Raw genomic sequence first — 259,183 nt, 5'->3', positions numbered from 1 at the left:
ACCCCCAAATTAAAAAAATAAAGGGGGGGAAAAAAGGAAAGTAAAGAATGATAAGGCAAATGTTGGAGTGATTCTAATCAGCCTCAAGAGTTGAGGTCTCAAGTACGCTGGATGGAGCTAGAGTGATAGCACAGGAGGTAGGGCCTTTGCCTTGCACACGGCTGACCCGGGTTCGATTCCCAGCATCCCATATGGTCCCCTGAGCACTGCCAGGGGTAATTCCTGAGTGCAGAGCCAGGAGTAACCCCTGTGAATCACTGGGTGTGACCCAAAAAGAAAAAAATCAAATACTCTGGATGTTTGGTCTTTCACTGTCACTGTTATTGTCATCCCGTTGCTCATCGATTTGCTCAAGCAGGCACCAGTAACGTCTCCATTATGAGGCTTGTTGTTACTGTTTTTGGCATATCGAATATGCCATGGGTAGCTTCCCAGGCTCTGCCCTGTGGGAGAGATATTCTCGGTTGCTTGCTGTGCTATTGGTCTTTCACAGGTTTAAGCAAAAACTGTAGGAACTCTCTATGTAGGGAAAGCACTTAGCAATTGAAAGGACTAGTTTGTTTACTGTAGAACATTATCTGATTCTCCTTTTCCAGTTCTAATGTCAGTCAGTCACATACCCATAGTTTGGAATAAGAAAGAATTCCTGGACCCGTTGAATTCCTACTGTACAGATAATAGAGGGAGAAGGGCACTTGTCTTTCATGCAGCCCTGGGTTTGATCCCCAGAATCCTGTATGGACCCCAATTGATGTATGCAGGTAGACAGGGAAAGGCCCTTGACAATGAAACTTAGATTAATAAAGTCTCCGGGAAGGAGAATCCTGAGACTGACCCACCCTGTGGATACAGAAAACAGACCTGATAAGACCTTCAGTGGACCCTGACGAGGTTGGACCCCTCCCCATGAAGTTCCTCGAATTCCCTCGACCTCTCCCTTAATCTGATTAAAATGTGATCCAGCCTAACCCACTCCCAACCTCCCTGGTAACCTCCTTAGCAATGGACTTTTTCAATGGAAGAAGCCCCCATGTGGGGGCAGGTTGAAGAAACCGTTTAAAGGCCACCTTGAACAAAGGAAGTGCACGCATATGCTTCCTGAGCCCATGTACTGCTTGTGCCCACGTGGCCGAGCACATGTGGTGCCCGAGCACATGTGTCACCCGCACCTCCCCCCTTGAGATGAGTACTTTCATGCTTTCGTGTCCAGTGCTAGGATGTGTGTAGAGCTCTCTCCACCCTTGGAGAAGCCCGAGTTCTCTCCTGAGCGCGTTATTCTTACTATTCTCTCTCCCACGTATCCCTTCCTTCTTCCCCTAGAAACCTCTAAATAAAATCTGTTACTTCACTGCTTGTCTACTCCTGAAATTCTTTTCCGCGAGTGAAGACAAGAACCCAGTAACTCTGGGTCCCAGGTGGTAAAGGCAGCTGGGGAGAAAGTGACCATCTTTCTCCTCTCTGCTTCACGAAAGTCCCCCGTGGGGCCCACCGACATCACAATCACTGTCAGGAATAATTCCTGAGTGCAGAGCTAGGACCAACCCCTGAGCATTGCTCTTCTTGTGGATCAAATACCAAAAAGAAAAAAAGAAAAGAAAAGAGAAAAGAAAAGAGAAAAGAAAAGAGAAGAGAAGAGAAGAGAAGAGAAGAGAAGAGAAGAGAAGAGAAGAGAAGAGAAGAGAAGAGAAGAGAAGAGAAGAGAAGAGAAGAGAAGAGAAGAGAAGAGAAGAGAAGAGAAGAGAAGAGAAGAGAAGAGAAGAGAAGAGAAGAGAAGAGAAGAGAAGAGAAGAGAAGAGAAGAGAAGAGAAGAGAAGAGAAGAGAAGAGAAGAGAAGAGAAGAGAAGAGAAGAGAAGAGAAAAGAAAAGAAAAGAAAAGAAAAGAAAAGAAAAAGGAGGGACCGGAGCGATAGCACAGCGGGTAGGGCATTTGCCTTGCACGCGGCCGAACGGGGTTCGATCCCCGGCATCCCATATGGTTTCCCAAGCACTGCCAGGAGTAATTCCTGAGTGCAAAGCCAGGAGTAACCCCTGAGCATCGCTGGGTGTGACCCAAAAAAGCAAAAAAAAAAAAAAAAAAAAAAAAAGAAAAGAAAAAAGAGAAAGGAGGGGAGGGGAGGGGAGAGGAGAGAAAAGATAAAAACTGGAAATGGGTGACCTCCCCCATGTCCTCCCATTTCCAGCAACTTGACAGTCATGCCAACAAGCCATCTCTGGCTGGTGCCAGATAATCTCATCAATGGCCACGATCCAGAGACTCATTGTCCTTCTCTCTTCTTTCAAAAAGAGCATAAAACGACTCGGCACAGCTGTGACCCAGACCCTGCGCCTGGCGTTTCATTCGGGGCACCTTGGAAGGGGACAGGTGAGGCCCCCTCCCACCCCAAGGGACCCAGCCCCAGCAGCTGAAAACCTCCAGAACGCAACCCCTGGAATGCTCACAGCTGCTTTCCTCATGCTCCCGCTGAGCCTGGCCTATGAGTAAACCTATCCCTGCACCATCTCATACCTCACACCACTCATAGTCCAAGAGTAGCACACCACATTTGATGGGGTTTAAAGTAGAAGGCAATCAATCTTAGAGGGAAGCATATTTTTGCATACATATGTATATATACATATATACATACATTTATATATAAAAGCACACAAGGCTCAACCTTTAACAACATATTCAACTTAACATAACAACTTTTATAGAAGGGCTTAATGGCCCCTGGGTGAAATACAATAATCTTTACACACTCTTCTCTAGGGAAAGTTTTTTGGAGCATTCTCAGCAGTTTATTCATAACAATCAATACAAAATAAATGATTTTGGTTCTGCTTTAGGGCAAAAGTTGGGGTTTGGGATGGAAACATCCAAAATATGGTGGTGGGAATGTGTAATGGTGGTGGGATTGGTGTTAAAATATTAAATGTATTGGGGGCTGGAGCGATAGCACAGCGGGTAGGGTGTTTGCCTGCATGTGGCCGACCCGGGTTCGATTCCCAGCATCCCATATGGTTCCCTGAGCACCGTCAGGGATAATTCCTGAGTGCAGAGCCAGGAGTAACCCCTGTGAATCACTGGGTGTGACCCAAAAAGCAAAAAAAAAATTAAATGTATCAAATATTGTGAATTACTTTATAAACATTAAATTAAAAAAAGAAAAGAAAGAATTACTGGAATAGGTCATCTGCAAAGGAGCCTCCACTCCCTAACCATGTTCCTGAGGCTGTGGGTAAATTACCTCCACTGTGGGGTGGAGGGGCCAAAGCTGGCAGTATCTCTGAATGTCACCAGGAAACCCACGTCAGGCTGGAGAGAAAGTACAGCAGATACAAAGGGTGCTGCCTTCCTTGTGGCCAAGCTGGGTTTATCCCTGGAACTGCATATGGTCCCCAGAGCTCACCAAGTGTGGCCCAAAACTAAACAATTAACAACAAAAGTGCAAATAGTAAAGTGGTGTGAGGGCTAGGGATGTAGCCCAGTAATAAAGCACTATGACACAGTACTTGACCTGCATGCACAAGACACTGGGGTCAACCCCCAACGTCACAAAATAACTAAATCCAGAAACCACCAGGAAATAACAAACAAGATGTCAACCAGAAATCAATTGAAATCAACTGCAGACAGGAGATGGCTCAAAGGACTGGAGCACGTGTTCTTCAGGTGGAGGCCTTAAGTTTGACTCTGGGCACCACCCAACTCCCCAGAGGGAATGGCCCCTTCGAAAAATAAATAAGTGAAAATAAAGTGGAGTTCATGAGAGTCTCATCAGAAAGGGCAGTTCCAATCACTGGGTGTGGTCACTGTGATCATTGGTTGTCATTCATGGGTACATTGTACCTCACACTGTACCAACTGCCCTATACCTAGAATTTAAGATTTCTTAAACTGTTCTCTCTCTGTGCCTCCTTAGGCCTGAAACATTTTTGCACACCCCTAGGTATCCAAGTACATTAGCCTGATGTACAAATGAAATATTTGCTGATAATAAGCCATAAGGAAAGTTATTTTAAACAGATGCTAAAGATTTAATGCAACCCCCACATTCAGGTACACGCCCAAGGGGTTGAGACCCACAACTTCAGAAGCTGTTTTCTAGGTCAGTGATTCCCAGGTGGAAGATGCTGCCATTCTTCAGGGGACGTGGGATCCGCACATGCAGTTTGGAAGGGGGACAATTTCCATTTGTTGAGTTAAAGAAAGAAGTTAGATTTAGGGCACACTGATTTTCTTTTTTTCCTGGAAAGGGGGCAGTGGACCAAATAACCCCAGAAGTCTCTTTTTAGATGAATGTCACTGTCTTCCCCATCCTTCCACTATCTGCACCCTCATTCCCACCAGCCTGGTTTTTCAACTTGCCAGATGTGTGGCATTGGGCGATACTTAACATCCCTAAGTCAGCTCAGATTCACATTGAAGATAAAGCCACTCTCTTCCAGGTGCTGGCAATAGAGACAGACTGGGTGTGTATGTGGTGGTGTTGGGGAGGAAAGGGGGGTGCCTGAAGGGGTGGGAGGGAACCTGGGGACACTGGTGCTAGGAAATAACACTGGTGGAGAAATGGGTATTGGAACATTGTATGACTGAAACATACATGAACAGTTTTATAATGCTCTATCTCATGGCGATTCAATAAAAATAAAAATAAAATAAATTACTCTTCCAGGACGTAGTGAGGTGCTTAGAATCCCCTGAAACAATGAGATGAGAAGCTTACAGCTGCAGACACAGTCAGTACTTAGCACATAAGGAGATGCTCATTGAGCGGCAATGTGAATTATTGATGATATTGATTTTGCAAGTTTTCCTTTTGCAAAACATTTTGATTATTTGGTTTGTCTGGGGCCCACATCCAGCAGTGCTCGAAGGTTATCCCCAGCTCCTTGCTAGGGAGGTTCGCTCCTGGGGGACTCAGGGAGGATCAGATAGTGCCAGGAACTGAACCTGGAGAAAGGACTGAGCACTGCATGTGAAGTATGTGCTCCAGCCCTTTGAGCATCTCCCTAGCCCAGCCTTTCCTCTTGGTTAGGGAGTCTAAGCAGATATCCTGCCAAAGGCGTGCGTAAATAGGGAGGAAGACTCCAAAGTCCAACTGATGGGAGCTCTTCTCCTGGAAAAGACCAAGTTTTGGAGGGAAGTTTTTCTTATTCTTTTCTGTATGGACCTATCTGACAATGCCCTAAGACTAATTCAGACACCCTTAAGGTTTGGGTTCTGTCCTTCAAGGTGAGTGTTTGTTGTTGGATATCTTGGATGTCGGGTCACCTGACTAAACAAAGGAAAATAAGGGTGTTTAGGATTTTATCTGGCTGCCTACATGGATGTCAATTTATCTTTTTTTTTATAATTTATTTATTTTTAATTAGTGAATCACCATGAGGGTACAGTTACAGATTTATACATTTTTGTGCTCATGTTTCCCTCATACAAAGTTTGAGAACCCATCCCTTCACCAGTACCCATTCTCCACCACCGGTAAACCCAGCATCACTCCTACCCTTCCCAATCTCTTCTCCCCCCACCCCACCCTGCCACTGTGGCAGGGCATTTCCTTTTGTTCTCTCTCTCTAATTAGGTGTTGTGGTTCGAAATAGAGGTGTTGAGTGGCCATTGTGTTCAGTCTCTAGTCTACATTCAGCCCGCATCACCCTTCCCCCGCATGGCCTTCAACCGCATTATTCTTGGTGATCCCTTCTCTGAGTTGCCCTCTCCCCAGAATGTGAGGCCAGCCTCCAAACCATGGAGTCAACCTCCTGGTACTTATTTCTACTATTCTTCTATTCTTGGGTGTTAGTCTCCTACTCTGTTATTCTATATTCCACAGATGAGTGCAATCTTTCTATGTCTGTCTTTCTCTTTCTGACTCATTTCACTTAGCATGATATTTTCCATGCCGATCCACTTATATGCAAAATTCATGACCTCCTTTTTTCTAACAGCTGCATAGTATTCCATTGTATAGATGTACCAAAGTTTCTTCAACTAGTCATCTGTTCTAGGGCACTCGGGTTTTTTCCAGATTCTGGCTATTGTAAACAGTGCTGCGATGAACATATAAGTGCAGATGTCATTTCGACTATACGTTTTTGCTTCTCTGGGATATATTTCCAGGAGTGGTATTGCTGGGTCAAATGGGAGCTCAATATCTAATTTTTTAAGAATCATCCATATTGTTTTCCAAAAGGGCTGAACCAGTTGGCATTCCCACCAGCAGTGTAGAAGGGTCCCTTTCTCCCCACATCCTCTCCAACAGCGGTTGCTTTTGTTCTTTTGGATGTGTGCTAGTCTCTGTGATGTGAGGTGGTATCTCATGGTTGTTTTGATCTGCATCTCTCTGATGATTAGTGATGTAGAGCACTTTTTCATGTGCCTTCTGGTCATTCGTATCTCTTCCTTGGGAAAGTTTCTGTTCATTTCTTCGCCCCATTTTCTGTTGGGGTTGGATGTTTTCTTCTTGTAGAGGTCAACCAGTGCTTTATATACCCTTGATATCAACCCCTTATCAGATGGGTATTGTGTAAATATCCTTTCCCATTCTGTAGATAGTCTTTGTATTCTGGTCACTTTATCTTTTGCGGTGCAGAAGCTTTTTAGTTTAATGTAGTCCCATTTGTTGATCTCTGTTTCTACTAGATTGCTTAGTTCCGTGTCATCTTTGAAGATACCTTTATCTTCAATATAGTGGAGGTTTTTGCCGACCTTGTCTTCAATGTACCTTATGGTTTGTGGTCTGATGTTGAGGTCTTTAATCCATTTTGATCTGACTTTTGTGCATGGTGTCAGGTCGAGGTCTAAGCCTATTCTTTTGCATGTGGTTGTCCAGTTGTGCCAGCACCATTTGTTAAAGAGGCTTTCCTTGCTCCACTTCACATCTCTTGCTCCCTTATCAAAGATTAGATGATCATACGTTTGGGGTTGTGTGTAGGGATATTCCACCCTGTTCCATTGGTCTGTGACTCTGCCTTTGTTCCAGTACCATGCTGTTTTAATTGTTACTGCTTTGTAATAAAGTTTGAGGTTGGGGAGGGTGATGCCTCCCATCGCCTTTTCCCCAAGAATTGTTTTAGCTATCCGTGGGCATTTGTTGTTCCATATGAATTTTAGGATTGCTTGATCCGTTTCTTTGAAGAATGTCATGGGTATCCTTATAGGGATCGTGTTGAATCTGTATAATGCTTTGGGGAGTATTGCCATTTTGATAACATTGATTCTCCCTATCCACGAGCAGGGTATATGTTTCCATTTCTTCATGTCCTCTTTTATTTCATGGAGTAGCATTTTATAGTTTTCTTTGTAGAGGTCTTTTACTTCCTTGGTTAAGCTGATTCTGAGGTACTTGATTTTCTGGGGCACGATTGTGAATGGGATTGCTTTTTTCATGCCCCTTTCCTCTGTCTCATTGTTTGTGTATAGGAAGGCCATGGATTTGGGGGTATTGATTTTGTAACCTGCAACTTTACTGTATAAGTCTATTGTTTCTAAGAGTTTCTTAGTAGAGGCTTTAGGCTTCTCTAGATATAGTATCATATCGGCTGCAAATAGTGAGAGTTTGATTTCTTCCTTTCCTATCTGGATGCCCTTAATCTCTTTTTCTTGTCTAATAGCTATCGCTAGTACTTCCAGTACTATATTGAAGAGAAGTGGTGAGAGTGGGCATCCTTGTCTTGTGCCTGATCTTAGAGGAAAGGCCCTTAGTTTTTCCCCATTGAGGATAATGCTTGCCGTAGGCTTGTGGTAGATGGCTTCGACTATCTTGAGGAAAGTTCCTCCAAACCCCATTTTGGTGAGGGTTTTCATCATGAAAGGATGTTGGATCTTGTCAAATGCTTTCTCTGCAACTATTGATATGATCATGTGGTTTTTATCTTTACTTTTGTTGATATGATGGATTATGTTGATTGATTTCTGAATGTTAAACCATCCTTGCATCCCCGGGATGAATCCCACTTGGTCATGGTGTATAATCTTTTTGATGAGTTGTTGGATCCTATTTGCTAATATTTTGTTGAGGATCTTCGCATCGGTGTTCATCAGGGATATTGGTCTGTAATTTTCTTTCTTAGTGGTGTCTTTGTTTGCTTTTGGTATTAGGGAGATGTATGCTTCATAGAAACTGTTTGGGAGAGTTCCTATTTTTTCAATTTCCTGGAAAAGTTTGAGGAGAACTGGCAACAGGTCTTCTTTAAATGTTTGGAAGAATTCACCAGTGAAATAATCTGGGCCTGGGCTTTTGTTTTTGGGGAGATTTTTTATTATAGTTTCAATTTCCTTAACATTGATGGGTCTATTCAGGTATTCCAAGTCTTCTTTGTTCAGTCTTGGGAGATTGTAGGAATCAAGGAATTCATCCATTTCTTTTAGGTTCTCCTGTCTTGTGGCACATAGACCTTCAAAGTAGTCTCTAATGATCTTTTGAATCTCACTAGTTTCTGTTGTGATGTCCCCCTTTTCATTTCTGATTCGATTTATTAGGGTTCTCTCTCTTTCTTTCTTTGTGAGTCTTGCTAGCAGTTTATCAATCTTATTTATTTTCTCAAAGAACCAGCTCTTTGTTTCATTGATTTTTCGGATTGTTTTTTTGGTTTCAATGTCATTAATTTCTGCTCTAATTTTTATTATTTCTTTCCTTCAGTCTGGTTTGGGTTCCTTTTTCTGGTCCTTTTCTTTTTTTTTTTTAATTTTTATTATATCACCATGTGGAAAGTTACAAAGTTTTCAGGTTTATGTCTCAGTTATACAATATTCAAACACCATCCCTTCATCAGTGCCCATATTCCACCACCAAAATCCCCAGTATACCCCCCGCCACAGCCCGCCCCCCTCAACTGTATAACTGATGAATTTCACTTCATTTTCTCTCTACCTTGATTACATTCCATATTGCAAAACAAAACTCACTATTGTTGTTGGAGTTTCCCCCCAAGAAAGACAGCCCTACGAAGGAAGCATTTGATAATTGGTTTGTCATTAAAAGATTGTATGTTTTCAGTTTTTAAAAAAGGTCGCACGGCCGAGGGTGGGTCGAGGGCGGGACTTCCGGTGGCCGGGACCATTTGGAGTTCGGGCAGGCGCCGCCCCACTCCAGTGCCCCCCCGCGGTTCGGATGTGTTCCAGTCCCGCAACCCGAAGCCGTGTTAGTTGCTGCTCAGTGTCACCAGGGCTCCATCCGGAGAAGGTGTACCAGCTGTACCTCCTTCATCTGGATCCCTGGTGTTGTTGGCCCGGATTCGGGTCCGAAGCATTTCTCCGGCCGCGTTGCTCACCAGACTGCCTGGCCTCTTCTCTGTTGAAGGTCTCTGGTCCTTTTCTAAGGTCTTGAGTTGTGAAGTCAAGCTATCTATGTGGGCCCTTTCTTCCTTCCTGAGGAATGCTTGGAGAGCTATAAATTTTCCCCTTAACACGGCTTTAGCTGCGTCCCATAGGTTTTGGTAGCTCGTGTCTTCATTCTTATTTGTTTCTAAGTATCTTTTGATTTCTTCCTTGATTTCCTTCCTGATCCACTCATTGTTCAACATTGAATTGTTTTATTTCCAGGTGTTTGATTTGGTTCTCCGTGTCGGTGAATGGTTAGCTTCTATCTTCAGCGCATCGTGGTCTGAAAAGATGGTTGATACAATTTCTATTTTTCCAATTCTATTGAGGTATGTTCTGGGACCCAGTACATGGTCTATTTTAGAAAATGTTCTGTGTGCACTGGAAAAGAATGTGTATTCTTTCTTTTTGGGGTGTAAAGCCCTGTATAGGTCTATTAGGCCTCTCTCTTCAATTTCTTCGTTTAGAGTCAGTGTTTCCTTGTTGAGTTTTGTTCTTGTCGATCTATCTAGAGGCGATAAGGCGGTATTGAAGTCTCCGACTACTATTGTGCTGTTAGTGATGTCCTCTTTGAAGTCTGTTAGGAGTTGTTTTAAATATTTAGCCGGTAGTTCATTAGGAACGTATACGTTTAAGAGTGTTATTTCTTCCTGTTGTACATATCCCTTGATAAATAGAAAATGACCTTCGCTGTCCCTTTTAATCTTTTTCAACCTGAAATCTATGTTGTCAGATACCAGGATGGCTACTCCAGCTTTTTTAAGGGAGTTGTTTGCTTGCAGGATTGTTTTCCATCCTTTGACTTTGAGTCTGTTTACTCTGTTTGTTCAGGTGTGTTTCTTGCAGGCAGCAGAATGTTGGGTTTAATTTCTGGATCCATTTTGCCACTCTGTGTTTCTTGATAGGTGCATTTAGGCCATTGACATTGAGAGAGATTATTGTGATAGGGTTTTGTTTCATCTCTCTGTGGGGTTAGTTATTCCTATGGGGTTCCTCCTTAGCTTACAGTAGCCCCTTTAGACCTTCTTTCAAGTTTGGTTTTGAGTCTATGAAGTTTCTGAGCTGTTGTTTATCTGAGAAATAGTGTATGGTTCCTTCGAGTTTGAGTGAGAGTTTAGCCGAATAAAGTATTCTTGGTGAGGCGTTCATTTCGTTGAGTTTTTTCACTATGTCCCACCATTGTCTTCGGGCTCGGAGGGTTTCCTCTAACAGGTCTGCTGTAAATCTGAGTGGTGCTCCTTTGTATGTGATTTCCTTCTTTGACCTTGCTGCTTGCAGAATTGTGTCTCTATCCATAGCATCCGTCATTCTGACTATGATATGCCTTGGAGTCTTTTTATTTGGGTCTCTTTTTGCTGGTACTCTTTGGACTCCTTGTATCTGGATGCCTGCCTTCTCCAGCTCTGGGAATTTCTTAGCAATGATGTCTTTGACTGTGTTTTTTTCATTGGGGTTACTTCCCTGTGCCTCTGGTACTCCAATGATTCTTATGTTGTTCCTCTTGAAGTCATCCCCCAGGGCTCTGATTCGCTCTGTAGCAATTTTGAGATCTTTCACCATTATTTGTTGTTGTCTATAAGTTTTCTGCAGCTCATCTTCAAGGTCGCTGATTCTGTCTTTGGCTGTAGTCATTCTACTGTTGAGGGCATCTACTGAGATTTTTAATTCATCTACCGATTCCTTTATTTGTGTGACTTCCGTTCGTAGGTTTGAAATTTCTGCTCTCATTTCTTCCTGCATTTTCTTGGTAGACCGTTCCGAAAGTGCTTCATTCATCTCCTCCCTTAGCTTATTGGATGTCTGTTCCATGGTTGCTTGTAGTAGGTCAACTCTCCTCCAGATTTCCTCTCTGAATTGTTTATCTGAGAGGTCATAGATGTGAGTAGTCCCTGTTGATGTTTCTGGAATCTTTTCTTCTCCCTGTCTTCATGGAGGGGATTTTCGCTGCTTCTTCATATTGTTACGGAAGTGTAGAGTTGGAACTTTGTAGTTATTATTCCTGTTCCCTCTTGTGGGAAAGAGGGGCTCTGGTTGTGCTAAACTTCCCTTATTCACTGACAGCTTTTATAGTGTTAAACTAGGCTAATGGATATTTTGCATAAGTGGTTGAGATGGCTAAAGTGATTTTCAAAGAAATAGACAATACCTATTGTGCTGAGGTAACAAATAACTGCAGGCAGCCGCTCCGATGGTAGGCCACGCCCACTTTCAGACCACGCCCACTGAAATACAGGCCACGCCCCCAGTATCTTCCTGTTAGAGAGCCAGGCGGAAAGACCTCCGGGACCACAGGCGGCGGCGGGAAGCAGGGGACGGGGAGGCGTGGCCGAGGGTTGGTCTCGGTACCTGGTGGGTGGGCCGGAGTTAGAGAGCCAGATCGGAAGACGGGGTTCGCGGGGCGCGGGGCGGGGCAGCTGCAGGACCTCGGGGACCCCAGGCGGCGGCGGGAAGCGGGGGACAGGGAGGCGTGAGGATGTCAATTTATCTTGAGCTTAAAAAAAAAAAGTTCCTCTCAGGGGCTGAATTGAAAAAAAAAAACAATCTCTGTGACTTGCTGTGATGTCATAGAATTCAAGTTAAAGGTCTCAGAGGAAAAGACACTGCAAAACTTGCCTTTGAATCCAGAGGATCGATGATTATCAGGGGAATCTGTGCCATGAGTCATGTTGGACTCATGCAGGAACAAAAGCTGCCCCGAGAGTAGACCTCAGCACAAAAGCCCTGGAAGAATTTTTTTAAAAACTTCTCTTCATCATTATTTCCTCTTATTCTCAGCAAAGTGGGTGTTCCCCCCACCCTGTCTCCAGATCTCTCTCTGTTTTTTAGGTAGCTACGCATTTTTATTTATTTTTATCCTCTTAATTTTTTTGGCTTTGTGGGTCACACCCAGCAATGCTCAGAGGTTACTCCTGGCTCTGCATTCAGGAATTACTTCTGGTGGTGTTCAAGGGACCCTACGGGATGCTGGAAATAGAACCCCACATGCAAGGCAAATACCCTACCCACTGTACTATTGCTCTACCCGCCCCCCCCCCAAGAAACTCACTATGAAAGGGGTGGAATTCCCTAGAGACAATCCAGGGAAAACCCTGACTCAAGCCTCAATCTAGAACATTCAGCATTCACATCATTTCTCTGCTTTTTTTGTTTGTTTGGGGGGCCATGTCTGATGATGCTCAGGGGTTATTCCTGGCTCTGTGCTCAGGGATCACTGCTGCTGGTGCTCAAGGGCCACATGGGATGCAGGGCTTTGAACCCAGGTCAGATTCGTGCAAGGCAAGCACCCTACCCTCTGTATTCTCTCTCTGGCCCCACATGATTTTCCCTTTATTCTTGGGGGCCACACCCAGTGCCTGCGGAAACTTGAATTGAACCAGGGGCTGCTGCATCAAACCAGTCTCTCCAGCTCTTTGAGCCATCTCTCCAGCCCCTCATTTTTCCTTCCTAAACTCCAATGGTTTGTCAGTGACTTTATGTTTGAAATGACAGTAACAATGACAGAGCAAGTGCTGCATCAAGAGGCACTGAACCAGGTGAGTGCATGTGACTTCCAATGTGATTTGGGTGGGAAAAGTGGACTTCAGAGGAAGCTCAGGGTTATGAACTCTGAACTCTTTTTTTTTTTTTCTTTTTCGATCACACCTGGTGATGCACAGGGGTTACTCCTGGCTCTGCACTCAGGAATTACTCCTGGCGGTGCTCAGGGGACCATATGGGATGCTGGGAATCGAAACCTGGTCGGCAGCATGCAAGGCATGTTACCCGCTGTACTATCACTCCAGCCCTAGGGTTATGAACTCTGACATTTCACCCCATGCTAGATCTCTCCTCCAAAGGACAACCTTGGAGGAGAGGCGTTTCCCATTGGGTGAGTCTTCCTCTCAGATCAGAGTTAGCCTTGGGAAGGGCTGGAGCACAATGGGTGGGGTGCTTGCCTTGCATGTGGCTGTCCCGGGCTCAATCTCCATTAACCCATATGGTTCTCCGAGCGCCACTAGGAGTGATCCTTGAGTGAAGAGAAAAGAGTCAGCCCTGAGCATCGTTGAGGGTGGCACTAAAAAACAAAAAACAAAAAACCCAAATAAACAAACCAAAAAAAATAAAATAAAAATCCAGATAGCTTCTTCTACTGAGCCCGCACAGCACAGCTCTGGATGAGGCAAGGTGCCCCCACGCCCAGTCAAATTCTGAGCCAAACTGCAGGCTGCCCCCAGGTGCTGGGCCCACAGCAAGAGGGGCACAAGGCTTCTGGCTGATGCTCTTCATCCCCCTGCCTCCTCATCACTCTGAGTCACCCAGGCCACAGTGCCTTAGGCCCACACCCCTGTTTCATCCTGAGCCTTTCACTCCCACTCTCCCTCTGCCTACATGTCAAGGAAAGGTTGTTTCGGGGTGGGAGGGGTGGGAGGGCAGAAGCCATGTCCAGGAGTGTTAGGGGCTATTCCCAACAGTGCTCAGAAGACCATGTGGTGCTGGGGACAAACCAGGGGCTCCCATAAGCGAAGCATTTAAGTTATCTCCCTATCCTGGAAAGTTTTTTTTTCTTATTTGTTTTGTTTTGTTTTGTTTTGTTGGGGGGCAGGCACACCCAGCAATGCTCAGGGCTTGCTCCTGGTTCTGCACTCAAGAGTCATTCCTGGAAGCATTCAGGGAACCATACAGAGTGCTGAGGATGGAACCAGGGTCAACTTCATGCAAGGCAAGTGCCTGAATCCCTGTTCTAACTCTCTGGGCTTCTGTTTTGTTTTGTTTGGGGACCACACCAGGCAGTGCTCAGGGCTAACTCCTAGCTCTGTGCTCAGGGATCAGCCCTGGTGGGGCTCAGGGAACTATATACAATGCCAAGGATCGAACTGGCTTCAGCTGTGTGCAAGGCGAGCATCTGACCTGCCGTTCTCTCTTTGGCCTGAAAGTTTCTTTTCCTGTTCTTTATTCTTCTCTCCTCTCCTGCCATGTTTATCACCACCATTGGTCTGACCATGCCGGCACACGCTTGGTGGCAGAACTCAATTACCTACTTGCAGGACTCGACACAAGTTTCATGAGACTGGGGTGTGGCGCCAGGATCCCGTAGGGCAGCACTGCCAGGTCGCACCCAACATTGGGTCAGGGGCTCAGGTCTGCAAGGCAGATGCCAGCCTCTGAGCTATATCCCTGGGCTCCTGGAGAGCTTCTCTTTGACCCAACCAGGGAATCTGGCTGATAGGATCTGCCTTTCAAGGGACTCCCCCACAGGGGCTGGTGATGGCCCTAAAGCTGCCCTACTGGCAATTCTTTTTGCTTTGGGAGATTTGTGTACCACACCCAGCACTTCCCAGGGTTTACTCCTGGCTCTGTATCCAGGGGCCATTCCTGGTGGGGCTTGGGTGACCAGATGTGATGCCAGGAATAGAATCTAAGTCTACCATGTGCAAGGCAAGTGCATTAGCCCTGTCCTACCTCTGCAGCCCATTATCCAAACCATATTGAGGATCTACAAAGATTTTTGAGTCAGAACTTGACAGTTTGAAACCCTGGGGTATTGCTTCTGCTGCTGATGTTGTTAGCAGTACCTGGTACTAAATTCTTTTTTTGCCCAGAAACCCCTAAATCTGTACATAGGCTCAGAGCAGCCCTTTGATGGGTGGCAGAGGTGCTGATATATGGAGCCAGACTTCAAAGAATAGTATAAAGTTCTGGGTGGTGGGGACTGACAGATATGGATTGGGCGGTCCAAATGGCCAAGTAGGGTCCCCTTCTGATGTGGAGAGGTCTGAGGTTGGTGAGAAAAAAAGAAAGAAACAGAATGAGGCCAAAGTGTCACATTTTGGCCAGAAATTGTAGACTCAAACATGGCTTCCAGGCTGTCCTGAGGCCTGCTGCCAGGGCAGAAGGATAATGCGTATGGTCATAGGCCAGAGCAATAGTAAGCAGGTAGGGTGCTTGCCTTGCACACGGCCGACCTGGGCTCAATTGACCAGATTCCATCCCCAGTACCCCATATAGTCTCCCTTGCACTGCACTGCAATTCCTGAGTGTAGAGCTGGGAGTGACTCCTGAGCACTGCTGGGTGTGTGGGCCCCTCCTCTCTATCCCCCCCCCCAAACACTTACGGCTTGTTCAAAATAGTTGACATGTGGCTGGTGGTCTCCACTTGTGCTCTAGTCTTGGGACTAAACACCCCACTCCTGCCCCGCCCACAGGGAGACCCGCCCTGAGTCCCCAAGATGAACCCACACAGCAGCCTCACCTCCATCTGCTCTCCAGCCCCACTATCATGCCCCATGGCTCAGGGATCTGTGCCAAGGGTTTGTCCTTCCGGCCACTCCTGGTGACACAAACTCACTGCAAGTTTTCCTGACAGTGTGGCCCAGGATCTTACCCAGACTCTAGCACTCAGGGATCACTCAACTTCTACCTAACTATGGGCTTTGGAGACATTCTGGAAAAAGATGGGCTGATTTGAACCTGGCCAGGAACCAGCCTTGTTCCCTACCAGGTGACACACCAGTGGGAAGAAGGGAGTGAGATCAAGCTCAAAGTCTCATGAGCAGAGAAGGAGAAAAAGTAACAGCTAGGGGAGAGGTTCAGAGAAGGAACAGGTGTTGTCCAGGAAGGCAGAGGGAAATCTGAATGTTTATGAGGAACTTGATGACTCAGCTGACAACGAAAAGTCAGCCAAGGCTGTGGGTAGAGGGTGTGTGTGGGGGCAGGGGAGCTATTCACAGAGGTGTGCGTTTGTGTGATGTTGTTCATGGAGGGCTGTGTGTGCATGTACATGTGAAGCTGCTGGTGCAGAGATGTGGGTGAGGGTATACGTGTGTGAGATGCTAATGGAGGGTGCGTGCGACTGATCATAGAGGATGGATATGCATATGCATGCAAGATTGTAGAGGGATGTGTGGTTACATGTGTGAGACTGTTCATGGAGGGGTGTGCGTGTGTGAGAGAGACTGTTCGTGGAGTGGTGTGTGTGTGTGTGTGAGACTGTTTGTGGAGTGGTGTGCGTGTGTGTGAGTCTGTGGAGAGGTGTGTGTGTGTGTGTGTGTGTGTGTGACTGTGGAGTGGTGTGCGTGTGTGTGAGATTGTGGAGTGGTGTGCATGTGTGTGAGTCTGTTTGTGGAGTGGTGTGTGTTTGTGTGTGTGAGACTGTGGAGTGGTGTACGTGTGTGTGAGACTGTTTGTGGAGTGGTGTGCGTGTGTGTGAGTCTGTTTGTGGAGTGGTATGAGTGTGTGTGAGTCTGTTTGTGGAGTGGTGTGTGTGTGTGTGAGACTTTATGGAGGGGTGTGTGGATATGCATGTGAGACTTTTGTGGAGGGGTATAGGTATGAGCGTGCATGTAAGACTGTTCATAGAGAGGCGTGTGCGTGGGTGTGCATGTAAGATTGTAGAGAGGACATTTGTGAGGCTGTTCATGGAGCCTGCATGTGTGCGTGTGTGTTGGAGAAGCAGGCCTATGGATTAGGTCTGGGCTGGAGGTGACCCTGAGGTCACCCTGAGATAGGGTGCAGGAGGTCTCAGAAGCACCTCATTAACAAAGCCCACTGGCTCTGGGACACCTGTTTCTCCCCCGGGCTGACTGGGAAAGGAGCCAGAGCAGAGACCAAGTATCAGACCCTCCAGACAGGGAGTCTGCAGCAGGCTCCAGAGCTCCTGGAATTGAGCTCAGAGAAAGATGATGATGTGCCTGGTCATGGGCCACCAGATGCTCTGCTTCTAAGTATTTGCTTTGGTTACTTTTCTGGTTTTGTTTTTGCTTTACTATCGAAATAGTTCATGAGCACTGAATAGAACTTGGCATCTTTAAGGCCTGAGAGATGGTAGAGCAGGTAGAGTGTTTGCCTTACGTGCAGCTGACCCAGGTTCTATCCCCAGCACCCCATACAGTCCCTTAAGCCCCTCCAAGAGTGATCCCTGAGCCGTAGAGCCAGAAGTAACCCCTAAACACTACTGAGTGTGGTCCAAAAACAAAAATGAGAATTTCAGATCTATAGTAAAAATGTTAGTGGGGAAGAAAAGTTAATGGACTGTTCTGTCATCTGAATCCCATCAATGTCAACATTTTTATCTCCTTCAAGGCCTTTTTTGTTTTGTCCATTAACGGTGTGTGTGTGTGTGTGTGTGTGTGTGTGTGTGTGTGTGTGTGTGTGTGTGTGTATGAGAGAGAGAGAGAGAGAGATTTTAGCATTTGGATTCACTTCCTTAAAGCACTGTTTTCAAGACAACAGGACTGACATGATTTTAAAGCACTAAAATGAGTCATTTTAGGATTATTGAGCAACTTGAGATCTGGTAAAAACAAGGTTGAATCTTTCATCCTGTCATTCGAAATCATCTACTCTAAGTCAACTGCTCTTCTCAAGATCCATGTTCCATGGAAAGAAAACAAGACAAAAATTCAAAGATGAAAATGTAAGGAATAAAACAAAGGTGCATCCTGATAGCACTTCAGTATGCAAATTATGATGCCTGAATTCCTTAGTCACAATAGACTTAGTTATGACTAAGTTAAAGAGAAAAAAAAAAACCAGAAGGGCTAGAGAGCTAGTTTAAAAGGCTGAAGCGCATGCTTTTGTCTAGGTTCAGTTCCCAGCACCACATGGTCCCCCGAACACATCCCAAATGACCCCAAAACACAGAGTTAAAGTAGGTCTCTCCCAACAACCAAATTAAAAGAGAACAAAAGACACAAGCTGGAGTTCAAGAGATAGAACAGAAATAAGTTGTTTGCCTTGCACCAGGCTGACCTGGGTTCTATCCCCAGCACTAGATATGGCCCCCTGAGTCCTGCCAGGAGTGATCCCTGAGCACAGAGCCAGGAGCTAGCCCTGAGCACCACTGAGTGTGGCCCCAAAGCAGACACATGCACAACTGTCTGCTTTAAAAATCTTTACTTCCATGAGCCCTGCGTTAACAGTGTATTCTGCTTCATAACAATAAAAAATATTTAAAATTTGATGGGCCATACCCAGCAGAGCTCCTGGTGGTTTTCAGGGGACTATATGTAGTGTTGGGGATCAAACCTGGCCAGCACCTATCTCCCTAACCCTCTGCTTTGTAAAATTTTAAATGAAAAAATTCTTGACTGTTTTTAATCATACCTGGTGGTACTCAGAGATCATGCTCAGCTTTGTGCCTGAGTGTCAGTCCTGGCAGTGCTGGAGAATCATGTGGTACTGGGGAAAGACCAGGTGCCCCAGCAAGCCCAACCAGTTGCATCTCTCTCCAGCACTATTTTTCTTTCATTTTCTTCTCTTTCTTTTTTAATATATTTTTTTGCTTTTTTTTTTCTGGTCCACACCTGGCCATGCTCAGGGCTTACTCCTGGCTCTGTGCGTAGGGATTACTCCAGACAGTGCTCAGGGGACCATATGAGGAGACGGGAATCAGACCTGAGTCAGCTGTTCATAAGACAAGTGCCTCATCCCTATTCTACCCGTCCCTGTCAGTCCACTCTGGAAGTCTTTCCACATCACTTTAGAGAGAAGTTCCTTAATCTCTGTGTGTGGGGGGGGGGAGAGGGGGGAGATGTACCACAGATGGAATTCAGGGCCTCATACATGGAGGGCATGGGCTCTACCACTGAGCTCCACTCCTGCACACCCTTGCTTCAATCCATTTTAAAAGCTTTTCAAAATGTAAAACTTGATATTTGTTGTTTCCTGCTATCTTTAAGCAGTTCCGCTAGTGACGGGCATTTGGGTGGTTTCCATCAGTGGCTGGGCCAGTGCTGCTGGCTGAGCATATGTTCCCCTGCATTGTGTATGTATGTCTCCCGATAGATTTCCCCTAAGCAGAAGGGCTGGGTCAGAGATTACTGTTCTGTTACAGTGCTAGATACTGCCAAATTGCTTTCTACCGGGTTTCTACCTATTTATATTCACTCCAAAAAAAATTGCAGAAGAAAACCTGCTTTCTCACAGCCTTGCCAACAGGATGCAGGAAGAAATGGAGGCTTAGGAAGATGAGAGTCACCCTCCAGAGCAAGAGAGAGTGGCCTCAGAGACGAAGTGCCCTGGGTACTTGTCAGCCGACACATGGTTCAAGGTTCAACCTCTCTCCAGAGCTTCTAGAACCTCAGTTCACTCCTCCCATTGAAAACCTGGTAGGTTAGGCCTACAGTGGGGAGGGCACTTGCTTTGCTTGTGGCCAGCCCAGGTTCAATTCCCGGTGCCATCTCTGGTCTTCTGAGTACCTCCAGGAGTGATTTCTGAGTTCAGAGCTGGGAACAAGTCCTGGGTGTTTCTGGGTATAGTCTTGCCCCCCAAACAAACAAAAAAATTGAGGTGAGTGTGGGCAGGAAGATTTTTCAGTTTTTATTTTGCAAACTATTTTATTATAAGAAGCATATATTTGGTGCTGGAGCAAAAGTACAGCAGGGAGGGAGTTTGCCTTGCATGCGATTGACTGGAGCCCATCCCCGGCTTCCCATATGGTCCCCTGAGCACCACCATCAGTAATTCCTGAGTGCAGAGCCAGGAGTAATCTCTGAGCATCACTGGCTGTGACCCTAAAAGAAAAAAAGATTTTCTTTTCTTTTCTTTTTTTTTTTTAAAAAGAATACACTTTCTGTTTGTTTTCATTTGGGGACTACACACAACTTAGTGCTCAGGGACTGTGTAGTGCTGGCGATCAAAGCCCTTGATGCAAAGCGTGCACTGTAGCCCATTGAGTTCTCTCCCAACGCCAAGAAACATTTATTTCTTTTACAGTTTAAAACCAATCATAAGGGCTGGAGTGATAGAGTAATAGTACACTGGGTAGGGCACTTGCTTTGCATGAGTCCGACCCACGTTCAATTCCCAACATCCCATATGGTCCCCCAAGCACCATCAGGAGTAATCCTTGAGTGCAGAAACAGGAGTAACCCCTGAGCACTGCCAAGTATGCCCCCCCACCAAAAAATTAAAACCAATGGCAAGGCCAGTGAGATGGCTCAAACACATGCTTTGCACGCAGGAGGTCCTGGTTAGAATTACCAGCACCTCATAGTCCCCTGAGCTTCACCATGAGTGACGCTCAAGACCCAAGCCAACACTAACCCTGACCACAGGTCAAGTATGACACCAAACCCAACAGCGAGGACAGGAAGCATAAGCCCTAGAATAAACAAGAAGAAAACTTTCATTTAAAGTACAAAATGATAGATCTTTAGCCTCAATAATGCTTAATTCATACTGCAAATTCTATGCAACGATCATTTTTTAAATCATTTACATGACTCCATTCATTGAACTTGTTGAAGTCATAGTCTATGGGAGAAATAAGAAACAAGGGTACAATTGTTATCATTATCTTTTTGGACAAGGAAAATGACTCTTATGAGGAGTAAAAAGTCTGAACCAAATCAGAAAGTTGCCCTTTTTTTCCAGACTTTTACTTTTGCTGGTAAACTCTGCTGGCAGGGATGGAGAATTGGTATTAAATTCTGAAGTTGTGATTTAGAACTATAAATTAAGAGATTGGGTACGGGAGCTGGGGAGACAGGACAGGAGTTAAGGGACTTGTTATGCACACAGACAAGACTAGTTCAATCTCTGGCACCCTATATGGTCCCCTGAGTGATCCCTAAGCACAAAGCAGGAGTAAGCAGGAAGCAAGAAAGCAAGTGAGAAAGAAAAGAAGAAAGAACGAAAGGAAGGAAGGAAAGAAAGAAAGAAAGAAAGAAAGAAAGAAAGAAAGAAAGAAAGAAAGAAAGAAAGAAAGAAAGAAAGAAAGAAAGAAAGAAAGAAAGAAAGAAAGAAAGAAAGAAAGAAAGAAAGAAAGAAAGAAAGAAAGAAAGAAAGAAAGAAAGAAAGAAAGAAAAGAAAGAAAGAAAGAAAGAAAGAAAGAAAGAAAGAAAGAAAGAAAGAAAGAAAGAAAGAAAGAAAGAAAGAAAGAAAGAAAGAAAGAAAAGAAGAAAAGATAAAATCATGCAATGTGCCACTCCATGGGTGAATTTGGAGACTATCCTGATGAGTGAAGTTAGCCAGGAGAAGGGCAGATATAGAATGATCTCCCTCATATGTGGGATATAAAGAACCACAATGAGGGAATAACACATGCCCAGAGGACACAGCCCCTGACTCTGGTCTACAGAGCTGAGCTGACCCCAGTGGGGGGTGGGGGGAGAGAATAGGTGTGGAGAATGCTGTGGTGGGGGGGGTGTAGTGCTGGGACGTTGTATGCATGAAGCCCATTCAGAAACGGTATTGTCAATCAGGATGCCTAAAATAAAGATAATTTAAACTGTAAGTGGCTAGAGAGATTTTATAGTGAGTAGGGTGCTTGCCTTGCATGTATCTGACCCAGGTTCAATCCCCAGCACAATGTATGGTCTCCTGTGCCCCTCCAGGAGTAACCATTGAGTGTGGAGCCAGGAGTAAGCTCTGAGAACATTCAGGTGTGGCCCAAACATTTTTTTCATCAAAAATCGAGTAAATATTCTTTAAATAAATGAGCCTTCTTCAGTGAGTGGGGATGATGTTCTAGTGGTTGAGAACATGGCTTGCACATGAGCTGCCCTGGGTTTGATCTCCCCAGCACTACTGGTCCCTGAGCAGCACCAGGAGCAGCCCCAAACACTGTGGGGGACCCCCCAACCAGGGAAGTCAGGGATCACTTGGAAACTGGCCCGTTTGTAAGCTTGCTGCCGTATGCGCCCCTTAGCTGCAGTTTGCAGTCTCTGGGATTCCGCCTGCTGATGCAGGGAGGGAGAAACGGGGCACACACCAGGCCTGTGTAGCCACCAGAGCTAAAAAGGCCGGAAAGGAGCAGATGTCACACTGTGGGAAGGCCCTTGTCTTGCTTGCACCTGACCTGGGTTCAATCTCTGGCACACTATAGGGGTCCAGTCCCCAAAACCTTTCAGGAGTGATCCTTGAGAACCAGAGTGTGGGCCAAAACCCCCAAAATGTTAAAGCACATGACCTCAGACAAGCACCACAGCACAGCCACATGAGAATAGACCCGGCCACGCAACAACCACCACCAGCTCCCCCAAACAGGAGACAAGGGGCATCCAAAAAATGGAATGAACTAGAGTGAAACAGAAAAAAACAGAGAATGTCCCAGATAGAGTAGTCCAGTGCCATGATGTCTAGCTGAGTCATCCCATGGCCCACAAGGCTCTCATTGAGTACAGCCCTCTCTCCTGTTTACAGAGTGGCCAGAAGCACGTGGGCACCGCGGCCTCATGTCAAGTATATTTTCAAAGGGCAGTGGAGCATGCAATTTTACCTCAGAAAAGCCTTCCTTCAAGCTTAAAAAAGTCTCTCTGAGCATAAAAGAAAGCCTGGTTTGAGCAGTCATTTTTCAGCCTTTTTAATGCATTTGCTGTCCTGTACATCCCTGCCCTGAGATAACAACCCAGATAAAAAATGATTTACAAGAATACACAAAGGCTGGAGAGGTAGAATAGAGGTTAAGTCGATTGCTCTGCATGCTACCAACCCTGGTTCCATCCCTGTCACTACATAAAGTCTCCCAAGCCCCGCCAGGAGTAATCCCTGAACACAAAAGCAAGAGTAAATCCTGAACACAGCTGGGTGTGGCCAAATTACAAAAACATCCCACCAAGTCTAATAAGATCAGTAAGAAAGAAAACCAACGTTTGAACTTGAGTTGACCCAGGAAATCCACTTATTTGTAAAGCTGACTTTCTATTGATCCACATGGAACAATATTTTTTCTTTGCTTTTATTTTCATTTTTGTTTTAGGGTCACACCCAGCAATGCTCAGGGGTTAATCCTGGCTCTGAACTCAGGAATTACATCTGGAAGTGCTCTGTGTGTCATATGGGTTGCTGGGGATTGAACCAATGCAAGACAATTGCCCTACCCTCTGTACTATCGCTCTGATCCCACTTGGAACAACTTAAGTAGTAGTGTTCATCACTTAGTCTTTGCTGGTGTGTGATGTTTGTGTGTGCGGGGGCGGGGGGGGGGGGGAGGTGGAAGGTTTTTTGGCATTTGGGGAACCACAATAGGAACAGAATTTAGGCCTCCCCCATGCAAAGCATGTGCTTGATTCTTTGGACCATCTCCTTGGTCCCTATTTAATCATAATTAAACTTTAAACCTATAGAAATGTTGGAATGTATCTTCTAAATATAAAAAAATATACTGGGGGGGGGTGGCAGAGTGTGTAAGGCATTTGCCTTGCACATGGCCAACCCAGTTTTGATCCCTGGCACCCTTTTTGGTCCCCAGAACCCTGCAGGAGTGATCCCTGAATGCAGAGCCAAGGGTAAATCCTGAGTATAGTCAGGTGTGACCCCATAAAATAATCATGTTTAAGTTGGAAAAAATAAATAACATAGCCTTTAATCAGAGAAAACATATAAACAAACATTTAGTAAGCTATCAACTCAAGTATTTTAAACAGTTTCTGCTATTTATTTTGGTGAAATAATTCTTTTATTTCAATAAAATAATTTTTTATTGAATCATCATGAGATACAAAGCTTTCATGATTGAGTTCCAGGCACACAATGATTGAACACCCATTTCTCTGCCAGTGTACATTTTCCACTACTAATATCCCCAGTATCCCTCCTACCACCCCATCTTCCCTCTCCCCCTATCTCTATGGCAGGCATTTTTCTTCTTACTCTCTCTCTACTTTTGTTTTTATTATTATTATTATTATTATTATCATTATTATTATTATTATTATTGCTTTTTGGGTCACACCTGGCGATGCACAGGGATTACTCCTGGCTCATGCATTCAGAAATCGCCTCTGGCGGTGCTCAGGGGACCATATGGGATGCTGGGAATAGAAACATGGTCGGCTGCGTGCAAGGCAAACGCCCTACCCGATGTGCTCCAGCCCCTCTCTCTACTTTTGGGTATTATGGTTTTCAGTACAGATACTGAGAGATCATCATGTTTGGTCCCTTGTCTACTTTCAGCACACATCTCCCATCCCGAGCGATCCCTCCATCCATCGTTGACTTAGTGATCCCTTCTCTATCTCCGCTGCCTTCTCCCCCTAGCTCATGAGACAGGCTTCCAACCCTGGAGCAATTCTCTGGCCTTTGTCCTTGAGTGTTAGTCTCATACTACGTTATTTTATATTCCACAAATGAGTGCAGTCATTCTATGTCTGTCCCTCTCTTTCTGATTTATTTCACTTAGCATGATACTCCCCATGTCCATCCACTTAAAAGCAAATTTTATGACTTCATCCTTCTAACAGCTGTATAGTATTGCATTATGTATATGTACCATAGTTTCTTTAACCAGTCATCTGTTCTCGGGCACTTGGGTTGTTTTCAGATTCTGGCTATAATAAAGTAAAATAAAATAAAATAAAATACAGTAAACCATGCTGTAATGAATATACAAGTGCAAATGTCATTTCTACTGTGTTTTTTTTTTGCACCCAGGGATATATTCTCAGAAAGATATATCCAAAGATATATGCTTGATCATATGAAAGCTCAATTTCTAGTTTGTGAGGAATGCTCATATTTTTTTCCAAAAAGGCCGAACCAGTCAGTGGTTCATTCCCACCAACAATGAATGAGAGTCCCTTTCTCCCATATCCACACCAGCACTGGTTGTTCTTGTTCTTTTTTATGTGGGCCAGTCTCTGTGGTGTGAGATGATATCTCATTGTTGTTTTGACTTGCATCTCCCTGATGATTAGTGATGTAGAGCATTTTTCATGTGCCTTTTGGCCATTTTTATTTCTTTTTTTGAGGAAGTTTGTGTTAATTTCTTCTCCCCATTTTTTGATGGGGTAAGAGGCTTTTTCTTGAAAGTTCTACCAGTGTCGTGTGTCTCTGGATATTAACCCCTTATCTGATGGGTATTGGATATATAATTTTTCCCACTCCGTGGATTCTTTCTGCATTTTGGTCACTTTTCTTTTGAGGTGCAGAAGCTTCTTAGTTTAATATAGTCCAGTCAAATAATTTTTGTCTTTTACAGTCATCAGAAGTAGCATCATTTTAATATTATTCAACTGCTGAAGATAATATTCACAGATCAATATTATCATGTTACCAATCAATGTTTAGAGTTGAGGGAGGTTCTCCATTTAAATGTGATCTTTATGTCACGTAAAAACACTAACAATGTATTCTGGAGCCGCGGTGTGCAAAGGTGCTGGGGATGATAGTCTGTGAGTTTCTATTCATACTGAGACTGTGTTCAGGAAATTTCTTTAGTTGAGCCTTCCAAGCACAGAGTCGCTACTTAGTAAAAATGAGTTTGCTTCAGAGTGAGGCTATCTTACAGATTTGCTGCACAGGAGATGGGTGAGAATGGAGGCAAATTACTGCAATTTCTCAACTTTTCTTCTTACTACAGATAAAATTACTGGGCTTGTAAGTGGGATTAACTAGAGTATTTCGATTCCTCCACCCCTCTCGGAGAGCCAGGCAAGCTACCAAGAGTATCTTGCCCACATGGCAGAGCCTGGCAAGCACCCATGGCATATCTGATATGCCAAAAACAGTAACAACAAGTCTCACATGGAGACATTACTGGTGCCCACTTGAACAAGTCGATGAGCAACGGGATGACAGTGATTGCACTTTAAACACCTGGCTCAATAGCTATGTTTACTGAACCTACAGTTACAAAGCTTTCATAATTGAGTGATGACATAGGAACTTCACATAGATGTGACACATGCCATTTTCATTAGTCTTTTTAGTACAGTTCTAACCTAATTTTTCTCATTAAAACTCCTTCCTTCCTACCTTCCTTCCTTCCTTCCTCTCTCCTTCTCTCCCTCCCTCTCCCTCTCCCTCTCCCTCTTTCTCTTTTTCATTTTCTTTCTTTCTTTCTTTCTTTCTTTCTTTCTTTCTTTCTTTCTTTCTTTCTTTCTTTCTTTCTTTCTTTCTTTCTTTCTTTCTTTCTCTCTTTCTTTCTTCCCTTACTTCACACTGGGCTATGCTCAGGGATCACTCCTTGTGGGGCATGGAGCGGAATCATATGTGATGCAGGGGACTGAGCCCAGATTGGCTACATGCCAGGCCAACTCCTTCCCTGCTGCACTATCTCTCTGGCACTAACAAATTTTTCTTTCATTGTTAATGCTTTCTGAGTGCTTTTTTAATTATACTGACATGGAAACCAATTTCATTGCTGATTATTTTCCAAAATGTATAAACTGTAATTTACTACACTGAAGATTCCAGTGGGAAACTGTGTTTTGTATCCATCTTGGTTTTTTCCCCTTTGCTCCAGTTCACACTGTCTCAGAGGAAAATTCAGCTGATGGTGTTCGTGTATGTCTGAAGTCTCATTTGACTAGCTCCATCATGTGTCTAGAAGGAGTTTTACAATTTTTGTTTCCATTTAATTGCTACTCTGACCTCAAAGTTGAATAATTATATGGTAATGTACAACTGAGTTATCTGAAAAAATAGGGGAAGATTCTTCTTAAAAAGTTAGAGGAGAGAGAGAGAACAGCAGGTAAGGCATTACTTGCCTTGCACAGTCTACCTGGAAGTGACTCCTGAAAATAGCCAGGTGTGGCCCCAAAATTAAAGAAAAAGAAAAGAAACTGGAGCTGGAGAGACAGAACAGGAGTGAAGCTTTCGCCTTGCCCGTGGCCAACCCCGACAAGAATCCCTGCACTACAAATGGTCCCTTGAGCACCACTGGGTGACTTCAGAGCACAAAGCCCCAAATAGCCCTGAACACCACTGGATGTGGCCCAGCCCTACCCTCATCCACCCCCGGTGGTGAAGATTGGGTCAGAGAGGCTGTGCAGGGCTGAGGTGCTTGCCTTGCTTATCCTGGGTGTGAGATCCATTCCTGGCACCGCGTGTTCCCCGGGCACCAGTAGGGATAAACCCTGAGCCAGAGTCAGGGGTGACCCTTGAGCAATGGAGGTGCAGCCCAAACCACACCTAAATAGAAGGTAACAGATTTTTAAAAGACGGAAACTGGCAAGGGCCAGCGTGCATGCTTTGCAGAGGGACTCCAGCGCCCCCTCCCAGCACAGCGTGGCCCCCTAGTGCTGCCAGACCAAGCCCCCAGCGCTAAGCCAAGCACCGGCAGTGTGGAGCTTCCCCTACCCAGTATGAAAAAGAGAATCCAGACTCAGGACTAGCTTGGTGTCTGCCATGCAAAGCTGCCTGCTTGCCCTTGGCACCCCCTCCCGTGCCAGAGTGACCCTGAAGGCTCAGCTCTTTGGGATCCCCAGTACCACAACCAAGTTGCAGCTCTTTGACCAGGTGAGCATGATTCCCAGTCATTGTCAGAAAGGGAAAAGGAAAAAGAAATTTTGGAGCAAGTGTTGAGGTGAGGAGAGAGGAAAGGGTGGGGAGACAATTGGACAAAAAAAAATTAGGGCAATTATATAAAGTTGTTCAAACTAGGCCTTTGGAGAGAATGCCAGCGAGGGGCAATCACTTTCACTAGGGGAAGCAGAAGCCAGGAGGGAAACCTCCCCACGAACGCTCCTGCCCTCCCTGGAGCCGACAGTGCAGCTCCCTAAGGCAGGGCTGAGGCAGGTGAGGCGTGAGGGATGCTTCCTGTGAGCAGGAACTGTAGGTCCTACTCCACTGTGTTCAAACTGGGAGCCAGTGGGGGCCGCGCTGGGAACTCCAGCGGCCACCGTGCCCGCCCTGTGGTAGCAGGCTCAATTTTACTCCTCAGTCTCAAGAAAACGCTGGCAGAGAACAAAGGTCCCAGGCAGGTGCTAGGATAAAGCGATCAAGTGCTATAGCCCCTTTGAGACCCTGGTGAAAACTGCTTCTCCCAAGGGGCACACACAAGGAGGCCCCAAGTCTGGGCCCGAGGTTCAAGGTCCTATGTGTCTGCCATCATCCAGGGCCACAGTGGATCTCACCTAGGAGACACGGGAAAGGGAAAGGGAAAGGAAGCAGCACTTGCTGGCCTTTTCTATACACATCACCTTCCCCATCACATCTACTTTACAGAAAAGGAAACTGGAGTGAAAAAATATGAGACTTCCCAGTGAGTTATGTGAAAAGGTCAGACTTCAAAATCAGGTTGATGTGCCACTGAATTTTACAGTCTAATTACTGCTCAAACGTCAGAATTTATTGGGCTGGAGAGACAGTTCATGACTAAGGTGTTTGCCTTGCACGCAGCCAACCGAGATAACATTTCCAGAACGATGCAGAATGTCTTGAGCCCCCACTAGGAGTGATCCCTGATCACAGAGCCAGGAGTAATCCCTGAGTACCACTGAATGTGACCCAAATAGAAAACAAAACAAAACAAAAATAAAAACACTCACCCTCCCAATTTATTCATGGGGCTGGAGAGATAATACAGTGAGTAAGGGGCTTGTCCTGCACATGCCCGACCCGGGTGTAATCCCCGGCATCTCATGTGGTCCTGAGTACCACCAGGGGTGATTTTTGAACCAGGAGTAATCTTGATCATCACTGGGTATGATGGCCCCCAAATAAAAACAAAAAAGAATTGTTAGCAGAGGCATGTATCTTTATTGAAGGGTTGGCGACTGTAAGTGTGTGAGGCCCAGGTTCAAGCTGCAGCAACACACTGATGGCTGTCCCAGCACAGAACAGGGTATGGCCCCAGAACATGGTAGGTGTGGCCCCCAAGCCAACCAATGCATAAAGGTCTGTCTATTAGAGTTAGGAATTCAGGGCATGCACACGGCCATGGGTTTGGTTCCCAGCCCTGCATGGCAGTGGGATCACCCAGCACTACCACGTTGGAAGTCCTATTACCAGATGTGCCTTTGAGGGGGGGGGATGCTCTGAGCCCTGCTTGGGAGGTGCTCACCACCCTGCCCCCGCCCCAAATACACAAATATTCCTCTTGAGACTGGTCAGAGATTCATAATTATTAGTGCAAATAAAAGTAGGGCATTTGGAAATGATTTGTAGATATGTCAAATGCTGTGCATGGTTTGTGGCTCTGCCTTGTTTGTAGAGCATCTGCCTTATGTGAGACCCTGGGTCCCAGCACCACAAGAAGGAAAACAATCTCAAACGCTAATCCAATGAAATAATAAAAAAAGAAAGAGATGGTTTTAGATAGCGTTGGGGTGGGGAGGTTGTTATGGATGACAAAGAGATCTACAGTATTATATATCCAGGGTTCTTCTTGAGGAGGACCAGTCTTGGACTCTGCATCTCAGAAGTCAGTGTCAAGCCAATCATAATGAGAGTTGACCAGCCATGAGAGTTGACCAGCTATAGTGAGGCTCAAGGTGGCTAAGCAACACATCACATCCAACCCAAGAGAGATTTCTTGTCATGGTTGAAAACTCAAATTCCCCTCTTTGTAACCTTGCGTCACTGGTCCCTGAAATATTGGATCAGAGTTTGCAGCTGACATTGCTCTGAGACCTGACATCACTCAAGAATTGGGACTGAGCTAATATCCAGAGCATAACAAACACTGTTGCTTCCAGCCTGTACCCACACAATGCCAGAGGAGTTCTGTAACCCATACTATAGCTACAGAGAGGGTAATCCCTGTGCACTATAACTATGCTGCTTGTCTTTCCAAGACTTACTTTAACTTCTCTTCTGATATACCCCCTTTAAAATTATAAACTGGAGGGCCTGGAGCAAAAGTACAGAGGGTAGGGTGCTTGCATTGTAAGTGACTGGCCTGGGTTTTATCCCAAGAATCCCATATGGTTTCCCAAGCCCTGCCAAACTCAAGCCCTGAGCACTGCTGAGTGTGGCCCCAAACCCATATAAATAAATAAGTAAATAAATAAATAAATAAATATGAAAGTCTAGCATTTAAAAAAGTACCTAAGCTGGTGGGGCAGGCCTCCTGTGCTCTCTGATATTGCCAGGCATTCTATGACATGAACTGCAAACTGGATAAAATGATGATCACTGCAAACATTCAGACCTGACTTTCTTTCACTAAGAAAGTGAAGGTATAGTTGATAAACCATAAAACACAGGTTCTCAGGGGGATTGTTTGCTTTTATTTTGGTCCACTCCCAACTATGCTCAGGGGTTATTGCAGTTCCGTGCTCAGGGATCACTCCTGGAGGTGCCAGGTAAAGATCCAGGGACAGCTGTTTGGAAGGCATGCACCCCAGCCTCTGCACTATCTCTCCCGCCTCCATAAAACATAATTTCCCACTTAAGCATGAAACTGCATTGAAGTGGTCTTCCTTCCTTCCTTCCTTCCTTCCTTCCTTCCTTCCTTCCTTCCTTCCTTCCTTCCTTCCTTCCTTCCTTCCTTCCTTCCTTCCTCCCTCCCTCCCCCCTCCCTCCCTCCCTCCCTCCCTCTCTCTCTCTCTTTCTTTCTTTCTTTCCTTCTTTCTTTCTTTCTTTCTTTCTTTCTTTCTTTCCTTCTGTCTCTTTCTGTCTTTCAAGTTTTCTTGAGACACTGATTTACAAAGTTGTTCATAATAGAGTTGTTTCAGGAATACAATGCTCCAACCCTAATACCACCATCAGTGTCTCCTTTCTATCACCAATGTTCCCAGGGTCCCTCCCATCCCACAGCCTGCCCCCTTGGCAAGCATATATAATTCTGGAGCGATAGCACAGAGGGTAGGGCATTTGCCTTGCATGTGGCCGACCCGGGTTCAATTCCTCCATCTCTCTCAGAGAGCCCGACAAGCTACCAAGAGTATCCCGCCCGCACAGCAGAGCCTGGCAAGCTACCCGTGGAGTACTCGATATGCCAAAAACAGTAACAAGTCTCACAATGGAGACGTTACTGGTGCCTGCTCGAGCAAATCGATGAGCAATGAGACGACAGTGCTACAGTGCATTGTTTCTTCACCATATTTGCCTTCCTGTTCTTCAGGGACTTCGATGATTCTTATACTGTTCTTTTGAACTCATTGTGTAGTTCTCTGGTATGCTGTTAGTTTCTTTTCAGACTATTTCCCAGTTTTTGCTGTCTTCTGGCAGTTTACTCCTCATCTTGGAGCTCATTGATCCTTTTTCTCAGATCCTGTTATTCTGCCATGGAACTTCTATTGAGTCTTTTAGACACCTACCATGCTCTTCATTTCTGTCACTTCTGATTGTAGCTTTCTCATTTCAACTCACACTTTCTTGGGCTTTGCTGACTACCTGTGCTATTGTTTCTTTGAACTCATTCATCGTCCTCATCATGGTATCACTACAGACATTGAAGATTTACTGAGCTGGTTTCTTTCGTTTATATCTTCAGTGATACTGTTTTTGCTTGTTGAACTTAATGGGCTTCTATGTGTATTCCTGTTGGTTTTCTAGTTCTCTTGTTGTACTGGGTGGGGGGGGGGTTGTCTTTGTAGATAACCTCCCTGGAAGGTGCTGAGGGATTAAGCTGAAGGTTTCTTACTTTCTTCTCTGCCCTTCCACCAGAATGATGGAAAGCATAACTGTGAGCAGTATGTAATTTGTTGCATATATGTTACATGGCTGCATATGTAGCCATTCTTGAGGAACTGTAGTGTGGGCCCTTAATATGGTGCAGTTCAGGTGTGGAGGCTGCTGGGACTCTCACCTTGTAGGTGGTCTCCTGTCCTGGAATAGGTCAGTGATGTCAGCCAGAGGCAAGCCTCATCTGGGATGGCAGAGCAACCAGCAGGAAATCCCTTAAACATCCTTTTCAGAACCCGGGAGCTAGCTCAGAAAGGTAGCATGCACCTGGACAGACAGGAGCCTGGGTCCAATCGCTGACCTTGTGTGGGCCCCAACATCCACAGCTGGAGCAACCTCGGAAAATGAGCTATAAGTAGCCCCTAAACATTACTGGGTGTGGCCCCTAAACATGAAAGCAAGATCCCAAAAGATACTTTTTAACGGTGTGGTTCAGTGGTTTTTAGAGGACTCACAAAGTCAGACAAATCGCACCGCTGGCCAGTTCCAGAATATGTTCAGTGCCCAGCATGAAGACTGTCACCCATGGAACGCCCTCTCCCAGGCCTGTTCTCTGTCTCTGACAGCCTCGCCCTCTTCCGTCAAAAAGAACCAGACACGCCATCTCCAGACTTGGTTTCTCTCACTTTGCAATATCTTCCAGGTTCTTTTCTGCTGTAACATGGCAGCGCTTCCTTTGGGGGCTGGGGGAATGGGGAGTCACACCTGGTTGTGCTCAATCTTAACTCTTGGCTGCACTCAGGGATCATTCCTGGCAGACTTGGGAGACCATATGGGGTGCCTGTGATTTAACCCAAGTTAGTTGCAGGCAAGGTAAGCACCCTACCTGCTGTACTATGCTCTGACCCCAGAAATTCCCTCTTTAATGACAGGGAAAGATCCCACTGGGTTGCCTTACTCTCTCTCTCTCTCTCTCTCTCTCTCTCTCTCTCTCTCTCTCTCTCTCTCTCTCTCTCTCTCTCTCTCTGTGTGTGTGTATGTGTCTGTGGGTGGGTGTCATACCTGGCGATGCTCAGAAGTTACTTTTTTTTTTTCTTTTTGGGTCACACCTGGCGATGCACAGGGGTTACTCCTGGCTCTGCACTCAGGAATTACCCCTGGCCGTGCTCAGGGGACCATATGGGATGCTGGGAATTGAACCCAGGTCGGCCGCGTGCAAGGCAAACGCCCTACCCGCTGTACTATCGCTCCAGCCCCAAGAAGTTACTTTTTTTATATATATAAATGTGAAATTTTCTTTTTTTTTTTTAAATTGAATCACCGTGAGATACAATTACAAAACTTTCATGTTTTAGTTTCAGTCATACAATGATCGAACACCCATCCCTCCACCAGTGCACATTTTCCACCACCAATGTCTCTAGAAACCCCCCACTCCCTTCCTAACTCTTCCCCTGCTCTATGGCAGATAATTTTTGGGGCATTATAGCACTTGTAGCACTGTCGTCCCCGTTGTTCATCTATTTGCTCGAGCGGGCACCAGTAACGTCTCCATTGTGAGACTTGTTGTTACTGTTTTGGACATACCAAATACTCCATGGGCAGCTTGCCAGGCTCTGCCGTGCGGGCACAATACTCTCGGTAGCTTGCCGGGCTCTCCGAGAGGGATGGAGGAATCGAACCCGGGTCGACCTCGTGCAAGACAAACACCCTACCCGCTGTGCTATCATTCCAGCCCCATGTTTGGTCCTTTATCTACTGTCAGCACACATCTCCCATCCCTAGCGGTTCCTCCAACCATCATTGACTTAGTGATCTCAGGGGTTATTCTTGGCTCTGTACTCAGAAATTACTCCTGGTGGTGCTTTGGGGACCATATGTGATGCAGGGATTAAATACAGGTTGGCAGCATGCAAGGCAAATGCCCTCCCCATGGGACTATCACTCTGGCCCAACTTTACTGGTCTTGCTTAGTAGCCATTCTAGACAAGATGGTTCTGTGGTGGAGGTGGGGTAAGAGGCCTTGCCCACGGTGCTCCTGGCTTGCTGCTGGCTCTGTGCTCAGGGATCACTCCTAGCCTGACTCAGGCAACCATATGGAGTGCTGGGGGTTGAACCCTGCTCCGATGCACAAGACAAGTGCCTTCCTTTGCTGTACTAACTCTACAGCTCCTAGACAAGACAGTTTTTTCTCAATATTTTTTCCAGGATCCTGTGTACAGCAAAGGACCCTCAGGAAAGGACCCTCATGCTATACGTCACTAAGCTTTACGGGATTTTTTTTTTTTTTGCCTTGTTTTGGTTTGTTTTCAATACTTTGGAGAATTTAAAATCCCACCACAGACCCTGGGAGGACAGTCCAGGTTTTTGTTTGGTGTGGGAACACGCTCAGCAGTGCTCAGGACTTACCCTGGCTCTAAGCTCAGGGATTGCTCCTGGCGGGGCTCCAGAGCCTTGCCAGCGACCCAAGCCAGGTGGTCTGTGTGAGGCAAGGGCCTAATAAGACGAGTGCCACCGCGGGAATGATGCCGTTTACAGCGCTGATGCCCCAGATTAGCATTGCTCGCGGCGGGTGGTGCTTTTCTTTCTACTTTTGCCGTGCCACGGGCTCCGCGCACAGCAAGCGCGACTTCTCCCCCATCCAAACCCCATCCCCTTCCTCCAACTGGCCTGCTTTGTTTCCTAAGGAAATTCAGGTAAAAGGAGGGGGCGGGGGAAGTGATATTTTTGCCTTTCCTCACAATCCAGACGTTGGAAAGAAAAAGGATTTCCTTTGGGCAGCGGCCACCACTCTGATCTTCTATGCTGATAAAAGATTTCCTTCTTAAAAAAAGAAGTGCAAAACACAGAAAAACTATCGGAAAATCGGACCGTTCCGATACGGACCAAGTGCTCGAGGGGGGCTCGCTCCGTCCGGCGGCTAGAAGGAGCGGGGCGCGGGGGGCGAGTCGGGGCCCCGGCGGGGGCGCGGGGCGGGCCGCGGCGCGGGACTACAGGCCCCAGAGGCCCCGGCCGGCGCGGCGGCGGCGCCCGTTGGCTGCGGCGGGCTCCCCGGGGAGTGACGCGGCCGGGCCCGCGGCCGATTGGCCGGGCGCGCCGCCACTTCTCCATTTATGGCCAGGCCGCCCGGCCCCGCCGCGCTCGAGTCCGGCCCGGGGCGCGAGTCCGAGCGGCGTCCGTGGCCGCGAGCGCGCGCCGCGTCCAGCCCCGCCGCCCCGCGAGCGCGCGGTCCCGAGCCCGCCGCGCGCCCCGCCCCTGCCGGCGCGCCCCCGGGGTGCCCATTGGCTGCGCCGAGCGCTTGGGTGTCGGGCGCCCGCGGGGCGACGCCGAGCAACTTTGCGACTGGGTCCCGGCGACGGCGGCGCGGGCCCGGCTCCCCGGCAGGCGCCCCCGCGGCGCGACCAGGCACCATGGTGAGTCGGGGTGCCCACCCGGGGCGGGGGGCGGGGGCCGGCACGCACCCTCCGGGGCTCCCCGGGAAACTTTCTCTGCGCCCGCGGTGGGCGCCGCGGACCTCGGAGCGCGCGTGGGGGGTGTGGGGCGCGGGCCCAGCACCCTCCGGGCTGCGGGGTCCCGGGGCGCGGGCGGCTCCCGGGTCCCGGTTCCCCAGCGCGTGCGGGGACGCGCCGCACAAAGGCAGACGGGCGCGCCAGGTAGCGAGCACCTGGCTGGGCGGCGGGCACGCGAGCGAGGGACCCCGGGGGTGCGCCGGACTGTCGAGGGTCTCCGCAGCGGCTTCCACGTGGCCGGGGGACGGTGCCCTTGGCCCCGCGTTGGTTCTTCCTTGGCACTTCGGGTGCAGAGGGGGTCGCTGGCGCCGTCGCGAACTCTGCGCACTTCTCCACCTCGACCCCCAGAGCCTCGCCGCGGCCCGGGGACTTGCGGGTGTGTCTCTGTGTGTGTGTATCTTTGGGACTTGGGGGGGATGTGTGTGGACGTGTGTTGGTGTATGGACTGTGCGTGCGCTCGCGTGTGTATTCCCCAGGCTTTGATGTTTGTAGTTTTCTTTTGTATGTGTAGTTGTGTGCGCCCCTGTGCTCTTTAGAGTGTGTGTGTGTGTGTGTGTGTGTGTGTGTGTGTACGAGGTGTCCCTGGAACTTTGGGGTGTGTCCGTGTATCCCTGGGACTTTGGGTGTGTCTGTGTGTGTATATCCATGAGACTGTGTGTGTGTGTGTGTGTGTGTGTGTGTGTGTGTGTGTGTTGTATGTGTGTCCTCCCTGGGACCTTCTATATGTTTGTGTGTGTGTTCCTGGAACTTTGGTGTGTTTTTTTCTTCGGGTGTATATTTGTGTCTGTGTGTATGTGTGTGTGTTTTCTCGCGGGCGGGGGAAGCAGACTATTCTGAAGGGGTTGGCAGCCCATCAGAAGGAAAAACAAAACAGTGACACCCGGAGTCTCCGGAGTGGCCACACTTACTGCGTCTCAGACCCTCAGAGGCAGTGTGCCGGCCCCCTTCTGGAGGGCTTGCTTGTGTTCTGATGGGTGTGTGAGCGGAGCTAAGTGGAAATGGAAGCTGCTGGCCCTAATCTTCAGATCTCTGTGCCCGCCTGGCCATCCTGTCCAGGAAGCAAGAGAAGCCTGTCCAGTGTCCCTGCAGGACTAGCCCGTTGGCCGGGTGCTGTTTGTTTAGGAGAATGATTACCAATCTGCAAAAAATCTTTAAAAGGGCATCTTTGTCCAGCTCCTGCTCTTAAAGTCCAGAGTGATGTCATCTTTGCCGGCACCTGAGACATACTATCTGTAAATATATGTGCTCTTTCAGTGTTAGGGTATAAGAACATCACCCCACATTATTTGGGGAGCCTCCCTCTTAGAGAATCATGTGCTCCGGCAGAGCAGGTGATGGACAGAGCCCCTTAATCGGCCACTTGAATTTAAGCAATGCGAGAGTCCTCGTATTTTGTCACGCTGTTTTTAGTGGTTCAGTAAATCCTATTTTAAAAATCTCTGTAAGTGGGGCTGGAGAGATAGTACAGCAAGTCGGGTGTTTGCCTTCCACACAGAGGACCTGGGTTTGATCCCTGACATCCCATATTGTTCTTGAGCACAGAGCCAGGAGGGTAAGGTCTGAGCATGCCCGGTTGTGTCCTAAAAATTAAAAATAAACAAAAAATCTATATATGCTTAGACATAAAAATTTATTGGGTTGGAGACCAAGTAGGTAAAGCACCTGCCTGTACGGTTGACCCAGGCTGACCTGGGTCCTATCCGCAGTACCCCCATAGAGCCCCCCCAGGGGCAGCCCTGAGCACCACTGGGTGTGGTCCAAGGACCAGCAGAACAGTCAGGTGTTCATGTCAACTGCTTAAAGAATCTTAAGGAATTTAAATACTAAAGAAGTTAACTTCCCCTTCCATAGTTAAACTCAGTTTTTCGTGCTGGACAGACTCAAAAGGAGTCTCAGATGCTTTAGATGGAGAAGTTGGAAATTTCCAGGCTGGCCTCATCCCCATCGCTGTTGAAGTCGATGGTGAGTCAAAGAGTTGTTCGCTGTGTAGAGTGAAGTGGCCTTAGAACAGAGCATCATGGGTGATGAGAACTTCATTTATTTCTTTTCATTTATTTATTTTTTTGCAGAGGACCACCCCTGGTTGTGTTCAGGAGCTACTCCTGGCTCTATGCTCAGGAATTACTCCTAGTGGTGCTTGGGGGACCATATGGGATGCTGGAGATCAAACCCTGGTCGGCTGCATGCAAGTCAAGCAAGCATCTGCTCTTGTACTATCCCTCCTGCCCTGACGAGAAACTTATTGAGGGTCGTTACACAGAAGACACCATCCTTTTTAGGTCCCCCATCTGTGTCGGGGTCCCACTGTGCCCCTAAGCTGTCTTGAGCAGCAGCAGAGCAGGACATGGCTGAGGGGTGGCCTGGAGAAGGCGGTTTATCAGGCCAGGCGTGGGGCCAGGGGACAGCGCCTGGCTTGTGGGCTGCTGGCCGTGGGTTCCCCTCAGACATCTGCTAGTTTATCAGGAATGCGCTCCACCTGTGCCCGAGGCCCTCCCAGGTCTATTCTCGGTGACTCATGCAGAAGGCTGTCATTTTCTGAGTCACAGAACAGTGGATGCCTTGGTGTGGACTTCTTCCTTCTGAAATTTCACTTTGGGACACTTCTTGCCATCTTTGGAGAATCAGGAACTCTGCAGGGGAGGGTCAGGGCTGTGGCTCAGTGGGAGAGTCTTGACTTGCAGGTGTCAGGCACTGGTTCAGTCCCCGGGACTGCAAAACAAACAAAAGAAAAACAAACTGAACCTTTCTGGGCAATAATAAGGTTTCTCTTTTCCTGAGGAGACAGGGAAAACTATATCACCAACTTCCTTTCCCACTGCCCCACAAAAATAACAAAATCCCAACTCTGTATGCCTCTGTGATTTATTATCTGCTAGTTTGTTAGGAGGGTATTATGACTTTAGTTTATAGGAACATAAGTTCCTATGACTTTAATTAATATTAACACACATCTGGCGTGTCCTTCATAGACTTCATAGAACTTTAGCAAAAGAAGCTCTGCTGCTTTTAGTGATTTGAACTGTCCAGTGGACAGGGATCTGTGTCTGTAGTTGTAGCTGTGATATTTTGGACCCAGTATTATCGATTAATTTATGTCACTTAGAGTGTGTTGAAACTCTTGGGTAGACCTGATTTGGCTGTTCCCTCAGAATGTATGTGAGATAGTTCCTTTTTCCTTCCTTCTATAGTACCTGGGAGTAAATTGCAGCCATGATACATAAAAACATAGGGGAAAAGATTTACCAGCTAGTAGGTGATGGATAAATTAACTGCAAGGTAGAGGAGTTCTTCTGGGTGGAGGCTGGTATGTGTTCAGAAAGGCTGGCATCTGTTTCAGAATTTTCTGGAACAGCAGAAATAAATCCAGTTTATTTTCTCTGATGAGTTGATCTGATTGCTGGTAGTGTCCTACACAGCTCAGTGCCAAAACCCATCAGAAAGGAATGTGATAAGCTATGGGAGAGTCTGGATGGGGGCAGGAGGGGAAAGGAGGTGGGGAGGGATGGTGGGACAAGGGCAACAAGAGGGTTAGTCTCCGAGAGCCTCTAGCCCTGGACAGGAACCTGGCAGTGGGTGGATGGAGTAAAACAGGAACCAACAGTTGCAGAACCTGAAAGATGCCCCTTCCACAAATGTGTGTGTGAGTGTCTGTGTATGTGTGTGTCAGGGGTGGGGCAAGGACGGGGGTGTTCAGATTTATCAGTCTGTGCACATGCAAATGTCTACAAGGTCAGACATTTGCATTTTAGATGACTGAGGCTGACTTTGGAGAGCTAGTACAGGACTTAAGGCTTTTGCCTTGCACATGGCCAGCCATTGTTTGAATCTGGGGCACCGAATATATTCCCAGCACCACCAGCGTGATTCCTGAGCACAGAGCCAGGAATAAGCCTTGAGCACTCCCGGGTGTGGCCCCTAAGGCCCAAAACAACAATAAATATGGGACCTATTGTCTCACCTACGGACTGTGGCAGCCTGGCCAGGCCAGAGCAGCTGTGTTACCAAGTTACCTTTCTTTTTTTTTTTAAAGTTGTTTTTGTTTTATTTTTGTTTTATTAATTAATTTATTTATTTTAAAAAATTATTCTTTTATTGAATCACCATGTGGAAAGAAAGTTACAAAGCTTTCAGTTTGAAGTCTCAGTTATACAATGCTTGAACACCCATCCCTTCACCAGTGCACATATTCCACCACCAAGAATCACAGTATACCTCCTCCCCTCCCCCCCAAGTTACCTTTCTGGCGAAGCTGTGGGTGTGGGTTTTTGTTCTGGAGCTGCAGAGACCCAACACCCTGGGTTAGCTGTCTGCAGCCAGGCCTGTCCTGTGACCCACAATGCCTGCCTTTGGGAGTGGCTGTACTTGGGAGTGGTGCTCGAGCTTGATTGGTGTGGGCACACTTTCCCAGTGAGTTTCCTTCAGGGAGAGAGGTGTCTGTGTTCTGAGCTCTTCGGTTCGGAGAAACTTGCATCCCACCACTCCCTTCAGGAGCCATCTATGGGTAGACCAGCCATAGGGGGTGAGGCGCTAAATTGGACTTCTCTTTCCTGACCCCTGTAGGGATGGTGCCTCCCCCCGCATCACAGTGACCCAGGCACTTGTTTGGTGACTTTACTCAGGATTTCAGGAATTTGAGATCCGTTTCAGGGCTGTCCCGGGGCTGTGCAGTGAGCCTCAGCAGCAGCCCTGGGGAAAGAGCTGAAGAGGACGGGACTGGCTGCTTACTTGGCAAGACTGTGTCAAGGCTGTTCACATGAGTCAGCATCAGAAAGCAGACCTATTTTTTTTGGGGGGGGGCCACACCCAGCAGGGTTTAGGATTTACTCGTGACTCTGTACTCAGGGCTTGGGGGACCCTATGGGATGCTAAGTTGCACCCATCAGCCGCTTGCAGAGTAAGTGGGCTGCCCCCGTCTGTCTCTCTGGCCCCCAGCAGATATATTTTAAAATGTCTATACAAATGCAAGGTTTGTAATGGGATGTGTACAGATGATATATAGCCATGCTTTTCCAGATTTGAGCCATCTATATTATTTTGGAAATTTTTCTAAAATTGACCCATGTACTTTTAAAAACATTTATTTTTTTTTTTTCAAAATTGAGTCAATTACAATTTTTGGATTTTTTTTTTTTTAACATTTTTCCCTGGCATGCTTTTTAAACTAAAGATGCGGTAGCTTGTGTATCTATCAGTTTGCTTTTAAGACTTTCGCAGTTAGTGGGATTTTAATGTTTTCACTTCATAATTTTGCTGGGGCTTAATATTTACAGAGCAAATAAGAGGTTAAAGGTTAAATGCCAAAGGTATTAAATATAAACATCTTGGTCTTATAAGCACATTCTGTAATAATGGTACACAAATTGCATTTTAAGGCTTTATTTTGGCAGAGAGGAGAGATTTGGGGGCATTCAGTGAAACCAACTTTTCGCACCCATTGGGCAAAGTAGAGCTCTACATCTCTGAGCCCAGGAAGAAAGCCCCAGGTCTGCGCCTGCATCCTAGTGAGGTCAGCCCTCCCTTCCCAGGATCACGTGAAAGGGGGCCTGGAGAAAGAAAGAGTTGCATGCACCTGACCCTGGTGCTGCAGACCTCAGCAGCCCCCCATTCCTGGGTCCTGCGTTTAGCTGTCCTTTCTTGTTCCTGAGAATCCCAGCAGTGGCCCCAAGAACCCTTGAGTATAACTTGAGTACAAACCCTTGAGTACAAATAAGGTAAGAAGGAGGAAGAAAAGGAAGGGAGGAGGGAGGCAAGGAAAGAAAGCAAGGAAGGAAAGAAGGGAGGGGAGGAAGGAAGGAGGGAGGGAGTGGGGAGAGAGAGAGAGAGAGGAGAGGGGAGAGAGGAGAGAGATAGGAAAGCAGAAATTGAGAGAGCCTCTCATTCGATTCCTGTGCCGGACACTGTGTTTTTTAAATTTTTTTTTTTTTAATTTTTATTATATCACCATGTGGAAAATTACAAAGTTTTCAGGTTTATGTCTCAGTTATACAATATTCAAACACCATCCCTTCACCAGTGCCCATATTCCACCACCAAAATCCCCAGTATACCCCCCGCCACAGCCCCCCCAACTGTATAACTGATGAATTTCACTTCATTTTCTCTCTACCTTGCTTACATTCCATATTGCAAAACAAAACTCACTATTGTTGTTGGAGTTTCCCCCCAAGGAAGACAGCCCTACGAAGGAAGCATTTGATAATTGGTTTGTCATTAAAAGATTGTATGTTTTCAGTTTTTAGAAAAGGTTGCGCGGCCGCATAAGCGGCCGCGTGGCTCGGATGTGTTCCAGTCCTGTGCGGGACACTGTGAGTAGCCGTGGGCAGTCCAGAGAAGAGTGGGGAGGGCCCAGACAGCTGGTGTGAGGGCCTAGGCCCGCTAGTGCGGCTAATGTGATGCTCTTCCAAAAGCAAGTGAACAGGTTATCTCTAACTCTGAAACTTCTGAGTCCAGCTGTCCTTAGAACAATTAACCATTCCACATGTTCTTGGGGGAAGGTGAGGTTGCTTTAAAAACCATTGATTCTTGGTTTTTATCTCAGAGAGATAGTGCAGTGGGTAGGGCGCTTGCCTTGCTTGTGGAGTAACAACCCTTGAACGCTGCAAAATATTGGCAGTGTCCCTCTCCCCCACTTCAGTGTCCTAAGGCTTGGGGTTGTCCTTAGGACCTCTCAAAATATGTTGCAGTCTGTTGAAGTGTTCACCAAAAGTTCACAAGAAGAATAAAAAGAATCCAACAAGAATCAGATTAGTAGGGAAATGCAGAGATGATCCACTGAGGGAAGACATCTGAGTTAGGTCATGTTTGGTGAGGAGAAAGAAGTGTGACATGTGAAGCCATTGAAGAACTTCAGGGGCTGGAGCGATAGCACGGCGGGTAGGCGTTTGCCTTGCACACAGCCGACCTGGGTTTGATTCCCAGCATCCCATATGGTCCCCTGAGCACTGCCAGGAGTAATTCCTGAGTGCAGCGCCAGGAGTAACCCTTGAGCATCGCTGGGTGTGACCCAAAAAGAAAAAAAAAAAAAGAAGCTAGAAAGCTTTCAAATTAAAATGACGGAAGAGGGAGCAATAGTACAGCAGGAAGGGCGTTTGCCTTGCATGTGCCAACCCATGTTTGATCCTTGGCATCCCACATGGTCTCCTGCGCTCCACCTCAAGTGGTCCCTGAGTGCAGAGGCAGGAGTCAGCCCAAAGTGCCACTGGATCTGATGAGGGAGGGTGAGGGAGGGAGGAAGGAAGGGAGGAAAGGGAAGGAGAAAGAGGACTGAGTTCGGCAGAGTACTGTTAATACTATCAGGAAGGTTTGATTTGAGTCATTTTAAATCCAAAGGAAACAGGATAAAATAGAATCTTGAATTCTGAGCAATATGTACCTGGATATTTATACCCCCCCCCCCATTGTTTTAACATCAACTTCCAGTTGAGACGAAAAGCATATAAAAATGTTTTTTTCTCCTTTCTTTATCTTTTATGGTGCTGTGGATTGAACCTGGGGCCTCACACAGGCAGGACAAATGCCCTGTCGTGCCTTCCATGGCCCATGAACACTCCGCGCTTAGTGTAGCCCTACAGGACTCACCCACCAGAGTCCATGGAAGCCATCCGCGAGTTGCAGCAAATATTTATTTCTAAGTTGAACTACCGTGAACTACAGTAACACAGATACTCAAGACTGAGTTTCAGGCACACAGTGTGCCAGCCCCCATCTCTGCACCAGGGATTATTCCCCCCCCCCCACTGACTCTTATTTCCCTGCAAACTGTCATAAGGTTAAGGGGATGGTGGGTTTGGGATCTGGCAGGTTGTTTGGCTGATGGATTTGGGATTTGGCAGGTTGTTTTGCACCGCTAGGGTCTTGCACTCAGTTACAGTAGGCCTGGAATTGTGTGCGAGAGACCCCGGGAACAGTGCTCCTAGGATCCTGCCTGGCGTGTGGGGTGATTCTGGGGATCCAACTCTGTCCTCAGTCACATTTGCAAGGCAGGTGCTTGGTTAACAGATAGCATCCCTGGGCCCCTCTGCCAGGTTCTTTGTATGATGGTTGTCATAGTGTTAGATCAGTACCAAGTCCCAGAGTGTTTTGTAAATCTCACCCATGTTATGGGTTTCCTGTCTCTCAGTCATCTTCTTACCTTCCTGTGCCTACTGGTTTTGGTATAACATACCCGCAAGTGGGCAAGTCAGTTAGGAAATATTTCTCCTTCCAGATCAGTGGCACTGGATCCTGAGGACAGGGACCGCAAGCCCCAGGCTACAAGCACTTTCCGGCCCCTCCGTGGCCTCTCACCCCACCTTGTTCCTGACGAGAAACAGCAGTGCTGAGGGGCGTGTGCATGTGCCCGCCCGGGCGCCCTTGGCGTGGCTCATCTGCTCACACCTGGGTATGGTGCTTCTGGAACGGGCTCGCCTTCGACTGCCATGAGGACCAGCTTTCTTTTTATCAGTTTTTGGGTTGTACCCAGTGATGCTCAGGGGTCCCTCCTGACTCTGCACTTAACTCTGGTAGTGCTTGGGGGACCATACGAGGTGCAGGGACCGGTCGCATGTAAGGTCCTTCCCAGTGTACTGTCTCTCCAGCCTCCAGGGTGAGCATTTCCTGAAGCTCTGCTAGCGTTGTGGCTGTGCTGTGGCCACACCGACTCAGAGTGAGTATGTCACGGCTTCCAGGGACAGCCCCCTTCCTTCATCTTCTCTTTGACTCTCCGAAGGCAGTTGAGACCATAGAGACAGCAGTGGAGGGAGGACAGCTTGTCCCACGTCCCTGCTGACCCCCTGCACGCCCTGTGTGACTAAATCCCTCATCAACACCTGATGTGTGAACAGCGCTACTTTCCCCAGGTACAAGCAGTAGCAGTGAGGTTTTTATATATTATGGAACTTCAGGATGATTTCTAAGCGGCCCTTTCTTGGGAAATAGAAGTAGATTCAGATGCTAACAGGTAGAAAAAAGCACCATCTGTTAAGGGGGCTTTGTGAGAAGAGCAAACATTAGTTTATTATTTTTTGGTTTTTGGCTTTGGGGCCACACCTGGTGGTGCTCAGGGCTTACTCCTGGCTCTGTGCTCAGGATCATTCCTGGGGGGCTCAGGGGACCACATGTGGGTCTGAGGATTGAGGCTGGGTCAGCTGTGGACAAGGCAAGTATGGTACCATCTCTCCGGCCCAAGAACAAACATTCTTTTGTAAGTCTGAACCCTGGACAGCTGTGAATCCTGCCAGGCTGCGATGGTCTTTCCTTTACATGAGCTAATTTCACCTTTTGGGCCAGCCCTGAGCCACGTGTGGAGAAAAGCATTTGTCATATATACATAGTGCTTTATTCTCCCTTGGTGGAAGTCATGTCTGTAGGTTCCCCAAACACCCATGTGTCAGTCTTGGTCCATGAACAGGCTGCTTGTCCCTGTGCACGCCAGTCATATGTGGCTTGGAGGAGGATTCCTTCAGCCTTAGACATGGGCCTCAGAAAAAGAAAATTGCTCTCTGGACAATACCTTTGATTTACTCTCCTCTCTCTTCTTTCTAATTGGAAAGTTTAAAACCTGCAAATCCAGGCACTGGAGAGGTAATACAGTGGGCAGGGCTCTTGCCTCACACATGGGTGACTCAGGTTCCATCCCTGGCATTCCTTATGGTTTCCCTGGCCCCCGCCCTGAGCACCCACAGGAGTAATTCCTTAGTGCAGAATGCAGAGCTAGGAGTAACCCCTGAGCATTGCTGGGTGTGGCCCCAAAACAAAACATGAAAAAAATCCCCCCCAAAATACAACTCTCTACAAATCCAGAGAAAATTGATTCCCCTTTAATAATTGGCCACTCAGGGGTCACACCTGTTTTTCCGTTTTGCTGATGTGGTGCCACATCCATTGCTTTGTGGGTGTTGAACCGTCCTTGCATCTGGGAACAAATATCACCCCAGAACTGGAAATGATCCTTTTCATATTTTGTAGTTTGCTCAAATTTCATTGAGAATTTTTGCATTTATGTTCATCAGAGATATTGGTCTGTTAATTTTCTTTCTTGTGGCAATCTTAACATCTAAAAAAATGTTTTTCCACATTCATTGGTCCTCAGGGCTTACCCACAAGCACGCTTACCCACAAGCACGGCTTACCAGTCTGCAGGGCAAGCACTCTACCTGCCGTGTTCTTTCTCCAGCCGCCTGATTTTAAATTTCATTTTTTGTTTCCTGATGATACAGTCATTGTCCATTGTATGTTTCTTTCCAGGAATTTATCCATTTCTCCAAGTTTGGATTACCTTTTTTTTTTTGCCTATAATTTTATTTTACTTATTCCCGTCATCCTTTGATCTATTTTGAAGCAAATTCTCATGATCATATCATATCATCCTAATTCATAATCATTTAATCATTCCATTGACCATGGAATAAAGTTAAGCTCCAATTAGTAACTATTCTCTGGGCTGAAAAAAGGGGTGTGTCTTCAGAGAGTCTACGCAAGTGGCTGCACTTTGAGTTCTAACAATGGGGCTTTGTTTCTGCAGAATAGTGTTGCCATCCCTCCCTGACACTGGGTGTGTCTCTTCAGGCCTAGCGGCCGGACTGCACGGAGCCCCTGGCAGGGGTGACTGGCCCCCTAGGCTCCTGTCACTTCTCTGCTCCGTCACTGCCTTGCAGCATGCCTGGGTTAGGTGTGGTCTGTGGTCTCCTTCCTCCTGCAAGCCTGTGCCACGTGTAGGAGTGTGTCAGGAATTGCGTTTGGAGGGATCAGTGGACTCTGTGCCAGGCAGTAGCTCTGGCACATGCCAGCCCTGGATTCCACCCCCAGCGCCATGTGGTCTCAGCATGCTGCCCAGAGCGGCCTGGTCGTCCCTCGTCAGAGTTCTTCCCAGACTGTGGAGAGTGGCCTTGTACCCTGCCCCCTGCCCACCCCTTACTCCAGCACAGCCATGCCCCCCCCCCCCACACAGATATTTCATTTTATTTGTTTTGGGGTCACACCCAGTGGTGTTCAGGGGCTACTCCTAACTTTGCACTCAGGAATCACACCTGGCGGTGCTCTGGAGACCGTATGATAGGATGCCAGGGATCAAACCCAGGTTGGCCGCATGCAAGGAAAGTGCCCTACCCACAGCACTATTGGTCCTGCACCATCCCTACACAAACATTGTCACTGTCACTGTCATCCCGTTGCTCATCGATTTGCTCAAGCAGGCACCAGTAACATCTCTCATTGAGGGACTTATTGTTACTGTTTTTGGCATATCCAATACACACGGGTAGCTTGCCAGGCTCTGCCGTGCAGGCTTGATACTCTCGGTAGCTTGCCGGGCTCTCCGAGAGAGGGGCGGAGGAATCGAACTCGGGTCGGCCGTGTGAAAGGTGAATGCCCAAGCGCTGTGCTATCGCTCCAGCCCTACACAAACATTAAGTTAGTAAAGTGATCACATACCCTGAGCTTCACTCACTCCCAAAATTAAAGAGAGAGGGAGAGGGAGAGGGAGAGGGAGAGGGAGAGGGAGAAGGAGACGGAGAGGGGGAGGGAGAGGGAGAGGGAGAGGGAGAACGGTCAGCTGAGAAGTATTCTAAAGATTCCTTGGGGCAGGTGAAATCAGATGCTGGAGAAGTTTGGCTCTGTGTTCAGGTGTGAATTTGTTCATGGAAAGAATTGCTTAAATCCACCCTGAACTCAGCTTATAACTGCCTCCCACGAGCTTTTAGGGACCCACCAACTGTAGTAGCTTGACAAAGTTCTCTGGGTGGTAACAGAAGAGGTGGCCCTAGAATCCAAGTACTATTGACCCACAGTACTGGGATCTGCTTTCCTGAAAAGGTCTGCAAACCAAACGTCATAGATTATTCGCGAGAAAGGCCCTTGGAAGTGGTACATTAAAGTAATGGGGGAGAAGGGTCAGGTCACACCAGTGATGCTCAAGAGCTCTTGGCCCTGTGCTCAGGAGTGACCCTGACAGTGCTTGGGTGTCATACAGCATTTTTCCATCTTGAGATGTGGGCAAATGCAAGACAAGTGCCTTAGCCCCTGTACTCCCTCTTCACCCCCAAAGGGGCATTTTAATTTTTGTTTTAATTTTTATTTTAATGTAGACAAAATCCACAACGGTTGATGCAGGTCTAGAGTTGGAATTGATTAGATAGCAAAAATCCAATATTAAAATCAATAAATATAAAAAATCAATTTTATGTGAAAATTATTATATCTGATCACAGAGTTAAGTTCTCGTCTAAGAATCTGCTAAGCTGTCTGTGGCTGGTCGAGCCTTCTATTGCTGTTTTGTTGGTTTGGTTGGCTTCTGTGTTACTTTCCCACCTAATTTGGTTGCTTCTACTGGAATGTCAGCATTGAGGAGTCAGGAGGTGTCACGTGGCCGTATATGTGGCCACATAGCCCAGAACCTTCAAGATCTATAGTCTGGGTCAACTCGACAGGGTGGCAGCTGTGGGGGGGTGGACGTGGCTGCCAGGACTGCCGGAAGTACAGGGGCTTTAGGGAGGCTGCCCAGCCTGAAATACTTGGCTCCCACCTTGGATGTGGCACTCAGCCGCCTTTAAGCACAGCTTCCGCTCTTGGCTAGTCTCACCGTTGGCTGTAGCCACTTCCCTGGTCCCTATCCCCTGATTCCACTCTCCTCTGTACTGGCCCCCACAAGCCTTCTGAGTCTCAAGTTCAGAAGAGACCAACTGCTTCTCTGCCTCATCGACTTATCCCCCTTGGTAGCTCAGCTGCACCTTTGTTTTGTAACTTGTTCTACTTGCTGTTATTGTCAAACTTAATAGGGAGTGCAGCGGGGGTGTAGGGGATGGGGGGTGTTTTCACCTCCATCTACCTTATGTATGCATCATTTCTTTAAAACTGCCGCTTAGGTCTTCATCCTCAGGACACAAGTAGATCATAGAACTGCCAACTGACCGCACACACAAACTCCACACCAGTGCTCAGTGCTTTTGATTCCCTGGTGGCACAAACCAGATTGTATGTGTAGGGAGTGGATGGTCACAGCATCTTGGGATGCAGATGCTTGTGGATGGCCCTGTCTCTCGCTTGTGCAGCCTGTCCTTAGAGCTGGAAGGCCAGACTGGAGCGCAGCGAAGATACGAGAAGGGCTTCTGAAGGTTGGGCTGCTTGTTCTTGCAGCTGGCGGGGCTGCTTTGGGACTTTCTTCTCTAATCTGATGTTATTAAGTTGACATCAGTGCGCGTACCCACCTTGTCACCCCACTGGGTTTGGAATCTGAAGAGAGTTCTCCTGGGAAAATCTCTTGCTGTGGAGTGGGCTGGGGTTGAACACCTGGCTGTGCTCAGGGGTTACTTCTGGCTTTGTAGTCAGGTATCACTCCTGGCGGGGCTTGGGATGCTTGGGATTGAACCTGGGTCGGCTGCCGGCACGGCAAGTGTCCTACCCACTGCACTATCTCTCCGGCCCCTCCTTGCCTTTCTGGTCAGTGACAAGTTGGATGTTTAAGACCTCCTTTGCAGGGGGCAGAGGACGTGACCCAGTGTATGGCACATGCCTTGCAAGTGTGAGGCCCAGGATTTGGCTCCCCAAAAGAAAGAGAGATGGGGAGAACATGTTGAGGAGTCTGGGACAGCTGGAAGGAGACTGAACACAGCTGACACGTGCTTCTTTATCACAGGTCGTTTGGGAGGAAGGATGGAGGAAATCCAGATGTTTAAAATCTGCAGGTCAAGCTCGGGAAATAGCTCGGCAGTGTAGCACTGGCCTTGCGTGCTCGAGCCCCCAAGCTTGCTCCCCGGCACCAAAACTGTTTTTACAGGCAGTCCAGATGCTGGCAGATTCACACCCAGCAAATGCTGGGGGTACATTTGTACTTTTGGGGCTGTTTTCCTGACCATCTGCAGGAGGACAGGGTGTGAAATATCTGAACAGAAAGATGGAGCCCGCTGCACGGGGTGCCCGGGGGTCAGGGTCCCTGCATCTTTTGTGACTGGGGGCAGTGAGCAGCCACAGGATGTAGGGGCTCCTGCTTTGGGAGATTTTTTGTTTATTTAATTATTTTACTTATTTGTTTGTTGGAGTTTGGGGGGCACATGCAAGGCAAGGGCCCTACCTGCTGTGCTATCGCTCCAGCCCCTCTTCGTTTATTTTAGACCTTTTACAGTTTTATTCAGTTTTGCTTAATTTGGGTGGGGGGTGGGGGGTCACAGCAGCAGTGCTTTGAGCAGCCGCTGGCTCTACAGTGGCTTGGTCACTCCTGACCTGTGCTGAGATTGAACCCTGGACTCGAGCATTTGTGTGTCTGCCCGACCCTGAATGTTGGTTTCCAGTGGGGAGGCCGCCCGCCTCTGTTTGTGTTTCTTCCTGTCTCAGCAGTTGTCTGGCACGGCAGCTGACTTGACCAAACTCTTCCTCCCTACCCATTGCCCAGGGCTCAGCCTCAGGAAGGCAAGGGATGGACAGAGCTGGCGCTCAATGTAGACAATTAACTAATTGTGAACTGGCTGTGTTTTTCATAGATAAAAATAGCCTCCTCAAATAAAACCACCAAGGCTTCCTCTTGAGTTTTCTTTTAATAGAACAGGATATGGTTGAGTCCAGCTCCTCCTGAGCATGGGCAAGGCTGCGGGCTGGCTCCCAGCCTTTGTTGAGACCTGCTGAGATTCAGGCCTGCCCGAGGCTGCAGAACCAGCCCCTGCTGGTGTCCTCAAGGGCTGGTGCTGCCCTTTGCCATGGAAAAGTTCCCAGATTTGAGATGGCCTGGGTGGGGGCGGGTTGTGTGTGTGTGTGTGGTGGTGGGGGGGGGGTCGGGCTGTGTGTGTGTGTGCGCGTGCGTGCGTGTGTGTGTGTGTGTGTGTGTGTGTGTGTGTGTGTGTGTGTGTGTGCGCGAGCGCGTGTGTGATTCCCTGGGTTCGATGTCGACCCCACGAGAAAGTAAAACAGAGTTCATGGTTCCCTTCTGGCATGCTGTCTCTGACTCTGCCTTAGAGCTGAGTTAGGCTGGTTTTTAATGACATAAAAAAAAATCACTGTGAGATGAACAGGTGGGATAAGGTTTTCCTTGTTTTGGCATCTGGGCCTCAGAAGTCAAGTTTTCTGATTACAGCTTAGGAATTTACTGCCTCTGTTTTTCCTTAAGCCGATTTACATTCACCCACCCTTGTGGGGTCTGGTTTTGCTCTCCTGAAGACCTGCCGGTCTCCCTAGAGAAACGCTAATGGCTTAATTGTTTTGTTTATTCTGCTCCACCAAATTCCGGAAGCTTCATTTGCATTGAGAGCTGAACTTCTCTGAGTGTCTTGGCATTTCCTTTGGTTTTGAAAGGCCCGTAATGTTTGCTCTGAGGGCTGTGTTTGGGGAAAGGTTGGTCAGCCCTTCTCAGAGGTGTGGCTGCAGAGAGGTGTGGCCTAAGCCGAGGGTGGAGAAAGTGAGAGAAGGGGAGAGAAGTTTAAAGTGTCCGAGCAAATAATAATAATTTAAAAATCAGAGCACTCTTTAAACAACGCAGTGTCAGTTATTTTGGAGTTTGAAATTGATATGGGTCTGTCACTTGGCTTACCCGATTTCCTTTTGGGAATTAAATGATTAATGCATACAGAGGGATGTTGATATTTTGCCTGACAAGTGGTATGCACTTAGGGCCCAGCCTGCAGCACCTGATAAAGAACCACTGTGGGTGACCCCTTTTTAAAGAAAATAGTAATTGGGGCCTGAATGAAGGTACAACAGGGATATGGCTTGCCTACCTGGGTTTGATCCCCAGCACTGTGAATGGTTCGCCGGGACCCTCTGACATGTTCCAGGGGTAAACCCCGAGCCTACTGGGTATGGCTCCCAAACCAAAAGAAGTAAATAAGCAAAACTCAAAATGCAAAGACTAGGGTCTCAGTGTATGCAGGAGACCTGGACTTAACCTCAGCATGGCCTGCTTCCTGAGCACTGTGCGGGGAGCAGTCCCCGAGCACTGCTGCTAGTGACCAGAGCCCATCCTCCCCCCAAAATAAATACCGAAAACATGCATTTGTAGAGCTGTGCCATTAGTGTTTTTTTTTTTTTCAAAATATAGAAATCAAGAAAAGGGTTGAGTTGTTATGACAGCCAGTTCTACACTGAAGATTCTTCTGGCTGATGTGGTAGATCTGTGTTTTTTTTGTTTTTTTCTTTGAGTTTAGCATACAGAAGACATTGTAGCTCGACTCTCCACGTCACTCACAGGACAGTCACTCAAAGGATGGGCTAGATCAAATCCTTTAGGAAGAAGAAGACTGCTATTGGTTGATTCAAGCTTACTGACCTTTTCAGAAAAGAAGTGTTTCCATTTCCTTCCCCTGCCAGCTGGAGCCTGGGGTCTCAGAGCCCCAGCCATGCCGTAAATCTTCATGCCATAAACCATGGGGACAAATACATAAGATGCTGGTTTTGGACATGTTTGCAGTTTGGCAGACTTGCCTGCTGATGGATAATGGGTTTTCACCAGGCTGTCCAGTTTCTGTGGGGTCCCAGACACTGCATGCTCCTTAGCTGCTTTCCCCACCCCCGCCTTAGCCCGCAGGGCTCGGGAAAGTCCTCTCTCTGAAGTGGCCTTGCAGTGGAATGGCAGTGACCTTGAGTACACTCGTATGTCCAGCCTTAGAGAGGCGGGGTTCTCTTTGAGATTTGAAGAAGCAGTGCCTGAATGTGTCACCTGCTGTCACTGAAGTCGCCTACCTGATGATAGGCAGAGTTGGGGACAGACAGGAATTGGGGTTCTTGTTCAGGGTCACTGAAGCTCTGGTTTGCTTTTGAGGGGAGCTGTCTGGGTGGACATCTGTTCAAGGGATATGCCCCCTGGGGTCACAGCTCTGGCTGGCCTGGGAGGTTCTCACAAGTCCAGGCCTGTCTCAGAAGTGCAGGACTCCGTGTCCAAGCAGGGAAGGAGACAAGGAAGATTCCCCAGAGGAAGTCGTCCTCAGCAGATCCTGTTCAGGTAATGGACAGTCAGTCGCATTCTGCTCTGCTCAGGCGGTGCTCAGAGGTGGGATGGACAGTCCATCACACTCTGTCTTGCTCAGCAGTGCTCAGGAGCAGGACTGGAGGGAGAGATTTTGGTTGGTTTGTGGTTTTGGTTTGGGGGCCACACCTGACAGTGCTGAGGCTGACTCTTGGCTCTGCGCCAGGGATCACTCCTGGCGGACCTCAGGGGACCACACAGGATGCCTGGGGTTGAATCCAGGTCGGGCACAGGCCCTGCCACTGTACCATCATTCCAGCCCACGGAGGGAACATTTTCCCTAGCACTTCTGATCTGATTTTCAGCAGCCTGTTAATGGCTGGCCCTCTGAAATTTCTGCTAGTTCACACAGATGACTTATTTGCTGATTAACACACGTTATGTCTGTATCATGTACTGTTACAGTAATGATTGATCTCTGAACTCCGCTGTAGATATTGCTTGTTTTAAATTTCTGCCTCAGCAGTCTTTGGATTATTTTCCTGTTTTCTTTTTCCTCCCCCTCCTCCCCTTGCATTCATTGTTACTGTTCATGAGTGAGTGACAGGAGTTTCTCTTTCTCTCATATACACACATACACACATGTGTGCACATGTGTCTTACACGTGCGTGCATGTTCATACAGGATTGGCTGTGTATGGGAGATCAGACTCTGTGACAATGGCACCATGTAGCATGGTGCCAGGGCTGTGCTTGATACAGGTGGGAAGCTTGGGGGTCCAACTTGAAGCCTTAAGTCACCAGACCACCCATATTTCCCTTCTTTTACTGGGCCTCAGGGGTGAGAAGGCTAATGAATGCACTGGTGTGGGCAGGTTCAGAAAGCTCTGAACCCAGCGTCACTCCTGCCCAACTCCTCCCCAGGCTGCTGGTCCCTCTGGGCCATTGCATTCTTCTGTATTTGTTTCTTTTTGATTCAGACTTAGGTGCTGTGATCTCCAGCATTGCTAGTGGCGGGGTCTCATGCGTTAAACATTCCGGCACACCTCTCCACCACGTCAGTTTCCTTCCCACGGCCCGTGTGGCCTCCCAGCACAGCAGGATTCCTGCTAACAACCTACACACTTCTCAGTTCCTAGGGCCTGTGAGCAGTGGTTTCTTTACCTCCCACATCTGAGTGAGATCATTCTGTATCTCCCCTCTCCTGCCTGGCTCCACTGCGCATGACACTCTCCACACCCCTGACGTAGAGCAGCAAATCACTTAATTTAGCATCCCTCACTTATAGCAGCAGCCACTTGATTTGATAGCAGGTCTCGATTTCATCTTGCATTACGGCCAAGCAGTATTCCATTCTGTATCTGGATCTGCTCATCTCTTCTGCACTGCATTGTCCTTGCTTGGAGAGAGCACGTTTCCTCGCTCATCTCATCACCTTGTGAATGAGGTCGAGGGTCTTCTTTTAACCCTATTAGAGTAAGTTTTGCCAGACTGGAGAAAGGAGGGCATCCAGATCAGGGGAACAACTGCATAAAGCTGGGGAGGGCATTCAGAGTCGTCCACCCTCCAGAATATTCCAGCCCCAGCACTGGGTGCCTTGTCCTGCCTTCTCCCACCATCCGGCTTTGCTTTTCAGATGCTGCAGCCGCCAGGCTATACTCACTCCCTTTGCTGGTCCCCTCCCCCCGACTCTGGTGGGGGTCCCAGCTGCCCCAGGTGTACCTCCTTTCCTTAGGCCTCCCCTCATTAGGATCCCCCCATTTCCCTCTGTATATCAGACACAGAAGGTCAGAAACTTCCTCCTGGCCATCCTGCCAGGTTGGTCATTCTTTACTCAGCTCCGGGGAGCAAACTGCAGCCTCTGACGTCCACAGTGGTGACCCCACAAACCTCTCTAGCCTTCCTGTCATTGATTAGAATTCCTTGAGGCCCCCAATGAGGGCTCCTTTCCTGAAATCTCTAATTGAGCTCCTTGAGGCTCTTCCCTTTCTATGCCCTTTAACACGGGAGTCTGTTTCTATGCCCTACCCGCCTGTGCAGAGTCAATCTCCTGGTCGCTGTAAGCCCCTGTGGGCAGCATGGTTGCCTGTTGGATCTTGCGTTTGGCCTCGCCACATGTTCTGGGACCTGCAGCTTCTGCCTTCTCTTCTGCCCTCTAGCTTGCTGGGTGTAGATGCAGTCTGCTGTGTCCTTGTCCCGCAGGGAGCACACTTGCCTTGCATGTGCCTAACCCACTTCGTTCAGTCCCTGGCACCGCTGGGTGTGGCCCCTCAGAACAGCAGCAACAACAAAGCTCTTCATTTTCTCAGTTATCCCCCTCCCTTCTCTTCCCTTCTGCCTGGCCCTGGGGCTCCCTTGCGTAGGGCCCTCCCCAGAGGGAAGGGGTAAGCCGTGACCCTGTGAGGTCTGAGCTACCTCACACATTGGCAGTGGCAAGTCTATCCCACCCAGAGTGGGAGGCAGAGGTGAGCCTGCACTGATCCGCAGAGAGTTAACTCCTTCATTGTCTCCAGAACAGGAGAATAAATTTTTAACTCTCCATAGGGTGTTTTGGATTTTTGCCACACCCAGGGATGACTCTTGTCTCTGTGCTCATGGGTGACTCCTGTTGGGGCTCAGGGGACCCAGTGTGGTGCCAGGGATCAAACCAAGATTGGACTGACACAAGGCAAGCCCCTTCCCAGTACTATCACTCTAATCTCAATCTCAGGGCTTTTTGGGTCCTTCCTTCCTTCCTTCCTTCCTTCCTTCCTTCCTTCCTTCCTTCCTTCCTTCCTTCCTTCCTTCCTTCCTTCCTTCCTTCCTTCCTCCCTCCCTCCCTCCCTCCCTCCTTCCTTCCTTCCTCTCCCTCCCTCCCTCCTTCCTTCCTTCCTTCCTTCCTTCCTTCCTTCCTTCCTTCCTTCCTTCCTTCCTCCCTCCCTCCCTCCCTCCCTCCTTCCTTCCTTCCTCTCCCTCCCTCCCTCCCTCCCTCCCTCCTTCCTTCTTTCCTTCCTTCCTTCCTTCCTTCCTTCCTTCCTTCCTTCCTTCCTTCCTCCCTCCCTCCCTCCCTCCCTCCCTCCCTCCTTCCTTCCTTCCTTCCTTCCTTCCTTCCTTCCTTCCTTCCTTCCTTCCTTCCTTCCTTCCTTCCTTCTTCCCTCCCTCCCTCCCTCCCTCCCTCCCTCCTTCCCTCCTTCCTTCATTCCTCCTTCCTTCCTTCCTTCCTTCCTCCCTCCCTCCCCCCTCCCTCCCTCCCTCCCTCCTTCCCTCCTTCCTTCCTTCCTTCCTTCCTTCCTTCCTTCCTTCCTTCCTTCCTCCCTCCCTCCCTCCCTCCCTCCCTCCTTCCTTCCTTCCTTCCTTCCTTCCTTCCTTCCTTCCTTCCTTCCTTCCTTCCTCCCTCCCTCCCTCCCTCCCTCCCTCCTTTCCTTCCTTCCTTCCTTCCTTCCTTCCTTCCTTCCTTCCTTCCTTCCTTCCTTCCTTCCTTCCTTGGTTGTTGTTGTTGTTGTTTTGGGGTGATGCTCAGAGGTTACTCCTGGCTCTGCATTCAGGAATTGCTCATGGAGGTGCTCAGGTGACCACATGGGATGCCAGGAATTGAACCTGGGTCAGCCACATGCAAATGCCCTGCCCACTATACTATATCTCTGCTTCTCCCCCTTTAAAAAAAATAGGCAGTGAGAACAGTTTACATTCTCTTTTCTGGTCATGATGCAGTATTAATAAAAACAGTATAAAGTGCAGCACATTACAAAACATTGCCCCAGAATGTGAACATGCGACATCCAACCTTCGGGGCGCAGGGGAAGCATGTTGGAGCTCAGAGCTCTGTCTTTGACTCCTGTGTCCCCCCCAGGGCGGTCTCTTTCCCCAGCATAGCCAGTGTCTTGGCAGAGTGGGAGCAAACCTGGTCTAGTCAGGCCCACTGTCCTTTAGGAATGTCACCTCATTGATCCTTATTCTCATTTCTTTTCATTTAATTCGGGTTCTTAGGGAGCTCAGACGTGAGCACATGCTCTACCACGGAGGTAATAGCTGTCAGTGTCCATCTGTGCACAGAAGGCCTGGGAGCTCCATCATGCCCGGGAAGGGAAAGGTCAGAATGGGAGTCCAGTGAGTAAGGTTTGAGATGCCTCAGGAGAAAGACCCGCCCTGTTTGACCTGCCCAGTTTCACATTTTCCCCTCTACAAATTTGGGCGAGGGCTGAGAAATCACAGAATAAACCAGGTTAATAATGTACTTGTTGAATGTGCCATTGCACTGCCTGCCTTCCGGATTGGGGATCTGAAGAGGCTCATTGCATTTCAGATTCAGTGGTAGTGTTCAAAGTGATAGAGAGCACCCCCGACCTCCGGCCCCAGACTGGAGGGAGCCCCGTCTTATCTAGAAGAGGTCAAAACACTTACTTTTATCCATTTTGTGCAGATGGCAAAGATCCTCTGTTAGAGGATTATTGTTTAAAGCAGAAAAAAATTGAGACTTTCTGTATACTCAGATGATGGTGAGAAGTCACAGAAGGGAGATAAAATAGTTACTAGACAGAGTAAGATGTCCAGGGGTCCTACCCAGCCACACCCCGAGCATACTCTCCATGGTCAAGTCTAAGATACGTTTCTAGATCTCAGCTCAGCAAACCTCCACAGAGATTCCTTCCCTTTCCCTTAACCTGTGGCACCTGGTTTGAGTCTGTCTTATTTCCAGCATCCTGGTTTAACTTAGGCTAGAAGGAACCGTGGAGGCTGTGTCACATTAGTAACCCGGGGCTAAAGCAGTAGTAAGTACAGAGGGTTGGGTGTTTGTTTGCCTTGCTTGCGCCTGACCTGGGTTTGATCCCTGCTACACTGTGTGGGTCCCTAAGCCCATCCAGGAGTGACCCCTGCGCACGGAGCCAGGGGTGAGCCCTGCTGGAGGTGGACTCGAAAGCAAGAACAGAAAAAAAAAAAAGATGGGTCCTCTGGAGAGTTGAGTGGCATCTGCGTGTCTGGACCGAAGCACCTGTGGACGTTCTTCAGAAGTGGCAGTGCCTGTCTTTCTCCTGGGTGCCCTGAAACCAGCGTTCCTGGGACCCCACAACTGCTCTCAGACGCTCTGGGTGGGCCTAGCAGGGCCCAGGGTTGAGAGCCTCTGTTAGTAAAAGAATTGTTAACTTGGCCCATTGTTAGATGCAGTGCCAAGTGCAGATAGATCAGGATTTTAAAAAAATATATATTTTATTATTCTTTTGCCCTGCTGCAGACTTCACAAGGTTTGGGTTGGTTTTGGATTTGGTGGCAGGTGAGGTGGAGAGATGAGGGAGGTTTTTTTGTTTTGTTTTCTTTTTAATACAGCTGACATCTGTGAAATGACCAAGTTTCTCAGGGGGCCTTACTAAAGGGGAACCTTTGTTCAAAGCCCCCGAGAGCACACAGTGAGGTAAGATCCGAAGCCTGGCTGATAATGCCTGTAGCCTAAATCCTCCTGCCTCGTCCAGGCCCTGCACCGCTCGCCCAGGGAGAAACTCGTGGGCTGTGGCGAGTCTGTTGAATTCTCCGCTTTCCCGAGAAGTGGATGGCTGAGCGTCTTTGCTCTAGGGCTCTGAGGAGCTGAGAGCATGGCCCCACGCCCTGAACAGCCCTTTCCCCCAAGAATAAACTCATATATGCTTCTGTGGACTTACAGAAAATATTGAGTTTCTCACAGCACCTAGAATTTCCATTCCTGGTGTGAGGAGAGAGGATTTAACTTTTCCAAGTGGAACTCAGTATTTCTAAAAGTGATTTCTTGAAAGAGGTGTCCATTTGCCATTCCATTTGAATTGCCACCTTTGGCCTCTGTTCAGTCGACGTCTGTAATAGTCACCAAGAAACCAGAGCCTAGAAGCCTGGGTGGGTACATTTGGGGCTTGAAGCCTGTGTCCTGGGAGGCTGGGTCCTGAAACACGGGGCCCCTATTCCGGCTCTGTGTAGGTGTAGTGTCATGATGAGTAGGGCTTAGACCCGGGGCAGAGGGCAGAGGGCAAGCTATTTGTCAACCAGTGAGTTTTTTATAAAATAGGCTTTAGGTCAGTCAAGTTCCTGTTGGTGTAATGATATGCAAATTAAGTGACTTTACTTCAGTCCCGGTTTCCGTCCAGTGTCACAACTTTTTCGTGCTTCATTTCTGCAGTGCATAGCATCTGGGCATGGAGACGGAAGGTGGGTGGGAGTTTGGGACATGTTGGATGTGAACTTGCATGCAGCCTACCTGGGTTCTATTCCTGGCACCACATATGTTCCCCCCGAGCACCGCCTGGTGTGGCCCAAGAACCAAAACACATTTAATAGATGTTTTCATATTTTGTTCTTATAAATTAGTGGCTATCAAACCACAATCCTGACTGAAATAAGACAGCTTTTTTTGTTTGTTTTTAGGGCCACACTTGGCATTGCTCAGGGGAGTGCCTGGCTCTGCACTCAGCAATCCTGGAGATGTTGGGGGACATACGAGATGCTCGGAGTGGCACCTGGCTCAGCTGTGTGCGAGACAAGCACCACACACTGTCCTATCCCTCTGACCCTGAATTAAGACTTATCCTGTGAAGAAATTGTGATATCCGGGTTCAAGCTATTTTATAGTGGAAGTAGGTTTGCTTTTCTTGATAGAAAGAGGATAAAACGGTTCCTTCAGAAAGAGGACAAATGGTTTCTCCTTGGCCTGCTGGGTCCTCATCTGGCACACTCCCAGGTGGCCTGGCTGGCAGGCAGCTGACCCCTGCAGCTGTTTCCCAACCGAGGGGTCTTTCGGGTAGCCAGTGTCAGGGGGCACTGTGTCTCCTGGAGGTCAGCAAAGCCTGCTCGGAGTGGAGAGGGCAGAGGATTGCTGTGTGCTCAGGGGGATGACGGATTCTGATGTGAGAGGTAGGCTTCTGCTCAGAGTCTTCATAGGGGAAGTGGGAGTGAAGATGACCCCCAGGATCAAGTCACCCTAAAAGCAGATCAGATACAAGCACTTTGCAAACTGGCATTGGAGAGACAGTAAGGGATGGTGTTTGCATTGCATGTGGCTCATCTCAGTTCAGTCCCCAGCACTGTGTGGAGTGCCCCAAGCCAAGAGTCAACCCTGAGCGCTGCCAGGCATGACCCCCAAACAAGCAAACAAAACCAGCATTCTGCAAGCTGTGGAGTGATGTTGAACTATATGAGGGGTGAGCGGCCTTTGGAAGGGCGTGGGAAGCCAACGGTGCCGTGCATTGCTAGCAGAATCCTGCGGGGTCTGTCTGCCGCAGGAGTCTCGTCGGGGCTTGCTTTTCCATGTCTTTCGATACTAGGGATCAGGGCCTCAAATGTGCTACCTGTGTTCAAGCTGCGCCTTGCCCTCACTGTCTGGGGTGGGGGCACAGCGCTGCTCCTGGGGTGCTTAGGAGGCCAGGCCGTGTGGGGTGACCCAGGCTGGCTCCCCACCTCCTGTCGACTTGACGTGGCCACAGAGGAGCTGCCTGGGAAGCGGGAGACTAAAATCCTGCTAATTCCCGTCATGTCTCAGCCCCAGGCAGTCTGTGCTGTGGAGTGTGGCAGAGACCGCAGCCCCTCCCAGGCCCTTTATTGATGGTCCTGTCCTGTCCATCAAGGCCTCTCTCACCTGCCTCCCTCGCTGGCGTCTCCCTCACAGGGAGTGTGAATGTAACAGCCAGGCGGCCCCATTTTCTGCTATGAACGTGAGGGCACAGGCAGTGGCCAGGAGTGAGTGACCAGATCTGAGAAGTCATGAGTGAAGAGTTTCGCCATAGCGAAGTATTTTGTAGATCCAGTTTCTCCCTTTCATGGTTTTCACATTATATTCTGGTGCTTTGAAATAAATGGGGCTTTTCTTTCTTTCTTTCTTTCTTTCTTTCTTTCTTTCTTTCTTTCTTTCTTTCTTTCTTTCTTTCTTTCTTTCTTTCTCTGTTGATTTTTTTTGTAAGGAAAGGTTTAGGAAAACATGTTAACATTAAATTATTCATAAAACAGAGGACCTGTTTGCTGTGACTGAGCCCAAGGGAGGAGAAAATAATAAGGACTAGGAATTGCTAAATTCCTCATCCTTTAGCTAGGATAAATATTTTATACAGTACATACAATAAATAGCATTGTGTTGCTCTGAGTAGCTAGCGTTCTGCTCAGGAGCTTTGGTTCTATGCCCTGAGTGAGCGTAAGTCCAGGCACACTTGTGGTTGTGTTAGTTCTATCACAGTTTTCCTAGTCATCAGTGTCAGAGCAGGGAGAAAGAGTCCTGCGTTGTTTCTGAGGTTGACAAGGCTCAGTCTGACCCTGGGTGAGTGCTGTTGGGCAGGTTAGAGGCCAGTCACAAGATCACGCGCCTAGTTTAGAGGCATGGACCTGGGGCAGCGCTTGTCCTTTTTTAGCTGGAAAACTGAGGCTCTGAGGGCTGGGACACCATCCGTGGTGAGTGGGGTGCCACTGAGACCCCAATTTCCCAGTCTGGAGGAAGGAAGAGTTTCCTTTATGGCCACACCCAGGGGTGCTCAGGTCTTACTCGTGGCTCTGCTCAGAGGTCACTGGGGGTGCTCTGGGGACCTTCTGCGCCAGGGTTGGTGCAGGCACCTCCAGACCCCTCTCTCCTGGCCCAGAAGATTGTTCCTGGCTGCCCAGTCAGAGCAGCACCCCTCCCCGGCAGGGGAGGGAGTTAACAGTGATGTGTCCATGTCCGCCCCTTGCAGGTGCGGCTGCCTCCTGCAGTCTCAGATTTCCCCTGGAAGGAGGCTGCACATTTCCCTGTGTGGAGGAAGCTGTGACTCAGAGGCACAGAGAGGGGAAGGAGCCAGTGTACAGGCCAGGGAGCTCGGGCTGCTTCAGAGCACTACTTACCTTTGCTTTTTTTTTTTTTTCCTTTTTGGGTCACACCCGGCGAGTAATCCCAGGGGTTACTCCTGGCTCATGCACTCAGGAATCACTCCTGGTGGTGCTGGGGGACCATATGGGATGCTGGAAATCGAACCCGGGTCGGCCGCTGTGCTGTCACTCCAGCCCCTACCTTTGCTTTTTAATTCTGCTTATCCTTTTGCAACTTTCTGGTTTTGCTCTGGGATTTTCTTTCTCTCTTTCTTTTTTAATTTTAAATAATGTCGCCTTGTCAGTCTACTTCACTTAGCCCTGTTTTAGGGTAAGTGCTTCCAGGGTTAAATACAAATTAGAAAAACCCTCTTTCTGGGGGAGAATTGGCTTATTTATCTACCCAGCTGAGATTTTTTTCTTCTTAATTTTTTTTTAAAATTGGAGACCACACTCAGCATCGCTCAGGAGCTTATTCAAGCTTGGGATTCCGTCCAGAGGGGAGTTGGGCTCCGGGTTGATCTCACCAACTCCCTCCTGCCCTTCCTCGCCCCTGTAAGAAATGAGGCTCTGTGCATTTTCCTACATCCTCAGAAAAAGCAGTCAGTTGCAAAGGAGTCCACGAAGGCTGCTGTCATTGGATATCACATATAACTGGAGTCTTGTGCAACCCATCTCTTACATTATTTTCTTGTCCATTTCTTCCCGCTCCTGCAACCCACTGTAATTAGACAACTGAGAGCAAATGCTGCGGTAAGAAAACATTTTGGAATTAGATCCCCATCCGAACCTGGCGTTATGTGGAAGATTTGCTTTGCTTAATTTAAAGCTCAGTCTAGATTTTTAAACAGTGATAATAGAGAGGCCGCTTGAGGGTGAACAGAGACAGAGGATCCCTCTCTCTCTCTCTCTCTCTCTCTCTCTCTCTCTCGTCCTTAAACTCAAAGGTCCACCTCCGACTGTCATTTGACATTGAACTTGAGACTTTCGTGCTCACCTCAGCATGTCCTTGGAGCTGAGTTTGGAGCTCTCCCCATTCTGAAAACTACAGTAACCTTTTCCACGGGAGAAAAATACGCTAAAATCAAGTGCATTTATTCCCAGGCAACTAATACAGATTCAAGATATTGGATTCCTTTGTGAGCATGTTATTTGGATTAGCTTAGTCTGGATTACAGCTTGCTTGCTTTCTTCTCGTGAGGATGTTTCAGTGGTTGCTGGGAGTCAGGGGGCTCTGTGTCCTGGGGCCGCCCTGACGGTGCTCAGGGAACAGATGAGGTACCAGGATCGAACCAGGATTTTGGCTGCAGCCATATAAAGCAACTGACGGTAACTAATGTACTGTGTCTCTAGCCTTATTTAAGTGGTGCTTTAGTTGTTTAGTTTTGTCCTGGGAGCTCCCTCGGACACTGGATACCCGCCCGCCGAGATTAGGTAGTCATGCCCTGGCCCATGTGCATCAGCTGTCCGCTCCAGCTTTCTGAGTGGACTGCCTGGCTCCTGGTTGAGGCTGTTTCAGCAAAAACAAAATTCAAGGAGCCAGAGTGATTGTACAGAGAGTGGGAGTGATTGGCTTGCACGTGGCCAGCCCTGATTCATCCTTGACATCATTTATGGACCCTGGATCCCCACCAGGAGTGATTCCTGAGCACACAGCCAGGTTTGCCCTCCCAGCACCTCCCTCCCCCCCATGGACACAGAGAAGCACCAATACCAGCCCAGAATAGGTCCTGTCAAAGATTTTGCACCTCCTATAACAGAGATAACTGACATTGTTGGCTTCAGGGAGGCAAGTCTTTCGTAGGATGGTAAAAGACATCTGAACACACTTCATTTACTCATCAGATTCTTCCAGTTGGGAAGGAAGACCTTGAAGAATTCACTCTATCTCACATGGATGGTCAAATGGAAGAATTTGTTCCCCCTGGCTAGAGAAGACCGTACTTGCAAGCAGCCCACAACGGTTCAGTTTCAGCACATGTATGGTCCCCAAGCACAGAGACAGGAGTCGTTCCTGAGAGCCTCTCGGTGTGGCCCAAACCCAGTGAAGGTGTATACTGTGACATTGCAACAGGCTGCAGCACTTGGCGGAGACAGACACAGAGACAGCTTGGGGTGGGGGCTGGCAGAACCTGGGCCCGCATCTCATGGAAGGGATCCGAAGCCATGGAGGACACAGTTTTCTGCCTCCCACTTCATCATTCAGTAGAGCACCTGCTCACACAGATTGATGGGCCAATTCAGTCTTTCCATCGGCCAGTTGATCAAGAAAGAAATTTTGCTTTTCATTGATCCTGGAAGTCAGGAATGTGCAGTGTATCTAGTAAAACATTTCAACTCCTTAGTTTGTTTTTTTTTAAATGTTTATTCAACTTTGAAGCAAAAGAAAACTTTCGACTTTGACCTAATTTACATGGTTGTTCTGAAAATACCATGGTTAAAGCAATTTTTAAAAAAATTTTTACACTCTTAATTCCATTTAGTCTGCCCCCCAAAACTGTGGTTGCTGTTGGTTCCGCTTGAGTCACATCTGGTAGCTGCATCTGCAGATCCCACAAAGCTTCCCTCCGAAGGATTTTGTTTGATCCATTTGCACTCTCAGGTGAGTAGGAGGGGGAGGAGCTTGATTTCACCACATTCGACACACCGTGGTTGAGGACACACAGGGAGTCTATCTCATTTATCTGCCCTGTTACTGTAGTGAAGACGTTTCTAGACTTCAGTTTTATTTACCTTGTCCTGTAAGAACTGCTTGAGCAAGATATTTTAGACTGTGGCAATTCAGATGTTCTTTTAAGTCTGGTACAGCAGGCTAAAACACTATTTTTCTGCCAAAAGTGAAATAGTAGAGCAAAAGAAAGCCATGTGCTTTATATTTTAAAAAATTATATCTGATGTTTGTGTTTAGAAAAATCCTAATCAAGCTCACCATTTGTCAATATGGAGAACACAGCTCCGTGGCCGGAGCTGACTTCACCATAATTGCTTGCCTTTGTGTGTCTTATTTTCAGATCTGTAGTAAACTTGATTTGGCTCTACTTAAAAAAACATTTGCTGGAAATTTGTAGTATGGAATCTGATTTGAGTTCCAGCTCTTGTAATCTTAGAGCAATTCATTCAAGTTTCCGCATCCATGAAGTGGAAATGTTCATAATACTCATCATAATAAATCATCTCCTAGAATTGCTATAAAGAACAAATTAAGTAAGGTATTTGGAAGTGTTTTATAAGCTGTAAATAATCGCTGCAAGGAAGCTTTCTATAAACAGATTTGCTTTAAGTCTTTAGTGAGTGGGGCGGGAGACAGGAAGATGGTACAGGGATAAGGCACAGGCCTTGCATGCTGCCAGTCCTGAGTAGTTATCCAACACCGCACGGCCCCTCCCTCCCTCCCTCCCTCCCTCCCTTCATTCTTTTAGACTCACTGGTATGTGTCGACGCTGGCCAGAAAGGTTCTGCCGATTGACATGCCCATCAAGGGCATAGAAGAGTGGAGAATTCTGAAAACAAGTTAACACTTTAGAATCGTTGGAGGATAATTCTGATGACTGAAAACTAACTGCCTGGTGCTCAGAAAAAAAGTATTGAGGATCAGAGATTCTTCTCAGCTCTGCCCTCCACCACACAGTCGACCGATGAATGTGACCTATCCGTTCTGGCAGGAAGTTCCATCCTTTCAGCCTCTTACCATATCTTCACCTGGGCCGATTTCCGGGGAGTCCAGAGAAGGAATCTCTTTCCAGTGAGGGTGTGTTTGTTCCAGAACTTTTACTCTGGCGCATGGTGAAAGTGCCAAAGTATTTAGTGAGCTTACATGTGTGGTTCAGATTGCCATAACCATTATAGCTCTAAAGGGGAAAACTAGAGGCTGAATACAGGTAGGAAGAAAGTGATTGAGGAGAAAGTTGGGGATCCCTTTGCGATGCCACGCCTGAGAGAGGGTGGTGGTAGGAAGTCTTTTGTCCTATATAGAAGGTTGGGGAGTGGGTAGATTATTTTCAGAAAGTAAACAGTGATGAAGCCAGATTATTAAAGCAGAAACTTGGGGCTGGAGAAATAGCACAGCAGGTAGGACGTTTGCCTTGCACGTGGCCGACCCGGGTTCAATTCCCAGCATCCCATATGGTCCCCTGAGCACTGCCAGGGGGTAATTCCTGAGTACAGAACCAGGAGTAACCCCTGTACATCGCCGGGTGTGACCCAAAAAGCAAAAAAAAAAAAAAAAAAAAAAGCAGAAATTTAGGACTAACAACTTCTTAGGTGTTGTGATTACACAATAACCAATTACTGAGATTACTGTGAATGGTCTGTCTTGATGCATCTAGATAAATATGACCACCAGTCTCATAAAAAGAAAAAAGGAATTTGGGACTTATTTCTGCTCACTTTAACCTTTCTTGGTGGGGCCCAGCTAGAGACAGGAGTACTGTTAGGTCTGCCTCCTGATGGGACTTGCCTAATTAAACAAACAATATGGAGCCACTCTCGACAATTTTAATTGGCCAGTAGAATGCCCACAGAAGCAATTCCTAAAATATCTTATGCTCAGTCATAACATAAAGTCTGACCTTAGGAAATTTAGTTTGTATGACTTTAGCATTAAAGAGGCCAGAGACTGTTCCGTCGATTTATAGAGCAGGAACTATTATAACTAGAAATGCCTGTGACGAGGCGATGCCTGCCACTTGTCAGATAATTTTTTTTGTGGATGGATAGCTCCCACCCCACCCCACCTGACCCCAACTCCCCAGCAGTGACTAGACAAAGGGATTGCACTTGTCCACTTTGGTCGAACTAGGAGTCTTCTGGGCTTCGCTTTGATTTTGAGAAAGCAGATGTCTCTGTGAGAGCCGGGAGAAGCCCAGAAGTCAGATCCATGAGCATGGTTGCATAATCAGAAGCTGTAATACAATCACACACTTTTGTCTCACCAGAAAATTGGCCACAATGAAAGAACTTTGAATTCTCTTTAGCCCTTGACTTTGAACAATGATTTGCTGTCTTGGAGAACACAGTTCCTGCCACATGGAGCATGTGAAGGCTCAAAACAGTACAAGGAGGCAGGAGCTAAAATACCTCAGTTATCATAGGAGGCTCCGTTTTGCTCATAGGCTAATTTGTGTGCAGTTTTAATTTAATTACTTTTTAATCTACCGAAAGTGTCCCACCTGCATGGCAGAGCCTGGCAAGCTACCCGTGGCATATTCGATATGCCAAAAACAGTAACAACAAGTTTAACAATGGAGACGTTATGGTGTCCGCTCGAGCAAATCGATGAACAACGGGATGACAGTGCTAGAGTGGTACAGTGCTACTTTTTAATCAGAACCTAGACTCTAGGCAAAGAAAGAAAACTTTGGAGTTTTAGTCTACTTAAATTTGTGTTTTAGGATTAGACTTTGTTTTTTGTCTTTTGAGCACCAACTCTGTCCTTTAATATGAAGTAGAAATAGAGTTGGGAGAGCCAGTACAGTGGAGAAGGTGCTGCCTTACATGTGGTCATTTGGGCCCCCAGCACTGCATATGGTCCCCTGCGCATTGCCAAGATCGATCCGTAAGCACACAGCCAGGAGTAAGCCCTCATCACCGCAGGGCATGGCCAACCCCACACCCCACCACCCACATACAACAAAAAAAGAGAACTGCAAGTCACAGGGTGTAGGCTCTAACTGTGAAATGGCAAACTAGGAAAGCCAGGTCTAGAGAGAGTTAAAAAAGAAAAATAACTTATTAAGGTAGAGCTGATAGCGTAGAATAGTAGCCAGATTATTTATGTTTTTGTTTTGAAATGTACTGGTAACCTAAGTAAATTTCAAATTCTGAAAGCTAGGAGGTCGCTGACTTGGCAGTCAAGTTTGTTTCCAGGTCTGTGCTTTTGGAGGTTAGGGGACAATATATCTGTGTGATTTCTTATTAAAAAAAATAATGGGGGAGGGTGATAGAATAGCAGGTAGGGCATTTGCCTTGCACGCAGCCAACCTTAGTTAGATCCCCAGCATCTAATACCCTGAACACCACCAGGAGTGATTTCTGAGTGCAGAGCCAAGAGTAACCCCTGAGCATGGCATCTCCAGGTATGACCCAAAAAGCCAAATAAAGGGGGGAAAAAAAGGAGGAGGAGGAAGAAGAAGCACTGTAGCACTGTGGTCCCGTTGCCATGCAAGCAAGATATTCTCAGTAGCTTGTTGGGCTCTTCGATAGGGACGAAGGAATTGAACCCAGGTAGGCCACATGCAAGGCTTATGGAGGAGGAGGAGAAGGAGGAAAAAATAATTTGGGGGCTACAGCAAGCAGTAGTATAGGTAGGGTGCTTGCCTTGTATATGGCCAACCTGCGTTCAACCCCTGCACCCCACATGGTCCCCTGAACCCCAGCAGGATTAATTCTTGAATGTGGTGTCAGGAATAAGTCCCAAGTACTGCTGTGTGTAGCACGCCTCCCACCCAGCCCCCCAAAATTGGGAGGTAACTCAAAGGCTGAACTCCATGCTTTGCCTGCAGGTGCCTGGGTTTGGTCCTTGCGCTGCTGGGGAGTGAATCCCAGGCGCTGAGTTGGAGTACTCTCAGAACATTGCTGGGTATGGTCAGACACCAGGAACAAAAGGAGTAAGCTGGAGTTGAAGGTGACAAATTGCAGTCCTTAGATAATGGAGTCTGCCCTTTATTATATTGTTACTGTTAGTGTGTGTGTGTGTGTGTGTGTGTGTGTGTGTGTGTGTGTGTGTGTGTGTGTGTGCCTACACCTTGCAGTGCTTAGGGATTACTCCTGGCTCTGCACTCAGAAATCACTCCTAGCAGGTTTGGGAGACCACATGGGCTGCCGAGGGTCAGACCCAGGTCAGACATGTGTATGACAAGTGCCTGCCCTCTTACTGTTGTTCCTGCCCTTCTATTACCATTATGCTTGGGGGGGGCCACACCTGGATGTGCTCAAGAACGTGGTGCCAGGGACTGAACTCGGGCTTCCCAGGGACGTGCCTGCTCTCCGTGCTGGCTGGCGGCCCTGTTACTCCGTGTCCTGCCATCCGTGCGTCCCGCCCGAGGGAAGAGCAGAGCGTCCCCACTGGGCTCCAGTGTGTTCATCCAGAGTGGTGCTGGCTGGATGCCCTGTTTCTCTCTCAAGTTCGAGGACAGAGTTTGGAAAGGATGGAGGGTGAGATCGAATGGGCTTCCCAGCACCCAGACCTTCACCCGCCCGTTAGCCTCTATGTACCTCATGCATGTCAGTCTGCTTGCAGCCCCCTTGGTCTGTTCTGCCGCTGACTCGAAGGCAGCTTCTCTCAAGGGCAGTGAATCACTGGTTCAGCGGCTAGAGTCTCTTCGCTTTCACTGTGCACAAGTGGGCCAAGCAGGTTTGGTCTACAGAAATAGTCTGGGGGCTGGTGTGAGCCAGGGGTCGGAATTGGTGGGCTCTTGTTTCCAGGACGTTTCTGTACAGTTAGTGGGAATGAACAATGCACACACTGAAGAGCCAGAGGGTAGTATAGGCATGAAGATGTTGGCACGTAGTCAGCCCTGTTTGACCCCCAGCACTGCATAGGGTGCCCGAGCACCACTAGGATTGATCCCTGAGCAGAGCCAGGAATCAGCCCTGAGCACTGCAGGGTTTGGCCCCACATTTGCCTGCCCCCAAATCAATCTTAGGAAAGATGTCCTGAGAATGTTCAGTGGAACCTAGTTGCATTAAAGACTTTAGGGTAGTAACCTGTAAATATTGAAAAGCTGAAGCAAAGGCTTGCTTTAGAAGTTCGCTTACAAGGGGCTAGAGTCATAGTACAATGAGACTCCAGTCAGGAGGGCCTTTGTCTTGCATGTGGCTGACCCAGGTTCTATCCCCAGCATCCCATATGGTCCCCTACGCACTGCTAGGAGTGAGTCCTGCCAGGAGTGAGTCCTGAGCATCAACCAGTATGGCTCAAAACCGATAAAACAAAGTTTGCCTATAAAACAGGATGTTTCCTCGATTTTTTTTTGGTCAGCTCTTTAAATAAGACCCCTTGATCCATTCAGGCCGAGACCTGCCCACTGACCTGGGTAATATTTGCTCTTGTCCAGCATCGACTTCTGTGGTCCTTCCTCAAGTGTCTGTGTCCTCCTGCCTCCCTTCCCTCCGTCCACATTGGATGGCGCGAGGGTACCTGCGCTTGGTTGTGGTGCTGGCTGGGCCCCTTAGCCCTGCTCACTGGCGGTGGGTCTGGAGAAGGTGCGGGGGGCTGCACTGCCTGGGGAGACAGCTGCAGCTGCTGCAGGGCAGGTGCTTCCCCGCGTGGCCCACCCCGGCCCTTGTGTTTCCATTCTTTGCACACTTAGTTTGCCAGTTTCCACCGTGCCACTGACCGGTGACCAGTGCTCTTAGAACAGGCGATTATGTAAGAGGGGGAGCGAGGAAGGACAAGGAGGGATGCTCACCTCGGATGCCCCTTGCAGCCACCGTCTGCCGCCTCGGGAAGTCAGGGCGGCTCGGCTCAGCCTTTCCCAGCGTCGGCTCCTTTACTTTGATTCTCGCCCTGAAAAAAAAAAAAAAAAACACTCCTCCAGCCATTTCAAGCCATGTGGAATATCTGTTACCGCTTAGGAATTTGCTGCGGTTTTTCATTGATCAGGCCCCAGACTCTGGAATATGTATTAATTTATTTGGGCCAAGGCTGCAGGAATCCACAGGCAGAATGAAGTGAGCTTGATGCTGAAGCGGGCTGTGGAAGCTGGGAATGATTAATCTATAAAAACAGAACTGTCAGCATTAATAAATATTGAACGTAAAGGTTCTTTTGCACTTTGTGTTTTTCAACACCGAGGGACTCTTACCGACCTGCCATCCGTGTGTGTGTGTGTGTGTGTGTGTCCATGAACAATATTTGCTTAGAGTCCTTGGTGGATGATTAATCTGCGTGCCGGTGCCCATGCTTGGAATTCCAGGCCTCGCTGGGCTGGGAGGGCTTGGTCTCGCGCTGCAGTTGGCAGAGGCTCTGGGAGGTGGGAATGGCTATGGTTTGCTCTTTAAAGGCCTTGAGAGAGAGAGTCAGAAAGCCATGGTCGGGCGGAGGTGGTCTGCCCCGCAGGACTGCTGTCTGCTCCAAGGACAGGGCAGTGTGGGAGTCTTTGGGTGGGCTCACAGGGAGAGGCCGCAGGTGGACCGGAGAGAGTTCCCAGAACTCTCTTGACTTGGTAACCATCTCTCTGGGTCTGAAGCTCCCCTACAGGCTTCGAAATGAGGCTCCCACATGGGTGACTCGCCAGGGACTGGAGGATTCGGGGACGAGCACATTGACCTGGCTGGAGGTTTTCTTTTTCTGGAGAAAGCTGAGTTCCCAGTGCTTCTGGCGGCTCAGTCAGTACTTGCCCAGCTGATGGCAAGCCTTGGGCAGGTGTTAGTCATTACTATCATTATTAATGATGATAATTTCTCCTTTGTGGAGGGGGGATGTTTGCTTCACACCCAGCAGTACTCAGGTGCTGCTTCTGGCTCTGCGCTCAGAGGTGACCCCTGGCAATGCTCGTGGGACCATGCTTGGTGTGGGGATGGACCCATGCTCACTGCCTTCCTCCCTGGTGTTGCCTGAAGAGCAGAGCTCCAGCCTCAGCCCCCCCGCCCCCGTGCTCCTTGGCACATCCCCCCCCCCCCACCAAACGTTAAGTAGCTTATGCCCCTGCCGCGTAGCTGCTGGGACTCTGCAGACAGAAGCAAGCCTGGCACCTCCTGTTTTCTGATGTCCTGGGTCCTCACTGTCCCTCTTTGGTGTCAAGTTCGTGGGGGACCCTCCTGCAGCTGGCCGATCTGTGTTCCAGGGTGGGAGAGATAGGACAGTGGATAGGGCACTTGCCTTGCACACGGCCCACCCACGCTTGGTCCCCAGCATCCGGTACGGTCTCCTGAGCACTGCCAGGAATGACTCCTGAGTGCAGAACCAGGAGTTAGCCCTGAGTACCGCCAGGCGTGCCCAGTCCCAGATCAGCCCCACCTCCAGACACCCGTGTTCTCTGCTGCTCATCTGTGGGAATGATGACCGGATTGTGGCAATCCTGTTGGTCATGTCCCTGTCAAATGGCTCTCTGGCCTCCTGGGTGGAGCCAGAGCTGAGGATGACAATGCTGATGTGTTCAGGGGTGGTGGGACCAGCTGTGGGACACCCCTGTCGCTGAATCCTCTGGTGTGTTTCAGAGTGGGGTACAAGTCCCCAGAGCTCCTGGGCCCTCTCTGGCAGAGCCCTCTTGGACCGGGCAGGGGAGGAGGGGCTGTCCCTGGGGTCAGAGTCCGTGGAGGCTACCATCAGCCTTGCTGCAGGCATGTCTGGGAGCTATGCCTAGCCTTACCTGTTCTTGGCACTGCCCCCTCCCCCGACCTCTGCACCGGCACATGGAACCTGAGTCCTCGTCATTCCTGGTGCCCCCGCACTCACCCACCGCTGGCTCTCCTGCCGAGAGAGGGGCTTGACCGCTCAGCCAGTAAGAGCACTCTGAACCAGCAGGTGCTGTGTTTTGCTTTGATTTGAGACACCGAGATTGACAGCACTGTTCCTGGTAAGGTTTCATGCATACTGTGTTCTCACACGTCCTCACCAGTGCTCCTCTCAGCTACCCCCCCGCCCCCCAAACACACACATGGGCACACGTGCTTCCTGTCCTCCGCCACGGTGAACTTGCTGAAATCTGCTTCTCAGGTGTCTTTAGCAGTTGCCTCTTCCTTACATGTTTGTTTATATCCCACACACGAGGGAGATGATTCTGTCCGTGATTCTGGCTGGCATCCCGCAGGATGCTCTCCGTCCGCAGACTGCATTTCACCCTTTCTCACAGCCCGGTAGTATTCCATTGTGTATCTGTGCCACAGTTTCTTCGTCCAGTCCTCTGTTCTTGGGTGACACTGGGTTATTTCCAGGTTCTGGTTGTTGTGAATAATGCTGCAGTGAACATAGGAGCACACATGTTTTCTGGACCCTGGGTTAGATGCCCAGAAGTGGAGTTGCTGGGTCATATGGAAGTGTGATTTCTGGTTTTTCGGAAGTGTCCATTTTGCTTTCCCCAAATGTGGAAGCAGCTGATGTCCCCCACGCCGTCGGTGAGGCTCCCTTTTCCACACCCACACCAGCACGGCTGTTCTGCGTAACGTGGCCGTCTCTAGTGTGAGATGAAATCTCATTCTCTTGTTTTTGTTTTCATTTCCCTGTTGGTCAGTGATGCAGAGCACTTTTTCATGTACCTTTTGGCCATCTGTGTGTCGTTGAGGAAGTGCCTGCTTTCTTCTCCCCATTTTTTGATGGGTTTGGTGGTCTTCATTCTTGTTAAGTTTTATTAACAACCAGTTGCTTTTGAGACCATGTTGCCTCATTCACTAGATGGCGGAGGTGAAGTCTGGAGGGGTTCCGTGCTCTTACAGGAGGGCAGAGCGATGGCGCGCCCTCTGGCAGTGTGTTGTCGCAGACAGAGTCATGAGGTCACGCCAGTGTCAGTCCCTCGTCTGGGGATTATTCCGGCTCCAGATTATTGAAGAGCCAGCCCCTGTGGCTCATGACCTCTGACAAAGCCCTGGTGTTTTAAATTGGAAGGCAGGTCCAGGCTGACCACCCAGCAAACTCTACTGTGTGATTTTCCAGAGGAAGTGAAAATTATATAGCTCTCTGGGTATTTTTTTTTTCTTACATAAGCAAGAAATATATAGCTCTCTGGTTATTTTTTCTTATGTAAGCACCTGATTTAAAAAAATGAACCCAAGGACCAGGGAGATAGTGCAGCTGGCAGAGTGCTCGCCTTGCACAGGGTTGTTCTGGGTTTGATCCTGGCACCCCATCTGGTCCCTTGGGTCTTGCCAGGAGTGACTCTGGAGCACAAAGCCAGGAGTAAGCCCTACGCACAGTTTTTTCCTCTGTGTGTGGGGGGTCACAAAAAAACAAAAACACCCCCCACACACACCTGTCTGTACCCAATAGAAGAGGAAGCAAAGCGTTGCTTTCAGAGTTTGGTCTCGAAAGAACCAGCACCTTTGCTTATGACTGTTGTTCTGGTGGGCGCCTCTCAGTAAGGAGCTCGATGCTTCCTGCCTCTGGTTCCCTGCACTGCCCTGTCAGAGGCTGCTGAGGCCAGAGCTAGAAGGGGCTTCGTAGCTCCATCCACAGCCTCACTGACAGGTGAGAAAAAGCAAGGCCAGGTTGTGAGGGCCCCAGGCCTTGGCCGGACCATACCATGGAAGAAGAAACTTGCTTCTTCAGTCACAGCCAGCTGGGGCAGCCGACGACGGAAATGTTGCTTTCACGTGAAGTCAGTTCATTTTTTTTTTTTTAATATAAGAACGTGCTAGATACCACAAGACTGGAACTCTAACAGCATCTTAATTAATGATCTCTAATACTTAATAGCTTAATAGCTCCAAGATGAGATACAACAATTTTCACACACTTTCCACTAAGGAAATCTTTTTGGATCATTTTTAGTCAATTTTTCATAACAAGCAATACAAAATAAATTATTGAGCACCTGCCTTTGGGGCAGGCTTGTGTGGTTGTGGGAAAACTTGAAATAATGGTGGAGGGAAGGTGTAATATGGTGGGATTAGTGTTGGAGTGTTGAATGTAATCAATTACTGTGAACAACTCATTGAAAATAAAATTTTAAAAATCTCAAAAGAGACACAATTCCCCCTCAAAAAAGAAAAAGTGCTAGATGATGATCATGATGATGATGATGGCTTGGGGCCACACCAGGCAGTTCTTTCTTCTAGCTGTGGACTCAGATATCACTCCCGGGGATCAACCTGGATCAATCACATGCAAGGCAAGTACCCTACCTACTGTACTCTTGTTCTTAAATAGCTATCAGGGTTCCTGTTGGTTAAAAAACCAACAGGGGCTGTACAGGAACCATTTACTAGCTAATTTTTTTAAAGGCTCTATCACTGAATTGGACTAGCAAACTCTAGTGTAAGAATCTTGGCTGATCTCACACCTTGGCTGGCTGGAAGTTAAGGCCTTCATCAATACGTAGATCAGTATGTGGGTAATCAATATGTTGATCATCAATATGTTGATGATCAGTGTGTAGATTGTCAATATATAGCTCTCCACCCCAGATGGCTGGGAAGCTTGGGCTGTGAGCTGACCTTACACCTTGGCTGGCTTGACGTTATGGTCTTCATCGAGCTGTGATCATTTTCACAGAACTCCTGGTTATGTAATTTGGAGAGAGACTTTTTTCCTTTGGAGAAAGAAAGGGGAAAATTGAATTCGTTTAGGTGGGGATCCCCTGCCTCGTCTAGAGTCATTCGTTTCTTTGCAGAAGCCAGAGAGTGCACAAAGTAAAATCCAGTCTCGTGACCCTGGAAGCTAGTCTGTGGAATTTGAGGTGACTCAGATGCGTCAGGAGTCTTGCTGCTGGAGAACTCTAGTGTCTTTGATTCCTGCAAAGAAATCAAACAACCCCTGCCCACAGGGCTCCACCTCTGCCGGGGAAAGGAGGAGCCCAGCAGAGGGGCTCTGCCACACCGCTCTGTGTGCCAGGTGCTTGCATGGGGCACATAGAACCCTGGTCTTCTGGGAGGAGAAGGTTCTCCCAGCTGTTGCGCACTCTCCAAGCACATCAGCGTCTCATGTGGGCCAGCTGAAATTCCCTAACCCCCCAACTATTATCCCAGAATCTTCTATTTCCAGGGAGGCCTCTGTTCTCTCTCTCTCTCCCAAAACCGAAACCATTCTCTCCTGTCCTCCCATCATGGCGGAACTGGCTGGACTCACACCTTGGTGGTTTCCCACCCCTGGGCGTAGGGGCCAGGCAGAGCTGGACCAGGTGAAGGCTGCACAGGCCTGGCCCCACTCCCTGTCCATGCCTGCTCCTGTGCCCCCTGCTTTGTTGCCAGCCTGCCTGCTCTTGGGCCAAAACTCCTGTTATAAAATGAGATTCCAGCAGTTTTTCTTATATACTTTTGCTTTTTGTTAGTGTAACTGTCCTTTTACCGAAGGCTCCCGTTTAATTATGTGCTGTCCTCAGTGACTATCAGAGTGCTGCAATATTCGCCCTGATTGCTGTGCAGACGAGTGGCCCTTTGCGGTCACCTGTCTGGCCGTGGAGACAGGGAGAGAGCAGCTTGTCTGACAGTGAGGCCCCAGGGTGCTGATGACCGGGAAAGTCATTCCAGAATCCTTGAGACGAATCCTCATGGCAGTGGATGGGTTCGGTGGTGAAGCTGTTCTCTGTCCCGCTGTCTCCGAGGCCGTTCTCTCCTGGTTTGACGGAGTATTGCAAACGCCTGATTCCATGCACCTCTTGACAGGTCATTACATCTCGCTGCTAATTGATAGCAGCAATTTTCTACAATCTAGCAGAAGACTAGCACTTGTGTTTGTTTGGTTTTGGTTTGGGGGCCATACACAGCGATGCTCAGGGGTTTCTCCTGGCTCTGCACTCAGAAACTACTCCTGGTGGTATGTGGGGACCTTATGGGATGCCGGGGAATCGAACCCAGGTTGCCCTACCCACTGTACTATCACTCTGGCCCCAAGACTGCACATCTTTGCTGTTGTGATCAGCTGGGTATGCTGCTCTTCTATTACTGTTTCCCGAATTCATTTTATCAGTGAAGCTTGGTATAACAAATGGGGGCACCAGGGCAGAGGGCGCTTGTTGCCCTTCCTTTTGGTTAAGCTGTCCGCTTCCTGGTTGCTGCTGGTGGCCAGAGTGGACTGAGCCCACCAGGCCAGGGGACTCGAGGAAGATCCCCCCTTCATGCATGTAGTGCCCCTCTTCCTCGCCACTGCCCCTCAGGATTCTCTCTCCTCCTGGCGCCCAGGAAGACTCACTCTTCCCCAGGGCTAGCAAACTCAGGACCCCCACACCCTGACGGTGTCTGTGATCATTGCAGGGAAGGACCCCCAGGAAGACTCCCTTTTCCCCAGGGCTAGCAAACTCAGGACCCCCACACCCTGACGGTGTCTGTGATCATTGCAGGGAAGGACCCCCAGGAAGACTCCCTTTTCCCCAGGGCTAGCAAACTCAGGACCCCCACACCCTGACGGTGTCTGTGATCATTGCTAGGGCCCAAGCATGCTGGAGGGGAACCCCAAGTTTGGTCTGGGATCCTGGCATCTGGATCATGAGACTGCCTGCCCTGTTTTATTTTTATGTATTTTATTTTGGTGGGCTTGGAGTCATGTCTGAGTACTAACCTGAGAAAGTACTTTCAGAGCTTGCTTGTGTCTCTGTGTTCAGGGGTCACTCGTGGTGGTGTTGGGGACCGTGTGTGACTAAGGCAAAGTAGCCACTTGCAAGGCCAGTGCCCTGACTGCTGGACTCCTCGGCCCCAAATGAGTCTGGTTTATGGCAGGGCGTTTGGGTGGTTTGGGCCGCACCTAGCAGTGCTCAGGGCTTGCTCCTAACTCTGTGCTCATAGTCGCTTCTGATGGTGCGTGGGGGATCCTTTGTGGTGACAGGGATGGAACCCAGATCGGCCTTGTGCAAGGCAAGTGCCCTGCTATCTCTCTGGCCACTGGAACATTTTTTTTCCTTTGAAGTATCAGAATTCTTTCCAAATTTTATCTGCTACTATCCCTTTCCTCTCTCTTCTTTCCCGAAGACTGCTGGAAAGAGCATGCTGCCCACAGGACTTCTTTTTTTTTTTTTTTGGCAGTCATAGGTATAACTTCATTAGCATTTTGGCCTTTAATTTGGAGGCAGTCTCAGTTCTCTTTGTGAAGGGGCCATCAAGGAAGCATTTCAAAGCAGAGAGGGCAGCTGCCCTCTACCATCAAGGATTTTTATAAGGGTCAAGTAGCCTTGGCACAAGTTCCAGCCAGAATATCTTGGCTGCAGCCTCAAACGCCGTGGCCCTGGTGGCAGGTTTGATTTGCCATAAACCTGAGCTCATTCTGTCCCCAGGAGAGTGAAAGAGGGTTGTGCTTTGGCCCGGGGAGGCCCAGAAACTCTTCCCCTCAGTTTTTAACAAGTGGAGATTTGAGAGTTTGACAGTTCCCCTTTCCTTGTCTCCCCTTCTTAGATCGCCATCAGCCAAACTGCCTTAGTTCTTGTGGGTCCATCATGCATCAACCCACAAAATGTTCTTTGGATTCCACAAAATTTTCCAAAAATGTGTTGAAGTAACCAATGAGACATGGCTCTTTTGTCCTGGGAAAATCTGATTTAGCATTCAGTTCCAGCCTGTGTGAGGTTTTCATAGGAAGCCTCCAGCAAATTGTTAACATCAGTCTTGATAGAAATGTGTGGGTTTGATGGTTTTCATTAACAGCCGGCAGTCACTTTGGGGCGTGATGTCCAAAGGCAATGGATTTGAGGAGATCCAGGCCTTGATAGGGGCTCCTTTGGTCTCCCCAGCGGCTCAACTGAGGTGAATCTTCTACTGCAGTTCACAGATGAAGAAAAGAGGCACCCAGAGGTGAAGGGAGCTGCCAAGTGTTTTCCTTGGCAGGTCAGAACTAGACCTCTTAAGATCACTTCCAAACCTGAGAGATTCAGGTTCTTAACTGAGTGGAAGTGGAGCTGAAGAGTGAGGAGCGAGGCTGGGAGAGATGCATACCCGCGTACTCACTCAAGCCCTGGGGCTGGGGGTGCTTGGAACCTGCGCTGCCATATAACATCCAAGGCTGTGGAGGGAGGGCAGGGGAGGCAGAGATGACTTCAAGGAGGGGCCTGGAGAGGGAGTATAGTGGGTAGGGCTCTTTCTTGCCTTGCAGTCGGCCAGCCTGTGTTTGATCTCTAGAGTCCCATATCATACCCTGAGTACCACCAGGAGTGATTCCTGAGTGCAGAGCCAGGAATGACCCCTGAGCAATGCCAAATATAACCCAAACCCTCCACCCACCTGAAAAAAGTGACTTGAGGGAGTTCAGGAAAAGGAGATTTGCATCTTCTTTCTAGATCAGAGGTTGCAAACCAGCAGCCCTGACTCCCAAGGCCTAAAGACATATTTGCATGTCCCATATCTTACTGAACCAGGCGAGGGAGGGAGGGAAGGAGGGAGAGAGGGGGGGGGGAGGGAGGGAGGGAGGAAGGGAGGAGAGGGAGAGGGAGAGGGGGGGAAGAGAGAGAGAGAGAGAGAGAGAGAGAGAGAGAGAGAGAGAGAGAGAGAGTCTCCCCTGTATGTATGTAGCCTCATTACTGCATAGGGTCCCCTTAGCCTCATTAGGAGTCCGCCCTGAAAACCATGGGGTATGGCACCCATACCAAAAACCAAACATTGAGCCAGCCTTTGTGAGAATCAGACACTTTTCCAGACACTCGCTTCTGAGGGTGACTAGGTCCTATCTATCCTCTTCCTGTTGTCTGGAGGTTCTGAGCAGGTGCCTGCTTCTAGCATGTTCTTCCTCATCTTTGAAGTTACGACTCTGGGGTCCGGGGAATTGTTTGTGTGAGCTCATGAGGGAGGAGGTGTGGCCACTCCGCCTAGGTGCCAGGAGCATTCCCCATCCTGAGTGGGGACACAGTCCAGAAGGAGCCCAGACATTGCCACATGCCTCTGGTCAGCAAGCTGCCCTGGGGTGGACCCTTGGGGCAGCGCCCTTGCCTGCCCCACTTACCTACATGCCGTCTCCACCTCTGTGACAGCGTGACACTCTGAGGGGTCTCCTCCCCTGCAGCTGGAACGCATTGGCTGACAGCAGAGTGGCTAGTGGTATCCCCTGACTGCCCCTGGGCTATGGGCGAGTTGAGGTGACTCTCCCTGGCAGAGCTGTTCCCAAAGGGTGTTCTATGTGTCATTTCCTCTGCACCCCAAGCCCTCCGAGAGTCACCTCTCACTCAGGAGATGAGGCGCCCGGCTGGGCTGTCCCCTGGCCACCTGGAGCCCGCCACGCACCTCAGCCACCCCTGGAATGGCAGCTGGCTGTGGCCTAGTTTCTGCCACCCACTGGCGTGGGGAGCTGGGAAAGGCCAGGCCAGGCATCAGGGCTGTCCGCCGACCCGTGTTTGCAGGGCAGGTCTCACCGGCAGCGCGGCCTGTCTCGCTCTGCACAGCCAGTCTGGGTGGAGCCGGTGATTACGGCCTCCTGTGGGTCTCGGGCGCACGGGAACAATCAAGGCTTCTCATCATCTCATGTGGTTGGTGCAGAAAGTCTCGAGCCAAAATACCAGCTCTGCTTCCCACTTTAGACTTCCCGGGAACTCACCGCCCTCTCCCCCCCCCCCCCCGCCTTCCCTCCCAGTTTTATTCCTTCTATTTTTCTCCTCCTGACGGCATTGGCCAGACATGAAGCCCTTAACAAGGAACTGCCAAGCCAACACCATCAGAATAGACTGCACCTTCCGCTGGTGGCATCGTGAGAACAGGACTGTAGGAGCATCTCAAAGACAGAAGCTTGGGGGCTGGAGAGAGGACAGCGGGGAAGGGCACTTGCGTTGGGGTAGCCTGCCCGGACTCAATCCTCGGCCTCACAGTGAGCCCTGAGCACAGAGCAGGAGGAAGACCTGTATGTAGGACAAGAGTGTGCCTGCAGACTTTACCCCTGGCGGCGGAGAGAGGATTGGCCCTGGTGACGGCAGACAGGTGATGCGGATGCTGCAGTCTGCCCCTGTGGTTCCTTGTGGGCAATGTCGCTTCTTCTCATGGCCACTGTCTCATGCCAGAGAACCGAGTTGCTGCCTTCCACACAGAATCTCTAGATTTTTCTCAGATCCTACTTCCAGCAAGGAGCCCGCTGGCCTGGGTTCCTGGTTCGAAGACATAGTGCCTGTGGCGGGACAGAGTCTCAGTTAGTCATCATCTCCGTGGGCTGCTCCTCTGTGGACTGCATCTCGTGGGCTGCTCACCCAGGCGGTGGTTCTCAAACACGTCAGCCTCACTCGGAGTCACCTTGGAGACTTGTGCAGCCACATATGGGGCCTCGCCCCGAGGTTCTTGGGGATCATGGCCGGCACCTCACCTACAGCAAGTGTCCAGGTGTGGCAGAAGTGCCCGTGTGGAGGTCCCCTTTATGGGGTGTGTGGCTTTCAGCACGAGGTGCAGGCAGTAGGGGTGACTATCTGTGGGATGTCCCTGGATGCCCCCTCTTCCCATAGGGCCTTGCACAGCCCCACGTCCCGTTCCCCTGTCCAGCCCTACCCAAGTCAGCTGCTCTTTCCCATCTCCTTATGAAATCTGTTGCCTGCTATCCTGTACATGCATGTTCGTATGTATGTGTGCATTGACATACCTGGATATATATATGGTATGACAGCCCAGCGAGACCTTCGTAGCGTGACCATGTCTGGTGTATGCGTCTGCTTGTTTCGGTACCAATCAGAGGGTAAATGCATTTATTGATGGGGCAAGGTTCAGAGTGAACCCTGAGGGCAAACACTGTAGTCTGTGCCACCAGCTGGCATTGCTGGGACGCGGGCACCAGATTGTACTTCTGGTAGGGGAACCCTGGGGCTGTCTCTGCCAAAGCCACAGGCCCTTCTGTGGCAGCTTCAACGCGCTGCTGCCCACATTTTGATTTTTTTGAGCCTAGGTCCCTGAATTTCTTTGGCCTGTTGCCCTGTTTGCAGAAAAACAATCACTCTGCAACCTCCCTGGAAATGTGCCTTCTTAAAGAAAGCAAAAAGCACCCTGCCCTGTGAGATCCCGTGAGATCTTGGGTAGAGCCCCCCATTCTGGGAACAGTGGACCAAAGGACCTCAGGGCCTTGCCCAGTATGGGGACCCCTAAGGATTTGGGGGGTGGGGGAGTTGCTGCAGCTTCATCTCCGATTCTGCTCTCTTACATGCAGACCCAGAGGTTGGGCTGAGCGGAGTGACTCAGCAGGAGGAAGTGGAGAGGAGGAAAAGGATTGGGTTGGGCCTCCGGAACAGGACAGCTTCTTAAAAAGGGAGTGACAGAATCATGCTGGTTCTTCAGAACTGCCTTTCCTGGGGCAGGAACCATAGTATAGTAGATACTGCCTTGGATGCAGCCAACCTGGGTTCGATCCCTAGCGTTTCATAGAGTCCCCAAGCACCACCAGGAGTGATTCCTGAGCACAGAGCCAAGAGCAAGCCTTGAGCAGCACTGGGTTTGTTCCCCAAAATCTGCTCAGCCCTAGGGAGGGAGGGAGGGAGGGAGGGAGGGAGGGAGGGAGGGAGGGAGAGAGAGAGAGAGAGAGAGAGAGAGAGAGAACACATATGGTGGTGCTGGGGTCGCTGCTCAAGAGTGACCCCTGGTGGTGTGCTTGGGGGACACTGCGCATGCTAAGGATTGAGGCCAGGCAGGTGCCTAAGGACTGTGGTGTTCTTTCCAGCCGGCATTTCTCTTGGCACCTTGCTTTAGATGATACTAGTTCCTCAGGATGGCCGTGAGCTACTCCGGAGCCATCTGTCCTAGCAGGGGCAGCATGAAACAGCAGACGTGCCCGCCCACAGGCTGCCTGTGGGCCACACCCAGGGGTGCTCCGCGGTGACTTGCTCAGAGGTCACTTCTGGCGGTTTGGGGATGCACACAGTGGCAGGGATTGAGCCCAGCAGAGCCTGTCTCTGGCCCTCGGGACATGTCCTGGCCCTCACCGCTCTGACTCGGGATGAAAGTGTGAGCACCGCAGTCTCCTGAGGGAATCTGTCCCTGCCCGCACTTGTGGGCAGTGTGTGTCATCCCCATGCATGTTTCTGTCAGCAAGTGGCCTGCTTGCTCTGTCCTCTGCGTTCAGGCTTCTCCTCATGAGGACGTTTGTCATTTGGGATTGGGACCCGCCCTCATGATCTCATCCTTCCTCACTGCAACTACAGAGCCCGTGTTTTCAATAAGGTCATGTTTTCAAGGACTGCCGGTTTCAGTGTGTCTGGGGGCTGGGGTGGGGGTGTGTGTGAGATACAATGTCTGTAGCTGCCCCGGGCAGCGGCGGCTTGCTGGGGGCCCTGTGGGAAGTGCTCTGGAGAGGAGGAGCAGTCGCTGAGGGGCCGTGGGCCCCAGGCCGCAGGAGTGCAGACCTGATCTCAGAGCCAAGCCCGGGTGCTGTAGCCCCGCAGGTGGAGCGGGGGTGAGGGCTGCACACAGCCTGAGGTCTAGGCACGGGAAGGGGGACTTCATTCTTCATGTGTATGAATTATGAAAAGTGTTTAGTATGTCTGACGTAGGATGTTTTGTGACAATATGCAGCGTCCACGGAGAGGCTTCTTAGCTCTCTCTCACTAACTGAAATTACACTTGGGTGTGCTGGAAAGGAGGGAATCTGTGAAACAGTCTCCACAGGAGGAATAACCTTGGAAATCCAGGGAGTGGAGTTTAGTGTTTGCAGTGTGTTTGGAATAGAGTGTGTGTGTGTGTGTGTGTGTGTGTGTGTGTGTGTGTGTGTGTGTGTGTGCGCGCGCGCGCGCTCCTCTCTCTCTCTGAGGATGAACCCAGGACCTCAAACATGCCCTCCTGCCGAGCTCCCTCCCTGGCCCAGGTCAGTGTTTGGACAGACGGTTCTGAGTCCCATTTTCTCACTAGCAGCTGCAGTGTTCTTGCAGGGTTCCCGTAAGGATGAGCCCCAGCTCACAGCACCAGATTCTGCCGGCTTTGCCTGGACGCTGGAAGCCTGTTCAGCCCTTTCTCCCTATGTTCAGTCTCCTTTCTTTCTTCTTCTCGGGGCGGGAGCTCTTTCTGCCACTCTCTCCCACTGGAAACCATAAATAATGATAGAGACATTTTAGACATTCCTCTAGGATTTGTGTGAGCCTGACAAATGCAAAAGACATCACAGCTGAGGAGCTTCGATGCTGGGTTTGGAATAGTCAGAGCAAACCCAGAGCGTGAAGGGTTTGTCAGAGTAGTAATCGAGTTCATGGGGATCACGCTTGGGCCTGGGAACCTGGTGCTGACAGCCGCCCTTTCCCAGGCTGGCCAGGCCCGACTGCCCAACTGCTGTTGTCCATCCACTGTGGCTCTTGCTGGCTCCCGTCCATCAGAGAGGCTCTATGGAGCCTTCGCCCCTCGGAGCCGAGGTGTCAGTGTGGCTGCAGGAACTTCGCCCGGCTGCCCACTGCTCTTTCCCCCTGCGGCTGCGTGGGCTGCGTTTCAGAGGCAAAGGTGACCTGTGTTTCTACCTCAGACTGAGAGCATAGTTCTCACTTCGCATATCCCCGCGGCCTCCTGCCACTGGGCTTCATGTATGCTTTACCAGCAGGACCCCCCCCTCCCACGGGCCCTGGTTCCGATCTCATCCTGTCCCCAAGTCTTGGACCCGAAGTTCTGCTTTGGCGTTCACCCTACACAGATACTAGCTCCTGGTGGGGAGACCCGGAAAAGAGCCTAAGGACCACTAACGGAGTTTTGCAAATGCTCGAACAGTGAGCCACATCCCTGTCCCTGGGTTTAATTTTAATTTTGTGATGCTGGGTTCAAACCTCTCGATTCAAGGCATGTGCTTTACCTCTGAGCTCCTGCCCCAGCCCCTCGCAGGGACTTTCAGAGGAAGTTGGGACTTTCTTCTGTAATGTGTAAATTACTAATTCTGTCCAGCCTGATGATGGGGCCACGGGTTGATGACTCTGCAAATACTTTGTATATTGCAAATGATTTTACAAATGTAAGGGATGTGATGAATCAAGAGTGAAGAAAAAGTCCTCAGGGGCCTTTTCCTCATAAACTTCACATTTGAGGTTTCGCCAGCTTAGGGAGCAGTCCCATAGCAATTGGAGTTAGCATATTTTCTTCCATTCACTAACCCAAGTATCACACATGAAGAGGCTGAGAAGCGAATCAGAGTCCAAACATGATATGTCCTTCAAAGCTCAGCACAACAGGGCTTTGTTTCTTGTCTTTCAGGCCCTCTCATGGACTCTGGGATATTGGGAAAGAGAGGGGAGAAGGCAGATGGAATAGAGAAGGGATCACTAAGAAAATGATGGCTTGGAGGAACCAGTCGGGATGGGAGATGCGTGCCGAAAGTAGATAATGGACCAAACATGATGACCTCTCAGTGTCTGTGCTGCAAGCCATAATGCTCAAAAGTAGAGAGAGAGTATGGGGAATATTGTCTGCCATAGAGGCAGGGGGAGGGTGGGAAAGTGGGGTATACCGGGGATATTGGGGGTGGGGAATGTGCACTGGTGGAGGGATGGGTGTTTGATCACTGTGTGATTGTAACCCAAACATGAAAGCTTGTAACTATCTCACGGTGATTCAATAAAATTAAAAAAAAAAAAAAAAGAGCGAGACAAAAGACAAAGATTCAGGAGAGGCTTGTAATAAAATAAACCCAAAGGCACGTGCGGGAAACAGTTGAGCCTCAGCTTTGCGCTACTAAGACGCGGTGTGCACGAAAGCAAGGGATTCCCATCAGGGGAGAGTTGAAAAGTTTCTGGGCCATCCGAGAATTTCTGGGAAGCCAATTTTTGACCCTACTTGAATGGGGGCAAGTCGGGCCGTGTCAGTAGGCAGCAGCCACTGAGCGCTGCTGATGGGGACTGCACACTTAGCCTGCATGTGACTAGGCTGGTGCCCAGGCGGCAGCTGCCCGGCATGAAGGCCCCTCCGGTCTTCTGCTCTGTCTTCCTGGGGTGTGATCATTGCCCTCGGGGACCCACAGTGCTTGCCCGTGGGGAGGATGGTGATGGGGGTGGGGGAGGGCAGCGCCTGAACTCTGCACACAGGCCCCTGGCCCTCCCGTGCAGACCTGCCTGCAGGGCAGCCACGCACGGAGCCCAGAGCCAGAGCTCCGGAGACTAGCGGGCAGGAGGCAGAGACGCGGGGGCCATGGGCAGGCCACTCTCAGCTCTGGGGACAGGAAGGGACAAGTGGGAGCAGGAAGATGGATCCAGAGCGTGTCTGGACACTGGCTGCGTCCAGGGCATTTCAGTGCTGGCTGTATTTTCAGTTTCACCACGTTCAAGGTTTCCTTTCAGTCTGGTCATTGTGAAGGATCCTCAGGGACTGAGATGCCAGGCCCTCGCAGGACACCGCTGCGGCAGAGAGCGGCTGCCGTTCCTGGCGCCTGTGGGGACCATCCTGGGGCCCATGGCCAGCTGTCCTGCAGCAGACACTTACACCACGCCAGCCTCCGGCAAGGTCCCTCTGTGGCTGTGACCCAGTGTCACCACGTGAGGCCATTGCATCATTTTGTCTCAGCACAGACAGAAATGGGCTTCCCCGCGACCCCAGAGCACCCACCCGACGTCCCCCAGAATGCCTCTTCCTGCTCTAGGCAGTGCCCTCCAGGTACAGTCTAGTGAGACCCCCGAGGTGCTATTCGCCCCAGTCTCTGACTCTGGTACTGCCCCAGCTAGATCGAAGTCCTGCTTCTTCGGGCCTGCCCCAACCGCGCCACAGTGCTCAGACCCTGTGGTTGGCTTGATGTTCTTCACTGAAGAGGCCCACCGCCGCCCTGCACGCGTGCACTCTCTCATAGCAGTGAGTCTGTGAGCCCCACTTTGGCAGCTCTACATGGGAATTCTTGGTGGTCTCGGATCCCCAGGGGATTGAGGTGTTGTCTGGTGGAAGAGCTGATATTTTCTCCTCCACATTCAGAAGATCTGGGTTCATTTAAAGTCACTCACTGCAGACCTCGGCTTTGCAGCACCCAAAAAAGCTAAAACATTTTATTCATCGTTCATTGCAGTGGGGATGGAACCCAGGGCCTCACACAAGTAAGGCAAGTGCTGTACCCTGAGCCACACCCCAAGCCTCATTTCATTTTTATGACAGTGAAATAATGGCCAATTCTATTCTTTTAAGATTTGAATCCAGGTCAGTGAATAGCTTGGCTTGGCTTGTGTTTTGTTTTTGTTCTTTGGACTATACTCGACCGTGCTCAGTGAGCATTTCTTGGTGATGCTCAGGGGTCCCTGTGTGGCGCAGGGGGTGGAAGCAGGTTGACTGCATGGAAGGCAAGCGGCTTCCCTGCCACGGTGCCCTCCAGCCTGCACAGCTCTGCTTAGAGCTTCCGTCACTTTGTAAGTAATGTTGCTTTCATAGCCTCCCTTTACCTGTGCTTGGAAAGAAAATATAAACCAAGAGCCCCATTCCTGGCATTTTTGATCAAGTCCAGGGCTGTTTTCACAGAGCTCTGTTGAAAGTTCTTCATGATAAAAAGCCAAGTCCATTTTCATGGTTTCTTTTTTTAAAAAAATTTATTTTCATAAGGTTGTTCACATTAATTGATTACATTCAATATTTCAACACCAATCCCACCACCATTACACCTTCCCAACACCATTATTTTGAATTTTCCTTCCACCATTCAAGCCTGCCTATTAGGGGCAGATGCTAGATAATTTATTTTCTATTGTCTATTATGAATATCAGGAGAGGTCCTGGAATTCTGAAATTGTAAATGGTTGGGGTCCAGAGACATTTCTGTAGGGAGCTAACCATTTTGAGATTGATTTGGGAGTCTCTGGATCAAGGCCATTGATGAGCTTAAATGGCACCCGGAGGCAGTTCGTGAGTGTGACAGCCAGGACCCCAGGCTGGCGGGGAGTCGGGGAGGGGCGACCTGTCTCCACTGCCCCCATGCGTCCTGGAATCTTCATCCCTGAACCCGATTACCTGGGTTTTTTTCGTGGCCATTGGGGTTTCATCTGGAGTGGGTGGGGAGGGCACACCTGCTCCACCTGAGGTGTCTGGTGGAACTGGCTCTGTACGGGGTCCGAGAGATCTCCAGCGAGCTGCTATCTTCGGGAATTCACCTGAGTCTCTGGGTCAAGGCTGTTGATACTAGATGGCACCCGATGCAGAAGTGGGGAAGTTTCTTACACTCTGCACTTTAATGATGAGGTCCTTTTTTCTTTATACCCCCGTGACATTTTCAGTGGGTTCCAGAAGTCTAGAACCAAGACAAAGTTCAGCTCATCCCGAGTTTGGAAAAAGATGAAGAAGGGAGGTTCGGGATGCAATGGCGTGAGTCTCACCACACCTCTTACCCTGCGTGGCACCTCGGCCAAGCAGCTCTCTTTTACTTACCAGACTCACAAAATAGAAAATCACAAAATAGGGCGTCTCCGCTGTCAGCACCCCTGCATCAGTCGCAGTGAAGGCCCAGCCACTCAGGAGAGGAGGCACGCTCCCAGGGGCTCCCAGGGGCCATTGCCAGGTGGCTTCTGACGAATAAGCTGCTCTGAGCATGGGTCCTGCCAGTTACATGGAGAATATATCACCGCCTCTCACTTCCCCGCGCTGTGGAGTAGAAAGAGGCACTTACGCACCAGGGCAGCGGCTGGGGACCCAGTCAGGTTGGGGGCTTGCTCTGCTTATTCTCAGTGGGGACCGACACGCTGTGGCTTCTTGCTCTTTCTGTCACCAATGATGGATGTCAAGCCGGGAGCATTTCTGCCATTAGATGTTGACTTGAGTGGGGTCTGACATGGAAGATTCTCTCACCCACTGGAATGTCACCCTCCAGCCAAACCATTTTCTTTGATATGGGAGGCAGTTGTGGAGGTGGGTCGCTGGGATGATGCTGAGGGCTGGTCCCAGGCATTAGAGCCAAGTGGATCCTTCTCTGCTGGGATGCCCTCACCTTGCAGGCGGGACTTGTGAGTCTCTTCAGCAGAACTGCAGACTCTAACTGACCCAGTTCCATTCCATCCGTTACTCTTCCCATGTGTGCCTGTGGTGCGGGGAATCAAATCCAAGGCCTCACGCATGCCAGGCAGGTGCTTCACTGCTGAGTTCCACCTTGGATTTTAGACTACAACTCTTGCTTAGTGTCAGCCCCTGACCTTTACATAGTTATAAGCCTCATGTGTTCAGAGTGCTTCATGGACTTTGGCCGTTGCTGTTTCATGAGGAAGTCATTACAGTGGGTCAGACAGCCAGTGGTGTGTTGATCCTTGAGCAGGGAGAAGCAGAAGATCTTTGCCCTATCCAGTGGCACTCAGGGTCTGGTGGCGTTTTGCTGTGTGGTTGTGTTTGTGTTGTCATGACGAGGCTCGGGCTGGAGCCTCTCTCTCTGCCGCCCGCCCCGCAGGCTTGGCTGTGCTATTCTTCACAGAGGGGACCAGTGAGCCAGGTCACTCTGCATCCTGCTCACCCCTCCGGGTGTCTCGTGGCCAGCTCACTTTCTTGCTCAGACTCTTTCCCTCTGCCAGGCAGGGGACTCAGTCACCTTAGTGGAGGGACGTGGCCTGAGGACAGGGGTAAGGCAGGGTGGGCCTTGCCGACACTGGCAGAGTTCTGATGGACTCGGCAGCAGTGCCCTTGGCACTGGCCCACAGTGCTCACCTGCTGGAGTCCTCTGGCTTCTCACCAGGCCTGGCCTTGACAGGAGCCCGGGAGCTGAGGAGGGGGCTTAGTCTGTGAGGGGAGTGAGTAGCACTCAGCGCTGCCCAGACTCAGGGTGCCGGGAAAGAGGAAGGAGGGGGTTTCTGATATTTTAGTAATAAGTCTGGAGGCATTTCTGCCAAAAGCCGCTGGGTTCTGAGATCGGTTTGTGTGCCTCTGGGATCATGGCTGTTTAGGAGCCGGAGGAGCCATTCGTGGGTGGCAACTTAGGGCCTCGTTGGGGCCGGGAGAAGGGCCGGTTCCACCCCCCATCCCCTCAGGCCCCATGTGTCTGTCACTGCAGTCTCATACCTGGCTGTCCAATAGGCTCTGAAAGATGGCGGCCACTGCACTGCCGGGGAGGAAAAGGCAGAAGGGACAAACACCTTTCCCACCCGGGGTCGCACTGCGCTGCACTTTAATGCCCAGTCCAGATGCATTTCTGCCAGAAGCCACTGGGTTCCGAGATTGGTTTGTGTGCTTCTGGGATCATGGCCGGTCAGGAGCCAGAGGAGCCGTTCGTGGGCGGCATCTCGGGGCCTTGTGGGGTAGGGAGAGGGGCCGGTTCCACCCCCACCCCGTGAGGCCCCGCGTGTCTCATCACTGCAGAGTTTTTGACATTAACTCTGACACCTAAGACAGGTCTCAAAATTAAATGAGGGCTGAGAGATAGTACAGGAGGCAAGACACTCACCTTGCATGTGGCTGCTTCGGCTGCAGCCCGGTTCATTCCCCACCACTGCATAGCTCCCCAGAGCCCTACCAGGAGTGATCCCCGAGCACAGCCAGGAATCAGCCTTGAGTACCTCCAGGTGTGACCCAACTGCCCCACCTCCCCATTAAAAAAATGTTCTGCCATGAGTCCCTTCATAGTGGGGTCTGGCTATGGAACTACTTCCCTTGCATGTGTGAGGCCCTGAGTTCCACCCCAACACCGCAAAAAATTCTTTGTTTTTTTCTTTCAGTTTCGGTTTTGGGGCCACACCTGGTTATGCTCAGGGTTCACTCTTGGCGCAGTGCTCCAGGGCCTTCATGTGGTGCTGGTGATCGGATGCAAGTCGGGGTGATGTGTATGACAAGTGCCTTAGTCCCTCTACTGGCTCTCTTGCCCTCTTATATATTTTTTCTACTGTAATTCCTGTCTTAAGAAATGCATGCTGAAATAGTAAGAAATGAAAGAAGCTGGTGGGTGTTAACCTTTAATTAAACAGCTTAGATTTAAAAAATTATATTCATATGGCAAGTGTGGCCGAATGTTATAATATTGTGGGGGTGTGGGACTTAGATTTCTTTGTTTAGTAACTTTTCTGAAATGTTAAAGTCATTTTCAAGTAGAAGGCTACATGCCCTCATGCTTTCCTGATCCTACAAACGAAATGAACAGAAACGCGTCCGTTCTCTGCTGGGTCTGCCATCGCTGCAGGGCTAGAAAGAGCCCCTCTGTCTCTGCTCGCCCTCCTCTCTCCTGGCCGTCAGACGTGGCTCGAGCAGCAGACTCCGAGCCCACATGTCTCAGTGCAGTCAATGCCGCTGGCACCCTCCTTCCTCCCGAGCGAGCTCTCGGGCCCAGGAACGGGTCAGCAGGAGAAGGGTTCTGTGTGGGTGCTGTGCTGCGGCGTGCACCGCAGGGGTGTGTGGATGGGAAAGAATGTGCAGCGCGAAGAGGCGGCCCTTGAGCTCTGGGCTTGCTGCTGCCTCTCCTCGCAGCACCCAGCCTGGAAAACAGGAAATGGCAGAGAAGTGGGAACCGGCTGTGGGCTGGAGACTGCCATACCCATGAGCGTTAGAAGTGGGCATGGGGCAGGGCGCTGCCTGCCGCCCGCTGCCCACCTCTCTGCTTCTCTCTGCCTTGATGACTTTGCCCTGTTTGGTTTTCTAAACTGAGAGGCTTTCAGGCTGCAGTGACACCCTTGAAGTGTGCTGAGAAATGGTTCTGATGTGCTGTTTGTATTTCTTTCCCCTGTCTCTGGTTAAAAGCAGTGAGGAGTGTAGCCTGCAACTGGCTAGGCGCTTCCATTCCTGCCTCTTTATTTCTAAGTAGGCAAGATGAAGGGGAGAGAGAGAGACAGAGAGACAGAGAGACAGAGAGAGAGAGAGAGACAGGAGACAGAGAGAGACAGAGAGAGGAGAGAGAGAGACAGGGAAGGAGAGAGGAAGAGAGAGTCAGAGAGAGAGCGCATTATAGCCCAGCTTAATTAGTCCACAGGGACTAGAGAGATAGCACAGCGGGTAGGGCACTTGCCTTGCACATGGCTAACTTGGGGTCGATCCTCAGCATGCCATATGTCCCCTGGGCCTGCCAGAAGTGATCCCTGAGTTCAGAGCCAAGAGTAACCCCTGACCACTGCCAGGTGTGCCCCAAAAACCTAATAAGAACAACAATAATAATACAGTACATGATGGAGCATGAGTGGGCTGGAGAACAGAGGGAACCTTTCCAGAACCCATGAGGCCTGTGGGACTTTGCTTCTCAGCCCTGTGCCATTCCTCGAGGGTCCTCTCAGGATGAGGGAGATTCTATGTAGGACGGAGACCACCCACCTGCTCTGCGCCTGCTTGCTGGGTTTCTTCCAGGCTGCAGCAGAGAGTGGTTGGCCCGGGAGTGAGGCAGTGGGAGTCAGATGCAGCAGGGGCAGGGGCTGTGGGAGCTGGGTCTGTGCCCCCGGACAGGAGTGTTTCCTGAGCGAGCCAGCCTGTGCCCTCTTCTTGCTTCCTGTCTCCGGGCCGAGAGCTCAGCCAAGCTTTTCTTTTTCTTTCTTTCTTTCTTTCTTTCTTTCTTTCTTTCTTTCTTTCTTTCTTTCTTTCTTTCTTTCTTTCTTTCTTTCTTTCTTTCTTTCTTTCTTTCCTTTTTGGGTCACACCTGGCGATGCACAGGGGTTACTCCTGGCTCTTTACTCAGGAATTACCCCCTGGCGGTGCTCAAGGAACCATATGGGATGCTGGGATTCGAACCTGGGTTGGCCATGTGCAAGGCAAACGCCCTACCCGCTGTGCTATCGCTCCAGCCCCTGAGCTTTTCTTTTTTTTTTTCTTTTTGGGTCACACCCAGTGATGCACAGGGGTTACTCCTGGCTCTGCACTCAGGAATCACCCCTGGCGGTGCTCAGGGGACCATATGGGATGCTGGGAACCGAGCCTGGGTTGGCTGCGTGCAAGGCAAACACCCTCCCCGCTGTGCTGTCGCTCCAGCCCCATCAGCCGAGCTTTTCTGACGACTCCTCTCTTGCGTCTCTGTCTCTTCTCTCTTCTCTTCATGATTTCCCTGTTACTCTCCTGCATCTCCCGTGGGACATGCATTTGATGGCAGCAGGAGGCTCTGTACCCTGTTGTCCTGTTGCCGACTCCTTCCCACCCTCGGCTTTCCGGTGGCTCGCCCCGCCTGTGGCATCGCCTTCCTGGGCAGTGGGACAGGACCTAGTGTGTGTTTCCTGCCCGCCCCTGCTGGCATCCACTGAAGAGCTGGATAAAGAGGTGAAGAGGATCCTGGGCCGAAAGTGTTTGCTCACGGCTGTTGCTCTGAGGCTCCTGCTCTGACTTCGTGGTGCCAGGTTTCTAGTGCTCAAAGGAAGATGAATAATAATGCCAGCCGAGAGGTTGGCATGAAATTAAATGCTATTACCGCAGTTTTAATAGGTTAATATCTGTAAAGAGCTTATTACGTTGCCCAGTACATAACGAGCCCTTAATCGTTGGCCAAGGATTCCATTCTGGTTTTGGTTGGTTGCTTGCTTTTGCTTTGGGAGTCACGCCCAGCAGTGCTCAGGGCTCTGTGCTCAGGGATCCCTCCTGCTGGGCTCGTAGGGACACTGTGAGGTGCTGGGATGAACCTGGGTCAGCACATGCAAGGCCAGTGCCTTAAACCTTGTACTATCTTTCAGCTCCAGGTTCTGTACAGGCTCAGTGTTCCATCCGAGACATCGGGGGAGTGGCTGCCTTCTGTCCCCCACCCCAGCCCCTGTGCGGCACAAGGCGCGCTCTGTGCTAAGTCCCGAACTGTGTCTCTCCAGTGAAGGGTAGGCTTATTCCTCGCCTGTGCCATACGCATGGTTGGTGTCCCTGCTTCCCCCTCTTGGCCCTGAAAGCACGGGGTTACACCCCCCTCCTTGATGTGTGAAGTCTACTTTGCCGCTGCAGAAACCCCCTGATGGGTCATGGGGTCATTTGTCAATCTGCAGCTTTCAGAAATGTAGGCCCTTCTTGGGCTGCAGACACTGAATCATGTTCAAATGAGAAAAGACCCGAGAGAAGGAGTGTTGGTAGAGCGGGGAAGGTGCTTGCCTCGCTTGCAGCTAACCTGGGCTTTATCCATGCATCCCATCTAGTTCCCGAGCCTGCCAGGAGTGGTCCCTGAGTGTAGAGTCAGGAGTCAGCCCTGAGCACTGCTGGGTGTGTCCCCAAACCCACCCTTCACCCCACAAAATAAAAAAAAAAGAAAAAGAAAAGACCCTCTAAAAAGGAGTGGTAGGGCCACCCCCCTGCAGTGTGTCTGTAACTATAGCAATGTCACAGTTCGGCTGAGAGTTTCAGTGCATTGTGAGTGTTACTACAGCAACCTCATTCCACTCCTGAGAGCACAGCCTGGCAATGGGCCTCTCAGGGGCCGGCCCTAAGGCTGGGCACTGGTTTTGTCTATTCAGAGCACAATGGTCAGGGCAGAATGGAAAGGAACCGCCCATTGTTCTCAGCCTCCGTGGCCATCTGTAGCCTTGCACATGGTCTATCCTTGAGTTCAGCTTTGGTTTCTCCAGGAACACGCTGTGAATCTCACAGCCCACATGCCTGCCCTGGCCGCGTGTCTCGTGGATGATTAAATTATGGGAAAATTCCATGGTGGTGTACAGAAGTGTGCTAGAAGGTGCCAGAGTCAGGACGCATCACGAAAACACGGTTTAGAAAGGTGATTGGCTTTTGATTTGAAGACCAGCAGGCACCGGCGGGCTGTGTTTGGAGGTATTCAGAACAGTCTTCAAAGCCTCGTAGTCCTGAAAATAGGGTCAGTTGTGTAAATACCAATTGGCCGTAGCCAGCAGTGCTCAGAATGTACTCCTGGCTCTCTGCTCAGGGGTCATTCCTGGTGGGGGGACCCAGGGATCAAATCCAGGCCAGCCACAAGCAAAACAAGCACCTCACCTCCTACACTATCTCTCTGGCCTCTAAATGACAATTTTTTTTTCTTTTTGGGTCACACCCGGTGATGCACAGGGGTCACTTCTGGCTTTGCACTCAGGAATTACTCCTGGCGGTGCTCAGGGGACCATATGGGATGCTGGGAATCGAACCCGGGTTGGCCGCATGCAAGGCAAACGCCATACCTGCTGAGCTATCACTCTGGCCCCTAAATGATAATTTTTTAATGAAAAAATTTTGATTACAGTAACATGATGATGTCAATAACAATGACAGAAGGCCGTGACCCTTGTTCTTTTTCACAGCCACTGTAAACAAAGCCCCCCACTACCCCCCTTTTTGTTAGTGACAGGTTTTTCCCTGTTTAGCATATAATTCGAGAAGCATGTGATCGTGGGAAGGAAGCTTCTGGCTTTTCTTTCCTTCAGAGCATTTATGGTATTGTACTTATTCACATGGGCTGCCTGCGGATCAAACAGCTTTGCTGTATATTTAGATCTCTGGAGAGTTGTTTGATTTCTTCCCTGCCATAATGCTCCTGCATGCTTAACTTAAGCCTCTGCCTTTTATTTTTCTCGGATCTCTAGCTTATTCCTCTTTCAACTTTTGTCCTCGCCTTGCTCCACCCAACTGAGAAAGGTGAATGAAATGGGCTTTTCTTGAAGAGGGCAAAGCACCGTTTCTGTCTTGACAATCTGCCTCCCTCTGCTTTTGCTGGACTGTTCCAGGGCCACTCCCGGGAGTCTTGGGATATTGGTTATTTGCTTAGTCCATCATCCTTTGGGCCTGCCCCCACCAAGGAGATGGGGGGGGTCACTGCCAGGGAGAGTATCAGGACTGCTGACCCTAATTTCCACTTCTCAGGGCACAGTAGAAAGGGAATTTTGTGCCCTTGGGAAACTGAAGTACAGACTCTCAGCTTCCTTTCGAAGCCAGAAACCATGCAAATGTCGGGGCGAGGGGCGAGGGACGAGGTCCTCTCGGTGAGGTGCGGAGGTGGATGTTCTCCCCAAGGATGGCTTTGCTCCTGCTCCCCCGGAGTTTCCCGTTCCTGGGAACTTTGTGATGCTCTGTCTGGAACTGCGGGCTAGTATTAGCTTCTGAGCCATTCTTTTCTGAATAAGAATTATGGAGGCTCTTCGTATTGCTGTTCATTATTACTGTTGTAGTTGAGTGTCCTTGTCATGCAGGAGGGAGCTTTGCCGCAAAGGGAACTCATCTCTTCCCCAGAGAGTTTAAAAAAAAAAAAATTCTTCCTGGCCGCAACCTGGTAGGATGTGGGCATGTACCTGAGAGTGCCGCTGTTGCTTCCTTTCCTCTTCTTTCCTTGTGTCTTTTCTTTTCTTTCACTTCCTTTTTTCCTGTTTTTATTTTGGGGCCATACCCAGCTGTGCTGAGGCTTGCTTGTGGCTCTGTGCTCAGGGATCGCAGCTGGTGGGACTTGGTTCCTGGGGATTGAATCCGGGTCACCATGAGCAAGGCAAGTGCCCTTCCTCTGCTCTTCCAGCACCCAGCGGGGACAACGGTGACGTCAGGAGACAGGCGGGGGCCCAGGACCAGGCAGCCCCCACCTGTGACCTGCTCTCTCCTGGCTGGTTCCTTTCCTGTCTGAGTCCATCATGCCTGGGAGCTGAAGACATCCCCATCTTTGGGGAGGGTGCTCCTACTCGGGACCCGGGGCTGGCCGCTCAGTGACCTTGCCACGATGGCCGGGAGGCAGCCCAGGCGTGCAGAGCCAAGTGTGAGCTCTGGTGTTCGGGGAACATGTCCCTGGGACTTTCACTCACACGCAGACCCAGCTCTTAACCTCGTTAGATGTTGCCATGGGCGTCTGCAAACGCCTTGTCTGTCTGTCTCTGTCTCTCTCTGTCCTGTCACATGGGGATCAGAGTCCCTTCCGGGCTCTACCACTCTAGAAAGTAAGTGAGCCAAAACACCTACCAGAGCTTTGGCACCTGCCGAGTGCTCAGGAGAACGTGCCCGTCCCTAGCCTCGCGTGCGCTGCCGTCTGGCAGTGGCCAGAGGCCTGTCTGTGGAACTGTGAGCTCAACACTGTGGCCCTCTGTGCCCCGCAGTCCCAGCAGACGTGGGGAGCCTGTGGTTTGTTTGCGGCTTTGGTCCTTCAGTCTGGAAGGGGGAGCGCTGCCGCCAGCCTCTGCGCCCAGCGCCCTCCGGTCAGATCTCGGCTTCACACTGCCGCTGCAGAGGACCCCTCTTCTCCATCACGCGTCCTTCTTGGTTCCAGGCTGGTTCCCCGCTGTACTGCAGAGCAACCTCTGGGGTCCTTGTACAGTTCCCTCATTCTAGTTGCTTCCAGGCCCGTTCTTAAAGAAGCTCACCCTGAGTGCTCTCAGCCCCCTGCTGCCTCCAGAAGCAAACAAGACACTTCTGCCTGCCTCTTGGGTGGAGGGGAAAGAGTTCTAGAGCATGGCCCCTGGCGGGGTCTGTGCACCGTGACTTTCGGCACAACCCACTGTCCAAAGGCCAGAATCTCTCTTTGGGAGCTGGAGAAGTAACACAGGGCTTAAGACGCTTGCCTGGCATGTTACTGCCCTGACTCTATTCCTAGCACGGCATAGGGTCCCCCAGGACGCCCAGGGGGCCACTCCTTAGCACAGAGCCAGGATTCGTTCTTGAGCACCACTGAGCCTGCCCCCACCCTGCCCCACCCCCCACGCACACACACAATTTATATTTGGTTTTTCTTAAGAGCTAGGAAGAAATGAGACCTCCGCTTTGGGGCTGGAGTGATAGTACAGGAGCTAAGGTCCTTGCCTTGCATGTGGCCAACTAGATTTAATCCCCAACACCCTGTATGGTACCCTGGGCCTGCCACAAATGATCCTTGAGCACAGAACCAGGAGTAAACCCTGAGCACAGCCGGGCGTAACCCTTAAAACAAACAGACAAAAAGAAACTCCCGTTGCCCTTTGGATGGCCACCATACCCTTGCATCTGGATACCAGGAGGTCGAGGTTCAACATGGTGCTGATTGTTTTCATTTGAGAAATGTGGAACCAATATCCCATACACATGCTGTGGAGACCATCAGCCGACTGCCCATTGCTTTTCTCAGGACTCATGTAGGTGAGCAGCCCCTTTCCTTCAGTGCTCAGCACGGCCAGGTCTGTGGGGCCGCGAGGACGGCGCTGGACAGAGCTCTGTGGCCGCGTTCTTACCAGCTCTTGCTGCTATGTGGCTGGGACTGGGCAGCTGCCGCATCTCTGGCCCTCAGTTTCTTCATTGTAAAAAGCATTGATGAGGGCCAGAAAGATAGTACAATGGGTAGGACACTTACCTTGCATGCTGCCGACCTGGGGTCAATCTGCAGCATCATGTGAACAGCGCCAGGAGTAATTCCTGAGCATTATTCATTGTGATCCAAAATTTAAGGTGGGGGGAAGCGTTGATGGGGCCCATCCTCAGGCAAGGTGCCCTCTGGACAGACCCCCTTAGAGCTCAGAGTATGAATACGGACACAGCACTCCCATGCCCCCCCTCTGTGCCTTGTGTCCACAGGTGGCTTTCCTGCCCGCACGCTCTCCCCGGCAGCCTGCTGCGGACACTCGTCTCGGCCATGGCCGTGGGACACCGTGCAGCAGGCTGGCTCTGGGTGTCTCTCCCCCCGGGTGCTCCAGCGACTCAGGCCTCCTGCTGCTTCAAACTCGCCTTCTCTGTCGGCTGCTGGCTGCTCTTCCCTCACTCCCAGCTAGAAGAGTGGACAGACTTTCCTGGGCACCTCGGCGCCCCCACAGAGCGCTCACGCGACCCACCGTGTGCTCCGTCCACCGCTCATCCATAATGGTAGCATGGTCCTTCCCAGCCAGGGTTCGGGGTCAGTCACCTGTGAGAAAGGGACTGAGGCTCGGCGACGAGAACCCTTGCTGCTGCTGGGACCAGTTGTCCTGGAAGCATTCAGCTTCCTTAAGTCTTTTGAGCTGTTGGGTACCACCAACTGTTCCATGGGGGGCCGAGAGAGAGCCCCCCCTCGCCTATTGTCCCACCCTCCCTCTGCCATCAGTTCCAAGGCCCGTGTGTCGGGAATTTCTCTCTGCAGCTCAGCAGTTAGTGAGGACTTGGCATGGCTGAGGGTGGTCAGGAGGCCTGTGTGCAGTGGCCCGAGCCTGCAGGTCCTTTCTCAGCACCAGACTGGCTTGATTGCCCATTTGCCTCCATGGTGGGCTGGAAACAGCCCCTTCAGGAGTGTTTGGGCAGAGGACCCTCACATGACAGGCAGCTCCTGTCCCTGCCCACCTCATCCCTGTCCCTGGCTTCTCTGTCCACTGTGCTGACTGAGCCCTGTGCTCCCTTGGCCTTTCGGTGCCAGTGGCCAGTTTTCTTCCATGGACACCTTCAGTTCCATCCAGCTCTGTTCTCTACTGAGGAGTGAACTGTGGGCCCTGAGAATGGCTCAGGGGTGAGCGGGCATCCACCTGGGATTCACCCGCACGCGTGGCACTGCTGATAGCCCGCCAGCCCTGCAGGGACAGGCTCACTTGGCGGCACCTGTGGTGACCCCAGTGTGTGTCCACATGAGCCTCACCTCTGCCTCCTTGTCTGATGCCCTCGCTGGTCTGAACGCTCCCTGGGTCCACTCAGCAGAGTGTGAGCGTGTGAATGAGTGTGGGAGTATGTTAGTGTGTGCGTGAATGAGTGTTAACATGTGGGAGAGTGAGTATGTGAGAGTGTGAGTGTGTGTGAATGAGTGTGAGACTGTAAATATTTGAGTGGGAGAGTGAGAGTATGAGTGTATGTGAGTGTTGAGTGTGGGAGAGTGTGTGTGTGTAACAGTGTATGTGTAAGGGAGTGTGTGAATGAGGTGTTGAGTGTAAGAAAGCGTGTATGTGAGTGTGTGAATGTTTGTGTGAGCATGCGTTTCTGCTACACTATGTGAGTGTGTGTCTACTATATTGGCTTGTGTGTGCATTTCCCCCACATGTTCCACATCTGTATCATGTTTGTCTGCATCCCCAGACCAGCCAGATTAGGCGGCTGTGGTTGTGCTGTGGCCACACCAAGGGCAGGATGAGGTAGGGAGACACATTGACCATTGGTTGGTGTATAGGGCTGGTGGTGTTCTCAGGGTTCCCACAGTTTATGCATGCACATGCACGCACGCACGTGCATACACACACACACACACACACACACACACACACACACACACACACACACACACACACACACACACACCCTTGACATACCTTGAGCACCTTCCAGACTCTTCTCTACGTTGAGCCCTTCCTGGAACAGTGTCATACAAGGGAGACCTCCTGCAGGCTGTCCTCCTCTGCGGCGTTTCTGTTCACAGCCATCATGGTTGGCCTGTTCATGTTTCCATCTCAGCTTTTAGTGGAGATGGTGGACAAGGAATTCCATCAACCAAAATTGTTTTTCTCTTTTTTTAATTAAATTTGCTTACCCAGAGATGACCTTTTTTCAGTGAAGGTAAGTGTGAGTTGTCTCCTGTGTGGCCTTGCATTCTCCCTGAGCCCGAGGGAAGCGTTCTCAGCCTGAGCAGCTGGGCGTTCTGAGGCTGTTCTGGTCGTGTTGGTGTGAGCTCTGATGCCCTGGGTTGCTCAGTCAGAGTCTGCTTTTCTCTCTTCCTCAGAAAGGTGTGAATGAGGATTTCATTTTTATTTATTTTTGCTTCCACAGTACGGCCATCCTCAATAGTTCATTTACTGGCACCAGAAGTTGTTGAGTTACCTCCTGCTGGTCTCCCTTCCTTGGCCAGCAGCACAAACCAAGTAGCCTGGGTGTCAGTGTTTCCCACTGGTCACCCCATAGCAGTCCCTTCCATTCCTGCAGGCCAAGCCTGGCTCCAGGGACTGTAGCTTTCCCACGGAAACTGAGGACGTTGCATGTCCTGCTCCATCAGTAGGAGGCATGTGAAGGCCCAGGCTCGGGAGGGAGGCAGAGTGGGAATCACTGGTTCCAGTCCACTGAGTAGCAGGGACCCTGTGTTCTTGAATCTTAAGCCTTTGTTCTTGGAAACAGGTTGATGGCAGCTGGCTGTCCCAGAGAATCAATCCACGCTTCATATATGCAAGGTTGCTCACCGCGGGGCTGAGCCATAGCACAGTGGGGAGGCCACTTACCTTGCACGCGGGTGACCCAGGTTCAATCCCTGGCATCCCATATGGTCCCCCGAGCACCACCAGGAGTAGTTCCCGAGCAGAGCCAGAAGCCCTGAGCATTGCCAGGTGTGGCCCAGGAGACTTTCTCACCCCACACAGGCAGAGTCACGCGAGCGTTTGTTGGAAGGGGGATTCGTGCCTTTTGAGCCCTTTGCCGCAGAGAGCTTCGGTCCGTGGGCGGGAAGAGGGAAGAGCCTGTGCTCGTGCCGGCTCTGGCCACAGTGCAGGGGAAGCCATGTGAGCTGGGGCTCCGCAGAGTAGGGGAGGGCCTGTCTCAGCAGCATCTCTTCCCTGCGCCTTCTGAATCAGAGCAGGAAGGATAGATTTGGAAACTTCTTCCTAGGCTCAGACTGTAGCCTCAGGTGCCCAGTGTCTCTGCTGAGCAGCTGGCCACGGGGACCCACTGCCGAATGGGGGTGCTGAACCCAGCCCCATTCTCCGGGCAGATCCTGCGTGCTGGGCACTGCCCAGTGTGGCGCAGAGTAGTAAGCCGAGAGAGCCCCATTCATCCGGTCCCAGGCTGCCTTCTCAGGGGTTCCTCACTGCCAGACTCTGCACAGGCTCCCTGCAGCCTGGGAATGAGTCTGCTTCAGGGCAGGGGTAAGGAGACCCAGGTTCGATCCCTGGCACTGTAGGCTCCCTAGAGCCCTGCCACTCCTGAGCACAGAGCCAGAAGCGAGCCCTGAACACCCACTGGGTGTCGCCCCAAAATAAAACAACAAAATATGAGGTTGCTGAAGTGCCAGCTGAGAAGAGATGATAATGGTCGTAGCAGCAGTGGCAGCTCACCCCGGGCTCTGACCATCCCGGTGAGGGCGATTTTCCCGTGAGATGAGGTGGCGCTCAGGGCGGGCTGTGGCTCAGCAGACGAGTGCTCGTCTTGCATGTGTGTATGTGTGAGGCTCTGGCTCGATCCCTGGCACCACAAAACAACAAGACAGGCAGTCTCTGGCCCAGTTAGCTTCCAGGGGCCACTTTCTTGAATAAAAAGCAGTGGGGAGGGGGCAGGTATTGGAGCGACAGTACAGTGGGTCGGGCATTTGCCTTGCGTGTAGCCAACCTGGGTTAATCTCCAGCACCCCACACAGAACCCCAAGCGCTACCAGGATTAATTCCTGAGGTAGAGCCCAGAGTAATCCCTGAGCATCATCAGGTGTGTGCCCTCCGACACCCCCCAGAAAAAAGCAGTGGGAAGGGCTGGAAAGATAGTACAGTGGGTAGGGCCCTTACCTGCTGGTGAAGCACAGGTTGGAGAGTCGGGCACTAGGGTTTGCTGCCCCATTGCCGGGACTGCTCATGACCCCACACACTCTTCCAGATTGTTGTCCGCTCAGGTTGTGAGGATGCAGTGAGTGCTCCAGAGGAAGTGGCCATCCAGCCAGCGCACAAAGCAAATCTCTGTGGCGGGCGAAGAACGAGACCCGAGGGGCAAGCACAGGGCTGGAGCCAGAGGGGGGATCCCCCTGGCTGCAAGGGAGGGTCTCAGGCAGGGAGCCCTAAGGTGTGGCCCTGGAGACTGGCGGGGTCTTGTAGAGTGGACAGCTCACAGACTGGCACATGAGGCCCATTGCGCAGAGGCTGGGCTGCAGAAGGACAGGCTTGGGAAAGCTGGAACAACCCAGCAGAGACTGAAACAGAGCGACGCCCAGGGTGGAGACACGGAGGCACAACCCACGGCTGTAGCTGTGCCCTCCTGGCCACGGGTTGCTGGAAGGTCATGGTGGCGGTGGTGTTTCTGGTTGTGGTTCTCATGTGTCTCTGCACCAAGCCTGCTGGGGCCACACACTCAGGGGCACAGTTTGTCATGGCTCTGGGGCTCATTAGGATGGTGCTGCTGGCATGGGGTCCCAGAGGCGTGAGGCTGGTGCTGAGTACCCCTAGGCTCTGTGCTCAGGGATCCCTTTAAGTGAGGCTCTGGGGACCCTATTAGGTGCAGGGAATGGCACGTAGGACAACTCTGTGCCAGGCCGGCCCCGTAAACCCTGTGCTCACTCTTCCAGCTCACCACGTTTGCTTTGTCTTCATTATTTAACACCAATACACCAAATGGGTCATTTTATGGAGATCATTGTTTATGACTTAGACAAATCAAGCTATTTAGAAGAGCATTTTAAACCTAGAACTACTGGAACTGAATTGCAGCAAAGTTGTCAGAGGAGTTGAAAATTACCAAGGTTTTGGACCCCCCCGAGTGTAATATGGAGTAGAACTCGTCAGTGCTCTGGGGTGGGAGATGTGAGGGGGAGGGTGTCTAATGCACTCCTGCTCCGAGTGCTCTTTGTGCCAGAGGGCCTTCAGGTGGAAGGACACATAGATGGACTCCTGCAGTATGTCAGGGGCATTGCAGACCTGTAGTCTGGTGTGGGCAGCTGCTCGGCGGGGACATGCACCCCATCCTGTGTGGCATGGGGCCATGGGGTCAGTAGCAGAACTGCCAGAATTGGGTAATCGTTGCCATCACCTACACAAGGTGCAGTGGCGCAGAGCTCCTGTGTCCCAGGATAGGGACCCTTGATCGTATTTTGTGTCTTGGGAGAAGCAATGACTGAGTATCTGAAAAGTGGAAAAAATAAAATAATAAAAATATTTTTAAAAATAAAATAAAATAGGCGTGGAAAATGGCGGTGGTGGCGGCATCATCCACATGGCGAGAGCCACCCCCTAAGACTTCCACCCAGAGGTAGGAACTTTGCAATGCTGTGGCTCACAGGTGATCATGGGATGGGGGCGGTACCGGCACGCCCTCGGCCCAGATAAGATCCGGAGCTGCTGCTCGAGAAACAGACCCTCTGCTCGTATAGACTATGATCCAAGAGGTCTCCTAACCTGGATCATAGTCTATTTTATTTTTAAAAATATTTTTGGCACCCAGAGCGGCTTCTTACAGACATGCATCTAGACTGTGAACTGAACTAAAATATCAGAAATCCAAAACCGCGCGGCCGCGAGCTCATAGAATCTTCATTCTCAGCAATGAAAAGAAATTATTAAATGATGCCTTTTCAGCAGGCCTGATTGTTGGCGGAAAATTCCAAACAATCATAGTGAGTTCTCTATTGAAATATTGAATGTATTCAAAGTATAGAGAATAAAATGAAGATCATTAGCTACTTAGGTGGGGGCTGGGTGGGAGGGGGGTATATTGGGGTTCTTGGTGGTGGAACATGTGCACTGGTGAAGGGATGGGGGTTCAATCATTGTATGACTGAGACTTAAACCTGAAAGCTTTGTATTTTTTTTTCCTTTTCTCACGGTGATTCAATATAATTTTTTTTTTTTTTTTTTTTGCTTTTTGGGTCACACCCAGCGATGCTCAGGGGTTACTCCTGGCTTTGCACTCAGGAATTGCTCCTGGCAGTGCTTGGGGGAACATATGGGATGCCGGGGATCGAACCCGGGTCGGCCGCGTGCAAGGCAAACGCCCTACCCGCTGTGCTATCGCTCCGGCCCCCATAAAAATTTTTTTAATTTAAAAAATAATATTTAAATAAATAAATAAATAGATGTGTTCCGAGCAGCTCTTGGTCTCGTGTCAGGGCCGGGAGCCCAGCTCATCAGCTAACAGGCTGCTGGCGGTGGGAGGTTTTAAAGAAAGGTGCTGCGATTAGGCCCGGGGCAGAGCACTGTTTCCGGGGGCCCTGGGCAGCGCCTGTGGTGGGGCAGAATGCCTCCAGCGCTGGTGTCTGCGCTCAGGTGGGAGCTGTTCTTGTGGGTGTGGTTGCCCCTCTGCGTGGGCTCTCCAGGCACAGCAGGTCAGTCTCTTTCTTTTCCTACTAGGGACCCTTCAAGTTTGCTGGGGTTGATTTGGAATAATGAAATTCTGGTTTTATGCCTAAAAATGTATGACCCATGCATCCTAATATTTACATATCTCACTCTATTTTAGACTAGTTTCATATTCCTTATGTTGATTTGGTTTATTTTTTCACTGAAAACAACTATGCTTGTTCTTATAAATATATCTTATAAATATATAGATTTTATATATTTATTTTATAAACATATGCTCAGTAGAAAACACTGAGCATGCTGCACCATAAACACTGCAGCATTTTTAGCAACAGTAGTTCATGCTGGAGAGCATCCTGCATGAAGAGCATCAGACGCAATTAGAACCGGGGCACCATACTATCACTTGCTTTTATTTTATTGACTTTATGGGTGTGTGTGTGTGTGTGTGTGTGTGTGTGTGTGTGTGTGTGTGTGTGTATGTGTATTTATTTGTGGGGTAGGCAGGTGGTTGCACCTCACCTGGCAATGCTCAGTTCTCACTCCCTGTTTCTGTGCTCAGGGACCATTCCTGGCAGGGCTCAGGGACCATAAATGGTGGCAGGGATCAAACTGAGGGCATCCTTGATAAGGCCAGGCCTTAGCCTGCTGTACTGTGTCTGTGGCACTTCTTTTATTATTATTATTATTATTATTGTTACTGCTACTCCTTTTGTGGCAATCCCTTTTCTCCCACTCTCAATGTTGCAGCCTGCCGAATGCCAGCCTGCCTTCCTTTCTCCCGCTCTCATGTCATGGCATGAAACCAACTTGGCCCCTCTGGACGTGGGGTGGGGTTGGTGTGATTCAGCCCTCCTGGCTCTGACCTGTCACCCTGGAGAAGTCCTGGTCCCAGTTTTGGAGGACTTCCCCTGGCTGCTCTGAGATCTGGCTAGTCATGGGTGGCTCCCACGGCTGAGGCAGGCCACTTCCTGTACCCTGTATTTTGAGCCACACACCCTGCTCCTCTCAGAGTGCGCTGCAGGGTGGTGAGTCACAGTCACCTTCCCGGACTCCTTCCCTGAGGCTGCCTCTGGCTCAGAAGCTGCACACCTGCTGATTCTGCCCCGCCCAACTCTGGGCCTTAAGGAAGCCGGATATCCCCAGGACAGGTCTCACCCAGGCCTGTGCGTGGGGGCTCTCGGCGGGGGCACATGAGTCTCTGCATCTGTGGATCCTGCCCCCAGTGCTGTTGCCGCCCCTCCACCCCAGCTCCTCGGAGCAGAGTCGGTTCACTTCACACATCTTGTCGGGGCTGGGGGTGCAGCAGAGGGCCTGTAGCACCCATGTCTGTGTTTGGAGGGTCCAGTGAGATCGGTTAAAGTGCCAGTCCGGGGCGGAGAGACCCCTCAGTGCCTTGCACAGAACTGACCTGTACTTGATCCCTGACACTGGATGGTCCCCAGCCCTATCAGGAGTGACCCCTGAGCAGAGAGCCAGGAGTAAGCCCAAGCACAGTCAGGTATGACCCCAAAACCAAAGGGGAAAAAAGGAAAATAAAAAATAAATCAACATTTTAGGAGCTGGAGAGATAGCACAGTGGGTGAGGCACTCACTTTGCCCTGGTCCACCTGGGTTCAATCCCCAGCAACCCATGGGGTCCCTGGGGCCCCTCAAGGAGTGAGGCCTGAGCACCCACAGGTGTGGCCTAAAAACCAAAAGGAGAAAAAATAAAAGGTAAGGCTTCAGGCACTGGTTATCGGTTTAGTAAATGAGTGCTGGTTGAGTTGATCCCGGGGCTGGGGGACTGGGCTGCTTGCTGACGCCCATCTGCCCCTAGTCCTTCAGAACAAGGCCTTTCTTTGCTTTCTGCTCAGGCCGTGCAGCGCTCACACATGGTTGCCTTCAGACACACATCTCCACCTCAGTGGGACAGTGGGGGTCACATCCATAGGCTGAGTGACACTGAAGGCCCTGCTGGGCTCCTGTGCCTGGCACAGAGGAGACACACATATTTGTTTGTGGCTGGCTTTCCCTTGTATTTGAAATGTTCTGTGCCCGTCACATAGCAGAAGTACATAAAGTAGAACTCTCAGATTGTCAGTCAGAAGATTAAAATGACACAGATGGTTCCATTTCTTTCCTGGTCACATTCACCTGACAGAGAAATTCCTTTACGGGCTGGCAAAGAGTGCCAACGGTGGGAAGAGATCCAGATCTGATCTCTGGCTCTGTGTGATCCCCTAACACCAAGTCAGGGGTCGAGGGGTATTCCCTGAGCATTACAGGATGTGGCTCCCTGCTCCCCGCAAAAAAAAATCCAGAAAAGATAAGAGGAAGAGGTATCCCATTAATAAAGCACACTCAAGCCTGGACCCATAGTACAGGGGGTAAGGCGCTTTCTTGCCTTGCACACAGCTGATCTTGATTCGACCCCCGGCAATGCAAAGGGCCCCCTGAACCCTGCAAGGAGTAAACCCTGGACACTACCAGGTATGGCCCAAAACAAACCCAAGAAGCATGCTTAGTAAACAGTGGGACCCCTGTTGGATCTTCACAGGATCAGTATGACTCACCTGACGTCCATACACTACAAACACAGGGGCTGTGGGTTTATTTCCAGTCTTACTGGAAATCCGATTTGATCCTGTGTTACTGACCAGGCCATCTTCCAGTCCACCTTGCCAGCCTGGGCGCAGCCAGCCCGCTGCTTAGTGATGCCCTGGCCTTTGGCGCAGAGAGTCCATCAGCACCCAGCACTTCTCCCCAGAGCCTCGTGTGCTCGTGGAGAAGCACTGAAATACATGCCTTTTAAGATGCAGTCAGATGGAGACAAATGCAATCCTACTTAGCCTGTTGATTGCTGTTGACTGCCTATTTTGCAGACCTGTTGTTTCATTGGTGGGGTGGGAGTGGGGGCATACTTGGAGGTGATGGGGGCTACTCCTGTGTTGGCTCCCAGCGGAGCTGGCGGGGGAACCTGGTGGCACCCTGGATAGAACCATGGTTGGTGGCAAGCACAGCAAATGCCCTGTCTGCTGTTCTACCTCTCCGGCCTTGCAGGACCTTCTATGCGGTTCAGGCGAAAATCCCTTTGAAAGAGCTGAAGAGCGAGAGTGCGGGGCGAGTGTATTGCTCTCTGGAAAGCTGAGAGAGCTGGAGGGGGCCCCGATATGGGTGGCCCCTGCAGGCCTCTGCAGAGACCCTTGTGGAGAGAGAGATGGCGGGGTAGGGAGGCATTGCTGGTGCCCTCAGGGTCAGGCCAGGAAGGAAAACTCCCCAGGACCCCTGGGGTGGGGGCTGCCTCCAACTGGGCTCCACAGTGAAGCAGGAGAGAACAGTCCCGCCCCCTGGGCTGACTCACCTTCCCGTTCCAGCCCCACCCAGCCCAGCCGGCGCGCCCAGCTCCAGGCGCTCCACCTTGGAAGGCAGCTCTGGGAGCGCCGGCTTCCTCCTGGGGAAGGCGTGTCGGGTGCTGCCTCGGAGGGGGGCACCCCACGCACGTCTGTGGGTGAGGCTGAACCCCAGTTCCAGGACTGGTGGTGAGGACTTGCCACTCAGGCGCCCACCCCAGCTGGGCTGAGAGCTACCTCAGGCTCCGCTAGGAAACTGGTGGTTCTGGGGGACCCCACGCAGTGCTGGAGATTTCTACCAGCTGGAGATTTCTACCGTTTCTGCCACATGGAAAGACAAGTGCTTTAGCCCCTGTCCTCTCTCTCTCTCTCTCTCTCTCTCTCTCTCTCTCTGACCTTTTGCAGCTTCTTGTGTTTGCTTTATTTCTGGGCACACCTGGCTCTGTGCTTGGAGAATATCCTTGGCTGGGCTCTGGAGACTGTGGGGGTGCCAGGGATGAAACCTAGGTTGGCCACAAGCAAAGCAAGACCCTGCCCATGGCGCTGTCTCTCCAGCCCTTTGGGCTGCCTTTTACTCAAGAAAGTGGCCCCTGGAAGCTAACTGGGCCAGAGACTGCCTGTCTTGTTGTTTTGTGGTGCCAGGGATCGAGCCAGAGCCTCACACATACACACATGCAAGACGAGCACTCGTCTGCTGAGCCACAGCCCGCCCTGAGCTCCGCCTCATCTCACGGGAATCTCACGGGAAAATCGCCCTCACCGGGATGGTCAGAGCCCGGGGTGAGCTGCCACTGCTGCTACGACCATTATCATCTCTTCTCAGCTGGCACTTCAGCAACCTCATATTTTGTTGTTTTATTTTGGGGCGACACCCAGTGAGTGCTCAGGGCTGACTCCTGGTTCTGTGCTCAGGGATCGAACCTGGGTCTCCTTATCCCTGCACTGTCTCTCTCTTCCTCAGCATTGCATTTTCCCCTTTGTGTGGACCTTATAGGAAATTGAGCTCCCTGTGAAGACCTGCACTTGTTTGAGCCTAGAGGAATTACCAATTCAGAGGGAATGGCAGGGAAGAGAAGGAAGCTGAGCCTTGAGGAATGAAAACTTGGTTCCATGGCCCTGGTGTCTGTCTGACTGTCTGTCTGTCTGTCTGTCTGTCTCTCTCTCTCTCTCTCTCTCTCTCTCACACACACACACACACACACACACACACACACACACACACAATTTGGTGGGGGAGCAGAAGGCAGTTTGACTTCTCCCAACACTCAGCACCTAGCCCCCCCCCCCAGTGTAGACAAGCCAAGAAAGGATGAAAGGATGAAGGTTATTGGCCTACAACCCTAGAACTTTCTAGAACAGCAGTTGGCATCCTAGAGGCAACTTGGAGTTGGTGTGGAGCAGAGGACGCGTCTAGGTGGAGCTAACCTTTCCCTTTGCTCTCCGCCTCTCAGGCCTTGGCTGTACTTCAAGCAAGGCTGATGGAAAAGTCACTATGATCAAACTCTTGTTCCCTTCTGAGAAACAAAATACTTTCCTGCATTGCCTTAAAGTCTTTAAGCCTTCTGTGACTGGAATGAGAGCCTCCAAGTCTGAGGTTGGCGTCCAGCTTGTCCTCCTAAAGTCTCTGGCTGTCATCCCTTCGTTCCCTCCGCCACCGTCTGTCTCATCTGAACTGGAGGGTCGGGCCGAGGGAGAAGGAGGCAAAGACAGATCAGGGCTTGCGCTTCAGCCAGAGCTCTTGGAAGATAAGGGACACTTGTTGCTCCTCTCATCTGTGAAACAGAAGTGAGGACACGTAGCTGTGAGGCTGGGCTCCCTCCCCATCAGTCACTCTACCTTGACAGAGATGGCGACCAGCTGAATGTAAGTGTCAAACTGTGTTTTCATCTTCAGTGCCAGGAGGAAGTGGTAGCTGATAAAGACGGTGTTCTTTTCAACCAGTGGAGTCTGTTTGGGAGACATTCCATCATTCAGTTGCCTTTTATTCTTAATTAAGGCATCATGATTTACAAAGTTTTCCATAATAGAGTTTTGGGCATACAGCGTTCCAAAACCAGTCCCACCACTAGTGTCAGTCTCCCCCCCAACAGGCACATTTTTAAGTTTGGTTATTGTTGTTCAGATCTCCTGCTTGTGGTATCATCAATACTATGGCTTAGATATATACAAATTTAGTTGTCATCTTCAGCGGGACAGGCAGAAACATCTAGAAAGGGCATAGAAGAAACCTGTTGCGGTGAACTCATCCCAGGACCTGGTGCCTGCTGGGCACCTGGCTTCTCCCTGAGCGCGGAAGAAGGGGCTACCCGGGGCTGCACTTTCCTCCCCTGGGGCTCATCGGCTCAGGGGCCCAGGCCTCCCCCGGGTCACTCATGACTACATGTGTTCTCAATGCAGAGGACAGTCAGTTCCTAGTGGGAGACAGGGTGGTGACAGACCAGCCCTTGTGGTCACCCTTTATTGCACTGCTGGGGCCACCATTGGCCAGACAAGTCTACCTCATTCCTGTTTTCAGGGCTTCATTTCACAGAGTCACTCGACAGCACCCAAGTTGATGAGAACATGGGCCATGAGTGCGGACCCCTTCTTGTGCTCGGTGCTCCTGCCCTGTGGTTTCGGCTTCCTGCAGTGAACTCAGCGCCTGCGCAGTGGGGACATTTCCCTGGGTGTGCGAGGTACAAGGGGGCCGCAGCTCTTCGCAGAGAACACTCCTAACAGCCGTGTGTGTTTGTCCCCAGGGGAGCAAAGGTGCTTACCGTTACCACTGGCAGAGCCACAACGTCAAACACAGCGGCGTGGACGACATGGTCCTGCTCTCCAAGATCACGGAGAACGCCATCGTGGAGAACCTGAAGAAGAGATACATGGACGATTACATTTTTGTATCCTTTGTGGGTCTCCTGAGAGTGGCAGACGCGGGTTCTTCCTCCTGCTGGAAGTTCTCTCTGAAGTTTGCAGTGGGCCTGTGCACATGTCATCTTGTCCCGTTTACCCATGTGGTTTCGTCCTCCTGGGTCATGGATCCAGGAAAGGCAAAAAAATGATAGGAAATCATGCAACCAGATGCCACGTATTTCTGGCGGCATGGCTTGGTGGCTCTGTCCCTCAGGTGTGCTCCTGCGGAGCACTTGGTACCTGAAACTTCTGAGAGCAGCGCCACAGGCAGCTGTTCGTGCTGTCCACTTGCAGCGCGGTGGGACTGAGGAGGGTCAGGGTGGATTGCCTGGGCTGCAAAGTCAGCAGAGGTTAAGGCTCTTGCCTTGAGCACCGCCAACCCAGGGTTGATCCCCACGTCCTGTGTGGTCCCCCAAGCCCACTCAGAGTGTTCCTGAGTGTAGAGCCAGGAGTAAGTCATAAGCATTGCCAGGTACTCCTCACCCTCTCCAGAAAAATAAAGATAACCTTATTCAAAAAGGAGAGAGAGAAAGGAAGGAGGAAAGAAAATTCCATTTTGCCAGTTTTTCTGCTTTCTTATGTTTACTAAAGGAAATCTGAGAAGTGAAGATCAACTATTGGAAATGCCTGACATTCCTGAGTTGTTCTTTATGTTTCCATTTTAGCATCCCAGATGCCATTTTTATGGGGCTTTTAAAAATTCAGAATAGAAATTTTTTTGAACGTGTTGCCTTCTTTGTAAGCAGAGCTATGAGAGTTACCTCAGCGGGCCTGTGACACCATGTATGAGTTTGGGGTGCTACCACGGGAAGACCTTCTACTGAGACAGTCTGTCTTCCATATGCTGAGACTTCCGTGCCCTCTCTCAAGCCAGCGGGACCGGAAATGACGATGATGTTCAGGACTGAAAGTGATGCATGTCCATTTGATGCCACGCTTGTGTCGTGCATTGTAGATTCTGACCCCAGAAGGCTAGGGAAGCAGTGGCATCACATCCCCGTCTGCTTGTTCTCTCCAGGGCACAGTTTAACTGTGAGTTCTTGCCTGCACAGCGGACTGCCCCTTGGCCCCTAACATCCATCATTGCTGACTGAGGCATTCAGTGTTCCAGCAAAGACCTAGCCACCAAATTAGTAACATTATCCCAAGGCCCTCAGGAAGTTCTGAGCAGTACGACTCAATTCCTTGTTTGCTACCGAAGCTTTTTCTAAATGCCTATAAATATTGATGACTCCTGAACCCCCATTAATCTCCCAAGCACACAGGTTTCTAGGTTATAATGGCACCTTGATCAGAGTGGCAGTTTGCCACCCGCACACAAACCCTGCTCACCGCCAATTCGACCACAGAGGTTTTAGGCCCGGATGTGGTCAGGCTCCTCCTGGATGCCCTGTCCGTGGCTGCTTTCTGCCACCATAGATTGCAGAGTTGAGCAGGTGCATACACCACATGATCCGAAGTCTGAAATCACTACTTTCTGGCCCTGTTCAGGGAAAAAAAGAAAGCTGACTCCTGTTCTGGATTCTTCTGCAGCACTTCTTTGAATTAGATTGTATGGAAGCAGTGTGTTCAGTTATAAGCTTTTCTCTGATTGGTTGAAACCAAAGTATGGGGCCTGGAGAGATAAAACAGCAGGTAAGGTGCTTGCCTTGCACACAGTCAATCTGACTGGATCCCTGGTACCTCCTAGGCTCCCCTGAGCACCATCAGGTATGGTCCCCAAACAAAACAAATAAAAATCAAAGTGTGCTTACTTTATCTGAACTTATTCATGAACCATTTAAATCCTTTTTATAGATCAGATTTCTGGCCTGTGGGAGTTGCCAAGTGACCGGAGAGAAAGAGGTGGCAGGGTGTGAGCTGGGGCTCCAGCCACCGTGTGGGCTAGTGGCCTTCATCTGTTTCATGATCCTGTGCCTGGCATTCCTCTCCTGCATGTAGGAAATCTCTTGCATGTGATTCTTGTAGAGATAATGAAATGATAGTTGGAGCAAATTCACTGGCTGCCTCCTTTTAGAATCATACATCAGGGCTAATGTGTAAGCTCCCACATTTCTGAATTAGGCTCCAAAAATCCCATTGTAGAGTTGCTTATTAGAAATTCAAATGCATTTGACTCAAGAAGCTGCTTTTAATGGAGGCTTGGTTTATTGACAAGCCCATAAAAGGCCAGTTTCCCTGGAATATGGCAGAACAGATTATTTATTGGAATGTTCTTGGAATGTGGGCTGTTTATTACAGTATTTACATAACAACATGGTTCCTGATAAGCTAGTAAGAAAAAGATGCAAAAGGTCATCGGCCTCTAGCCCCTGGCCCACCGAAGTTGCTTCCCCCTCAAAGATCATTTATCTTTTTTTTTTTTTGCTTTTTGGGCCACACCCAGCGATGCTCAGGGGTTACTCCTGGCTTTGCACTCAGGAATTACTCCTGGCAGTGCTTGGGGGACCATATGGGATGCCGGGGATCGAACCCGGGTCGGCTGCGTGCAAGGCAAACGCCCTACCCGCTGTGCTATCGCTCCGGCCCCTCATTTATCTTTTTAATTTTATTTTTATTAAGTAGTTCACAATGTTTGATTTATTTCTAGGATGCCAGAAACTTCTTAAGGACAATATCTTCTGAAAGGTCTTTTTTATAAAGACACTGGAAGCATGAAATTTTCTCAAGACCTGTCAGCAACATAAGTTCCTTTACCATGGTTTGCGAAAGGCAGACAGGCCAGAAGAGCAGGAACACACCAGGAAACTTGCCAGAAGACTTAGTCCTGTTAGCCTCTACGTGTGTTCCCCGGGAGTCCTCCCGCTCGGGAGCGTCTGGATAGCTGTGCTTTCTTGTTCATTGTGCAGAAACCCCCTCAGCTTGCATTGTGTAGTTCTTAAGTGCCCCATGTACACAGAGTATAGTATTAAGTATGTGTTGCAAATACTTCTCAAAAAAAAAAAAAGCAAGACTTCTCAAATTCAGACAGCAGAATTCTTAAGTGACTCACGTCGAGGGGGCTGAATCTGAGCCTTTGAATCAGTGACTGACAGACCACGGGTTCTACTGAGGAAGTGAGTGAGCTGACCACTAATGACTGTGTCGAGGTAATCTCTGCACAGTCAGCAGAGAAGGTCAGGCCTGAACGCACTTTCCACCAGGCACGGGGAGGAAGCTTAATGGCTCTGTGGGATGGTTGCACAATAATCCCAGGGGTCTGCACACAAATCTTAGCATCTGATAAGTGATAAAAGCTGCCTTAATCAGTTCCGTGCCAGGGGAAGGTTATGATGATAGAGAAGCATTATTTTAAATGCCTCCCCCCCTGCCTGCCCCTGACTTAATAGTCGGAGCAAGAAGAGATTCGATTTCACATTAAGTTATGTAAAATCGCTCATTGCGCAGCACGCTGTCTTGTATTGGAGGTTCAGCATTTGGAGTGATCAATTGCTGATGCTTTCAGGGCAGAAGCACTTTTGTGGTGGTGATTTCACATTAGAAATAGAACTTTACTTAGCCAGTGCTAGAGGTGCCCACCAGTGCAGCCCCAACTCCTCTCCTGCTCTCAGATCCACAGTTACTGTCCACTCGTCCTGAATTTTTTTTCTGCTGCGCTCTTTATCTATAAAAGAAAGACAAGGTAGATTGGGTGGGGGGTGTGTGTGTGGTTGGGGTGTGTGTGTGTGTGTGTGTGTGTGTGTGTGTGTGGTCAGTTAGCCTTGCTGGCCATTTGACTAGTGGAAACGTTTGCTCTGCAGAGCACGTCATACTTGTTTCGTCCAACTTACTCCCAACTTGTTTTCACTCAGAGACCACACTCCAGCGTGCTTGGCATATTCAGCATCTGAATTAGGAGCCGAGACACTGGTCAGGCCTACCAGCATGCATGTGCCGGCTCGTGTGGGTGTGGTTGTTGCAGGGAGGAGTGGCCATGGCTGTGGCTGGTGGGTCATATGCTGCGGGAAGCCCCATGCAGTGAGGGTATGCAGGTCTGCAGCTGGACTGGGGGCCTCGCTTCCCACTCTCCGCTTCTGCCAGACATGCCCACCCTTCCCCGGCTCAGGGACAAACCCAGACAAGATCAGTGTGGAGGGGGGTGGGAGTGGGACCAGGGACTTTGCTGGCAATTAAAAAATTCTCTTTTAAGTAGAACACTTAGCTTTACCTAATAAAATCTAAATGGTCTTATAATAAGACCTAAGTGTCTTGTTATTAAGACACCCTTAATTCAGAAGCTGCCTCGCCATCACATTTTATTTAAAAAAAAAATACCTTAACCCCAATGAAGGACAAAGAAATGAATATGAATAAAGGATAAACTTGACTTTAAATTGGTTGTATCTCATACACAGTTCAGGACATGAACTTGCCTTTTTCTCCTCGCACTACGCAGTGAAAGGTCTGAGTGTCATCAGCAAGCCTTGGCCTCTGCTTCACTACGGGTCTGCTGGTGCTTTTCTGTCTATTATATTCAGTGGCTTTTGCTTGTTTGTGTGAAGGGGACATCATAACCTTGTATCTCGGTACATTTTGAAAATTAATCTTGGCCACGCCTTTGTGGCCAAATGTTCTGTGCTAGAGACAAAGATCAGAACAGCTTTCCCCACAGGCACACCTGAATTATGTAAGAAGGAGTGGGAGTGAGTTGTTTCAGTGGAGAGTGACCCGGCCCTCCGGGAACCCAGGCTCAGAGAAGTAGCTGGTCTCTGCCATCCCAGCCTCATGGGCTATACAGACATTTATATAAGCAGTTAGACTAAACCCATCTCTAAAATAACTTCAGTGGTTATTCCACTTATTTCTCTTACTGTAATTTTTACCGAGAGTTTTCCTGCCCACACAGGAGAGCCTGGCAAGCTCCCCATGGCGTATTCATATGCCAAATACAGTAACAATGAGGGGTCTCATTCCCTTGACCAGGAAGAGCCTATAATGTGGCACCATTGGGAAGGATGAGTAAAGAGAGACTGCTAGAATCTCAGGGCTAGGACGAATGGAGATGTTACAGGGCCCGCTCGAGCAAATCAAGGATCAACGGGATGATAGTGATAGTGATAGATTTGTAGCTACTTAACAAGCTACTTAACACAGGCTTCGTTACCTATTTCAAATCAAATTTTATTTTTCAGAAATCCTCCCAAATACCAGTGCCTTTGTGAATCCTTACGAGGAAATTGTGGGACTAGGAAATGATTTTCCCTTTTCAGATCAACCCGAGCCCTTGGTTCAGGACTGACCTAGAATAGTTTTCTATTCTAAGATAAATTTGAAGGATTTCTTCGTTTCCTACCAAAATTCACTGTCAGCTTAGTTAAAAAAAGAAAGACTAAAAAGCAGTTTTAGAAGTGCTTTGGCTCATGTCTTCAAGCCCCTATGTACTCTCCTGGGCAGTGACAGTTTGTCCAGCCTAAGTGACATTCACAGCAGCCCCCACAAAAGGAAACATTGCTCTCCTCCATGGAAGCTCTTGCTGGCCAGAGTTTGATCTTCCTGAGTTGAGTCTTGGCATAGACAACCTTCTCATCTAAGATGTAGGTGACCAGAGCAATTTACAATTAAGTTTGCCTTGCAGGCAGCCGCCGGGGGTCAGTCTCTAGCATCAAGTGTGGTACCTTATGCACCACCAGAAGTGACCACTGAATGCAGAGCTAGGAGAAAGCCCTGAGCATTACCAGGTGTGTGGCCCAAAATCAGAAAAGGATCACTGTATTAGTTGATTAGGAAAATCAGAATAAGAATAAAACTTGTTTGTTCAGTTTGCTTTGGTCCCTACCATAGAGGAAGGAGACTTTTAAAATCAGTTAAGGGAGGCCAGAGCTGTAGCACAGCAGTTAAGGCATTTGTCTTGCATGTGGCTTACCTGGGTTCAATCTCTGGCATCCCATATGTCCCACAATCACCATCAGTAGTAATTCCTGAGAGCAGAGCCAGGAGTAACCCCTGAGCACTGCTGAGTGTGCACCAAGCCCCCCACCCCCCAAAAAAAATCATTAATTGATTTTTATATAGATTTTGAAGATAGAGTTTTGAGTTCTCCAGGAGTCACAGAATCAAAGTTAGAAGAGACCAACCCCTCCACCCTGTATTAGATTCTTTTGATTTGGTGGCCACACCAGATGTGCTCAGGGGCTCGTCCTGGCTCTGTGCTCAGGCATCACGCCTGGTGGGGCCCAGGGGACCCTGTGTGGTGCTGAGGAGCCTGTCTGGGTTGGCCACATGCACGACAAGTGCCTTCGCCCTGTTCTCTTTCCAGCCGTGCACGCATTCTCATGCTGCCAGTGCACGAACACCAGACAAAATACATATTGCAATTAATTTCAGGTAAACAACAGAAAACTTTGTAGTATAACGATGTCCCAAATATAATGAGCAATACTTAATCTGGGATATGTAGGAAATAGACAGGTGGTAGATATTTAAAAAATTGATTAATTTAGTGTAAGGGCATGTACTGAAACATATCTAACTTCCAGTTCGGTGAGCGGCCTGTGTAGTGCCTGCTTTCCTTGCCTGTCTCGTGCCTCTGTAGCTCCTCCCCTGGCACTGCTCAGTAGGCAGTACTGCCCTTGCCAGCCTTCACCTGCCCCAGGTGGTGGATAAGGGAGAAATCGGATCTGCCCCCTGCTGTGCTGTTTAACACTCAGATCCTAATAAAATCCTAGATGTTCCCTCAAGGAAATCTCTTATCTATAAACATTTTCAAATCGTAGACAAAAGAAACCCTTCCCCCACATCCCCCTCCTTTCTCTCTCTCTTTACCTTCCTTCATAGGAGCAGAGGGTTTTCTGTGATTTTGGTGTTTTTGATTTCCATTTTATTTCAGGCACTGTGGTTTACAATCCTGCTGATGAATGGTGGGGTTTCATGCAGGGAAACTGCTATGTCCCCAGCATCCGAAACAGATGCCAGGTTGTAGACTCTCAGTTCAAACTCATTGGTTGTTGAATGAATAAACAAAAAATTTTGGAGGTTGGGGGGATACTCCCAGTAGTGCTCAGGGCTTACTCCTGGCTCTGCATTCAGGAATCACTCCATATGTGGTGCCAGGGATCGAACCCAGGTTGGTTGCATGCAAGGCAAACACTCTATCCACTATACTATTGTTCCAGCCCATGAAATGATTTTTTGGACACATGAGCACGCTTTGTTCTGAGAGATCTTCCCACATTCCCTGCGCAGAATAATGCTGCTTCCTCAGAGTCTGAAATGGGCCTTTGTGATGTCCTCTCTGAATAATCCTGTGGCTACAACTCAGTTCTTCTGCTCTTCTAGAGAGTGGGACTGTCCTGCTTTAAGGGCCACCTCACTTGCTCTGCACACAGGAGCTCTGGGTTCCAACCCTGCTACCACTTGATCCTCTGTCACTGCTGAGAGTAGCCCCTGAGCATCACCAGGTGTGGCCCAAACATAAACCAATCCAAAACAGGAATGTTCACTATACTCTGTACCTCTCTGTTAAATATGTAAATGAATGCATTTTTAGTAGACATAAGAAACATGAACATTTCAAGGGAAAAATAGTATCATTGGGCCAGAGTGATAGTACAGCAGGTAAGGAAATCGTTTGCCCATGGCCAGCTTGGGTTGGATCGCCAGCACCCTATATGGCCCCTGAACCTGCTAGGGGGACACCCCTGAGCGCAGAACCAGGAGTAAGCCTGGAGCACAGTCAGGTGTGCCCTGCACCCCCTTCACCCCAAATAATATTTGTGAAGATGAATGAAACTGTCCTTCTCAATCCCTGGTTGTTTCTGTTGTTTTGTTCTGTCTGCTTACTCATGGATGTAGCTGGGCTTGAAAGAATGTGCTTCAATTCATTTAAAATAATGATTTTTTTCTATAGCACCTTAGTAATTAAGTTCATTTCTTTTCCTGGAGAGGACCAGAACCAGAGCCAGTTAATAATTGCTTTTGTCTTTATTTGTAGTCTTTTTGAAAACAAGTTTGTGAGCTTTTATTTGGATAACCATTATGAATTCTTGATAGCATCTGGCTGCTTAATTTGAAAATGTTTATCTGCAAAGATTAATGATGACCCTTAACTGAATATAAATTCAGACATATATAGGATCTGTATTAATCTCAATCAACCCTTTCAAGCAGATGCCTTATTTTGGGGAAAAGGAAATTGAAATGTACCAAGGAGCGGTAAGTCACATGCCTCATAAATCTCTGGTGTTTCGGGCTTTTACTGTGCATGGCTAGTTTTTCTTGAGGTTTGCAATCAGCTGCATTTTCATATTACGTGAATTATTTATCAGGGAAGCATAAGAAGGTGACATTGTGTAGTTTTTAAGGATGTGCTGCTTAAAACAACGTAGGGCTGTCTCATATATAAAATTGCTTCAGAGACTAGAGAGACGTTTCCTTTTACATGGCATCCTGGGTTGAATCCCCAGCACCACGTAGGGACTCCCAAGACCCCCAGGATTGATCCCTGAGCACAGAGCCAGGAGTAAGCCCTGAGAATCCCCAGATGCAGCCCAAACAAACCCCCCCTTGAAAAAAACCTCAGCTTTAATGAGAACTATGGCCTGCAGAGTGTGTGTGTGTGTGTGTGTGTGTGTGTGTGTGTGTGTGTGTGTGTGTGTATGAGGGATGGCTCCTCTTTTCATTTGTTGCACAGAATTCTCAGCACTAAAAACATCGGCAATGGAAAAAAAGAAAAATGACATAGAGTGGGCACCATTTTCTCTGAATCAGAATGTTGAGAGCAGAGACTGCGTGGAGCATAAAAAATAAAGGTTTCAGAACATCACTCATTAAAGTACCTGGGGCCTTCGAGGCGGGGTGGGGAGCCTCAGAGGCGGGGTCCCGGCTGGTGCCCGTCCCTGTGGTGGCCTTCCCCACCAGGCGTCCTGTCCGCACCCGTCTTCTCACCTGCCTCCACAGCAGAAAGGCACGAGCTTTTGTTCAGTCAGAGCCTGGAAGGCAACCCCGAGGCTCTCGGAGTCATCAGCGGGAGTGGAAGCGATTCACTCAGAGCCGAGTAGCCCCTCTGTGGTCACTGGAGAGCCTTGGGGGGGCAGGCTAATGGGAACCCCAGCTGGAGGTGACCACTGACCTACATCTTCAGTAGCTGCCCAGTCCTCAGTGCCATCACAGACTTTAAAGCCATGCTGGACTCTTTAATCACCTTCTTTTTACTGTCTGTGAGGGTGTTTTCACACTGGGCTTGACCATGGCCCAGCTGTGCGGCACCCTTTGCCACACGGAGGGAACAAACAGCCTTCGGGGTGACTGGATATTACTTACGAGAAAAGTCAGGACTCAGATGTGAAGTGCTTGATGTGTTTGCTTTGAAGGGGCACCGTCTGGCGGTGCTCAGGGCTTGCTCCTGGCAGGGCCCCAGGACCTTGTGTGGTGCTGGGGATTGAGCCCCTGGCCAGCTGCATGCGAGTCAAGCACCCTCCACGCCGCACGGTCTCTACCCCAACTCAGTTTTATCTCCTGGGAGCTGAAGCTGGGTCTGGTTGCCTCCCGAGTCCTCGGGCAGAGTCCCTGGGAGCTGCTCTGCTGTGCCTTTCAGCAAGGACAGCGCCGTGCGGGGACACTGGTTTGAAAACAACAGACACAGGCCACGCTCAAGGTCAGCTCCTTCTGCCACTTTGAGCCCTTCCTGGGCAGTGACCCCCTGTTTGCTGCACTCCGTCCCCTTGTTTTCCAGCCACTTCTTCGTCAGAGCCCCACCCCTTGCCCTGCTCTCAGAGAAGCCCAGGGAAGAGGCCTGCAGCCAGAGAAGCTGGTCTGCAGCCATTCCTGGGGTCCGCTCGCGGAGCCCCCTCTGAGGCTGAGGGTCAACCCCTCCTTGCTGCCTGTACAGGGTGTCACCCCAACAGCAGCCCCAGTTTCCCTCATGAGCACCGACTGTGCCTACACAGGAGAAGCCTGTCTGCCTAGGCTGATCCCAGACACCCCATAAGGTTCCCTGAGCCCAGCCAGGAGTTATCCTTAAGGGCAGAGCCAGGAGTAAGCCCTGAGCACTAACAGGTGTGACCCCCCCCCAAAAAAAAAAAACTATCAGGTGCTGGAGAGATAGTACGGTGGTAGGGTAATGCCCTTGCCACGGCGCTGTGAACTCCCGGAGCTCACAGCCAACAGTGCTGCCTGGACCAGACCCCATTTTCAGTGGCCTTTGACCTTAGCTTCAAGTCCCCCTTTTCCGGTTTCTCTCCACCACCTGGGGAGCTGCAGAGTGTGGGCGCCGCTAGGGTGAGGACAGCCTGGAGGGAGACCAGAGGCCAGGTGCCGTCGCCCCTGCTGTCTTTCTGCTCGGTGGCCTTCCCTTCCGGATGGTTTTCTCCGTGGGGCTTCACACCACACCAAGGAAGTCTCGGGGCTCCTCTGGGAGCGTGGTGGAGAAGTTGGCCAAGAATGAAAGCGGGTGGAGCTCAGGGCACCCTGTGTCCCCGGCAGAGCTGGGAGGCTCGGGCCTCGTATGCTGCAGCGTAACTGTCCCGGGAGAACCAAGCAGGGGGCTCAGATCTTTTTTTCTCTTAACAGAGATGAAATGGCTGGTCAGACCAGTTTTTCTTCAAAGAACAGGCCTTGCTCCCTTTTCTGGAGGCAGTTGTATTTTCCTTCACTTCCTGCTGGGACCCTGGGCCTACAGCGTGCCCAGGGCTAGGGGTGGGAAATACACGTGGTGTTCTCGGCCTTGTTTACCACATCCCGTAGCCTGAGTACCTGCAGCGTGCTGAGAGGTGGAGTGTCAGCAGCAGAGGCGCGTTTCAGGGGAGGACGTGAGCGCCGGGTCGTGTCTGAAGACGAGTCACACCAAAGCCCTCGTTAGCCTTCTCATCTGGCTTGGGGGCACACCTCAGGACCTAGGCCAGTTTCTGGATTCTTCTGTGGTGCAACCTTGAGATGTCAGTCGAGGCATGGGGACTTTTCTGTGGCGGGTTCCCTGTCAAGACCTGCAGGTGCAGCTCAGCGGGAGAGCCCTGCCTGGCCTGTGTGAGACTGTGGGTTCGGTTCCCAGCACCCCAAGCACTAAGCACCAGGAACCCACCAGCACCAAGGTTGAGGGTAGAAAGGGGTGTGGCCCTCGCAGATCGTGCTGTCTTCTTTTTGTTTTTTTAACTTTAAGCACTGTGATTTACAGCTGTTCACAATAGTTGTTTCAAGTACTCAGTATTCCAGCACCGGCCCAACACCCTTACCTCCACCGGTGCCCAGTTCCCACCCCCCTTCCAGCCGCTCCTTAGCAGGCACTGATTGTTGCAGAATAGATCTTGCAATGCTGCAGCTGTGGCCTGAGGACTTACTAAGCTGTTCAGTAAGAGCTGGGCCTTCTGAGTTACCCTTTCACTCTCTGAGCTTAGTGGGCTTCGGCTCAACTTTTTGTTGAATTTTCGTGTTTTTCCTGGGCTGTCCACTGTGTGAGGTTTGGGGGTGCTGCATAGTTGCATATGCAGCTGTTAGCTTCAGGGGTCTGGAGCCAGGACAATCTGCTGCAGGGGTCTCTCTGGCCTCTGACATCAGTCCTGGAAATTATACAACTCAGTGTTGAACAAAGAGGGGGTCAGGGAAGAAATCAAGGAAGAAATCTGAGCCCAGTCCTGACGCTTGGGCCGATTCTCCGGCAGAGGTGGGAGCCGGGTGTGTGTGGGTAGTGCTCGGGGCCTTGGCAGGGCCAGGATTGGATCTGCAGCCATCTCAGGCCTTCCTGGGGTAACTCAGCTGCTGATGTCTCTCCTGGTCACGGTGCCTGTTTCCTTGCTTTCCTAGGCACAGTATGAAAACCCACCACACATCTACGCTCTCGCAGATAACATGTACCGGAACATGATGATCGACAGAGAGAACCAGTGCGTCATCATCAGGTATGGGAAGGTGCCGTGCTGGGTTGGCGGGGAGGCGCACGGACAGCGCAAGCAGCAGCTCTGTCAAGGAGCAGTGCCCACAAGCAGCCTCACCTCACCTAAGTACAGCTTCACCGCAGCGTATTTTGTTACACCAAAGCGTCAGTGCTTTGCACCCCAGCAGGCTTGCTCTTCATCCCTCTGGGCTTAGGCACGAAGGCCCTTGGGTCCAGGGTCTCCTGAGGTCCTGTGCTCGTCATCGAAGCAAACTAAGTCTCGTGAAATCAGACCGCCTCTCCTGCCCGTGAGCTGCGCTCTGGCTCCACCGTTGGAACCCGAGAGCCTCGGCAGCCCTTTCTCTAGAGCCCTCTCTGTCTTGCTTGATCATTTAGTAGTTGAGGTTTAAACTTTTTGAATACACTTTGCCATTTCCTTTCAATTTTCTGAAGTCATACTAGTAAGCATCAGTATTAAGCATCTGTAGCTCCATTTCAAAATCATCTTAACTTGAGGCTGGAGAGACAGTACAGGGGCCAAGGCACTGGTCTTGAGCACTACTCAGGTTCAGTCCCGAAAACCACCTGTGCCCATTCCCCCCCAGTCCCAGCATCATCCGGAGTGATCCCTGAATGCAGATCCAGGAGTAAACCCTGAGCATCGATGGGTATGACCCCAAAACAAAACCAGAATCCTCTTAACCTGGCCAGATGAGTCTTTGCTGAATGTCACAGTTTTGTTTACTTTCACATTTTTAAACCCAGGGAGCATATGGTACCCAAATGCCCATCACTTGGACTTAGCAGTTGGTTAACATGTGATCGTATTTCAGGGCTGGAGCAGTAGTACGATGGGTAGGGCACTTGCCTTACATGCAGATGACCCAGGCTCATTCCCTGGCACCCTGTATGGTCCCCTTGGCCTTGCTAGGAGAGACCCCTGAGTGCACAGCTAGGAGTAAGCTGTAAGGACCTCCAGGTATTCTTGCCTGCTTCCTCTGCCCCCCATCAGCCCCCCACAAAAACCCTTGGTCATATCTTCATCATTTTTTGTTGTTGTTTTTTATTTCCATTAGAATCACCTTTGGTTAGCTTTGGGGGCCACACCTGACTGTGCTCAAAACGCACTCCTAGCTCTGCGCTCAAAGATCACTCCTCGTGAGGTGCCAGGGAATCAAACCCAGTTCATCTGCATGCAAGGCAAGTGGCCTAGGTGCTGTACTATTTTTTTTTTTTTTTTTTTTTTTTTGCTTTTTGGGTCACACCCGGCAATGCACAGGGATTATTCCTGGCTCTGCACTCAGGAATTACCCCTGGCAGTGCTCAGGAGACCATATGGGATGCTGGGATTCGAACCCGGGTTGGCCACGTGCAAGGCAAACGCCCTACCCTTTGTGCTATCGCTCCAGCCCCTGTACTATTGATTTAGCCCCTCAGAAGCGTTTTTGGAGAAGTAAGTTTTTGTGTGTATATACAAATATACACAAAAGTCAAAGGGTTGTAGAGTAGCCCCTGGGTCTCTGCCACCCTGTTACCACCTGATGTTTATCAGTCCGGAGTGCGAGTTCCTGTACTACTAGTGTTCCCAGCCTGTCCCCACTTGATGTTTGCGATTAGGGGAGGGCCATGGCATTGGCCTGAAGCCCAGGGGTCTCCAGCAGCACCTCACATGCTGTCTCTAGAGTGCAAAGCCCCTGGACACTGCAAGATCACGCGGAGAAGGAGAGAAGGATGGTAGAGCACTCCTGTCGTTTGTCAGTGATCTGACTCAGAGCCCTGAAGATCAGCCTTATCTCAAGGCAGATGGACGTCCACAGCGGGGCTGCTTTCACTTCCCACATGTAACCCTTTTCACTCCAGAAATGCGGCACAGACAAGCACCACTTTCTCTTTCTCTCTCTCTTTCTCCCTCCCTCTCCCTCCTTTTCCTATTGTGCATTATGGTTTGAAACACAGGTGCTAAGAGGTCATGGTGTGTAAAAAACTAAGGCACGCCAAGGGGCGTGTGCACTCGCAAGCTCTCCGGGCAGCTCTGTCTCACCGCCCGCGTTTGGTGCCCTGGAACCACTGTGTGGTGGCTGTCGGTCAGGGGCAGGCGATGAAAGGAAGAAGGCCAAACTGCTTGCTCGATCAGTTTATTTCGTTCTCTCTCTCTCTGTTCTTCTCAGTTCTGGATCTCTCCCTGGATCCCTGGATCTGGCCCCCCAACCCACTCTTACAGCCTAGTTAAATCCCCACAGCATGAGGGGGTTGGGGCGTACACATAGGTGTGATCACAATCAATAGGGTAAGGTTCCTTTCCCTCAGGGGATGCTTCTCCTAAGACTTATTCTCTTTCAGCAGGAGGATCCACCCAAGGGCAGAGTCCCATGAGTGTGTTTCTCTTCTCCTCAGCCAGCAAACATATAAGAATTCATAATATTAATCATTTTGTACGGACACAATAAAAGATGCATTAAAGCTTATAGAATTGCTCTCCTGGGGCCATCTCAATCTCAGACTACAGTGCTCAGGCCAGATCAGTCTTTCCTATCCCTAGCAGAGTCCTAGTCTTGTCATTACTTTTGGATCATGACAGCATTTGTCTACGATCAAGCTCTTAACTTATAGTTAAGAATTAGGCACTTTGGCCAGGCCCATCTCGATGCCAGGGTAGCACATAACTCACCGCTTGCCCTGGATCCGTCCCATCCCTCGTCGGGACCCTGCTTTTGGGTTGCTAGGAACTGAGGGCAACTGAGGCTTAAGTGAAGAAAGCAGATGCCCGGGAGGGAATAATATTCGTAGCCAATTAAGTCCCAAGTTACAAAAGCATAATATTGTCTTCTTGTGTGTCTATACAAAAAGGACATTGCTTTAAAGTAAATTATTCAAAAGGCATAAGGGGAGGAGAAAGGCAATATTAACTTATATAATATAAATTCAGTATCCTAGGAAGGTCTGACCTTACAGATTAGCAGAGTCAAATTGGGGGAGAAGCTGATTAACTTTTTTTGGGGAAGAGAGCATAGAGAAGTGATTATAGCTAAACAAAGGGATGGGAGAGATTCGGTAACACCTTGACGGGTGAGACTGGGGTAAGCCTAAACTCCGGGAAAAACCAGGACAAGCTACTCGTTGCAATGGGGAGAGGACAAAGTAATGTCATCCTACATCTCCCCCTTTTTTCCCCCTTATGTAATTACAAAATTACAAAAACTTGAAATAGAAAGAGGTACAATTCTAAATACAGTACTATTCCAAATCACAGCACAATTCTAAATCACAGTACAGTCTTATTAGTTGTACTAAGATTTCAGTACAACCCTGGGCCCAGAGCAGTGCTTGTAGTAAAGTGTCCAATTGTCCTGCACTGTCCAGGGGTGATAAGAGTCACCAATGATTAAGAGTCATTTTAGTCCTGTTCTGAGGAAATGAAGTGTCTGGATCAAAACTGAAGATTTGTTCCTGTAACAGCACCAGTAGTGGTGCAGCAATGAGTCTCAGGGGAGCAGCTATTAGGAGTCCAATAAATTTCAGGAATCACTGGATCAGCTGGGGAGCACTGGAACAGGAGCATCACAACTTTTGGCAGGAGAGCTTCAGCAGAGGAATGCAGCCATTCTCTGGTCTGGTTCCTTGGCAGTCATAGATGTGCAACCTAGCTTATGTTTGAGAAAAAACACTTTTTAAAAGTTATCAGAGGCTTTGACAGTTGGGGTTTGGTCTCCATGCCTGTGAATAGAAAGAGTCAGAGGGAAGCTCCAATACGAATGGATATCCTAGAGAGAAATGAGAACGTGTTCCTGTTAAAAGTTATTCCTTTCTCCTTCAGGAACCTGTGAATTCCAAGGAAAGGGTAAAAGTATTGTTAATTAAAAATATGGAGGCCTGGTATTGTCCAGTCCACAACCAGTAAAAGAGGGGTATAAGGAAAGGTCTTAATGTGACCTCAAGTTATGTTAAAGGAGCTAGAGGCCTTTGCTCTAGGTCCTCTGACGCTGGCTCCTCTTCTTTCCTTGTGATTTCCAGCTTGGAGCTGGAATTCGAAGGGTTGTGAGTCTCTGGAGGTCTGAGATCCAAATCAGGTGGTTGGATTCTACTTCTGATGAGACGTAAAGGGATCCAAATTTTCTTAGTGGGGTTATCATCTGTTGAGACAAAAGCATAGCCTTTTCCTCGAATGAGGAGTTTCCCTGCTACATTCAATTGAGAAAATACCTCCTTTTTGTATTTGATTTAACATTCTATATGTCCACTGAAAATGCAGAGGTGGTGGGCTTAAAGCCGCAGTGTTCTCTATTGAAAAGGGGTTGTAATAATTGTATCGGGGCAGGAAATATCCAAGACTGTGCTTCCTGCCATCACTGGCTGCAGTGATTATATTGATTGGAGCTCTGAAACTCCACACTGGGGAAAGGGGCAGCAACTGAGAACATCCCCTGGGGCTGGCCCCCTTGCTGGTGTCCCGAGTTGGGATCACCCACTACATCAAAATTAAAGCAACAATCTCTGGCCCAATGATTTCCCCTCTTACACCGGGGACAGGGCCCGGGAGGTGCAAGTCTGGCTCTGCAGTCTCTGGCCCAGTGGTTTCCCTTCTTACACCTGAGGCAGGGCCCAGGACGTGCTCTCACAGTAGCACGGCTTGGGGGCGCATTGCAATCAGTGGCCTGGTTTTCCACAATTAAAACATCTCTTCAGAGCTTGTCTCTGTAAGGCATAGACCTGAGCCTTATGTTTAACAGAACCAACATTCCAGCACGCTTTCAAGTACCCAAATATGTTTTCCTTCTCCTTAATAGGGCCCAGAATGGCCTGGCAATCCTCATTAGCATTTTCAAAGGCCAGTAGTTTAGTCAACAGCTCCTGAGTTACCTTATCCTTAACCTGCATTTCAATAGCTTTCATCAACCTTCCTATGAAATCTGCATAAGGTTCTGAGGCTCTCTGGAAAATCTTTGTAAAACTTCCCTTAAATTCTGCATCTGCATCAACCTTCTCCCATGCACGCAGGGCTGCATCACAGACATGAGCAAAAACAGCACGAGGCAAGGTGACTTGCTTTTCTGGGTTGTGCCATTTCCCTTCACCAGTTAACATCTCATAAGTCAACTTAATCCCTGAAAAGTTTTGTCCAGCATGGCCTAGGCCTTGAAGCTTTGCCTTGGCCTCATCATAGAGCCACGTTCTCCACCCCAAGTACTGAGAAGGGCTTAAGCATGTCTTAGAAACCATGTGAAAATCTTGAGGTACTCAGTAGGCCTTTTACTCCAGTCTGCAAGATGGATGCTGCTTCTTCTCTGCCTGGACTGGGTGACTGGGAGAATGTCCAGAGTGGTCTGGAGGCCGCTTGGCTGAGTCACTCTCGAACTCAGAATCTGAGCAAGTGGTAGCAAACTCATAACCTGCATCATTTCCATCTAATACACTGGAAGTAGAGCTATATTCACCAGCCTCAGAAGTATTTTTACTATGAAAACCCTTTCGAGACTTAGGTGTGAGGAGCTGAGGCCATATTATTCCTAATATTCTCCTCCACATCAGTTGCACTATTCAAAAACAAAAGAATAGAATTAACAATCTCCCATGTAGTCCAGAATTCCATGGGGATCTTAGTCCCTTCCTTAGATGCCTTAGAGACATTATTCTTAACTTTTTTCCAAATCTTGGTTTCTAGAGTTCCTTCATCTGGGAACCATGGGTTAACTGCATAAACTACTTTACGGGAGGACCGGAGTTGGTCTCTGGAAATGCAGAGTTCTGGGTCTCCTGTTCTGCGGGAGAGACACTGAATCAAATCCATAAATGGCTTGCCCTGTTCAGTCTGGCTCGAGAAAATATGAAAGATCTTGGGAAGGCCCAGAATCTGCCCCATCTTAGTGGGGGATTGCTGTTAGGATTCTAATCTGCAGCACACTAAAAAATTCCTGATCTCCCACTCAATGGTAGAGTGGAGGTACACCGAACGCTATTCTTACCTTTAGTTGGTAGTTCAGGCCGCTCCAGGGACGCCAGCTCTAAAAACTAAAGCTCGCCGGGGGGCGTGTGCACTCGAAGGTTCTCCGAGAGGCTCTGTCTCACCGCCCGCGTTCGTTCGGTGCTCTGGACCCGCTGTGTATGGGCTGGATTGGGACGGCAGGTGGTTAAGGACAGGCGAAGAAAGAACAAGGACCAAGCTGGTTGCTGATTAGTTACCATTTATTCAATCTTCCATCTTTCTCATCTCCCACACCCCTAGCTCTGTCCTCTCTCTGGATCTACAGCAGCCTCTCTCCAATCTCTCTCCTCCCTTTTTCCTCTCTCGCCCTTGCCCCTAGGTTACACACTGCCAGGTAGCAAAATCAACATAAGAAAGCCCTTCCTGAGGGCTGTCAGGCTCAAAGGGAACACTGCCTAAGGGCATTCCAAAGCCCTTCCTGACTCTTAAGGTGTTTTTCTCCTTTCCTTAGTCCAACACTCATTAACATCTTAATACTAGTTATTTTTGTATGGACATAGCAAGAGATACATTGAGGCTTACAAGGCAGCTCTCCTGGGAACATCTTGCCAGACTCAACTACAGCACTCAGGCCAGATTAATCATTCCTCACCCTAGCAGGGTCCAAATCTAGTTATCACTGTTTGGATCATGACAACATTTGGGGGTGCTAGGAAGTAAGAGCAACTGAGGCTTAGGTCGAGAGAACAGATGCCCAGGAGGAAAATAACATGTAGACTCAAATGACTCCCAGGTTACAAAAGCATAGCATTTGCTAAGTCTTCCTGTGTCCATACAAAAAGGACATGGCTCTGAATAAACTGTGCAAAGGACTCAAGGAGAAGAGAAAAACAATATTTACAAGTCAACAGAACACTAAGAAAGAAGCTACAAACAAACAAAGAGTGGGAGCACTGTAACGGGAGTAACCCAATAAACCTAAACTACCTGAGGCTATGTAATCCTACAATGGTGTTTGTTCAGGGCATTCAGTATTTTTATCGGGATGGTAAGGCTGGAGTAGCTTTTCAGTTGGGTGGCAGCTTTGGGGTGTGGATGTGACTGTTGAGGCTTCCGGAAGTACAGGAAGATGCGGGGAGGTAGCCCATCCAGACCCCAAGAAAGCCTGGAGATTTCAGTCACAAAACCCGCATCCCAGAATTCTCAGCAGATTATATTCTGGTGAGGTCTGTCCTGAGATGGTGGAGTCAGGTTGGGGGTATAGCAGCGATTTTGGATTGTGGGAGCAAGCAGCTGCCAGGGGCTCTGCTTGGGCGGGCCCCAGGTTAACCCACCCCCCTCCGATTTACCACAGTCTGTTAGCCATTCACCCAGGTCCGAGATTAACTGCGGCTTTTGATCTCTTTCGACATTTATTTATGGGTCTCTGAAGCAAGACTGGTAGTGGAGCTTATAGGGTGGCGCTGGAGTGAGTTCGGGGTGGGGGGTGACTGCCAGTGCTTCCATGAGTATTGGGAAGTGGGGGGAGGTAGCCCATCCCAACTCTGAAAAAGCCTGGAGAGTCCAGTTACAAAACCTGCAAACCAGAATTTTCAGCAGATTATATCTTGGTGAGGTCCATCTGAGACAGTGGGGTCAAGCTGGGGGTATGGTGGTGATTTGGGATTGTGGAAGCAAGTGGCTGCCGGGGGCTCTGCTTGGGCGGGCCACTAGGCCAACCCACCCTCCTCCAATTTACCCCAGTCTGTTCAGCCATGCTCTATACCACAACTTTTTGATGTATTCATCCATATTTGAAAGAGTTGCTATCCAAGATCTCTAAGCCACTCACAAAACTGAAAATAAAAAAGTTCAATAACCCATCTAGAAATGGGGCGAGGATATGGACATCCTAAAGAAGACAAATGGATGGATGGCTAGCTGATAGATGAAAATGTGTTCTTGATCTTTCACAATTAGGGAAATACAAATCAAAACAACATTGAGGTATCATCTCATGCCCATGAGAATAGCACATAGCGAGAAGTCTGGAAGCAGGCAGTGTCGACAGGATCCAGGTGAGAAAGGAACCTCGTCCACTGCTGGTGGGAATGTCTGGTTCCATCTCTGTGGAAAAGAATATGGAGGGCTCTCTCTCTCAAAAAAAGCGGGGGAGAGAATATAATCACAACCCAGTTCAGCAGTTTCACTTCTTGCACAGTCAGCGGTGCACAGGGATTGCTCCCAGCAAAGTGCTTGATGGCCAGGGTGAGCTGTGTCCAAACCAGGCTGGACAGCAGGGCAGGATGTGGGGCCTTCAGGCTGCCGTGAGGTGGCATGGCAGGGTCTCGAGGGAAGACAGATGTCTGTCCAAGGGCTGAGCGAGAGAGCTGAAGAGGGAAGACAGATGTCTGTCCAAGGGCTGAGCGTGAGAGCTGAAGAGAAACGGGAGGGAGTCAAGAAGAGGGAGTGAATATGGACTGAAGGCAGAGCAGGCAGAGAACCAATAGGAGACAGTGACCTGAACAACCCCCTACCCTGCTCTGCCCCCCACCCCAAAGAGGTTATCCACGTGTGATACCTTGAGTGTCAGAGACACCTGTGCAGAGGGAGGGTCCTAGTGAAACACTGCGTGTGCAAAGTGGAAGGAGAACTGACACATTGTCCTTTGATTCATTCCCACCTGCTGTCACCAGCTGGGATCTTGGCAGAGCGAACTGAGGCATTTCTGAAAACTTTGCAAACTGAACCCCTTCAGAGGCTCAGGGGGCCTTGAAGATTTCTGTGGCAGCTGCACTGCTGCCCTGAAGGTGTATTCTGGTTGCGTTGGGTCTGCGTCAGCTCCTGCCACACCAGACGGTTGTGAACTTTCACCGTGTTACATTTGGGGATCGTTTCTGGACACATGGCAAGAGTTGCTGTGTTCAGGAGTCTCGGACCTTCCGTCAGGCATCCCGCACCTGCAGCCCTTGGGCAGACTCTAATTTGAATTATAGGAATCTTGTAAGGCCAAGCGAGACGGGTCGTTCAGAGAGGCATTCTTCACATTTGGTGGCAGGCTGAAGTCTGGAATGTGCACGGAGGAAAAGAGCAGATTTGTCCTTCTGTTGAGTCTGAGCTTTTCGTCTCAATCCTGCAGGTGTTCAATGTGTCAACACTGACCTCTCCGCAGTGTCCATTTCCCTCCACCAGTACCCACCCCATGACTTGCCTCCCCTCCACCAAGTCTGCTTTTAGAAGAGGTGCTTTCTTTTGGCACTGTGATGTATAGTACTGTTGCTGAAAGGGTTTCCTATGCAACATTTTACCACCCTTCAGCACCACCTCCTCCTCCCAGTGGGACACTCCCCTGCACCACAGTCACTGTCCCTCCCTGTCCTGTCTCCCAGCCCCTCCCAAGTGACATTTTCTACTGAGTACCAGTTATCATATTCTTTATTCCCTTTTCTTCGTTGGCAGTAGATGAGATTTTTGTTTGAGGAAATAACAGCTCTTTGCCCAGTTCACACTTTACACATATGGTCAGAAATGACTTTTTGCCGTTTACACATGCTCTTGCCATGTCTATTTGATGGTGTCTTTGATTTGTAGCTAATCTGTATGTTAGCAGGATATATTGCTCGGAGTCATGGCAAGGTCTGATTGATCTCTCCAATGGCACATTAATATACAGAGAAAATCTTGCAGATGCCACCAAGAGAATACTAGATCAGTGAATGAATTGGAAGAATGCAATTATTAAAATAGCCATTTTTACATAAAGCAACTATAGATTCAAAACAATTCCTATGACAGTTTCTAAGGTTGTGGAATGAACAGTTCTAAAATTTGTGTGAAACCATGAAAGGCCCCAAATAACTGAAGTAGTTCTGAGCATGATCTCAGGAGGCATCATGCTTCCTGACTCAAACTATGTTACAGGAGAGGCCAGAGATAGCACAGCAGGCAGGGCCCTTGCCTGGCACAGGGCTGACCTAAATCTGATCCCTGGCACCCCAGAGTTCCCTAAACCCCACCAGGAATAATCCCTGAGTGCAGAGCCAGGACTACACCCTGAATACCATCAGGTGTGACACAAAAACAAAACTATTTTACAAAAACTGGAGGAATGACTCAAGGGACTAGAACACAGGCTTTGCATGTGGGAGGCCAGGTTGGACCCCCAGAACCACATGGTCCCTGAATGCTGCCAAGAACAGCCCCTGAGCACTGCTGGCTGTGCCCAACCTTCCCCCCGCCCAAAAAAAAAACCTATATTACAAAGCTCTAGTAACTAAATGTGTAATGACTAAGCACTATGATATTGGAACAATAGCAGGCACACAGAAAAATTGAGAATGATAAAGAGATCAGAGACAGAGGGCCCAGTGGAAAGAGGAACGCCTCTTAACTGAGTCCTGTAGGAAGAACTGGTCAGTGCCAGAAACTAGGTGACTATTGAATGCCATGCACAAAAATGAATGCAAGGGCCTGAGAGTTCATTGGGTAAGGTACTTACCTTGCATTTGGCTGACCTGGGTTCAATCCCCACCGTCCCATATGGTCCCCTGAGCCCTGCCAGGAGTAAGCCCTGAGCACAGCCAGTGTGGCCCAAATCCCCCAGATTAATGCAAAAATGGATTAAAGACTTGAATATTAGATACCAAACCATAAAATACACAGGAGAAAATGTAGGTGATCCACTTCAGGACTTCAACAGCTGAGATATGCTTGAAAACTCAACTGCAGTGGCAAAGGAAAGAAAAGTCAGGATAAACAAATGGGATTTCATGAAATTAAAAGGGTTTTATGCAGCAAAAGAAACCACCCCTAGAAAGGGCATTGTCCCTTCCGCCTTTTCCCCTCGGGGCAGCATGGTGACCACCATCTTTCAGAGCCTATTGGACAGAGAGGTACGAGCTTGCATTGGTGAGATTTGCAAAGCCTCTCGGGATGGGGGGTGGAACCAGCCCCTCTTCCTACCCTGATGAGACCCCAAGTTGCCACCCACGAATGGCCCCTCCGGCTGCTGAACAGCCATGATCCCAGAGGCACACAAACCAGTCTCGGAAACCAGTGGCTTTTGGCAGAAATCCTTCCAGACTTAATTACTAAACTACCAGAAATCCAAATCGCAGCCACATGACATCATATGCTCTTCATTATCAGCAATAGAAAACAAATTATCTAATGATGCCTTTTCGGCAGGTTTGATTGTTGGGGGAAAATTCCAAATAATAATAGTGAGTGTTTTGTGGAAAAATTGAATGTAATCAAAGTAGAGAGAGAATAAAGTGAAAATCATCTGCCATAGAGGCGGGGGTGGGTGGGAGGGGAGTATCCTGGGGTTCTTGGTGGTAGGACATGTGCACTGGTGACAGGATACATGTTTGATCATTGTATGACCAAGACTTAAACCTGAAAGCTTTGTAACTGTTCTCATGGTGATTCAATTAAAAATAAATTTTAAAAAAATGAAAAAAGAAAAAAGAGAACAGCCCTAAAACAAAAAGGCATCCTAACAAATTTTTTAAATTTTTAAAAAAAATTTTATCGAATCACTGTGACATAGTTGCAAGCTTTCATGTTTGGGTTACAATCACACAATGATCAAACACCCATCCCTCCACCAGTGCACATTCCCCACCCCCAATATCCCCAGTATACCCCCCTTTCCCACCCTCTCCCTGTCTCCATGGCAGACAGTATTCCCCATACTCTCTCTCTCTACTATTGGGTATCATGGCTTGCAACACAGACACTGAGAGGTTAATGTAGATAATGTTTGATCCATTATCTACTTTCGGCACGCATCTCCCATCCCGACTGATTCCGCCAGCCATCATTTTCTTAGTGATCTCTTCTCTATTCCATCTTCCTTCTCCCCTCCACTCACGAAGCAGGCTTCCAGCTATGGGGCAGTCCTCCTGGCCCTTGTATCTACTGTCCTTGGGTGTCAGCCTCATGTGGTGTTATTCTATACTCCACAAATGAGTGCAGTCCTTCTATGTCTGTCCCTGTCTTTCTGACTCATTTCACTTAGCATGGGCATCCTAATAATTAAGAGAAGATATTTCCAGATCCTACATCCAACAAGGAGGTAGCTAATATTCAAAATATGCAAATAATTCCTAGAACTCAACAACAAAAAAGGAAGAAACCAATAAAACAGTGGGTAAAAGACTTCTCCAAAGATGTATAGATGGCCATAGGCACCCGAAAATGTTCAGCATCACTTATTATATTATTTCTGATCAAGGAGCATGGCCCATATCACTAAAACTGAAAACCAGTATTGGCAAGGGTACTCTGGGATCTTGTGGTGGAAATGTAAATGGGTACAGCCTCTGTGGAAAATGTAGGGAGGTTCTTAAACAAAAGAAAATGGAAACTCATGTGATATGCAATAGTGCTCCTCGGCATTTGTTTGAAGGAACTGAAAACCCTAATCCAAAAGGCTTTTTCCATCCCATGAAAAAAATCCCTTTGGTCATTTAGGGGTATTTTCATAATAGTCAAAGCAGAGCTAGGGCCAGTGAAGTGCTAAACGGACTGGAGCACATGCTTTGATGCAGGAAGCTGGTGTTCAGTGCCTGGCACTGTATGGTCTCCTGAACACCACCAGAAGTGACCTCCAGTACCACTCAGGGTGGTGACCCCACCTCTTCCCCCCCCCAAAAAAAAAAAACAACCCATGGAATCCACCTTATTGTCCTTTAATGAGTTTCCTTGGTCCAAATGACTGGATAAAGTTGCTGGGGCACATTTACTCAGTGGGATACTTTTCTGCCTTAGGGCAGTGGGGAGAAGGGAAGGGGAAGGAGGAGGGAGGGGGGAGGGAGAGAGAGAGATTGTGCTTTTTTTGGATAAAATGGATGCATGTCTGGTATTGGGGGGGGGTGCTGAAACTTTGATGATGGGATTGGTGACAATCACATATAAACCCCTGAAATTCAAAATTATCATAAACCAGTGATAAATCAAGAATCGTTTTTAGGGGGTCAGAGCTATAGTACAGCGGGTAGAGCACTTGTCTTGCACACGGTCAGTCCAGGTTCCATCCCTAGCATCCCATATGATCCTCTGAGCGCCAGGTGTAATTTCCAAGTGTAACTAAGGAATTAACTAAATAATTCCTAAACTAGGAGTAACCTGGGGTGTGGCATCAAGATCATTAATGGGAGAAAAGCAAAAATATGTAGACTGTGTATAGTGTGATTCTGTTTGCATCAGTTGCAAAAGCAGAGACAATGAAACAAGAAACTGTGTAAGCAAGAAATACAACGTGTCTTCCTTACCTCTCCTTAACTCTCTCTGGGCATTTCCTCACCTGGTGTGGCCCCAAAAAATGAAACAACAACAACAAAAAGAATAGTTTTTAAAAGTCTACTTAATATGAAAGTCTGACCAAGAAACAATAGCACTGGAGAAGTATGAGCAGAATTCTGGCTTATTTCCACATGCAGACTCGACCCGCCTATTGCGAAAAAGGGTCTCTCCTAGAGTGCAGTCCGCTCAGGGTTTTAAACACAACCAGCAGGCTGCATTGCTTCTCTGAGGTAGGGGCCATTTTCCATTTACTATATTTAATGATTGCTAAGAACTCACGGCTGCTTCTTCCAAAAGGGAGCATAAAATGAGGCCCCCATGACCATGCCACAGGACTCCGTGCCAGGCTGTTTTCACTCTGGGTGCCCCAGAGAGGGGTGGGTGAAAGCCCTCCCCGCCCCAAGGGACCCAGCCCCAGCAGCCGCCCTCCACTACCCTGCACCACGCTCCAGGCCGCTTTCCACACACTCAGGCCGAGCCTCACACATGAGTGAACATATTCCTGGGCCGCGTGGCCACAAAGCAGCCACACAACACATCATCATCGAGGGAAATATATATGCCTCTCAGAGAGCCCAGCAAGCTACCAAAAGTATCCCGCCCACACGGCAGAGCCTGGCAAGCTTCTTGTGGTATATTTGATATGATAAAAACAGTAACAATAACAGGTCTCATTCCCCTGACCCTGAAAGAAGCCTCCAATCATTGGGAAAGACGAGTAAGGAGAGGCTGCTTACTCAGGGCTGGGACAAATGGAGACGTCACTGGCACCTGCTCGAGTAAATCGATGAACAATGGAATGTCAGTGATGGTTTTGTGATGAATGATTGCTAACATATACAATGGTTGGTACAATTGGTGATTAATACTGTTTGTTTGAAGTTCATACAGATATAAATTATTGTTTCTGCAGCAGGGTCCCTATTCACAGCCTGATCTGACTTGTTCACATGATCTGTCATTGTAACTTTGTGATCTACAACCTATTCATCTTTGCTCAGCTCCTAAAGCTTCTCATTTCCACTTCACAACTGCCCCCTCATTTTTTTTACATAAAAGCACATCCTACTCTTGCCAGCATCTCCTGCTCAGACCTTCCTGACCCCTTCAAGATGGACTTCCTTTCCTTTAATGAGTTTGTTTTTTTTTTTAATCTGTGTGTGTTTGTGTGTGCGAGTACATATATACACATTTATGTGTGTGTGTGTGTGTGTGTGTGTGTGTGTGTGTATATATATACGTATTTATGTGTATATGTATATTAGGTCGCTTTTTTTTTCAAATAAAAACAGATTGGGAAGTAAAGGGGGGATACTGTATGATAAGATACATTGTATTTCTTTCTTTTTTTTTTTTTTTTTTTTTTTGCTTTTTGGGTCACACCCAGCGATGCTCAGGGGTTACTCCTGGCTCTGCACTCAGGAATTACTCCTGGTGGTGCTTGGGGGACCATATGGGATGCCGGGGATCGAACCCGGGTCGGCCACATGCAAGGCAAATGCCCTACCTGCTGTGCTATTGCTCCGGCCCCATTGTATTTCTTGCCTAGACAGTTTCTTGTTTCATTGTCTCTGCTTTCAAAATTGATGCAAATGAATCATAGTATATATATCACTGTCACTGTCATCCCGTTGCTCATCGAATTGTTCGAGCGGGCACCAGTAACATCTCTCATTGAAAGACTGATTGTTACTGTTTTTGGCATATCCAGTATGCACGGGTAGCTTGCCAGGCTTTGCTGCGCGGATATATAGTGTGTGTATATATATATATATATATATATATATATATATTATATGTGTATATATATTGTATATATATAGTCCATATATTTTTGCTTTTCTCCCATTAATTTCTTGAAATTTTGCCATATCACTAAAAATAACTCTAATTCCTTTTTTCCTCTTTCCCTAAACATCCATCATTTAAATATCACAATCACACAATCACAATATCCCATTAATCACCGATTTCTCAGGCGGGCTCAGTAACATCTCATTTTGTCCTTTCCCTGAGATCTTAGAAGTCTATTTCGACTTGGCCCTCCTAATGATGCTTTGCACTGGGGGCTCTTCAGGATCAGGGAAATGCGATCCAGCTTGTTACTGGATTTTGCATATGAATACACCATGGGGAGCTTGCAAGGCTGTCCCATGGGGGCAGGAAACTCTCAGAAGATTGCCAGTTTCTCCCAGAGGGAGAAGTAGGCTACAAGATACAGCTTCTGAAAGCTTGCTTTTAAGTCTCTCTCTGGATGTTGGCCATTGATGAGATTACACACACCTGGGTTCCTCTGCCGGTACCTTTATGCATGAGGTCTATCCGAACGTGTGGAGAGGGGCCTCGAGCATGGCTGTAGCTAGGTTCCAGTAATCTTCGGCTGTCCGGAGGCTGTGGGCAAGAGACTCTCTGCATCACTCTCTTCTGAGAGCTTGCTTTTAAGTCTCTGGATGTTGACCATCGATGGGATTACACACCTGGGTTCCTCTGCCGGTACCTTCATGCATGAGGCCTGTTCGAACGTGTAGAGAGGAGAGTCTCTTGCCCGCACACCTGGCTGTCTTCCCCGGGCCCCTCGGAGGGGATGGGCTCCAGCTTCCCTCCCCACCCCAAGCAGAGCTCCCGGCAGCCGAAGACCACTGGAACCTAGCTGCAGCCATGCTGGAGGCTCCTCTCTACACGTTCGAACAGGCCTCGTGCATGAAGGTACCGGCAGAGGAACCCAGGTGTGTGTAATCCCATCAACGGCCAACATCATTTAAATATACCTTAGTTTATTAAGTTCTTTGCATCTCTCAGAGGGGAAAAAGCACAAATTATGTAACACACCAAATTGGGTTTTGAGCTACTGGTAGAATTCGTACGCCTTGTGCCGGAAGGACCGGTTCCAGAGGTGTGGTGTGTATAACTCCACACAGAAGAGAGGACAGAGGGCGTGTCACTGGCCTTGCACGTGGCCAACCCGCATTCACTCCCTGGAACCATATGGGATCCCCAAACCCCACCAGTAGTGATCCCTGAGCATCGAGCCAGAAGTGAGCCCTGAGCAGTTGAGTATGGGACCCCACCCCACCCCCCCAAATAAAGTGAAATTGAATTCCGTGGGCCAGAAGCCGTGGCATTCCCCCACTGACAGGGGCTGCCCTAGACTCCCTGGGGCAGCTTCCCCTCGGATTCTAGTCGGATCCCCAGAGCTTTTGCCTCTGCAGCCGTGGCCAGGCTTTACCTCAGGCACTCCCTGGCCCCCTTGTCTTTGGGGGAATTCTGTGGCTGTGCCTTCCTTTCCGGAATCTTCCTACACCACTCCCATCTGCTCGAGGAGCCTGTAAACCCACGTTTGCCCTTCCGGGCCCAGGGAAATCCCCCTGCTGCCGTTCCTGACTCCGGTCCTGGCACTCGGGTGGCTTTGATGGGGCCAGGAGGATAAACAACTGCACCATTTTTTTCTTAAACTTTTCTTCCTAAGCACAAATGACTCCAAAGCTAGACAAGGCGCATTCCAATGGGATGAGCATCATTCGTACCCAGGAATAGCAGCTACCAGCAAGAGAACGGGAGCGGTCCCTGAGACTTGGAGGGGAAAGGTGGGTTAGCCGAGTCTGCAAAAGTGGGGCCCATTGATGCTGCTTCCTCTGGGGGTGTCTGCCGCTCCCAGGCAGATGGAATATTTTCACCTTCACTTTCACACTGGTTAGTCAACAGTGTGCAAACACTTTGATTTTGATTTAGTTGGTTTTCGTTTTGTTTTGTTTTGCTGGGCGGGCTCCCCTCGGTGGGATTACACCTGGCTCTGCACTCAGGGCTCACTCCTGAGTGATGCGCTGCCTGTTTCAGAGAGATAGTAGAGCACCTTCCCTGCTCAGACCTCTCTGGCCCCCTTGACATGCTGAAGTGAATCGAAAGCACCATTGACTTCTAAATCCAGAGCCACCTTCAGACTACAACAATGAAGCCTTGAATGCTCTTGCAATATAAATCCTGCAGAGTTGCTTTTCCTTCCCTTCAGAACATTCTTTCCATTGCTTTGAAATTGTAGCATATGTTTCCATTTCTGTTGCTCACACAAGACCTTACATTATTTCCCGCTTGGGTTTATACTGTCTCTGAAGTCTACTCTGACTCTTTTTTGTGTTTGCTTGGCCTTTTCTTGGCTGGCTATATGAGAACTGGGGGATTGGGTCAGAATTCTCACTACCATTTATTTATTTATTTATTTATTTTTGCTTTTTGGGTCACACCCAGTGATGCTCAGGGGTTACTCCTGGCTTTGCACTCAGGAATTATTCCTGGAGGTGTTTGGGGAATCATGGGATGCTGGGGATCGAACCCAGGTCAACTGCATGCAAGGCCCACACCCTCCCTACTGGACTGTCTCTCCAGCCCCAGAATTCTTATTACTCAGATCCTTGCTGTGAAGGCTGGGATGCAGCAGGTAAAAAGGAGATCCCAGATATGTCATTTTAGATTTTGCTGGCTGCTGGATTTAGGACCTAAGATACAAAAGCTCTCACACATCTAGTTTTTAAGAATCTACTTTAGAGTCCAAGTAAGACAAATTAAGGATGGTTGCCATTAACATAAACACAATGAATCATTTCTAACTGCTGAGAGGAGCAAAGTAAATGGTGTCAGCTGTGCCTGCAATCTCTCTGCCTTCTTTTCACCTGGGGAAGAAATGGTATTTCCCATCCTAAAGGGGTTAATATAATTATGGTCCTGTATACTGTAAGCTTCAGGTAATTATGTTACTGTAGCTTACTCTGAGCCAATAACCAGTCTTTGATCAATAAAATGCCTTTAAGTGTCTGTAAGTTGAACCCCCCCCCAAAAAAAATAAAGGAAAGCAGAAAGCTGTCAATCAATGTTCTTAGCCAAAACTAACTGTTGCAAATCTTCTAAAAACTATCACAATTGCAGAGTGGGCGTTTGTTTTAATATTAGGTCTGGCATACTTCCCTTAGTGTGTGACTCGCGTCCCTCTCTCCAGTGCCGTCTCTTCCTTTCGCTAGTGTCACTGCGCCTGGAGCTGGACTGCTGGGCTTTGCAGCATTACTCTGTGTTGTCGCTTCCTCTCTCATACATGCCTGCAGCTGGCTATGCAGAATTTTAAATACGAAAATATTTCCTCATCGGAATTGATCTGTGTTGATTACCATTGTGACATGTGACCCCACTTTTTTTTTTTTGAAGTAGCAGATTTTATTTAGAGGGTCTTAGGGAAGGAGGAAGGGATAAGTGGAAAAGAAAAACCAGTAGGAGTAACGCGCTCAAGAAAGAACGCGGGCTCCTCCGAAGATGGAGAGAGCTCTACACACATCCTAGCACTGGACACGAAAGCATGAAAGTACACATCTCAAGGGGGGAGATGCGGGCGACACATGTGCTCGGGCACCACATGTGCTCGGCCACGTGGGCACAAGCAGCACATGGGCTCAGGCAGCATATGCGCCCCCACTTTTTTTTTATGTAAAAAAAAACCCCAGTAACTGTTGATACTATTCTAGGATTAAAAGTGATGAGATAGCAAGGCTGCACTATTAAAATCAATAGATCTAGAAAATAAGTTTATGTGAACATTATTAAATCTGATTGCAGGTTAGTAAGTCCTTGTCTAAGAATGTATTAAACTTTTTGTTGCTTCAGGAGGTGTCACGTGGCCACATGTACCACATGGTCCAGACACTTCCGGGTCTATGGTTTGGCCAAAGAGTGGACACGCAGCAGACATGGGTGGCGATGCAGCTGTCAGGCACCGGGGTGTCGGGGTGGGGGAGAGGTTGCCGAGACCGACTCCAAGGAAAACCCGAGTTCTCAGCCCAGTTGCAGTACCTTAGATATTCAGAGACTGGGTGTCTCTGCAGAGAATATCCATGGGGCATTGGAGTGGAGCCCTGGCGCAGCTGCAGAGGCAGGCATGGGTGCTGCTGCCAAGCCCTGTGGTTGGGTGGTATTTGGCCCCTGTCCCCCATGTGAGCCCACTTTTTCTGCTTGTTGTCAGGGCTTCACCCTTGGTGCTGAAATGGCATGAGTTGCTAGGGGTGGACCCCAGAACCCCAGAGCTACAAAACATGCCCTTAGCCACAGGAACCATGTCCACCCCTGTAGTCCTTCTTCTTTGGAAATTTGAAATTATTGTTAATTTTTTAACATTTGTTTTTATTTTTAAAGTAGTTCACAATATTTGATTGTGTTTAATATTCAAACATCAGTCCCACTACCATGACACCTTCCCACCATCATATTTCGGATGTTTCCATCCCAAACCCTTATCCCTGCCCCAAAGCAGAACCGAAATAATATATTTTGTATTGTTTGTTATGAAAAACCGCTAAAAATGCTACCAAAAAAGTGTCCTTAGAGGAAAGAGTGTGGAAATTGTTGTATTTTACCCAAGGCCATTAAACCCTTCTGTAAGAAATCACTAACATGTTGTTAAATAGTTGAGCCTTGTGTGCTTTTTATACATACCTCTGTATCTCCATCATCCCATTGCTCATTGATTTGCTTGAACAGGCACCAGTAACGTCTCCATTGTGAGACTTGTTGTTACTGTTTTTGGCATATTGAATATGCCACGGGTAGCTTGCCAGGCACTGCTATAGCTTGCTGGGCTCTCTGAGAGGGATGGATATCTGTAAAAAAAAAAAATGTATATCTCCAATATTTGTTGCCTCCTACTTTAAACCCTGTCAAATGTGGTGTGGTAATCTTGGAGTATGGGTAGGGTGTGTGATTTGAGTATTGCGTAGGCTTACGGTCCAGGAATAGATTCACTCATTGGTGATGCTCGGCCAGAGTGTGTGGAGAGCAGCCTTGAGCAGGGTGGTGGTTGAGTCCTGGAGGCTTTCAGCTGCCGGGGCTGGGTCCCTTGGGTCGGGAAGGGGTCTCCCCCTCCCCCTCCTGGGCGCCCGAGTGAAACAGGGCCTGGCAGCATGATTATGGCAAGCGTCATGTTATGCTCCCTTCCAGGAGAGAAAGATATGCGATCTGGATGGTGGCCGATGGTGAGATTATCTGGGCCAGCCAGGGGTGGCTTATGGGTGTGGCTGCTGAGTACTGTCTCTTCAGCCAGATTTTTGTTTTATTATTCACACCCCGCCCCCATGCCCATTGCTATTGATATTGTGATAGGGTCTCTCTCTCTCTCTCTCTCTCTCTCTCTCTCTCTCTCACACACACACACACACACACCTGGCTCCTGGCTAGGGTACATCCACATTTCCCAGCTGTGATGTGAATGGGGTGCTGGTAAGGATCATGCGATGCTGTGTGCATGCGCTCACCACCACCTGCCATGTGGCCCACGTGTGCTCACCAGGGGCCACACTTCCTGCCTTTGAACACCCTCAATTCCTTCTCTTTTTCCCTAACTTTGTTTCATTTTTATTAGCATATCTGCTTTCATAACAACATTCTTGGTCACCAAAAGCAAGCAAAAATCTTATCATAGGAGCCTGTAGCAGGCTGAGTTTTGTTTTAAGTTTCATCATCCTCTGGGGTATGGGTTTCTGCAGTTCCATCTGTTCTCTCCCAGCCAGTAGAGCCATGAGGTCTTGGTCTCTCTGAGGCCCGTTTTTGATTCAGCGCACCATCAGTTCTGGGGGATTTGGGAGGAAGATGGATTATGAAGAGCAGACTGTCTCCAGGCCGGTGGGCCCCCAGACGGAGACGCTCTTTCTTATTCAGGATGTGATGACTATTGCCTCATCAGTTAATTTTAGAACTTCTAAAATAAAGTTGCTTTTCCCGGTTTCAGGAATGTGGCCAGTAATTTGAGGGTGTCTACTTTTTCTTTCTTTTTAGTGACAGAAGGAATATAGACATTACTCAGAGTTTGGAAAATGAGGAACTGAAACCAGTCTCTGGTATCTCTTCTTACCCAGATCTCTGTGCATGTTCTGTGGCACCGCTGGTCTTTTCCTTCCCGTGTCCGTGACTACTCTTTGGGCACAGATGGAATCGAGCCTATGGCATTTCATATTACTCCAGTTTTGTTTTCATGGTTTATGATCCTCTTGTCAAGCTGTTTCATATTCCATCTTTCCACTCATCTCTTACATTCCTTGTCATTTGCCTCTATTTAAAATGTTTCATTGTTTGGGGCTTGAGTGATAGCACAGCGGGCAGAGGGCTTGCCTTGCACGCGGCTGACCCAGGATTGCTACCCAGCATCCTCTATGCCCCCACCCCCCGCCCCAGCACCACCTGGAGCAATTCCTGAGTGCAGAGCCAGGAGGAACCCCTGAGCGTTGCTGAGTGTGACCCAAACAACAATGACAACAAAAATCTGTCATTGTCTTGCCTGTTTCATGTTGGCTCCAAGGTCAGATCCTCATCTTGGTACCAGTCTTTGAGGCCACCCCATCCATCCTGGTGTAGCTTGCCATTCTGAGCCAGTATCCAGTGTTTTGTTTGGGGTTTGTTTTTGTGTAACCAAATTTGTTTCTGCCTGTTCTTTGCCTGTTCTGCTTGGGGTTTGTTGCTTTATTTTCCCCAGGAAGAGTGTGCTGGATACAGGATTCATGGCGTTGATGGATTTGTGTTTGTCTTTCCTCAGTGGTGAAAGCGGTGCTGGCAAGACCGTGGCTGCGAAGTACATCATGAGTTATGTGTCTCGCGTGTCTGGAGGAGGCCCCAAAGTGCAGGTGAGTTAGTGGAGCCTGTTGTGAGCGCCCAAGCTACATCAATTTAGGCACCCCTTCTCGCTCTCTCTGTGTCTGTCTGTCTGCCTGTCTCTCTCTCTCTGTTTTATTTTTGAGCCACACCCATCAGTACTGAAGGCTTACTCCTGTCTATGTACTCAGGGATCACTCCTGGCAGAGCTCAGGGGACCATATGGGTTCTCAGGGATCAACCCTGGCTCAGCCACGTGCAAGGCAATATCATTCTGGTCCCTAGAAATACCTTCTTTCACAGGAAGAACATTGGCTTAAGAAATGTGAACTCTGGGGACAGAGGTGGTGGGGGAAGCTGGAGATGAATGTCAAATAGAAAAGGAGCTGACAGACCATAGCGAGATAAAAGGACCAAGAGGAAAATCAAGGCCTGAGGAAGAACTTATGCAACAGTGTACAGCATGAAAATAGTCTCACCCTCAAGTTGTTATAGAGAGCAGGACACTGACCAGCTTCCATCTCCAGCACCCAATATGGTCCCCTGAGTACAGAGCCAGGAGTAAGCTCTAAGCACAGCTGGGCGTGACCCAAACCCCCAAAAAACAGAGAAAGAAAATAGGCTCACCCTCATGATAATAAAAGGAAGTATACATTAAAACTACATAGAGGGGCTGGAGCGATAGCACAGCGGGTAGGGCGTTTGCCTTGCACGCGGCCGACCCGGGTTCAAATCCCAGCATCCCATATGGTCCCCTGAGCACGGCCAGGGGTAATTCCTGAGTGCAGAGCCAGGAGTAACCCCTGTGCATCGCCAGGTGTGACCCAAAAAGCAATAAAAAACAAACTACATAGACAAGCAGAATTTAGTCTACAGTTTAGCTGTGAGTGCTATTGTCACTCCCCCTGCTTAAAATAAAGTTGTTTCTTAACTACATCTCTCTGCTTGACACCTGTAGCAGCTAGGAATACTTGGTCTCAGTTAAAAAAAATATTATCAACATCATCGTCATCACGTTGATCGTCAAATTTCTCAAGTGGTTTCAGTAACGTCTCCACTCGTCATAGCCCTGGAAAGGACGAAGAGTTAATATATATATATATATATATATATTATATAATAATTATATATATATACATATATAATTATTCCTGTCAGATTGACCAATTGGTCAGAATCTGGGGACATGGTTCCTTCCACGTTTACTACTCCAACCTGAACTAGTTCACTTTCATAGAGAACATCGAGGCAAAACAGCCTTTGGTTTAGCAAGTTCGCATCAGAAAATTCTTTACATTGTTGTGGTTTGTGCATTGGAGATTTGATGTAGCACTTTGGGGTAAGATAAAAAGTAGAAACCTTGGGGCCGGAGCGATAGCACAGCGGGTAGAGCGTTTGCCTTGCACGCGGCCGACCCGGGTTTGATCCCCAGCATCCCATATCGTCCCCCAAGCACTGCCAGGAGTAATTCCTGAGTGCAAAGCCAGGAGTAACCCCTGAGCATTGCTGGGTGTGACCCAAAAAGCAAAAAAAAAAAAAAAAAAAAAAAAAGTAGAAACCTCAGGGGCTGGACGATAGCACAGCCACAGCAGGTAGGGCATTTGCCTTGCACATGGCAGACCTGGGTTCGATTTTAAGCATCCCATATGGTCCCCTGAGCACTGCCAGGAGTAATTCCTGAGTGCATGAGCCAGGAGTAACCCCTGTGCATCGCCAGGTGTGACTCAAAAAGAAAAAAAAAAAGTAGAAACCATTCAATTTGCATCCCTAAGTAACAAGTGAGACCTATTTGGCTCATGATGGAATTGGACTGTTGGGTGGCTATGGAGAAAGAGACACTCAGATGGGGTCATTTCAGGGCATATTATTAATTGAAAGCCAAAAAGAAAGTTCCGATATTCTGTATAACATGTCGCCATAGTAAAGTATATCAAGGGCAGCATGGCTCTATTTATGCAGATGTTTTCCCCAGGCCTAGAAGGATGCTCAGGGTTCTTCACAGAGACCAGGCAAGGAGCACCCAGCAGGTGATACTTGGCTTTAAGTGTTTAAGCAGCCAGATTTTTAAAAGTTCAAAGCGTAGGAAATTGTTAATGGATTCTGTTTTAACCTAGAGCAGTATTTGATTTTAAGCTCTTTGGCAGTCGTGGTGGTTGGCCCGTGAGACCTTGTGTGTGATGCACGGCTGCATGGCCTGAGGAAGGGCCGAGCTGCACATCAGTGAGATGTGAGCAGCCCAGCGACTGGGGCAGTTGTCCAGGTCGTTTGGCTCCCTCAGCTCGATATTTAGAGCCTATCCATAAAGACTCACCTGGAGGCAGCAGCCCAGAGCCCTGTGTTGTGTTGTGGGGGCTCCCTCTTTGCTCTTCCTCTTTTCCTTGATATGCTTCCAACAGATTGCAGAAATCTGTTAGATATTTTGGTAAGGCGTGGATTGAGGGGAAGAAGGATGGGTGGATGGGTGATGGACAAGTGGGTGGGTGGATGGATGGATGGTAGATGAGTGAGTGGGGTGATGGATGATGGATGGGGAAATGGGTGGATTGATGGATGATGGATGGTGGATTGGGTAGATGGATAGGGAAATGAATGGTGGATAGATGGTGGAAGGGTGAATGCATGGACAGATGGATGGGTGAACACATGCATAAAATGTACAGCTAAGATGCCAATTATTAAGACCAGAAAGATGCTCAAAGGTAAAGAGCCCCTACTTTGTATGCAGGAGTCCTAGGTTTAGTCCCTGTCACTGTGGTTCCCCAGGCACTGCCACGAGAACCTCCCCGCCCTCCAAAAAAGTTTCAGTGTCAGTAATTCAGGGAAGGACAGGACAAGGAAGCATCTCTATTCCCCCCGCCTCTCTCTCTCCTTTCTCTCTCTCTCTGAGAAAGGGAATATTGATAAATCACTTAGGTTTGTCTGGTCTATGAATAGAAAGGTGGAAAAGATTAATGTAGATACAGAGCCAAAAATTAATTTTCAAAGAAAAGCAAAGGTTCACTAAATCCATGAGTTTTTAAAGGAGGTTGGAAGAGTAAGCCTTAAATTGGACAACAGGGAGGGCCCCCGGTCTGCGCCTTCAAGGCCACTGCTAATGAGGTTTCCGGGGTCAGTGTTCCAGTTTGGGAGGGCGCCAGGGGAACACATCGTGGTTTATCTAAGGGATTCGAACTTGCGTCTGAATCTGGTCCTACCTGCGACCTAGGGGCCAGACTGCAGACGTTTGGTGTTGATTTTTCTCTTCCTGTTTTCTTACGAGGACAATGATACCGAGCTCTTGGCTGGAAATTAGTCAGTAGCTGAAGAGTGCCGGCCAAGGACTTGTTATTTCTGGAGCACATTGAGCTATAGCATGTGAATAATTAGGAGCCCAGGAGTGACTCGCTGCAGAGGCCTCTCCAACACAGCTGCTCTGTGGGGCTTCGGGCAGGAGGCTGTTTTACACACTTCTCAGTCTGGCCCAGAGCTGGGCTGCCTGAGCACCCCGCTCACCCTGCTGCAGCCTAGCCTGGGTTCACCCATCCTGTCACAGAGTGCAACCTTATTGGCCTTCGCAGTCAGGGAGGGTGGTTTCCCATGTCCATCTTAGCACAGTCCCTAGAGGACTCATTTAAATTTGGGGAGCATGGGACCGTGTCCGCTGCCCTACTGGATGGTCAGACTCCCTTCCCGAGTCTGTCTTGTAGGGCAGGGGGTGGAGGCGGGGCTTGAATAGGGGGTGGGGGCAGGGAGAGAAGTATCGGCTGATGGAGCGGCAGGGAGCGTGGTCCTGTCCACTCTGCTGCCCGTCACTCAGCGGCACGCAAGGGAGGTGGAGCAGCTTTGCCGCCAGAATCCGCAGGGATGGCTCCTGGCTTACTGGCACGGGCACGCACACGCGTCTTAGCTCCCTCTGGCCCGGTCCTGGTTCCGGGTGCACACGTGTCCGGACCCCCTCTGGCCCGGTCCTGGTTCTGGGGGCCACCTTGGGCTTCCCTGGCACGGTGCTCACGCGTTCCTGTCGTCTCTGCACAGCACGTCAAGGACATCATCCTCCAGTCCAACCCGCTGCTCGAGGCCTTCGGCAACGCCAAGACTGTCCGGAACAATAACTCTAGCCGATTCGTGAGTGCTCCTGGGCGGGGCGCGGGGTGTCTGGGTTTAGGGTGCTGCTCACAGGCCCTCGGGCGGTGTGGCCTCCTCCTCTGCATCTCTGTACGGCTTGCCCCAACTTCGGCATGCCTGTCCACTGGAGCCACTTAAGAGCCTCATTTCTGTCCTTCAGAGGCTTGCTGAAAATGGTTCCCAACAAGTGTTTGCCTCCCAAGGAGAAAGACCGTTGGTACCATTGGTATGGGCATCATGTTGTCCTGGAGGCACTTGCTTCATCCCTCAGCTTTTCTTCTCCCAGGCAATGGTAGCTTGATCTGAGCAGACGAGTAGACTGGATGGCTGTAGTTGTCTGTGCTAGAACCTTCTGTAGAGACACCAGGGGCAACCACACCACCTGTCACCCTGGGAGACCCTTCCTCATCTGTCATCCAACCCATCGCACTCAGCTTCGTGTGTTTGTTCCGTGGGTCTCCATGTGGTAGTAACACCCAGGAGGGCCTGGCGCGGCCTGACAGACTGCCCACTGGCAGTGAGCGTGCCAGCCAGAGTCACTGTCATGAGGGCCCATTTACACATTTCTCTGTCTCCTGAAAGTCTGACAAGGATGAATAGGAAGATATTTCCTTCGACAAAAAAAGGCCCCATGTGCAAAGTAAGGAGTATTTTCCCAGTAACTTGAATTTCTGTAGATTCTTGCGTTGATCTCGAACATAGATTATGTCTGGCAGTTAACACATCCTAGAAGCCATCTGTGAGGCTGGTTTCAGGGCCATTTTAAAATAAGTCAGTGAGAAGTTCAAGGAAAATCAATTTCTTTTTCACTCTTCTATTGAAAGGAAGCTTCTATTTCCAGGAAAAATCTTGCCATGATTGTCAGTCTCCTGGTGAGTTATATTTCTCTGAATCTTGCTCATTTTCCTTTCGGTTCAATATTATCCGTGCTATCTACTCAAATGTTCATCTCTCTTTCTCCCCCACTCCACTTTCTTCCTTTCCCTCTCCCTCTCTCCCCTCCACACTCTATCCCTTCTCTCCCCCCCTTTCTCGCTCCATCTCTTCCTCTGCCCCTTCTCTCCCTACCACTCTCCCCCTGCCCAACATTTGTGCCTGGGCTCTGTTATCTTAAAGAAGTTTCTAGGTAATGAAATAGAGGGAAAGATATGAAATAGAGGAAAAGATAGAGGAGTTTTCCGTAACCCCCTCCTGCCACTGCATCTGCCTTGAGATGGGCCCAACTCAGGGGAACTTTCACTCTTCATCTCTCTCTGTCCCCTCTCTTCGCCTCTGGCAGAGAGAACTGAAGATGATTAAATCTGTATTTCCCTTGATTATCCCTCACAAGGAACATTGTCAATCAGTTTGGGTAAGGCAACGCTAAACCATGCCTTTATTATTTTATTGGTGATGAAATTTCACACAACCCTAATGTAAAGATAGGAAAGATTGGTTGGACAATACACACAAACACACACACACACACACACATGTAAGATCTGATAGCATCAAATATTTTCCCATTAATAATGAGACTAATGTAAAATCACAGCTACATATTACTTTTTTCTCTCTGGTAGCCACAGAATTTGACGATGGTAGAGAAAAGATACTCTTGGATGAAGATAAACTAATTATTTGGAAATTTATATTTCAACTTAAAATGTTTAAATTTAGTAGTACTGAATAGTAGTACTTTTCTCTGGGATGTCACAGTTGGGGTCAGAGACAGTGCAGGGGACAAAGCCTGCCTTGATTGTAGTCGACTCCAGTTTGATCCCTGAGCACTGCCAGGGGCTACTCCTGAGCACAGAGTGAGGAGTACCCCCAAACACTGCTAGCTATGACCCAGACATCCTAAAGGGAAAAAAAAAATGTGATATCTGAGTACCCTGTAAAAATGGCTTCTTTTGAAAGATATGTATGGCATTAATTTTTTTCAAAAAAGATTATAGTATTATAGAGTGTGTTTTAAAATGCACACCATAAAAAACAAGCTTCTAGGAATCAGAGCTTGAGCATACTATTGCAGTGATTAATAGAGAAGGTAGCAATGATATCGGGGTAGAATTATTGATGATTCAGCTTAAGCAATGAACATGTAGTGTGCACATTTGAAAAACGCATAATTTTTATTTATAATTTTTTTTTTAACTTTAAGAAAGTATGTTTGGGGCTGGAAAGATAGCACAGCCCATGAAGCACTTAGCTTGCATATAGCTGACTCAGGTTCAATTCCTGGCACCACATATGGTTCCTCAAGCAGCACCAGAAGTGACCCCTGAGCACAGAGCCAGGAGGAAGCCCTGAGCACTGCCAGGTGTGGCCCCACCCCCCACCCCCATCCGAAAAAGAGAACTATATTATGGAACTAGGCAAGCAGCTCGGGGCAGCATTCTCACTTTGCAGATCGGAGCCCCAGGTTTGGTCTTCCCTCTGTTCACATCTCCCCCAAGCAAATAGATGATGAAGTATTTGGAACATCACCAAGTCAGTATAAAAACACAGTGTCCCCAGCACCTAGCTAAGAAAGAAAACACTTCCAAGAACTGAGGTTTCTCCATTCCATTGTGAAAGTGCCTTTGCCCTTTGCTCCCTCACCTCTGCCCCTCTACCAAAGAGCTAAACTTTATGCCTTCCGTTAGGAATTGTCCCTTCTCTTCACTGTCGAGCAGGGGTGGGGTCAGCCTTCCTCTTGCCTTATTGCTGGGACAGTGCACCTGGGCCATGTCTGATCCCTGCTGCTTTGAGGCACAGCTGAGGTCCCATTTCTGCGTGCGAGGCTCCGGGCACCTACTGTGGTAGGCCCCTAGTCTTTCTGACAGGCAGCCAGTGCCCTGCTCGAGGACTGGGGAGTTTGCGCATCCTGTGTCTCTCCTGGCTGGCGCTGCCTCATCAGGGCAGCCAAGGGTGGGAAGCGACAGGGCCCGCTGTGCCCAGCACATGCCAGAGGAGGGTCAGTCTCAGCTGTGGCGGGGACTGGGTCACTGGCTTTCCTTGGGAGCCGCTGTGACTCGGGGTGTGCGCGCTCCCCTCCCCCCTGCTGGTGCTTCTGGGTATCTGCACACAGGGGAGACAGAAGGCCCATCGTTTGGGCCATGGCCTTGCTGCAGCTTCTCACTCCTGGGCTTGGTGGGTCACTTAGCAGGGACACTGCGCACCGTGGAGACTGAATGGCGGGCTGGAGTTGGCCCCACACGTTCCTGCCCTCAGCTGTGCTCGCAGCGGCAGGCGTGAGGCCCGGCAGAGTAAACTGCATCTGGTGGACGTGCAGATAGTGTGCTAAAGCCGCTTACTGGGGCCACACCAGGCCATGGTGCTCCCACCCTGTCACTTCCCATGCTTCAGGTCCCCCTTCTAACCCAGTTTCAAAAGTTGTTGGGTGGCCAGAGCAATGATGCATGCAGGAGCCTCGCTTTCATTCCCAGCCCTGCCTGATAGCCAGAGCTCTGCCCACCCAACCCCCCACTCCCTAAAAGAGAAATGTTTCTGCAGGCTAGAGAGAGGCTCAGTCGAGGGAGACAGTGGCACCACTGAGCCTTCCAGTCTGGATCCACTTTCCAGCTCATCCCCAGGGCTTTCTTCTATAGTAGCACAGTGCTGCGGGGTCAGCGGGATCCTCTGGCTCAGGCTGCGGGGTCAGCGGGATCCTCTGACCCAGGCTGAGGGGGTCATCGGGATCCTCTCGCTCAAAGGCCTGTTTCTCTTCTGGGAAAATTTGTTTTCTCCACAGGCAGTTAGCAGAGTTCACTCTTGTTAGATCAAGGGGACTGTGTGAATCCTGTTCTAATTTTCACACCTCCTGGCTTGGCAAGCAAGCATCTTCTGGCGGGGTGGGGTGTGGCTTGAGAACCGGGCAGGGACCCAGCCTCTCCTTATTTAGATGCTCTAGAAGGGTATTTTCTCAGTACAGAATTATGTGATTGGACAAAACTTGAGTCATTGTCTGAGAAGAAAAAAATGAGGAAACCAAGTCCATAACTTGGAATCATTCTGAATGTATGGTTCATTAGTGGATTTCCTTGAATTATTTACTGCATGCAAAGCCTTGTTTGGAACAGGGTGTTTTTGTTCACCAGCCATTGAGGGAAATCCCTAACTCTTGCAGGGAAAATACTTTGAAATCCAGTTCAGCCCAGGTGGGGAGCCGGATGGTGGGAAGATCTCCAACTTCCTCCTGGAAAAGTCCCGTGTGGTCATGCGGAACCCTGGAGAGCGGAGTTTCCACATCTTCTATCAGGTTTGCCTTGGCTTTTTGTTCTTTCCAGCATCCCTGTTCCTCTTCCCCCTCAGCATTTTTTTTTCTCAGCTCTCAGATTCAGACAATCTAACCTGCAGGCTAAGGAATCTTTATAATTTGAGCAGAAGTAGGTGTGCAATAATAATAATAATAATAATAATAATAATAATAATAATAATAATTGGGCCAGAGAAATAATATAGCAGGTAAGGCGCTTACCTTGCACTTGCCCAACCTGAATTCATTCTCTGCATCCCATGTGGTCCCCCAGGCCCCATGAGGAGTAATTCCTGAGTGCAAAGCTAGTGGTAACCCCTGAGCATCACTGGGTGAGCCCCACCCCCCACCCCCTATATATATGTGTTTATATATATATATATATACACACACACACACACACCAAAAAAAGTAGTGAGTATATTGGGGGGTGGGGTGGAGAGTATATATACACACACACAAAAAAAAAAAAAACGTAGTGAGAGCCTTGACCCACGAGGAGAGTAAATTCTAGCTGGGGTGACCACATTGCCCTAAGATGCATAATCAAGAAGTCATTGATGTGACTCCAAAACAAAAGTCAGTGTTTGATTCTTGCCAGAGGAAAATTGGCGTGGAGGGTTGACTTGTATGAAAGACACAGGTGAGACCGAGTCAGGGATGCTGAAGGAACAGTGACCATGGGTTGGCACAGGTTTGGTGAGTGAGTCAGGCCTTCGTGTTTGCCTAGGCAGATGTCTCCAAAGGGTAATTGTGGACAGAAGACTTGAAAGGGGTTCAAGAATCTTACCTTGGGTGGGCAACATGTCCAGTAGTAGAACACAGGTTTTGGATATGACAGATGCTGCATGCAGCCCAGCCTTCACCATTCCAGCCACAAAACCAGAAAACAAACAAACCAAAAATCAAAACACGGAAACAACAAGCCTTCTTGCTCTGGAGAGTTCAGGCCGGAGCAGTTTACAGGATGCTTTTAAATTATGTCCCAGCTCCCTGCAATCATCTGGCTCAGTTATTTTTCAATATTATTAAATTGAAATGAAATCATAAACAGTTTTTTTCCTGTTCACCTGTACATATTCATTCCTCTATTGAAGGTCTACGTTAGTTTTTTATTGAAGAAAGCCCTGCAATTATTTTTTAAATTCCGTCTTCATTATCAGTAGGCAAAGTTGGTAATGCACATTTAGTTTGGTTTTCTATAGACATTTTAAGTCACAGTATAATTGTTCTGTTGCTCAGAAGAATACATAAGGGATCAAGTGCTTCTGTGAATTAAACAAGGCTTTTTATTGTACTTACTCATCAAAGCAATATGTACAGATGATTAAAAATGATTTTGTGAATCATGTGCATCGTATATTATTTTTTGAGCACTACACAGAAGTTCAAAATTGTTTCCAGGATCCCTCTCAATAAATGCCAGCCCCACGTCCTTTCCGAAAGTCCTCTGCCCCCAGGCTGGAAACGGCCGGGCTAGGGGCTGGGGAAGTGATGGGCTCGAAGAGCAGAGGCGCTCAGACCTGGAGGAATCGTTGCTGTTGGGTGGCAGTCAACTCTGTAGGAGTGAGTGTGGGGGAGAAATGGACCCTACATGGGACTTGGGGTACCCTGAGTCCAGAACGAGGAGTTAGCCCTGAGCATCGCCAGGTATGGCCCCCAAATAAAACAAAATTGGGAGAGACTAATCAAGAGAGGCTTCAAAGATAGCGGATTCCCTGACGCCATGGAGACAAACACCATGGATGTTTACAAGCTGGAATCAAACACGTTCTGTGCTGGGCTCAGGGGGCAGGGGAGGAAGGTGGGCATTGGCGGTTTCATGGTCCCTTGTCCCGACCCCCACACCCCTCTTGCTCCAGCTCATCGAGGGTGCCTCAGCAGAACAGAAGCATAGCCTCGGCATCACCAGCATGGACTATTACTATTACCTGAGCCTCTCTGGCTCCTACAAGGTGGACGACATTGATGATAGGAGGGAGTTTCAGGAAACGCTGGTAAGTCGGTGCCAGACCGCTGGATGCTGCTGCTAACATGGCCTCGTGCCTGCACAAACACAGGGCCAGACCCGGGCAGGGAATGAAGCTGGCAAGAGGGTGCAGACTTCCCGCCTCGTGCATTCTCTTGTCAGCACTTCGTTTTCCTGAGCATCTGATGCTGGTCCCTTCAGTCGTGCTGGCTGGGACTGGCTCGGTTGGAGAGGGCGCAGAAAGGGACTCGCTGGTGTCGGGCAGGGCAGCAGCTCGCAGCTGAGAGAGTCGCTGAGTGCTGTGGCTCTTTGCGTATCGCTGTTGCACATGGAGATTCATTTTCTCAGGCAGACAAAGCAAAGAACCCTTGTAGGCTCTGGGTCGGACTTAGACTGACTTCTTTATTGTGCTTGGAGGGTGGGACGGGGTGGTCTCGGGCTGAATCCAGGGGTGCTTCAAGACTGTTTTTAGTTTTATGCTCAGGAGCAACACCCAGGTGGTGTTTGGGGTCGAGCCGGGTCAGTAGGGTACAAAGCCAGCACCTCCTCCGCCTTCACCTTGTGCTGCCTCTGTGCCCCAGGTTAGAGATTTGGGACGTCTTCCATCCCCCCTCCTGCCACTCTCCCCCTCTGCCCTGTGCAGGCCCTTCATCTGCCAGATAATGCAGGGATGAAGGCGTCTGCCCGTGCACACCACCAACCCACTACTCATTCCCTGAGCACCACAGGAGTGACCCCTGGATGTCGCCCCAAAACAAAACCCAAAAGTGTAACAGTCCAAGTAGTTTATTGACAGGCCATATCTCATAAGAAACCACCTAAAAGCATCTAAAGCTTTCTTTTAATTTAGATGTTTATTTATTTGTTTTGGTGGGGTGAGTCCTACCCAGCAAGGCTCTGGGCTGCTTCTGGCTTGGTGTCTGGGGGCCAGTGCCCGTGTCTTTGAGGGACCATGCGTTACCAGGGATCAAACCCAGATCTCAGCCCGCTGAGCATCTCTCCAGCCCTGGAGCTCCCTCGTAGGGAGTTAGTCACCCGCTTGGCCTCGGAGAATGGTGTCCCCCTGAGTCAGCTCCTAGGCAGGCCCCTTCCTCAGGCATCTGCAGAGCCGTGCAAAGGGGCTCTTTTGCAGGTCCCAGTGGAAAGAAGGTATTTGCTCCTGAAAGGCAGGAGGTTCCCAAATAGATGGCGTCCCGGGCATAGGACAGAGAACAGAGCCACCTGGAACCTGCGGAGCCGGGTGAGGGATCTGGATCTGGCCTGGCATCCTGGTGTCTTGGAGGGCAGCTCGCCAAGCCAGGCGCTCCAGCTGCTGCTTCCCCAGGGTTCCCCCAGGCTGCTTTTACCTGCTGCCCTGCACACTGCTAATCCAGATCCTCTGCGAGCACCAGGCCCCGTCTGTACCCGGGCCCTGTGGTCGCAGAAGGTGCTATAGAAAGACTAGAAAGGGCCCCCATGGCAGTGTAGGGGGCCAGGGAGTTGCCAGCACACCACACAGCCACCGCCTCATCTGAAACCCCCTTTCCTCCCGAACGCTCACCCACCCCACCCCACCCTCGATGTTTCGGGTGGAGGGGGGGGTTGCAAAACTGCAGGCTGCATCTTAAACTCAAAACAGCCATCGCCCAGCACGCTGGGCTCCCCAGCCGGCCGAGACAGCCGTGTGTGAGGTGTCGCTTTGTCCTCGGCGACTTCAGTGCTCACAGGCTGCGGGGAGCTGCACCCCGTGCAGACACTGTTCCCTCTCGTGCAGCACGCCATGAATGTCATCGGCATCTTCGCCGAGGAGCAGACGCTGGTGCTGCAGATTGTGGCGGGCGTGCTCCACTTGGGCAACATCAGCTTCAGAGAAGTGGGCAACTACGCGGCCGTGGACAGCGAGGAATGTGAGTGTCCTGGGGGCGTGGGGGGAGGGGGGTGAGTGCTCTGGACACCCCCCCACACACACATACAGGCCAGGGCATCTGGGAAAGAGACAAGCCCTTCGGTATCTCCTGTGGCAGAAGAGAAAGTTCCATGGGCCGGCCACTTGCTTCCAGGCACCACGGCCGCTGGATGCGGGTCAGCTGATGTGGTACCACACATCCGTCCAGGCTGCCTGCGTCCACACCGCCCTGAACCACCCAGGAAGGCATTTCTTTCTTCCTTTCTCAGCATTCTTCCAAGATGATAAATTTAGATCTCTGCAATAAATAGTAGCCCACTCACTGCTGACAATGCAGCGAGGCTGTTTCCACTCCAAATAAGGCTCTTTTTCTTTTCTTTCTTTTTTTTCAACATATTTGTTTTCTTTTGGTGATAAAATAGGGAAATTCTGCTAGCCTGATGCCTCCCTGATAAAGAAATGAATTATGCTTAGCAGGAGAGGGAGGGGGTGAACAACAGTGATTAGAGTCAGGGATGTGACTACATGATGATGTCACGAGCCTTTTTGCACATGCCATTCATGCACATGCCATCCATGTGACAAAAGCACACATGTATGCAGGAGGCGTGATGAACACTTGGCCTTTTATTTCTCTTGTTTGGGGAAGGCCATACCAGGTGGTGCTCAGGAATCATTCCTGGCAGTGCTCAGGACACCAGTAGGATGCCGAGCATCGATGCTGGCTCAGCCATGTGCAAGGCAAACACCTCCGCACTGCCCCACCACTGCAGCCCCATCCATGGCCTGCCTCCTTGGAGGGGTGCTCTTTCATTGCTGCTCTGTGCTGAAAAGCCCCCTGTGACTGCCCTGGTGCCCAGGCCCAGAAGTGCTTCATCACACAAAGAGGGTCAGACACAGCAGCCTCTACAGCCAACTGGCCCGGCCCCAGGACTGGCAACCACTGTGGGTCTCGCCAACTGGAGCTGGAGGGGGCTGGAGGTCACAAGAAGCTGCGCTCTCCTCCCAAGAATTCTGCTCTCCGCTCTGCCGGGGATGCCTGCTCAGTCCAGGGGGAGTTCTCCCACCCTCTCTTTGCCAGTCTGCGTGCTCCTCTCCCCAGAGAGAACGAAGGCGTTTCGTCTCTCGCACTCCTCCCGGATGCTTTTGTTTCAGACTTTCTTTTCCTTCCCTCCCTTCCTCTTTTCTTTCTCTCTTCTCTTTTAAAATCTTAGGTGCCATGGTTTACTGTTGCTGGTAGGTTTCATGTGTAGCACATTCTAGTACCACGCAGTCACCAGAGTGACCACTTCCTTCATCATTGCCTGGCCCTCTCGCCAGTCTCCCAGTGGTCAGCTTCCTGCTGAAGGCCAGTTCTCGGTTCCTGTGACCCCAGGACTGTGTTACTCCCCTGCCTTGTATCTTTATACCCGCATATGAGATAGACCATTCTGTCCGTCCCTCCCCTCTGACTCCCTTCACCCAGCATGCTGTTACCCGGATGCATCCACAAAACATGGGAATTTGTTTTGTTTGGTTTCGTCTTTTCCAGAGTTCACCAGCTTTCCTTCGTTCTTCACTAGCAGAACAAATGGAGTCTGTGTTTGCTGGCACTTAATGCTGTCCTGAGAATCCATTTCATTAGGAAAGTGCACTGAAATGTTACTTTCTAGCAGGTTCCTTTATACGCCCTTTAGCTCTGCTCACTGTGCCAGCGTTCCCAGGCGTTTCATAGTGAGTCATGTTCCCACCTCCTCTGTGTCCCCACTGACCCCCACTTCTGGGCTGACACTCTTAACCCACCTGCACCGCTCATGGAAACTCAGAGCCTAAAGGAGCTTTCTGTGTGCAGGCCTGTAATTGCAGCCGCAGGGAAGCACTGGAGAAAATAGGCCATAAAACCACACTCTGGAGAGTTTTTAGAGCAAGTACAGGATTTCCTCTTTGTGAATCTTGTGTGCCTCAGTATATTTTAGGGGTGGGGAGGGAAAGTTGGGGTCACACCCAGCAATGATCAGGGCTTACTCCTGGTTCTCTGCTCAGAGTTTCTTCTGGCAGTGCTCAGGGGCCATATGGGTTCCAGAAATCAGAACAGAGTCACCTACATGCAAGGCAAGTGCCTTACTGCTCGCACTGTCTCTGGCTTCACCAGATTCCGCGCCTTGCTTCTCAAACACCTGGCGCTTCACTGTGCTGAGGCTGCAGCCAGGGGATGGTCGTTTAGCTGCTTCTCGGTCCCTTCTGTTTGGTCTCATGCTCTTTGCTCCTCCTCCGTGTTTGCTTTCCTTCTCACACCAGCAGCCCACAAGGCTTCCTCCTGTCTCTGTGCTCAGGAGTCGCTCCTGGTGAGACTCAGGGGACCTTGTGCAGTGCTCAGGATCAAACCTGGGCTGGCTATATGCAAGGCAAGCATCTTCCCCATTCTACTCTCCATATTGCTTTATTTCTTCATTTCTGCTCGTCAGTATTTTTGCCACCTCCCATTTGTTTTGTTTGGGGACCACACCTGGTTGTGACTAAGGCTTTCTCCTGGCTCTGTTCTCAAGGATCACTCCTGGCTAGGCTCAGGGGACCCTGTGTGGTGCCAGGAATCCAACCCAGGTCAGCTCTGTGCACGACCCGGGCCCTACCCGATGCACTGTTGCTCATTTCCAGTCTTTGGGCTTCACAGAAGAGCCAAATGAGGACGGCCCTCATTGTGTCAGATTATTCCCTGTTTAGCTGCTCTGAACACTGAGCAGTCCTGACTGACCACAGGAGAGGTGTGTGCCACGTTACGATGGCAGCACTCTCCAGAATTCTAACTTCCCCGAAATCATGGCCTCTCACATGTGAGACAGGTTGTGTCCTTTGGATCTTTGCTCCACCGTGTATGTCTGACCTAGTGTGTAGCTGTCGTGCCCATTGCTTTCTGCAAAGGTGAGTTTTCATTGGGTAAGGACATGTCAGATTCCTCGACACACATTTCTTTTTCTGTGTGCAAGGGTCCCATTCAGATCTTTCCACAAGCCAGGTCCATGTCATAGCCCCAAGTGATGTCCCTGGCCACACAGGTGCTAACACTAAAAGCAAACTAAGGAAATGGCTGCTGGTATGTGAGTGCCTTGGGTTTTGTGACAAGCCTTCTGCTAGTTAGAGTTCTGTGGAACGCTTAATCGGATAATAGATACCTTGTTTCCCTGGCATTGCACTTTTTCCAAATGTATTCACTGACTTCATCTCATGGAAAGTATATACTGAGAAATGTCAGCACATGACATTCTAACACCATCTGTAAGACTGAGCGTGTTAGCCTTTACTGGGAGCTTGAGACTCGAGCGTTTTCTCGATTTTTCTTTGGTTTTGTTTTAGGGTCAAACCCAGCTATGCTCAGGGCTTACTCTTGCCTCTGTGCTCAGATCACTCCTGGCAGGGCTGGAGGGACCATATGGGATGCCTGAGATCAATCCCAGTTGGTTTGCAAAGCAAGCATCCTCCCCGCTATATTCTCTCTGGCCTGCCCTTTCTCTCTCTCTCGAAACCCTTCCAATGCTAAGCACCCAACAAATACGGAGCTAGCTGTAGTGAGTCCCTTGATGCCATCATGCACCTCAGTTTCTTTGAGAATGGTGCCCGCAGAAACAATATTCGGAGCTGAAGAACTGTTTTGTGATTGGGTTCCTCAGGCCTTCTCACTGCAGGCATGGGGGAGGCCCGTTCTCAGGTCTTTAGCTGTGATCTTGGGAGGCGTTGCTCTGCCATGCCTCTTGGATCACTGATTTAGTTGTACTTATTAGCTAAAAATTGTCTTTGTCTAACAGGATAACTGAGAAGGCCAAAGTGACGGATGAGCCCCTTACCAGTGGAGGGTCGTAGAGCATGTGAGGGAGGACGCACAGGTGGTCAGAGAAATGCGGTGTAAACCTGGGTCTGAGTGCGCCAGTGCGTTTCTGGGAGACAGTCGTGTTTTTGCTTATTTGTCTTTCACTGTATTTTATCTGGTTGACAGGACTGCCAATGACAAGGTTCCCAGGAATACAGCATTCTAATGCCACCCCACCCAGAGCTACCCAGAGGGTCTGCTTTCCCACCCCCTTGCCCCTGCTCTGCATCCCCCTCCTGGTCAGCTCCATCTCTCCTCCAGTCCTCGGGTCCTGAGCCCTGGGCCATTGGCTGTTCCCTTCATATGTTTCTTTTGTTGCTGTTTGGATTTGGGGGCCACACCTGGTGATGTCCAAGGGTTCCTCTGAGCTCTGCACTCAGGGACCACTGCTGGCAGTGCTCAGGTGACCATATAGGATGCCAGGTCAAACCCAAGTCAGCTGTGTAAAGGCGAGTGCCCTCCCTGCTGTAGTATGGTCCCGGGCCCCTGAGTTTCTTTGTACCTCACATTAGAGATCAGTCTACGTCCCTGTCCTTTGGACCCCCCTCCCGCAGTAGGGCACTCTCCAGATCCACACATAGCGGCAAACTGCATCATTTCATTGATTCTTGTAGCTGAATAGTATTCCTGTGTGTGTAGTGTCTGGGGGTGTGGGGTGTGTGTGTGTGTGGTATGTATGTGGTCTGTGTGTGTGTATGTGGTGTGGAGGGACTAGGGGTGGTATGGAGTGTGGTATGGAGGTGTGTGGGGGAGGTGAGTGGTGTGTGTGTGTAGTGTCTGTGGGGGGGGCTGGGTGGTGTCTGTAGATGTATGGATGGGTGTGTGGGTGTCGTGTATGATGTGTGTGTGGTGAGGGAGTGTGGCATCTGTGTGGGGGTCTGCAGTGTGTGGGTGTGTAGTGTGTGTGGTGTGTGTGTGTAGTGTCCGTGGTGGGGGCTGGATGGTGTCTCTGGGTAGGTGTGTGGTGTGTGGGTGATTGTGTGGTGTATGGTGTGTATGTGGTGTGTGGGTGTGGTGTGTGTGTATGGTGTGTAGTGTGTTGTGTGTGTGGTTTGTGTGTGTGTCTGTGTGGTGTGTGTGTGCATGTGTGTGTGTGGTGTGTGTGTGGTGTGTGTGTGCATGTGTGTGTGTGGTGTGTGTGTCTGTGTGTGTGTGTGGTGTGTGTGTATAGTTTCCCTACCCAGCCATCTTTGCTGGGGCACTTGGTCATTTCCAGATCGTGGCTGTCGTGAAGAGTGCCGCAGTGAACAGGTGCACACGTAACTTTTCTGACTGTTCTTGTTTCGCTTCCTGTAGTTCTGGCCTTTCCTGCCTATCTTCTGGGGATCAGTCAGGACCGGCTGAAGGAGAAGCTGACGAGCCGGCAGATGGACAGCCGGTGGGGCGGCAAGTCCGAGTCCATCCACGTGACCCTCAATGTGGAGCAGGCGTGTTACACCAGGGATGCGCTGGCCAAGGCCCTGCACGCACGGCTCTTTGACTTCCTGGTGGACGTGAGTGAACCCGCAGGTCCCTGAGCCCCTTCAGACCGTAGCTCTAAAGAGGAAACTGCTGAGGGTTCGGGCTCACTCCTTGGTAACGGTCTTAGCACTCCATGGTACATTCTTCTTACTTATTTCTTTTTGAGTAAAGTGTTGTTGAGACTATACCTGGCTGTGGCTCGGGGTTTACTCCCAGCAGTGCTTAGGGAAGTGGTGCCAGGGATCGAATCTGGGTCAGCCTTGGGCAAGGCAAAGTGGACAATCCATTAACCACTATACCATCACCCTGGCCCCTCTCTCAGGACTGTTAACTCTGGGCCATACTGATAGTACAGTGGGTAGGGTGCTTGCCTGGCCCACGCCAGCCAAGGTTCAATCCCCAGCATCCCATATATTCCCCAGAGCACAGCCAGGAGTGCCGAGCAAGGAGTGATCCCTGAGTACAGCCCCGTGTAACCAAAAAAAAAAAAAAAAACAAATTTAACTAAACCAAATATGATGACAGCTTCTTACGAACAAAATATTTAGTAAATCAAGAGCCCCAGAAAAATAATACTTGTGGTCATTAATATTTCTAGGCTGTTCTTTTTTTCCCAAGAAGGGGCAGAGGCTGCCAGACTTGAGCCCAGGGCTTCACACATGAGTCGGATGCTCTGCTACCAACCCCTGGCCCTGCTGCTCATCTGCACTAAACTCTTAGGCATGTTTTTACCTCTATTGCTATGATCCCCACTAAGCCTCAAATTCAGTGACTTGAAGTGACAAGCACCTACTTTGTCACCATTTCCATCATCCAGGAATTTGGGTTTATTGGTCAGGGCCCAGCATAGCCCATGTGTCTGTTAGCAGGAAGTCTCAGTTGGCAGCTTCATGGGCCGCCCTCTGGGTCTGCTCGAATGCCCTCCCAAGAGAGCACTTGGTGCGCCCAAAGTGGGCCGTCAAGGAAAGAGAGTGAGTGAGGAGAAAGCCGCTGAGGTTCCTGTAAATTTTTTTAACTTTATTTAACAACATGATTTACAAAGTTGTTTCAGATATTCAGTATTCCAATCCCAGTCCCACCACCAATGTGCTCTTCCCTCCACAGCGTCCCCAGCTTCCCACCCAGCCCCCAGCCAGCTCCATTAGCAGGCACTAAATAAATAGTTCACTTTGTCCTGCCAGTCACGACATAGACCTCGTAATGCTGTCGCTGAGGTCGTGGCTGAGCTGTTCGCCAGGAGTTGGCCCTCTATGCTATTGTTTTCACTCGCTGAGCTTACTGGGCTTCTGCTCAATTTTCCCATCTCATGCTCTGCTTCTGGACGGTCAGCTCTGTGAAGTTGGAGTATTGTGTGGCTGCGTATATGGCTGCATGCTTCAGAGTTTGGAGCTGGACGCTCAGCTGCAGGGTGTCTCTGCCTCTCTGAGATCAGTCCTGAAGCTGGGCTGTTTCTGGTTCTGGGACACACCCAGTGGTGCTCGGGGTTTACTTCTTCCTCTGTACGCAGGGGACCCTCTGGGGTACCAGGGATCGAATCCAGGCTGGGCACATGCAAGGCAAGTGCCTTACCTACTGTACTGTCTCTAGCCCCAAAGGCATCAAGCTTTTATGCCCTGATCTTGGCCCCTATATGCCACTCTGCTTTTCTGTCCTTCCATCCCGGGTGAGCCTCATAGGACAGCCATACTCCAGCAGGCTGTGGGAGAGGGGGAGTTAATTCTGTCTTTTGATTTGGGAGCCTAGGGATTGAACCCAGGCACCTGCTGCTGTGCTGTCTCTCGGGCCCCAGAGCTGCCTTGTCTGTTACATAGGCAAAGTGTAAGAAATACAAAAGCACACTCACAGGAGCGTGCGGTGATGTGTGATGATGTGTTGTGTTGCTCGCGGGCTCTCGGGGCAGCACTCTCTCTCTCTCTCTCTCTCTCTTTTTTTTTTTTAATTTTTAAATTTTTTATTGAGTCACCATGTGGAAAGTTACAAAGTTTTCAGGTTTAAATCTCAGTTATACAATGCTCGAATACCCATCCCTTCACCAGTGCTCATATTCCACCACCAAGAATCCCAGTATAGCTCCACCCCGCCCCCTCACACCCCTAACCCCCCCACCCTAAGCCCCCCCCCGCCTGTGTAACTAATAAATTTCACTTTACTTTCACTTTGATTGCATACAATATTTCAACAAAGGGGCCGGAGCGATAGCACAGCGGGTAGGGCGTTTGCCTTGCACGCGGCCGACCCGGGTTCGATCCCCAGCATCCCATATGGTCCCCCAAGCACTGCCAGGAGTAATTCCTGAGTGCAAAGCCAGGAGTAACCCCTGAGCATCGCTGGGTGTGACCCAAAAAGCAAAAAAAAAAATATTTCAACAAAACTCACTATTATTGTTTGGAGAGTCTCTCCCCTAAAGTCAGACCTGCTGAAAGGAAGCATTAGATAATTTGTTTTCCATTGCTGAGGATGAAGAGGTATGAGGTCGAGTGACCACACTTAGCGGCCTCTCAGTTTTGGGTTTCTGTAATTTAGTATTTTAGTAACTAAGTCCAGAGGGGGCAGCACTCTCTCTTGCTGCTCGCATTTGGTGCTCTCGAGCCGCTGTGTATAGACCGGATTGGGTTGGCTCCTTTTTGTGCTCTGCTTCTGTGTGTGCCGCTGTGCTCTCTTCTGTCTGTCTCTGTCTCTGTAGTCTCCTCTGGTCTCTTCCAACCTCTCTCTGTCTCTGCTTCTGTATCTTCTCTCTTGCTTCTGTGTCTTCTGTCTTGCCTCTGCCTCTACTTCTCTTACAGTCTTAGTTTATATAGCAATCATATAGGGTGGTGACACAAAGGTAGGTTGAACATTTACAAATCAACAAAGAGGGGTAAGACCACTCCTCCAGGAGATTAACAAAATCTCATCTAAGGAGCAATAGCAGGGCTGGAGCGATAGCACAGCGGTTGGGCGTTCGCCTTTCACGCAGCCGACCCAAGTTCAATTCCTCGCCCCTCTCGGAGAGCTCGGCAAGCTACCGAGAGTATCAAGCCCACGTGGCAGAGCCTGGCAAGCTACCCGTGCATATTGGATATGCCAAAAACAGTAACAATAAGTCTCTCAATGAGAGATGTTACTGGTGCCCACTCTAACAAATCGATGAGCAACGGGATGACAGTGACATCTAAGGAGATTACTCCAGATTACTAGGAGATCCGCTCAAGGGCAGGATCCAAACAAGGGTGTGTCACTTTCTTCTTTCCTCAGCTAATAATCCACTTAAATAGTTATAGTAAATTTACTTCTAGTATTTCTAGCAATGTCATTCTGTATGAGCACAGTAAGAGGTATATCAAACTTAAAGTTTGGTTCTTCCTGAGGACATTCACTGTATATTTCAGACCTCAGGCCAGGTTAGTCTTCCTAACCCCAGCAGGGTCCTTATCTCATCGTTACTTTTGGATCATGACAGTATTTATCCATGACCAAGCTCTCAACTTATAGTTGAGTATTTTGGCGCTTTGGCCTGGCCCATTTCAATGCCAGGGTAGCTCACAGCTTGCCCTGGGTCCATTCTGTCCTTCGTCAGGACCCTGCTTTTGGGGTGCTAGGAACTAAGGGCATCTGAGTCGAGAAAGCAGATGCCAAGGAGTAAATATTACTGGAGTCAATCAGCTTCCAAGTTACAAAGCATAATAATAACTGTCTTCCTGTGTCCATACAGAAAGGACATTGCTTTAAGATAAACTAAGTTCCCTGCGGCAAGGCTAAATGGACAAATGTTATCCGACATGAAACAGGTTTTATTATGATCATAACTCTGAGACCTTCTGAGAAAAAAATAATTGCCAGAATTGGTTGGCTTTGCCACTAAACAGACATTTTGGTATCTGTCAAGGGTCCCTTTTGGCAGTGCCTGGAGTGGTGCTGGGATTGAACCCAGTGTTCCTATTTGCAAATCACGGACTCCAGCCCACCGTGGGTCCCTGATACCCTGACAAATATTTTTTCTTGCATAGTAGGTTTTTGTTGTTTTTGTTGTTGTTTAAGTTTTGGTGGTTTCTCAAAATAGTTACTATTGCATTAAGATTATTTGGGGGCCACACCTGGCGGTGCTCAGGGGCTACTCCCAGCTCTGTGTTCATGAATCTCTCCGGCACTGCCTGGAGGATTGACAAGTGCCAGGGAACGCTTCTCCAAGGCACTTCTAAGCCTCTGAGACCTCCAAGCCTGCACAGCATGCACTCAGCCTGGGGTGCCCTCTGCATTCCCACGCTGATGATGGAAGAAAGGCCGAGAATCGCTGTGCTTACTTTCCTTTCTTCTAGTCTATCAACAAGGCAATGGAGAAGGACCACGAGGAGTACAACATTGGTGTCCTGGACATCTACGGCTTTGAGATATTCCAGGTGAGACCACTTAAGCCCTGGGGAGGAGACAGGGCAATGCGTTTCATCTAACTTGAAATCAGTGCAAAGTATAAGTCACTCCAAGTCTTACTTTGCACTTAGTGCTTTGAGCAGGGCCACAGACAGGATAGCCGATCAGGCCCTTGTCTTGTCATGGCCAGCACAGTTTTGATAGCCAGCACCAGGTATGATGCCCTCAGCACAGCCCGGAGTAAGCCCTGAGCACAGCCTGAAAGCAAAACAAAGCAAAAAACTTCATGTATGTTTCTCAGTTCTCCTAAATTCTCCTAAATGATGCTGATTCAAGGGCCAGAAAGATAGTACAGTGACTTAGGTGCTTGCCTTGCACGCAGCCACCCAGGTTCCATCCCCAACATCCCCTATGGTCCCCCTGAATATCCCAGGAGTGATCCCTGAGCATCGATAGGTGTGGCCCAAAAAACAAACTAAATAAATAAAATGATCTTGCAGAAGCAGTTACGTGCCTCTAACACTCATTTTTCCTCCTTCAGAAAAATGGCTTCGAACAGTTTTGTATCAATTTTGTGAATGAAAAATTACAGCAGATTTTTATTGAATTGACACTGAAGGCAGAACAGGTAAGCAGTCTTTCTTTATCTTGTTTCATTCTTAAGAGCTGTGCCTTCTCCTGGAGGTGAAGAGATAGTACGTTGAGTAGGCCATGTGCCTTGCGTGCAGCTGACCTGGGTTCATCTCCGGTCAGCGCATTTGTTCTCCTGAGCCACACCAGGAGTGAGCCCTGAGCACAGCCGGAAACCCAAAACCCAAAAAGAAAAAAGAAAAGCTTCATTAACTCTTACGGGCCGTAGTACGACAGGGAAAGTGCTTGTCTTGTACACAGCCAACTGGGGTTTGATCTCCAGTATCTCATATGATCCCTGGAGCACTGCCAGGAGTGATCCCTCGGTACAGAGCCAGTAATAAGTCCTGAACATTGTTAAGTGAGCCCTCCCTCCCTCCCCACACCCCCGCCACACACACACTCTTAGGGGCTAGGGATATAGTACAGCAGGTATGGTGCTTGCCTTACTCTCAACTATCATGGGTTCAATCTCCAGAACCCCACCAGAAATTATCTCTGAGTGCAAAAGCCAGGAATAAGCCCTGAGTACTGCCATTATGGCCTGAAGAATAACCGAAAACTTAACATAAAGTTCAGCCTTTCCCTCTCTGGGTGGTAGAGCCAGTTTCTTTTTTGCGTTTGGAAATATACCAGATCAAGGCAAGCTGAAGCTCCAAGGTCAGTGGACACTGGAAGTCTGGCCTGTCCACCCTGGCTGCTGCACTTTGGTCCTGCCTATACCAACCTGTGTTGCCACACCGACTTATGTCTCTCCTGTTCACTGACCCACTGTCAGTAAGAAAATAGAAGCCCAGTTCCAGTCTCTGTTGTCTGTGGCACTTGCTGTGTATCAAAGGAACAACTCGACTTTTTCTAGACTTGCTCCTAAAATATTTGTGTCTAAAGCTGCTTTTTTAATTCTGACTTGAGGCAACGTCTCTTGTTTATAGTTTCTCCCAAAAGCCCACCTTCCTTTTCTTCTGGGCACCATATTTCTCTTCTATTCCTGTCATCATTGCAACACAGTACAGTAGAAATTTCTTCCCTCAGCGTTTCTACGACCAGAAATGAAATGAAACTGGCTAGGGCCAGGCTTCTTTCCAAGCAGCTGGCCTGGGACATCTTCTCTGAGAGAGTGTATGCAGGGCTGGGGATGTCGTTCAGCATGAGAGCATGTGCCTTGAGTGTCTGAGGCCCTAGGTTCGGTTCCTGGCACTGCCGGGGGAAGAAGTGTGATTCAGTGGTAGAGCACATGCTTTGCAGGTACAAAACCTGGGTTTGACTTTGGGCACTGCAAAAGCATCCAATAGGGATCCTGCGTTATGCTTTCTTTGGGGACCAGAGAAATAGCTTAGAGGGATGATGATGCTCATGCGTTGCATGTGGGAGGTCCAGGTTCCATCCCCAGCACCAGTGGGAGCGACTCCCATGCACCAAGCAGAAGCAGCCCCTGACCATTGCTGTGTATGGTCCAAAAACCAAATGAGTAGAAGTGTAAGTGCTAATCTGTGCTGCTCTGCGTTGAAGCCAGACGTGGTTTTGTTACTGAGTGTATCGATGAAGTCATTAAATTCCCTTTTTCTTTTTTCTGGGGGAGAGAAGGGCCCTGAGTTTTTGGACCAGGCCCAGCTATGCTCAGGGTTTGCTCCTGGTTCTGTTCACAACTCACTCCTGCTAGGGCTCAGGAGACCACGTGAGGTGGCTGGAGTGGAACTGGTCATCTGTGAGCACAACCAGTGCTGTACCCACTGTACTATCTCTCTGGCCACTAAATTCCCATTTTTTGCAGTAGCAATTCCCATTGTACAGTAGCAATTTAATTTTCTTGAATTCACTATATCACTGTATCACTGTCATTGCAAATCATTGCTCATCGATTTGCTAGAGCAGGCACCAGTAAGGTCTTCATTTGTCCCTGTCACATGCTAGTGTAGCCCGATGGCATCTGCTTACTCCAAGAACACAAACAGCACTTTGTTGTTACTGTTTTTGGCATATCAAATACATCACAGGTAGCTTGCCAGACTCTGCTTTGCAGGGAAAATAAAATAAAAATAAAGAGCTCACACAGCCGCAGACGCAGCTGTGTGTTCCAGGAAAAATTGTGTCACTGTCTTCTGGAGCTTTGTTTTTGTTTTGTTTTGTTTTGTTTTGTTTTTCCTTTTAGGGTCACACCTGGCAATGCACAGGGGTAACTCCTGGCTCTGCTGGAATTACCCCTGGTGCTGCTCAGGGGACCATATGGAATGCTGGGAATTGAACCTGGGTTGGCCACATGCAAGGCAAATGACCTTGCTGTGCTATTGCTCCAGCTCCTGGGAGCTTTGTTTTATAGTCTCTGAATCTTGGCCATAGATGGGATTACACGGTACCAGGGGCAGCTTGTGGGTGTGACCACCAAGCTTCTGGCAAACTGGGAATCTGGGTGAAGGAGACGCAGTCCAGATCCGAGCAGGCTTGGAAATCTTAGGGTCCCGCATACCTGTGTTCCTCTCTCGGTTCCTTCATGCATCAGGCTGGTCTGAGCATGTGGAGAGTGGCCTTGAGCATGGCTGTGGCTGGTTCTGGAGGTTTTTGGCTGCCGGGGTTCTGCTTGGGCAGAGAGGGAAACTCAACCCACCCCGCCCTCCAAGGGAGCACTGGTGAAGACAACCTGGCCTGGGGACAGGAAATTCTGCCTTTCTTGAATTAAATATTAAAATTATTGAACAGGGATGGAGCAATAGTACACTGGGTAGGCCACTTGCCTTGCACATAGGCAACCAGGGTTCCATCTCTGGCACCCCACAGGGTCCCCAGACCCTGCCAGGAGTGATCCCTGAGCACAGAGCCAAGAGTAAGCTCTGAGCACAGCTGGGTATGGCCAAAAACCTAAATAAATAGGTAAATAAAATTACTAAGCAATGAAATGCTCCTCTTCTTTCACTTTCTGAAAAAATAAGTAAGATAAATTCCAAGTTTTTGTTCAGAGGATATTCAAGGGGCCAGAGTGGTAGTACAGCTGGTGAGATGTTTGCTTTCACGTGGCCAACCCAGATGGCCGGCCCCCACACCCTATATGGATTTTCCCACAAAGAAAAAAAAAAATTCAAGTTTTTCTCTTGGGAGGATTCATGTGCTTAGCTATCCGTCCACACCGACCTCAGCTAACCTTCCTCAGTAGTGATGTACATTGCTGCACTCTGTTCTCCAGGAAGAATATGTGCAGGAGGGAATACGATGGACCCCCATTGACTACTTCAATAACAAGATCGTGTGTGACCTCATAGAGAACAAAGTGGTAAGTGTTGCTCACCTCGTGTGTCTCTTTGCTGCTGCAAGTTTATAGTGACATTTTGTTACCTGCGTCATTGTTTTTGTTTGGGGGAGTGGAGAGCGGGTTTGTTTTGTTTTGTTTATTTTTTATTTTTGTTTTCGTTTTGGATGAGATTGCTTTTGAGTCACACTCAGCTGTGCTCAGGGATTACTCCTGGCTCTGTGCTCAGGGGTTACTCCTGGTGTGCTCCAGGGACCATATGGGAAACCAGAGATTGCACCTGGGTTGTCCATATGCCAGGCAAATGTCCTACCCCACCTTGCATCATTGTTTTAGAACCGGTGAGTGACAGCTCTGATTTGCAGAAAATTTTAACAATGACATGAATTTTGTGTGAATTATGTGTGAAAAGTAGATCAGGAGAGATTTATTCTTGCAGTGAACATGAAGTTTTGTATCAGTATACTGTCCATTTGCTAATTCAACTTCCTGATTTCCCGAAGAAGACACTGTCACTTAGCTTATTGCATAGCATGTGAAAACCATATAATGGACCTTTCCTTCCAGTTAGACTAGCTGCATGACCTCCAGCAGCCTTTAGCTTAGAAATTATTTGAAGGAAAATAAAAGGGCTGTGAACAGCGATCTCTAGTTTTGAATTGTTTATAAAAGCCAAAAACTGGAAACAGTATAAGTATCCAAGGGTCACTTAGTTATTCAGTAACCCGTTGTAATCAGAGCAAGAGCGTATAGCCATGGAGACAGTGGGAAGAGTGTCTCCATGCAGCTGTACAAAGCACTGTCACAGATAGCAGGCCGAGAGTGAACATCAAGAAATGAATCAAGGTCAGGGGCTGGAGCAATAGCACAGCGGGTAGGGCGTTTGCCTTGCACGCGGCCGACCCGGGTTCGATTCCCAGCATCCCATATGGTCCCCTGAGCACCACCAGGAGTCATTCCTGAGTGCAGAGCCAGGAGTAACCCCTGTGCATCGCCAGGTGTGACCCAGAAGGCAAAAAAAAAAGAAATGAATCAAGGTCAGAGGAAAATGTTTTATTTTTCTTTTGTTTTAAAACTACTTAGAATAGGAATAACAGATAATGATCTGTGCATGACTTTGAATAAAACTTTTGGGAGTTCAATGTGGGGTTTTTTTGGGGGGAAGAAGGGCATGTACTTTCCTTCATCTTTAGATCTAAGTGGTGACTCCCTTGTGGGGTTATTAATTGCATTCTGCTCAAAGGGAAGTACTGACTTTCAAGATGGTATCTTAAGTCTGAGGTTGCTGTTTCCTGGGTTAATAAAAGACTCAATAAGCCTGTCTGTTTTAAAGAGTCGCCAACCTGGGTCTGCCTCTTTGACTCCCTCAGAACCCCCCTGGGATCATGAGCATCCTGGACGATGTGTGCGCCACCATGCACGCCGTGGGGGAGGGCGCAGACCAGACGCTGCTCCAGAAGCTCCAGATGCAGATTGGCAGCCACGAGCACTTCAACAGCTGGAACCAAGGCTTTATCATCCACCACTATGCTGGGAAGGTAGGGCTGGGGTACAGGCAAGCCCATATCTGTTTGTTTGAAACCTTTGGGTTTGTCCTCTGTTTTCTTATGGGGCAGCTAATAAATGCCTATATGCCTCTAGTTATCTGCCTCAGACTTTGTTTCATGAAGCAGCCATGCCTCCATCTGTCCATCCACTCATCTATCTGTTCATCTACCTCCTCACCAATCCATCCATTCATCATCTGCTCAGCCATCCATCCACACATCCATCCCATCCATCCACCCATGCTCTATTCATCTGTCTACCTGCTCATCAATTCACTCACCCACTCACTCACCTACCCAGTCATCCATCCGCCCATCTGCTCATCAGCTCATCAGCTCATCCATGCATTGCATCTGTCTGCTCATCCATCTTTTCATCCTTCATGCATGCATGCATCTATCCATCCTCTCATTGATCTAGCCTTCCACTCATCCACGTACTCATCCATACATACATCCACTCATTGGCCTCTTCATCCTCTCATCCACCCATCCATTTACTCATTCATTCATCCTTCCATGCATCTATCCATTGGTCCACTCACACTCATCCGTCCATCCATTCATATATCCGTCTATCCATTCACTCATACATACATCTCTCCAGCCATTCACTCATCCTACCATCTACCATCCATTTAATAACTTGGAACCTTTGAAATATTTGAAGTGAAATGATTTATAAGTATAAATTATTCTTAAAATATGTATGTAGGTATATTAATATCAGTATGAATTATGAATAGAGTAGAAATAAGTACCAAGGGCTCATGGCTGGGGTTTGTTCTTGTACAGCAGCATAGGGTTTGGTGAATTGGTTCAATCCTAACATCACCTGCAGGAGAATCACAAAGCCTCGGATCACTGGCTGTTGCAGTGGCTTCCTAAACATAAGGAGTTTTTTACTTGATTCCATCTTAGCTAAGATTTAGGTACAGATGTCAGTTTATTACAAGACCTATGGATGAGGTCTTGAGAGTCTGCACCTCAGATCAGCTGGGCTGGGGAGGTGTCCTGACCTCACCCATCCACGAGACTGCTATCACGCAGGCTTTCAGCAGCAGGTAAAGGGGGACTCTCAGTGCTAATGTGACAGTCAAAGGAAATGGCCCAATGCTGGATCTGGAGGGAGCCACAGGCTGGTGCCAGGCCCCCTGGGGCTCCTGTTGAATGCCACACTTACAGGATGACATTGATCTCCTTCCCTTGTCGGCCAGGTATCCTATGACATGGATGGCTTCTGTGAAAGGAACCGGGATGTGCTCTTTATGGATCTGATCGAGCTTATGCAGAGCAGCGAGCTGTAAGTATGCTTTGCCCTAAGTGACATGGGATGTAGATTGGGCCAAACGTGCAGTAGAAGAATCGGTATATGGCATTTGTGTGATTAGTATCTTGTGCCTTTTGAATGGTTAGATCTGTTTGTCCCTTAGTTATCAGTGGTCTACTTGGTTTCTCAAAGGATCTTTTCTCAGAGCCGGAGTGATAGTACAATGGGCAGGGCACTTGTCCTACTATGGTCGACCCAAATTCGATCCCTGGCATTCCATATGGTCCCCCCAGCCCACCAGGAGTTAATTCCTGAGCACAGAGCCAGGAGTTACTCCTGAGCACAGCCAAGTATGGCCCAAAAACAAAGGGAACTTTTCTTTCTCTCCAAGTTCAGCCTCTCCCCACCAATGCCAGGTGCTTTCTGCATGCCTGCAGGGCCCCTGACTTTGTCACCTCCAACAGGATTTTTTCATTTTTTTTTAACTTTTTTTCCCCCAATTTTCCCCTTACACTTACTATAGATTCTGTGGTTTACAAAGTTGTTCATGATAATTTGTTACAGCCATTCAGTATTTCAACACTAATATCACCACCATTACACCTTCCCTCAACCATTATCTCCAATTTTCTCAACCACCCCGTAAGCCTGCCCCATATCTAACAGGATTTATTCTCTTGCGGAGACCTGAGTGCATGGGGCTGAGTTGGAATGGCTGTTCAGACCAGAAGTACAACAGTCTGACTCAGTCACACTTTGTTCTTGGAACATCAACCGTGGAATTCTCTGTGGTTCCCTCAAGTCTTTAAAGTGGCTAATGGCTTAGCAAGACTGAGTTAACCTGAGTCTCTGGAACACTGAGGAAATTACTTGAGACGTGTGGGAGAGGCAGTTGCGGTGACTGGTGGCTTCCGAGCCCCGGCCCACCTCTCCGTGTCTCATCTCAGCTCTCTAGAGTAGAAGCAGTAAGGATGTCTCTCTGGCAGGTTGTGGAGGCCCAGGGACAGCCCTGAGAGGCCTTTCCTCCTCTCCCTGTGAGATCGCCCTGTCCTAGAACTGACTGTGACGACGGCTGCTTCACCAGACTCAGACACGCCAGGCAGAGGCACCCCTGATTCTGTCCCAATCCCACTCTTTTCTAGAGCAGCCTGTAAGTCATAGCTGCCCTGGACCATCTGCTCCTTAAACCATCAAGGCTCCTTTCCTTCACCCAGAGTGATTGATGCTTCTCTAAGCAAAGCCAAACAGCAGTGCAGTCCAGGCTGACCCCTCTTCAGGCCCTCGGCGGAAGTCGGTCATTCCACTCTGTTTAAGTCTCAATCCTCTCCCTTTCCTGCACTTCCTTTCACCCACACTCCTTGCTTCGGAGACTCTGGCACACAAAGTCTGTTTTCTCTTCTCTGCAAGCGTCAGGGAAGCCGCAGAGTCCTGGCTTGTGAGTTTGGGGGCTGCCAGATGCAGACAGATGGTCAAAACACTCGGAGTGACGCTATATATAAATCTTCATGAGGCAGGCACTGTGATTAGCTACACTGTCAGAGATGGTGTCATTCCAGCTACTGCCAGTGAAATCATTATGCCCGAACTGTGATCACTTTGTGCAGACTTCTCTTATACAGACACGCTCTGTTTGTAAATATGTTTGCCACGGAAGTCTAGACTTCTGTCTGGTCACGTTAAAAGTAGATGGCTGGGGAGATGGACCCTGGACACAGTTGTTCCTGTTTAGGAGCAATTGCCTTTGCATGTCAGATGGCCAAATTTGTATATACCTCTTCATTTATTAGATATTTACTGGTCACCTACTGGGTCTCAGTCTGGTCTAGATGCTGGGACACTAAGGTGACTAAGACATTGTTCCTCCCTTGTGTCATCTCCAGGCATGTGTGTAAAGAAATACAACTCTGAGGGCTAGAGCAAAAGTTCACTGGTTAGGACACTTGCCTTGCACACAGCCGGCCTGGGTTGACTTCCTGGCACTCATGGTGCCCTGATCCCTGAGCTCAGAGCCAGGAGCAAGTCCTGAGTGCAATTGAGTACGGCCCTAAAACAGAAAGAAAACATACCAAGAAAGAAGTACAACATACAACCCAACTAGAAAGACTAATGAGCAGATTCTTCCTTTCTTTTTTATGGCGGTCGGGGGGGAGTGGGTGGAAGTTGGGGATTGGCTGACTCCTGGTTCTGCACTCAGAGATTACTCCTGGTGATGCTCAGGGAAAACATGGGATGCCGAGAGTCAGACTCAGTTGTCCGCATGTGAGGGAAGCACTCTGCTATTTCCCTGGCCCCCGGGGAACAGTCAGGCAGCAGCAGTGCACTGTGAACTATTTCACTTGAAACTGCTCAGATGTAAGAGCAGTTTTTTGGTTTGGTTTGGTTTTTGCTTATGGGGTAGGTGACCTGCTGTCGGCATTTTATGGCCAGAGACTCTCAAGACTGTGAAATGTACTTCAGTGTGTACCCTAGCCAGAGAAGTAGTGCAGTGGGGAACACACTTGCCTTGTACACAGCCAACCGTGGGTTCTGACCCAGCACCAGGTAGGGTTCCCTGAGCCTGCTAGGAACGACCCCTGAGCTCAGAGACTACCAGGAATAGGCCCAAACCAAAATAAACAAAAAGAATATATATACCCCAGTCCTACACCCCCAACAAAGAATTACCCTGCCTGAAACCCCAAATATCTGCAGTACCAAGGGTCACAAGCCCCTGTGATTTTTGTCCCCTTCCTACGCAGGGCCTCTCAGGGGAAGCGAGTGCCGCACCCCGAGCCGTAGCACAGCCCACAGAGCCTGCACTCAGAGGTGACCCTGCCCTGGACTCTGCCAGAGCAGCTGGCGGTTCTGCGGCCGAGGTTATGTGCTTCCTAAGGCCCTTCTCCTCCCTACTCTGTAAAAGCTGCGTTTCTGCCCCCGGTACTTACTGATTGCTGATCCATCCTTCTCCTTCTTTCCTAGACCCTTTATCAAGTCTTTATTTCCGGAAAATCTGCAGGCGGACAAGAAAGGGCGTCCAACTACTGCTGGGAGCAAAATAAAGGTTGGTTTTGTTTGGGGGCGATTCCCTAGCAGGGCAAGGCTTGTAGGGGTCAGCGACTGCGCCTGGGGCTGAGGGAAGTCAGGGAGAAGAATGGGGTTGGAGGAGAGGCCCAGCGTGATTCAGGGAACCATTTCCAGGATGGGTCCAGAGCTCGTCCATAAGCCAGGATTCCAATGGATGTCAAGTGCCTCTTCACTTGCGAGTCCACAGACGCCCGTGGGCTGCGAGGGAAAATGGCCCGATGCTCACTCTGGTGAAATTCATGTTGGGTTACGGGAAATGGGGTGATTCAGGCCACGTTTCGCATTTCTGTGGCAGTCTTTCCAGGCCAGAGCCCGGAACATGCTGATAGTGGAGCAGGCTGTGCCTGAAATCCCACTGGCTTTAGTGGCCCTGCAGCCCTGCCCGTCTGCAGACCGGATGTCGGAGTCGGAAGGCGTTCTCCCCAGAGTTGCCGGAGGAGGCCAGCTGGCGCCTGCCAGTGAGTCTCTCTCCACTTCCTTGGCTTCATCTGCAGCGTGGAGCTTTAGTACCCATTCCAGCAGGGGCTGTGCTTACTGTGCTCAATGATGCATCTCAGGGCCGACTCCAGTTCAACCCCCAGTATAGAACACCCAGGTTCCACTAGGAGGCTCCCTGAGCACAGAGCCAGGAGGAGGCCCTGTGCATTGCTGAGTGTGGCCTGAAAATCAGAAGAATGATAGTGATTCTTGTCAGGCATTTATCATGAAATGGCGCACATTGCAAACCCAAGTGTGTAGGCGCTCCTGTTCACTCAGTCTCTGTAAAGCTTAATGGACATTCGAACACCCACATGGGTCCCCGTAAGCCTCTTCTCCTCCCTTTGTTTCCTTTGTCCCCGGGTTCTTCTTGTCTGTTCTCTGCTCCAGCGCTTCCTGGCGAGCTCTTGCAGCTGGCAGAAGGGCACTGGCAGGGACCCCAGCAGGGACCCCAGACTGTGATGCCAGGGGAGGAGGCAGACACCAGCTGGGGCTCACCTGGGGAGCACAGCCTTCAACTCAGAGGCAGGCGGGTATGGCGAGCCCCAGAGACACTGCCTCAGCCCAGGACGGGGTTCTCTGAGCAGGGCTGGGAGCAGAGCAGACGCCGCCCCGCCGAGGCCCCAGCCGGCAGCGCCCACGTGAAGCTGCTGACGCCTGCTCCCGAGTGGCTCAGCTGGGCGGGGAGGCCAGTCACAAGACGGTCACATTCCCAGCCAGAGGCCCCGTCATCAGGGCTGCAGTGACTCACTTTCAGGAGTTCTGGAGCTGAACGGAACTTACTCTATAAAGGGGAGGGTGGGGGCGGCCGTGGTTTCTCCTTGGGAGACGTGGCCCCTGTCCCCTGTTTGTCCTTCCCTGCATGAGGCTGCTGAAGGAATATGCAGGGAGGAATATATAGGAAGTAGTAGCACACAGGGTCCCCAAGCCCGCCAGGAGTGGTCCCTGAGCACCGCTGGATGTGGCTCCAAAACAACAGACAAAATAAATCACTGTATCAGTGTCATCCCATTATTCATCATTTTACTTGAGCGGGGACCAGTAATGTCTCTATTCCTCACAGCCCTGGGATTTTAGCAGCCTCTTCTTACTCGTCTTTCCCAACAATTGGAGGCTCTCTCAGGGTCAGGGGAATGAGACCTATAGTTACTGTTTTTGGCATATCGAATATGCCACAGGGAGCTTGCCGGGCTCTGCCCAGACAAAATAAAACCAAAATTATATGTATCATTGTTCGTTCAAATGCGCCACAGCCCCCTTTGGGGTCTGTACAGTCTGGGATGATGAGAATGGCTTCCCAGGGACCTCAGCCTGACGTTACTCTGCTTTTGCAGGGGATGATCCGGATTATTTTTTCTTGGTGCTGTGTATAGAGCCACTGCACCCGCCTTCCTGTCACTAGCGAGCCTGCTCACGGGACCTCAGGGCGAGCACTGAACACAGTCTCGAGTTCCTGGAGGGAGTTTGTGTCCGGTGTTGGGGGGTCCCATTACTTTCTAATTATTTGACCTTCACAGCTGGAGGCTGGAGAGAGAGTGAGAGGGTCTTGCACACAGCTGACTGAGATCAGGTTATTCCTGGATGGCAGCCAACCCTAAGCACTCCCAGGATTAATCCCTGAGTGCAGAGCCAGGAGTAAGCCTTGAACGCTGCTGCCCGGTATAGTCCCAAAACAAACAAACATGCCTCAACTGATCTGTCGGTTTCACTGGTGGAATATGCTCGGCCGAACTCCTCTTACCTTGTTTATAAATATGAATTAGATTCTGATGTGGCTTGTTGAGCTGGCAGGAGTGAGCCTTGATAGGAAGGGATGACGGAGACCCCAGAGGGGACTCACAGTGTGGCAGCACAAGTCGTAAGGGAACTATGGTAAGGAAAATAATTTGATGATATTTTTTTTTTTTTTTTTTTTTTTTTTTTTTTTTTTTTGCTTTTTGGGTCACACCTGGCGATGCACAGGGGTTACTCCTGGCTCTGCACTCAGGAATTACCTCTGGCGGTGCTCAGGGGACCATATGGGATGCTGGGATTCGAACCCGGGTTGGCCGCGTGCAAGGCAAACGCCCTACCCGCTGTGCCATCACTCCAGCCCCTGATGATATTTTTGATTGAACAAAAATTGAATGCCTCAATAGCATTTATTACTTATGGATTTATGTAATAAATGTAACTTTTGAAGAGTCTCGGCTTCCAGTAGCACTAGACACTGAGCGCCCTCCTCCGCACGCCAGGTTCTGTTTTGGCTGGAGGGGACCAGCACTGAAGTGAGAGCCAGAGGGTTGCTCGAGGGAGTGGGCGGGCGCAGAGCCCGCAGAAGGCGCGGGGCACCTCAGACTGCAGTGGGCCCAGAGGCGTGAGTGCCCTGTGCTGAGCACACAGCCCTGTGTTCGGGCTTGGTGTTGGAGGTGGTTTGGGTGGGGTTTTGGTTTTGGTTTTCTTTGGGGTTGTTATTTTTTTTGGAGGGGGGTGTTTGTTTTTTGTTTTTTTTACATTCTAGATTAAAGAGAGGCTTCTAAAATCTCAGGGCTAGGCCAAATGGAGACATTACTGAGACCGCTCGAGAAAGTTGACTATCAACAGAAATGATGATGATGATGATGATGATGATGATGATGATGACATTCTAGATAATTTTGTTTGTTTGTTTTGGTTTGGGAGCCACACTCAGTGATGATCAGTGCTTACTGTGGCTGCCCAGGGATCACTCCAGGAGACTTAGTAGGGTTGCCAGGGGTCAAACCAGGTGCAGAGCAAGTACTCACAAGCAGTGCTGTTACTCTGGTCCCAGGATTTTAAAGTGAAGAGTGGAAGAAATCCTGGAAGGCTCATCTGTAAGCGGAGCTTTGCGGGCCACATGGCTTGTCGGGAAGGGCCCAGGGGCAGTGGTGTGGACAGCTCCTGCGGTGCGATGGCCGTGTGCTCTTGGGGGAGGACCCCGACTGGCTCTGGGCTTCTCAGAGCCTCATTGTCACTGCAGCCAGCCTGGTCTGACCTTGTTGTAGCAAAGTCACTCGAGCAACGTCCTGGGACTCGCCTTGCCCATGGGCTGCGGCATCGCGTCAGGGTGGACCAAGCCTCCTCTCACTGTCCTGTCTTTATTTTGTTTGGGGTCCACACTCTGCAGTGCTCAGGGGACCTTCTGTAGTGCCAGCTGCTTCTCTTACCACACTAAACGATCACGTCCCTTTCTTAGAAAAGCAGAATGACACCGTGACGGGGTGAGACGTGGTGTCAGGAGCTGGGCCCAGCCCTCCCACACTCGCCCGCTGCTGGGGTCATCTTTTTTGTGTGTTTTTGTTTTGGAGCCACACCCAGCAGTGCTCAGGAATTAACTCTTGGCCGTGCGGAGGGCCCATGCGGGGTGTGAGAGTCGACTCCGGTCAGCCGTGTGCAGGCGAGCCCCCTCCCTGCTGAGCTGTGCTTCCAGCCTCCGGTTGGGGTCATCATTCACAATGCTGGTTTCTCAGAGCTGGAGGACAGACAGTGACCCGAGAGCCTTCATTCCTTGCAGCCAGTCAGGGATTTCATCCCCCAGCCCCCACCAAGAGTGATCCCTGAGTGTCGAGACAGGAGAAAGCCCTGAGCACCACCAGATGTGGCTTCAAACAAAACAAAATAAATAAAAACTTAGAGCAAAAGACTTTTTAAAAAGCTTTGCTCTAATCAACCTAGTGGCAGCCCCCTTCCGGCCTAACTTCACGTTCTGTGCGGTCCGGGTGAGAGGTGTTCTCTGGGTGTACCTGCTGGACAGCAGGGCTCGTGCAGCCGGTGTTCCACATATGCTCTGCTTTGCCCCTCCGCCACTGCTGTCTTGCTTCTGAGCACTGGGCAGGAAGGCGGGGAAGGCCTGCATCCACGCGGCCCAACAGCAGTTACTCGCGCGTCTCTTGCTTCGCTGTCCCAAGGCTGCAGACACTGTAAGCCCCTGAGACAGGAGTGGCTGCACTGCCAGCACATCCCTCTGCAGGCTTCTAATGCTTCTCTGGCTTTGCATGTGCCTTGTGAAGGTTTCTCGCTTCATGCTGATTTGCTTGGAAAGTGTCTGTGTGCCCATGCCTGCAGGGTGCAGGCTCGGCCGCGCGGGGGCACGGCTGCCTCGGTGCTCTCCAAGCACCCTGCTGCTCAGGATTCCAGATCTAGCACAAGCTGTGTCAGCTGGACTTCAGTGACACTTGCTGCATGATTCCACTTCCGCTTTGAGAAGCCAGTGAGAGAGTCGGGAGGGACGGGCGTCACACCTGTCAGCACTCAAGGCTTATTCCTGGCTCTGAGGTCAGGGGTCACCCCTGGCAGGGCTTGGGGGACCATGGAGGATGCTAGAGATAGAATCAGAGCCAGCCATGGCCAGGCAAGCACCTTATCTCCTTTAACATCTCTCCAGCCCAAGAAAGGATTTTATAGTGAGTCCTGGGGGGGGGGGGGGGAGAGGGGCATGGGGTCTATGCCCAGCAGTCCCAGGGCTTACTCCTGACTCAGGGATCACTTCTGATAGGACCCAAGGTGAGGTGCCGGGGATCAAACCCAGGAGGTGCGCATGCAAGGCGAGTGCCCAACCCTTTTACTGTCACTCCGGCCTTTACAGTAAACTCTTTTATTTTGTGAGGGAGTATGTTACCGGCCACAGCAGCACAACTCTGACCCACAGGTTTGTGCAAGGGTATGTTCAGACAGAAGGCGAGTGAAGTCACGTAGAGAAGATTAAGAAATTCTGAGACTTTCCTGGCTTTCCCTTTCATTTTTATAAATTTTCACCATTTCAATAAGGTGGTTCTTTGGTTGTGTAGCCAGGAAGTAGGGTGGTATTTGATAATTTACCCCGTTTTCCCTTCCTCCCACAAAAAATATTTATGGGAGCTGTGTTTTTGCAAAGGTCCTCAGTATGAATAACTAGCAAGCTTTCTTTTTTCTCATAGAAAGTATTAGGGATGGGGAAGCAGTACTACAGTGAGCCCACCGGGAGTGGTCCTTGAGCACAGAGCCAGGAGTAAGCCCTGAGCACCGCCAGGTGTGGCCCCAAAACGACAACAATAAAATCTGGCTGGGGGTTGAGGACATGCCTTGTGTCGGGCCCTGGATTCGATCCCCCACATGGGATGGTGAAGCCCTGGTGTCCCCAGCATCTGGTAGGCACCCCACAATACCGTGGTCCTCCCTCCAAAAAAGAAGTATGTGAAGATTTACCCATGGGGGTTGGTGTATTTTTATTTATTTACTATGCCAAAATAGTCTAGTTGCTTTCAAAGTCAAATCAAAGCTAATAAAAAAAAAAAGATAATGTGGAGTTCATGCCCAATTCAATAAGCTTAATCAATGGCTGAACAAATAGCAGTACTCCTATATCATTAAAAAAAGAAAAGTCAGATCAAAGCCATTTAAGAGTTAAAATGATCGCAGGGGCAGGAGCGACAGGACAGCAAGGGCATTTGCCTTAAGCGCGGCCAGCTCAGGGTTAGTCCCCGGCATTCCATATGTTCCCCCCGAGCACCGCCAGGAGTAATTCCTGAGCGCAGAGCCAGGAGTAAGGCCTGAGCTGGTCAGGTGTGGCCTCCCCCAAACAGACAACAGCCACAACAAAACATCACCACTGCCGTGAGAGGGAAGTAGCTGGGAATAGCTCTGAGGCTAGGTACATGCTTTGCCCCTGAGCCTGGAGGGGTTTACACCATCTCCAGCACTGCCGGTGGCCCCCAGACCAAGCCAGAGCCAGCTGGCAAGGGGGCAGAGCTCTGAAAGCGAGTCAACCTGGACAGCTCTCTCACTCTGAAGACAGTGGACGGACAGTGCTGAAGGCTCTGCCCCGCTCTCGTTTCTCACTAGCGTCTCACAGGCGCCCGTCGAAGGTGGGGCTGCTGTGGAAAGCTGCGGGCTCCTCTCACAGACAGTGTCTTTCCTTCCAGAAACAAGCCAATGACCTCGTGAGCACCCTGATGAAGTGCACCCCTCACTACATCCGCTGCATAAAGCCCAACGAGACCAAGAAGCCCCGGGACTGGGAGGAAAGCAGGTAGGGGTGCGGGGCCGGGAGGAGAGCAGGCGGGGCATGGGGCTTAGAGGAGAGCAGGTGGGGCGCGGGGGCTGGGGCAGACTCCTTGGTCCAGCAGGCTCCCGTGCCCTCGGCTGTGTGAAGCCATTTTCTTGGCATAACTCTCCCGAGGCCCATCCGTTGTCCATCTACTTCTGTCCCTCCCGTGTCCTCTTCTGAGATGTCAGCAGCACCATCAGTTTATAACTGTTTATGGTGTTGATCTTGGCCGGTTGGGGGCTGACGGGCAAAAAACAGAAGGAAACAAGAATACCGCAGAGCAGCGTGGTTTCGAAGTGGTTTGCGGCTCCACACAGAACACTCGGCTCCTCACCAGCACCCCCAGGATGTGGCCTCCATGCCTGGTTAGAGGCCGAAAGTGAAGGTCCCAAGTAGTGGTTCGAGGGAAACCGCTCATCACTGCTAGGATGCCAGGGGCACACAGAGGGTTGAAAGCACCCAGGGACTGTGGGGTGTGCCGGTGACGGGAGGTGGGAGGGAACACACTGGTGCCAGGAGCGTCCTTCACCAGCCTTGGGCAGCTTGCCTGCCCGCCCCCTGTTACAGGTGACTTGTGTGAGGTGGGGGAGAAAAGACTGTCGCTTCCCTCTCTGCCCACCTGGGTCATCGGGAGTAGCTGGGGGTACCGAGGACTGATGAGCGCTTGCTCTGCTGCGAGCCCCTGCGTGGCGCAGACCTCAGTCTCGCCAGCCCCGGGAGGCAGCTCTCAAGCCGGTGTGGGAGATGGTCCCTGTCACCCGCTTTCCCGGGGAGCCGTGGACTTCGACTGGAGCGAGCCACTGTTCTCAGTAGGAAGGAGAAGCCAGTCCTGACTCTTACCAAGGGGGTCCCTCATTCCCCCCAGAAAGCAACATCTCGGGAGACAGGGAAGGGAAGCAGCTGTATTTAGAGGTGGTGAGGGCGGAGAGAATGTGGGCTTCTCCACTCCTCCAGAGTGGACAGAGCTGAGAGTTTGCATCTCGGGGATATTCGGGTCACCCCCAGGATGGGGGGACCCCTGTTTGCCTTCACAGAGTTGGTCTGTAGTTCCCCCCCACCACAGGGCTTAATACTCGGGTAAGAGTCTGTTTCTGTGGCGCTGTCCAGGGGAAGAGCTTAAAACTTTGGGGTTTGGTTTTGTTTTTGTTTCGTTTGTCATTTTGGGTCACACTGGCGATGCTCAGGGGTTAGTCCTGGCTCTGGACTTAGGAATCACTCCCGGCAGTGCTTGGGAATGCTGGGCATCGAACCTGGGTCAGCCATATGCAAGGCAAACGCCCTACCCACTGTACTATCACTTTGACCCCAAGCTTAAAACGTGGTATCCACCTTCATGTCCTTATCACAACCCTTGGAGCCTGCTGGAGCTTTTCCCCAGAGGGGTTCAGCCCTCGGGGCTGGCGCTAGTGCCTGAGCAGAATGGCTCTAGCAATAATGCCTGCAAATGCCTCAGGCCTCAGGGCTCATGACTACATAACTTCTTCAAGTCCCGCTTGGTTTTATGGATCCCATGAATCCATTTCCAGGACCCTCCCCCCACACGCACCTTCCTGCTTCTCTCCCACAGCTGCCACTTCAGTTCTGCTGTGCAGGCTGCAGCAGTGCTGCCAAGCCGAGACGGGGAGCCTTTCCCAGACGCTGATCCGCTGTGACGGGGCTGGGAAGAGACCCGGTGGGTGGTGTTCCTGTTCTCAGTGCTGGGAATAGAACTCAGGGCCTCTCTGCGACCGAGCCGCCCCAGCCTGCCTGCTGGGGGTTTCGGTTTCAGAGACGCCTAACGGAGTTCCTGGATTCAGTGTTCGAGCCAGCGATCTCTCTCTCTCTCTCTCTCTCTCTCTCTCTCTCTCTCTCTCTCTCTCTCTCTCTCTCTCTGTATATATATATATATATATATCTTTCTCTCCCTCCCTTCCTCTCAGGGAAAAGGAGATACCCCCTCTCGCAACACAGTCACTGCAAATGTCATGCCCCCCCCCCCTTTTTTCTTTTGCAGATAGTGGGGTGTGACCATTATGTGAAAGTTTGTGGGTTTTTTGTTTTGTTATTTGCTTTTTGGGTCACACCCAGCAATGCTCATGGGTTACTCCTGGCTTTGCACTCAGGAATTACTCCTGGCGGTGCTTGGGGGACCATATGGGATGCTGGGGATCGAACCCAGGTCGGCCGCGTGCAAGGCAAACGCCCTACCCGCTGTGCTATCGCTCCGGCCCCTGTAGGTTTTTTTTTAACATGCAGGTATTTTGGTTTTTTTGTTTAGGGCCACAGCAGCTGTGCCCAGAGCTTACTCCTGTCTCTGCTCAGGCATCACTCCTAGAGGTGCTCAGGGCTGTGTGGCGCCAAGGATTGAACCCAGGCCCATCGCATGCAAGCCTAGCGCCCTACCCACTGCATTATCACTCCAGCCATGGTCTTACTTCAAGACGGGAGTGGTGACCATGCAGTAGCAGCTCACGCAGTGAAGGAGGGTCAGTTCTCACACATAGCAAGTGGCTTGACCAAGACTGAGCTCCAGTAGAAGATGCTTTGATTTGAGACCCTGACTCCCGACGATCTTCAGGGAAAGACCAAGACCACAGTTCACAGTGGCTAGTCACCTCCTCTGAGTGACACGTGCTCATTCAATGATGTATGTTCATCCGTCTCCCATCCTGCCAGCACGATCCTCCCCTCCACCTCAGCCAGCCAGCCCACCAGCACAGTGCCATATGCTGTCTGGGCCCCGCTGCTGTCTGCTACTTCTGTGAGTCATGTTAGGGATACCCAGAGCGCTTGAGTAGGAGAAATCTCCCTCAGCCTGGCGCCTCAGGAGGAAAAGGGTCCTTGTGAAGAGATTGCTGGAGCGCTCTTCGTCCTATAAGTCCTCCTTTGTATTTTCACCTTCCTGGCGTGGGCCGAGTCCTTTGTCTCTCCTGTAGCTGGAGTGATAGTACAGCGGGGAGGCCGCTTGCCTTGCATGCAGCTAACCTGGGTTCAATCCCCAGCAACCCCCATATGGCCCCCCTGAGCCTGCCAGGAGTCAGCCCTGAGCACCAGTGAGTGTGACCTAAATGCCCCACCCCATAATGCTGCTGGCGGGGCATGTTCAGGGCTCTACATGTGCCAAGACCCATCTGAACATAGCGTGGGGTGGCCCTGGTTGTCCCTGGCATCACAGCACTACCACTGAGCGGCACTACCACTATCACTGACTGACCCATCTCGCCCTCTCGCACCTCTGGGGAGTCCCCTGCCCCCATTCTGTCCCGTGCTCCGGGTCCACCATCTGGCTTTCCAGAGTGTCTCTCTATGCTGCGGTGGGGGGGTGCCCCTTGTGCCCAGGTTCCAGCCGCGGCGGCTTACCCAGCCAAGCCCCATCTCGGCTCCTGCAGTCCCTTGTTCCTGGCTCATGTGCACAGGTCCCCGGGACTTGCGGGCTGAGACCGGCTGTCTCTGTCAGCCCCTGGGTGCTCCCTGCTGCCCACTGCTTCCGGAACAGCCTCTCAGGCTCCCTGGGCCCGGCAGCTGCAGTGTTCTTAGTCCCCGCCAGGTTCCTGCCCAGTGCCCACCCCGCTCCGGGACTGCGCACTGACAGGACTCAGGAGTACACAGTTGTATCGTTGCTCACGCTGTCGCTGCTGCTGTTGCTGCTTCCTGGTGTTGCCGTTGCTGTTTTGATCTCGCGTTGCTGTTGCTGTCGCGCTGTTGCCGTAGGACAGCGAGGTGGGATTGTGTGCTGGTGGGATTGACTTGACAGGGCTGGGCCTGAAGCCCAGGGTCTCACACGTGCCGGCCATATGCTACTGCTGGGCCACTGAACATGTGTCCTGCCTCCAGGGACATGGCGTTTTGTAGCTGTCTTTGGGAGTCTCCCAGGCCGGGCTCAGGGCACCCTCATTTACACCCCCAGCTCTACACCCAAGTATTGCCCAGGCCTGCAGAGTTTGTGGCGCCAGGTAGGGACTGGTCTGTGGCTCCCACATGCCAGGCATGCCCTGCTCCACGCCATCTGCAGCCCAGCAGCTGGTCTAGGCACAGCGCTGGCCTGGGGTCAGAAGGACCACATCCTGGTGCTTGCCTGTCACCAGCCATTTTAAACCTCAGTTTCCCGCTTCTTAACCTAAGAGGGTCCATGGAGCCAGAGCAGTAGAGTTGGGGAGGGCACTGGCCTTGTACGTGGCCAACTAGGTTCTGTCACTGGCACCTCATAAGGTCCCTCTAGCCCCAGTGGGGTGGTTCCTGAGTGCAGAGAGAGGAGTAAGCCCGGAGCAACACCCGGCCCTAGAGCTGAGCTCAGTAAACCAAGAGGCTTCACATAGAGTGAGGTGTCCTTCACCTGATCTCCCCACATCTGTTCTGCCGCGCAGGCACCTGTCTCGTGTCACCTGCACACAATAAAGGGAGTGTTGTTGGAGCCTCGGAAGTAGGGGTGTGGCTGTGGCTGAGGACTGCTTCAGGGCATCCTCCCCCATTTCTCAGACTCAAACTTCCCTCCCTAGCCCTTCACTGCCTCTCACTTGCCCCACAAAGGCATGACCCTGGGGCCATGGACAGCAGGGAGGGCCTTGCTTATGGCTGACCTGGGTTTGATTCCCGGCATCCCCTATGGTCCCACAAGCATCTCCAGGAGTGATCCCTGAGCACAGAGCCAGGAGGAAACCTTGAGCATCGCCAGATGTGACAAAAAAAAAAAAATTGAAGTCAGCAGCTCTCCTGCCCCATATGGGTAGAAGCCAGCACTGTGAATCCCTCAGCGTAGAGATTCCACAGCGTCTGTGGTCGCATTCCCGACTCTGACGGGGCCATCCTTGGACACTACGCAGGTTCATTGGGATAGCAGGATGGGCAGAGTCATGCTATCCAGCAAATCCTCTCCAATTTTTTACCGTGTGGTGTGTGTGTGTGTGTGTGTGTGTGTGTGTGTGTGTGTGTGTGTATCTGTCTGTGTTTCTGTGTGTCTGGGGGTGGGGAGGGCATGTGTGTGGGACTACATCCCTTATTTGAATTGCAGTTAAGGCACTTGCCTTGCTGTGGCTGACAGTTTCTATCCTTGGCACCCCATATGGTGCTCCAAGGCCTGCCAGGAGTAATCCTTGAACACAGAGCGAGGAATAAGCCAGGTGTCCCATCCCCCCATGCCCCCCCACAAAGATAGAAAAAATGCTATTATCAAGTATAATGTAATTGTATTTCATAGTAAAACATTTATACAAGTAATATTATTGCACCTGAGAGGCCAACTCTGACTGAGCATTCTGAATTTTACTCTTCCAGTACATTTTCTTGGACTTGAACTTGGTGTTGGGGGTTGGGAGGATGGGGCTAAAGAACTCTCCAGGTGTGTGTGGGCTCATTCTCTCTCTTTTTTCTTCTTAGGGTGAAGCATCAAGTTGAGTACCTGGGTCTGAAGGAGAATATTCGAGTTAGAAGAGCTGGCTATGCCTATCGACGCATCTTCCAGAAATTCCTACAAAGGTAGTGAACCGGAGACACAGCGTTCTTTTTTTGTTTTAAACAAATACTTTTTTGAGATTTCATTTACATACCATACAATCCCCTGGCTCTGAATCTATTTATAGCATTGGCAGCTGTCACCACAATTAACTCGAGGACATTTTCATCAGTCCCCAAGGAAATACTCTTTCCCCTTCACCTCTCCCTTGGCAACACCCTGCCCCGCAGACATGCTGCTCCAGGCAGAGTCTGAGTGAAGCTACGCTTGGCAGCCTCGGAGTCTGGCTCTTCTCTGCAGGGGCTCTCTGTCTCGCACCCCTCCTCCAGGCCCTCCTCCCTGCCGCGTCTCCCCGGTGCCTGCACTGGAGCCAGCATTCTGGTGCTGTTTGTGTGAGCATGCGCTTTCGTTTCTCTTGGGTGCAGACCTAAGAATAGAATTGCTGGGTCATGTGTTTGGGCTTTTTGATGAGCTGCCAAATCGTTTCCCGAGTGTCCACCCCAGGTTCCATTTCCCTTGGCAATGTTGGACACTCCAGTTTATCTGCATCCTTGCCAGCAAGTGTTATTTTCTGGGGTTTTGTTTGTTTGTTTGTTTGTTTGTTTTTTCTTCTAGCCCTCATCATAGCTAGGAAGTGGTTTGAGTTTGTATTTCCCAGAGAGAAGTGGTCTTGAGCATCTTTCCATGGGCTTATTGGCCGTTAGAGAAATGTCTGTTTGGCCCCTCTTCCAGTTTTAAACTGGGTTGTTTTTCCTTTTATTATTAAGTTAGAATTCTTTCTCCATCATTGGCTTTAGAATGAATTAGTATTTGCAAGCATTTGTTCTGTTTAGTGCCACACATAAATTTAGAAATTCATGACCATGTTGATGTGGTTGAGCTTCTATATTTTCTGGGTTTGCTCTAGCAGGGAGGGCACACCCAGCAGGGCTCGGGGATCCCTTCGTAAAAGCATCACCTGCTTCTCTTTTCTCTTGTGATTCCAAGTTACGTAGTTTCACTGTATTCTCTACATCCATTTTAAGGAAACCACATTTGGCATTTTCCTCAGAAATGAATTATGTCTTCCCAGTGTGTCTTACAGGAGCAGAATGCCAGGTGTTCGTTGTTGTCGTTTTAGTTTAGATTTCTTGTAGCAAGTAGGCCATGCGCTGAAGAGCTGCTGACTGCCACTGAGAGGTTATTTTTCCCCTGGGGCTGTTGCTTCACGGGCAGTGAGGGTCGCTGGCTCCCAGGGATCCTCAGCACGTGCATCTTGAGAGTCTTCACAAATGGGGTCCCATTAGACCAGAAACAACATTCAGCTCTGGACTGAAGTGGTCACTCCATGGGGCCAGGGCAGTAGCACAGCGGGCAGGATGCTTGCCCTGCATGCGGACCACCCGGGTTCAATCCCCAACATTCCATATGGTTCCTGAGTGCTGCCAGGAGTGATCTCTCAGTGCAGAGCCAGGAGGAAGCCCTGAGCATTTCCAGGTGTAGCCCAAAAACAAAAACAAAATTTAGGGGGTCGGGGGGCCACTCCACCTCTGGTGTAAGCCTCTATGGATAGTGAGTTCAGGAAGCAGAGAGAATCCTGGAGAGCACCTCCCATGAGAGGCCAGCATCTCATCTGCTGCTGCTCTGCCGAGCCCGTGTGGCAGGCGCTGCACGTCTCGCCTGAAGCAGGTTCTTCCGGCGTAATGGGGGCAGCGTCAGTGGTGTGGGCTGGGCCTCCGCCAGCAGACAGAGCCTCCACAGACATCGCCTCCTGTCCCCAGAGTAGGGCAGGGACAAGCCAGTTGAAACCCAGAAATTAGATAATCATCAGAGTTTTTCAAAATGACTCTTCTTTGATGCCCTCTTTTTATTATTTGTTTTGGTTTGGTTTTTGGTTTAGGGCCACACCTGGCGCTGTTCAGGGCTGACTCCTGCCTCTTCCCTCAGAGATTACTCCTTGCAGACTCAGGGGACCAGGAGGGGTGCTAGGCATTGAACCCAGGTCAGCTGCAGCCAAGGCAATGCCCTACCTGCTGCACTATCTCTCTGGCCCCAAAATTGCCTTCTTTAACGTAGAGAAGAAATGTAATACAGAAAATGCAAAGTAAAAAGATTTTTTTCCATCGTCCTCTAGTTTAGCAAGCCTTGCTTTCAAGAACCCCAAAACACTTTTTATTCACTTCTAACATTTCTTTTATACTTAAGATTCTCCGATCCTGTCTGATGGTCTCCTAATAGTATTGCACTTGCAAGCAACTAGAGATACTTTGGGGATTGGGAGGGACTCCCCGAGCAGTGCTCGGGGCTCCTGGGTGCTGCTCCTGGTGATGCCCAGATGGCGTGGGCAAAGTTAGAGCCACTGCCCACAACTCCCTGCAGGAACCTCCGTCATCACTCGCGCACTCCAGACCTCCAGGGTGACGGCAGCAGCCAGGAAAGGTGGCATGGGGACATGCAGTGTCAGGCTCAAACTCAGGTTCTGTGCAGAGAACGTGTCCCTGACTCCTGGGCCATCGCCAGTTGGGACACATCTTTGTATTTTGTGAGTGCAATGCTTGTTCAGTTTGGGTGGCGGCAGTCTGTTTCTTTAGACTTTATTTCTTTGGAGAAACCAGATGAGAGACCATCTTTCTGCATAGAGGTTGTAGCTTGACCTTAGGCACTTAGGAGAGAGAATTCAGTGGGGAAGGCCCTCACCACCCCAGTATGTGGAAGGAAGGGAAGGAGGAGGGAGGGAGGGAGACCTTCTCAAGGAAGGAAGGAAATCTATGCGAGCAGTTTCCTTACTGTGTCTCTGAATCAAGTGAGAAATAGAGCATTACTAGGAGGAACTTAAGCATTGCGGCTGAGCTATGTCTTTTAGGGACTTTGTATTTTGGTGACTGGGAGGCAGCAGGTTAGTACTTGCACGAAAGTAGCAGGAGCAGCACCGGCAAAGGCTTTGAGGTGGGCTGTAAAAAACTAAGCACGCCGAAGGTCATGTGCACTCTCGGACTCTCTGGACGGCTCTGTCTCACCGCCCGTGTTCGGTGCTCTGGAACCGCTGTGTATGGGCTGGATCGGGTCAGCTGTTGGCCAAGGACAGACGAAGGAAGAGCGTGGACCAAGCTGGTTGCTGATTAGTTACCGTTTATTGAATCTTCCATCTTTCTCATCTCCCACACTCCTAGCTCTGCCCTCTCTCATCTCTCTCCCTCTTTTTCTCTCTCCACCTTGCCCTCTAGGTTACACACTGCCAGGTAGCAAAATCAACATAAGAAAGCTCTTCCTGAGGGCTGTCAGGTTCAAAGGCAACACTACCTAAGGGCATTCCAAAGCCCTTCCTGACTCTTAAGGTATTTTTCTCCTTTGCTTAGTCCAACACTCATTAACATCTTAATACTAGTTATTTTTATATATAGCAAGATATACATTGAGGCATGTAAGGCAGCTCTCCTGGGAACATCTTGCCAGACTCAGACTACAGCACTCAGGCCAGAGTCCTGAGAGGGTCCGAATCTAGTTATCACTGTTTGGATCATGACTGCATTTGTCCATGATCAAGCTCTTAACTTATAGTTAAGCATTAGGCACTTTGGCCAGGCCCATCTCGATGCCAGGGTAGCACACAACTCACCGCTTGCCCTGGGTCCGTCCTGTCCCTCATCAGGACCCTGCTTTTGCAGGTGCTAGGAAGTAAGGGCAGCTGAGGCTTAGGTCAAGAGAACAGATGCCCAGGAGGAAAATATCATGTAGAGTCAAATGACTCCCAGGTTACAAAAGCATAGCATTTACTAAGTAGAGATTCCTGTGTCCATACAAAAGGACATGGCTCTGAATAAACTATGCAAAGGACTCAAGGAGAAGAGAAAAACAATATTTATAAGTCAACAGAACACTAAGAAAGAAGCTACAAATAAACACAGAGGAATGGGAGCACTGTGATGGGAGTAACCCAATAAACCTAAACTAACTGAGGCTATGTTATCCTACAGTGGGCGAGACTGAGTGTGGAGAGGAGTACAGGGATGTACATGATAACTGTTCAGTAGGGGTAGTACAACCTTAATGCGGGGGAGGGGGCAGGTGTAGAGAGGGAGGGAGAGAGAGAGAGAGAGAGAGAGAGAGAGAGAGAGAGAGAGAGAGAGAGAGAGAGAGAGAGAGAGAGAGAGAGAGAGACCTGCCATAGGGGTGGGATGGGAGGGAAACTGGGGACGTTGGTGGTGGGAACTTACACCAGTGAAGGGATGGTGTTGGGACACTGTATGACTGAAACCCAGTCATGAACAACTGTAACTATCTCACAGTCTTAAAAAAGCCTCTCTTAACTTAAAAAAAAAAAATGCCTCTAGATGAACAATTTTTTTTTTTTTTTTTTTTTTTACTGATGAAAACCTTTAATAAAAAAAAAAAGGCAAAGCAGGAACAAGGGAGCAATTGCTGACAATAGGAGAGGGGAGAGAAGTACCATGGCGGACTGAGATGCGGACAAGCTTCCAGGGGGCTGACAAAAAATTTTTTTTTAATATAGTTAAAAAAGAGGCTGGAGCCAGGGAGATAGCCCAGGACTTAAGGCTCTTGCTTGCAGGAGGCTGACCCAGGTTGCAGCGCCAGCCCTGCCTGTTGCCCCTGAGCACAGAGCCAGGAGTCAGCCCCAAAACACACAATAAGGAAGCTGCCACACCCTCTCCCCAGACATGCCTGGTGTCGCGTGAGACAGGTTGGGGACAGCACGAGCCCCGCTGCCCAGAGCCCCTAGAACTCTGCAGAGAGCGGACGCGGTAACCGTCTGGGTGCCAGGGAAACACAGCCTCGGCCTGGAGGGCAGGCCCCGAGCCTCTGGAGTCTGTCCACAGAGCAGCCCTGTGGGCTCCACACAGAAGCCAGGCTGCCACTGGGCATTAGTGCCAACGCTCTCTGAGGGCCGGGGCCAGCCAGCAGCGGGGCCCCACACCCTGGGCTGTTTGAGCGTCTGCACGGGGAGGACGGCATGGCTGTCCATGGCCAGCCCCGTCTGAGCGTGGCCCTGTCTCCGGTGGTCCTCCTAGGTACGCCATTCTGACAAAAGCCACCTGGCCCTCCTGGCGTGGGGACGAGAAGCAAGGTGTCCTGCACCTGCTGCAGTCCGTCAACATGGACAGCGACCAGTTCCAGCTGGGCCGCAGCAAAGTGTTCATCAAGGCGCCTGAGTCGGTGAGTGCCCGCAACCCCTGCCACCCTGTCCTGCCCTCCTGAGTGCCGCCTTCCCACACACCTCTGGGCACTGCCCAGGAGCCCACCCGCCAGCCCCCGTAGTGGAGAGGTCACATCCAGCCAGCCACTCTTTGTACTCAGGAGCTCCGGGCTTGGCCCCTGCATTTCCTGCTCTCCCCAGCCCCGCCTGGGTGCTTCCTCCCGCCCACCCCAGAACAACCACACCTTGGCTCCTTCAGCCAGAGCTCAGGGCTGGAGGGCAGAGTCTAGGGTCCTGCGAAGACTGGGACCCTCCAGTGGAATTTGTTAGGCCAGTGACTGCCTCCTCGGGTATGGGAGGGTGCCTCTAAGTTATCCCACACATGTCTGTTAAGTTTGAGATCATGAGCACAAGTTTGTGATGGGAAAATGTCGATCTTTGAACTTCCAACCAGTGAATATCTGAAAAATGGGGCCAGAGCCATAATAAGAGCAGGTAGGGCACTTGCCATAAACAGCAGACCCCGATTCAATCCCTAGCACCCCAGCACCACCAGGAGTGATCCCTAAGCCAGGAGTAACCCCGAGCATCACTGGGTGTGACCAAACCCCACCCTCACCCCCACCCCAATAAAAACCAGAAATCTGGAGTCTTCTCCCTGACCATGTCCTCAAAAGTTTTTTCCCAGGGCTGGAGAGATAGCACAGCGGGTAGGGCGTTTGCCTTGCACGCGGCCGACCCGGGTTCAAATCCCAGCATCCCATATGGTCCCTTGAGCGCCGCCAGGGGTAATTCCTGAGTGCAGAGCCAGGAGTAACCCCTGTGCATCACCAGGGTGACCCAAAAAGCAAAAAAAAAAAAAAAGTTTTTCCCCAATACCCTGATTGCCAGGTAGTGCCGGGGACCAGCCTGGGCCTCCTGCATGCAAAGCCTGGGCACCAGCATATGTGTGGCACCAGTGTACGGCACTCCCTCCAGCCGAGGAGCCAACTGCTCTAAGAGGGAGAAGCCGCTGTCTGTGGGTCCCCAGCAGCATTTCTTGCAGTTCCCATAGCAACCCCAAGACGCCTTTTCAAGGGCTTGTGGCATACCCAGCAAACATAGTCCTGAGAGCTCACCGTGCACAGAAACAGCAGCAGCCTTGAGGCAAACCCTCCTTTGGAACCAGCCTCTCGGTGCCAGGCTCCCCCTTGGGGAGGCAGCCCAAGGCTGGGGGTGATGCTGGGCATGACGGCGCGGCCTGGGAACCAGAGACTGCGCCTCAGTAAGCGGTGCATGTTGAGAGACACTGTGGGGAACGTTGGTGGTAGCAGTTTCCACGCTGAGTTATTTGTGGATTCCCAGCAGTTTCATTTCCAAGTATAAGATGAAAATGTTGTGTCATCCCCATTAGGCAGCCTACAGAACAGCGCCTGAGCTTTGGGAAATGGGAGCGCGCGACTTCCGGCTCTGCTCTGCCCGCCTTCACTCCGACCCACTACGTTGTCCTGTGAATTTAAAGAGCTTCCATAGTTTTACGATTTTTTTTTCTGATTCTGTTGAACTTGAGGGCTTTATTTCCCAAATCAAGATGGGGGAGGGAGTAGAAACGTCTTTTCCTTATCTTCCTTCCAATTGTTATATTGCCGTGCATTGCCATGTTCTTCCCCACATGCAGGCACCACACAGAAACACACACTACACAAACATACATACAACATAAATACATGCATACAAACAAAACATGCACATATACAAGCATGCATACACAATGCCAAAACACACATGCATGCATGCATATGCTATACACACAAACACAGAGACACATAATGAAACATATATATACACATATCACAGATATACAACCACACACTTACTCCCACATACTCACATACATACATGCAGACACATATACAAGGAGACTTACACGCATCTTCTTTTATGCTCTTCCTCGTTCTCATTTATCCAACCATATGCTGCAAATATTTCTACAAAAATTTGATTTCAAAAATCCACATTACTTTTCCCTTTTACTTTCTTAGTAAATGTGCTGAATATACAAAATACCCCATTTTCATTTGTCTGAGAAACCCACATTAGCACCGGCGGGTTTGGTTTTATTTGCTGCATGTGTCTGCAACGTTTGCCCTTCCTTTCTTTCTAGAACCTCACTAATTTCTAAATTCCGTGGCTTCTTTGGAAAGAACCTAAAACCCAACTAATCTCTCCACTGATCTATAGGAAGTTGGGGATTAGTTGCCTATTCATCCTTTCTGAGTCACGAGTGTATTTTCTATGGCACTCCCAAAATAGTTCTGTGGAAAAAGAAGAAATTCAAGAGTTGTTTGAAACACAAGATAAGAAGCACTCAAGAAAGAATCCGTGAATATTCTGGAAACAGACAGCCACAAGACTCAGGTTTCAGGCAGTGTCTGCTGATCTGGCCACAGTCCCATAGACTCACAACTAGCTCCTGGTGCCTTGCAGAGTGTGGCGCTGGGCTGCAGAGCAGAAGGGGGCCTGTCGGTGTTTGGCGTTTGCAATGTGTGCCTTTCATTTTGTTCTCTGGGCCAGTGAGGAGAACTGGACAGGCAGGAAGGGAGAGATGTGACTTCCGACCTGGATTAGCAGAACAGCTGCCTTCAGGTCATATTTCGCTCTAAATTTCTGGAATTTTTTTTTGATTAGTCATCATCTTTTCTTTGGTCTTTAGTTGGTACCTTTTCTTTAATTTTTCCTAGAGAATTGTATCAGCCAGTCCCCAGGTGAAGGAGAAAGTTCTCCTCCATTTGGTGCATTGGCCAAAGAGGCAGAATCAGAGAAGAGACGCTCGGGGCGGCATCTGGAAGGCTGCACTTAACTGTTTTTGTTATTGATTTTGGTTTTGGGACCACACGTGAAGGTGCTCAGGGCACAGTCTAGTCTCTATGTTCAGGAGCCACTCAGGCAGGGCCCGGGGCACTGAATGCAGTGCCCAGTTGGCCACGTGCCCGGCAAGTGCCTGTCCCCCTTATCCTGCCTTTCTGCCCCCCCACCCCCCCGTGGCTCACTCTCCAGCATCACCCAGTCTTGGTTTCAGTGCCTCATCGGTCCAGAGGTGACACATTTGCTTCGAGCCCTTGTGGGACTCAGGGAACCGGTGGATGTGCCACAGTGTCGGGCTGCACCTAGTACTTTGCAAACATTTGTTCTCCAAGCATCACAAGGGGGCGCAGCATTCAGTATCAGTGGTGTGAGTGGCCGGTGGCCGGCAGGACCCCAGAACAAAGCGGCCTTTGAGGTCTCTGCAGCTCCCTCCCACTCTGTGCTCACTCCTCTCCTTCACGCAGCTGAGCACAGATCGGCCCCCACGGTGGCGGGAGTGGCTGCCCTGGCCCAGGCAGGGAGTCCTCTGTGGACGGAGCCGCAGCAAGCGCAGCCTCCAGCCAAACGGCCTCTCTGAGGAGACCCCCGAGGTGGGGACGGGATAAGCTTTGGGGTCCTGTTTGATTCTCACAGATACCCTGGGCTGGGCAGGGCAGACTCTCCTTCTACAGCCCAGCCAAATGCCCTTGGATTCAGCCATCACTGGTACAAACAAAACTATCTTGGTAGGGTCAGCATGAGCTGGAAATCCTCATTGTCCTGTTGGTGCTTTTTTGTTTTGTTTTGTTTACTTTGGGCTACCCCTGGCCATGCTCAGAGGTTATTCCTGGCTCTGTGCTCAGGGAACCCTGTGTGGTAGCAGGGATCAAACCTGGGTCACTCAGACTACAAGACAAGCACCCTACCTGATTTAATAAAAATCTGCAATAGCACTTTCCATGTATGTCTTTAAATGTCCCTCAAATAACCCCCACAAGTATGATGCAGGCCTTTGAGCTGGCTCAGATTTCTCTTCTCTCCCACCCCACCCCGCCTCCCAGCTGTTTCTTCTAGAAGAAATGAGAGAGAGGAAGTATGATGGGTATGCACGAGTGATACAGAAGTCCTGGAGAAAGTTTGTGGCCCGGAAGAAATATGTCCAGATGAGAGAAGAAGGTACTTTGGCTCTTTTGTCCCAGTTCCCTTTACTTTGCCCGTAAGGCTGTGTGTTCCTCTGGCTTCCTGTCGAGTGTCTCTGTGACTTCCATAGTAAGTCCTTCCCCCTGACCCTGGGGACCTGCTCTCTCACACCTCTGCCCTTGGGCTCCCCCAGCCTCAGACCTCCTGCTGAACAAGAAGGAGAGGCGGAGAAACAGTATCAACAGAAACTTCATCGGGGACTATATCGGGATGGAGGAGCACCCGGAGCTTCAGCAGTTTGTGGGCAAGAGGGAGAAGATCGACTTTGCAGACACAGTGACCAAGTACGACCGGAGGTTCAAGGTACCTGCTGATCACCGCCCTGAAGGGCAGCGGGCTCATTCACTTTAAAAACTAATACATAAATTTGCTTTTCCCAAGACCCAAACAGAACATGTTTATTTGGGGAGAAAAAACAAGAAACACAATTCAGAGGGATAGTACAGCAAGTAGGGTTCTTATCATACTCGTGTGGCATCCCATATGGTCCACTGAGCAAGGCTAAGTGTGATCCCCAAACAAAACAAGAATTTGGAAACTGTCGATCAAGCCAGAGTCAGAAGAGCTGCCTGCCCAGGCGCAGCCATGGAGCCCTGTCTCCTAGGGCTCCGCTGTGCAGGTCTCAGTCTTCATGCTTCAGAGCCTTCCAGAACAGGACGTGGCTGCATTTAGTAGTACAATCTGGTTGTTTTGCATATGTGTTTTCTTTTTTGCAAAGTTCTTCTCTTTCCCAGGGAAATAGCACAAGTGATCAGTCACATGTCTATGTGCAAGGCCCTGATTTTCATGCTTTCTGGATGTGACCCCTATTTAAAGATTTACACCATATGCAGAGATAGTACAGGGGTAAGGTGCTTGCCTTGTATACAGCTAACCTGACTCAATCCCCAGCACCACGTAGGGTCCTCAGGGCAGTACCAGGTGTAGCCTGAAACAAAAGAAAGAAAAAATAATAAAGATTAAAAATAAATGTATAGGGGCTAGAGAAAGGGTACAGTGGTAGGGTGCTTACCCTGCACATGGCCAGCCTGGGTTTGACCCTGGTCCCCCATATGGTCCCCCAAGCCCATAGGTGATTCCTGAATGTAGGACAGAAAGTCTCTAAGCATACCTGGATGTGGTCCCAAAACTAAATTTAAGTATATTTTATATAATATATACACATATGTACACATACGCATACCAGAGAGAAATTTCCACATTAATCCATGTATCACTATAAATTATTTTGTTTAACTACAAAGTATTCCATTTAACAGGAGTTTATATCGTTAACCAGTTTCTCATCATTTCTTCATGGGGTTTGCCCCTTTTTCCTGCTAAGATTATTTTTTTTTTAATAATGTAGGAGTACTGCTATTTGTTCAGCCATTGATTAAGCTGATTGAATAGGGCATGAACTCCACTCCTGCTAAGACTTAAAAGAAAAAAACTACAGTGTGCATCATTTTGTGCATATCTGTATGTTTGTCTGCTGGTGCTTTCAGAATAAATCAATAGACATGAAATCATTTGGTCCAGAGTTCAGAGTAATACACAGTTTTGCAAACATGTATATCCATTTTACCAAATATCCCAGGGGCAAGGTCCACAGCCCCGTAGGGTGAAGTCACCGAGACAGTACAGCACAACGGGCCCTTGCCTCACAGGTGACTATACCCCACCCCCACCCCGTGATATCCCCAATACCACATAGGACCCCGAGCCCGGAGTCAGCCCTGAGCACTCCAGGAGCCCACCCCCACCCCCCCACCCCCAAGGAAAGTATCCTCTGAAGCCACAGGAGTTCATGACCATATGAACTTCGGGTGGCAGAGGGGGTTCATTTTTTACCTTTCAGTCAGGGGGGAAAATCAATGAGATAAATTCCAGCTTTTTGTCTTTTGGTATTTGGGATTTTGTTGTTGTTGCTGTTGTTTATTTTATTATATTGAATCACCGTAAGAAAAAAATACAAAGCTTTCAGGTTTAAGTCTCAGTCATACAATGATTGAACCCTCATCCCTTCACCAGTGCACATGTCCCACCACCAAGAACCCCAATATACTCCCCTCCCACTCAGCCCCCACCTAAGTAGCTAATGATCTTCATTTTATTCTCTATACTTTGAATACATTCAATATTTCAATAGAGAACTCACTATGATTGTTTGGAATTTTCCACCAACAATCAGGCCTGCTGAAAAGGCATCATTAAACAATTTCTTTTCATTGCTGAGAATGAAGATTCTATGAGCTCGAGGCCGCGCGGTTTTGGATTTCTGATATTTTAGTTCAGTTCACAGTCTAGATGCATGTCTGTAAGAAGCCGCTCTGGGTGCCAAAATGGGTTAGAAGACCTCTTGGATCATAGTCTGTACGAGCAGAGGGTCCGTTTGGGGGTTTTTTTGGTGGTTTTTTTTTTTTTCCTTTTTGATTTTTGGGCCACTCTTGGCAGTGCTCAGGGGTACTCCTGGCTCTGCACTCAGAAATAATTCTGGCGGTGCTGGGGGACCATATGGGATGCCAGGGATCGAACCTGGGCCAGCCACATCCAAGGTAAGTTCCCTCCCTGCTGAGCCATCCTCCAGCCCCTGGCCCTGGCCACCTGACCATGGTGGCAGCTGGGGGCGCTGGGTCTCCCAGTGAGGTGGTTGGCAGCACCCGGGCTTGAGGGTCAGCTTGGGCACGGAAGCTCATCCATTTCCAAATGCCAAAGCTCCGTGGAGTCTCAAGAACACACCACAGGCTCGTGAGCCCCGACCCCGCCTTCCCTGAGACGCGCTGCAGCAGGCCTGGGCCACCGGCTCTGTGTGCTTGCCCAGGGCCCCCACCCTTGGCTCTTGCAGGCCCCAGGAGAGAGCAAGACTGTCTTGGTCTGAGCGTTTCCGCCTGACTGTCCCCAGCCATGTCCCCTCTCACCCTTGGGGGGCCTGATTAGATGTCCGAGGAAATGGTGGGCTGCCCAACAGGTGGGGGCTGGACCCTCCCACAGCAGCACAGGGTGGGGGGGGTGGGCAGAGCATACCCTGAGCTCCCCTGGGGGGCCACCTCGTGGCAGGGGACTTGCTCGCCAAGGCACTGTATGCGCAGTTGTCACTTTTCCTGCTGTGGGAAGAGTTGGGTCCCGGGGTTGCTCAGGGACTGTCCAGCCCTGTGCCCAGGGAGCTGGTGCTGGAGGGGAAGAACCAGGCTCGGCTTGTGTCCTGCCCCCATCTCCGGCCAGTGTCTGTCCCCCGCATCACCACCGCCTTCTCTTACAGGGCGTGAAGCGAGACTTGCTCCTGACCCCGAAGTGCTTGTACCTCATTGGGCGAGAAAAGGTGAAGCAGGGCCCGGACAAGGGCCTGGTGAAGGAGGTGCTGAAGCGGCGGATCGAGCTGGAGCGGCTCCTCTCTGTGTCCCTCAGGTGAGCCCCGGCCACTCTCCGCCAGCGGCCGGGACACGGCGGCCGGCTCCTGTGTGTGAAGGGCCAGGAATGAGATGCCCAGAGAAAGGGTCACACAGATCACCTGTCCCGCCCATCTGGGGCAGTGTGGCTTCCTTCCTGAGAGGACATGTCTCGAGCCTTGTCACCTGCCAGTGACTCGTGTTCCATTCGGGTGGCCTCTGGTTCCACCGAGGATTCCCCAGACGTCCCTTGAGGCCTCCCTGACACAGGCCCTGCCCCTGATGCCAGGGCTCTCTCCTGGAAAGCTTGTGTTCAGGCCTGCCGAGCCAGCTCCCCTGCTGATTTTTTATTTTCATTTACGTCCCTACTCCTCGTTAACTAAAGGACCATGTATCTCACAAGCAGGGGAGGAAAATAATATATGTGTATATATAAAGGCAGGGCTGTCTTTGAAAAGTGCCTTTTCAGCTTTAAAGAACATGAAAGTTTCTTTAGAACTTTACTCCCGGCTTTGTAACTAACACTTTTGTGAAAAAGATGCTGTTTGAGAGAGTAAAGCAGAATTTTTTAGTGTTGTCAGCAGTACAGCAGTAAGCCACAGAGATGAGGGAATGAAAAAACAGGGCCAGGGCCAAACCAGGGACTAGTCAGAGATCTCTCAGCCGACGGGGCTGGGGCAAACATAAGAAATTGCAGCCTGAGCTGTTGCTTAGATGGGGGGAGTCCAATGATAAGTCTGGCTTTTTAGCATGAATCGGTGTCAGATCTTTGTTTTCCAGTCTCGGGGCATGGGCTGAAGAGAGGGGAGTGAGGCGCGAGGCGGCCGGGCCGAGGATAGATTTCAGTGACTTTTACCTGGGTCACCGATGGGAAGGGCTTTGCAGTTTGATGGTTGAAGTCAGTGTCCAGACACGTCACTTTGCATTTCCAGACTCATGCTGACAATTGATCTTGAAGTTTTGGCCGGTGTTCTGTTTCTCTGTGGTAATGAAACTCCTAATAAATCCAAGCACGCTGAATTACTTGGGATTATTTGTGCTGAGCTCTTTCAGTGCTGTTGAATAATCAGCGTCCAACTGCGCAGACAGACGTGGCCAGGCGCGTCAGAGGGACTGGGAGTCAGGCCACCAGACCTGGTCCTTTCACCCCTCACCCGCACCTAGGAGTGATGCTTCTTGTTTTACTCTTTCTCTCGGACCAGCCTCTTCCTACAGCTTCTTCCTACAGCTCTTCCCTGCACTAGGTCACTGTGACTCGACTCCACTGGTTGAATGAGAGAGAGAGAAAGAGTGTGTGTCTGTGTGTGTGTGTGTGTAATTTTGGTTTGGGGCCACACCCAACGGTGCTCAGGGCCTTTAGGCTCTGCCCAGGATCACTCCTGATGGTGCTGAGGGGGGCCCGTGTTGTCCCTAACCTGTCTCATGCGACACCAGGCATGTCCGGGGGAGGGGGTGTGGCAGCTTCCTCATCTGTGTGTTTTCGGGCTGACTCCTGGCTCTGTGCTCAGGGGCAACAGACAGCGCTGGCGCTGCAACCTGGGTCAGCCTCCTGCAAGGCAAGAGCCTTAAGTCCTGGGCTGTCTCCCTGGCTCCAGCCTCTTCATTTTTTTTTTTTAATTTTTTATTTTATTGAATCACCGTGAAAAAATACAAAGCTTTCAGGTTTAAGTCCCAGTCACACAATGATTAAACCCCCATCCCTTCACCAGTGCACATGTTCCACCAAGAACCCCAATATACCCACCTCCCACCCCCCCACCTAAGTAGCTAATGATCTTCACTTTATTCTCTCTATACTTTGAATACATTCAATATTTCAATAGAGAACTCACTATTATTGTTTGGAATTTTCCGCCAACAATCAGGCCTGCTGAAAAGGCATCATTTAATAATTTCTTTTCATTGCTGAGAATGAAGACTCTATGAGCTCTTCGTTTTGGATATCTGATATTTTAGCTCAGTTCACAGTCTAGATGCATTTCTGTAAGAAGCCGCTCTGGGTGCCAAAATGGGTTAGAAGACCTCTCGGACCATAGTCTTTAGGAGCAGAGGGTTTCTCGTGCGGTAGCTCCGGATCTCTCTTCTTTTATTTATTTATTTTTAATTTTGTTCATCTAGGGGCTGGAGTAATAGCACAGTGTCAAGGACACGGCCTTGCACACGGCCAACCCGGGTTCGATTCCTCTGCCCCTCTCAGAGAGCCTGGCAAGCTATCAAGAGTATCCCGCCCACACGGCAGAGCCTGGCAAGCTACCCGTGGCGTATTTGATATGCCAAAAACAGTAGCAATAAGTCTCACAATGGCAACGTTACTGGTGCCCGCTTGAGCAATCGATGGGCAACGGGATGACAGTGACAGTTCATCTAGAGGCTTTTTTTTTTTAAGTTAAGAGAGGCTTTTTTAAGACTGTGAGATAGTTACAGTTGTTCATGACTGGGTTTCAGTCATACAGTGTCCCAACACCATCCCTTCACTGGTGTAAGTTCCCACCACCAACGTCCCTAGTTTCCCTCCCATCCCATCCCTATGGCAGGTCTCTCTCTCTCTCCCTCCCTCTCTCTCTTCTCTCTTTCTCTCTCCCTCTCTCCCTCCCTCCTCTTTCTCTCTCCCTCTCTTTCTCCCTCTCTCCCTCTCTCCCTCTCTCTTCTCACTGGCCACGGCAGGTGACCGCGTGTCTGGCACAGCCACGGCTCCTGGGGCCTGGCCCCGCTCTGGTGACGGAAAGATGTCTCCCTGGCCATGTCACTGAGGCAGCCTGGCCGATTTGTTTTTAAATCGTCACATGATCCCCCGGGAATGGTTTTTACCCTGTGACCCCTGCAGACCATGGGGATCCCAGTGCCTATTGAGTGCCACCAGTTTAAAGGTTGTCTTGGCTGTTTGGAGGCGGGCCAGAGTCACTGTGGACGGGGCCCCTGCTCTGTACCACGGCCAGGGAGCACAGACTCCCAGGCCGGGGCCAGAGACATGGTGCCGTGCTGGAGCTCACCTCGCACACACTGACCCCAGGCTGCTCCCCTCGGAGCCTGCCAGGGGTCATCCCTGAGCACCACCAAGTGTGCCCCCACCCCAGAGAAGGCAGGAAGGAGGGAAGAAGGAAGAGAAGGAAGGAAGGGAGAGGGAGGGAGGAAAAGGGGAAGGGAGGCCAGGAGGAGGGAAGTCACAGGCAGCTGGTGGTGTCATCTGCGTGTGTGAAAGTCCGATTTCAAACCCCAGCACCATTGAAAAAGTAGCATGAAACAAAGGACTAAGCGAATGGAGAGTGAGAGTTTCCTGTTTCCATTCTCTTTACAGTACCATGCAGGACGACATTTTTATCCTCCATGAGCAAGAGTATGACAGTTTGCTTGAATCTGTCTTCAAAACGGAATTTTTAAGCCTCTTAGCAAAACGTTACGAGGAGAAAACCCAGAAGCAACTACCTCTGAAGTTTAGCAATACGTAAGTAGGAGTCTGGGTGCCCCCTCCTGTGCATAAGCAGAGCTGGGGGCATCTTCCAGGCAGCCACGCACAGCCTCTGCCCGTGGACCCTGCGGACCCCAGAGCCCTGCAGAGGTCACACTGGCATTCCTGCGGAAGCTGACCTCGCAGAAGGGCTCGCTGAGAGAGGCCATCCCAGGGGCAGAGAGGGGCCGGCCTGGGGGTCGCAGCTGAGCACACAGGCAGAGTGCGGCTAAGTCGGGACTTGGCCGGGCCCTTGGCGGCCAGGCTCCTCAGCAGGCGCGAGGCACTGTGTGCCTGGCCCATGGTGCTTCGGCCACACTGTCTCCTGGACCTTGGCCCGCTGCTCCCCTCCGAGCCCGCTCGCTGGTGAGAGACGTAGACAGAGAAGGCCCCCTACGCCCAGCACTGCACAGGCCCCAGCTCAGGCAGGAGCCATCCCAGGAATAGGCTCTGAGCACAGCTGTGTGTGACCCCTGAACTAAAGTCAAACAAGAACATATTTTCCATCTATAAGCTGGGCTGGGGGCATGTCTCCCACCAGCAGCCCCACTCGGGGGGAGGGACCTGCCCTCAGAGTGCGGGCGCGGCTGGGACAGCTCAGCTTTCCCCGGAGCAGCCCGTCCTCGGCACCGGGGCCGCTGTCGGTGTCTGGGCCTCTAAGTGGGGGTCGCCAAGGCAAAGGGTGGCCAGCCTGGCCCCCAGGAACATGAGTTGGGGTCAGAGTCTTACACTGGGGAGAAGTGAAGTTAGCCAAGTCCAGCCGGCGGATGTTTGCCTCACACACAGCCTACCCAGCTCAGTTCCCGGCATCCCATACTGTCCCTGAGCACCGCCAGGTATGGCCAGGAGAACCAGCACGTGTCATTCTTGCATCTCGACACCTAAGCAGCGTGGAAAGAACTGGGTGTGGGGGAGAGTCATGGCTTCTCTCTTCGATCTGGGCCCAGTGGTTCTTCCTGAGGGGAGAGGGAGAGAGAAGCGCTCTGCTGTCCTTGCTCCTGCCTGTGCTCCAGCGAGAGGAAGCTCCCTGTCCCTAGGTGGCCCCTCTGCTTGTCCCTCCCAGACCTGCCGGGCCAGCCCCGCCAGGCCAGCCGCTCTGCCCGCCCCTTAACGCCCACAAATCTGCTTGTTGCAGGCTTGAGCTCAAGCTGAAGAAGGAGAGTTGGGGTCCCTGGAGCGCGGGGGGCTCCCGGCAAGTGCAGTTCCACCAAGGCTTCGGAGACCTGGCCGCCCTCAAGCCTAGTAACAAAGTGCTCCAGGTCAGCATCGGACCCGGACTGCCCAAGAATTCCCGTAAGTGTCCACAGCCCCAGGTCTGCCCACACCCGGCCCCCTTGCCCCACACTGCTCTCTCCCTTCTCTTCCCCCTCACCCCTTCTCTCGCCGCTCTCTCCCCCCACTCCCCCCTATGGAGCAGGGCTGGGCTGGGCTCTTCCCCAGAAGCATTCCCAGCAGCGGCAGCAACTCAGCGGCAGGCTCATCCTGTCCACAGGGGTCAGTGCTGCCCTGAGAACAAACCTGGGGGCCGGAGTCACGGTACAGAGGGTAAGGCCTTGCACACCTACACGCAGCCGACCAGGGTTGATCCCAGCATCCCGAATGGGCTCCTGAGCAACGCCAGGAGTAATTCCTGAGTGCAGAGACAGGAGTGACCCCTGAGCATTGCCCACTGTGACAAAAAAAAAGCCAAAATAATAATAATAATGATAATAATGTTTTAAAATCCAGGAGCCCAGCAGGGAACGCAGACAGCTCCCCGAGTCAGATCTCTGGCCCCACGTACGGTCCCCAGGGCCTGCCAGGAGTGATCCCTGAGACAGAGCCCTGAGTACCACTGGGTGTGGTCCAAAACACACCAAAAATAAAGAAATCAGATCATGTAGCTGGTGAGGAGCCCTTGCCTGCATGGAGCCAGCCCAGTCTCCACCCCCAGCGGCACTGTGTGGTCCCCTGAGTACTGCTGGGTGTGGCCAACAGCACTTCCCCGAGAAATGAAAGGACAGAAATACAACCAACAGGTCTGGATAATAAGAGCTCAGCATTGTGGAACATTTTTCTTTTGGGGAGGTGGCACACCCGGCGATGCTCAGGGGTCACTCCTGGTGGTGCTCAGGACCGCACCCAGGTTGATCATATGCAGGACAAGCTCGCCACCTGCCACTGTTCTGTCCCTCCAGCAATGTCACTGCACTTGCCTTGTCTGCTTGAGCTTCTAACTTGCCTCCCCAGCAAATAAAAGGAAAAATGAATCAAGGGGAGAAAGTGGAGCCCAGAAGAGCAGCCTGAGGTCATTCCTAGGCCGCAAGGACTAAGGAGCCCAGGAGGCGGGGGGGTGGGTGTACACTGGGGCGTGTGGGGAGGGTGCTGGCTTTGCATGTGGCCAACCCAGGTTCTATCCCTGGCACCCTGTATGGTCCCCCAACCCCTAAGCACGAGTCTAGAGCAAGGTCTGAGCACTGCCAGGTGTAGCCAAAACAAAACAAATGGGAGCTAACCTTGCCGAGCTATCCACCCAGTAGCCCTGGACCCCGGAGAAGTATGACCCTCCCCACCCCCCACCCCGTGCCCTGACTCCAGCTCTGGGCCTGGCTCTACAGCCCCAATCACCTTCAAATGCCGAGGGCGCCCAGAGCCACCAGCCAGCCCCAGGTGCTGATGGCATTTCGTCTGATTTGCCGTGTCAGGTCCTACCAGAAGGAACACGGTTCAGACCAGGGGTCATTCCAGTGGGACGCAGAACGCCACCTACCCCATGAGAGCCGCACCGCCGCCCCCAGGTAAGGCGAGTCTGGGCCTCCTCAGCTGCCACCAAGTCTCTTGTGGGGGGTCGTGGGCAGCCACTGATTCCAAGGGACAGCAACTATATACCGTGGCCATTGACCCCTACCTGATAGCAGCCAGGGCCGTAACCTGCAAACTATGCAGGCTAAGAACCCAATCACTGCATGTGTGGTAGCTGCCAAGTTCCACTGCACGGCCTGCTGGTCAGCTGGTGGCTGTCTGGCTGCCCAGAGCCAGCCCCACTGTGACAGGAATGCAGGTGAGTACAAAGGTCACACCGGGTTCCAGTCCTGTCCCTCAGCAGTGCTGCAACTTTTGGAAAGACACCCACCTCACCCCACCCGACCGCCCCCCCTCCCCCCGTGACTAAGAGAGAAGGAGGGTCCTTGTCCACGCCAGCCTGGATGGGACAGCTTTTTAAGGTGCAGAGTGCTGCTTTTGTAAAAGTAGGGATTTTCCAGGTGGAACCTCACCACCGCTCCCCAGCTCCATCAGACTTGGCTGATAGTGAGCAGCTTAGCAAATGGGTAGATACATTTTATTTCTAATCAGATGAGATCTAGGAAAATTACTCCAAAAACTAAAGTTGAATCTGAGAGAACTACAAAATTAATAGCAAAAGAAGTAAGTCTGGGATAAAGCAGTGATTTAGGCAGTAGAATACCTGCCTTTCACAGATTCAGGACCTGGCACCCGACATGGGCCCCTGAGCACTGCCAGGAGTGATCACTGAGCACCATCAAATATAGCCCCAAAACAATAAGAAAAAAACAAATTTTCATTCTTATGCTTCATGTTTCTCATTTTTTAATTAAATTTTTTATTAGTGAATCACTGTGAGGTACAGTTACAACTTACAGCTTTTTGTGCTTGTGTTTCAGTCATACAATGCTCGATTACCCATCCCTCCACCAGTGCCCATTCTCCACCACCGATGATCCCAGAATCCCTCCCCACCCCCACTCCATCTCTGTGGCAGGGCATTCCCTTTTGTTCTCTCTCTCCTCTTGGGTGTTGTGGTATGCAATAGCGGTATTGAGTGGTCACCATGTTTGATCTATAGTCTACTTTTAGCACGCATCTCCCATTCCCGGTGGGTCCTCGAATCACACTTTGCCTGTTGTTCCCTTCTCTCTCTGAGCTACCTTTACCTCCAGCATGTGAGGCCAGCTTCCAAGCCATTGAGCAAACTTCCTGGTACTTATCTGTACTATCCTTGGGTGTTGTCTCCCATTCTGTTACTTATATTCCATGGATGAGTGCAATCTTTCTGTCTCTCTCTTTTTGACTCATTTCACTTAGCATGATACTTTCCATGTTGATCTACTTATATGCAAATTTCATGACTTCATCTTTTCTAACAGCTGCATAGTATTCCATTGTGTAGACGTACCCAAATTTCTTTAACCAGTCATCTGTTCTTGGGCACTCAGGTTTTTTTCTAGATTCTGGCTATTGTAAACAGTGCTGCAATGAACACTCATGTTTCTCATTTTTTATGATGAAAATATAGACCAATAAGATTTATACTTAGAATTATTTTAGACCAGTTTGCCTTCGTGTGTGTGTGTGTGTGTGTGTGTGTGTGTGTGTGTGTGTGTGTGTGTGTGTGTGTGTGTGTGTTTATGTTTCTTTGGAGCCCATGGTTTAGACTTGCCTGTAATTATTTGTTCAAGCCAGAGTGGTTCTCAGGGGGCTGGAATACAGGCTCCAGCACAAGTTGCGATTTCCATGATTTCCATGGATCTGGCCCCAAAGCAAAAAAAAAAAAATGTTCTTTTCATCATATTCAAAATTCAGTTCAGAACCTCTTCCCACAAGCCAGAGAGAAGCGGGGAAAGTGTTTGCCTTGTACACAGACAACCCTGGGTTTGATCCTCAGCATCCCATGTAGCCCTCCTAGCCCATCAGGGGTAATTCCTGGGTGCAGAGCCAGGAGTAGCTCCTGAGCATCACTGGGTGTGGCCTTAAAACAGAACTGCAGGGGCCTCCCCTGGGGTACCTTGGTCTCAGAGAGCAGAGGCCCTTCTATGGGAATCCATCCCAGGGCTCCTCAGGAACGAGGCTCCCACCCCAGCCAGAACGTGCCCTGCGAGAAGGCTGCATCCCTGCGCAGCATGGAGTGATGACGCACCGGGCCCAGGCCCCGGGTCTGGGCCATGTCACCCTCAGCCATTACTTCACAGACAGCGTGGTCCTGACCAGAACTATTGTCTGGCTGGAGAGCTTGTTCCCTGAGGCTGGTCTGTGTGTCCACCGACACTGCCCCCACAGGCGTGGGGCGCTTCCTGCAGGGGACACGCTGACTCAGCTGGCCACTGGAGCTGCTGCCTGCCAGCCCCCCGGAGTTCACACCTTTCGATGCTCAGGCCCCAGTAGCAGCCTGCCAGGGCGCCCTGGGCTCGCCTGCCCGTGAACTCGGAACTTCTGGGTTCTGGGGACCCTGCCAGCTCATAGCATCCACTCTGTCCCAGGTACTTCCTGGCCAGTTTCAGAAGGTCAGTTCTGTTCTTTGCCAGAGAGGAGTAGACAGGCCCTTCGTTCCTTCAGACTGGGAGACCGAGGCCTGTGAAGCTCAGTGACTTCCATAAAAGACATTTGCAGGGGCCAGAGAGAGATTTCAGAGGGGAAGGCACATACATGCCTTGCACGTGGCCAACCCAGGCTCGATCTCCAGCACCCCGTATGGTTCCCTAAGCACTGCCAGAGTAATTCCTGAGTGTGGTCAAGGAAGGGAGGGACGGAGGGAGGGAGGGAGGGAGAGAGGAAGGAAGGGAGGGAAGGCGGGGGGGGGGGAGTAGGGAGGGGAGGGGAGGGGAGGGGAGGGGAGGGAAAGGAAAAGGAGCAGCAGGAATGAAGGCTATTTGGAAAGCCTTTTAGCATTGGATCAGAAAGCTTCACATATGGGAGGAGACCCAAGTTCTGTCTGTGGCAGAACCGAGAAAGACCCCTTGAGCACGCCCGGTGCCACCCAAAGCCAAGAAGGAAAGAGAGTGAGGGCTGTCTTCTCTCCCCCTCTGCAGGGTACCACCAGAACGGAGTCATCAAAAACCAGTTTGTGCCACACCCGCAGGCCCCAGGAGGCCAGAGGCAGACCCAGAGGGGCCTATACACATCCATGGCCCGGCCACCCCTGCCGCGGCAGCAGTCCACTGGCTCCGAGCGGCTGTCGCAGGCGCTGGACAGCTTGGACTTCCTCAGGGTCCCGGACCAGGGCGCCGCTGGGTAAGGCCCCTCCCCTGGGCACTGAGGCTCCGTCGCTGCCCGCCAGGCGGCAGGTCCCCGCGGGAGGTTCATGGGCCTTATCCCCTCTCGCCCCCTGGCCTGCTGGACACTGAGCCCTGCCAGACAGCCCGGAGAGCCCAGAGCTGCGCCCCTCTCACTGCACTGTGCTGGGCGGACTGTCACCAGGTCGGGGGCTCCTGGTCACTGGGCGGCAGCCCCCGCCACCCCTCTGGTGTGAGGGTGATGCAGAGGTTTCTGGGCTGACCAGGGCCCCTCCTGCTGGCTCCGGGGTCCTCTCCTGCCCTGTTTCAGAGGGTGTGTCTGTCCCTGCTGGCCACACACAGGGCGGAGGATCCTGGGCACCTCCCCCTCTCGCCCGCCCCCCCATCCTTCCTCACTACTGCCAGTGCTGGAAGGCTCGTGGCTCCATGCAGATGACCAAGAGGGGGCACACTTTCCTTCTTACTCGTGTGTTTATTTTGGCTTTGGGGCCACACCCAGCTTTGCCCAGGCCTCACTCCTGGCTCTGAGCTCAGGGATCGCTCCTGGTGAGGCTGGGGACCTTGTGGGGTGTTGGAGATGGAGCCCAGGTTGGCCTCGCGCAAGGCCAGTGCCTGCCCACTCTGCTCTCTCTCTGACCCGCAGGCTGTTTCCCTGTGAAGCCCTCCCTCCCCACTCCCGTTCCCCGTGAGCAGCTAAACTGAACCCTTTCCAACCGTCACCCCGGCTGGTGGCCGTGGTGTCAAGTGGTTCACATCAACCCCAGGGAGAATCTTGGACTTGTGGGATATCCCGAGGTTCTGGTTCTGGTCAGTGGCCCAGGGATGGACTTTCCTGCCAAGTCTCCACTGCCATTGCTCTCGCCATGTTCTGCCCCCGGGCTGCTGGTAACCGTGGCTGACGTGATAGAGTGAACACTGGGCCGTGGGGGGAGGTGTCGGGTGTGCCTTCGGGTGAGGGACGGGCATCAGGCACCGTCCCACCAGGTGTGGCGGCAGGCAGCAGAGCCGAGTGACTGGCGGGCGTCCATCGTCTCTCCGTCCTCCACCCGCTTCCTGCTGGCTCTGGTGTTGGTGCGTGGAAGCGTCTCCAGCTTTGTCAGCCACACTTGCACCGTAGCCAGCTCGGGAGCATGTGTCCCAGTGTCGTTGCTCCCTCGCAGCCCTGCGCTTTGGGCAACCCGTTCGTGCATGCCCCAACCGGCCAGCCCCGGGCCCACTCTGTCCCACTCTTATCTGCGCGTCTGTCCATCCCTGCATCAGCCCGTTTGTGCACCCAGCCCCTCGGCACACCCTGTCCAGCCACATGGGCTCCCAGTCTGTCTGAGCACCTGTCCCCCTGCCCTGCCCTCTGTCCCTCGTCCTGTCTCCCTCTTCCCGCCTCCGGCTCTGCACATAGAACGTGGCAGATGGATGCACCGCTGGCTCAGTTAGCGCCTCTGGGTCATCCGGGAACACCTTTGTCAGTTTAGTTTCAGCGCATTGGGGGAGCGTGAAGCCAGGGCTCCTCAGACCTCACACTGCCCCACCCCCACCCACGGCTCTTCCCTTTTGTCACCATGTGCTAACCACTGACCAGGACACCGCCTGGGTGGGAATCCGGTGTTGCAGCCCCTCTGGCCTTACCTGGGCTCCTGCAAGCTAGGGGAGCTGAGTGAGGTCAGTTTCTCCTCCTCTGCTCGGACTTCTGGGAGCCCCACGCCCCACTCTGCATCTAGCGCCATCGTCTTTCCTTTTGTCACCGAGATGTGCCATGATCCACCTCCAGTTTCTTGCCGGGAGCCTTCAGCCCAGCTTGGACGGCCTTTCCCTTGGTTATTGTGTGTTATTGGGGGACCGAACCTGGCTATGTCAGGGGTCACGGCTGGCGGAGTGCAGGGCAAGTGCTGTCCCCACTGTAGTATCAGGAAATTCCACAATCCTCTAGAGATATCCCAACTCTGTGGAAAGTGCTCGGCGGCACACCCCTGCCACACCACCTGCAGGACGAGTTAGAAAAATGAGCCGCTGCCTGCGTGTCCTACCAGGTTGTTCCAGGGAGCCCTCGCAGTGGCTGACATTCGCAGGCAGTGTCCAGTAGTGACATTCCCAGCCCTAAGCCGCAGGAGCGATGGACGGGCGCGGGCGGTGGAGGCTGAGGAATGCTGGCAGCCGGCCCTGCACTTCCAGTAATGTTTATAGATTCAACCTTTTGGAATAGAGCATATTTTCGGAGCCAGGGGAATAAAATGCCATTATTTTTCCTTCTTCAAATTTCAGGACATAAATCTCACATCTGCAGGACAAACAAGGGATATTTGAGAGCTTACCCCAGTTTGCCTGGCAAGGAGGGGGTGAGGGCTGCAGAGCTTGTACAGGGAGGTGGTGGTGGTGATGGTGGGGGTGGTGTGTGTGTGTGTGCGCAAGTGCGCGCGCACTCGAGCACGTGCGTGTGTGTGGGCCTGCGCTCGGGGGTCCCACAGCATCCCATATGGCCCCCTGAGTGCAGAGCCAGTATAACTCCTGAGTACCTCCAGGTGAGACCCCCCAAAAAAATAATTTAATAAATTTTTTTAAAACTTAATTTTCAGGACCAGAGTGATAGTACAGCGGGAGGGCACTTGCCTTGCATGTGGTTGACCAGGTTTGATCACCGGCATCTCATATGGTCCCCCAAGCACCACCAGGACTGATTCCTGAGAATAGATGTAGCCCCTGAGCATTGCTAGGTGTGACCTAAAAAGCAAAAAAAAAAAAAAAAAAATCCTCTAATTTTCTTCTGTAAATATTTCTCTGAAAGCAAAAAATAAAAATTCCTTTGTATGTCCATGTACGTGTGTGTATGTACATGCACACACGTGCATATATTTGCCCTAAATTAATCTTCTCATGTTCTTGCTGGTGTAGTAAGAGCCATAGTACCATCATCATTTTAAAATCCCTCAGGGCTTAGTGAAGATCAAATAACAGTGTTAGGGCCCAGGAGATAATACAGTGGGCAGGGTGTTTGCCTTGCACATAGCAACTCAGATTCTATCCCTGGCATCCCATATGGTTCCCTGAGCACTGCCAAGAGTGATCCATGAGCACAGGAGTGACCCCCGAGTGTCACCAGGTGTGATTCCAAAACAAAATTAATAAATAAATCATCATCATCCTGTTGATTATTGAATTTCTCGAGCGGTCTCAGTAACGTCTCCATTCATCCTAGCCCTGAGATTCCAGAAGTCTCTCTTTACTCGTCCTTCCCAACGATGCCACATTGGAGGCTCTTTCAGGGTCAGGGGAATGAGACCCATCATTGTTACTGGTTTTAGCATATGAATACGCCATGGGGAGTTTGCAAGGCTCTGCCACGTAGGCAGGAAACTCTCAGTAGCTTGCCAGGTTCTCCCAGAGGGAGAAGTTGGCTCTAAGATGTCTCCCAGCCGTTTTGTTTTTTTGTATTTTTTGCTTTTTGGGTCACACCCAGCATTGCACAGGGGTTACTCCTTGCTCATGCACTCAGGAATCACTCCTAGCAGTGCTTGGGGGACCATATGGGATGCTGGGAATCGAACCCGAGTCAGTCACATGCAAGGCAAACGCCCTACCTGCTGTGCTATCACTCCAGCCCCATAAATAATAGTTTTATAAACTGGAAAGTGTTCAGAAAATGGAAGCCCTATTTCTGTTTTTCTTAGTTTTGTTGTTTGCATGACTGGGTGTCATAGAAGAATGTGAGGAGTCCGTTAGAATCGGAAAGCGAGTGCAAAGGCCCACACTTGTCACCCTGTGTCACCCATGGGGTGGAGAAGTGGGCTTGCTTAGGGGTGAGGGATTCTGAAGCCACTTGGCAGGATGTGTGACTTTTGCCGCTAGACCAGAGGACAGCAGCTTCACTGTCACGCATCTGTAGCGCCTGCGCCAGCCCTCCCTTCCCATCCCCCCTGGGAGACAGCTCTCACGGTCAGTTTCCAGTCTTTGCGGTTATAGGGCCACACGTGGCCGGAACAGACTCAGGTCGGAGCAGTGGCCTGCAGGACGCTTAGCCACACCAGCTACTGGGTCTCTGGGCACGAGAAGGACCTGCTGGTGACCTTCCCAGCCTCAGGGCCATCTCGGCCACACCGTGGGCAGGAGCCCCAGCCGCGCACTGTCCGACAGGGGCCGCCAGGAGGGTGTGGGGCACCGGTTTCTGGAATAGGAATACAGACTGGAGTGAGACACCGTGACATGATTGGGGTGAGATGAATGTGCCCCTTTCTTGGGTAGGGGACACTGTCCACCTGCACTTAGGGCTTACTCCTGGCTCTGTGCTCAGTGACCACCCCTGGCAGTGCCCTGGGGACCTTGTGCAGTACCAGGGATCCAGCCGGGGTTCGCTGTGTGCAGGGTGCCTTGCCCGGTGCTGTCTGTGCCCCTGCCTGAACCTTCATCAGCAGGACGTCCTGGCAGGCGCGCGACTGCCGATACCCTGGGCTGAAGAACAGGTCCGTCCCTGTGCGGAAAGGCTGTCTCTTTGGTCGAGCGCACAGCTTCAGGAGGGACACACACAGCGTGGTGAGGAGGAAGGGCTCACCCTCTGGCCAGCCAGACCCGCCGAGTCGACCCTGGCGGCCAGTAGGGGACCGATGTTGCAGCCAGATCACCCACGTCCTACCTTGATGATAAGGAATTGGACTTAAAGCGTCTGGATTTAATCTTTGGTGGTGGCTGTGTTCTACCCTGCGATGCGCCCTGCGACCGTGCCGCCCCGGCCGCCTCTGCCCAGACCACCACAGGTGTTGCTTGGAGTGTGACCCGCAGAGGCTCCAGCCCCCCGCAGCCCTGCTGGTCCTGCCACAGCAGCTCATTTGGCCCAGGATGGCCCCTGGAGCCCTCCGCCTCCCCGGGGCAGTGGTGGGACAGGACTGTGTCACTTCCTCTTCTGGGGCTCCCAGACACGGTGCAGGGGAGTCTCTTCCGCTGCGCCCAGCCCAGACCCGCCGCGGTCTTTGTTCCAGCCGAGGCAGAGGTCTTGCAGAGGGCGGGTCAAGCTTTCTTTTTGTTTCGTTTAGGTTTGTGCTGTTTTGATTTTTTTATTGAAAGACAAGGTTGTTCACAGTTGGGTTTCAGTCATTCCATACTCTAACACCCATCCTTTCACCAGGATACATTCCCCACCATCAGTATCCCAGCTCCCCTCCCACCCCACCCCTGCCCCAACCCCCACCGGGTAAGAGCTTCCTCAGCCTGGATGTTACTGCAATTAGCTAACGGTGTTGGCCTCTAGAGTCGCAGGGATGAGCCCACAGTCACATGGCTGCATTTGGAGAACGGGGCCTGTGCCCAGGGCCGGCCCCACCCACCCCTCCTGCAGTGCCTGGCTCGTGCCTGCAGCTGGCACCTGGCCTGGGTCCCCTGGGGGCCCCCTGCAGTGCGCACTGTGCTGATGGCCAGTGCAGGACCCGAGTTTCTGGGCCACTCCAGCTGGGGGCTTCCAGAGGACATGGGGGCCGTGGTCAGACTCCGAAAGCCAGAGCTGGGCAGGCCCTGGCAGGGTCAGGAAGCTCTGGGTGGCCGCAGGAGCCTTGCGTGAACCTCTCCCCAGCCTGCAGGCCCCAGGAAGTGCCCCAACCTTCCGTGGGGGTGCAGAGGGGCCGGAAGTCGGACAGTGGGTGGAGTGCATGTCTTGCACGCAGCCGACTGGCTTCCATCCCCAGCATCCCATGTGGTCCCCCGAGCCCCCGGGAGTGATCACAGAGCACAGTTGGGTGTGGCTCCAAGTAAGACAGGCATGTATACACTGCCACGCTGTCCAGCCCGGCGGGCACTTGGGCTCCTGGCAGGGCTCTTACAGGCTGCCCAGGCTCTGGCGCTGTCCAGAAGCGGGAGGGCAGGCCCAGTCAGGAGCTCTGCTAGAAGGGTCCCGGGAAGACACTGCCCTGCGGGACAGGCGCGCCCCCTGCTGGGCAGATGGTACAGGCACTGGAGACCAGGCTTGCCTCACCTTTGCTGCTGCCTCTTCCTGCCTTCGGCCCCGGCACACGGACCCACTGCACACAGCTCCCACTGCACACGGCCCCCACTGCACATGGCCCCCAAAGCACACAGCTTCCCCCCACTGCACATTTACACCCCAGTAAACACCACTTCTGCTCTGGGCTGCCATGGAGAAGGGCCATGCTGGGACCCCCATCCAGTCAACTGACAAATTGCCAGGCAGTTTTGGGGACATCAGCCCAGTACGCCACATGCTGGGGCATTGCTGAGACCTTTTCCTGAGCCCAAGGAAGCTGCCTCTGCGCCTACATAGACCTCTGCCCGACCCCCTGCTCTCCTGCCCTGGCCCCTGCTCGGGGTCACCGGGGCTCTCCTGAGCCCCCCTGGGCTGTACGGCAGACTTTAAATTACAGCTTTGGAGTCCCATTGTTTCTGTCAGGCCACTCAGCACAGCAGCATCCCGAGAGCTGCTGTGTGCAGGCTGCAGAGTCCTTGTGGGGTTCTGACTAGGGCTTGGCCTTCGCCCCTCAAACCTTTTTCTAGGGGCGAGTGTTCGGCCACACTGGCCTAACACTCGGGGAGCACTCCTGGCAGGGCTCACCTTGCAGGGTGCCAGGGGTCAGCCTGGATTGGCCACAGCGAGGTGAGCACCTTAACGTGTGTTCCCTGCAGCCTTGGACCCTCCGCCCTGAGCACTCCCTCCGGCAGGCGCAGCGTGAGGAGCCCTGCTGCCCTGCCCAGCACAGCCTCCGCCCTCTGACCCACTGGGTCCAGAGCACTGTGGGGCTGTTTGGGGGCCACACCCTGCTGTGCTCAGGGCTTGCTCCCAGTTTTGCACCCCAGGCTCACTCCTGGCAGGGCTCAGGGGGCCACTTGGGGGGCCGGCGATCCAACCAGGCAAACGCCTTACCGCCGTATTACGACTCCAGCCTCCTGTACTGTGCTCTGTTATGTGTTGTGAAACTGCGTTCTTGGTTTCGTGACTGGGTGCTGGTAGAACTACAGCTGATTTTCAGGTACTTAGAAACTGCTGAGCTCATTCACTAGCCCTCATAGCTGTGGCCTTCTCCTTGAGTTTTTCCATAGGAGTAGCCGAGGCACTTCCTGGCCGGCCCCTGTGCTATATCTCCTTCCCTTGCTGTCTGGCTTGAGCCTTCGAGGGCACTGAGTGGCAGGGGCAGGGGTGGGGGGCCCGGGCCCCTGAGCTCTGCTGTGGAGCAGCAGGAGTGTGAGTCTGGGGCCTGGGGGCTGCCCTGGCGAGGGCCAGAGGCCAGGCACACACTGCAGGGCGGGGTCCCCCCTGGCAGCACTGATTCATTTCCAAGAGCCCCAGAAAGCTATGACAAGATTTTTAGTGGGAACAGCGGGCCACACTGCACCGAGATGACATGCAGGAAGATGTAGAGGAGGAGGGGCAAGAGGGCTCCAGAACAGCTCCCCCACCCCCAGCCCCTACCCTCACTCCCCAATCCCACATCCCACGCTGTCTCTGTGCTAAGAGCGCCCCCTGCTGGGGACAAACAGCTACATCCCCCAACTCTGGGCCCCTGTACTAATTCATCAATAGGACCTCAGGGTGGGGGATTTGTTTCCTGGACATAAAGGAAAGCTTAGAGGGCCAGAGCTTGCCGTGCACACCGCTGACCCCGGTTAGGTGTCAGGCACAGCGTAGGGCCCCTGAGCATCGCAAATGTGGCTCCATCCGCTGGTCAGTTCTTCCCTCAGCCCCTACAACACAAAGGAAGGCTTGGGTCTGAGCAACAGAACAGTAGGCAGGGCGTTTGCCTTGATCCAGGACCCCATGGAGGCCCCAGCACCACCAGGGGTGATACCTGAATACAGAGCCAGGAATAAGTCCTGAGCACAACCGGTTGTGGCCTGAGAGCCGGAGAAGAAGTACAGCAGATAGGGGTCAACCTGGCTCAACCCCCAGCATCCCATATGGTCCTCCGAGTGGCCAGGAGTACGATTCCTAAGCACCTCCAGGTGTGACCCCAAAAACAACAATTTTAAATTAGTTTTTTTAAGTTAATTTCCTTTTATAATTTGGGTATGGGGTGGTCTGCATGGTTATATCTCTGTGTGCATCTGTGTGTGTGTTTCTCTGTGGGTGTCTGTGTATATGTGTATCTCTGTGGGTATGTGTGTCTGTGTCTCTGTGTCTCTTTGTGTCTACATGTGTGTGTATCCGTGTGTGTCTGCGTGTGTGTGTCTGTCTCTGTGTCTCTTTGTGTCTGCATCTATGTCTGTGTCTGTGTCTTTGTGTGTATGTGTGTCTGTGTCTGTGTGTGTGTGTGTGTCTTGTCTTCATCCTGCTAGGGTGTCATAACCCACGCATCCTCGCACCTTGTGCTGGGGGGTCAGCCAAGTGTGACGTGCTGGCTGGTGGCTCTTCCTCTCCCCAGTGCTGATGCGCCCTCATTCCCTGCCTCCTTGAGCACCTGTGGCTGCCGCTTTCAGACACTGCTTTCAGAGTAGCGAGACTTCCCCAGCAAGGCGGGAGTTTCCCATAGCGGCCTGGAGCCGGAGCTGCCCTTCCTCCCAGTAAAGGAACACCGTGTGGTTTGTGGGTCAGCAACTCCCCCCCCCCCCCAGCTCAGGGAGGCAGTGTCCAGCATGCTCATTCTCCCATTCTCCTGGGTAGGCAAGGTGGGGCTGAAGAGCGGAGCTGGGAACCGGGTGCTTCTTCCTCCCGGAACTCAGGCCGGGGAGCCCTGCCTGCCGCCTTCCCCGGCAGGTGCTGGCTGCTCTGTGCGACTTTCACGGCTCTTGGGAGCAGGAATGGAGGCGAGGCTGGTTTGTCCTTGGCCGGAGGCTCTCCTGCTGTATTCTCCCACTTCGCTGAGTGCTTTCTGGGGGTATAATTACAAATGCTTCCATTGGCGGGACGTTTCCAGGGCAGGTCAGTGCCTTGTGTGCAGCTGACCCAGGCTGTGATCCTCATGCCCCAGGCTCCCCGAGAGAGCCAGAGTAATCCCCGTACTGCCAGGTGTGGCCCAAAGACCAAAAAAGTTCTTAAAATTATTTTTAGTGCCAGAGTAATAGTACAGCAGGTCAAGCCAGGTGTGGCCCCCAAACACAAAATGTTTGCGGAGGTGCACCTGCTTTGGATCCTGGGAGGGTATGACAACCCTCTCCCGCACTGTGGCCCTGCTGGTCCCCAGCACGGTCGGGCCTGAGCAGCCCTGCACCCCCGGGCAGCACAGTGAGCTGGCCCAGTGGGCTGGGTGTCACCACGAGTGATACACGCGTCCACTGAACACTTGCTGGGTGACAAGATTAAGAAACCCTAATTCCCTCTTTAATCCAGGGACATGGCAGCAGCCTGTGCTTATCCGGCTCTCTGTGGCTCTGCTGCAGCCCGGCCTGAGGTGCGTGAGTGGTGCCACGTGCTCTGCGGTGCCGTGGGGCTTGGTTGCAGTGGCCGGAATTGGACTCGGGCCTCAAAGCACACCTGGGGCTTCCTCAGTCTCAGGGAACATTCAGAGTAGGGCTCGCCTCCCCGGGGACGGAGCCGGCTGCCAGGGAGTTGGTCTGCGTGGCCAGGTGGGCTGCCGGGTGTGTGGAGTCTGGTCACACGGACGTGCTTCTGGAAGCTCCCCAGGCCACGTCTCACGTGTCTCTTCCCCCACACAGTGTCCGGAGACAAACGACCAGCCGCCCGACCCCTGCAGGGGGCAGGCCGAAGCCGCAGCCCAAGCCTAAGCCCCAGGTGCCGCAGTGCAAGGCCTTGTACGCCTATGACGCTCAGGACACAGACGAGCTCAGCTTCAATGCCAATGACGTCATCGACATTATCAAGGAAGGTGAGTGCACAGCCCCGGACATGCAGACACACAGCTCAGATGCTCCCTTTTTAAAAATCCCCCTCTTCTTTTTGATTGCGTCACTTTGAGATGGTTACATAGCTGTTCGTGATTGGGTTTCAGTTGTACAATGTTCGCATACTGTGTTCAAAAGCTCACTGGACCAGAAGGAGAGCTGCCCTCGTTTTTGTTATTCCTTCAGCCCCACCCTTAAGTGTCTACAGCTGTTTTCCTCATGGTGGCAGAAGGGCTGCATTGGTTCTCGACCAACAGATGGCACTCGCAGGGCAAGGGACAAAGGTCTTCCTCTGGTTGAGTCTGAGTGAGCCATTTGATCCCTATGCCCGTTTCTGAACTGTCTCTGCAGCACAACCCAGGCTGTGCCCTGGTGGGATTGGCGGGCGGGGCCTTAAAGGCAGGAGGTGTAGCCAGCACACATTTCCTGGGGAGCAGGAAGCTGGATGGGAGCCAGAGAGAGGCCCAGCAACACCCCAGTGAACACTGGAGATGAGTGGGTAGCGTGGAATAGGCTGTGGGGCCTAGTGGACAGACAGGGACTTGGGGAGGGAAGCGAGCACGGTGGAGTGAAGGGAAAAAGGCGCAGCTGAGGCGGAGGTGGAGGGCCAGTGCCAGAGGGGAAGCTTGTCTGCTCACAGGCCTGCTGGCAGGTCAAGGGGACCCTGGGAGATGCCGGGCAGCAACAGCCCAGGGGGGCATTGGACACTTGAGCTTTCAAGATGTGCTGACTAAGGGCTGTGCCAAGAATTCCAGCAAGTTCCCTCATCACCTGAGCCCAGCCCAGGAGAAGCCCGGGCCCCTGACCAGCCTCCTCACAGATGTGCCTTCCTCCCCTCTCCCATTTCATTTTCCGAAGGCTTTACTATCTTGTTTATTTTGTTTTTGGGGCCACACCTGAAGTCCTCGGGGATTACTCCTGGCTGTGCACACATGGATCACTCCTGGCAGAGCTCAGGGGACCGTGTGGGGTGCCTGGGATCAAACCTGTGTGGGCCATGTGCAAGGCAAACGCCCTCCCCACTGTACTGTCTCTCCCAGCACAGGCGTTACTATCTAAAGTCACTCAGGCTCCTTCCTCACAGTCCTAGAGTACAAATTAGTTTGAAAATGTCAACTCTCCTAAGTAGGAAGGATTCCATAGCCTCCCTATTAAAGACCTGATACCTTGTGCGAGGAATTGGTGAAATAGTCCTATATCCAGTGATTTTTTTTTTTTTTTTTTGCTTTTTGGGTCACACCCGGCAATGCACAGGGGTCATTCCTGGCTCATGCACTCAGGAATTACCCCTGGCGGTGCTCAGGGGACCATATGGGATGCTGGGATTCGAACTCAGGTCGGCCGCGTGCAAGGCAAATGCCCTACCCGCTGTGCTATCACTCCAGCCCTATATCCAGTGATTTTTGATGTAAAAAATAGTTTTTAGGGATAATGATGCAAAACTAAAATTTATTGACATAGGAAACTATGGGGAAAAAGAAGAAAAATAAATTATAGACTATTAGTTTTATATTCGTAAAATACAAATCATAGCTATAGAAATGTTAAAGTTTCTCCAATTGTTGAATTTCCAAGTAGTGCTTTTTCTTTTTTTTTTTGGAGGGGTGGTGTCACACCAGGTGGTGCTCAGGACTTACTCCTGGCTCTGCACACAGGGATCACTCTTGGCAGGCTCAGGGGATCATATGAGGTGCTGCAGATTGAACCCAGGCCAGCAGCGTGCAAAGGCAAGTGCTCTGCTTGCTGTATTGCCCTCCAGGCCCTCCAAGTAGGACTTTGATTTCTCATTGGTTTCAGGTTTTTTTCCTGAAAAAAGTATGCAGTTAAATGATTCCATGGACCAGGGAAATGGCTCAGTGGTAGAACACGTGTCTCACATATATGAAACTCTGGGTTCAGTCCCCACTGCTGTGGGGAGGCAGGGAGAGGGAGTTTTTATAAAATACAGTCCTACGATTTTACATTTGTAAAATATCCAAAGTACAAAATAGATATATTTTTATGTTCCAGGAGTTACCAACACAGGAGGGCAGAGTGCTAGTTCAGTGGGTAGGGCGCTTGCTTTGCATACATCCAACCCAGGTTCAATTTTTGCCACTCCAAGCCGAGCCCAGCATAGCCCCCAGGGCTGCTGCATGCCCACAGCAATTCTCCCCTGCAAAATAAAGTGAAAACTTATAAATGAATTATAAAAGTTTGGGGGGAAGTGCCTTAGAAGGAATCCTGAGATATTAATCTTCCTATACAAGAAAAGTCTTCCGCTACGAGACGTAAAACTCTAAAACCAGACCCTCATAAAGCAACCAAATTGAAACCGTCTGCAGGAGAAATGCACACGGAGCCCAGCTAAGCAGAGGGAAAGAGGTTAGGAGACGCGTGGTGCCCGTCACACAGCGCAGCGGCCCTTAGATGCTCCAAGCACTCCACAGCAAACCCTCGCCCCGGACTCGGGGCGGGCTGGAGCCTCTGAGCCCTGACCAAGCCCTTCGAGCCAGAGTTTCTGAGACAGAGCTGGGGACAGAGCACTTCAAACAGTAATAATGGAGGTGCATATCCTGTACCTGACACCCCTGTGGATCTCAGGGTAACACAGCAATCACATTGGTATTTCCCAGTTTGGTCATAGAAGTCTTCATATACAGTGAGAACTAACTCGTGAGCATTAGGCCATGTGAGTTACAGAAAACTTTGATTTCAGTCATTTTCTGACCCATCTCCATTTTTGTCATTGTGAAGACAGTGGGGGCTGTAATATCTGTGCTTAGTCATGACACAGTACCTTCTTGCAGCATTGAAGGTGGACTGGCCTTGGAGGAGAACATCTAAAAGTACTTCAAAGCACTAGAGAGTGCAGTGGGCACGGTGCTTGCCTTGCATGTGGCCAATCCCAGTTCAAGCCCTAGCACCCCATATATGGTCTCTCAAGCCCGCCAGGAGTGATTCTGAGCACAGGGCTAGGAGTAAGCCCTGGCCTTCAAAAAAACTAAAACAATGCCCACCCACCCTGCCAAAAAAAAAAAAAATCAGCTATCTTTTTGAAGGATAGTTAGAGAAAGATTCTAACTTTCGCACATACAGCGAGATGCATGTTTATTACAGAGAGGGCAATTACAAATATACCAGAAAAGTATGCCCTGGCCAGGGGCCTAGCATTGAGATGGGAAATAAAGATTCTGAAAGGTCACAGGCCAGGTGCAGGGACAGGTAAAAGCGTTTGAAGTGGTGCCAGGAAGCCGTGGCGATAATACAGTGGGTAGGGTGTCTGCCTTGCACATGGCCAACCTGGGTTCAATCATCTTGAATAGGAAGAATTTTCTTCAAGATTAATGAACCACTGCCTGGAGTGATTTCTGAGCACGGAGCCAGGAATAAGACCTGAGCATCACCAGATGTGACCCCAAAAAACAAAATGGGCTGGAACTAGTACAGCGGGTAGGGCGTTTGCTTTGTATGCGGCTGACTCAGGTTCAGTCCTCGACTCTCAGCATCCCATATGGTCCCCTGAGCATCGACAAGAGTAATTTCTGAGTGCAGAGCCAGGAGTAACTCCTGTGCATCGCCGGGTGTGAGCCAAAAAAAATAAATACATAAATAAAGTGGGGACAAGGCAGAGGAAGCAGGATTGGGGGGCCACCAGCTACCAAGATCTTGGTACCCCACAGCTGCTGCACCAGCGCCCAGAGAATGGGGCTAAGCCTCTCCAGAACTGCCATTTTGAAAGCACAGGTGGTGTGGGTGGGCCCTGGGAGCAGGGGCAGTCCCAACCCGCCTCACTCTCCCATCTCCCCTTTCCTGCAGATCCTTCAGGCTGGTGGACAGGGCGACTCCGGGGCAAGCAGGGCCTGTTCCCCAACAACTACGTGACCAAGATTTGAGGCGCACAGCGAACAGATGTACAGGCCATTGCGAAGGGAGTATTCAGGGGTGGGAGGGCTCTCTCGGATCCAGCAGCAGCACCTGCTTCTCCAAGGCCTGGAGTTCTTCTGGAACCTTCCCCACAGAGCATGTGGCAGAGCTGGGGCGGGGACAGGGAGTGTGATTCCCCTGCAGTGATCCCTAGAGGTGGCCAGGCAGAGGGACCCCGGGGTGCTAGGGGCAGACCACCTCCACTATGATTTATTTATTGTATTTAAACCTGGTGAGAGGGCAGGGCTGCCGCTGACAAGTGCCTTTCCTTGAACAACACACTTCCTCCTCCTCCTCCGGGACACATTCCTCTGCGCCTCCGACCCAGTGCCAGGGCAGTGCAGCCTGCAGGCATCCAGGCGCTGAGGGGCTCCAGTGGGGCTGGGTGGGATGTGGCTGGGCCATGTTGCTGTACCTGTTCCAATGATTTTTTTTTTTTTAAAGCTGTACATTTATAAAGAACCCAAAGCGGATCCTATACTGTATGTGTGAGCACCTCTGGATTGTAGGAATGTGTATGAATGTACCAAATAGCCACAATGCTGGTCCAAGGCCGGTACCTGCATACGGCGCACCTGCCTTCTCCATTCCCCCAACGTTTCTGTCCTCTGCTCTGCCATACCCCCACCCTCGCCCCGACACCTCCTAAGCAAATAAAGCAATCCGCAAACTGCCCTGTTCTTTTGGGACATTTGTTATGGACTTCTGTTAGGCCTCCCATAACACTCACCCCACAGGGAACAAAAAAGTTATCCCAGCTCTCGAGGCCCTCTGAATGTGACTGTGTCTGGAATTAGAGTACTGACAGCAGTAAGGATATTAAAGTCATTCCGGTGGACCCTACTCCAAAAGAACTGGCAGTAGTACAAGGATTAAGGGTTTGCCTTGAAAGATGACCTGGATTCAATTCTGGCACCACTTATAGTTCCCCAAGCCCCACAAGGATGATCTCCTGAGCACCACTGGGTGTACCCTCCCTTCAAATAAAAATGTATTAAAGACTAGAATGTACATCCTAATCCACAGGAGAAATAGACCTCTATATACAGGCAAATAGACCTCTTGCCATTAGCTTTGGCAATGATCTTTGACATCAGAGATGTCAAGTGGACTCGACCTCAAAAGCATGACAAGTTGGACTGCATCAGACTGAAAGGCTGCACCTTGCAAGAACATGATCAAATGAAAAGACCCTACTGAATGGGAGAATGTGCCATATGTTCAAAATACATAGAGAATTCAAACTTCCAACAACAAAATGTTTTTAATAGGCTCAAGATCTAAATGGATTTTTCTCTAAGCAGAATAAACAATGAATAAGCACAGGAAAGGATTCCGGAGGTCTCCTACCAGGGCAGTAAATACCAAAGACACTGACTGAGATGCTGAGTCAAAGGACGGGTCACAAGGGGGTGATACAGTACAGGGGCTAAGATGGTTGCCTTGCACACATGCCCCACTGGGGTTTGATACCGAGCACTGCATAGGGACCCCAGGCCCTGCTGATCGAGTTCCAAAAAGGACCTTGGAAATGCAAGCACTGGCTCTGGGTGGTAACGGTGGGACCAAGTGCATGAATATGGGACTATGTGTGCTCCCCACTACATACATAGGCACACGCACAGACACAAAGACGTGTCAGAAGCACACACGGTCAGACACACACGTGGGTGTGCATAGGCTTAAAGGCGCACGCGCGGTCAGACACAGACATGGGGGCGTGCATAGGCTCAGGCACACGTGCGGTCAGACACAGGGAGTGCACAGGCTCAGGCTCACGCGCGGTCGGACAGACACGGGCTGTGCACGGGCTCAGGCTCACGCGCGGTCGGACAGACAGACACGGGGCGTGCACGGGCTCAGGCTCACGCGCGGTCGGACAGACAGACACGGGGCGTGCACGGGCTCAGGCTCACGCGCCGACGGTCGGACAGACACGGGGCGTGCACGGGCTCAGGCTCACGCGCGGTCGGACAGACACGGGGCGTGCACGGGCTCAGGCTCACGCGCGGTCGGACAGACAGACACGGGGCGTGCACAGGCTCAGGCTCACGCGCGGTCGGACAGACAGACACGGGGCGTGCACGGGCTCAGGCTCACGCGCCGACGGTCGGACAGACACGGGGCGTGCACGGGCTCAGGCTCACGCGCGGTCGGACAGACACGGGGCGTGCACGGGCTCAGGCTCACGCGCGGTCGGACAGACACGGGGCGTGCACGGGCTCAGGCTCAGGTGCAGTCGGACAGACACGAGCTGTGCACGGGCTCAGGCTCACGCGCGGTCGGACAGACAGACACGGGGCGTGCACGGGCTCAGGCTCACGCGCGGTCGGACAGACAGACACGGGGCGTGCACGGGCTCGGGCTCACGCGCGGTCGGACAGACAGACACGGGGCGTGCACGGGCTCAGGCTCACGCGCGGTCGGACAGACAGACACGGGGCGTGCACGGGCTCGGGCTCACGCGCGGTCGGACAGACAGACACGGGGCGTGCACGGGCTCGGGCTCACGCGCGGTCGGACAGACACGGGGCGTGCACGGGCTCAGGCTCACGCGCGGTCGGACAGACAGACACGGGGCGTGCACGGGCTCGGGCACACGCGCGGTCGGGCAGGCGTGAGAACACGCGGAGACAGACACACGGACGTACGGAGGCGAGAAGCCCACGGGCCGTCTGACCGCCTGACAGACCTAAGGACAAACGCGGAGACCGACACAGACACACCGTGCCAGGCGCACATGCGCGTCAGGTACGGATACACGGACACACTCGGGGCCAGAGGCGGGCGGCGGGCGCGGTCACGCACGGGCACGGACGGACGCAGGACGCACGCGCGCCCCCGCCTTCCTCCGGACCGGCGCCAAGCACCGCCTCCCGCCCGCGCGTGCGCAGAGGCACTGGAAGCGGACCCCGCCGACAGCACTTCCGCTTCCGGGGCACCGCTGTCCCGCCGAGCCGGCCGGCCAGCGCGCCTGCGTCCTCGCTCTGGCACCCGGGGAGGAGGCCTGGGCCGGCCCTCCAGCGCGGGGCGGAGCGGCCCGGCGGCGTCCGTGGGCCGCGGTGGGCCCGGGCCCGTGCCCACGTGTCGAGCGCAGCCCTGGCTCCTCAGAGCAGTTAGCAAGGCCGTAGCTGTGGACCCCCCTTGTGCTGTATCTTGTATAGAAGTTTGGGTTTGGGATGTTTGGGGGGGCATTGCTGTTCGTGTTGGTGGTGGTTGTGCTTTGGTTTTTGGGATACACCTAGTGATGCTCATTGGCTGCTCCTCGCTTTGTGCTCGGGGGACCATCTGATGCTGCTAGGGATTGAACGCAGGTGGGCTACATGCAAAGCAAGCACCCTATGCACTGTATAGTCCACTTGTATGAGTTTTAGTGACTTTTTTTTTTTTTTGAAAGAGAAAGAATGGAAGTTTAAAGGTCAATAGTTTTCCAGCTAAAACATTTAGTGAAATGAAGAAAAAATCAAAAGTATAGACCTGGGGTTGCAAGGCTACCTTACCTGCTACACTCAGCAATCTAGCCCTAGAGCAATCACCTTGGGGGGGGGCAGGGGGCGGCTGTCGGGAAGAAAGGAGAAACAAACACTGACTTGAGGCTCAGATCAGGGTCCAAATGAAGTGCCCCTAGTTGAGAGCTGGGGAATCCCCCAACCTCTCCCCGTCAGGAGTGATCCCTGAGCACTACTGGGTGTGGCCCCAGAACCCCAAAATAAAACCAACTTTGGAGCGAGTTCGCGTACTCTTACAGAGCCTTATCTGTGCATGCAGACTAGGGTCAGGGTGTTTCGAGGCATGGGCTTCCCCCACCACAGATGCACTGTCCATTGTCCTTGGCCGTGGCTCCAGCTACCACAGAGCACCTGGGACACACTATTGGTGAGAAGCAGCACCGCCCAAAGGCTGCCCATTCCCATGCAGGAGGGCTCTGAAGGGTGCTGGGGTTGGAAAGAGAAGAGTTCGCTCTGCAAAGCCTGAAAGGCGCTGTTACAGCCCACTTAGCAGAGGAGGAAGAGCTTTAGAGTTTGGGGGTCACACCCTGCAGCACGCAAGGAAGGCACCATGCTGTACAGGGGTCTATCCGGGTCTCCCCATGAAAGTGCTTCAGCCTTTGAAGTTCTTTCCTGGCCCCTTAAAGGTGTTTTGTTGTTTGGGAGCAGGAGGGAGTGGGGGTCGGACACTCCCAGTATAGCCCAGGTCTTAGTCCTGAGGTCTGTCCAGGGATCACACCTGGCCGGGCTGAGGGGACCTTACATGGTACCTACAGGGAATCACACAGGTCAGCCACATGGCAGGGCAAGTACCTTACCCTGGTACTATCTGCCCTGGTAAAGACAAGATGAGGTTTCATTTTGTGATACCCTGAAAGCATCAGTTACTAAGTTGGCTGCTCGAGCCTGTCCACCTATTTCCTGGGGGTTGCTCCTCGTGATCTCCAGGTGCCTTGTGGTGCCAGGAATTGAACCCAGGGCTCCTTGGTGACCAGTTCAGGCAAACCTGGGAAGGTAGGGCTGTCCAGAGTTGGACAGACTCCCTCACACCAGATGGCTCTTGGTGTCACCCGGAGACCTGTGTCCATCCACCCCTCAAAGAGGATATTTATACAATTGCACACTTGGCTCTTCTGAGGCTCCACGGTGAGGCAGCGTGGCTCAGCCAGGGAACAAGGAGAAGCTTAGGGATCCCCACTGTGGGAGACCCAAGGCCAGCCTTCACCCTCTCCAGGGGGCAGCACGGAATCCAGTGCATGCAGAACCTTTAGGAATCTTAAACAAATCTGCAGTTTCCCAAACCTACTGGCTAGTTCCTTTCAAAGCAATGCACAGGGTCAGAGGGGCTCACCAGACTGGGGGCGCAGACCTTGCATGGGGCTGGGCCAGGAGCGATCCAGGACAGAGCTAGGAGTAGCGCCTGAGCACCAGGCACAACCCCTCTCAGGGAAAAAAAAAATCAGTTAACATCTTTTGGGTTTGGGAGCCACACCTGGCAGTGCTCAGGGGTCATCCTAGCTCCACACTGAAGGATCACTCCTAGCAGTGCCAGATAGAACAAACATCAGCTGCACCCAGGAAGCGCCTTGCCCCATGCCCTTCTCCAGCCCCAATCAATGTCGTGTTGAACTTAAGAGTGGGGAAGTTTATTTATTTTCGGCTTTTTGGGTCACACCCTGCACTGCACAGGGGTTACTCCTGGCTCTGCACTCAGGAATTACCCCTGGCGGTGCTCGGAGGGCCATATGGAATGCTGGGAATCAAACCCGGGTCGGCCATGTGCAAGGCAAACACCCTACCCACTGCTATTGCTCCAGCCCAGTGGGGAAGTTGTTTTAAAGATAAGAACTGTTCCGGGTTTTAGACTGTACAGGAAGCCCGGGAAAGCCGATGGGCGGGACTTCCGGATCCGCCCTGTGCCGGCCGACATTTAAGCACAGAGCCATGTGGGGACGCTCCTCTCCGGCCCCGCGGGAGATCGACCCCGGTGGCAACTGAACCACTTTGGACACGAGCGGCGCCCCCAAAATGCCTCCAAACTGTGTGCTGGGAGCTTCTGGCCCAGGCGCTGCCAGCGAGTGATGCAATTACCAAAAGAATTTTCCCTGGCCTTCATATAGAAATCCAAAACCGCGCAGCTGCGATAGCGATAGCAGCCGCGCGACCTAGTATCTCTTGATTGTCAGCAACGTGTAAATGTTCCTTTTTAGCAGGGCCTACCGTGGGGGGAAACTCCAAACAATAGTACTGAGTTTTTTGTTGAAGGGTAAAAGATTGTAGCGGTAGAATTTTAGGCAGAATTTTCCCTGGACTTCATATAGAAACCCAAAACCGCGCGGCCGCGGCAGCCTAATGTCATCTAATCATCAGCAATATGAAATGGTTCCTTTGTAACGGGTTGGACTTTGGGGGGTCCATAATAGGGTTAAAGTTTGGGGCTGGAGAGATAGCACAGCGGGTAGGGCGTTTGCCTTGCACGCGGCCGACCCGGGTTCAAATCCCAGCATCCCACATGGTCCCCTGAGCACGGCCAAGGGTAATTCCTGAGTGCAGAGCCAGGACTAACACCTGTGCATCGCCAGGTGTGACCCAAAAAAAAGCAAAAAAAAAAAAAATAGGGTTAAAGTTTGTAGCGACGTGTAATTTCTGGCTGTACTTTCCCTGGACTTTATACAGAAATTCAAAGCCGAGAGGCCGCTGCCATGGCCGCGCAACCTATTGTCATTTAATCATCACCAATATGAAATGGTTCCCTTTTAACGGGTCGGACTTTGGTGGGAAATCCTAACAAGAATAGTAAGTCTTTTGCTGAAATATTGAAGGCTACCAAAGTGGTAGCCATCTCTATAGACTGAACTAAGCCATATCCCCACGCCGGCTGAGAAGAAATATCCTTTCTCGGGAAGAAACACGGCGTGGCGTTAACCATAGTATGATGTCCATTAAGCTGACACGGACCTGGTGGCATGGGAATGGGATACAAGGGAATAAATTATTATGTACTTGGAACAGCGGGACGCTGGTGGAATCTCGAGCCGGGGCCGATACCAGCGTATTACTTTTGGTTCCAGAAACTGCTTGCAGACATTCTACCAGACTATCAACTAAGCCAGAGCCCCACGCCGGCTGATGACGGGAAATAACCATCTTTTTTGGTTTGTTTTCCCTTTGTCAGGCAGCGTGGTGATTACTAAACAGGCGTGATCTCGGTGGTGCGGGACAAGGGGGAAAAAATAGAAAAGTTATGTAACAAACAGCAGGACTTAATATCTCTACATTCTCAGCAATGGAGAGCCATCAAATGCTTCCTTGACAGTGGGACTGTCTTCTTTTTTGGGGGGAAACCCTAGCAACAATAGTGAGTTATGTGTTGAAACATGGACTGTAACCAAGATAAAGCGTAAACGAAGTGAAACTTATCACTTACAAGGGCGGGGACTGGGGGGGCGGGAGGGGGCGGCAGATATACTGGGGGGGTTGGTGATGGAATATGGGCACGGGTGAAGGGAAGGGTGTTTGAGTACTGTATAACTGACATAATCCTGAGAACTATGGAACCCTCCACATGGTGATTCAATAAAATTTAAATTAAAAAATAAATAAATAAATAAAAATAAAGATAAGAACTCTTACTTCCGGTGATGTCACCTTTCATCCTCTGTGGCCAGGTGTCCCAGAGCAGGAAGCAGAGAGCAGGAATAGGTTCTAAGAAAGAATTGTGATTTCTCATCCTTCCACTTACAATTTTTGTAATTATTTTTTCAGGCAAAAGTCTGGGAGTGATCTAGCTTATGCTGCAGCCAAATTATATATAGTTTAGTCTTTTCTATTTGAGAAAACAGTGAAGGTGGGGCCAGAGCAAGAGTGCAGCAGGGAGGGTATGAGTCTGGCACACGGCTGACAGGCATTTGTTCCCTGGAATCCCATATAGTCCCCCAAGTACCGCCAGAAGTGATTCCTGAGAGCAGAGCCAGGAGTAACCCCCTGAACATTGCTGGATGTGGCCCCTAAAAACAAAACACAAAAAAACAGGGAAGGTGTTTCCCCCAATCCATAGTGACAATAATTTACATAGCAGTTTCAAAAAAAAAAAAAAGACCAAGTTTCTACTGATAGAATCATATAGGATATGCAAATAAGCAGACGTGCCTTAAGAAAATGAATAGCTTTATTTTCCATGGGAAGCATTTAGAAAATAGGTGTGAGACAGGACCAGAAGACTAGACATACAGTCAGGAGTCCACTCCAGCAAGGCCTGGACAGACAGGCGTGGCTTAGGGGCGGCCCAGAAGAGGGGAGGCGAGATCCTGGATGGCTCTGGAGTTCAGCTGTGCGAGCGTGCTGACCCTCAGGAGCTTGCTGCTCGCGTACTTGTTCTTGACGGCCTGCGTGGGTCAGTGTGATCAGGCTGTGTGGGCACACCCCCCCACCCAATCTGGGTAGGAAAGCCAGGCCTCCCATCTCCAACAGACACTTCTTTGGTTTGTCGCTGGAGGCCACACCTGGTGGTGCTCAGGACTTACACCTGGCTCTGCACTCAGGGGTCACTCCTGGTGAGACTCAGGGGACCGGATGAAGTGCTGGGAATCAGACCTTGATTAGCAACATGCAAGGCAAACACCCTACCAAAGACACTTCTGCCTGAACCACTGGCCAGAGCCCCGACAAAAGACCAGCTGCTTGGCAGCACAGGGTGAGGAACAAATGGTTTCAACAACCCAAGATGCTCTCCAAGCCACTGAAGGCCACAGTGGTGCTTCTCCCAGGGACACAATGCCCAGTGGGCACAGCAGGCTGCCAGGACTGGCGACAGGCAGCACCAGGGACAGTGAATGGCCACCAGGTTCTCAGCAGGTGTCAGATGTTATCCCAAGACTGAAACGCGCCCCATCCCCAGGGCTGCTGCACCCCATACTGAGGTCACGACCCTCATCCCCAAGCCCACGGTGGACACTGGCAGGCACACAGGCCCTGGGAACACCCAGAGGCTCTCACCCTCCTCAATCACGCTGATTTGTCCCCAGACCACTGGACAGAGACCAAGAAAGGTCACTCTTGCCCCGCTCATCCACCAGTGCCTTCCATGTGGCCACCTCAAGGGCCCTGCTTGCTCGCCCAAACCCCATCCCCTCCCTGCCCTCTGTGTTGCGTGCCCATGCCCGGTCAGGCTTCTGGGCCAAGGTGCCAACAGCTGTGGGCTGACTCTGGGGACCTGGGACCACCCCCTGAGCTCGAAGCCTCACACAGTCCACACCTGACATTTCTTGGCATGCTTCCTGCCAGGGCTGTGCTGAAGCAACTCTCACACGCCCGCCCGCGAGATGAGATGTGCACGCGCTCACGCCTGCAATGGCCTGGGCATACTCACGAGGAACTTGGTGAGGTTCTCATTGACTTTCACGACGTTCTTGGCCATGTGCTGCATGACATCCAGCACCTCATTCTCCGAGTAGCCCGTGTAGTGCCGCTGTTTCATGTTCTGGGCACAGCAGAGAGAGCACGTCACATTCTGTGCACAGCACAGAGCCACACACATTGCCACTGCTCCTGGGACGGCCTCAAGGCGTGTGTCCCCTGCAGGGGCCTGGGCCGGGCCGTCCCCTGAGCTGGAGTGCAGGACAGGCAGCGCATAACAGCTCTGCTCACGGTGACCAAGGCCCGTGGAGCTCCCAGCTGTCACAGCCATAAAGCCGGTGCCACCCGGAACAAAGCACTGTGCTCACAGAGGGGACAAACCCAGCAGAGGTGCCCCCGTTTCTGAGCCAGTCCAGACCGAGGACCGGCTTCTCTCACAAGGCTGCCCGACATCAGCAGGGATGCAAGAGCACTGTCAGTGAGGGAAGGAAACCCCAAATTAAATAAACTTGGGCATAGACAGCCTGGTGCAGAAAAACTGAGACTGACCAGGACTGGCCCTGGCAGCAACAGTTGGGCATGTTCAGAGAGGCTCCTGGGCCCAGCCTCAGAGCAGAGGACAAGCGTGAGTGTGTGTAAGCAGGTACAGATATGATTGTATGCCCGTCACACCCAGCTGTGCCCCGAGGTCACTTCTGGTGGTGGAAGGGTCACCACACGTCAAGGAAGCACCCAAACCCCTGTACTATCTCTCGATCCCAAAGAACAAGATTCAAGCTGCCAGGTGCTGATAGGACTTATCGATTACATCTGAGACATGTGGCTGATATTTCAGTTCTAAGACAAAATTCTACATGCCAAACACATTCCTTTCACAGTTACAGTACAGTTGGGAAAAGAAGCCATAATCTAGTGGTTTTTTTGGCTTGTTTTGGTTTGGGGGCCATACCTGGAAGTGCTCAGAGATCACCAGAGACTGAACCAGGTTCATGGTGTGCAAGATCTGACTCCTGCTCTCTCCAGACCTTGATTTTCAGTGGATTATAACCTCTTACTGTCACCACTTTCTTTTTCTTTTGCCATACCCACGGGTGCTTGGGCTTACTTCTGGCTCTGCGCCCAGAGTGGAGCTTGGGGACCATTGCTGGGGACAGAACCTGGGTTAGCTGTGTGCAAGGCAAGTGTCCCACTTGCTACACTCTCCAGCCCCACCCCACCACTGTTTAAAGATCGAGCCTATGGAGCAGGAGCTCTTAGGCTAGTCTCTGCTGGTCTCTGGGCATTTGCTGGCCTCGGCTACTTGCTATTCCAGCCTCTGAGACCAGCTGCCCCTGTAAGGAGCCCAAACCTCACAAGCAACGTGCATCCAAATCTGCCTGGATTTACTGACTATTGGCAAAACAAATGTAGCAGGGTTTTTCTCCGGTTTACCTGTTTATATCTTTTTTCCTTAAAGTGGACATTCTAATGCTTAGTCCCATGAATGTATTTATTTACATTATCCCATAGTATGCATTATTACAATTATGAAGATGATTATTAATAAACCTCCAAAGAAAGCATTTTTTTGGGTCACACCCAGCGATGCACAGGGGTCACTCCTGGCTTTGCACTCAGGAATTACCCCAGCGGTGCTCAGGGGACCATATGGGATGCCGGGAATTGAGCCCGGGTTAGCCATGTGCAAGGCAAACGGCCTACCCACTGTGCTATCGCTCCAGCCCCATCTTATTAGTTCTTAATCTAACTTCTTTTCCCATTAAGGTCTGTCAGAATGCTACTATCAAGTTATTCTAGTTTAACTTTGTTGTTACCTATTTAACACATTGACATGGTTTCTGCTTTAGAGTTCCTGTAAAAGTTTCTATAGTTCAGGGGCTGGAGCGATAGCACAGCGGGTAGGGTGTTTGCCTCGCATGCGGCAGACCCGGGTTCGATTCCCAGCATCCCATATGGTCCCCTGAGCTCCTCCAGGTGTAATTCCTGAGTGCATGAGCCAGGAGTAACCCCTGTGCATTGCCAGGTGTGACCCAATAAAGCTAAAAAAAAAAAAAAAAGCTCTGGAGAATACCCATGTGATGCACACACGACTGCGTTAGGAAAGGAAGGGGGTTCGGGAGCAGACTGGAGCAGGCAGAAATTATTTGGAGATAAATCCATTGAAAGGATCCAGTTTAGGGGCTGCAGCCATATTATGGTGGATAAGGTGTTTGATCCCCGACATTCCATATGATTCCCTGAGCACTGCCAGGAGTAATTCCTGAGTGCAGAGCCAGGAGTAACCCTTGTGTATCAGCAGGTGTGACCCAAATAGGAAAACAAAACAAAAAAAAAAGTTTCTATAGTTCAGCCGACCTGGATATCCTTCGCATCCCATATGGTCTGCCAAGCACTGCCAGGAGTGATTCTTGAGTGCAGAACCAGGAGTAAACTCTGAGCATCGCCAGGTATTGCCCAAAAAGAAAAAAGAAATTAAAAACTGGACATCATTCTGATGGCAAGTCAATCTGCTCAGGGGCTAGAGAGACAGTATCAACAGGACACTGCCTTGCATCAATGGACCTGGGCTTGGCACCACGCAGGGTCCCCAGAGTAAATCCTGAACATCACCAGATATGACCCAAAAGCAGGGAAAAAAAAAATACTTTTTAAAAAAGTCCTGCTGAAGTTGGCCAGCCTTGCATGGGGCCAGCCCAGTGTAGATCCCCAGCATCCCATATGGTCCCCTGAGCAGTGCCAGGAGTCAGGTCCTGAGTGCAGAGCCAGCAGGAAGCCCTGAGCATCGCCGCGGATGGGTCAAACACTCCCCTACCCACCACCAAAAGAAAACTACTCAAAGCTGAGTAGATGGCTCGATGATCCCCGGGCAGCTCCGGGTGTGGCCCTAGAGTAAAAACCCTCCTCACATCATCTGGTGCTTGCGGTTTTGCTGGTGCCCTTTGGAGTAGTAGGATAAGACCCAGAGCACTGGCACTCTGGCCACTTGCACGACTCTGACGCAGGTCATTTCCACCTTGAGCTGTGGTGAAACAGCGGACCTGTCCATAGGGAGTCACTCCCTCGGCCACTCGGATCTTGCCTTTTTGCCTGGGTCTGGAGCCCACGCCTCAGCCCTCAGCCCTTACTTAGCCTCTCCAGCTGGGGTCACCCGGGCTGCATCTAGAGAAGCATTTGGGAGGAAACTTAATGCCAAGGACTGAACCTGGGCGCTGTGGACACCGGGCATGGGCTCCAGCAGCTAGGCAATCTCCTCGGCCACTTCACCTTGTCATTTAGGGTATGGTTTCTTGGTGGGGGGGGAAGATGGAGACAGGAGGGAGTTGCCACACCCAGCAGTGCTCAGGACTGACTCTAGCTCTGCTCAGGGGTCATTCCTGGTGGGGCTCCGGGGGACTCTTTATGGGGCCAGGGATGGAACCCAGGTCAAGTCCCTTAGCCCCTGTTATGGTCTCTCTGACCTCTCATTTTACTTGAACCACCAAGGTAAATCATTCAGGCTTTCCAGCCAAGTGTACCTGACATCTCACTTGTCCTATTGAAAATCTTAGCATATCCATTCCTAGTGGTATTCCTCATTCTTTTCAACTCTAATTTATGTTCCAGGGTACCATCAACTAGTCTCCAACTAAATTAATCCCAGAAATTCACTTTAAGATCTTAGACCTCCACTGCCCCCAGTTCCCCAGCTTCTGGGCCACACCTGGCAATGCTCAGGGCTTACTCTTGGCTCTGGGCTCAGGGATGCACTCCTGGCGGGACTCAGGAGATCATATGAAAGGCTGGTCAGCTGCATGCAAGGCGCTCCCTGCCAGACTATCGCTCTATCTGCTGGGTCTTGGAATTTAAACAATTACCTTATGGGTCATGTTGTAAATAGACTCTAACGTTGTGAAAATGTTGTGTACATCTTTTGTACAAGATCTAAAATAGAGCCCCACCAATGTCTCCTTTAGCCATCACTCACCCACTTTCCTTGGCCTAGAACCTTCTGGGACAGGCAGGAGGCGGCTGCCGCCACCTGGGACGGATGGTAGTGCACCATGTCGTAGTCAATGAGCGTCAGCTCCATCAGGTACTTGGCCAGCGTGTGCTGCTGGACGTCCACCTGTGCGAGGGCATCAAGGGGCTGTGGGAAACAGCTGCAGGGCCGAGAGAGGGCACTTGCCTTGCCAGCGGCCAACCCAGCGGCCAACCCAGTGTCCATCCCCGGCATCCCGTATGGTCCCCTGAACCCACAGTGATCCCTGAGCACAGAGGTATGGTTAGTCAGTCCCTGAGCACCACCAGAGGCTGCCCCGAACCCAACACATAAATAAAATAACATGCATTTATTAAAAGAAAGGGGTGGCTGGAAACGTCCTTGCTAAGAACTTCCTACCTATATAGAACTCAGGGCCTTGAAGAGCTGTAGAGATTTTCTGGAACTTGCCCGAAAGATGCCTCCACCGAATTCCTAACTTCCTTTTCTCTGGGGAAACGCTTTGGGTGGGCCTCCCCGCGCGGGGCAAGTCTTACCTCTCCCGCCTTCGACGCCCGCCTCAAGAAATGCAGCGGCAAAGGCCGACCCAGCTCAAACTTCAGCTCCTTCAGAATCAGAGTTTCCATTTCTCGGATCTGGGAGCTAGTATAGGCATTGTCTGTGATGTAGACAAAGTCTTCGATACTGGGGGAAAACATCTCCTCATACTTGGAAGCCAGGAGCAGCGCCGTGATGCCAACCAGCTGGAGCTTCTTTCGAGAGACGGGTTGTGCCTATGTGAAGGGCTCCAGCAGAGTCACGGGGAACAGACTACCCGGTGCCCCCCGTCCCTCCTCCGGGGCGTGGGAAGCCCCAGTGCCGATGCAAAGTGCCGCCCTGCTCACAGCAGCTGGCTAGGAAGAGGCAAGTCTGAGATGCACAGGAGCCTTCTCACTCACACAGGACACAGGACAGCCACACCGCCCCATCCCTGTCCTGCCTCCCTATCCCGAGTCCGAAAACCTGCACTCAGCATGGTCTGAATGGACATGAGGCCCAGCCCAGAAGTGGGAGGCGACTGAAAGTGGAGGGAGGAAGGAGGTGCCTCAATCATCCCCTGGTCCTCGCTGAACATTCACTCTTTGCTCTGCCCCAGGAACCTCAGGCAGGCTGGAGGAGGTCCCTGAGGTGGCTCTGTGGCCCAGCTCCTGTGCCACGGCCCAGCAGTGGGACCTTGGGTAAGCTCTAGTATGGCACCGCTGGGGTATGGCCACCAGAAACCAAGTGACCAGTGTGTGACATCAGCACTCAAGTCCTGACACACCACAGATGAGCGTGCGAGCCTGGTCACTGCAACAACCAAGGGGCTGAGGACATAGTTTCCATCACTGAAAAGGAAAACTCTCCCAGCACATCCCTTCATTTCCTCTTCTTAAGTTGTTTTGTTGTTTATTTCTGAGGGTTGGGAAGGGATTCAAAATCAAATCGAGTCACACATGCCTGCTCTCCTTGGCGGGGGAGGGACCATACCCAGAGGTGCTCAGGGCCGGCACCTGGCTCTGCAAGCAGGGATAACTCCTGGAGGGCTTTGCGAATGAGACTAAACCAAGTGGGACACATGCAATCTTGATCTCAAAAAATTAAATATATATATATATATTAGCACTGAGGATCAACCTGTATCAACATGTTAGTGATCTCTTACACAGGGGCTTATTGGCTCCAAGGTAAGATACAACAATTTTCACTCACTTTCCTCTATGGAAACCTTTTTGGATAATTTTCAGTGGATTATTCATAGTAAGCGATACAAAATCAATTATTTAGCATCTGCCTTCGGGGCAGGCTTGAGTGGTGGTGGGAAAATTCGAAATAATGGTCGGAAAGCATAATGGTGATGGAATTGGTGTTGAAATACTGAATGTAACAAATTATTCTGAACAACTTTATAAACACAAAATTTTAAAGTAAATAAAATAAAAAATAAATTTTTAAGAAATGGAATTGTCTTCCATTCTCAGTACATCCCCACGCCCGCCCACACATTCCTTTTCTTTGTCTTCAGGGCCAGAGACGCTCCACAGGCTAGAGCACTGCTTGGCGAGCACAGGCCCCTGAGCACTGACCGCTGTGACCCACGACCTAACCCAAGCTCATAGCGAGCATGCTCCCTGCCCGCTGTCAGTGGCCCCAAGCTGCCAGGCCCCAAGGTTCTTGGAGCAGACTCGAGCCCCAATCGCCGGCTGGGATTACGAGTGCGAAAGGCGCAGCTACCCGCGCAGTCCCGGGCCTGTGGAGGTTGGTGTGTGCTCGGCGCTCCCCTTGGCCACAGCTCAGCGCCAGGGCTCTCTGGGCTGGCCTGGTGCTCTCCACAGGGCGCCCCCCACCCCGACAGCCCCTGCGAGCCCTGCTCACCTGCAGAAAGCGGTCCATGACGGCCACGCACATGTAGAGCGTCTCCTGCAGCAGCCGGAACTTGGAGTGCACCTGCACCAGCCAGTCCACCAGGATGGCCCGCATGCGACCGTTGATGTCTCTGCCGTCCAGGAAGCGCGGGCTGATGCACTGCAGGGCCTGGGGGAGTACAGAGGGTGAGCCTGCGGCCTGGGTGAGCAAAGGGTGCAAAGGGTGAGCACGCGCACCTCCAGCTGCCGCAGGTACTGGTAGATGTCCTTCACGTAGTCACTGCAGAGCTGTGGGTTCTCCCCGTCCTCCGAGTCGATGTCCTCAACCTTGCAAAGCAAGGCATCCGAGAAGGCCTGGCAGAGTGTATCCTCCTTCATGGAGACGTCTTGGGGCGAAGGGGGGGCCTGCCGGAAAGGACACGGGGATGAGCCCTGGATCGGAATCTCAAGGTGAAGATTTCATTTCATAGTCGGGGACCAGGGCTGGGGCACAGGGGAGACCCGCAGGAGGTGGGAACTAAGCCTTGCAGAGGACATGGTTTGGGTTTTTTTTGTTGTTTTTCTTGGGAGAGGGCGGCATTCTGCATTATCCGACTCATATAAACTATATACAAAAGTGATATTGGGGGTGGATCTGATAGCACTCCAAGTTTTGCCCCTGCCTCGGGTCACATAACAGCATCAGAGAAGTAAGAGTTCCAGGCCCCTCCAAATTCCTTCCTGCTGCTACTTTGGGTTTATTTAACTTATTATCATTGTTTGTACCACACCCAGTGGTGCTCAGGGGTCCCTCCTGGTCGCTCACAGGATCAAGCCCTGGCCAGCTGAATGCCAGGCAAAGACCATAAAATCTGGACTATATCTCCAGCCCCAAGATGGCATTTTTTAGAAAACTACTCTTCTGTTTAAAACTCCTGGCAGGTGGCACGCATATGCTGCCCAAGCCTGTGTGCTGCTTGTGCCCTCATGGCTGAACACCTGTGTGGCCTGCATTTCCTCATTTGAGATGTGTACTGGGGCTCTCTCCACCTTTGGAGAAGCCCGAGTTCTCTCTGGGATGCATTACTCTCTACTTCCTTCCCCTTCCTAAAAAAACCCCATATAAACTGTTTATACTTCAAAAAAATAATAAAAACAAAATTGCCTGACAGGCCAGAGAGACAGTACTAAGGAGCACGTGGCTGAGTGGAGTTCAATTCTAGGTGCCCCAGATGGTCTCCAGGCCCCACCAAGAGAGACCTCGGACTGCAGAGCCAGGAATGCGCCCCAAGCACCACTGGGAATGGCCCGAAATTAATATCACACACACACACAAACACACACACAAACACACACTCATCCCCTCATCCCCTGAACACTTACCTCTCTGCACTCCACCCCACCTGGCTGCAGACACATACTTCCTCTTCCTCGTCCCCCACAACCCCCCACATTTCCTCAGCTTCAGGTTCTGCTGAAATATTCCACTCCTTTTTTGCAGGGGGAGGAGGGGCTTGTTCTTGGAGCCACACCCAGCCATGCTCAGTGCTTAGGGGTTACTACTGGCAGTGCCCGGGGTCCATATGAGATGCCAGGGATCAAATCCAAATGGGCTGCATGCAAAGCATGGCTGTATTATTGCTCCAGTCCTTTAAATATTCCACTCTGGAGGCTGGAGTAATAGTACAGCAGGTAGAGTGTTTCTTTTGCATGTGGGAGGCCTGGGTTTGATTCCAGGCATCCCATACAATCCCCCGAGCGCTCCCAGGAATGATACCTCAGTGCAGAGTCAGGAATAAGCCCTGAGCATCACCAGGTGTGGCCCCAAAAACAAAATAAATATTTCACTCTATCAAATCCATCCTAAGTCCTATTTCAAATCATTCTCTCTTACTTTTCTTCCTCACAAACGTGCCCTGAATGGAAGCAGCCAGTTTTTAAACACACTGAAAAGTCTATTGTGTATTATTTGTCTGCCTACCCCTGCCAGGGTGAAAAATTCAAAAGCTCAATATTCATTGATCTGATGATTCTGGCTTCTGAGGTATGGCAAAGGCCAAAGACACCTAAACACATACCAAGTGCTCCAAAAATAATCACTGAACCATATCAAGTGCTCCAGAAATAGCCACTCAGCCAGAGACCCAAGTCACAGGGTCCCAAGGCTCCTGGCACTGATGAGTCTCATCAGCAGCCCTGGCTTCCAAAAGCAACTGCAAATTTTTTGCTCATCTTATTCGCTCAATTTATTCTAAATTGAGAAACTGTTTAATTACTAAAAAGCACATTCTAGTCTATGAATAAACGGGAGAAGGAAGCAAAGACTGACCTAGTGCACATTTCAGGCTCTGATTTTCTTATGCTGGCTGGGGGGAGAAACTTATAATAATCACAGATTTTAAAGTACATACAGTAAGATAAAACAGGATTCAGTAGTGAACTAAAAATAAACCATTACTTCTTTATTTACTTTGGGCCACATCTGGCTGTGCTCAGGGAGTGCTCCTGACAGGGCTCAGGGACCATGTGTGGTGCCAGGGCTCCTATCCAGCTCAGGTACATGTAAGGTATGTGTCTTAGCCCTGTTCTCTCTCTCTGGTCCTACCTCTTTGCAACTAAAAGAGTATGTGGTCCTGGGGCTGGAGCGATAGCACAGCGGGGAGGGTGTTTGCCTTGCATGCGGCCGACCTGGGTTCAATTCCCAGCATCCCATATGGTCCACTGAGCACTGCCAGGGGTAATTCCTGAGTACAGAGCCAGGAGTAACCCCTGTGCATCACCAGGTGTGACCCAAAAAGAAAAAACAAACAAACAAGAGTATATAGTCCTTATCAAGACCAGCATGGTGCTGGGCTGTGTGGCCAGTGTAACCCGTGGGAACCTGAAAGCACCAGAGAGGAGAGGTACCTGAGGACAGAGATAAAAAGTTCTTAGTCTTAGGGAAGGTTAAAATAATAATAGCAACAAAATAACCCTTTAGAACCTGCCCTTCCCTCTTTTTTTTTTTTTAATTTTATTGAATCACCATGAGATAGTTACAAGCTTTCATGTTAGGGTTAGAGCCCTTCCCTCTTAAATCAAAGGACTTGGCTGAGAAAGAACTCAGAGAGCAAAAGACACTTAGAGGCAGGCGTTCATGTCAGGATTTGACACTCTGAAAGTGTTAGAGAATGACAGGGCACAGGCTACGGTGACCAGAGAGTCAGACCTGAAGGGCAAGGGAGGAGAAGCCAAAAGTAGCCAACGGGGATCCCAGGGGGCCCCGTGCATGCGCAGAGTACAGAGGTCCTGGGCCCCACCCTGCACGCTGCAGGGTCCCCAAGCACCTTGAGGGTGGCCCTGGGTGCACCTGAGAACTTCTTAAGAACCCGCCCCTCCAGGGCAAAAGCTGAATCGAAAGAGGATTCCTTTTCTCAGGACCGCCTGCCAGAGGGTGCCAGGGTCCCGACCAGACCATTCATCCGCCTGCTGGTCACGTGTAAGCTGGCACACGAGGCTCAGAGAGACACGAGCAGTCCCTGTGATAAGCTTTAGGGAACACAATAGAATGGAACTGGTGTTGGGGGGAATGGCAGAGGCAGGCATCAAATTAAGTTCTTATATGTACTCTATACTTCTATATTGTTTTGTTCTTGTTTTTGTTTTGGCGCCATAGTGCTCAAGGCTTACTCCTGGCTCTGTGCTCAGGAATCACTCCGGGTGGGGCTCAAGGGGCCATATGTGGTACCAGGGATCAAAACCAGGCCAACTGCATGCAAGGCAAGAGCCCACTGTTCTGCCACTCTGTGACTCTATATTGTATAGAATTATATCCTATAATTCTATATTGTTCGGTTAAAAAAATTGGAGGGACTTGGAGCCACACCTGGCAGTGCCCAGGGGCCACTCCTAGCAGTGCTTGAGAGACAGATGCAGTGCCGGGATCAGACTCAAGTGGCCGCAAGTGCCCTGTCCACTGTACTATTTCTTTGACCCTGCCATGTTCACTTTGCTGTGCTGACTATGCTTATTGTAATAATAATAACAATAAAAGGCCCTTTAACAATGTGAATTGTTCTCATTTTCCTCTTCCATTTTGCTTTTTGGAGAAAGTTAGGCCAAAAACCATTCTTATACTTGAATAATGACTCTCCCTGATTTGTGTTTAGATCAGAAACCTCATTTACATTTCCAGCTGCGGCCACTCTGCAAAGCTGCAGCCCGGCCGCCCTGTTTTAGCTTTGATTCCTCTGGCATGACTTGGCCAAGTGAGGGCAGAGCCAGTGTTGACTCAGCTGGGCTCAGGTGTCCAGCAAGCACAGAGCCAGAGCACATCTCCTTATAGTCCAGCTACCACATGTGCCAAATCCTCTTTAGTAGCTACCACCACCATGGTTTTCTCCAAACAGCAGAACAAACAGGCTTCCCTGAAGACCTAAGAAGGGCTGGAAGGCTGCCAGGGTCCCCACAAGGCCCTCTGAGACTCCGCAGCTTCATCTGCTACAGAGAAGCCCTCCCAGAGGAGGGGTCCAGGGGGAGCAGGGACTTGTTGCAGGGAGGAGACCTCCCCTGCCAGGCCCGGCAGTCTGAGTGAGGTCTCTCCAGGCCTCCTGGCTGCCAGTGTCCCCTGGGGCCTGCTGCCATTTCCACGGCTCCCGGACTAAAGGAGCACCCGGCTCGGCAATGCTGGGGATTCCCTGGCAGTGCTCAGGGATGCTCCTGACTCTGGTTAGGGATCACTCCTGGGACTTGGCTGTGGAAGGTGAGCTCCAGGCCTGAGTGCTCTTCAAAAGCTGCAGGTGTGGTAAAGTCCCCCAAAGGCCAAATCAGGCTCCTTCACCAAACACTGTTTGCTCGCTTGCCTGTCACATCAGGACTGGTACTCAGGCCCCCAGCTCTCTTCCCATTCAACTGAGAATCTTTCAGTCTGCAACCGCCTACCTTCGGAGCCAGCTTCTCCATCTGGACTGGTCTCACAGAGGCCGTGGGCTTCACTTGCTTGCTGCCATGTGTTGCTTTGGAGGTTTGAACAGGAACTTTAGTGTTCTGAGCTTTCTATAAGAAAAGAGAAAGGTGAGCAGGGGGTGAGGATCAGGCAGGCCTGGGCCAGCCAGGTGCACACACCGTCTCCGCAGCTGCCACCTTAGCTACTTGTGTGCCTTTGGTTGTAACTCTATTTCCAATTTCTTCCAAAACTGCCCGCCTGATGGTCACATGATTCTTGGCTTTAGAACTGACTCCTGTGTCAATATTGTCCAAATCTGTAGATACCTGAGGGAGCAAAACAGAAAAAGGAAGAGTTGAGATAACAAAATATATGGCTAGTGTCAGATCCAGATTCAGAATTATTTGGTAGAAAGGTAAAATCTGTTGTGATCTAAAGGCAAATATATTACCAAAAAAGCAAAAGATACATTTTAGAAAATCTAGTTTCTTGTGATTAATGATATCGCTCAAGCCAATCTCTGGGTCGTATTATCAATCAATACCCACACACAAAACAATCAGACCTTCCCAGGGAAGTGGCTATTTCTCACAGAGCACCCATGACACTTTCTTAGAGTCTGATTAAGGGCATCTAGTTTCAAACACCCTGCTGTCCACTTCCCAGAGATTAGAAACAAGAGCAACTAAGATACAATAAACAGGAGTGGGAGTAATAATACAGCAGGTAGGGAGCCTGCTTTTCACACATTTGACCTGGGTTCAATCCCCAGTACCTTACATAGGCCCCAAGAGCACCAGGGTGACTACTGTGCACAGAGAGCCAGGAACAAGCCCTGAGCACTGCCAGGTCTGTCCCCAAAATTTTTTTTTAAAAAGCTGTAATAAAGTCCATTGTTTAACAAAACAATAGAATAGACAGAAAAGAACAATGAGGAAGCCTTGGTTTTCCAAACAGAGGAAGGAAGAGATGAACAGAGGTGACACCATGATAGTTTAGCGGTGGTGGTTTTGTATCTCAAATCCATAAACGTTAAGTTCAGTTTTAAAATGGGCTGGGGAGGGGCTGGAGTGATAGCACAGCGGGTAGGGCATTTGCCTTGCACGCGGCCGACCCGGGTTCAATTCCCAGCATCCCATATGGTTCCCTGAGCACCGCCAGGAGTGATTCCTGAGTGCAGAGCCAGGAGTAACCCCTGTGCATTGCCAGGTGTGACCCAAAAAGAAAAAAAAATAAAATAATAAAAATAAAATAAAATAAAATAAAATGGGCTGGGGAGTACAGTGGGTAGCCCTTGTATGTGGCTGACCCGGATTTTATCCCCAGCAGCCCTAGAAGGTCCTCCCAAGTCCCAGGAGTGACCTCTAACCAGAGTCAGGAGCATGCCTGAGCACTGTCAGGCATAGCCCAAAATCAAAAAAACGAAAGTGCAGTGTTGAAGCCTGTTAACTAAATATCTGGCAGGAAAAGTCAAGCTGCTCTTTTGGGGCCACACACAGCAGTGCTCAGGGGTGACTTGGGGCTCTGGGGTCAGGAATCACTCCTGGGGATTCACGGGGGCAGATATGGGATACCAGTGATGGAACCCAGCTCAGGCAGCATGCAAGCCAAATGCCCCAACTCTGGTCCTAGAAAATGGGAGGCAGGTGTGTGAAAACCTTCTCATGCTCAGCCAAGGGAGACCCAGGTAGCATTCAAACACACACCATTACACCTGTGCACACACACACACCTGCACACACTCACCTGCACAGTCACACATTCACATCTGCACACATATGTCAAAGGTCCTAACACTTTTTGCGAAGACCGTGAAGACAGTGAAAAAGAAAAAGAATTTACCGCCTGCCACAATTTCGAAGTTATATGCAAAATCTCTAGGAGCAAGGGGTGAAAAACTGCATTTTTGACAAAGAGGCAAACTGGTAGCATTAACCCTTAGGCTTCTGGTCAGGGTCAGCGTGGGTGGAAGGCGAAGGGAAACCGAGGCAGTCTGCACCTGGCTGCCCCACTACACTCTCAGAACCCGCATTAGCTCCGGACCGCTCCAGCTCCAGCGGCCCGCGACACGGGAGGAAAGTCAGGGGTCACGGCCACGACCCGGGGGCGCGCTGGGGCAGAGCCATAGCGCGGGATGGGGGCCACAGCGCCGCCTCTAGCCCCCTTCCCTCCCTGCGCTGGAGGGACACCAGGGAGTCGGCCCTGGCTCTGCGCCGGGGGTCGGCCCTGGCTCGGGATCGGGGGTCGGCCCTGGCTCTGCGCCGGGGGTCGGCCCTGGCTCTGCGCCGGGGGTCGGCCCTGGCTCTGCGCCGGGGGTCGGCCCTGGCTCTGTGCCGGGGGTCGGCCCTGCTCGGGGCCGAGGTCTGCGCCCAGGGGCGCCCGGGCCGCGCCGCGGCGGGGGAGTCCGGCCGGCCCCGGGCCCCGGCGAGGCCAGAGGCGGGGCAGGCGCAGCTGCGGGGCTGCGGCCACTCACCGAGGGGCGTCGGAGCAGCGCCATGGGCGCCGGCGGGGAGACGCAGGGGAGCGGGGTCGCCGCGCCGTTACCGCCCGGCCCGTCCGCAGCGCCGCAGCCTCCCGGGGCCGCGTTCCGGAATTCAAATCCCGCGGCCCGCCGCGCCCATTGGCCGGCTCTGCGCGCGGCGCTTCTCATTGGCCAAGCGCGAGGCCCTCCTGCAGCTGATTGGCCACGTGTCGGGCCGCGCTCGTCTCACCACAACCGTGCTTGGGGGCTTTTCTCGGCCCGCTGTCATTTTTAAAAAATTTCCTCTTAACGTAGGCTTCGACATGGAAAATCTCTGTGGAAGAGCCGGTGAGAGACGCCTTCTCCGAATCCTGACCAGGCTTCACCACGGGACCAATCGTTGCCTTTTGTGATAAAGTTGCATTAAGGGAATAGCCTGGAAATACCGTTTCTGATCTTTACCCTCCTGGAAATTTTGAACCGGAGCTTACAGTGGTTTGTTTGGAGTCACGGATTGGCACCCCTGGGCATTTGGGGATTGTACTCTGTTTGGTAGTGGAAATTCAAACATGTACTAAAGAAGTGGGAAGTGCAGCATGAAGAGCTAAAATCCCCAAAGAGGAGGAAGAAGATAAAAGAGAGGGAGGAAGGAAGGAATGCAGGAAGCAAGGAAGAAGAAAAAAAGAGGTGTTATCTGTGTGATTTCTATGGAACTTCTGCTTTGTGTGGTCAGCACCAGCCAACATTGTGTGGTGTGTTATAGTTGGAGCTTAACAAATAGTCCTGGGGCTGGAGTGTCCTATCACTCCAGCCAACACTTTGCTCGCTTATTTTGCCTACTTGGCTTCGATCTCTTGCATCCCAGCAGGTCCCCCAGACACTCCAGGAGTAACCCCTGGGCATGGTCTGGTGTGACCCAAAAAGCCAGAGGGGGACGAGGGAAAGAAAAATCAAATACTCCCCTTTGGGCCGTGCTGTGGATCGAGCATGACGGAAGAACCCAAAAGCGCGCCCTTGGACTCCAAGCAGCCCACTGAACCAATTCCGGCACGGGATCGGAGACCCCCACGGCGGGCTGCGAGAGTGGAAACCGGGAATTCCCCAATTCTTTTAACCTCTCTCTCTCAATCCCTTCCTCCCGAGCACAGCGCAGGGTCCACGGCTTTCTGAGTGCAAAATGGAGACGCCGAACCTCTCTCTAGGTTTCTCCATCTTATGAGCACCATAAAAGGGTAAAAGGGTTGTACTTTCCCTGGACTTTATACAGAAACCCAAAACCGCGCGGCCGCTGCGGCCGCGCGACCTAATGTCATCTTAGTATCAGCAATATGTAATGGTTCCTTCTTAATGGGTCGGACTTTTGTGGGAGATCCTAACAAGAATAGTAAGTCTTTTGCTGAAATATTGAAGGCAATCAAAGTGGTAGCCATCTCTCTAGACTGAACTAAGCTATATCCCCACGCCGGCTGAGAAGAAATATCCTTCTTTCTCGGGAAGAAACGCGGCGTGGTGTCAAACATAGTGTGATGTCCATTAAGCAAACAGACCTGGTGGCGTGGGAATGGGATATAAGGGGGAAAATTATGTACATGGAACAGCGGGACACTGGTGGAATCTCGAGCCGGAGCCGATACCAGCACAAGACCTTTGGTTCCAGAAACTGCTTGCAGACACTCTACTAGACTATCAACTAAGCCAGAGCCCCACACCGGCTGATGACGGGAAATAACCATCCTCTTCGGTTTTTTTCCCTTTGTCAGACAGCGTGGCGATTACTAAACAGGGGTGAACTCGGTGGCGCGGGGCAAGGGGGAAAAAGAAAAGTTATGTAACAAACAGGGGGACTTAATATCTCTATATTCTTAGCAATGGAGAACTATCAAATGCTTCCTTGGCAATAGGACTGTCTTTTTCTTTTTTGGGGGAAACCGCAGCAACGTAGTGAGTTGTGTGTTGAAACATGGAATGTAATCGAAATAAAGCGTAAACGAAGTGAAACTTATCACGTACAAGGGTGGGGACTGGGGAGGTGGGAGGGGGCGGCAGATATACTGGGGGGGTTGGTGATGGAAGATGGGCACTGGTGAAGGGAAGAGTGTCTGAGTATTGTATAACTAACATAATCCTAAGAACTATGTAACCCTCCACTTGGTGATTCAATAAAAAAAATTAAAAAAAAAAAGAAAAATCAAATACTCCTTCAATAAACTATCTTACTACAGTAAGGTTTTTTGTTTTGTTTTGGTTTTTTGTTTGGGTTTTTTGTTTTGTTTTTGCTTTTTGGGTCACACCCGGTGATGCACAGGGGTCACTCCTGGCTCTGCACTCAGGAAATACACCTGGCAGTGCTCAGGGGACCATATGGGATCCTGGGAATCGAACCCGGGTCGGCCGCATGCAAGGCAAATGCCCTACCTGCTATACTATCACTCCAGCCCCTACAGTTAGGTTTTTAAGATGAGAAAATGTGACCCCAGCTTTAGGTAGAATCAGATCAACACAGAAAAAGAGGAAGAAGGAGAAGGTCCACCTCACAGAGCTTGGACAAAGCCCTGGGTGAGATTTAAGCTCATCACGGCCTTGACTCAGACTCAGCAGTGAATCCCGAGGACAGCAGCTCAAGGGAGACCATGCCAAGCTGATTTCACCCACGGGTGTCCTATCTCCCCACTCCAAATGAACCTGGGGGCCACATATGTCCAGAAGAAAAACCCAGATACAGGGGACCAGGGACTGAAGACTCCAGGCCACGTGGTGGCAGCAGGACGGTAGTCGCTCCCAGTATCCCCGCCTGCTAGGGGTCCTTGGGTGTCCTGCCCATGATCTGCCTCCGGGCACCATCTCAGCGCATCAACAGCCTTGATCCAGAGACTCCCAAATGAATCTCAAAATGGATTAGCTCCCTACAGAGATGTCTCCAGACCCCAATCAATCACAATTTTAGAATTCCAGTGGCGAGGCAACCTCTCATGATATTCATAATAATAGAAAATAAGTCTAGCATCTGCCTGTGGCAGGCAGACTTGTATGGTGGTGGAAGGTGTAATGGTGGTGGGATTGGTGTTGAAATATTGAATGTAATCAATTAATGTGAACAACCTTATAAAAATATCACTCACTTGTATCCTTGTCGTCCCATTATTCATCAATTTGCTCGAGCGGGCACCAGAAATGTCTCCATTCGTCCCTGTTGCGCTCAGGGTCAGGGGAATGAGGCCCATTATTGTTACTGTTTTTGGCATATCGAATACACCACGGGTAGTTTGCCAGGCTCTGCTGTGCATATGAAAATAAAATTAAAAAAAAAGTTTGGGGAAAGTTTCCTATTGTTCCTACTCTTTTATTATTTTTATTTGGAGTTAGTGTGGGGGGCTGGGAGGTGGGATTGGGCACAGCAGGTCTTGGCAATAGGCTATATGCAGTGTCTGAGACTGAACTCAGGTCTGCAGCACCCGAGAGCACCTTCCCCTGGATCCGACTTCTACTTCCTAAGAAACTGTACACTGGGACAAGGGATGTGGCACAAATGATATGGTTTGCTTGTGAGTGACCATGAATATCATCTCCAACTTGGGTGTGACCCCGACAAGGAGAAAAAAATATTCTTTACTGTGACATCAAGAGCTTGAAATGAAGTCTGTGATCTGAATTATATTCTGGCACTTTGCATCCCTTTCCTTGTTCTAATGTATTCACCCCTGAATGTGTGTATGTGTGTGTGTGTGTGTGTGTGTGTGTGGGAACAGAATTCTACAGCTATACCAGCAATAACTGCAGACTCACAGAGCTTTATAAACAAATGACATGAATAGTGAAAGTAATTTTACTAAAAATATTTGCACTGGACCAGGATGTTGCTCAGTAGCAGAGTGTGACTGCTCGCCCTACACACATGAGGCCCCAAGTTCCAATCTTGACAATGCAAAAGTAAAAGGAAAAAGAAAAAACTTAATTCACATTTGTCAACTCAAAAATTTAAGAAGGGTGAAGTATTATTTTATTTTATTTTGGGGGCCACACTTAGAAATGCCCAGGGCTTGCTCCTGGCACTGAACTCAGGAATTACTCCTGGAAGTGTTCAGGGGACCATATGGGATTCCAAGGATCAAGCGCTGGTCTGTGTGCAAGGCAAAAGCCCCTCCCACTGTACTATTATTCCATGCCTCTTTTATCTTTTGGAGGGCCCACATCCTTTAGCATTCAGGGGGCACCGCTGGCTCTGTACTCAGGGATTACTCCTAAGGGTTCGGAGACCGTATATGGTGCCAGGAATCAAACTCAGATTGGGTAAAGGTCTTACCCACTCTACTATATATCCAGCCCCTAAAAATATAGTTATATGTGTGTGTGTGTGTGTGTGTGTGTGTGTGTGTGTGTCTTGCCCGCACGCCTGGCTATCTTCCCCAGGGCCCCTCGGAGGGGATGGGCTCCAGCTTCCCTCCCCCACCCCTCCCCCCGAGCAAAGCTCCCGGCAGCCGAAGACCAACGGAACCTAGCTACAGCCATGCCCGAGGCCCCTCTCCACACGTTCGGACAGGCCTCACACATGAAGGTACCGGCAGAGGAATCCAGGTGTGTGTAATTCCATCAACAGCCAACACCCAGAGACTTAAAAGCAAGCTCCCAGAAGCGCGACCACAAAGCGGCCGTGCGATATCTTGTAGCCTGGTTTTCCCTCTGGGAGAAATTGGCAAGCTTCTGAGACTTTCCTGCCCACATGGGACAGCTCTGCAAGTTTCCCATGGTGTATTTATGCTAAATCCAGTAACAAGCTGGATCTCATTCCCCTGACCCTGAAAGAGCCTCCAGTGTGACAGACATAGTTGAGAGGGCCAAGCCGAGAGAAACTTCTAAGATCTCAGGGAAAGGATGAATGAAGAGGTTACTGAGCCTGCTCGAGAAATTGACAATGGGGATTTCGTGATTCGTTTTGTATATGTATATATATGTATGTATATATATATGTGTGTGTGTATATATATATGTGTGTGTATATATATATACATATAAATATGTATATACATATAATATATATATATCTCCTGGTCCCTCCTATTATAACACTAACAGGTCACTCTTCTTAGATATACATAAATATTTTTGGTGGAACCACACCCAGCCATGTTCAAGAACTACTCCTGGCTCAGGGGGTCATTCCTAGCTGTTGCTCAGGGACCATGTGCTGCTCCAGGACTGAGTCCAGTTGGCTGCATGTATGGCAAGTACCTTAACCAGTCTACTGAATATTCTTGAACTCTCATAACCCTTAGAGACGAGTTTTATTTCCAATTCATCAGACAAAGAAACTAAGGTTCAGTGTTTCAATGTCTTGTTTTGCTCTTTTGGGGGGCTACCCTAGGTCTGCTCAGGGCTTACTCCTGGCTCTGTGCTCAGGAATCCTGGCAGAGCTCGGGGGACCACATGGAGTGCTGGGGATCAAACCCAGTGGCTGCTTGGCAAGACAAGCATGTACCTGCTGTACATGCTTGTCTTGTTCAGAACCTTAGTCTTGCAATGTCTTGGCTGTAGCCAGAATACCTGCAGCAAAACTAAATCAGGTCCGGGGGTGGGGGAGGGGTAGCTGAGCAACAGAAAAGCAGGTAGGACATTTTCCTTGCATGCTGCCGATCCTGGTTTGCTGACCCAGCACCCCATATGGTCACTCAGAGCCCCACCACAAGTAATTCTTGAGTGCACAGCCAAAAGTGACCCCTGGGCATTGCCTGATTTGACCCAAAAACTTTAAAAAAAAAAAAAAAAACAACAACCAAACACAACTATTACGTCTGACTTCAAAACCTGTGGTCTCTCAACTGTTCTTGTCCACTCTACTGACATTTGACAGAAAAGTGGGACATTTGAAGCAAATCAAGAAAAGAAAATCAAAGACTGGAGAAAACAGTAGGCATACGAACCTCTGGGGGCGGGGCGAAGAGGGACCATGCAGGCAGTGACAGCACCCCAGACAAAATCTCCTTGCGAGTTCCGGGTTAGCCTGCGTGACTAGGTTTGGCAGGAACTTGGGTTTTCGGGGCAGCAGTACTCCTTTGAATGGGCCCAGAAACATGGGTTCCAAGATTCCCACACAAACATTTAGATTCTGGAGTTGGTGCCAAATAAAAATTTTATTTTTTCTGACTCCAAAATTCGCCAGCATGGGATGGAGTCCGAAAGTCTTCACTGTTGGGACTGTTCTCTAAATCACTATTTGTTTGCTCTGAGTCAGATTCTCCATATTTGCAGCCTCTCAGAGAATAATCCCAGCTCAGTGCTCCGGGGTCACTCCCAGACATGTTTGGGAAGTGCCAGGATCAAACTAGGGGTTGCCTACATGCAACTGCATGACTGAGTGCCATAGCCCCTGTACTCTCTCCAGCTTCTTAGTTATCAATCTACCTTATTCTTTCAGATTTCCAGACCTTTTCCCATGGGCAATATTTCAGTTTCATGGGCAAAGCTCAAGAACTTCTGCAAGCAAAAACTCAAGAACTTCTGCAAGCAAAATTCCTGCCTTCCTGCCTTCCTTCCTCTCCTTCCCTCCCTCTCTTTCATCCCTTCTCTCTTTACTTTCTCTTTTTTTGTATAAGGTCACACCTGGCACTGCTCAGAGTTTACATCTTGCTCTGCACTCAGGGACCACTCCTTACTCACTGTACTATCTCTCCAGCACCTTACTAGCTGACTTTTAATAGAACACAGCTAGTTCCCAAATATATTATTAGAGTCTCTTCCTCAGTTGCTCTTGTCCCATTTCAGGTTTCCTCCTTCTTATGCCTACCACTTTTTGCTTCCTTTTTTTCCTTTTGAGTCCTCAACTAGCTAGAAGATAAAACCAATTTGTACACTAAAATAAAAGTAATGGTGCATACAAGCATGCAGAGAACACAGAACAAACCAAGAGTCCTCAAAATCAAAACAAGGGAAACACAGAACCGAACTATGATAAGCAGCAGGACCTAGGCTGGAGCCAAAAGCACACACGTGGTGTGCTTGCTCTGCATGCTGCTCACACAGGTTTAGGTGTCGGCACCACACATGGCCCCCTGAGCCCACAAGGAGTGACCCCTGAAACGCAGAGCCAAGAGTAAGTCCTGAGCACTTCCAGTTGTGAACCCACAGCAAAATGAACAACAACAACAAAAAAACTCAAAATGGTGGTAGGTGGAGATGAACTTTGTTATTTTGGTGCCATAGTTAAAATCAGGGCATAATACAGACTAAGCATGCACTCCGTCTCCCACCTACCCAGCTTCAAGGGAACTTTTGAAATATTAGAATTTAGCATGCAAGTAAGACCAAGGTGTTAAGAAGTGGCAACAGCAAAAATAAGTCTGTGGACCAAGTACAGTCTGAAGTGTTTGCATAAAGTTATGTTGAAGGAAAAGTTTGCAGAGTATTCAGAAAGTGAAGATGGAAAATTTTTAATAAGAATGTCTTGGGGTGGGTGTCAGGAAAACAGTCAAGGGGTTAAGCACTTGCCTTGCACGAGGCTGACCTGGGTTTGATCCCCAGTACTGTATAGAGTTGTGATCCCTAAACACAAAGCCACAAGTAAGACCTAAGCAGAGCCCAGTGTGGCCCAAGTGAACAAAACAAAAAAAGAATGGTTTGGGGGCCATAGAGAGCTCAACGAGCAGTGTATTTTTCATGGGAGAGCCCAAGATCTATCCTCAGCATTATATGGTTCCCCCAGCAAAGCTCAGAGTACCTCCAGAGCACAGATGGTGGGGCGCACAGACCAAAGAACAAGAAGTCCCCCACAAAATGGTCCCTTGAGATACAAGGATGGATGAAAATGGTTGTGGGATGGAGAGATAGCTTGCATGTATCCATCCAGCTGAGTGTGACCCAGAACTCTTTTCCATCCAAAAATTTTTAAAAGGGCAAAGGCGGGGATAAACAGCTTTGTAAAGCAAGAGGTCTCCCAGATAGAATATAAAATAAAAATTTGAATCAGACGAATATGGAGAATGAAAATAAATAAAAACAAGCAGAGGCTTTTTTTTTTTTCTTTTTGGGTCACACCCGGCGATGCTCAGGAATTACTCCTGGTGGACAATATGGAATGCTGGGAATCAACCCGAGTCAGCCGAGTGCAAAGCAAACGCCCTACCGGCTGTACTATCTTTCCAGCCCCAGGCAGAGGAATTCTTAAGAGAAATGACAGAACATGGCAACCCATTGACTGATAAGGAAAAAACTTCAATGAGTGGTTAAAATTCTCTCTCATTATCTTCAGTGACAAATAAAAATGTTTTCTTTGCTGGGCTAGAGATAGAATAAGGGCTCAGGTGTTTGCCTTCCATGCAGCTAACCAAAGCTCTATTTCTAGCACTACACAGAATCAAAAATATAAATTCTAGTCTCAAACTTGCGGATTATTTATTTTTGCTTGTTTCAGGACTACACCTGGTAATGCTCGGAGGTTACTCCTGGCGGTGCTCAGGGGAGTATATGGGATGCTGGGAATAGAGCCTGGATGCCCCATATAAAAGGCAATCACCTTATCCACTATACTCTCTGGTCCCTGGATTATTCACTTTTAAATGTTCTTCTTGGGCCACACCCAGACTCTTACTCTATTTATCTAACTCTGAACTCAGGGATAACGCTGGCATGTTGGGGGAGGGGCACTCAGATGTTGCCAGGGGTTGAACCTGGGTCAGTTATGTACAAGGCAAGTGCCACAACTCCTCAACACTCTCTGGCTTGTTTTGTGTGTTTATTTGATTTCGGGTTCAGGGTTCATGCCTGACAGGACTTGAGGACCATGTGATGTCAGAGTTCGAACCCAGGTCAGGCGCTGCAAGTACCCTACCTGCTGTACTATTGTTCCAGCCCTAATCCAAGTTCTTTTTAAAAATTAACTTTAATCATACACACTGCCTTCTCTGTGCATACTGCTTAGAAAACAAATTGTGCAAACAAATCTCTGTGCATACTGCTTAGGAAAGTAAAGATCAAGTGTCTACCCCCCATAATTCCTTTACATTTTCAAGATAAGGTGAATGAAAGGATAACAAAATCATCTCCTATAAGCAAGGCAAGTACAGTAACCTTTGTACTATATTTCTCTAGGTGCTGGTCAATTATCCTTATAGCTCTTGCTAACTTAGAAGAGAGAAACACTATGTATCACAGTATAAACCCCCCACCCCCCATATCACACCTTAATGCAGTTTCAGTAAAATATTGAGAGGCTATAGAATGCAGAGAATGTGCCAACAGATCTATCAGGTTGACTTTTATAACAGCTCCAGCTACCAAATGCAAAGCTGGTCCTCAAATCCTGACTCATAGAAACCAAAGAATGGTTGGTATCAGCCCAGTCAAAGTTGATTACAAAGCAACAACTATTTGAAGGAATGGGCAATATGAAATTTGGGGGATTATGGGGCTAATAACAAAGAGCTATGGACACTGTAACAGCTCCTTTGAGCAAATCCTAATAACATGGTAGTCTAGAATGCAGGTCACTGAGAGGCATTTATTTCCTTTTTCTTCTTTAAGCAGTGCCAGAAATGGAAGCCTGGGCCTCATACACACATTTTTTACCATTGAGTCACACTGGGAGTCCCTTATATCTTTTTTTTTTTTCTTTTTGGGTCATACCCGGCGATGAACAGGAGTTACTCCTGGCGGTGCTCGGGGGACCATATGGGATGCTGAGAATCGAACCCAGGTAGGCCGAGTGCAAGGCAAACACCCTACCCGCTGTGCTATTGCTCCAGCCCTCATTCCTTTTATTTTCTGGGCCACATCCATCAGTGCAGGGAATCCAAGATTGTCCTCTTCCATGCAGAGTCTGTGCTCCCCTGGTCTCTCCTGTTCTTTTTCAACAGCAGATTAGGAGACAGTGGATGGGAAACTTAGCCACTCTCTTCTGATTCTCATTATCTTTCTTACAAAAGTTGTTAGGAATTCGAAGACTAGGTTCTGAGCATAACAAGTTGGGAGCACCCCATGTTACAGGGGATTTCCTGGATGTCAGAAAAACTGAAAGTCTGGGTTTTGGGACTGGAAATTGATATCCTGAGTGGTCTTCCCAGGCACAAAGCCAAGTACAGGAGGCGACTTGTCCAGTCCTGAGGACCTGACCATAGCAGTATATAATGCATTTTGTACTCAAATTCGACAACAAAAACCAGGATCTAATGAATTAAACCCACGCTCTTCAGGGCTGATGAAAGATTGATAGAGTTGGGCAACTGGGTGAAACAAAAGCTTCTCCTAGAAACCCAGAGTTTCCACAAATTCTTTCAATGATTGCTGTGAGTCAAGGGAAAACTTGGAAAACTGCTTGTCAAAACTCAGAAAGCTCAGCAGTGTTGCTTAATTAGCCCTTTCAGGGCTCTGCCAAAAGTCTGGTGAGACTAATTTGGAGAATGAGAAAGTCTTGTTAAGTTTTCTCCGTACCATTTTCTTCTCAGCAAAAGAGCCACCGATTCTATGTTGGAAGCCAATGCGAATGCACTGGCAAGAAACCTGTGAAGCACAACACAGGGTGTACTCAAGCACACATGCTGGCAACCAGTCTGCCATCCCTGTCGTACAGTTTCTCAGCCAGGCTGGAGGGGCCCCAAGAGCCCTAGGATAACCCACCACATGGGTGCAAAGCACATTAAAAGGAGCCCATGGCAAAAGACTTGGGAGTCACATTAAAGAAGGTCAGAAGAGGTCAGCAAAAGGTTGAGAAACACTGCAGGGAAATTCGAGCCATTAAATAGGTACACAAGACCATGGTTCGTTCTTACCTAATAGTTTTGATTCTATGAGAAAGCAGATACTTGTACATGCTACCACATGTCATGTTAAAGCGTGAGCAGGAGCACCTGGATTCATGAGCATGTACTTATCCAAAGCCTTTCCTGGGGGTGTGGACACACACCAGAACTCAGGGGACCACGTAGTGCCTCGGTACCTCTCTCCACGCCTCAAGATTTTTAAACTCACGCAATTCTGTTAACTGTAAGAGACAGGCTTGATTTATCAAAGGCTTCTTATTTTTTTAATGAAAGAGACAAAAACCAAATTGTTCTCACAACTCAACCCCCATTTTTTTTCACAATTACAAAAATCATTTGTCAATCTAGAAAACAGAGGAGACAGAAATGTCCCAGCAGGCCCAGCCACAAAAATGGTAATATTTCATTTTAAGGACTTACTTAGGACATAATTCTTAATTAAAAAAAATAATATAAAAATAGGGGCTGGAGAGATAGCACAGCAGGTAGGGCGTCTGCCTTGCACACGGCCGACCCGGGTTCAAATCCCAGCATCCCATATGGTCCCCTGAGCATGGCCAGGGGTAATTCCTGAGTGCAGAGCCAGGAGTAACCCCTGTGCATCGCCAGGTGTGACCCAAAAGCAAAAAATAAATAAAAAATAAAAAAATAAAATAAAAATAAAATCTACAAATGAGAATTCAACCTTACTCTTGCCGATACTATGATCCATGAAGTGCATGACCAAGAAAAAAAATTATTTTCTTCGGGTGTGATGTGTTTTAGCCACAGCCAGTGGTGCTCAGGGCTTACTCCCGGCTCTGTGCTCAGTAGTAGACCACATGGAGTGTGGAGTGCTGGGGGTTGAAATGGAGTCATCACAGGACAAGTGTCTCAACCTCGGTACTACCTCTCAGGACTCCAAACAAGAAAGTATTGTTCCCTGGTGCCATCTTGCCACACTCAGCAGTGACGTAAACCGGCGCGCAAAACAACACTGGAGAATTCTCCCGGCTCCATACCGAGCTGTTATCTCTGAGACCCCCAGATGGAGCAGGTGCAGTCTCCTCACCTTCTCCAGATAGAATCCCAGCGACCATGAGCTTCTACAAGCATAGCTCCGGTATGTGGCCACAGGACTATTCCTCCGAGGCCCTGAGTTGCCGCTCACGAATGGCTCCTGGTGTGTGTGTGTGTGTGGCCACGGGACTATTCCTCTGAGACCATGAGCTTCTACAAGCATAGCTCGGTATGCAGCCACAGGACTATTCCTCCGAGGCCCTGAGTTGCTGCTCACGAATGGCTCCTGTGTGTGTGTGTGTGTGTGTGTGTGTGTATGTGTGTCCACAGGACTATTCCTCCGAGGCCCTGAGTTGCCACCCATGAACGGCTACTGGTGTGTGTGTGTGTGTGTGTGTGTGTGGCCATAGTACTATTCCTCTGAGGCCCTGAGTTGCCGCCCACGAACGGCTCCTGGTGCGTGCGTGCGTGCGTGCGTGTGTGTGTGTGTGTCCCCACAGGACTATTCCACTATTCCTCCGAGGCCCTGAGTAGCCGCCCACGAACGGCTCCTGGTGCGTGCGTGCGTGCGTGTGTGTGTGTGTGTGTGTCCCCACAGGACTATTCCACTATTCCTCCGAGACCCTGAGTTGCCGCCCACGAACGGCTCCTGGCTCCTGACCGGCCATGATCCCAGAGGCACACAGACCAACCTCAGAACCCAGTGGCTTTTGGCAGAAATCCACCTGGACTGGGCACTAAACTACAGCACCATTCCACCCTGAGTGGGGAAAGGTGTTTGATCCTTCCGCCTTTTCTCCCTGGAGGTGCGGTGGCTGCCACCTTTTCAGTCTATTGGACAGCGAGGTATGTGACTGCAGTGACATCACATACGGGGCATGATGGGATAGGGGTGGAACCGGCCCCTCTCCCTGCCCCAACAAGGCCTTGAGTTGCTGCCCATGAATGGCTCCTGGCTCCTGAACGGCCATGATCCCAGAGGCACACAAACCAATCTCGGAATCCAGCGACTTTTGGCAGAAATCCCTCCAGACTTGTTACTAAAATATCAGAAATCCAAAATGCTCTTCATATCAGCAATAGAAAACAAATTATCTAATGATGCCTTTTCAGCAGGTCTGAATGTTGGAGAAAATTCCAAATAATAATGGTGGATCTTTTGTTGAAATATTGAATGAGATCAAAGCAGAAAGAAAGAAAATGTATTGTTTCCAAATGTTATGTTCTTTTCATTCATGAAAAACAATAGAAATGACTACAGGAGTTTATATTTTAATTTCAGTGTTTAGATTAATTGCAAGTACAATTTTTATTTGTTTTTTTCCATTTCCATATTTTTTATTAGTTTCATAGCAACCTAAGCACTATCACAATTCTATTCCATGGTGATTTTATTTTTTTATTTCTTTTTTTAATTTTTTAAAATTTTTTATTGAGTCACCATGTGGAAAGTTGCAAAGTTTTCAGGTTTAAATCTCAGTTATACAATGCTCAAATACCCACCCCTTCACCAGTGCTCATATTCCACCACCAAGAATCCCAGTATAGCTCCACCCCGCCCCCCCACACCCCTAACCCCCCACGCCCCTAGCCCCCCCACCCTGCCTGTGTAACTAATAAATTTCACTTTACTTTCACTTTGATTGCATACAATATTTCAACAAAACTCACTATTATTGTTTGGAGAGTCTCTCCCCTAAAGTCAGACCTGCTGAAAAGGAAGCATTAGATAATTTGTTTTCCATTGCTGAGGATGAAGAGGTATGAGGTCGAGTGACCACACTTAGCGTCCTCTCAGTTTTGGGTTTCTGTAATTTAGTATTTTAGTAACTAAGTCCAGAGGGATATCTGCCAGAAGTTGCATCGTTGCCAACTTGTACTTCTCAGTTACATTATATTCCACATAGGAGTGCAATCTTTCTATGTCTGTCTCTTTCTTTCTGACTCATTTCACTCAACATACTTTCCATGTTGATCCATTTATATGCAAATTTCATGACTTCATGTTTTCTGACAGCTACATAGTATTCCATTGTGTAGATGTACCAGAGTTTCTTTAACCAGTCATCTGTTTTGGGGCACTCTGGTTTTTTCCAGATTCTGGCTATTGTAAACAGTGCTGCAATGAACATAGAAATACATATGCCATCTCTACTATACCGTTTTGCCTCTCCGGGATATATTCCCAGGAGTGGTATTGCTGGGTCAAATGGAAGCTCAATGTCTAATTTTTTGAGAATCGTCCATATTGTTTTCCAAAAGGGCTGAACCAGTCGGCATTCCCACCAGCAGTGAAGAAGAGTCCCTTTCTCCCCGCATCCACGCCAACACCGGTTGCTCTTGTTTTTTGGGATGTGGGCCAGTCTCTGTGGTGTGAGATGATATCTCATGGTTGTTTTGATCTGCATTTCCCTGATGATTAGTGATGTGGAACATTTTCTCATGTGCCTCTGAGCCATTCGGATTTCTTCTTTAGGAAAGCTTCTGTTCATTTCATCACCCCATTTTTTGATCAGGTTGGCAGTTTTCTTCTTGTGGAGTTCAACCAGTGCATTGTATCTCCTTGTTATCAACCCTTTATCGGATGGGTACTGCATAAATATCCTTTCCCATTCTGTAGATTGTCTTTGTGCAAGTACAATTTTTAAAACAAACCTGTTTGTATTGTCAAGTTGTTGTGGATTATGATAAAATGTGCTAAGCAGCATTAAAAAGTTAGACGAGGGGCTGGAGTGACTGCACAGCGGGTAGGGCATTTGCCTTGCACACAGCCGACCTGGGTTCGATTCCCAGCATCCCATATGGTCCCCTGAGCACCACCAGGGATAATTCCTGAGTGCAGAACCAGGAGTGAACCCTGTGCATCGCTGGGTGTGACCCAAAAAGCAAAAAAAAAAAAAAAGTTACAGGAGTAGGAAATGTTTTAGGTATCAGTTTATCACTCGCATGTTAATAAAAACAGAAATAAAGATTTTATGACAAAAGAATTTAAAGCAGCTATGGAGATGCTCATTTTGACAGACCATGTAGCAGGTATGTTAGACACCTATGCCCCAAAAGTTAAAATTCCTTTCTTCCTTACTCCATTCATAACTAATCACAACTGCAGTAGCTTGTTACACCCCTAA

At 50.3% G+C, this 259,183-nt stretch overlaps 2 protein-coding genes across 3 annotated transcripts; one reads left to right on the top strand and one right to left on the bottom strand.

Moving 5' to 3' along the window:
- The first annotated feature begins 34,819 nt into the window (after positions 1–34,819).
- On the top strand, positions 34,820–222,421 carry MYO1E (myosin IE). 2 transcript variants are annotated; one of them, XM_055118462.1, is made up of 28 exons: positions 34,820–34,929; positions 108,836–108,979; positions 117,033–117,122; positions 120,705–120,799; positions 142,539–142,626; positions 146,609–146,698; positions 150,789–150,920; positions 152,780–152,914; positions 154,640–154,772; positions 159,909–160,105; positions 164,369–164,449; positions 164,962–165,048; positions 168,226–168,312; positions 169,659–169,826; positions 171,053–171,138; positions 174,064–174,145; positions 180,546–180,652; positions 186,023–186,121; positions 191,105–191,249; positions 195,114–195,228; positions 195,386–195,555; positions 198,494–198,639; positions 201,916–202,062; positions 203,201–203,358; positions 204,750–204,842; positions 207,870–208,071; positions 217,650–217,819; positions 221,634–222,421. In XM_055118462.1, the coding sequence occupies exons 1-28, from the start codon at positions 34,927–34,929 to the stop codon at positions 221,708–221,710; spliced, it is 3,327 nt and encodes a 1,108-aa protein (XP_054974437.1). In that variant the 5' UTR covers positions 34,820–34,926; the 3' UTR covers positions 221,711–222,421. The 2 variants fall into 2 exon arrangements, with proteins under 2 accessions (XP_054974437.1, XP_054974438.1); XM_055118463.1 differs by lacking the exons at positions 34,820–34,929; positions 108,836–108,979; positions 117,033–117,122 and adding an exon at positions 141,785–141,846 and having other exon boundaries at positions 120,736–120,799.
- Positions 222,422–229,461: 7,040 nt separating this feature from the next.
- Positions 229,462–244,627, bottom strand: CCNB2 (cyclin B2). Its single transcript, XM_055118413.1, has 9 exons — positions 244,324–244,627; positions 242,048–242,176; positions 241,847–241,960; positions 237,185–237,352; positions 236,958–237,116; positions 235,100–235,336; positions 234,549–234,689; positions 230,598–230,708; positions 229,462–229,614 (listed from the first exon to the last, which is right to left on the bottom strand). Exons 1-9 carry the CDS (start codon positions 244,498–244,500, stop codon positions 229,504–229,506), a joined length of 1,347 nt encoding a protein of 448 aa, XP_054974388.1. The 5' UTR covers positions 244,501–244,627; the 3' UTR covers positions 229,462–229,503.
- Positions 244,628–259,183: the final 14,556 nt, after the last annotated feature.

Source organism: Sorex araneus, chromosome 10 (assembly GCF_027595985.1).
Source record: "Sorex araneus isolate mSorAra2 chromosome 10, mSorAra2.pri, whole genome shotgun sequence".
Lineage (NCBI taxonomy): Eukaryota > Metazoa > Chordata > Mammalia > Eulipotyphla > Soricidae > Sorex > Sorex araneus.
This window is presented reverse-complemented; position numbering and strand designations above follow the sequence as displayed.

Bases quoted from the DNA above. Each gene is read 5' to 3' on its own strand.
- MYO1E (XM_055118462.1), top strand. The intron at 154,773-159,908 runs GTGAGTGTCCTG...CGCTTCCTGTAG, and splicing joins GGCCGTGGACAGCGAGGAAT to TTCTGGCCTTTCCTGCCTAT. The intron at 165,049-168,225 runs GTAAGCAGTCTT...TCTGTTCTCCAG, and splicing joins TGACACTGAAGGCAGAACAG to GAAGAATATGTGCAGGAGGG.
- CCNB2 (XM_055118413.1), bottom strand. From the start codon at position 244,500: ATGAGAAGCGCCGCGCGCAGAGCCGGCCAATGGGCGCGGCGGGCCGCG. The intron at 237,353-241,846 runs GTAGGCGGTTGC...CCTTTCCGGCAG, and splicing joins TGGAGAAGCTGGCTCCGAAG to GCCCCCCCTTCGCCCCAAGA. The intron at 234,690-235,099 runs GTAAGACTTGCC...GCCCTCGCACAG, and splicing joins GGGCGTCGAAGGCGGGAGAG to GTGGACGTCCAGCAGCACAC.